This window comes from Nesoenas mayeri (assembly GCF_963082525.1).
Source record: "Nesoenas mayeri genome assembly, chromosome: 1".
Classification (NCBI taxonomy): domain Eukaryota; kingdom Metazoa; phylum Chordata; class Aves; order Columbiformes; family Columbidae; genus Nesoenas; species Nesoenas mayeri.
In genome coordinates this window covers 61,446,684-61,733,109 of record NC_137541.1, presented here as the reverse complement: position 1 = coordinate 61,733,109, position 286,426 = coordinate 61,446,684, and the positions used below count along the sequence as shown (strand labels likewise).

General features: G+C 43.0%; 6 protein-coding genes and 1 long non-coding RNA gene across 9 annotated transcripts; 2 read left to right on the top strand and 5 right to left on the bottom strand.

The window, feature by feature from the left end:
• Window positions 1-62,682: 62,682 nt before the first annotated feature.
• On the bottom strand, window positions 62,683-77,604 carry LOC308052732 (cystine/glutamate transporter-like; the record flags this gene model as incomplete). Its single annotated transcript, XM_080363328.1, has 12 exons — window positions 62,683-62,747; window positions 63,660-63,834; window positions 66,878-67,027; window positions 67,584-67,680; window positions 69,487-69,590; window positions 69,905-70,028; window positions 70,216-70,260; window positions 70,346-70,445; window positions 72,857-72,982; window positions 73,615-73,730; window positions 74,462-74,588; window positions 77,409-77,604. The coding sequence occupies 12 exons, from the start codon at window positions 77,602-77,604 to the stop codon at window positions 62,683-62,685; spliced, it is 1,425 nt and encodes a 474-aa protein (XP_080219454.1).
• Window positions 77,605-102,908: 25,304 nt separating this feature from the next.
• Window positions 102,909-170,925, bottom strand: KDM7A (lysine demethylase 7A). 2 transcript variants are annotated; one of them, XM_080346348.1, is made up of 20 exons: window positions 170,498-170,925; window positions 143,907-143,992; window positions 139,018-139,135; window positions 137,987-138,147; window positions 136,190-136,331; window positions 135,767-135,953; window positions 134,913-135,075; window positions 131,505-131,592; window positions 130,671-130,777; window positions 127,463-127,554; window positions 123,169-123,258; window positions 122,069-122,278; window positions 120,487-120,611; window positions 119,808-119,965; window positions 115,082-115,179; window positions 112,905-113,053; window positions 112,549-112,757; window positions 110,284-110,369; window positions 108,884-109,160; window positions 102,909-107,987 (listed from the first exon to the last, which is right to left on the bottom strand). In XM_080346348.1, the coding sequence occupies exons 1-20, from the start codon at window positions 170,611-170,613 to the stop codon at window positions 107,893-107,895; spliced, it is 2,757 nt and encodes a 918-aa protein (XP_080202474.1). In that variant the 5' UTR covers window positions 170,614-170,925; the 3' UTR covers window positions 102,909-107,892. The 2 variants fall into 2 exon arrangements, with proteins under 2 accessions (XP_080202474.1, XP_080202475.1); XM_080346349.1 differs by having other exon boundaries at window positions 112,905-113,050.
• A 2,194-nt stretch (window positions 170,926-173,119) lies between these two features.
• Window positions 173,120-177,017, bottom strand: LOC308052953. Of its 2 annotated transcripts, none has more exons than XR_013923603.1 (4): window positions 176,723-177,017; window positions 176,487-176,584; window positions 176,187-176,290; window positions 173,120-173,561 (listed from the first exon to the last, which is right to left on the bottom strand). It is a non-coding gene; the product is annotated as an uncharacterized lncRNA (long non-coding RNA). The 2 variants fall into 2 exon arrangements; XR_013923604.1 differs by having other exon boundaries at window positions 176,670-176,739.
• A 26,341-nt stretch (window positions 177,018-203,358) lies between these two features.
• SLC37A3 (solute carrier family 37 member 3) lies at window positions 203,359-222,204 on the bottom strand. The gene is made up of 14 exons (XM_080359110.1): window positions 222,090-222,204; window positions 221,006-221,120; window positions 218,497-218,589; window positions 217,914-217,997; window positions 216,615-216,760; window positions 215,897-215,993; window positions 214,703-214,787; window positions 213,475-213,656; window positions 210,795-210,936; window positions 209,421-209,522; window positions 207,452-207,499; window positions 206,328-206,479; window positions 204,566-204,631; window positions 203,359-203,714 (listed from the first exon to the last, which is right to left on the bottom strand). Exons 1-14 carry the CDS (start codon window positions 222,188-222,190, stop codon window positions 203,622-203,624), a joined length of 1,506 nt encoding a protein of 501 aa, XP_080215236.1. The 5' UTR covers window positions 222,191-222,204; the 3' UTR covers window positions 203,359-203,621.
• A 3,671-nt stretch (window positions 222,205-225,875) lies between these two features.
• RAB19 (RAB19, member RAS oncogene family) lies at window positions 225,876-231,564 on the top strand. The gene is made up of 4 exons (XM_080363452.1): window positions 225,876-226,095; window positions 226,196-226,408; window positions 227,242-227,425; window positions 229,831-231,564. The coding sequence occupies exons 2-4, from the start codon at window positions 226,214-226,216 to the stop codon at window positions 230,094-230,096; spliced, it is 645 nt and encodes a 214-aa protein (XP_080219578.1). The 5' UTR covers window positions 225,876-226,095; window positions 226,196-226,213; the 3' UTR covers window positions 230,097-231,564.
• A 4,500-nt stretch (window positions 231,565-236,064) lies between these two features.
• MKRN1 (makorin ring finger protein 1) lies at window positions 236,065-256,136 on the bottom strand. Its single transcript, XM_080359036.1, has 8 exons — window positions 255,831-256,136; window positions 248,134-248,262; window positions 245,731-245,957; window positions 240,184-240,410; window positions 239,484-239,698; window positions 238,676-238,786; window positions 238,083-238,221; window positions 236,065-237,664 (listed from the first exon to the last, which is right to left on the bottom strand). Exons 1-8 carry the CDS (start codon window positions 256,001-256,003, stop codon window positions 237,452-237,454), a joined length of 1,434 nt encoding a protein of 477 aa, XP_080215162.1. The 5' UTR covers window positions 256,004-256,136; the 3' UTR covers window positions 236,065-237,451.
• A 6,576-nt stretch (window positions 256,137-262,712) lies between these two features.
• Window positions 262,713-286,223, top strand: LOC308044182 (uncharacterized protein; the record flags this gene model as incomplete). The annotated part of the gene is made up of 18 exons (XM_080350703.1): window positions 262,713-262,797; window positions 263,673-263,787; window positions 265,108-265,282; window positions 265,897-266,008; window positions 266,971-267,077; window positions 267,885-268,011; window positions 268,572-268,692; window positions 268,973-269,058; window positions 270,107-270,231; window positions 271,494-271,553; window positions 275,604-275,670; window positions 276,831-276,925; window positions 278,535-278,663; window positions 280,478-280,592; window positions 281,565-281,702; window positions 282,398-282,564; window positions 283,020-283,108; window positions 286,028-286,223. 18 exons carry the CDS (start codon window positions 262,713-262,715, stop codon window positions 286,221-286,223), a joined length of 2,109 nt encoding a protein of 702 aa, XP_080206829.1.
• Window positions 286,224-286,426: the final 203 nt, after the last annotated feature.

Here is a 286,426-nt window from a genome sequence, read left to right as displayed (position 1 = left end):
CTCAGTGAAACACAGGAGAGTCTAAGACTATTGCGTCTCTACTTGAGCTGCTCTATGAGGATGATAACGCATAATGTTGCATGTGTGACCTGGAGCTTGCGCTAGTGAGTGCCACATCTTGTGAGATGAAAAATCCCTTAACCTTCTTTGCTGCTCTGCAAACTAGTTCACCCAGGAAAATATCTGTTTACTTCAATACTTACAGTTTTTTGTATAAAGTTCTAACGAAGACAATACTGAATTAGGAAACTGAGTTTTAAAGAAAGAGAAAGTTGTAGTTTGTTAAATACCACTTTCTACTATGCTTTGAGACTGAAGAATACTGGCAGGTCCAAGAAGGGGATAGGAATTAGGCAGAAAGAACAGGGCTGAAACCTGGACATTTCTTTCAATCTGTCCTCAGTTCCCTGAAAAATGGGGACAGAAGCACAGACACCAGAGTCAGGAAGACTAAATCCTTCACCATGAAGTTGTTTTTCAGAGGACTTGTTTGCTCAACAAGCTTTGCAGCCTATAGGTGCATCAGACTAAACCCACACCGACAGAAGGCTCCTTTCCCTCCCTGTGTTGCCCAGACACCCCAGTTCCCTGCCACAGAGAGGCTACACTAGAGAGCTGTAGGAGAAGCAACTGAACCATACACAGAGAGAGTACTTCATGTACTAAAACATGCATACTGCAGTTGTAAAAATGGGTCATACATAATCTTCAGTCTATAGCATCTGCTTTTATTTATTACCATTGATATTTATTGTCCCCAAAGTGACTGAAACAGGAAAACACCAGAGTGTGTGGTTCATGGAGACACTTCTGTTGGATCAGTGTGTGCTCCTCAGGGCTGAGGCGGAGGCACACAGGGGTGATCATTTCACAGGAGGAGCAGGCAAGTCTCCCGAGTGGGTCTAGTGCCAAAGCAGCCCTGGATGAGCTCAGTAGGCACCACTAAAGAAGCTCCTCCACGGAGACACGATGGTGGCCTTCACATAGCACTTATAAATCCATTTATAAAGCTGTGTCAGCAAAGAAACATTCTGCTCACCAGAGGTTATCCAAGGACAGTTCCCATTTTATTCTATTACCCACTTAGACTAGAGTGGGGTAGGAAAGAAAAAAAAGGCAGAGGAGGTATCACTGAGGAGGAAGATACCACACTAGAAGTCTACTGGTATAGGTCTATGAACAATCCCAAGGTGGGGTGGAGCTCTGTGCCTAGGGATAGTCAGAACCATTATCATAGTCCTGCTTTACCACTTTGCAAGCAGCTGAGGGTCTGGCCAAAAACCTGAACAAAATCCAAGTCTAAATAAAAGTGCCAGAGAGGAGAACAGTTACCAGCATACCAACTGTATTATTCCAGTTGCTTTGTAAGTACAAGCCTTAAATAGGGCTATCAGGGACTCAACAGCTTAACAATAGCACTGTACACATTTTTGCACTGGTCTCCAGCCACAGCCAACATTCAGGTCGGGTTTGACAAAGGTCTTGTATTCTACACTGCAAATGTCAGCTAATGTTCTTCTTAAATGCTCACACCAGCCTCCTCACAGCTATCAGCTTCTTCCAGACAACCACCCCAGAGGTTAGGCAGCACCTGAGGTTCTAATAAATCAGAGTCCCTTTGTTTGACCTTGTAAGAAAGGCGACATGCTGAAGTGTCTCTAACAGGAAATACCTTATAACCAAGTCTTCAATCCGTACCGAGTTAACGGATTGCAAGAGTTCCTCCAGCCCAAGTCATGCCAGCAAACCCTTTTTATTTTTTCCTCTCCTCTAATTTTAATAGAATCCTCCTTCTTCTTTGCATTGCCTGATTTTAATCTGATAAAAAAGATTCAGCCTCTTCCCAGAGGCAAATGCTCCCATACTCATTTCCATCAGTTATGAAACTGCTACTGACGGTTAGCCTAGTTTTTCCCTCGCTTTTCTCAGTTTCAGACCATTGCTCCCCGTTGTTCTCCATTTTGCCCTACAAAGAAAAGGTTTAGAGGAGGGAAAATAAACAGGGCTGCAGATGGGAGCTTGGGAAACGCATTCCACTGGCAGCTGCACAAAGAGACTGAGAGAACCCAAACCCTGGCTCCATGCTCATCTGCGCACATCTAGTGAATTTCTGAGACTTATTGAACTCTCTGCCCAGTGCGAAACACATCGCTTAGGAGAGCCACGTACAGCCCTGCTCCAATGGGAAGGATCAGCGTGGACAGAGAGGGCTCCAGCACCTCCTGCTCTGATAGCAATCGTGCATGACAAGAACAAACCCAAATGTATACCAGGAAAATTTACTCACTTTTACTGTAAGTAACTTGAGTAGTTTGTGACTTCCTGTAGCTGCAAAGTGAAATGAAACCCAGACCAAATAAGTTTGCTTTGACTATGCACAAGTGACTTTATGGCAGAGAGAAGAATAAGTGATGTGGCATTTTAGACTCTTTCTTTGCAGCCCAAGAGCTGCTCTGGCCAGCAGAAAACCAGGTGATATGCTCATATCCACAGCAGCAAAGCAGTTACCACAGCTGTACATTAGGACATGGGTTTACCTGACTGTCAGAGGAACAGGTATTGCCTTTCCTTGAGCACATGCTCAATAGTGCTCATGTTCAATAAGTGAAGCAACAAGGAAGCACTGTCCAGCAGTTATCGTGTGACATGCCAACACCAGCCCCACCCTACTTGGTTAGCCGAATTTGTTCCCCCACAGGGAGGCAGAACTTCATCTTCCCCAAGACTAATTATCTGGAGTAGGACTCTGTTTCAGAAGGAACATGCATCTGATTTTACCCAATGCTGTGCAGGTGTCTACAAGAGGAACAGGGAAAATAATAAGAGGCAAAGTGGGATGGGCCCTGTATACATTTTACAACCTTACTTTAAAGAGTGCCCTTTGGATTTATGTTGCACATTTTTGTACCACAAAGATATCGAGAGGTTTTATAGAGGCATATGATGTGTCCTGTGGAAGAAAGGGCAAGTGACCACACCAAGCCATCAGCCAGAATTAGGACACAGTTGTGGTTAAGCAGAACTTGACACAGGAGAAGAGAAGACAGACCCTCCCACAGTTTTCATCCCTTGTCTGCCATTAAAACACAGGTGCCACAAAGCTGGGTGGTCCGCAGTAAAAATGACATCTCTTCTCCTAGCCAATGCATAATGACAACTAGGACAAAAACTAAGTTTTGTGAACAGTAGGAGAGGATCAGAGGCCACGAAAGACAAAGCCTTTGGTTACATAGAGCAGGTCCTCACCTTACTTTGTTCCTTTCTTGAATTAAACAAACCCCAAAATCTGCTCACCTCCAGATTGGCAGGATATTGAACCATTACCATATCCTTGGGACTTGCAAAGGAATTCAACAGCAGAGAGGCCGCTATTTTCCTTAACTGATTAAGATCACCACATAACCGGAATCAGAGTTGATTCTTCAATTTAGTGTGTGGATTGTTTAACTCTGGAAGGAAAGCCAGTGTTGTACAGACTCTTAGAGGAAAAGAAATCACATGACTGGTTGTGCAAGATATGTCTTGGGACTCTACAGCAAGCAGAGATGACAAACTCAGATCTCTCATGTAAAATAAGTCAAACTTATAGATTTAAGATAAGTTACCACCTTCCTCATTCTGAATGGCACCAAAGTCCCTTCTTGCCATCTGCCAAATTGAAGCAAATCAGTTTGGTATTTGCAAGACAACTCCCTTATTTTCTGGGGGAGAAGAAGGGAGAGAGCTGCTATTTCCAGACATATTTTGCCTGGTTTTCAATAGGACACAATTTGCAGATCTAGAGAAAAGCACTGAGGTGGAAAAGAAAGTCCATAAGAGAACGACCTGATAGAATGAGATTCAACATGCTTATTTCACTTGTGACCTAAACCGCAAACACTGCCTTTGGGGTGGGGTAATCAGCATGCAGTTGGGTACTAATGCAGTTTTTATACTAATTGATTCTCATCAGTGCCATATTTCAGCTCTTCGCAACATCCTACTACCCTGGAGCAAAAACCCTAGCTTATAATAAAGGGCTTTGAGAGTGTGAAAAACAAAAAAGTTCATTTTAATTTTTCAGTGCCAGACAGACTCCTTAGGGAATCTTAACTCAACATGCATGAGCAATACTCACAACAGAACAACACATTATAAATAAAACACAAAGCAGAACCAAATGGAAAAATAGGAGGGAGAGAAGGAGCTGGAAAGAAAGACACGTGTGCATAAACACACACATGCACACAGAAGGGGCACCACTTGATGAAGCTGCTCAGTTTTGCTCTGTAGACTGCAAAGCTACCTGGATGGAGGCCTCAGATCAGTCCAAGGTGACCAAACATAACAAAGGCAAAATCTTGCACTGAGACAAATGTGTTGCTTGCAATTGAGGGCACGAGAGCTCATGGTGACCTAGAACATGTCCCAGAGCAGCCTCATGTATAACAAGAAAAAGGCCACTCAAGTGCAGTGAGCAGAGGACACCGGATAGGATCCTGCTAACATTTCAGCACATATAAATCAGGAGTGACTCTGCTGACTCCAGGCTCATGCCAGTATAGGCACACAAAACAGAAGCCCCATATGCCCTCAGTGCAAGGAAGCTCATCTTAAAGTTTCTGTTCCCACAATTAGCCTGACAAATGTTGTTCTCCCAGGTCAGCACAGACCCTGGGAAAACCTTGCAGAGTATTTTGTCTTCGTGATCTCCTGGCAAAAGAGATCCTACTTTGCTCCTCATGCCACCCTGCCTCAGCTTCCACCTACAGGGCAACACCCAGAGGTCCTCACATGTGAAATAGGGAGATTTCCCAGCAACACGTCCCCACCAGCCAACACTTTCACTGTTGATGTCCTGCACAGTCCAGGATATCCCAGGCAGCTCCTCCCTGCGTTTCCACAGTGGTAAACTGCAATTCTGCACTGCTTTTCTGCAGTAAGAGGAAGGGATTGCCTTTACCTTTCATTGACTACATTGATCTGTATTTGAGAAACTTTGAAGAGGAACCACCAACATTCTGAAAGCTTCTAAGGCACAGATCAGAAATGTCTACCCTTATTCAACAAGCCAGTGCTGCCTCCCTGGTTCTCTGTGAGGTATAGTCCTCGCAGTATGGAGTGGAAGTAACAAAATGTGAAAGTAAAATGTAACACATTAGAATTACCCACATGACTTAGATTTTCTACTCATTTTTTTTCCTAGGCATAGCATTTACAGCACATCAGCAGTCATGACTTCCCTTGACAATCTACACATCTCCAGGCCTGGATCCACCAAGCTATCTTGGTTCAACCTCAGAAAGCATGGTTGGAGGGACAGGGGCGTTATAGTTCCCTTCTCTCAGCAGTTAGAGCACCAAGAAGTGATGCAGATAGTCAGGTTCAAATTCTTATGGGGTTTTAAACCTACGTGTCTCACCTCATCCAGTCATCAAGCTATACAGCTGTCTGGACAGGATCTGGCTCCATCCATGTCACTGAACTTTTCAGCTTTGTATGATAAATTCCTAAGAGTGAAACAGGAAGGACTTGGTGGCTGGAAAACATAATGTACTTTCTTGGGAAGGATGGCACTTGAAGTCCAGCCCTCACTCAGGTCACTGCTGCCTGGAAAACACTCCTGCAGAATGAGAATTTGTACCTTTCCTTGACCCAATTTCTCCAGCACTCAACAGACATCAGTGATTGACCTTCTGTGATTATCTCTGCCTCCTCTAAACCTTATTCCTTTGACCCCCTTTGCAGCTAAACACATCCATCCGGGCTCTCTGTTCGCTCCCAAGTTCCGTTTTACCACATACCTGAACAACTAATTCAATCAAACCTGACTGCTGAGCAAGGGTGCCCCTCCTACACTGTCACTCCCTGCCAAGATTGCTTGGACACTTGTCCCCATTCTTCTTCTTTCCTCCCACTCACTGAAGAAAGAGGCCTTCATATAGACCACCTCCATGGAAAGGTCACTCACTGGAGCTATTTCCCAGCTCTGGTAAAACTCAACATTTAAAAAGAGTATTGGGTGTGAAGTATGTCTTACCCATGGCACTTATGATGGAAACATGGATATGCTGTGCTAGACCGTAAGAATTACAAACCACAACTATTTAGGAGAGAGAAAGTGTGAGGAAACAACACTGTACGCCTTTCAGTAATTTTGACTCTGTGAAGGATTATGAACTTCGTGTGAAATAAAAGCCTGTCGTGCCCTACAGAATACAGCCTCTGGCAGAGTCAAGACTGGAAAAGAGTAAAAACAGTGGTGGGGAAGCTGAGGAAGCCAGCTAACCAGTTATGAAGACTGGCCTTTTAGAGTGGTATAGAGAGAAGCAAGATTCTCCTATTGCAAAGCATATAATAAGGGAGAGGCACTAACCTCTACATTTACAGCTGTACCACAGTACAGGAACGAGGAAACACTCACAGCAATCTAAGAGCATAAGATAGGTCAAGATATGAGTTCTTAGCTACACAGGGCCATTCTGGAATTCATGGCTACAGCTGTTAAAGGGCCAAATAAGGGTGTTGGGGTTTGAACCTAATGGCTTGTATAACAGCCAGCGCATAGTGCCTCTGTATCAGATACTGTCTAGATAGCTGCAAGGGAAGGTGATGGGAAGAGGAGACCTTTCCTAGCTCAACCTGTATGATGCACACAGGGCTAGACGACCAAGTACTCAAAAGGGATTTGGCTGGTGCCAGGGTCACACATGGCTCAGGGCTCAAGTTGCATTCAATAAAAGCACTTTTTTTTAGAGAAATAACCCCAGTGCTCCAAGAGAAAGGCCAGAAAAACATAGATATTTGGACCTTTTCAGCCAAGAGGCTGAGTGTATTTATGATTGCAGGCTCGCACAGGCGTGTATGCACACCAGCTGAGAATCTTGCCCTCTGCAGAGTACTGCCACACATTTCCAGGTGAAGGTGCTGGAATGAGACAAATCAGCTTCTACAGGCACCCAGAACATCTCATCTGCTACAGCTGTACGTACAGCACTTCACTGACACTAAGGAATCACAGGCTGAGAGCAACACAACAGCCTAAACCCAATGTTTGCACCACAGATACAGCCTCCCAGGGAATATCTCTGAGGTCTAACAAATAAAACAAAATATTTGCATTAGTTTCGCACCACCTTGATATTAGCCACAGTTTAACTGGTTAGCCTGCTACAGATTACTTCACACCCACTTTGTTTTGCAGCTTGACACTTTCACAGTAAAGGTTTCTCATAAACAGGCTTGAAGCAAAAACAAGAAGCATTTTCCCACCCTACACTCACCTAGTCTTTTCAATTCCTCAGAGATCATTGCAGCATCCCACCTTCCAGATTTATCCTCTGATCAGGGAGGAGGCAAGTTCCTACCTCCACAGAGGGAGCTTAGCAGCCCAAGCTACCAGATCCGACTTGTTCACCTAATACTTTCTTCCTTTTTCTTTCTACCCCCCAGCAAGTGCAAACATCTTACCCGAGGGAAGACAAAGGTGCAGTAAAACCAGCAGCTCCCACCTCAACAGCTTGAACAAGAACTATAAAAAGAAGCAGGCTACTCTGATATCTGAGAATCCTAGATGCTATAATGAATTTATGTGCTGCTAAGTTAAGAAGTCACAGGTGCAGCAAATCTCAGTTACCCCACCCTGAGAGGGGGAAGTACCTGTGCTATATTCTTAGTTTTGGCTAGGACTCAGCCTGTGAGGTAAACCACTGAATTTGGGAAAATAACAATCTATGTATGGCTTTTAACTTATTTTTTCTTTCCCCTACATATGAAACTTATCTCTACTGTTTCTGGGTCATCAGTCTGCGGATCTAACTTAGTCATCCAGCTAGGGTGTTCACAGAAGAACAAATAAATGAATCACGTTCTTTGCAGGCATTGCTGTGAAATAGCTCCCTCCCCCTCGACTTTCCTGTATTTCCCAAGTTGAGGAAACCAAAGCCTATAGCAGTTACAGAGAGCATGCTTTGGTCACCAACAGTCTCACTAGGCAGCTTTGCAGGAAAGCCACCTGTGCCCAGCTCTGCTGCTGCCTACATGTGGGTGCAGCTTGTGCTCATGGGGTCCATCAGCCCCCCTGCCTGTTGAGAGAGGTGATTCTGCCCCTCTGCTCCACTCTGGTGAGACCCCACCTGGAGTCCTGTGTCCAGCTCTGGAGGCCTCAGCACAGGAAAGACATGGACCTGTTGGAGAGGGGCCAGAGGAACCACAGAAATGATCAGAGGCTGGAACAGCTCTGCTGTGAGGACAGGCTGAGAGAGTTGGGGGTTGTTCAGCCTGGAGAAGGCTCCAGGGAGACCTTATTGCCGCCTTTCAGAGCTTATAAGGGGCCTATAAGAAAGAAGGGAACAGACTTTTTAGCAGGGCCTGTTGCAACAGGATAAGGTATAATGGTTTTAAACTAAAGGAGGGTAGACATGAAGAGGAAACCTTTTACAATGAAGGTAGTGAAACACTGGCTCAGGTTACCCAGAGAGGTGGTAGATGTCCCATTCCTGGAGACATTCAAGGCCAGTCTGGATGGGGCTCTGAGCAACCTGATCTAGTTGAAGATGTCCCTGCTCATGGCAGGGGGTTGGACTAGATGATCTTTGAACATCCCTTCCAACCCAAATTACTCTATGATTCTAAGTGAAAGGAGATGTGTTACAATCTACCTTGATTTGGGTGCGAGAGGTGCCTTGGACAGTGCAGTGCCGACCACTGCAGTGCTGACTTTTGGTCCCACACTGTTTGTGACTTTGAGGTTGCATGTCAGGCTCTGGTGGGCAATAAGACCTCCAAGGGCCTTCAGGAGTCATGGATGTTAGGGGAATGTTCAGAGAGGAGATATAAGCCTCAATCTGCTTTTCATATTTTACATTTTATATTTTGTCATAGAGTGAATTGAAAACTAAGTTTTGGTTGCGGGAAGTTTCCCATTTCCAATTTACCTCTGCTAGAGAAAAACATGTAAGTTTTCCTTCTGAAAATCCAGAAGAGAAGTATTTGGTCTTTCAGAATCTAAGCATTAAGCAAAGCCATAGTAGACCTTGGTTTTCATCCTTTTTTGACCCTAAAAGATTTGCCCCCTTTGGCATTTTTTGAGGTAAGTGTCCTAGCGCAAAGTTTCAGATTTCTTGAACCTGTGTTTCCACAGCTCCTCCAGGTTATGCAATCAGTTTAGACACCTCACAACAATCTCTGCTGGAAAGGTCTTATAGCCTTCTGAGCAACTGAGTTCAGTTCATCAGGAGGGTTAAAGTTCACTTGTCTTTAATTGCTACTGTTTATAGCAGGAAACCCAAAGAGCACTCCTAGGATCCTACAAGTAATCACTCTTGACTATTTGTAACTACTAAGATGCATTAAGATGGGACTTTCCACCCATCTGGGGAACAGTATACTTTGGTCTAATTTCTCAAAGAGTGGGTTGCTGGTGAGATCAGTTCCACCCACACACACTCCCCCTTGTTGAAAGCTCTTGTTAAAGAGCTGTGCAGAAGAGATTTGTCTGCAAAGTTACATAATTTTTTTCCTTTCCTTTCGCTGATTTTTTTAAATTTTATTTTCCTATACCTCTGGTGATCATCATTAAAAATTGTATTTTGCTAGTTACTGAGTGTGATGTTCAGTATGAATCTTCTGCAAATAAATTATTTCAGATCATGTCTCTGAACAAGCTCTGAGACAAATCAGTTCTCAGGACTTGCCCACAATTAGTTGTTTTCTGCATTTCTAGTAATTCATGGAATAAAATTACTTGACCGTCAGCATTTTAATAAAACTTCCCTCTTCCAAACAGGTGTAGAGGTTGTTGATATAGCACCACAGAATAAACTTTTTGTCCAATGGAAAACTGGTCCTCTGGAAATATTTCAGTTTTGGAAATACATCTATAATAAAGTTATAAAATTTTATTTCTTTATGTGTGTTTTTTGTACTTGGATTTACCACTCTTTTTATCACTTTATTTATCCACATTTCTCTTCTGTGAGTTTGTATTATCTTCTAACGTAAGGAAGCATATTAGCACAGCATAGAGAGCAGTGCATTTACCCTTCACCTTGATACTTAGTACTGTCTTCATTCCCCACCAAGCGGAGTCCCAGAATTTTAATGAACACTCAGTATAATTCCAGCAAGTTTAGAAAAAAAGCATAACCGAAACTCCATAGATCCTTTTGTACAACAAACATGCCTGATAGCCTAAAGTAAGCAGTCATCTGTCTGTTCAAGTGATCAAATGGAACAGAAGACAGCTAGCCATAACACATCCAGTCTCACTTACTGGCTCACCCTCCTGTTCTCAGCTATGCACACAGATGTCTAACTTCACTGGAGTGATTCATTTTACCAGTGACAGAAGAGCAAAACACCATAATGTTCCTGCAAGGCTCCCAGGGCTGCAGCCGATGTCAATACCCTGCCCACACTGACCTCCACCACTGCGTGGATGTCTACATTCTGAGTCATTGGCACTCGTGAGTCCCTGTGCGTTGACCTTATGCATGTTAGCAAGCGGGGACTCCTGGATCACACATCACAGAGAGTTTCCACCTTCGTGAGAACTGCTAATCAATGCAAGCCTTTGGAGAATCTGTGTGTGGACAGTAGGATTGGTTTGAGCATGAGTGAGACAGCTGTGCTCCCAGAAATGGGTAAGGTGGACCCCAGACTAGTCTTGGGGTGGTTAGAAAGATGGGGTGTAAAGTCATGGTCCAGCTAAACTCTTTGAAAGCCATAGTTTCAGGAGATTCCCAATGTGCCTGTAATTTCTGAGAGTTTCCTGTGCCTGTGGATGTGATCTTAGATAAGTGATGTTCTAGCCAATAACTTTTTCTTCTAGTTGGAGGCTGGGAGTACTTCATACAACAGTCAGAGGAAATTTTTCAGAGGAAATGGTTGTTTCAGAGGAAAGGGTTGAAAATTGTTTCAGAAGTGATTTCTGTAGATAAATCATGGAGAGGAATAATAGGAGAGGAAGAAATAGCTTACAAATGTTTTGTGATCTATAGAAAAATATAGGGAAAATAATCTGGAGAGGACCACAGAAGGCCATCCAACCCCAGGATGAAGCAACCATACCATTTTGACATACTCTTAAAGACCTTCCTGAATGAGATCCTCACTTTCCCCAGCAGCCTGCAGAAGGGCTGAATTGCCCTTATTGGTACAAAAAATTTTAGTTAAGTCCGAATCAAATTTTCCTTTGCTGCCTTTCACAGTCTATGTCTCTTCCTCTGCCCAACCGGGGCTCAACCTTCTTGGTGGGGCTGGCCTCACCCTCTCCTGTTCCCGCCAAATAACACACAACTGTTGCACAGCTGCGTCTTGAGGGCCTTGGGAAGCTTTTTGAGCTGGTTGGAGTACATGTTCTACCAAGAGTTTTGAACTAAACATCTACAGCTTGCTAGCAAAGGAGGATGGGTCTCAATGACTTGCCCATCTCCTTCCAGCACTATGTTTTGGTACTGTGCAGCTCAAGTTAGACACTGTTTTCATCTCATGTTGTCTGAGCACTTAAGAAGGCTATGTTCCCAAAGCACACAAAATGTCACGTCAGATCAGATGAGTTCATCTAGGAAAAATTATAAGAGAACAACTATGAGAAAATCTGTCAATTGGAGAAACTTTATTCTAAACACCAATCAGATACTGGGCTCGGTCATGCCTTGAAATTGTGAGGGAGTTATACTGAAAGGTAGTTAATGTAAATTAGAGGGGGAAATATTGCTTTGGGGATCAGCCAAAAAAAAAAAGAAATCTTTCCAGCAAAATTTTAAGAAAATGTAACATGATGAGTTGTCAGCCTTCTGCAAATTAAAATGAATGGACATTCCTTAAGGGCAAATTGTTTCAAAATAAAACAGAAAAAGTAGAATTTAGAAAATCGAAACCATTGCAATTTTCCCAGCTTGCTTTGTTTGCTTTAGCTTAAGGCAGTCTGGATTTGTAGAGCACATGCTCTATCACCTGCCTAGGCTGTCCATGCTTTCTCTCCTCTTTTTCCTCATTGATTCATCATCTGCATATGGTTTCCAAGAATCCTGCTTCTTCTTGTGGCTGGCACTCTGGACATGGTTTGTGAAGGATGTTCTAGAGAGAAAGATTCCAAAGACATCAGACAAAACATAGACCCTGTTCCCCAGCTCAGGATCTTTACCAATGTATCCTACATTTGCTGCCAGCAGCAAAGTAAACCTCATACAGAGAAAAGGTTAGAAGTTGTATTAGATCATTTAACTTGTTCTTCACTAACTGACCATCATGTTATTTAAATTCAATGGGGGGCGTCAGTGGGGAAGTGTTGGGAGATGGTGTCCCTCTTTTCTGATCAAGTCCTTTAGTCCTGTAACAAGGTCAGCATTCATTTACATGCCACAATCACTTGTACAGAGGCCAGGAGGCTTTGACAATCCAGGAGACTCTCAGTGGTTTTGGTGGCTCGTCATTACTGCAAGATGGATATATCTTCCAGTCTTGAAGGCATTTACCCCTACAGCATTCATCTGGGTCAAAGAAATGACATAACTTTATGGACTGGGAACTGAACCTCAGAGAGAATAAAGACTCAGGCAGCTTGGGCAAACACATAAGCTCCTATGTTTCTGCCAGGCCTCCTAGGCTCCCACTGTCATGACCACAGCTAAACATTCACATGAGTTCCATATCACACAGTTCAGCACCCCGATACTGGCATGGGACCAGAGCAGCAATGCTCATTGTTTGTCAGGAAGGAAGAGATGATGGAGAGGGTAAGAAAAAAGAAATACTTTTTATTTTCCTGTGTCTATCCCTGACTGCTTTTTCAGTGAAGTATTAACCAAGAAACTGCTTGGATACACCTTTCCATTTGTTTTTTTAATTGCTATTATTTACTTGAAGCACATTGTTGTAGATGGGCAGTGAGTTTCCAGTGCTGACTCGTAGCTGGCATAGCAACAAAACATACACACGTGTACGACCATGCAGTGGGTGGAGGACGTGACCCTGATTACTGCTCAGTTGCCTCACCCCTCCTACTCTAACACCTTGATTTTCACCACAGCTAGATTTGCACTGTGTAAATATTGAAATTTTCCATGTTAGAGAGCTGCTTCTGTGTGGTTATTATTGTTATTTAACAACATTAATGTCCAAGAAACATTGTAACGTTTATTCCATGAGGAAAACTACTCTTTGTAGCAGAACATCAAGTCTGGCAGAGCAGCAGTTTTCATGGCAAGGCCATGTCTTTTTCTAATCCCAGGAAAACCTTCCCAATTTGGTCAGTTTATAAGTCTTTGCAAAATTACACTTCACAAATGTGCTGTTGAAATGCCTTTAGACTTCTTGGCACTGAGTTCCCCTATGGTTTCTTTGTGTTGCTCACGCATTTGAACAGCCAGTTCTTGGGACTGCAGAAGGCTGTCGTCTTCTCTACCTTCACTTCTGGCCTTATCTTGCTAACATTTTCAAGAAATCACTTTTGTACTCTTGACAATTTCTTTAATTTCCTGATTTTTGTGCATATGTAATCAAGTACAGGCAGGCTATCTCACAGCAACAGCCTGAACTAATTTTGAAAGATTAGACAGTCTTGGCAGTAGATTCTAGGAGTATGAAGTGTTTTCTGCTGCATCTATTTGCTTGTAATGCACCTTTACCAAAGCCATAATTCGATTTATGCATACGGATAAACTTTTTAATACCTTCCAGGAATAATTACTATCATAATTTCATGTTTTGGTCTATGTATTCAAATAAAGCATGTTGCAATTGGATTGAGAAGGTTGAATCCTGTTTTGAAAAGTCTTATTTAATGTTAATGGGTTTACACACTTTCAGAATAAAAGTGATTTTTAAAGTTTTGAGGTAGCAGTCTCAGAAATACATTTTTGCAAAGTATGAAGACATATATTCCTCAATGTTCTTACAGAATTTAGCCTAATGAAATATTATTTCATTTAGTATCTTTCAATGATACATACATATATATATATATGTAAGAAAACATAATTTGTAATTATTACTTCTTGACTTCATTTAGAAGCACATTCTGGTGCAGTTGCAAGAAACTGTCAGAGCTGTATTCTAAGATGCATGCATTATTAACCATGTGTGCAGGTATGAGCAATACACTGCAATCCCATATTGATCTTCCAGTTGCAAGAAGTGCAGTTCCATGCTTTTCTCAATATTTTAACTACTGAATGTCAAAATATTAAACAACGACCCCCTAAGAAATTGACACCAAAAATATATGGTCAAGACGCATTGCCAAAATCAATAAACTCATTGTCTGTGGTAAAATTTGTCAGCACTGTTATGAACCATAGAAACATATTATCAGTTGTTTTCTATAGATATATTTGCTTTTTCATATTTAATTGTTGGCTGAAAATTGACCTTCAAGTTGGCCATGAAATTAATGTTCATTTTCATGGACAGCCACCTGTCTGAGATGGCAGACAACTCCCAAACCCCGCAAGCCTAAATATGTTGACAACAAGGTGTTCCCATTGCACAGGACTCATCCACTACGCCAGTGTATCTCTTGTAGCTTCTGGTTTTGTCCATGTACCCAACTTCTCCAAGGTGAGCACACACCTGGAGTGAGCATTAGTGCAAACAAGTCTTGACCGTGTCTGCTGTCAGGTTTACAGAAGATACTGCTGGAGAACACTGTGGCTGCCGTGTTACACCTTTTGTCTCATTCACCTGCCATCTTTGCAGCCTGTGGAGACTCACCTCCCTAGACTTTGAGACGTGAGGTTCTTCTGCAGTGTCCAAACCCCACTGAGCGCTGACATCTGGCCAGTGCTCCACATCCTTCCCGCCCTCCAGTGTGGTCTCCGGTGCCTGGGCTCATGCAGGGCCTGTTGCAACTGGACAAGGGGTAATGGTTTTAAACTAAAAGAGGGGAGGTTCAGGCTAGATATGAGGAAGAAGAAATTTTTTACAATGAGGGTGATGAAACAGGTTGCCCAGAAAGATGGTAGATGCCCCATTCCTGGAGACATTCAAGGCCGGGCTGGACGGGGCTCTGAGCAACCTGATCTAGTTGAAGATGTCCCTGCTCATGTCAGGGGGTTGGACTAGATGACCTTTGAAAGCCCCTTCCAATCCAAACTATTCTATGATTCTCATTGGCAAAGGAAGAGCCAATGCCCAACTTCACATTCATACTACGCACAAAAGCAGGACTGCAGAGAGACTGGACAATTTGAACAAATACCATCCAACATGCTGCACTTCAGCAGTGACATGATTCTGCTGTAGATTTGTCGGGGGATGTTCCTGCACGTCTTTTGGCCCTTGTGCAGCAGAGATCTCACCTTCCCAGGGCATTGTGGATGTGTTACCACAGCTTACTGAAAATGCTGATAATTTGTCAGAGCTATATAATAGATACACCTATTTTTTCCACCCAGACGACAGCGGATCTACTGCTGCATGTAGGCAAAGCCTTCTAAGAGTTAGCAATAGTTTATTTCTCACAGTGACTACAGTTATAATATCTCACTGCGTTTCTTGTCTAGTCACAACCATTTATGTTCCTCCTGTCAACCTTAACGTCAACTGAGTGTTTCACTTGGTTTCATTGGTGAGGGAGAGACCTTTTCAGTAGAAGTCATCAGTAATATCTCTGAGTGCAATAAATGAGAACAAATGAATTAATTTAATTTTTCACTGATCAGCACTCAGTAATATACCGTGTTATTCTGACCCCAGCTGAGCAGTCAATGAAGAAGTTTTATTCTAATGGATTGTGAGTTTTTCTAGATCAGCTGGACTGATTTTCAAACTGCTCTTCAAAAGCATAAGCTGCAACCGGAGATATTTTTTCCAGAAAAAAAAAAAGGGGGGGGCGGGAGGGAATCAGAATAACTTTTCCAATTACTTGAAGAACAGCTACTATTAAAGATTATGCTTTGGAGTGGGAAATAGCTTGTGGTTTTTTGTACAGCAGACATTTTTTGTGGCACATGGTCAGCACCACGTCCTCTTCTAAGAAGCTGGCCGATTTTAGTCCTTGGCACTGGCAGGGCAATGACAGCCCCCGGAGGGAGAGCGGCTGCAGTCGCCCTCCCATTCCCCTGCTGCTTCAGCACGCCTCTAAAATGAGTCCTCACATCCTTGTTTTTCAGAAAACAGCAACAGGCTTGTTTCACAACAACATTTGATATATTTTACTTATGTTTCTTTCTCCTGCTCCCTTCAAGGAAGAAAACACATGAATCCAGCCTTTGTTCAGAGTGGCATTTACACGGCTTAACCCTCGCTGCCCCAGAGACACACAACGTTGCAGCCTTCCTGACACGGCACCCATCAGGGACAGGGCACACTTTGTCACCCGCACAGTCGTGACAAACATGGAATCCCACCTCTATAGAACAACATATGCCTTTGTTGTTTTCCAGTCTCAAAATCATACTTCACCAAATCCAACTCTTAAAATTGAGGTGCCTGTGTCCTGCTTGGGACTGAAAATTATTAAATACAGTATATGTTACTGGTGGTTTGCTTATGCCTTACTGCTCAGAGTGTTGTAACTCTGCTGGCAGCTGATGAACAACTGCTGTTATTGTCAGCAGTAACACTGTCACACACATCAACATGAGAGAACTTCAGCATTTCAGGCATGCAAACTTCAACTTTTCCACCTCAGATAATTAGATCTCTGAGTTTTTTCCCAAACCAATACTGCTCATGTATTTTTTCAGGAAGACTGAACCAAACAAATATCAATATATATCTAATTACTTAATTACTGTCTTGAGTGTTTTTAAACGCTACACTAGCAGAAGAAAGACAGAGCATACAAACATCCTCATACATTTAATACCTGAGTCACTGCACATTGCTGTTAATAGATGCCAGCCAGAACAGGTTTGTGGCAATATACAACACAAGTTGCAAGTCATTATTTGTACAACTTAGAGAGAAAAACAAACAAACAAATTGCTAGAAATAACAAATTCATGCATAAGAAAATGAGTTGATGAACCACAGAAAGAAAGAAATCAGGAAACTATCTCTGAACATTAACATCAGGAAATCTGCAGTAGACTTGTTTCAATAGATCTTGCCACAGGGGTATATTAGGCAATGGTTTGTTCATTGGACACTGACACTGTTATTTTTTAAAAATATTGAAACATTTCATAGAAAATGCTTCTAATTTGGAATTATAAAAATAAACATACAAGAATGCCTTTTTTAAAAGTTCCATACTTTTGTTCTGTATTTTCTTTGGTCTTTCATTATTTTACTCCAAAGGGGATGGAATCCACGATAAACTTGTTGTTCAGGGTTTCACGCTCTGTCAAGAGCCGAAGTGATCCAATACTGAACCCTGCATTTCAGTCATTGTCTGGTGATTTTTAACCCAGATCCACCTCATTGTTTATGTTCCTTACTTTGAGCTACTGATAATACCGAGCCTGACACTGACTGAGGTTAGATGTTAACAAGGTTATCTGGAGCACCACCCGGAGCTGGCAGGCTCTGCTGCTGCCAGAGTGAGCGATGGAGTGGGTGATACCAGCTATATTCAAAGAGTCAAACATGTCACTCAAGGGTACCAGCCCACCTCTGGCTGAGGCTGGAGAGCTCTTGCTCACACTGAGAAAACCCTATCAAAAATCCTCTGATATTTGCCACACTTTTGTGAGTGCTTAAGTTGTATTATTTGTTGTTCAAGAAAGAATTCCATGAGTCTGGGGAAAAATCCTGAAATTGCGGGTGAACTGCAAGCCTAATTGACAGCCTGTCGAAGGATTTCTGTGGGTCCAAGTTTGAAGCTGAGCTGCAGTTATCAGAACACGCTGCACAAAGGAGTGGATATAAAATGCACAAAAGGAAGAGTGCAGTTGTTGACAGCCAGACACCGAAACAATTTGTTTAAAAATAAAACAAGTCAAGAAAACATACTAGCAACTCCAGTGCCTTAACAGAAGCAGATGCAAAATCTTATAAAGTGATAACTAGAGTGAACTGCCTGAATGCATAGCTATGTTGCGCAAGACAGATCAGTTTAGAAACGTACAGCTTGTGATGAAATATTTGCTTGTTCCAAGCCATAAGAATAGAGAACATTGAGTTTCTGTTCTGAGGAAGTGGGGATGTTTGGTGGAGCTGAGGTCCTGCTGGCCAGAGGGCACCCTGTGCTCCAGCAGGCACCAGCTTCTGATAACATTCCCTTCCCTCCTGCGTGGGAAGACAGAACCTGGAAAGATGGATTAATAACCCAAACCAAACAGATCTCCCACAGTGACAAATTCCAAACTTGCCCTGTTTGGTGGTGCTGCCAGAGACCGTGGCAAAGATGATGCCAATACCACATGAGTGGCATGCATTTGATTTCTAAAGGCTGCTGCAGAAGAACAGTATGTGTATGCATGTGTGCCTGTCTGCACTGGGCTCTGACTTTGAAATGAAGCTCTTTATGTAGGAGAGCTAAATCTCCAGCTATTTTTTTTTTTTCTTTGCATAAGAGCTGTCTGGCAGTGTGCCTGATTTCAGATCAGGGCTATTTTGCAATTACTGCTGTCTGGTTTGTCTTATTCTTCTTTTTCTGTGAGAGACACAGCAGCAGAACAACCCCTTGGTGTACTCTCTTCTCCTGCTTCTAGGATGCAAACCCATGGTTGAACAGAGGCTGGGGACGCAGTGGGGCACTTGCACTGAAGGAGGACCAGAGAGGTGATCTCTGTTTGCGTATATGCATACCAGGGGTACAGACCATACGACAATGTATGGGAACAGCCAGCCTTCCTCACCTAGTTCATTGAAATAGAACCCAACCCAAGGGATTGCTTCCCTGCTGTGAGTGTGAACAGCACTGTGGTCCAGCAGAAAGCACCTGGGGCACGTTTCCTAGGAGGGGGATCTGGATAAGGGCTCAGGTACCACTGACCCTTGTAGCTAGGGGGTTTCCTTTTAGATGTGCTTAAAGCTCCTGCTTTGCTGTAAAAGAGAGCAAGGGATGGGGCTCAGCCTCTGACCAAGGAAATCAGCTGGAGTGATTGTGGATGCACTGTGAGAACTGCTCCACATTTACAAATGCAAATTTCTTCTCGAACCATTCTCTGGGAAAGATGAAGGAGCACAAAGGGAGGACCTTGGGTGGAAAATAAGCCTCTGACAATCCCAAGCTGTAAGCAGACATCATTTCTAAAAGCAGGCTAAGTAGATGTCACAATCCTCATAATCATGTTAGGATATTCATTCATCCCTTCTAGGTTTTAAAGGAAATAAGTTACTCTCTTGAGTTTTGTCTTATCCCTTTATCTGAAGATCCATGCCAGGTTTTCCTGTACTCTCAGGTTCATTCACCCAGAAATGTAAAATCCTAACACTATCTTAGTAAATGCATTTTTAACTAATGAAACTGCAAATCGAAAATGCTCAAGTTTCATTTGGATAAAACAAAGGTTTATGTTAATATGCACTCACGTTCACACCATGTGTGTGCATATCTATATATCCTTGTTTTAAGCTGTTCAGGAAAAAGAGTGCCTACTATTGGACACACAATTTTAGAAGCAGTCTAGTAAAATTAATATTTTTAAATGGAAATAGAGAAATTAAAACCATGTGAGCAGGAGGGAGACAGGTAAGAAAGTGTCTGATTTTAGAGACTAAAAAAAAAAGAACAGCACTGTGCTGAGATGCTAAAGTCAAAAACACATTGCTGGAAGTTACACAAGGTGCGCTACAGGTTCAACTTTTTGAAACACAAAGATCACCTCTTATTTATTTTTGAAGGGCAATGTGACTGGAAACACCAGCAGGTACTAAAGTGTGTCTGATATGGCCATCAAGCATGAACTTCGGAGTTTTCAATACCCTTTGGAGGCATCTGCTGTCTGATGGATTATTGTCACTGTTGCTAAGCAGATGAAACAAATGGCATGTGAGGTGGACAAAGCATCATTTCAATAGCACACAGAAGAATTCAGATCAGTAGTATCGCTTTTGGGAGCCTTGCTCACATGAAGAAAACCAAAGAAAACGTGGCCATTAGCTCAATAAATGTATAGTGAACTGGGAATCCTCATTAATTCATTCAGTAAGGGGGCACTCTCTAATTTGTTTGCCAGGAGCATTAGTAAATAAGATCCAGCTGAGTGTGACCTAAGCCACAGGACTTGTTCTCACCCAATTTTGCAAAATATGAGCAATTAAAAAGGCAAAGAACATCTCCTCCTAAAAGAAACTGAACGTCTGAAAACATTATTTTTACAAAAAAAAAAAAAAAAAGAAGTTAAATACCTGCTCAGCTGCAGAAAGGCCATTGTGTTGTTTCTGCATTTTTAGCACACACACCTCCTTTGCTATTAGTAGGACTCAGCCTGAAACAGGAGCAGAAAACCAGAGGGTAATCCCCAGTCTCAATAAATGGGAGTCTTTCTGTGTGCTGTCTTCTGCTCACCCAGCATGTGCATTGTAAACTCGAGGCCCAATATGGGGGCAATAGAAACAATTTTATTGACAGATGGAATTGTTGCTGTTTAAGGGCACGTATTTGTGTATGTCATTTGTTAAGATCTGCATGTTGTCAAATTCTTAGTTACAGGAAGAAGGAAAAAAAAACCCCAATGATCGATTTCTTCAGATAAAAGGCCTTTTGTTCTGTCAGGGTTAAAGAACTTCACATGCTTACGTATGCTACTATGAAACTAAAGTAATTTCAGAATTTATTCCAATAAAATTTGTTTAGAATTAATTAATAACTAATTTAAAAAATTGTAGTATTTTTGCAATATGTTCAAATGCTGGTTAAAAAACAAACAAACAGTTGGGTTTTTTATTTTATGTTTAAATATCCTTCTCTTTCCGTCTGATAACAACCACAATGTAGTAAATTAACGTAAAGGTGCCACATTTGTAACCTATACAAGAAAGAAACAAGGTACAGAAGAAATTCACACTAAAGATACTTTGCAGAACCAATGGGAGAAGAAAGAAAATTAAACATACATACTGAAGAAAATTAAGCATGATTAGAACCCAGATGCATTAGGTGTGCAATGGTCAGTTGAATTCCAGCTTCTGCTCCAGGGAATATTCAGGGATTTCTGTACAATGAAATGATCTGAATAACAGTACAGACTAAGGGGTGCACTTCAGAGAACTACATTGCTTTGGTGTATTTGATGTTTCGAAGGAGCATTTGTCACAGTTGAGCATATTTGAAGGAGTTTCATTTTCCAGAGTCTAAATATTGACATTTAGATTATCTTGCTTAACTTAGATGCTTGTCTTTATAGTCCCTGCACCTCCTGAAAAAGAGGTAATGTTTTTTCTTCATATTTCAATTTGTCCATTTGAGAAGCAGTCATTTGATGGCAAAGCAAATTTGTATGAAACAGCCACAATGACATTTTAATGAATGTGCATGTTAATGAATGTTAATGTGCATCTTAATGAATGTGAATGTCCTCAGAGTCCAGCTCACATTCAGGTAGCTGCTGTCTCTAAAAACATTTGAAGGGAAGCAGATGTAAATACTAAGTGTGAGGCACAATAGAAATTATTGTTTCTGCTGATTCAATAAAACTTCTATTCAATTTAGGCTTAAAAAAACTCAATTTCTCATTTCCTGAAAAGTAGGGAGGGTTGTGAAAAATCTAAAATTTGCTACTGTAAATTTCAGTTTTGCAGATCCAGCTTTTATCTGCAAAGAACCCTCCATGCGAGTGATGGCCATCTCAACACCTACATTTTAATACTGGCAAATGAAAAGTCGAGTAGCACACACAAGATGGCACATCTAATTGGTACTGCTCAGGTAGACAGTGTCCTCACACAGGCTTTGACCTTTAGCAGTTTCACCTGAGACAGCTTTCTGTGACAAACCCAGCATTTGAGTCAGCTTTTTAACCTGCTGGCAATTTTGAGAAGGCAGAAGGTTGAGGGGCTTTTCTGTTGCCCCTTCCTATATAATGTTCATGGATTTGAATTGTGTTTTAATGTAAAGTACAAAACTCAGTCCATGGAGCTTGACTTCACCCTGAATAGTTAACTCTCTCTAAAAGGAAAAAGATGGACTGGAGGTGTAATTCTGTTTTAAGCAACAGGGTATTTGATAATGCATCGTAATGAAATTAGAAAACAATAATATTAATGTTAAATTACCTTAACCTTGCTCTGGATGCCACCTGACTATAGCAGTTGACTGGAGAATTGCTGATTGTGTGGCTTTGCTGTTGTGGTGCGTTATACAAGAAGAAATTAAGACAATTTGAAGCATGAAAAAGAATTCTGAAATCCGCGGGAAGACCACTGGTTTTCTTCCTCTTTCTGCATTGCTTTCTCGCTCTAGTACCCTTTTTTTTTTTTTTCCAGGTGGATCTTGAAGGGAATTCTAATTGTTTTAAGGTATATTTTGAACTTCCAAGCTACACTTGGTGCCAGAGTAGTGACAGTACAGTATGAGACCTATGGTACAAACCCAGCCCTGGCTCTGCAGGTGGCCTGTGGTCAGGACATAGAATCATTTTGGTTGGAAAAGACCCTCAAGGTCATTAAGTCCAACATCAATCTAAACCAGGCACTAAACCGTGTCCCCCGTGCTAGCAACTGCTCTCCCAGGGGTTTTTCCCTAAAAGAAACATTTGTTTAATGCTCAAAATCAGACCTTCTGTCATTTTATGCCTAATTAATAAGACTGTGAGCCAGTTTTGATTGGGTTGTCTGTACATTTCACGACATTCTCTATTTACCCAGCTGGCAGCCAGAGTGCCACAGGACATCTGCCATGCTAGTGCACCAGCCTCTGCTCCTGAGGCCAGCATCTGCATTCTTCTTGGACATTTTAGCAACCACAAATTTACCTCTCACCCCAGAAGGAGCGTGCAGCCAGCTCCGAGCACTATTTCTTTCCTCAGAAAGAGCAGCAGTCAAGGATATTATTAATGCCTCTTCCTACATGTGTGCCCAGCTCGGGCCTTGCAGTCACTCAGCCCCTTCTTGTGGTGCCACAGCACCAGAGCCAACAGCAGAAACATCATGGATGAACAGCCAGCTGTCCACAGAGTCCTCCCTTCCTGGGTCACTTTTAGCTCCTGCTTTCTTGTTCTCTGGCACCCTGGCCCAAGCCCTGCTGCCACCAGCCAGAGGAAGGTTGGTGACATTTACTGCTGCCTTTCTGACTGAGAAGGTCCACAGCTTGGGGATCCAGCCTGACTCTCCCACAAAGAGCTTCCTCTTCACTGGGGTTTGGCCATGGTCTGCAAGCAGCCTTTACTTTTGGCTGCCAACAGATTGTGCCCAAGTTTCTCTCATCTGGTGATTTGAATGTGCCACATTTCTGTCACTGGGGCTGAGTAGACTTGGGAGCTGGTGTTTAGGTATTGACAGAGGTCTTTCCTGGTCTTCATATCAACAGATTTTCTATCTGTGATGTTGTGAGTGGGCGCTAGCTTTCAAAGCCCTAAATGATCTGATAGTTGTCTATTTTAGAGGTGTTTGTTTACTAGCTTTCAAAAGTCACTTAGAACTCTTTTGATTTACAGGGGCTTGTGAGGATCTGTGGATCTAGGAAGATTCTTCCCATGGCCAGAAGTGGACTGAAAGCATCGGGTTTTGCAGCTTAAGCCATCACCAGCAGTATTTGAGGGGACAGTGGTAATGTGAGCTGCTGGGTGTGTGACCTGACTGGAAGGCAGCGGGTGCCCACAGCCCTGCTGGGGCACTGAACTCTGCTTTTTTGAGGCCAAAGACAGGAAACAAAGATGAATGAATGGAGGGATGCAACTGTAATCAAGTTTTCAACTGTCCCAGAAATAGTTTTAAAACCAGAACCAGTGCTTGATATGCAGCTGTGAAGCAATCTGTCCTTAGTTTTCAAGACACCAAATGCCTGCAGGGGGGCAGACTGACATTTCATCTGCAGGAGCTGCATCGCTCTGCAGAAAGTAACACAGCCCTGTAAGGCTGAGGAAAGAGCACGGTCCAGAAGTCCATTCTGTGAGTTGCTGATAAGGGGAAAAATATGGGCTGTATTTCCTGATGTGTGCACTCTGCCCAAGGGATATTGTCTGCATTACTATGGTTGGGTTTTCTAGAGGAGTACCTGACCAGAGCCTTAGCCTTGCCCTCGAGCTCAGATCCTCCCGGAGTTTCTAACTCTTTGTTTCATCTTTCCTTAAATACTGATGTCCCTCCTTCCCATATGACGTCCATGAATTACCCCCACAGAGATCTGATCCTTTTCCAGGGAAAAAGCCATCATTCTGCCCTCCACATTGATGCAGCTCTTAACATGCCTCTCAACAGCATTTCCTTCTAACACTTTTTACTTACAGAGAAAATCCTCCTATTTCACTGGAATAAGCTCATTTCTAAGGAAAAATATATTGCAGATACTATTTGCTATGTGATTGTGTTAGGAGCCTCACCAGGCAAAATTTCGTGCAAGAAAGAAAGTCCATGGGCAGCCTCATCCCAAGAGTTAATAAAGAAAAGAGAAAGCTTGGTCCAAGAAGAGAGAGCAGACACTGACGTACAAGAAAACAGCATGACTGCCAGCCGCCCTTCTGCAACCATCTTCTGATTCAGTACTAATTAGCCATTGCTTCCTACTGCCAGAACACCCTACCATTACCTATACTAAACTGGAGCATTTTCTATGAACATTATTTAGACCTGCAAAAGCCATGATTTCCCATTAGAGTTATAAATCCCATGCAGTGAAAACAGCTACATTTATCACACTCATCTTCCTAAGTGTAGGGACACAGAGAGCTTATTTGTGGAGTGGGTAAATAAGCAATCAGTTTAAGCCACATGAGGCTTTCCGGGTGGCTAGAAAATAGCTTATCTACTTGGCAGGCACCAAATCCTTTTCCAGTAAATACACTACAACCAGCTGTACTATCTATGGCCAGTAGATATTCCCCTGTACTGGTCAAAGTCCTCCTTCAATTCTTCCTGCACCTCAATGGATGGAAGTTACAGTTTCCCTTTATCATGCAATAATTGAATCAAAATACAATAGTAAATTTATAGAAGTGATCTGGGGTGTTTTACCTTTGGGACTTGACCACGCTGAAGGAACAGTACACTGTAACGGTGTAGCACGCCTCATGGGAAAGCTTGCCAAACTGCTGAGGAAGATGCCCAGCAAACAGCAAGATATTACATTCAGTTCTCCAGCATTTTGTTAGCAAAGAAGTCTTTGAGCATTAAAAAATACAAACTGTTCTAAGCAATAGCATTTTGTGAAATCAAAATATAGTCATCTCCCCATGTCACCTTCAAAAATACATGAACTGAGATTGCTGGATTTAGCAACAGAGCAGGAAGTGAGCTGTTTGCCTGTGTGTGATTTAACAAACAGTGTTTATTCTGTTACAAGCCTGTTGCTGCAGAGTGTTTTTGTTAAACTGGGAATCTGAAATGTGGCTTCCATAAAAAGCACAGTGACAGACTCCCGTGTATGTGTGCGGTCAGTCACAGGAAGTAGTTCATTTGAAACCCTTAGGGGTATTCTGCATTGTGGAGGAAACATTTGTACCCAGTAATAGCAAGAGTTCATCTCAGACACCCACATACATGCATCTCCAACCCTGAATCGGAAATTAGCGGTTCAGTAAAATGGGGTCCTCAGATTGTGATGCAGAGGTGAAATGTGCACTATCCAAACTAACAGAAACACTTCAGTAGTAGGAATATGAGATTTGATAAACCTGCAATGAAAAGCATCTACATCCCAGCAAAGCCCAACAACAGCTAACAGGACTGGGAGCAAGAACAGACTTGGATTTGGTATGCTGGTTATTGGAGAGATAGAGGAACAGCCTTATCACCAAGTGGAATTGTTGTCTAGCAAATATCACCCCTTCCAATGGATCCTTGACCTCCTGCTTTCATTGAAAGCCCCATGCTTAGCCATGGTTAATGAGATCCACATCCACCAGATTCACAAAGCTCCTGATGAGCTCACTAGTTTGCTTAAGAAAAACCTTCAGTTTCTGGTCAAATCCCCCTTTTCCCCACAGAAGGGTAAGAAGGTGGAAATTAACCAAATGTAACCATTCATTCAGGTAGCTAATTTACTTCTGGGATTTCCTACAGACAGGAGCTAAAAGTTGAGATGGCAGAACAATCCCCTGTCCACCCCACTCAGAGCACACACCACCGAGGTGCTTCTCAATTGCCTGGGGAAGCACCAGGCAGCAGCAGGACAACTCAAAAGAGCCACCACCAACTCCAGTCTGCAGGGTGGGAAGGGGGGTGCCTGTGCCATCATCTGCCTCCCACAAAGCCCCTTTTCCTCACCGCCCACTGCTGCAAGCACTGGCTCTGCAGCCCTGGTGGGACACTGCTGTGTGCTATTATTCAACTTCAGCATAGACCTCCTCACTCCTAATGTTGTGATGTGGTAGGGATCTGACTTCAGCAGCTGCAATATCCCCAGTTCTCTTGACCTAAATCCAGGGAAGCTCTGCTCTAGGGTAGGGAGTCATCCAGTTGGGACAGGGCGAGGACAGGGTGTCACCAGTGGGATGGGCAGATTTGACATAGAAGAATAGTGTGAGAAGTGCTGACAGTAATTCAACTAGGGAACAAAGCAAACCACATCTCCAGTGTTACTTGTGGGACTCCCAGGATGTTTTATAGCATCAGTTTTCTACATCCGCAGCGTTTCCCACTGGCAGGCGCTGCAGGACTCCTCCTCATGATGTTTCTGGTGGCCATTTGGGATGGGACCACCAACACTCAGGTGTTTCCAACACTATGACCCCAAATTCAGCTCAGGGCAAGGGTAGAAGATGACATTCTTGGTGAAGAGGAGGTGACTCAAAACAACCATGGTGCCCTGCACCCTCAGCCCCTGTGTGGGCCTGTTGAAGCACTCTTAGACCTGCAAGGGCCAGAGCTGCTCATGTTGGGTGGCTGTGTTGTTAAGGGCTGGCACCAGAGCAGAGCTCAAGGGAGCTGCTTCCATCTGGTCCACAGACAAAACCAAACCTTAGGCAAGCACAGGAGAGATTGCTTTTCCCTCACCAAAAGCAAAAACTGAACAACAGCTGCCTGCAGTGGCACCATCACTTCGTTCCCCCACCAGCTCCAGTTAAACATCCAAATGTGTGGGAGCTGGTCTGAGGACAGGAGGGTCAGGCTCACTGCAGGCTGCTGCACACCTAACGTGGCAACACTCAGCTGAAATCCACTGCAATATCCTGATGTGAATCCAAGGAACGTTTCACACTCCTTCAAGTTTTGAGAGGGAGGTTGTGTAATACCCTTAAAACAAGATCTCAGCCCAGCCTGCAGTCCGGGAGGGCACAGACAGCTCAAAATAACAAGTTAGCTCTTTCTAGAGGAGCAGGAAATTACTGTTGTTTTGATTTGTGGTATGACTGGACTGCAGTATAGCCTGTGGCATCTACCCATTCTCTCAGAGGGGTTATGTGAAGACAGGCCCCTTCACTAGACATTCACTGTATTGTCTATTCTGGCTTCAGCACACGATCAATGGTCAAGGCAGACTGAGGAAGACCAATGAGTCATTTGCTTCTTCGTTATCCAGGAATATATTTTTTTTTCCATCTGAGTTGGAGCCCTTCTGACTCTTATTGCAAGATAACCAAATGGGACCAGCAGAGAAATTAGGGAACATGATGTAACAGTCCTTTAGGATATGATCTAAAAGCCTTTTCTTGCCACAGAACTCAAAGCAGCCAAACCACAGGACAAAAACAGCTCAGAGCCCATTGTCTGCTTTTCTTACACTGACAAGATGCTGATGATCTTCACTCCATGGAAAAACAACTCCAAAGAGTCACCCCTCAAACATGCTTTTTATACTCCATTTTCCCCATTTTCTGTATTCATTTCCCCAAGTATGTCCTAAACAACATCTACTTATGTACCCTATTTTACATGGAAGCAATTAGTTTTATAAATTAATCATAATGCACATTTAAAACTACATTGCATTTGCATCCAAATCATTATCACATTGTCATGGTTGTATTATTTATTGCGATTTAACTGCCACCAGTCTGTTTAGGAAGAAAACAACACTCAGAGGACCCAGCCATTCCATAAGTTACTATACTTGTAGTTTCACTCCTGTAACTGAAACAGAGCTACAGAATAGCTGAACATCAGACATGAGGTCCTTACATGCAACATAGAGTTCAAAGAAGTTGAACCTTAACATGTTATTTTCAGACAAGATATTGTTACCTCTGACATCATCTTTATCAGAGTGAATGAGTATACTCCAGGATACAGGCCAGGTAAATCTGTTGCTTCTCAAAGACGACAAAGATGGAAAGGTTTTTTTTATGATCTACATGGCTGTCCAAAAGTCTGCTTGAAATCCCAGGTCTGGTTGGAGGGTGAAGGTGGACTTGATTTCCCTGAACAAAGTCTCCAACAAGAGTTTGAGCTACAAACATGTTGTGATGTTCTGTGCTGGGCAGACATTATTGATGAGAATACTGGCTTCTCTGGCAAAGAACAAACATCTGCTATTGGCACTTTGGCAGACAACTCCTCAAAGAGCAATTTCTTCTCTTTTGTGCCCTGGGTAGCTGCAAACACATCCTTGCCAGGTGCTTCCACGTGAGTTTATTTAAAGGCATCAACAGACTCAGCTGCTGCTTTTTGTTGCTTTACGAGTTACAAAAGGTCTAAGGAGGGAGAATCAGGCCCACGCTATAGGAAGCACAGCTTGTGCTGTGCTCTTACCTGCTCTTTCAAAATAGCCCAAGCATTTTGATGTACGTCCAGCTCATGCACTTGTACCTTTTCCATACATTGTCTCACAAGTCCCATAGATCCTCCAGTCGAAATTTGGCTCACAGACTCATCCCGTGGAATAGGAGCCACTCACCCACATTCTGCCCTGGGCTTTTCTTTTCCACATGCTCTTTCTGCCTACAGGAAAACATATCAAAGGTTTAGCATATGCATATATACCCATGCACAAGCACTTCTTATCTTATGGATCGTCTGCCTTGTCCACTCGCTCCCAGCCAGATGCAAAACAATATGGAAGATGGAACAAAAAAAAGTCGTGTAGCCATACAACCTATATCCCAGTGCATGACAAAACACACATACACTGCACACATTGGAGCATCGCCTTGGTCTCCACAGTAAATCTGTTCACCTGAGCGAACCGGAGGCAGAGGTATTTGAAATCAGAAGAGGCAAAGGAGCTGAATGAAGACTCTTTTTCCTTGATGCAAGCCTCCCCTTCTCTCACTTGTCAGGACAACAACTTCCACTTGAAACCAAGCTGGCTGGTGGTGGTGTCCTGCATGCCATGAAAAGGCAGGTATGCCAGTGCCCACAGCTACTCTGCTCAGCATTGCTTTTGCAAACATCTCTTAATGGAGAAAGAGGGTATATGGCTGGGGGAAAACAGCCACTTCCTTTTGTGGTGTTAGGTCTGACCTCAGCAGACTGTGGCCTGACACTGAAACACTGAGCCAGATGGCTGGAATTGATGGCGTGGCTGAAGGGATGGCTTGATCCTTGGCTGGCCTCGAAAAACAGTTTTCTTCTTTTCTGTTTGAATGAGTACCAGGAAGGCCAAGATAACTAATATGTGTCAGGTGGTCTTTCCCAGTCATGGCTTTTCCTTCCTTGATCTCCATCCTAAGGAAAGTATCTTGGATCTTCCTCTCTGCAAAACCAGCAGAAAAAACAAGGGAACTTTGAGATAGAGCTCAGAGGAAACCCCGTGTCATCACAAGTGGAAAAAACAAAAACAAACAAAAAAGAAACCTGTGCATCAGATATTTTAAAAAGAAACTTTGCTAGTATAACAGGAACTATTTCAGATATACAAGATTGCCTTGATGAGAGAGAAGAGAACCAAAACAAGAAAACTGAATTTCTGTTGTATAGCAAATAGCTGCTACTCATATCTCATCCAGCAATAAAGACAATAGATCACAGGCCAGAGTTCTCTTGCTCGCTCTCTCTGCAGCCCTGAATTCTAATTCTCCATAGAAATAACATTTTAAGTTTTGGTCTCAGACCTTATTTTTTCTGATAACACACTGGCCAGCAAGTAAACCATATTTTCTACAAATTCAGTATATCTGTTCCCAGAGAAGAACTGAAGTAGTCATTTGTTTAAATGTATTCAAAAAATGTCAATTCTTCTATCAGTGGTGCAAAGTACATTTAACAAGTTATTTTCATTTCCTTGCTAGCCTGTCTACTAATTTATGATGTTCTGTTCAGTCATGGCCAAGTTTGACATAAGGAAATGTCTAAAAGTACACATTACACCTAGAAAACAGAGAGCCTACTCCACTAGAATTTTGACTAAATTGTTTTGCTGAATTTGTGGAAACTGCTCATGCCAACTGGAACCTTTTATTTTTTTTTTTTAATTTTTTTTTTTCAGGAACATTCAGTTTTGGTGCTGTTTTTTCCTTGGAAAACTTCAGATCCAGACTGGCATTTCTGGTTACTACCCAAGCCCAAGTGACCCTATCCTGTGCTCCACTTCTGAAATGCTAGGGATAAGCACCCAAAACAGGGAGCCGTAGGTTCAGTTCAAGTTTAAGATTAAATGTAGGTCTCCCATATCCTGGGGAAACAGTCCACCCACTCCTCTGGCTGTGGTTAATCAAACTCTCAGATTTCATGAAAAAATAAAACTCTGGCCTTCTCCATTTTGAATGAGAACATTGCAGTTGTAAGAAGCCAAACAGTAAAGAAAATATTTCCCCATATCATGTTGTTTGACCAAGAGGGAGGTTATGTACAACTTGAATTTATAATGCCTGGTTCCTTGTTTTTTCCCTAAAAAAGGTCATAGAATCTGATAGTTTTAAAAATGGCTTATGTAAGGCCAGGATTATAAAACAAGATTTGTATGCACCCCAAACCTAAATCCCAGGTTTACAAAAGCCATCTTTAAAACAAAAACTTTTAAAGTTGCTGGGTTTTCCTAATCAAAACAGAATTTCCTATAAACCTCAGGTCTAATTCCACAGGGCCCCAACCTTTTGGTCATGCCCCTTCCCATTTTTTGAATTTGGTTATTTTTCCACTATAAATCAGATCACCGGAGTGGTCCACTCCTGAGGAATGTGCCTGAGCCCACGAGGGCTGGGACAGAGGGCTACACGGGGAGGGAAGCAGTTTGCCTTTTGCCAAGGAGGAACCACCCACACATTGGGAGGATGGGGTGGGGGCCCAGCCACTATCTGAACAGCTCCACTGCCACTGGGGGAATGAAGTAAAGCAGATACAAACAACTGGAAATGCTGCCAAAGTGTCAGGCTCTGAGTCCTCCAGAGCCGGCGGATGCTGTAATCATTCATTGTCTGCTGAAATAGGTTCTTGATTTCCCTGTATTTGCTGTCACCGCTGCTGACTTATACTAGCTAGGAAAAAAAAAAATAATAAAGTTAAAACGCAACACAGACCAAGGCGTTACAGTGCTTTGGGTTACACCTCACTGGTCCCTCCCAAAGGACCTAGGGACCAGTCACTGCAGGTGCCATTGTGGCCTGGGATTTTTCAGAGCCCCCTCTCACTTTTTCATGGTCCTTTCCTTACCCTCAGTTCTGTCCCATTGTGCTCTAAACTCCTACTCTGGGAGCCTGTCCTTAATACAAAGAAGCTATTGCTCTCTATGGAACACATTTCTCCTGCTCAAAGAGCATCTGTGATGCTAAGCAAGGTAAAACAAAGCTGTGCAAAGGCATTGAGGGTCAGGATTGGTGTCCAGCTGGAAAAGAGAAGGTGAAATCATTGTTCTATGTCAAGTGCACACATCTTGTGCACGCACTTGTCTTTACAGACAAGCCCCGACGTTACTGTAGTGAGCCATCAAAGCAGCTTTATTTATAAACACACTGCCTGATGTTTCATAAACACACAAGACCTAAATCTCATTATTACAATACTAAATGAGCTGATGGTCCCCTTAACACACATGCTTTTATTTGAAATTCTAGAGCGTGACTGAGTTTTAAAGGAGAAACAGTCCTGTGAATAGGGAGCACTGATGCTCAACCTCCAAATCATCAACTGTCATCTAGGTCAAAGAAAAAGCACAATGGTTAAACTATCATTTCTGTACATCGGCCATTTAGATGTGCAATTCTGTGGAGTGACAGGACAGTCTTGTGTCCCCTGCAAAGTTCTTCTGCAAAGCCATCCGTGTCCCCCTTGTAGCTGTACATTTTGAAGTGACAGGCTTGCAAGCTAAAAACTAACAAAACCACTCCCCAGGACTCAGGCATGTATTTTAGATAGGCTTGTCACAAGCCATTACAAACTATAACTTTTCCCAAAGTAGTGAGTAGGTGTGAACAGATATATACCTCATATCCTATGTCAGGCAGGGCTGAATGGTCCCAGTCTTAAGGAAACATGACGTATGTGAACAGCATCTGATTGACTGTTTAAAACAAGTTTGACCAAGATTAACAAACTCAAGGGATTTCCATTAGACAGTGTCCTGGTCATGTTTCAGGCTTTTCCTCAGAAAGCTTTCCCTCTTTATATTCTATATAAGCTCTTCTCCCTTACTGACACACATAGAGAATGTCCATGTATGTTATACTGACACTCTGCAGCAAGATGCATCACATGCTTTCAGCAAAGTGTTACCTTTTCCTTCATTGCCTGGCTACATGCTTATAAATGTTTAAAGTCTAATAATATCCCAACCTAGTCCTGTCTGAAGAAAGTACTTTTCAAGCATGATCCCTGCATCACCTCTCCTTATCACCACCAGGCCATATTGGCCTGTTCTGGCAGTAAACTACAAAAAAAAAAATCAGTAGTGGCACAAACAGTTCACTCAATACCTGTGGAGAGCCTAAGAAATCATTAAAACTATTCTTTTGCTGAATTGCATGGCAGGACTATGCAATTTAACCCATTGGGAGAGGTGTCATAGAAGGAAAAGCCCACCAAAAACATGTCAGATTATCAACTTCTGCCCCTTGTTCCAACAAGAACACTCTCTTTCCATTTCTCTTATTTCCTCTCACTGCTACAAGACTCTACCCATGCCTGTTCCAACAACACTGCACAAATATCCCTTAATTCATGTCTCCACTCTTCCAGTCCCACTCTTCCTCCTTCTCCAGATGACAGCATCCACAACTCAGGATGTCAGTCTTATTCCCTGAGCTTCCCAGCTCACTAGCAGGCTGCAGGGCAAATCACAAATATGTTTTCCCCAGGCTATATGGCAATGCATGCCTGAGTTGGACCTGAGTTGTTCCACGTTGTCACCAGTATCAGCATCAATAGAATAATACAGAACACCACTCTAGAGACAGTAGTATGGTAGAGTTCTTCTGTCTCCATCAGATTTATTTGAACACCCCCAGCCATATAACTTCTCATGAGCAGCAAGTGGGAAACTGCCCTGGCAGCCTCCAGGCTGCTGGGATTTCTCCTGGGTGCTCCCCTTGCAGCGTGCCTGCCACAGTGACAGCCTGTCAAACCCACCGCCCAGCCTACCTGCATGAAGCCTGCATCAGCAGATCAGTGAGTCATCCTAAAGCAGGAGAGAATTCAATAAACGGGAAAATAACAAGCATAACGTCCCATACCTGTTCTTGTCCTGTTGCCTACTGCCACTCGCTGCAGTGCTAGGACTTCTGCAGGATTTTTATCACAATCTGAGGATTCATATTTCTCTGGACTGTTTCTTGAAAGAGAAAACAAATGCACCACGAATGAGAAAGGAGGTTTTTTACCATCTGGGAATGCTGCCCAGGAGAGCAGATGTCATTGTGCAACACAGTGGGATTAGCCTCTCTCGTGCTGCTCCTGCACCCAGTCCCTCCTCTGCTCCCTGCTATTTCTGCTTCAGGCATTTCACTGTCAGGAAGAGGGGATCCATGCAGACATTTTGTGCTGTAGTGGCTGACTGAGGAGCTGTTTATCCCCATCACCCAATTTCACATTTCCTTCCCTTCACATGGATTCTGTTTCCAAAGCCACAGAGACTCAGGGGGTTGCTGACTTGGTTTGCAGCCAGCACCAGCTCGTTTTGTGTTGTCAAAAGAAGAGACCCTCTCCTCTCTGACCTCGTGTTGATAGCACAGGGTGAACACCCACAGGCATTTGAAGTGCTGCCTGTGAAAGTTTTGGGCAAGTTCATGGACATTTTTTCAACTGTGCCTCACTCCAAGTGGTCAAAGCATGTGGATACTCAGAGAACCTTTTGTTCCATTCATAGTAGTATGATCTCTATCACAAAAACAGGCTTCTTTGAACTATGTGGTCCTTCTCTGGGGATCCAGAGCCTGCTTTGCTCATGTTACATCATCTCTGTTTTCCAACAGTGCAACATAAAGCCTCACACTGAGCTCCCCATCTCAGGCACTCTCACTGCTCTGCTGTTTGCTGCAGTTGCTCAGGGTAATTCCTGCAGCTACCCACAACCTGGCAGCTGGCACTGCCCGTACCAGACAAGGCCCTGGTGAAAGATGATGCCTCAGAGGTTGGGGAAGCCCAGAACCTGTTGCTTGCAGCCACCCTGAGCGTCTGGCAGCCTCTCCGACGAATGCCAGATTCACCAGCCCCCACACAGTTGACGTGCCTGGATTCTGTTGGATGACTCAGGCTCAGTTTTATCACTAGGGAAGATGTAAGAATGAAAACTCCACACAGTCACTTGCAAGAGCACAATAATGAAACAGAGGTATGAGAAGATCAAACCCAGAAGGAGCTACTGAGGTGCTAATTCACTGGCCTGCTTACAGCTCACTCACCCTGCAAGAATCTTGGACAAACTTCTCTCTTTTTCCAGCTGTTGAAGAAGGCCACCAGAGAAGCCGTGCTCTTTTTCCATTCCATGACTGGAGAAGGGGACACCCAACCTACCTCTTGCTCCCTCAGGCTGGTTTGGAAAATACTATATGGTGACGCACACCGCCTCCTTTAGGTATAAGACACACTTCTAAACATTTTAACCAAGGCTGCCTTCCACAGCTTACAGCCTCCTTCAAATATGATATATCATGAGCAACTGTCACTGCACACAATCTCATTTTAAGCTCTGCACAGAATGTATATATACCATAGACATCAAAGACAGTTCACAATTAGCAGCCAGGTCAATGGAGGAGTTTGCTTTAGTTGATGAGGACTGGGTTAGGGAGCAATTAAGCAATCTGGACTCCATAAATCCATGGGTCCAGATGGGATGCATCCACGGGTGCTGAGGGAGCTGGCTGAGGTCATTGCTGGACCGCTCTCCATCATCTTTGCCAAGTCTTGGGAAACGGGAGAGATGCCCGAGGATTGGAGGAAAGCAAATGTCACTCCAGTCTTCAAAAAGGGCAGGAGGGACGACCTGAGTAATTATAGACCGGTCAGCCTCACCTCTGTCCCTGGGAAAGTAACGGAACAACTTATCCTTGGTGCCACCTCAAGGCATATCAAGGATAAGAGGGTTATTAGGGGCAGTCAGCATGGCTTTACCAAGGGTAAGTCATGCTTGACCAACCTCATAGCCTTTTATGAGAATATAACAAGGTGGATGGATGATGGCAGAGCAGTGGATGTGGTCTACCTTGGCTTCAATAAAGCCTTTGACACAGTCTCCTACAGCATCCTCAAAGCTAAGTTGAGGAGGTGTGGTCTAGACAATAGAGTAGTGAGGTGGGTTGCAAACTGGCTTAAGGAGAGAAGCCAGAGAGTGGTAGTCAATGGTGAGGAGTCTAGTTGGAGGCCAGCATCTAGTGGAGTGCCTCAGGGATCAGTACTGGGGCCAATATTATTCAATATGTTAATTAACGACTTGGACGAGGGAATTGAGTGTACTATCAGCAAGTTTGCTGATGACACCAAGCTGGGAGGAGTGGTTGACACGCCAGAAGGCTGTGCTGCCATCCAGTGAGACCTGGACAGGCTGGAAAGTTGGGCAGGGAATAACCTGATGAAATTTAACAAGGGAAAGTGTAGAGTCCTGCATCTGGGCAGGAACAAATTCAGGTTCCAGTATCGGTTGGGAAATTACATATTAGAGAGCAGTGTAGGGGAAAGGGACCTGGGGGTCCTGGTGGACAGCAGGATGACCATGAGCCAGCACTGTGCCCTTGTGGCCAGGAAGGCCAATGGCATCCTGGGGTGTATTACAAGGGGGGTGGTTAGTAGATCGAGAGAGGTTCTCCTTCCCCTCTACTCCGCCCTGGTGAGACCCCATCTAGAATATTGTACAGTTCTGGGCCCCTCAGTTCAAGAAGGACAAGGAACTGCTGGAGAGGGTCCAGCGTAGGGCAACCAAGATGATTAAGGGAGTGGAGCATCTCCCTTATGAGGAAAGGCTGAGGGAGCTGGGTCTCTTTAGCTTGGAGGAGACTGAGGGGTGACCTTCCCCTGAACATGCTTATTTCAGTCCTTGATTTCCCAATCGTAAAAACAAAAGAAAGGTTCCCGTATTTACAACCTTACCTCAGCATGGTGTAACATCATGGAGACAGAGACACTACTCTAAAATGTCTCTCTGTTCAGACCAGAGCCAGGCCCAGTTTGGATTAGTCTGCAAAACCTGTTTCTATTTTCTCTGTTTTATAATTCACTTCCTTCCCTTTCCCCTTCTTACTATGCTAACAGAGGCTGCTTGTGCTCCATGAAATGTTCCCTCATTGCTCTCACATCCAAGCAGAAAAGGATTTTCAATGAAATTTTTGAAAGGCAGCTATATGACAGTTAGTTTCCCTGAAAGTGTGTGTCAAGAGGTAAGCACACAAACTTTTTGCCTTTGAAATCTGTCTCATACTTCTGTGAACTAACTTGAAATTCAAAAGGGCACTGATGAGTTTGAAAGCACAGCTCCACATCTGCAGAAGTTGTAGGGGAAGCTCCTTGTTCTGAATGGTACAAAGGAAAAGGATATTCGTTAACAATGGGCTTTGGGGCAGAGGGTGTTGCACACTTCACAGAGTCGGATTTAGTACCCGTACAAGCCATGAGGAAAAGCTGGTGATTGAAACCAATCAGATCACACACTCATCTCTGAGCTGTGGCAGGTTTTCTCTGCTGCCTTTGCCACCACAAATCAGAGGGGCTCTCTCCTGTCCACCTCCTCTCTCTGCATCACCCTTGGACTAGTGGTGCCTGCAGCACAGCCTATGCATGTAACATCCCTTCACTGCCCTTGCGCAGTGCCAATCCACTTCAATCCCTGCAGCCCTTCACCCTCCTTTGACTGCCCTGGGAGGAAGCCTCCTTCCAGCAGCATTCAGTTCAGCTGTGGGAATACTTGCCATGAGATGTTCTGGATGCTAAAATTTTATGCAGATTAAAAAAATAAAAAGTGATAGAATAATTACTGAACAATATTCATCCAGGCTTATTACATATATAGGTACCGACTCTGGAGCAGACTTCCAGGCCAAAAATTGCTGGAGGCAGGGAGTGCATTTGGGGAAAATATCACCACATGACTGCCTTGAGCTTAGAATTTTTTTGGGGCACATCTGTCAATCGGCAATGGGTTAGATATACCTCTTGTCCTGCCATGCTACAGCCTTTCCTGCACTTTGTGGGAAGGACACAGCAGGGAGTGACTGACATAGGGTGCTGGGCACCTGCTTCCCATATTCAGCCTAATGGTTATGCCCATCTAACCAATACCATCAGCATTCTGTGCTGCCCATGAAGCGGGCATCAGGGATGTACAGATAGTGCAGAAAGATGACCAGGGGCCATAAAAAAGGCAGATCAGTCTCTGCTGGTCCCAAGAGCACTTGTAATAAGCATGCAGCCCTTCAGTGTGCTCTGCGGCACCTCCACCTATAATCATGGAATCACAGAATCGTTTTTGTTGAAAGAGATCATTAGGACTATCAAGTCCAACTATAACTTAACCTAACTTTGGCACTAAACCATGTCCCTAAGAACCTCATCTAAATGCCATTTAAACACCTCTAGGAATCGTGACTCCACCACATTCCTGGGCAGCCTGTTCCAGTGCTTCATAACGTTTTCCATGAACAAATTTTTCCTAATATCCAATCTAAACCTCCCTTCGTGAAACTTGAGGCCATTTCCTGTTGTTCTATCTCTTGTTATGTGGGACAAGAGACCAACACCCTCCATGCTACGACCTCCTTTCAGGTAGTTGTAGACAGTGATGTCTCCCCTCTTCCTGCTGTGGGTCAAAATCTGTTCTACTCTGCACTTAGTGCTCAGCAGCTACAACTAAATGGTGACGTTTTGGGAGAGGAGAATTGACCCATTGGTGGTGCGAATGCTTGTGAAGAACAGGACCCAGCATATCCTACGAGCTGCTGACGGTTACAGCTGGACTTAAGTGATACCTCCTCACAATCTCCCTCTCACCATACCCCGAATCCTGCACCCTCCTACACCGTCCTCCTACACCGTCCTCCCGTACAGCAGCTCCACGCACCCGGGCAGCCCTCCCCGCAGCGGGGCTCCGGAGCAACGCTGGTCTGCCCGGCTGCCTGGGCAGCGGGAGGGGTGGCCCCGGCAGGTCCCCACGGCCGGGCGGGCACCGCCACCTAGGGACCCAGCAGCAGAAGGCGACGGCATCCCGGCGCACCCCGCAGCCCTCCTGCCGCCGGACACCGGCGGCTCTGCCTCTCCTCCTACCTGCGCAGGCTCCTCCGGAGCACGGCTGGGAAGTCAACGTGAAAGCAGACAAAATGAGGAGCACTGATCTTGATGTCGGGTCTTACAGCGTGCTTTGAACATCTCCTCTGCCAGGCACAGGCAGCAAGGCATGAAAATTTGGGTAACCACCTTTTTGGGGTACTCCTAATTCCCTCCTCCCTCTTCCCCTTTGTTAAGTGCCATTTCCAGTGTCACTTGCAATCACAATGACTCTGCACACATATCTGAAGATCTCTATCTAACAGCTGAAAAACAGATTGTCACCTGCTTTTGCACTTTTTTTTTTTTTTTTTTAAATTCTTATTATCCTGAGTAAAAGATCAAGTTATCCTGACTAAAAGATCAAGAGGCCTGGCATAGCATGGGTCCTGAGCTCTGTCACTCAGCAGCGTCATGTACAGGGGCTCCCATCACCTTCCTCTCCCACCCCTTCCCACTCCCTCCGCTAAGGCTCGGACTGTATCCCTCCTTGCACCAACATCTGCACATATTCTTGAGCCTGCTCAGTGGAGGATCCCCTTCCCGTCCTCGATCCCCTTCTTCCTACCCCCTTCTTCCATCCTGCCCTTCATGCTGCTGTAGCATTTACTGCTTACAATCCATTAAATGTTTCTTGTCCCTCTTGTGCCTCTGCCTTCAAGCCTTCTCCCAGAACACGTTGCATTGCAGCAACTGTCACAACCCACCCACATTAGACATCAAGCAAAAACATATTTCACCATTGAATCTGATTTCATACTGCCAAGAACCTGTTTGAAACTGGAGAATGTCTTTCTGGTCAGCCTGAAATGACTTCTTTGCCTGTGTAGAGGTTACAGTGGCAACAGAGTGGTTGGGAGAGTAGCAAAAGGAGGGGAAACACCCATCAGAAGAAAGTTCTGCATTTTATTTGCTAAGCAGGGGTAATTGCCTATGACTTGGAGTTTCCTAGCGCAGAGGCCCACCCCTGCCCTACTTCACCTCCCACCAGAAGCTGTTGGCTGGACTCTGCCCTTGCTTACTCCTAGCCACTGCTCCCTCCTCATCACAGCATGCATGGACAAGTTCTTGTTGGGGTGGCACAATCGCAGAGCCCCATCCATCTTTGCAGGCTGTGGTGCTCACCATCTTCTCAGCCCTTTCATGAAGGATTGGAGAACATTACCACGGTTCTCAAAATGGTCATGTTTTCCTGTTGTTCTTTGTCAGCACGTGGGACAACTTTCTGGCACTCTCTTCTGCAATGAGTTATCAGAATTTCCAAAAGAAAAGAGCGCTCTCCTCACAGATGCACACACAGCATAAAAATTTTTTAAGTTAAAGCAATTTTTAAAGGCTCTAGTTTGGCCAAGAAAATAAACAGCATTCAGACCTTGACCTCACAGGATCCTGAGTGACACAAGTAAGATTCTGAGAGGCTGCTGTATACATCAAAATGCACATGTGCCATGGGGAGGCATTGAAGTAAGACCCGGGAGATGTGTGAAAGGCACTGCCTGTGAGGGGCAAAAGAAAGAGCAGCCCCTGAAGGGTGGCCAACACATGAGCAGGGAGAGGATAGGTGCTTACTGCCTCCCTGTATCCCTGCTCTAACCAAGCCATCCAGCCAGCACTAGCGGTTTTCCATACTGACCATGGGTGAGAACCAGCATGTGACAAACTGAGAGGAAAGATACGGAGGTGGAAGAAAAAAGAAAAAAAAAATCAGTGCCTGGTAGCTACAGAAATCCCTATCCTCCATTTCCACCTCTTCCATCCACTGGGTCCACCTCCTCCTCCCAGTGCTGCTATTGCAGCTGGATGGGTACTGCCAGCTAGGGATATGCCACCTCAAACTGAGCACCCCACAACTCTCCTCCAGCTGGCTCTTGTCTCCAAAAGACTCATCGTTAGGCCACCAGCAGGCTTTTCTTGTCATCTGTGTATTCAGATTTCTCTGGACTCTGCCTTGAAAGAAAACACAAAGGCATGCAGAAGTAGAGCAGCTATTCAAGAAATGGGTAGTTCTACCACAGATCACAGTGCCGCAATATGATGCACGCACCACAAGTCTGCAGCAGTGCAAGAAATTCTGAACAAATCCACAGGGGAAGATAAATCCTTTGAGATCCATTAGCTACAAGGACATTATCTCAGATATAGGAGTGCCCAAGCTGCATGTCACTGGTAGTGAGGGAGCTATCACTACTTGATGCTACTCCTCCTCTTTTCCAGAGATCCAGGGCCTGGCACTGTTGGAGACAGGAGCCAGGCTAGCATGCTGTGGCATGTCCCTGTTCAGCCACTCTTATACAGAGAGGGGGATACCAAAAATTGCTATCACAGACATGCAATGCCTGGCTTTCTTCTCTGCGTTATTCCTGGAGCGTGGAGTAATTTTGTCTAGTGCTGCTCCTGCTTGAACTGTCAGCATGAGCAGTGCAGAGGCATGTCCTCTTGGCCATCTGTGAAGGCTCCTCTTTTGATCTCATCACGCAGACAGTTTTGAGCTATTGCAATCCCACTCCTCAAAAACTGATTTAGACCCTTAAAATGGTACCTATACATGTTTTAGGTCTTCTCTTGCTCTGCTTTGAACATCACCCCATCCTTTTTGCTCACGAACATCAGTTGCCCAAACAATGTCCATCACACCAAATAGCTCCACAGTCCAGCAGCCACCCTAGGGCAATGGAGAACTACAGGTTGTTTCTTGTGCAGCTCTCCTCCTACATGGCCCCAGCAAATCCTGGTCTTCTTAGCACTTCATCCTTCACAACACCTTCCTTCCTTGTTCATGGTGCCACATGCACCAAGATCTATGTGTTAGTCTCTCGTGTGTGTGTGTGCGTGTGTGTTAAATACCATGACTTCCCTTTTCTATTGTTTTAACTGTACAGGTCTCCAGTATCTCCAGCAATTAAATAATATTTCATGCTCTGTCAGACACAAATAGCATCTCCTCTACTTCCCCAATTTACACTTTTTTTTTCTTTCCTGGTGAGTGTTTTTAAAGTTTTGCTTTCCCTCTGGTGTAGACAGACACTTCTGCTGGTCATTGGGCTACATGAGGCATATTCAGGAGAGAAGCTGAACTACAGAGTCAGCAGCATATCACATGTATTAAATTACAAAAAAGTAAGTATTTCACCTTTAAAGTTTATCTCGTATTTCTGTGAATGAAGTTGAAATTTCAGAGTGCCTTCCTGATCTGCCTGAAATACCTTCTCCACCTGTGAGATGTCACCAAGCCTGCAGACTAGGTTGAAGGCTACAGAAATGAAGGTACTGATGGTGTCTGTTATAGGCAATTGGTTTTTAATGTTCTTTACAAAGTGTGTGTAAAGGTTTAGCATAACATCAAAACCAAAATAGTTAACAGTCAAAGTAGTGCTGCACTGTACTTTAGAGAAGCAGCTTTTTGCATACAACTTTTTCAGCTTTCCAGGGAGATGCAGAATCATAGAATACAACTGTAGAATCATTTTGGCTGGAAAAGACCCTCAAGATCATGAAGTCCAACTGTTAACCTACTCTGGCACTAAACGATGTCCCTAAGAACCTCATCTATGCATCTTTATACACCTCTAGGGATGGTGACTCAACTACTTCCCTGGGCAGCCTGTTCCAGTGCTTCACAACCCTTTCTGTGAAGAATTTTTTCCTAATATCCAATCTGAACCTTCCCGGGCACAATTTGAGGCCATCTCCCCTTGTTACTTGGGAGAAGAGGCCAACACCCTCCATGCTACAACCTCCCTCCCCACCAAATTTATATAACGTATGTGTAATATATGTGAGTGCATGTGTACAGGTGAAAAAAAAAAAAACAAACCTTGACAAAGATTTTAGCTACTCCTAGGACAGACATCTGTGCTTAAAGGTGGCACTCAGAAGCTCCCGTGAGAGTATCAAAGAGACTATCCAACCCAGTACTATGGGACTATGGAGAAGGCCGGTGTGCCACCTGACAGGCAGTCCTCACAAAACAAACAAACAAACAAACATTCAAAGCAGGACTTCTCCACTAATGGCTGGGACTTGGAGCTGGGTTTTTCAGGGTTGCAGTGGAGTTTACCTGCTTCCTGTACTTGATCCACCACAGGGAATCATCCAGCCAGTACCAGTGGGTTTCTGTGCCATCAAGTGAATGAGTATCAGGAGTGATCAAAAGTGCAGAACTGTCTCAGAAAAGATGAAAGAAGAAAAAAAGGAAAAAGAAAAAAAAATATTATCAGCTTGTGGCAGGCTGCTTAACAGTAATCTTGAGAGGGAAACCCAAACACAGCAGTAATTGCTGGACTGTTATCTATTTCACAGCCCAGAAAATTTTCTGGTTACCAAATCCTCAGGAAAGAGAACAAGTCCTATAAGGTTTTTGGTTTTCTGTGCTAGAGCCCATTTTGTGCCCTCTGAGTGTGGTATATACACTGAGCAGATGCCTGACCCCAGTTACGTAGCAATAGTATTATTTGGTTGTTATTGATGTTTCACCTGTAGGAAGTCAATATTTCTGAATTCCCTGGGTTGCCCAACAAAGCCTCAGCAGATGTGGGAACAGGTCACCTGGCTACCAAGTCCATTTCCCTTATGCTGCCCACTGCAATGAGCTGATTCCAGTGGTGAGCAACAGCTTTCACAATCTTCATGAACTCACAGAACAGTTTCTGTTCATTTCTGTCTCCATTGATAACATTTAGATGGAGAGGAGTCCTGAAAATGGCCTTCCCAACTGCTACCTAATGAAGATTTTGCTTTACTTATGCGTCCTATTAATTATGTTTCAGATTTAGGGAGCTGTCTAGATAACACAGTTTAACAGGAGTAAGCAGAACTAGAAATTGAGGGGAAAAAAAGAAAAATCCAAAGCTTGATCTGGGAAGGGAAAGAAAAGCTGGTGAGCAAGATGCATCATGGAGTTACTCAGACTATACGAAAATAGCAGCAGCTGGAGGAGGTCCTGATGCAAAAAAATGTGGGTTTTATAGTGCTGTCACAAAGTTTAGGTTTGTTAGTAGCCTACAATTTCATGCAGCAAAACTAATCACATCTCAGACTATAATAAATGTAGAGAAGGCTTTCTGTTAATAAGGAATCTGAGTTGCTCAGTGAGGGAAAAAAAGGCGCTTTTTTAAGACGTTATAATAGATGTGAAGAATTTCAGTCAAATAAGTTATGTGAAGGGAGAGGTTGCTAATACAAGGTCAGATTTTATGAGGATCAGAGAGGAAAAAGGATGTGGAAGAGAGTCTTAAAAGAACCTCCTTGAGCTGAGAGCAAAAATGAAGGTCAGTGGACCTTCAGGACAGAAGAACGGACCACAACTTGAGGTGAATGCCACAGAGTATAGGTAAAAAATCACAAACCTACAGGAACTTTCAAAAGGAAAACAAACTGGAAGATGCTAGGGGCTATCTGCAGAATACAATCAGAAAGTCTGCAAGAAACAAAGGCAAAAGCGTGCACAAAGTGTTGAGGAAAGCAGAGATCAATTGACTTCTAACATCTCCTTGGGACTTAGTAAAGGGAAAAATATTAAAAATGAATAAATAAAATAAAGAGACCGAAACTTAATATATAGCCCAAGAAAAATTATTCAGAGAACACACAATGAAATAAAGCTTCTCTTTGGGGATGGGTAAAGACATAGTTTCCTCCAGTGGTGGGGATATCATATGTAGACACTTCCCAAGTATTTATAGGTTGAGCACTTGTGCACCGAGTAATGGGTCCTCTGACATTGCAGTAAAGCATCTGGAAGGAAAATTCAAGCTTATTAAGAACAGATGGATAAGAGCCAGGTCAGCCTTTTCTATTGCTTCTATTTGTAAGCTAAATGTAAAAGTAATTTTGGAAAGACAGTTTGAGTTGTTTTGGGAAATGGTGTCTAGGACTCAACGTGCCAGACAATAGGCTTCATCAAAAGAAACAGGACTGCAAAAGAGCAAGAACAATTTGAAAAAGCTGTTCGCTGAGCAGTGGAAGTCTGATTGCTACAGATGTCTCCTGCAGCCCCTAGCTGAAGACCCTCACCCTCCCCCAAACCCTCAACCCCCCACCACTACCACAGCTACACATTGATTCAGGGTAGTTATTCCCTCGATTCAGAAACAGTCTTGTTAAATAATGCAATTGTTGAGCATGTCATGCCAAGAACAATATCTGCATTTTCTTCACCTGGCACACATACAGTGGTAGTACCAGGTTATAGGGCTCACATTGAGTTTTAGGAGTTTAAATGTTTTGGGAAATAACATGCCATTCAGCCTGTTCAATCAAGCATTAGGTTTCTACAGTTTAATCATTCTGTAATAAATTCTGTCAAAACGGTTAAAAAGGATTCTAAAAAATGCTGAAAAGTCAAATTTGGCACCAGTAAATTAGAAGAAAGCCTGAAAACTTGCTGAGGTGTTATTTGATAGAAAGCCTAGAATGGGTGCATGAATACATAACCAACAGTGTTAAAACCAGGGAAATTGTGAAGTCCTAAGAACACCACAAGAAAAACAATTAGAAATGCATTACATTGAAAAGATCATTTGAGCATTTGATCATCTTTGCATTTGAGGATTCCTGTGGAGGCAGCTGGCCTCTCAGTAGAGTCCTTTCCCCTCTGGCCTCCTGCAGCAACCACACTCCCAAAAAACCTCCCATGGTGGCACAGATGAAGTACTCCACAGCACTCTCCTAATGGGAACCTATTTGAAAGGTAGAGAAGTAATTAACCAAGTAATTAGTAATTAGCCAAGATACCAACTGGTCATTTCGTCTCATGTTGAGGGCAGCTTTACTCCCTGTCCTTGGGCAGAAAGAGCTTCATTAACAGGTCCTGCACCTGGGTTGGGCCAACCCCCAATATCAATACAGGCTGGGGGATGAAGGGATTGAGAGCAGCCCTGGCAAGAAGGACTTAGGGGTACTGGTGGCTGAAAGACTGGACATGAGCCAGCAATGTGTGCTTGCAGCTCAGAAGGCCAATGCTATCTTGGGCTGCATCAAAAGCAGTGTGGCCAGCAGGTCAAGGGAGGTGATTCTGCCCCTCTGCTCCACTCTGGTGAGACCCCACCTGTAGTCCTCTGTCCAGCTCTGGAGCCCTCAGCACAGGAAAGACATGGACCTGTTGGAGAGGGGCCAGAGGAGCCACAGAAATGATCAGAGGCTGGAACAGCTCTGCTGTGAGGACAGCCTGGGAGAGTTGTGTTTGTTCAGCCTGGAGAAGAGAAGGCTCCAGGGAGACCTTATTGCCACCTTTCAGAGCTTAAGAGGGGCCTATAAGAAAGATGGGGACAGACATTTTAGCAGGGCCTGTTACAACAGGACAAGGGGTAATGGCTTTAAACTGAATGAGGGGAGATTAAGACTACTCATGAAGAAGAAATTTTTTACAATGAGGGTAGTAAAACACTGGAACGGTGTTGAAGTTGGAAGGGACCTTCAAAGGTCATCTAGTTCAACTCCTCTGCCATAAGCAGGGACATCTTCAACTAGATCACGTTACCAAGAGCCCTGTCCAGCCCAGCCTTGAATGTCCCCAGGGATGGGGCATCTACCACCTCTCTGGGTAACCTGGGCCCGTGTTTCACCACCCTCATTGCAAAAAATTTCTTCCCCACATCTAGCCCAAATCTCCTCTCCTTTATCTTACAACCATTACTCCTTGTTCTATGAGGGACACTGCTTTTGGCAGTGACACAAACCGAGTAGCAGAGTGACCTCGATACAGTGTGGGTTCGTCAAGGAGTGCTTTTGCTTCAGAGATGGTACTCAGATGCCTACAAAGCCAACAATAGCTACACCTCAGCCGTCCCACACCACAGCACGCCATTACAGCTGTGCACACCAGCCCCATGACTGATCTTCTCAGTATAATACCTGGCCCCTAATTACTGAGCGTTATGTGAACTCTCCCTGCAGCCAGAAATATTTTTTACTTCTTGGAAAATCTCCTTTTCTTCCAAACTCTGCATGTTTACACCTGTCCTCTCCTGTCTGGCTGGCTTTCTCTTTTGCAGACCAACAAAAACCCCTTTTTCAGTGACTGGCCTACCCCTCAGCAGGGTCTCACTTTCTCCTGCCTCTAAGGAGGCTGGAAACAGATTTCTCCTATCTGATGGATAGTTTGTGCCATCCTAGTGGAGAAAAACAGAGAAAGATGGTTTGTACAAGGGCATCGTTCCACACAGCATTTTCTCTAACAGCAAAGCTATTATCAACTCCTCCATCTCCCAGCCCTGGTCCTGCCCAAAGGCTGCACACACAATCCTGCCCCTCTCCCCCCCGCACCCCGACCTCATAACCTGATGAAGCCAGGGAGCAAATTTACACAATGTTGCAAGGACCAAGGTAGGATGATGGCTGGAAATGGCCTTTGTTCATTCTTTTCCCATCCTCATGAGTCCACAGCTTGGAGACAGCAAGGGGAGGGTGATTGCAAGGTGAAGGCTGCCCATGCACAGCACCCACTGGGTGCCACGGCTAGGCTATAAGTCTGTAAATTGAAAAATATTTCTATATAAACCCATCTATTTCTAAAATTAACTGCTCAAAACAGACTTTTTGTTATTATTAGTACAAAAAATGCCCAGGTTCACATTTATGCAAAGCACGGGATGCAGATCTGTGACAAATGACAAAAACTAAGCAAAGAGGTCACCAAAATGCAGTTTTCCAATGCAACAGTATTGATAGTAGAGGACAGCAATTAACTCTTGTACACCACTTATTGAGAAAGCTGTGAGCCAGACAACTTGGTGCCGTTTTCTTTCTCTTTCCTTCTTCTCCTCTTTTCATTAAAAATATTATATATTCAGAGAAAAGTCCATATCAGTGACTTTCGCTGCTACTTTCCAAGTGCACAGAAAGTTCTCTACTGTGGCTGGCAGGATTATAGCACTAATTTGCAAATGAACAACCTTTAAGCTCCCACTTCCTGCAAGAAGAGATGGGACATGGAAGTTCACCACATACAGCAGCTCAGGGACTCATTGCAGTCAGCTGCATTTCTGACATTTTCTAAGGACAATGATTGTGCCTGAAAATAGCAGGCCTTAGGAAAGCTGATGAGATCCCTCACACATCTATACTCTTGCTTCTTCCCACTCATGGCATGGACAACTGAGCCACTTGTGACTCCTCCGCTGAATTAAAACAGCTTATGCAGAAAGTCTCTTTTAAAATAAACCATTAAGTTTTGTTTCATCCTAAATATTTTCCCATCCTCCACCACGTTTCAACTACTGTGTTCATCATCCACGCTTTCCCCTGTCCACCCCACTCAGAGCACACACCACCAAGGTGCTTCTCAATCGCCTGGAGAAGCGCCAGGCAGCAGCAGGACAACTCAAAAGAGTCACCACCAACTCCGGTTTGCAAGGTGGGAAGGGGGGGTGGCTGTGCCATCGGCTGCCCCCCACAAAGCCCCTTTTCTTCACCGCCCACTGCTGCAAGCACTGGCTCTGCAGCCCTGGTGGACACTGCTGTGTGCTGCTGTTCAGCTTCACCATAGACCCCCCTCACTCTTAATGTCATGTTGCAGTGAGGATTTAATTTCAGCAGCTGCAATATCCCCGATTCTCTTGACATAAAGTCAGTGGGGACAGAGGCAGGCAGAGTTGATACAGAAGAACAAGGTGAGAAGAGCTGTCAGTAATGTGACCAGGAAACAAAGCAAAGTTCCTTGCCAGCATTAGTTACAAAACCTCTGGGATGCAGGAGATTCCTGCCATTTACTGGAAGGACAGGCCACAGTTCCTGTCTTGTGCACCATGATGTAGCTATTTTCACTTTCCCTCCTGCATTCTCCACCCAGTCTCCCTTTGGCACATCAGCACCATCACAGGCAGGAATCATCCCCAAGTGACTATATCAGTGGATCAAGTTGATCATATACTCAGCAGTGCTGCTTCCAGCAGCAGAAGGTGTCACTGCATCAGGGTACACAAGGCAGGTACATCCCCACTCAGGTTAGAGATAAAGTGGAGATTAAAGTTGAGCACTTTCTGCTTGCAAAAGAATAACCCTACCAAAAAACTATGCTCTGAAATCCTTCAGGGAACTGATATTGTTTCACTGCATTACAAAATGGTCTGAAGCTACTACTAAAATTCTACAAACATTAAAATGAAAAAGATGTAAGAAAGTGTAATTTATTCAGTGTAAATTTAAAGGAGATTTCATGATTTATTACAGGATCACGCACTGGGTGTCAATGCTGTACTCCAAGATGTAGGCAGGGTAAATCTGGTGCTTCTCAAAGACAACAAAAATGGAAGGGTCTGTTGGGTCATCCACACAGCTGTCATAAAGTCGGTTTTTATTGCCGGGTCTGGGTGGAGGGCGAAGGTATTTTTTGTTTCCCTGAACAAAGTCTCCAACGAGAACCTGAGCTACAAACATTCTGTAGCGACCATACTGAGAGGAACAGTACTGGTGAGAATAGCTGGCATCTCTGGCAAAGTAGCTTCCTGGGAACCAGAAAAAGCCACAGGTAAAACAATAAATCAACCAAGGAACAAACATTTGCTATCAGCACCTTGGCAAGCCAGCGACTCAACAACCCCATGTTGCTCCACATGTAACCTCAGCATGTGTTTCCACATCAGCTTATTTTAAAGCATTGACAGACTCTAGTCACATTTTGCCATCAGCCTCCCAGTCCCACCTGTCCAAAAGCTTTGCTGAACAGCAAACAGTGGAGGGGTTTAGCCCCCCTTGAAAGAGGATTGCTGCTGATGCTGCCTGCAGCAATACAAAGGCACACAGATGACGGTGCCCTGCTGGCAGGAGTGCTGGGGTCAGGGACAGTCAAATGCCTTGCACCCACCCTCCAGCCTGGCCAGGGTCTGCAGCCCACACTGATGCAGCCCCTAAACTCACACTTAATCACAGAATCATAGAATGTCCTGAGTTGGAAGGGACCCGCAAGATCATTGAGTCCAACTCCTATCCATGCATATGATAACCCCACAGTTCACACCATGTGTCTGAGGGCTTGTCCAGTCTCTTCTTGAACACTGTCAGGCTTGGGGCCGTGACACCTCCCTGGGGAGCCTGTTCCAGTGCTCCACCACCCTCTGGGGGAAGAACCTTTTCCTAATGTCCAGCCTAAACCTCCCCGGCACATCTTCCTGACATTCCCTCGGGTTCTGTCATTGGTCGTCAAAGAGAAGAGATCAGCACCTGCCCCTCCTCCTCCCCTTGTGAGGAAGCTGTAGATCATTATGAGGTCTCCCCTCAGTCTCCTCCAAGCTGAACAAACACAGTGGCTTTAGCTGCTCCTCATAAGACTTCCCCTCCAAACCCTTCACCAACTTTGTGACCCTCCTATGGACACCCTCTACTAGGAGCTTGATATCCTTTGTACCTTTCCCATACATTGTGCCATGAGTCCCACAGATCCTCCAGTCAAAGTTCTGCTCACAGATGGCAGACACATGGGATGGATTTGTCCCATGGAACAGGAGCCGCTCATCCACTGATTTCGATTTATTGAGCTTCTCCATTTGCTCCTTTTGCCTAGGAACCAAAAAAAAAAAAAAAAGAAAAAAAGACACGTTACTCTGGTTCAAATGAGGACAATTTCCCAACTCAACTCCTCCTGCTTTTGGGTCATAAAGGAACAGTGATACAAACCACTCTCAGTGGGGTTACTGCCTGCTTCGCACTTCTGTTGGTACCCTGCTGCACAGCTGGCCCCTTCCAGTAAAACAAAAAGTTCTCATCATGACTCTGGACTGTGTCACCCACAACTTCATACCACATGAGAGAGTAAAGAGAAAAACATCTCTTGACTGGGAATTGGTCAGTTCCCAGGTTATATAAATCCAGAATGCATAAATATGGTTATAAAACTGAGCTGTATGAAGCTACAGTGAAGATTTAATAATCTCTATCCCTATCTTTACCACATAAAATTTCCTGTTTTTTAAAAAATCCCATGTGGAAGAGACTAAGAAACAAAAGGAATAAAAGTGAGATACCACAGGTCAAGTCATGGTGAAGGCAAATAACTTTCTTTTTGAATAACACTACCAAGAACCTCGCATGCAACCTCTTAGGTTCTGTCGTAAAGAAAATATAGAGACAACCCCCTCTCCCAGGGCTGCCTCAGGGGACCCTCAGCCCCAGGAACCAGGGAACACCCAACACCATGAGCAATGTCAAGGCTCTGGACAAGCTTGTGGACAGAAGCAAGGCACCACCTACGAGAGTATGGGACTGACTATGGAACAGTGGGGAATAGCATCTGGGGATTGCACAGGACTTAAAATGCAATGTTTAACAGTAGAAGTGTCAGTAGGAGAAGGGAGGGAACAGGATGGACTGAGGACAAGCAAACATGGGAAAATAGATCGATAAGGGTGTAAAAAGAGGGCTGGTTGTGTATAAACAGGCAACTGGCTGCTCAGTAGGCTTGTCTGGCCATGCCCTGTGCCTGATCTGTATTGGCTGCCTATCTTCTCATTAAATTCCATTTCTACCTCCTACCTGGGTGATAGACTCTCCAAGTCTGTGTGCATGCACGTGTATGGGCGTCTGGGTGCAGCAACTGAAGGTGGGACTGTGGGTCACAGGAGGGAGCTGCAAGGGAGCTGCATGTCCACAGCACCAGCAACTGCAGCAAGCAAGTTTCTGATCACTAGCCAATATAAGGCTGAACAGCTAGTAAGGAGGGTAGCTGGCCTGGGTGGCAGGTGTTGGGGCAGTCATAAGTCTGAGCCAGGTGCTGGAGAGACCAGAATGTCTGAGCTTGCTCAGCAGAGGGACCAGGAGGTCTGGGCCAACCACTGGCACCATGAAGCCTACAGAGACCCATTTGCACACATGTGTCTATGCAGAACATAACTGGAGATGAGAGGACCCAGGAACCACCACACGGGTAGACTGAGTGTCTAAGTTCAACTCCTGCAGGGACCCATACCTGTGCATACATTCCAGTCAGAGGCTTCCATCCCAAACAGCCAGAGGAAGACAACAGGATGAGGCCTTTGGTGCTGTTCATGGTTGCACAAGTGCTGTGCTGTCTGTGTTGGGTTTTATGGCCAGCTGTGTGCATGTTCATACACTTTGCATGTAGGTGTGTGTTTGTGCCTGTGTGTACACGAGGAAGATGTGCTGAACCTGGTTACCAGCCGAACCCAGGCACACAGACACATGGCAGTCACACCTCTGCTAAGCTGCTGGATCCAGCAACTACTAGTGTAGACTGTGGAGGACAGTAGATCAGGAAATACCAGCCCTCTGCTAGCATCAGGATAATGAAATAAACCAGATACAAACCACTGAAAAACTTGCCAAAGCGTTGGGTTCTGGATCCTCTGCAGCTGGTCGATGCAGTAACCTTCCATCGTCTTCTCAAATAGCCTCTTAATTTTTCCATATTCACAGGAAGTGTTGCTGAGCTTTACCAACTGAAAATTTTAAAAACATCAAAAAAAAGATATTACTGATACTAACAACTCCCAGTCTTTCCAAAGGGCTCACCAACCTCCTCACATAAGAGGAAAAGCCCTGCCATTAAAATCACAATCCTCTCCTGTCTTTCCAGCTAACCATACTTTCCCACCTTCATTCCCACTCTCCATGCTGGAAGTGCAGGCACTGACTGAGGGAATTAATGCAGTCCCATGTGAACTTCCTTTGGTGGACACACTTCTGCATCTAGATTGTTTTTACTTCAGAGTAACCTAAACATGAAGTGCACAGCAGTACTGAGGCTGGAAAAAAGTCACAATCAGTTGCACCTTAATTTGACACCTTAGCTCCCTCCCTAGAGGACTAAGCCTTAGTTTTACTGTGGCAAATAACATTTTGCCTCAAATTCACAGAGGAAATACTGCAGCACCCCCTTAAGATGTAAGTCATCCAGTTTATCAGAGGATTAGGTGCCTTGGGAGAGCACAAAGGACAGGTCAGACTAGTAATGGCCAAAAGGGCATTTTTTTATCCTTCATGATGTACGTAGGGGATCTCAGAGACCCTTCCAGGAAACACAGATCTATACTGAAATGTGAAACTGTCAGTCTTGTTTCATCTCATAGTTGTTTATCTTATAAAACACGTTTAAAAGCTGAAAACATCTCAAGTGCCTTGGGTCATGTTCTCAGAAAAATCAGTATAGGACGCAGTTTATCCTGCCCATTTGGAGAGCTGGAAAGACCTACCTCAAACCCAATATCAGGCAGTGCAGATTTGTCCCATTCTGGAGGACAGACAAAATGGGATAGAGTAATATTATGTCTGAAGAAAAGAAAAGGAAAGAAAATAAGTCAGTTCATGATATTCCCAACTGAATCCTCCTTACAAAAGATCCAGCTGCTGGCTCTATGGGAGCCTTCAAGTATCCCTGGATGATTACTTTTATTTTACATTCCACATAACCATTATCCCTTTCTCCAGTTTAGATTGCCACACAAATCCTTAAGACAGTAATGACCCTGTTGGCAGGTTAAGACACTGGTAGGAGAGCCTCAAATGAGAAGCAACCTGCTCCTAGCTGAGTGGTTTATACAACTGCTCCAGCTAACCCACCACACATACTGCTTGAACCTCTAGGAAACTGAAGCATGAGTCCTCTCCCTCCATGTGGCTACTCATCTCTAAATTGCAGGGGAGACAATGGGTGACCTGTCCCTAGGACCAGGCCTCTCAGGAGGCTGCAGGGGAGCAGTTGTGCCTTGCGGGAGCTACGGCACCAGTCAGCGCTCAACAGCTTCCAGGACTAAGGCCCTCCTGGCCTGTGTGTTTTAACCCAGGCAACAGGAGCATTAGCACCCATTCAGGAGCTGAGGACTGTTTTCTTTTTGAATCAACCCACATTTGGTTTAACCAACCCTTACAAATGGAGCCCTTGGCTTCAAATGCACTGTCTGCTGGTGAGTTTCTGAAGGAAACAAGGCTCTTTTTAAAATAAAGCAGTAGCACAACTGCCTTTTATAGCAGACACACTCAAATTCTGTCAGGCTGAACTTCCTTTTAAAAAAATAAAAGGTATCCTAAATCAGTGCATCCAGGTCTCTTCATTTACAGAGATGTGCTTATGTGTTTTATTTTATCCTCAGCTTTCCAGGGGATGGCAGCTATCTGCTCCACTGTCCTTGGGACTGGCAGTCCCTTGCTCCTACTCTGCACACAGCTTAGTGCATTGTTAATTTATGAATCAAGAATAAGAATTCCTGGCACAGTTGTGTCAGCCCTGTGTGGCCTTTCTCTTGCAGAGAGAACAAATCTAGTCTAGGGGTAGAGCCAGAGACTGACACCAAAACTCCCTCCTCTCCAGCACACTTCACAGAACTGTTGCACAATTTACAAATACCGTCACTGCAAAATTTGCCATTAAACCAGTCAGCAAAAGGTGTCTAGAAATGAACTGAAGACATCTAAAATCGAATTCTAGACAGGTAGGAGGAACTTCTTAGCAGAAATCTAGAGAGATTATTAAGTAATGAATGTATATTACCTTCTATCTTTTTCACATTCAGAGTGCAGAAATTTTGGCCGTCGGGCAACTACTCTTTGAGTTCCATAGCTCAAATTTATCTGGACCATATCTTGAAAGAAAAACACAAAGACTCAATAATTAGATAATTTATTGTTCAGAGGCACAATCTTATGTGTTTAGGGGAAAAAAAAAAAAAAAAAAAAAAAGATAGCCCTGAGTATTGGATGGTGGTATTTTGGTATTTTCTCTACCCTTACGCCGTAACACATCCCCACCTCAGTTCATAGTTTGAAACCATTCCCACTTGTGCTACTTCTGCTTGGAGACCAACAAGGTCAACCACCTGCTAACACAGGTAACAAAGGAAGCTCAAAGACAACTAATCACCGACATCACCTGTACATACATTCACATCAAGGCTCTTAGCCAGAGGAAAACACAGCTGATGTCAGGCCTACAGCAGGGAGGAGTTTTCAGTCCAACAGAGGCCGTAAATCTAGCTTTCCCAGCAGGGTGGGATTGCTACGTGTTACTAAGAGGAAAGTCTGTACTCTCTTTTTGGTCCTGTAACAATATCACAGAGCACACGCTGTGTAACATGGCTAATTATCCATTGTTTCCTCCTTCAAATGCCACTGTCTTTATTCATGCCAGGAAACAGATTTAAAATTTGGAAAGCTAGCAGGAATTTTAAGATGGGTAAATAAATCAGAAACAGAAAAGCATTTCCCATTCTCTCTCTAAATTTTCCTCTGCTGCACTTCGTGCTTTCTCTTCCCATAAGTGGCTTGCAAGATGCCTACCACGGGTTCACTTCTTCAGTACTTGACTTTTCAGTGGGGTTGTCGTGTTTTTTTTTTCCTTTCTCATCTGTCCTCTTTAGTTGCCTAAATCCAAATGCCAAAACCAGGTGCCATGAAGTGTTTACTCTCAGCTCTTCTTCAGAATATACAATATTATCGGAAATGCTTTTTTGACTATAAATGTCCAAGTCTAAAAGCTCAGTCAGGCCATCTCAAAACTGCAGAGAAATGGGCAAACTGCTCAAGTTCTGCTTGGAGAAAACTCAGCGGAGGAAAAAGACTTGCTCAAAGAAGCCCAGACACAAGGTGACAACTCTCCACGAAGGAGGCTACCTTAAAGCCAGCTACACTGTATAATGAACTTAAAACAAGGAGATACTTCACCTTCAAAGCTTAAAGCATACTTCTGAGAGCCAGCCCTGAATACCACGCTGCCTTTATGGTCAGCTAGAAATTCCTTCTCCAGAAGCGCAGATGTCACTGTGGCAGAGCAGTGATCCGGATGCTATAGAAAGAACAAGGGAATTTTACCTGTTGCAAAGCAGACTTTGGTTTAGGTGACACTGTGGAGAAACACCAGTGTTTCCCCAGGCCTCTATCCTGAGATGCCATTTTGAACTAAGACTCTAAGACTTCAAGCTTTTTGTTCTTCAGTGGTGGAGGGGTACCCCACAAAGAACAGCTGTTTGTAGCAACAGCAACAAAGCAGCTTTCAGCCTGTGTGGTCAGCTTCAGCCAAAAGACTTCTGCCATCTCTGGAAAACACACTTACTTTCAAAGCCAGTCCTTTAAAAGTTTCCATAGAGTAGCGGTACTGCTTTGAGGGACAATTAATACAACAAACCCACCAGTGCATCAGAGCAGCGCTGCAAGGTCACCAGCAGCATGTGTGAAATGCACCAGCTGCAGAACAACGTGCCCTAAATAACTCTCCAAAGATCACTTAACAAGAGCTTTTGGCATCAAAAGCAGAGGGATCTCACCTGTTTCCCGTACTCAATCCACTGCCCAGAATCATCCAGCCAATACCAGGTGTACTCCATTTTGGGAGCTGATGGATGAGTCAGAAGACACCAGAGGCACAGAAGAGCTGACCAAAGCCTGGCTGCTTCCTTGGCCCTAACATCAGAAGAAAAATCCAGTTAAAGTAGGGATCTTTTTCCAAAGCTGTCAAACTACGTGATATTCCTGGGCTGGTCAGAAGTCTAATGACTTCTCTAGAAAAGGAAAACCCTCCAGCTGGGAAGTGCAGGTTGGTCCAAAACTGAGGAACTGATTTATGGGCCATAGTAAGCATCACAGAAGTGATTCTGACCTCTGTGACTTGGACCCAGATCACTGTTTTTCTCCAAAATGTATCTTTCTAAAATAATACCTTGTAAGAAAATACAACTTGACACAAGAAACTCAGCTCGTTACATGAAGGCCAGTGGTGCCATCTGGCTAACAGGAGTAATATTTGCCTTCTAAGCAGGCAGTGAGTGATCAGCGGCAGAAGTCAGAGTGCCTTCAGGAGGCACTGACGGAATCATCCTTCCTTGCATGCTCAGGAAACCAAAGCTGCCACTCACAGGTACTGTACCAGGTGCAGGTGCCCAGGTGCTGGCAGCAGGGACTTCTGTGTGAGAAGAAACCAGGGAGTGCCCCATGCCCAACACAGCTGGCTCAACAGACCCACTGCAGGACACAATTGAGCCCATCTGTCAAGCTCATGGTGCCTCTGAGAAAGCTGTCCAGCAGTGAGAAGTGAAAAAACACGTGAGAGAAAAGTCCTAGATGAGTGAAGGAGGAGCGGGAGAAGGTGCTCCAGGTTCCAGAGCAGAGACTCCCCGGCAGATGGTGAAACAAATTGTCCCCCTGCAACCTGTGGGAGCCATGGTGGAGCAGATACCCACACTGCAGCCTGTGGAGGACCCCATACTGCAGCATGTGGACATGCCCTGAAGGAATGTCCATGGAGAGAAGTCCATGCCAAAGCAGGCTTATCCTGAATGACTGCTGCCCATGGGAAGGGAGCCATGCTGGAGCACAGGAAATTTTTGAGAATGATGGTAGAAGGCAATTCTTATGGACTGAGGTCAATGCCCGTTCAACAGCCCCCGGCACCACTCTGGGGAGGAGGGGCCAAAGGGGAGGTTAAAAAGTCAGGAATGATGGAGTGAAGTTGAGTCTGGAAAGAAAGGGGTTGTGGAAAAGGTGTTGTTCTAATTTTTGTTTTTGTTCCTCACCATACAAATCTATTTAATTGCCAATCAATTAACTTTCCCCAAGTCAAGTCTGTTTTGTCCAGTGATTTTGTCCTGTCTTTATGACAGCTCATGAACTTTTCCATCTTATTTTGTCCCTCTATCCTGTTGAGGTAGGGGAGTGAGAGAGTAGCTGGGTGGGCATCTGGCAGCCCAGATTCTTTGGAGAGAAAAATTTTAAAAAAATCACTTACCAGCAAAGTCTCTGCTCTGCGCTCTACCCCAGAGACACAGCACCTACAAAAAGAAGAAGCTGAAACAGTAAGCCACCAATAATTCAAATTCAGAGGTTTTTATTTTTCTTGCTGCTGTGCTTCAGCCTCCTTTGAATGTCCCAGTTTTGGACCCAAACAACATTTTTCTATGCATGTCATCACTTGGCTGCTCCCACAACACAACCCTGTTGTGGAGCACATACATGCAGCTGAGACCTGCCCACTTGCCTGCTGTGGAGTTAGTAAGGGTCTGTGGCTGAGCTACTCAGCGCTGCCGAGAGAATCTGAACGTGGCATTCAAACAGAAACTAGAAATGATCATTTATTCTGCTTTGATGCCCTTCACGCATTGGCAGGGATCATGGGTATTCAGAGGAGGCTAATGAGAGGAGAACATTACGGAAGGAGCTCCCCCATAGAGTTGGTTACAGTGCAAAAGTCCACGAACAAAGGCTTGGCAGCCCCTGGCCTGCCAGAACAAGGAGCGAGGAAGGTCTCGTCTTCTTCGCAGCCTTGGCTTGTTGCACTGCTGTCTACAGACCACAATTCCTCTTTGTACACAGTAACACCAGCCAGGCCTATTCCTAGAAAAATTGCTCCCAGATCATTTTCTCTGAAATCCCGTTGCAGGAGACTCATGAGATCCAGCACTCCTGGGAGCTCTGGATGCAGCTGCCCCTTCTCTCCCCTCTGTGCAGCAGTTTGTTGCTGCTGCTGCTGCCGCTGCAGCCACTGGAGAATTTGATGTTTGTACATACAGAGTGTGGGGTTTGAAAAGGGAGGAGGGGAAATGGGAGAGAAAGCAAGGGAGTGGGGTGGGATGATGTTTCCAGGCAGCTTTTCTCCATTGCTCCCCCACCCCTGTTCCCTCTCTCCCCAGTTTGTAGATGGATGCCAACCCCTGCCGGCACCCCTGCCAAGATCCAGGGCTCCGGTTCCCACCCCATCAGCTTTCCAAGATGTCCAGTTATGTCTTACTTTCAGTTTCACTTCCCAGCGTTTCTGCCCTTTGCAGGGATTTTCCACTCACCAGCTAACCCCAAATAGAAAGAAAGGGAAGTGAAACACTTTAAAAAGCAGACAGAAATATTTGCCTGGCAAGACAGGTAGTGTCCTCCAGCTTTTGTGGAAGATTTCACTATCTGGTCTTGTACAACTGAAAGGTAGCCTGTAAATTTGTTTTTTTATATCCCTGAAAGAACAGTTTTATGCAGAGAAAACTTTATACAACTTCATGCCACTTTTTCTCTTACACACTTCTCCCTCACATGGAAGAAAGAATGAATTAATGAAGACACAAACACAGCTTACAGTATGGCTAACTGCAAGTAAGGTATCCTTCTAGCAGACCCTAAAGCCAAGCCCACAAACTGTAAAATCCCCGCTTCCTCTGTTTTCCCCGCTCCAGCACCTGGAGAAATCTGTTAGACCCCAGCACATGCCAGCTGTTCATGTTCCCTACTCACAGTCCTGCCATCAGGCTGCCCAGCCACCATGCCCAGGAGCTGAGGGCATCAGCCATGTCCCCACCAGTTGGACGAGCCCTCTGCACTCTCCCTCCACATGGGAAAGGTCCCGCGGCTGTGATGGGACCTTGAGAAATAAAATACAACTGGCCTGTGAGAGCTCCTCTTGAACTCCCAACCGCACGTCTGTACCTTGCCGTCTCCCCCGCAGCCTCTCTCGGCAGGACGTCACGGGTGCCTTTGCACTGCTGCTGACCTTTGGAAGCGGAGCCTGCGTAACTTTCCGTCCGGCTCTTGCCCCACGTGCGCAGGCGCATCTGCCAGCCAAGAGCAGAGCAGCCAGGCACAGCTGATGTTTTTGGCAGATGCATCGGTAAAATCTACGACCCTACAAACTGGTATCGTTTATCTCCACTGCTTGGTTCCTCTCATTGCACACCAGCTCTTACCTTTCCTAGATTCCTCCCATCCTTCCAGCAGCCAGGGATATTCAGGACCTTCTCCTTTCAAGATTCTTGCCAGGAGCAGCTTCTGAACATCACTCTATGAAAGCCAAAAGCCAGTGTTGCCTTGCAAAGCAAACCGTGAATCTCAATGCAGAAAGTGGGAGCATCTCCCAACACACCCTCCGTGTTGGTTATCGCAGTGTTCAGGGGGGCTGCAGCATCCAGCGCCACACACAGCCACCCAAAACAGCACAAACCAAGGGGCAGGCTCAGTCAGCCCACGCAGAGCTCTGTGCTGTCCCAACTACTCCTATTCCTTTACCTTGAAGTCTGAGTCTTCACTCTGTTTTTTCCTGTGGAAATCCGAGAAGGGTCAGGAGGTTTTCAGTCTGGCCTTTCAGTCTAAAAGACTGACAGCATTTCCCTGCAGAGCTTTGAAGCACAAAGCTTAATCACAAGTCAAGTAGTACTAACTACATAAACTTGTTTAGATGCAAACATTTTTTTCATGATTTTTTTTTTTTGTTACACAAATTATGTTTCATTGAATTGCCCAGAGTATTTTTTTTTTCCTTATGATCTAGTCAGATCAGACCAGTAGTGGCCAGAACACATAAATCTCTGTTTCAGTTTCTGGAAAGGGTGCACTCTGAGTGCATTTTATAGACACAGTATTAACAAAGAAAAAAAAAAAAAAGGATTATGAAGTTGAACTTCATTTCTTCCCCATCTGGCCTCTTTAGACTGGCTTTTGACCTCTCACATAGTATCTGGCTCTCAGCTTCACATTTGTGAAACTTTTATGCTTCCCTTTGACTGATGAGATTTATAGGATCAGGTCCTGCAGGTTCCCTTCTGCATATGTGAGTTCTCTAGTAAAATACCCTTCTGAATCAAAGCCAAGAGCTTCAGCAGGCGTGAAATATCAGCTCTAGGAAAACATATTCTGGTTTGGTAGAAAATGTGTGCATGGCTTTGCTGGGAGCAGCATAACATCCTCTCTGAAAACAAACAACTGGCTGCAAACTACAAACTTGCACTCACTGTAAACTGATACCTTCTGAACATCATATTTTTTTATTTTTATCAATTTTAATTGCAATGTCATTTTTGGAGCTGTTGAACCTCTGTTTTTTATTGTCAGCGTAACCGCAGTGCTGTATCTGTCTGTATTTCTAGTATCTGACAGGTGTTTGAGCAGACAACCTATATATAGCCCCACAAGATCATTTTCCTGCACAGTCAGCAAAGGCATCGAAATGTTGTTTCCCTGAATGTGTCAAATGATTTATCATGTATGAAGAAACCGTGGTCCAGCAAGTAGAATTACTTCCTTCCTTGCCCCGGGTCCAGGAATGTAAATTCTTGTTCCCCTTTTCTCTTTGGAGGAAACACACACACACACATTAAAAAAAAAAAAAAGGTGACATTTCATTCTTTCTTTGTGTCTATCTGCAGACACACAGTAGCTCTCTTGCCATGCCAGACCACTTCAAGGTTCGATGTGTGAGTGCTGATGCTGCGGCATGGGCGCGCTGTGTTCACAGAGGTCCTGCAGCACGGCAACTCCTTCAAAATGTGCAAAAAATCCCCCAAATCAGCACCTGAGGGAGTGGACTCAGGCTAGATTGGGGTGATGGGGCTCACCTGGTTCTGCAAGGTCTTCCACATGTTGGTTCCCACATCAGGGCCCAGCCGCAGGAAGATGTGCCGAGGGGTTCAGCTTCAGCAAAGCCCAGCGCGAGGGGTGACCAAGCCCTGCCTGGGAGCCTGGAAACATTGCCCAGAGAGGTGGTAGATGCCCCATCCCTGGAGACATCCAAGGCCAGGCTGGACAGGGCTCTGAGCAACCTGATCTAGTTGAAGATGTCCCTGCTCATGGCAGGGGGTTGGACTAGATGACCTTTGAAGGTCCCTTTCAACCCAAACTATTCTATGATTCTGTCATTTCCAGACCTCACTTCAAACCACACTATGACCTAAAGCCAGTATCTTCTCTGGTAGTTTGTGATGGTTTTCGCAGTAAGACCGGATTTCCTGTTGAACAATATCCAGCACCTTATAAATTAAACCGTGAGAGAGGAGCAGGGAAAGGAGCCCTGCAACCATGCTGCTGCTCTCCTAGCATAATTTAGCACAGGAAAGGGAAGCAGACACAACAAGAAAAATAATTCTCAATTGTTTTGGAAAAAAACCAAAACTCAACAACTTATTTATTTCTAAGTCTCGATGGTGAATTTTACAAGTTTTGGTAGATTACATTTGGCTTGTAAATGGTACTTTGGCTTTACTCTAAGTACATAAATGCTTGATACAAAAGATTAAAAGTGCTCTACATCCTGCTCTTCCTCTCTCCAGCGGTCCTTAGAGGAGTCTCAGCATATTACTTCCCATCTTTTAGGAAAACATTAACAATTAAGTGACCGGAAATAGCTAACTGCAGTTTAATCTGGACATAACATTGCCACATTAATAATGTAAACCAAAGTAATTCAATAACGGAAACATTTCTTACGTCAATAGTTCAAATTAGCATTTATGTCTTGATTCAGCAAGTCATTTGACCATGGATTTAAAGCTTTGACATGAAATCTTTCATGTCTTTTTACAGCACCAAAAGATGCACTTGTTCAGGAATCTGCCCAAGTCTCATCAATGGTCTTGTCTAACTAAAGGAGAAATTGTATTTCACTGGAGTTGGGCCAAAATCTGAGTTTTCAGCTTCCCTGGTAGTACTGTGTAAGGAGTGGGGCTGGGCAGTTGGTGGATGGACCAGGATCCATTTTGTCACTTCTTATTGATATTTAGCTGATTTTTTAAATGTGTTTTTGTATTTTGTAATATCATTTCAGAAAAATAAAATGCAAAATTGAAACATTATTTCAAAGCAAAATAAACTTATTCTGCTTATGCAACAATCAAAGCAAAACATTCTGACTTTGATGATATTTGAATTTCAAAGGGTTTTCAAATATCTTCACATTAACCTGAATCTGCACTTTCTGATAAATGAAGTTTTATCCCCCTGCCTCCTCCTTTCCAATTCATCTACCTTATTTCTAATTTGCTCTCCCAAACCATTTCACTTCATAATGATTGTCCACAGCTTGGCTACTACAGTGTTTCAGTTTAAAACCTGCATTTGGCTTCCACGTACTGGACTCTAAGTCGTGCAACATGCTCCCTTACTCTATTTGCCAAGTTAGGAAATTAAAAAATTGTGTGCATGTGCCTATATATACACACACACACACTATTGTACTGAGAACTGGACTAGGCTGCAAAATCAGGATTTCGGTTTTGAACGCACTCTGCAGGCAAAGCAAGTTCATTTCAGAAAACTAGGTTGTTCTGCTAAAAAAGAAGTGGTCAGAAACAGATGTGACATGCTCATCCCGACCAGAAAGCTTAGGAACACTTGCAGCAAAGTTTTGGCTCAGGCTCATCCTCATTTGCAGTGATTAAAAGAATAAGATCATGTCCTGCTTTTGGTAGGATCAAAGGTATCAGAAACAGAGTAAGTAGATTTTATCTTCTCCTGTGAGTTCTAATGTTTTTCTCAGTAAGTCTTGATTTCTTGTTGGACTACTTCCAGCAGTAACTGTAGTTTGTGTGTAATATAATCTGAAAGGGTGGAAAAAAAGGAAAGTTCAGTCTGGATGAAATCTTGAGATATGGCTGAAAATCAAAGCATTGGCACTGATGGCTGGAGCACTTTACGTTAGCAAATCACTGTATCTGTTTCCTTTCTTGCTATATGTTTCCTTCTGTTCACTGGTTACTGATACACCTCAGTCCAACATCAAATCAAAAGAAAACAAGACTCATAACTACAACCATAAATCAAACTCAAAACAGCGCTCTTGTTTCTGAGTATATCATTGTACCGCCAGGGCTACACCCAAAGGAAATCTTTGCTAGACATTGCATGGAGTAGAGATTTATTTCACCTACAGACCCACATCTGCACCCAAAACCATCCTGGCCTCTTCACCAAAGAGAGAACCCTCAGGCTCTCCTACCAGTCCCCTTCCCAGCCTCTCAGCAAGTACATTTGTGCACAGGGTTACTGTGACTGCTTGCCAGTCCCTCTTCATCCTAACTCTTGATCTTGTTGCTCAGCGTTAGCCAAATTTGGCTGAGAGGTGGTGATCCCATGAATACGATAAAAGTTTAGTAGAAACCAGGGCTGGGGTGTGAAAACAGATCTCTCTGTCCCCCACACTAGTAGGCCTCAGCCCTGTCTTCTTCAAAACAGAGCATCAGGCTGGTTTATCAGGACATTCACAAGCCAGGCAGAGACAACCCGTGCATGGCTGCCAGTCATTGGCACCACAGCCTGCCCCGCGTCTCTCCAGCTACGGAGGCTGTGTCTTTGGAAAGCCACTGAAGGAGTGGTGGGGTCGTGATTTAGGTTTCATGAGGTCTGTTGCTCATGGAGCAAACTGCATTAGAGATGAACCCTGGCAACAAACCAACATCCCCATCCCTGAGCGTGTTCAGGTCCAGAAGACTGAAACCCAAATGCATACTTACAAAATGGGCTCTGGCAACGATTTGACATTTGCCTACGGATTATGAGGTAGTAGACTGGAAAACCACTTAAAACCACGGCACATCCAATGCTAATGTTCACTGGGTCTGAGTAGAAAGACATTGCCACCGTGAAGAGGCAGATGATGGTAAAAGAGACAGGAACAAACAGTGGAACCTGGAGGAAAGAACACAGACAGGACTGATGAGTGTCACAAATCAGCCTCCATACACACCAGCACACACCATATTCACTTCTCCATCTTAAAGAAGATGAGAAAAATCATAGAGATGTCCTGCACACTAGTTCTGTATAGTCAGTTGTGAACAAGAAAGATGCACAGAACAAAAACTGACTCGTACCACCCTCAGACCCCAGTGTGCCCTGTGAGGTGCGCACCTCACTCCTAATACAAGCATCACCTCATAAATGGAAACCAAGCAGGGGGACAAGTCACCTATACCTCACTGCTCCCTTAAGGTACTGCTCCTGTGCATGCACATGCACACATTTCTACTTGCCCCCTGTGGCAACTACTGGTGGAAAACCTGAAGCCAAGAGTAGAAGCAGAATTTTGAATAAAACCCGTTCTTTGGTTATAACACCTGTGACTCATTTTGACCTGCCTCCAGCTCGCCTGAGACTCATAGTGGCCAAATAGGATAAAACAGACTCCGTATCTCCATAGCACCTCCATCACGTCCATGAGTTTCAACGACACCCTGATGCAAGATCAAAGAGGTAGTCAGCTGTTCAGCCTTACCCTGTTGTGTCAGCCAATTCATCTGGGTTATTTGGAAACTACATTTGAAGACTACAATAGAAAACAAAACTGTGAAACATTCCCTCAAGTCTTCAGATCCAACCTCAGCCAAGTTTCTCTTCACCACAGCTGATAGAATGAAGGAGCTGCTGGTATCACCAAGAGTGATGATCTCTTTTCTGGTAACAGAGACCACCTTTTAGATGCTGACCGTGCAAGGTGAAAAAGATCAGTTGCTCCAGCGACAGCAGCCATCCAGCCACCAAACTTATGTGGTCTGCTGTCCTTCCAGCCAGAGCATCCCCTGCCAGCCCCTCCTATATGCAGATTCACGTGTGTGAGAGGCCTGCTTCCTCCTCTTACCAGTAGGGTTTTGTGGTTTTTTTACTATTTTTAACTCAAAATGCTGCAGGGTAGAAGAAGTACCAGCACAATCATGTCTGGTTTTTGAGCTGTTCTCCATAAGCTGGTGGCAGAAGACCACCTCTCTCTGACCACTAGAGCGCAGCACATGCCCACACCACCTGCGCGCAGCTCTTTCCTCTTGCAGATAACTGGGCTTTGGCTTTGAACTGGCTATAAAACTAGGAAGAGAAGAGAAAAATATCAGCCAAGCTGAATGAAAGCCCAGCATCTCCCTCCGTCACTTAATCTGCCTTTAGGAACCTAAATGCCTAAATCTAAACCAAAATTAGGCAAAAATCTCAACAGCCGAAAACGTCACCAGTGCTATCCGCAATAAACTTTCCTCCCAAGAAGCTTGGTTTAAAAGCAAAAGGCAAAACTTATTTAAAATATTGTTCTGGGTGAGTACACGAGTGCAGCCAGCCGACAAACTGGGAAGCTTCAAGGTCTCTACTAAACATGCTGTCTCCAGCAAAGACCAAGAAGAACTACCCCAAGCTACACGTCGGATCTCACACGGCTCAGGGAGGAGCACTGGAAGCCCCAGCAAGGGATTCTGTACCCTGAGCTTCTCCCCAGTCAGCTTCCTGGTGCCTGTGGCCTCAGAGGTCTCCTGTCCTCCCCAGGAGCTACCTGGAGGCACCGTGCAGGTGGGACCAGATACAAGAACAAAATATGTATGCCTCAAGCATGGCCCCAAACAAACACCTTCTGCACATTATCTAGGAGTGGGAAAGGTGCCTTGAGTGCAGGAAAGCTGCTCCAGCACCAACTCCAGCTTTCCCCCATCAGCACAAGGGGACCAGCTGAGCCCCAGCACCCAGCAGCAAGAGAAGGGCCACCAGAGGAGCCCAGCTGGAGGCAAGGGAAAGGCATTCTCCAACTTCCCTTTGAGGAGGAGGAATTGAATCCCCTTGCTTCTGTCCTTCCTTTTGCCCCCTTTTAATGCCTCTCACTGCTTGCAGCCACTGGTTTGAATGAGGTGGAGCTTAGCAGGTGCATACACAGGGCAGTGCCTGCACAGTAAATCCTGCACTCTCCTCCAAACTCAGCACATCAGCAACCAGCAAAACAATAGATGCACCAGCAGCACTGGTTGGAAATCACCATGGGACAAGTCTGGACCTTCTTCACAGGAAGGGTTGTCAGGCATTGGAACAGGCTGCCCAGAAAGTGGTGGAGTCACCATCCTTGGAGGTATTTCAAAGACATGTAGATGAGGTTCTTAGGGACACGGTTTGGAAGTGGACTTGGCAGTGCTAGGTTAACAGTTGGATGTGATGATCTTAAATGTGTTTTCCAACCAAACGATGTGTCAGGCAGCTCCTCAAACCCCACCAGATACCTCGGCCTTTGGTACAAGAGGCAGCACACAGAGGTCTTGCACGCCTGGACGCTCACAAAGCCGCTCTTTTCTCTCTCCCTGGAGCAAGAAGGAAGGTTCTTCTCTACAGGGCCACACACTGCTCTGGCCATTCACTGTTAGCTGACTGCTGAACAAAACACTTTGTGGTACATGTGCACACACTGTGCACATCCTCAGGGCCTGCAGCAGCAATAGTTGCACACAAGCTGCTTCACATTATACAATATTTTTGTGCCAGCAGATGATTCCCCTTAAGTCAGATTTGCTCCCAGGATCCCTCCAGCCATACTCTTTCCTCCCAAGCCTGTTGCCCTTCTGCTTCTCAGTGAGAGCTGAGACCCACTATTGAAATAACATCCAGGCAAGAGTCCCTCCTTGCAGCCCAAAGGAAATGGTGTGAGAACTGCCTTCTGCACATGTCACTGTTCCCAGCCTGAAACTTGTCCCCTGGAGCAGGGTGCCATCTTACAGATGCAACTGGTGACACCAGGTAGAACTGGTTTTATGGGATTTGACATATCAACCAACCTCAAGAGCTACCTACATGCCTTTCCGAGCAATAAGGATGGAGACCCCCTTAGAGCCTAGAAGCAAACCATGGCCATGAAATGCTCTAATTTCACGAATAAGAGAGAGAAATGACAAACCCGCGCACTCCTGGCTGTTAGATACAGGCCATGCATTACCTTGAATGGGCTGTGCAGCTCTGGGTGGCGGTGACGGTGGACAATGAGCCCAAGGGTGGCTAATCCTATGAAGAGCCATCGGGAAAAGCTGAAGAAGTTCATTAGATGGTAGATATCTCCGATACACACCATGGCAGTAACCAAAGGGAACTGAGCATTGTGAAGATGAAATACAATCGTTAAAGCCTTACTATGGTCCTCAGACTAGAAAGGGTAATACGGGTCACCTCCTCCAGCCCCCCTGCAATCACAAATGGCTACTTCACAGCCCCAGAATTTCAGAGGTCACCTGGTACTTTACAAAACTTTACACCCCCCTCCAAAAAAAAAAAAATGCACTTCCACAAATACTTGTTCCCTGTGTTTCCACCACACCTTGGAATTTTGGTTTTCCAAATAGCCAAAGCCTGGCAAAAATGTTTTCACAGAACTATACCAAGCAGCAACTGTGGCAGATGGTAGGAACAGTACTTTTTAAAAGGTGTCCAAGGTTATAGGGCAGAGACTTGGAGGCACTAGGTTTGGATACCACTGCTGGCCCAAGTGGACTTAATGCTTTGCAGCCATTTCCAACATTGCACCTTCTTTATTTTTCAGAGGCTGGCTTAGTGTCCAAATACCCTTTAAAACACCTCAGCTTCTCCAAGTCCTGCAAAAAAGGCAAGACTGCAAGAATGGGGCATGTCACACAGTCAGATCTTCTTACCATTAACATGACAGCGGGAAGCGGTGTGTGCCTTCGAATGTGGATCATGGAGAAGAGCGGAGGCCACTGTCCTTCCCTGGAAGCCACGAACAGAGTCCTAGGAAAAGACAGGGAGCCCTATGTGTTAGCATTCCACATCCACATTAGAAATGAGATGATGAGTCACTGGGCTGACCTGAGGCCACAAGGCTCTCCACCCCTGGGCTCAGGTCTGCCGTTCAAGGCCATAGTTCTGCCTTTAGCCACACTTTTTTGGGCATTCGGAAGAAAAACCCAATGTTGTATTCCCATCACTCTCCCAGGACCAGTGAGCTCAATGCAGCACAGAGCCCACCAACAGGACCACCAGCAGCATCCTCTTGGGTGGCCCATTAGCAGAGACCTTTGCGCAAGTCCAAAGTGAGCACGAATGAGATCAGGCTGGAGACAGAAGCAAGAAAGTTTCTTGCCATCAGAGAAGGAATTAATCTTTCTAGTAGGAAGTGGAGAGGGGTCACAAACTTCAGTTCTTTACAAGAGAGGCTGGTGAGTTTATGAAAGGGGATTGTCAGTCTTGATGTCTATATTTTTATATATATATATATATATAAATATATATATGAATATCTACTAAAAATAAAGTGCAATTTCCTCAAATAATAGAGGATTTTCAATCCTCTGGCCAGCTGTAGGAAAATGTAGGTTGGCATACTGCCAAGAGGCCAGCAACACAGAAGACCAGCTACAAAATGACAGCAGAGAGCTCCTTGCCTCCATCCATCCTTGGACTCACAAAAGGGCAATTAGGGAGAAGTCATTGCATCCAATTTTATAAATGTAATATCCACAAACAAACCATGCCAGAGCATCAGCTGGGCTGGAGCAGGGCCCAAAGCAGCTGGGGCATGAGTGTAAAACTGGTTTTATTGCTGTCTCTGTGGTTTTGCAGGGGTGTGGCTGGCCAGCAGCCAGGGAGGCCCCGTGGCTGTTTATATGGCCTTACTGCAGTGATTATGTTAATGGTGCCAGGATGGGGGAGAGAAGAGAGACAGGGACGTGTAGAACATTTGTGCTGTCGAGGGACTTCTTATCCTTAAAGAAGACCACTATCTAGAGGCGCTAACGGGGAGGATTCTCCACACATTGTTTAATACAGGACTTCAGGGTATTAACTCAAATAATTCATTAGCTTTTGAGCTATGAAACATCCCTTTCATATCAACTGATTTTTCCTTTCACAATCAAAGCTGTGAAACAGAATCAGCTTCAGAGAGCTCACTCATCTCCTTGGGACCAGCAGAACGTGCTTCTCCGTGAGCTCTGCCCTCCTCTCCAATTTCAGGGGTCCCAGAAGGACGTGCCGCTTAGAGGCAGTAAAGCTCGCAAGATAATATTTCCAGAAAACAAAGCTTTTCTTATTGCTACAGCCAGACTTGCTGAACCTCGCCTATTGCTTGAGGAATAGCTTGTCCCAAATAACATTTCACTGACCCCAAAGCAAAGACCTTGAGGGAGAGTTCACCTTTGGCCAGAGATCCTCATAACAGTGGGACCCTGTGCCCTGCAGCAGAGCAGCTGGGTGAAGCCCACAAAAGAAGACTCTGTCTCACTGAGCAGCTGCCAATGTCAACAAAGCCTCTAGTTCACCAGAAACATTGACATTTTACTTTAAACTGAAGGCGGGCGCGGGGAGGAAGATAAAAATCTTTGTTTGTGACCAGCCCAAGATACCAAAATCTGGACCTGGCCAGAAATAGTAAGGGTAGACTCAGCCAGCAGGAATGGTCCTGTAGCTGATATCCTGGGAGTCAAAGGCCTTATTTTTCCCACAAGTGTGGCTAAAATGCCATCATGTGGATGGGCAGTTGCACACTTCTCTCTGACTCAATCAGCCAAAAGAGTAATAAATTCTTAACGACGTGACCTTGAAAATGTGAAGATTCCTCCATTCATGGTTCCAAAGCAGGACAGTGCAACAAGGACAGGGACCACTGAGATCAGGCTTTTGAAGGCTCGTTGCACAAAGCTCTGGAGGAAAAGCAAGTGTGATTTTAGGAACATGTGGTGATCTCTAGATGACATCAGACTCAAAAGAAAATTTCCTCCTATGAGGGAGTAAAATATAACTCATAAATCTTGCGTTTTCTACTGTCATCTGCAGGTTCTTTTTCATTATCTTTTAGGCAAGAATACAAGAAATTACTGTTGCCCAATAATCCAGAGAAATGACAAAGCAATAAAGCATTTATTAGGAAATCTGTCTCTTAAATATGTGCCATGACCACCCCTTCAGTATGAGCCGATCACGCTAAAGAAAGATAACAGTAGGGGTGACGACTCACCACAGCCACAGCAGGAGAAGCCAGAACATCTTGCATTCCCAGGACGGTGTAATAGGAGACGTTGGTGAGCATGTACCCCACAATTACAGTGACCACAGACACGATGACAGCCAGGGGGATATTTCTACAAGAGCGGAGAAGAGAGGCACAGAAAGAACAATATGCTACCCCTTGTTAAGCACAGTATTACTGTAGGTTGCAGCTGGCATTGGTTAGGTGAACCCACAAACTTATTCCCTCCCATCCTGTGTTTGGGAAAGCCATGGTACCCCAGAGGCTGGCAACCCAAGACAACTTCTTCCCCGACTTACCGTTCAGGTCTCACCAACTCTTCACGTACAAAGCTGGCCTGAAACCTGCATGGTGGGAAGAGATAGAAAGTTTGAGACTGGTCTTCAACACCATTCTCCTGCCCATGAAGTGCTTTCCCGTCACACCTACCAGCCTGAATATGCGAACATGCCTGCATAAAAAGCCAGGGGTAGCTTATCCAAAACCAGTGACTGTTTGTTGAAAGCATCCTGGAAGTTTTCAGTGTGGCCTGAAGAAGAGAGAAACAAGGGACACAGAGCAGGGAAAAGTCAGGGACAAGGTTCCTTCCCGCAGGATAATGCCCCTTGTACCTCTTGCCCAGACCTGGGAAGAGCGTTTGTGATTTCCTGGGAGCCAGGTAGGTGGATTTGTTTCGTTGCTTTAATTTGCAGTGCTGTGCTGATGTGTTTGCTTCATGAACAGTGACAGAACAAATCTGTCCCCCGTGCAGACACAGGAGATATTTCAGGAAGAGCAACATCAGTGACTGGTTCTGTTTCAGACAGAGCCCACTGTGGGAACAGGAGATCACAGAGACGAGAGGACTCAAATTGTCCCATCCTTTCTTTAGGACCAAAATTAATTCTCCAAGTTGACCTCCCTCTTCTCCTCACCAGCCCCCATAAGCAGCTGGATGCCTGCTCCCCTTTGATGTGGTGCAGCCAGCGAGGCGGCTAATTCGACTCCCACTGCGCTCCCTCCTGATCCCGCTGCTGGAGCACTGACCCCAGCCCCATGCTGGCCGGAGCATGGGAACCGAGGCAGAGGAAGGAGAGGGGACCGACAGCCTGGTCCTTGCCCGGGGAGCGCTCCCCACCCATCAGCCCTGCCCCAGGACACAGAGGGCAAAGCATGCAAAATGTCAAAAAAAGTAGAGATGACTCGTATAAAAATCTCATTTTACCAGCTCTCCCAATTTTTCTAAAACTTTTCTGCTTGAAATACCACAAAAGAAAAAAAAAAAAAAAGAGAGACATTTTTGGATACAAACCATATTATATCAAACTCCAAAAAGATATAGGGAAGGGAAGGAGAAACACCTAAAGGCCTCTTATTCAAAGGAAGAATAATAAAGGAACACAGTCAAAGGGAGCTGTATTTCCAACATTTTCAAATGCAGGTGGCCCAAAGTTTGGGTTTCTATGTCTATATTCACTTCTCCACACCAAAGTCTCTTTAAAAGGTGCAGAGCTCACTTAGTTGGGCTTCACCAGGAAAGGGGTGAAATGGCACAAAGCACATGGAGAAAGCCAGGCCACGTCTATAGAGGTGCCTCTGCAAGGAGCTCTGTGACAAGATTTGGGTATTTGGGTTTGAAAACCTGGCTCAGCAAGCCTCTAAAACAAACCTATGCCAAAGGCAAGAAAATGGCAGAGGAAAGGACAAGAGTGCAACCAAAAATAGTAGAACAAGGCAGGGGAATCAGGCACACTGGTTTTAAAGCATAAGCATAAAAAACCACCCCAACCCAAGTAAAAAATAAAATAGATTTGAAGAAAACCAAACCAAAATACAGGAGTGGGCCTCTCAGGGTAGTCTTTTTATATTCTAAAATGATTGCTGATAAGTGATCGTGCATAAAAAGGATTTATTGTCTGCAATACACTAATGAATGATTTACAGTCCCCTGTGAGTCACATTAAATACAACCTGTCATATGGGTGTCTCCTGGTGAATTCTCCCTCCAGATGTCACGAGCACTTACCCTCCTCACTGGAGGATGGGTGCCAGGGCTCCAGATTGTCATTTTAAGGCATTTCTAACAATAATGGCTTGGGATTTCTAGCTGCAGGGCAGACCTTCAGCTCAGAAGTGCTGCCAGCCTGAGGGGATCTTCGCATGTTCAAAGGAGCCAGCTCCAGACTATCAGAAAGAAACCAGATCGTGAAGCCTACCACCTGTGTTGTTTTCTCCACAGAGAAAGGCATTAGCATCAAGAGGGAGCAGGCTTCGTCCCTCGAGTGGGAATGCCTTGTGCTTTTCTATAAACTGAGCCCTGGATTAAAGCCAGCACTCATGTATCATTCCCAGAAGATACTACTGGTAGGGTTTTTGTCCCCCCACTCTGGATGTGAGTATGCAATCCTGTGCGAGTCCATTGTAAGTTTATTAATTTAATGCCTGTCTCAATTAGGAGGTAAAAAACCCTCACATTAGCCACAGAAAGGTTAGAGATACAGTTACCAGGGCTCAGCTGAGGGCTCGTAACTCATTACACAGCTGTGACTGGCTCTGATCACCACTGAATGCTGCCACACATCCCTGATGTCTATCAAATTAGTGGTGCTTTGGGAGGATTTTGAGCCACGCTGAAAACAGGCAGGTCTGACACCAAAGAAAGACTGTCTGCAGAGGAAAGTGCCTGCATGACCCTGGACAGGCTCGCACAGCCTCAGCTGCTGAGAGGTGACTCAGATTTGGAGAAAGTACAGCTGAACCAGGTTCATCAGCTCCGGTGCAATGACACATCTTTAATGCCAGTTACCCCAGTCTTGGCTCCCAGCTAGTTCACATCCAGCACACAGGCAGAGAAAGCTCCTGCCAGATAAAGAGAGCCACACTTGTCACTAGGGACTGATAAATATCATGACAGGCAGGCATGTCGAGCACCCTCCCTCAGCCGTGCAGCAGCACACCTACCCTGGGCCAGCAGCATCATCCCTGGCACGATGATGAGTGCAAGTGCCAGCAGTTTGACAATGGAGAGAGCTGTCTGCAGCCGGGCACTCCAGGTGACGCTCCACGAATTGAGGGTGAGCACCATGTCTGGAGAGGAGACCACACTGTTACAGCTCTAGTCCATTCTCGACACATGCAGGAAAAATTAGAGCAGTGCTCCCTGCTCTAAGGACTTTGGGGAGAAGGCTGCATGTTTACAGAGGGCGTGAGAGATGTCAGAAAACATCACAGGTGTGGTCCAGCATATAATGTTTGAAGAGGGAGCTGAATTATGCTCCTAAGAGCAACCAGGACCATGGGTCCTGTAAGGTGATTCCCCTGTCTGGAAGGAAGATTCGAGTTTGCAGGGACATCTCAGCAGCCACCTTCACAGTGGTCCCTATGCCAGTACACACTGGTCTGGAGCAGGCAGGACAGCTTCATGGGCTGGGGGTACCAGGTGAGGAGTTCAAAATCTTGACCCTTACACCCTCAAACCAGGTGGCATTTGCACAATTGTACATGAAGAAATTCTACCCTGATACTTGGCACAACCCCCCCAACATAGGGTTCCAGCTGATCCCCAAACCAAAACCTTGTATTAGGAAGTTTTGGGTGGCCAAGGAGGTAGGCTGGGGCCCCTATCCCACAGTTATTCCAGAAGATAACACCTCATAGGTGTCCCTGGTCCAGGGCAGAGAGGCTTGGAGATCAGCAGTCCCACAAAAGTCAGTACTTACAGTACCCCAGGAGGGACACGAGCTTCACAGCAGGGACAGGGACTGCACAGGGGGCAAAAAATGGCTCCAGCATGTACCGTCCAAATGCCAAAGAAACCACAGCGCTGTTGGCAGGTCTAGGGGGAAAACCAAGCACAAACTGTAGTCTGTGGACAGCCAAAAAATGTCATGATGTAAAACTGCACAAAACTCAGGAGGGGGGGGAAATTTCCCCATCCAGCATAATCCTTCTCTCCTGTGCAGGTGGTGACTTCCCACAGAGTCTTTTTCAGAGGTTTTTCTCAGTAAACAGGTTAAAAAACACATCATGTAAAAAGATTACTTCCCAACTCAAAAGCTAAAGTTGAGATTAATCATACTGAGCAATGCAGTGTGGTTTGTACGTCCTGCTTCATCTCAGTTTACATGAAGGACACAGGTTATTGATAGGGAAGGACTTTAAAGTTGAAAAATAAGTCATTTATGATTTTCTAAAATATTATTTATCTCGTGGCTGAGCCAGAAAGTTGTCTCCACAAGAGAATCTGAAAAAGTTTCACAATGAAAAGAAAAGATCTGAAATAAATCTGGCATTTATTGTCAGTCTATGAAAAACACCGTGGCTCTTGGAGGACACAAGCTGCCAGGGGAGAAGATAGATATTCCTCAGGCACAAACCACATTGAACATGTGTAACTATTTAATCATTATGCCTTCTTCCTTTTATCACCAAAAATCTTCAAAAGTTGTTCAGATTGTTTCTATGCTTTACTTTACTAACTGCCTGGACTGTTACCTGGCACCGTAACTTTTGGGTTTTTAAATTGTTACAGTATCCAGCAAAAGGCACACAAACAAAATCTCTTACCTGATAGCAAAAAACTCTGCCCACAGGAATAAGAAACTTGGCAGAGGCCCTAGTGTCTCCAAAATGTAGATATAGTGTCCTCCAGACTTGGTGATTCTTGTTCCAAGCTCCGCGTAACTCAAGGCACCTGGAAAAGTTCAGGTAGAAACACATTGAGTAAATAATCCCATGGATTTTCTCTTTTCTGTCTGACTATTAAAGGATTGAATTAATCTGTTTAAAATAAGTCGTGAATTGAAGGAAGAAAAGGGGGTTTAGCAGACCCGCTCTTCCCAATTTTTGCGTGCTACCATGTTCTGAAGTAAGTTTTCAAGTAATTGACTTTTCTGTCAGAAGGAAAGGAATTCTCCATTTTCTGGTTAATGATACAACTTCTCCAGGGAAGTTATGTTGAAAGGCATATGATAGAAAAGTCACACTAAGCTATAAGAGGTTTCCTTTGAAAAGCATCCTGGAGGTTCAGGTTCTTGCCTCTCACAGTAAGTGAGAAGTGAAGTGGCATCAGTGAAATGGCGCTTATGGGGCGGTTACAGCAGCTCAGCCAACAAGTCGAGGCTGAACCAGTCATTTCAATCACATTTTTGGTCAGAGACCATATTCCGGTGACCTTGTCTTGTGTCTTCACATAAATCTCTTCCTTCATTCAAAGACACCGGACAGCAGACTTGGAAGAGCATCTCCTCTGAGAGGGAAGACCTGCCACCAGAGGAAAACACAACCCTGATGGTGCAGAGCAAGGGAATTGTCCACGTGAGAGGCTCAGACGGTCTCTTCTCATGTGTTAATGTACCAACAGAAGCAGGGGCTGCCTGTTCCTGTTTCCACAGGCAGCTCTGCACCTCCCTACCCCTGCGCTGGGGCACAGCGAGAAGCCTTGGGAGAGATGTGCTGGAGAAGACAGCCTAAAACTTTCAGGCAAATGGATAGAAACCTTTGTGCCTCTGCTAAAAAAAACACCCATCTGTGTTTTCTCTATAGAGCAATTCATCATGACACGTGAATGTGTATGAGTACGCACCTTAAGCCCTGCCTACGCTGGATCCACTTGCTAGGTTAAGCATCCTTTGTTCACCAAAAGAGATCATAAAATGCTCTGTTGTGCCCAACGCTTCCTGAAACAGGGCTGGGCGCTGTTTGGGATGCAGCCCTGTGGGGTGACACCATCTCTAGCTGTGCCATTTACTTCTTCACCCAGCTCAGGTGGTTGCAGAGGGACAGCACGGAGGAGCCCAGCCATAGGTACAGCCCTGCCTCCAAGTCCTGGGGTGATTGTGCCATATTCGAGTCATGCTGGTGGTGAGGACCCAAATTTTCCCCCTTCTCTGTTGGCAGATTTGTGCAGAATCCCTGTTCTAACTCTTGCACATAGGCAGATATGTCCTCTCGTTTATCCCAGTAGGTCTGTTGACATGCTTCAAGTGTGCATTTAGGTGCTCTGTTGAACTCATACCATGGGACTCATATAAATGCCATATGGGGGGGAAAAATAAAAAAGCACAGAAGAAAGCAGGTCTTTTTCATGTACTGCAAAAAAAGTTTCAGGGAAATGATCAAGGGAGGTCATCAGGCTGAAAAAAGGGAAGAACAAACTGACAAATCCAGCTACAAAACACAGTAACTTGATAAAGAGGCTCCCAAAGCCCTTCCAGAACAGTCTGTCAAAGGATGTAACAGAGAGAGAAATGTTTCCAAGTGCAGAACTTTGTCTACGTGACCAGCACACACGTTATCATTTATTGCTCTGCTCAGTTAAAAGCAACACTATGCTCACATTATATTTTGAGGTTTTCCTTAAGCAAAAGTATATCGTTCACCAAACAACCACACACAGGCTGCATCCCACATGTATGGCAAAGGAGACCTGCACTTAACAGCATATGCAAAAACGTGAAATATTGGTACACGTATGCTAAGTGCAAGAACCAAAATTGTAGCCATACTAACAACTGAATTTTCTGATTTCTAAATTTGCATGTGTGTGTCACAGTGCCAAGGTGTTTTATTCCCACATGGAGTATTTCTCCTTTCTTGCCTTTTTTGCTTTTTTCCTAAGTTATGATAGAAGAAGAATTTTAAAGTCACCCACTGAAATAAACACCAGATTTCTCCCCAGAGCTGAGAGATCTTCCAGTTCTCCTGACAGCACCTCCAGAGCATTTCTGAGATGGTGCTTTTATATGGTTTATGAAGGAAACTAAAAGCCACACATCTCATCCACGGTAACTTTAAGAGCTGCATTATTTCAGAAGGAAACTGTCATCAGAAAGCCAACCCTTTGTGAGAAAAGACTGGTATTAAATTCCAGAAACTGAGCCAAGGGTAATGCACAGAACACAGGGCTGAACTGATCTGCTCCATCTCCTTGCTCCAAGGCAGCATCAGACATATCCAAAGTATTCCTGGCAGACACCCACCCTCCCACCCCTGCCTGGGGGGCACCCTGCAGCTCCCCAGGCAATCTGCTCTGGAGCTTCTCTGTCCTCACCAATGGAAATGGGATCCCTTAGGGCACGTTATGACTGTCGCTTCTTGCTCTTTTCACCATGTCTATGAAAAGCATCGCGTAGCCCTCGTACTCACAAGTGCCTTTTAGATGCCTACATCTCTTTTCCACCATTTAGAATGAATCCTCCTACTTTCTCCCAGCTTTCCCAGCAGAAACTGTGCTGTCTCCATTCACAGTCATTGTCACTCCTCTGCCCCAGACTCACACACGATTTCATATTCACAGATCATAAATGCTGGGATTTTCTCAGTCAACACGGAGGGATAATTTGAACTAAAGACCCCTAGTGATCTTCCCAGGCTTGTTAAACCTTTGTTTCTGTTGCAGTAGGAATGGAGAAATTTTGGTCTATTCCGCTCCTGACTATTTATATATAAAGATGTGCAGGTTCCCCTCACCTCCTGGGTGCTTGAGCAAAGGCTGACAAAGCTCGCCACTCACCAAACATTGAGAGGAGTCCGCAGGCAAACCAGACAACCAGGGAGAAACCCACGCTGCCGGAGTTTTTCAGTACTCCTTTTGGGGAGATAAAGATGCCGCTGCCCACCATGCTGCCAATGAGGAGTGAGAAAGCCCTCAGCAACGTTATCTTTTTCCTCAGAAAGACGGCCTCCTCTTTTTTCTTGTCTTTTCCCATGTTTTTCTTTTAATCCCAAAGGAAACTCTTGCATTCAGGAGCTGTGGTCTCCTAAGTGTCCTCAAGGGCTCACCTGTAAGACGAGGAAAGAGTTAGAGATTCGGAGGTCTTCTTTTTAGGGTAAGACTATTCGCAATAACCTGTCCAGATCTGTTGAGTCTGTTCTCCTCAAGCTGCTGGACGCACCAACCAAACCACAGGTGCCTGCAACACGCTCAGCATCATCATCTCACATCCGTACAGCTCCAGAGATGGACTGCTCAGTGTGTTCTACCTCTTCTGCCAGGGACCACAGGCTGTTGCAAGTTGTGCGCCACAATTCAGGATATGATTTCCAAATTCAACCTAGATGCCCAGACTGGAACTGGCCAGATTAAGGTAATTTAATGGGACTTAATTTGTGGGAACATTGGTATCAGCATGCTGGCAGAAAGCAGATTTCAAGTTGAAAAGCTAATGATCAACAACTTCAGGATCTCTGAGGTGTTTTTTGTTGTTTTTGTTTGGTTGGTTTTTTTGAGAAGCAAAGAGCTGTGTTAGCTGGGGTACAGATTTAAGCATTTTTAACTTCCCATCCATCCTTGCAGAACAAACAAACTCTGATTTTCTCACTAGGGCTTCATTTTATCAGTGTTTTTTTTTAATACAGTGTCAAGCGTTTTTTCTATCAGAGTACTGAAGAGTCTGGAATAAGTGCTGCTTACAGTTGCAAGACAGAGAATAGTCATTAATATCAGACATATTGTTTCTTCTATTAATATAAAAACTTTCTCAATAACAACAGCAGGAGTGGAGAGTTTTTCTTTAAAAAGAGGGAACTTCAGACACTCCAGGGGTCACAGGAGTTGATCTGGATCCTGTTCTCTCACACCACGGTAACCTCCTACTTCACCGTTTTGTCTCCCCAGTCTCTCAGTCCCAGGCTGGCAACTTCACCAAGAAACTCACCTTCTGCCTAGGCAGGTAAGACAAATTCACATCAGCTATTACTGTTTAATTTGCTGTAGCAAACCTGCTTGTAGTTTTTCTAACAGCAAGGTAGACACTTTACAATTAACTCTAGTAGAGCAGACTAGACAGGTCTGGAGTAAGTGATTTGTCTCCTGTCAAATTGCAGTAAAATCGCAGGTAGAATGAGTATTCGCCCCAGCCCCATCGGTCTATACTACTGCAAAGTTATGCTGTGCATCGGATCATATTTTATGGATTTCTTAAACTATTTAATAATGGCAGTGGTGTGTCTGGGAGCAGGCAGCAGTCACCTATAGAAGCAGATCTAAGCAGCCAGAAATAAAGTTCTTGGAAGTCTGTATTTTTCACGCATAGACATAAATGTCCCCATAACTTCGAGGGGACAATTCTTGTTACTGCTCACCCACAATACCTCTTTGTATGCCCTGTATAAACTCAGTATAACTAAGGGCTTCTCTCCCCTATCCCCAGCTATTTTCCCACCTGGAAACCAGCAGGAAGAAGTGGGGGTTCTCACTTTCTCCGCAGACATATGAATAGCACATGCAGAAAGCCCTCGCTCCTGCCAGCAGCATTTGCTGGTTTCTCTGAGATCGCACCAAGCCTGCACAAGCATCTTCTCAATCAAACCAGCCAAGTTTAGTTATTAAAGCTCTAATGAGTCCCGGAGGACTCCTGGAGGCTCAGATGGGTCACACCAGCTTCTTCTGGTCCCGCAGAGCCGCTTCTTGGAGTCCCAGAACCTCGCAGGGCTGCTGGAGATGGAGGCTCTGGAGGAGCAGGGAAAGATCCCAGGAGCTTCCCGAGCCAGCAGCTGCAGCTCCCTCAGACGCTAATTAATTAGCTCATGTGAATTACAGATATCATCTGGGATTCCTCAGCTGAAAGGGGAACCACAGAGCGTTCATTTGCAATGGTGAAACACAGAGGGCTCACCACATTGAAACCGAACTGGAGAGAGATGTTTTGTGCACAGATATGTCTAAAATGCTATTGCAAGATAATTAAAATGGCACTTATCTGTTTGGCTGGGTTTTGAACAAAGCACGTGCATTTATAATCCATCAGACTTCCATTTCTTGCTGAGATCCCGAAGCAGCAAACGACGGTGTCTCTTCGCAGCCTCTGAAATTACACAAACGTTGGGGGAGGAACAAAAAAAAAGGAGATATCAAATCAAATTTACAGACAAGGTTAATGGTCCAAAGTAAATACCAAACTCCACATGTACTTTTTTTTTTTTTTTAATACTACTGCCATGCAAAAGCATTTTGAGATAAAACAGTCCAGTCCAGCAAATTTCAGAAACATGAAATCTATCAGGATTTGTTCCAGAAGCTGTTGAAGGGGGAGGGAAAAAAAAGAAAGAGTAACAGAAAGCTATTGAATAGCACTTCAAAGAGACACCTAGCAGAGCCCACCGCCTGGAGAGAACATTCCTGCCTGCTCCACTTTCCAGCTACATTCCAGCACCAGGCACATTAAAATGCAGAGATGTTAATCCTTGTGGCAATGCTTAAGAATATTCACAATGTGCTTAGCACAAAGGAAACACACAAAGCTGCTCTTTGTTCACCCTTTTGACTTAAAGGACAGGCTCAAATCCTTCTCTATTCCAAAACGTGGTACCTTTGCTCAAGATCATCAGCTAGCAGGACTGGAGAAAAACAAACCCATTTCACAACTTTTCACACCTGCTGTGTCTTTACTCCCTTGTTCTGCACCTTTACTGTTCTATTTTGATTTATATTTTTAGCTGTAAATCTTACCTCACAGGCACTGGAGGATGGAGATGGAGATGAAGGAGTCAAGCGTAAAAAGAAAACTCGTGTTTGTTATTCACAGTGGCGTTTTAGAGGCCCCAGCTGAGAGCAGGACCCATTGCGATCGGCACACAGGCAGAGTAGCTGTCACCCTGCTGCAAAGCCAGAGATATGAACAAGCAAGTTGGAGAAAGCAGAGAAGGGAGAGAGAATCATTCTCAGCTGGGGAGTCGAGACCTCAAGCGGCCAGTGACCTTCCTCCTGCTGTCACACAGGACACAGGTGGCATCCCTGAGAAACAGATCGTACCTCCTGAGTCCTGGTTCAATTATTTACCACCCACTCACCCCCAAATAAAAAAGAGCTACTAGGAGTACTCCTAACTATTTACAGATGTATTTTCTCTTTTCCTGGGCTTCAATCAACACAATACAGCCAAGAACAGGTTAACCCCTCCCTTTTCATACTGCAAAAGATGCAGGCATCAAACTGTTCTCTGAAGTCCCACTATTATTTTGGGGTTTTTGATGCCAAAAAATGTCACTCCGCTTCAGTGTCCACCACAAGGCACAGGATCTCACTAAATAAAATCAGCAGTGAATGGGAGCTTTTTTATTCATGCATGAAAGTAGCACAAATAAGCTTTAATGAGACCAGTGGTGGTCTGTTCTGGGAACTTGATCAGAAAATCTATTTAGGAGACCTGAGAGATGTTTGTTTATAGACCAAAATGAACACAAGAGACAGGCTGAAAAGACAAGACATGCAGCTCAACTTGTTTTCAGTTTTCTACAGCTGGTTTCCCACCCTGGATAAGAAACTGAAAGGGACAGTAGTTAATAAATCAGACTCAGGCTTGTAGCCTGAGATGTAGTAGATAAATCTAGGGTGATTGCCTTAGGTGTAAATGTAAGAACAATTTCCATCAAGTCTTCTTTCTACAGGTTTTACAAATTCAGTCTCATGAGTTATCTGTCAAAAGACTGCCATTTTCCAACATTCCTTTCTTAATCAAGATCTATTTTTTAAGCCTTGACAGCAAAATGGGTTTTGGCTCATGTCACACCACTTTTATAATCTCATTTAGGCATTTCCAGTTGCCCTTCGGAAAAGAGTGACTTTCTCTGGAAAATAGACTAATGATGTGGTAAGTTTGGACCTCTTGGGTATATGATGATAACCTTTTAATTGAGAACTAAAAAGTGTTGAATCCACACTTCGGTTTGAGATGGGACTAAACTGAATCTGATTTTCAAGCAGCAAAATGCCAGTTGCTTTTTAGAGTTCCTGCCTACCAGGATTTACATCCTACACCAAGCCTGAAATGCTTTATTACGACCAGTCTGCCAAAGCAGTCATTACAAGTGGAGATGTTTTCATAATAGTAGCGTTGATTCATTTTCACAAGATGTACAGATCAGATGATGTCATCTCACTTTTCTAAGCATCTGAATGTAACTCTCCATCCAACTGCCACAAGAAACTCACACTTCTGTGCATTCAGAACAGATTTTGCATGAATATTGTGCATGAACATTGGCTATTTCATGAGTATTTCTTCCTTTCATGTTCCACGCAAAACACAAATATGGGAGACATGCACACCTGATTAAAGTAGACTCAACTCTTCTTCTGCAGCACCAGTTATTACAGACTATCAGAAAGGTGCACCAGCATCCCTGTGAAATAATCTGATATGATTCCTGTTTCTTACAAGCAGGAGAAGGGAATACCCCAGGCACTTGCCTCCCTGCCCATCGAACCCCAAGGAGCAGCACCCAGAAGATCAGGCACCTGGGCACATTAATTCAGGAAAAAAAGCCATTTAACAAGGAGACTGTCTCACACAGCAGTGCTTCCCAAGGCCAGCCTCTTGGCTCTATAATATCTCTCGTGGGGCACAGTGTAGGGAACCATCCTCAGAGCTTTGTTCTTTTGTGGACAGTTCTCCAAGTAGAAAGCTGTTTTCACTCTCCAGATCAGACCTCCTCCCTGGAACAAGACAATTTGTCCTATTTGAAACTGTTTTCTTAGCTGCGTAAGATGGAAAACAAACAAAAATAAATCTAAACATTTCTAGCAGAAGAGACCCAACAGAGAAGTCTAATGCTGCAGGCAAAGTACAGCCAAAATTTCCCCAAATAAGAATTCATCTTAACCATTTCCAATTTAAAACAACAACAACAAAAAAGTTATAATAATCCTGTAATAGAGCAACATCTTCCCTACTCCCAGTTATTTGCCACGCTGCCTCGGTGCTGCCAAAATGGGTATGGCTATCACCAGCTCTCCTCACAAAGAAGAAATTCCCCACAAATGCAAGCTATTTTATCCTGCTATGAAGACAAGTTCCTCCAGGTGAAACCCTTTCTCAGCCCAGAGGAAACCCCCTTCTGCTTCTGCTATTGTCAGATGGTGGGCACCATCTGATGGGGGTTCCCAATCTGCTCCCACTTTAACCATCTGGAACTGAACCCTTTCAGAGCTGACTATAGTCATAAAACTCTTCTTTCTATGTTACCTCATATATTATACTACTTTTCCCATTAATCTCACTGCAATGCTGCTAATTTATCACTCCAGGCCTCCAGCTCAAACACAGTGCCTGGCTTTGTTCCATCCCTTCCTGTCCTCAGGGAATTCAAAGAAAATTTCAACATTAAAAAACAAAAAACCAAACCCAAACCTATTCACACCTGCATTAGCCACTCACTCAGATGCCTGCTCACCATCTACATAGCTGTATAATTCTTAATCCTCAGTGTTCGAGGCTAAATACCCACACCAGTACCTGACTCACACACAGCTCAAACTCTGCCTTGAATGTACCTCAGGGTGGGGGGACTCTACTTTTGGCCTCTCTGCTCAGCTGTTACTCATTTATCAAAATATAAGCCAAATATACAATTATTCTGGAGGGAACATGTTTCCTGGTTAACCCTTTCTGGCTCTTTTCCAGAACTTCTTAGGCTCTAGGGATTTATGTTTTACCACGCAGACTTTCAGATTAATTGCTCACTATTCCCGGCGCCTCTGATGGAGGGAAAGGACACAAGGAGAGCTTTCTCCGATCAGAACCGCTACCTCATCCCCTGTGAGACAATACAGGAACGCATGCCCAGAATTTCTGATGGGCCGTCCCAGGCAGTGGGGAACAGTGCCTTGTCAAAAGACAGCAAACCCTCTGTCCAGAAGGAAAACGGGACTTATGCTCACCCCTGCCAGCACTTACAGGGTCAGTCCAGCCCAGCTGTAGGTATGGGGTGTGCTGCCAGCACTTGGTGTGGCACAGGAATGGGAGAAGATTTGGTTAAGGGTGACATTTATCAAAGGGAGTGGAGCATGCTCCATGCTGGGAGCAGCTTGGGCAGAGCTTTAACCCCTGGTCTGCAAGGAGTATCTCCAGTCATGCACACAGATCCCTCAAAGGTCCTGTTTTGTGCCTGCAGTGAAGCAGAAACACATTATTACCTCTCATGGTTTAGAAGAGGTGAGGGAATGAACATATAGCAGTGGACTCCCCAAGCCCTCATGAGCTGCAGCCCATTTTACCTGCAGCAGAAGCTGAAGTCCAAAGACATAGCAGAAATATGCCCTGAAGGGCCATTAGGCTCCTGGATCACAAAGAAGAGTTTTATCCCAGGAATTGCATCTGCAGAGCTTGCTATGGGGTGACTTTTGACACCACGTCATCACAGGGATGAGTGTACAGCCACTGCCAGCTTTCCCAGAGCCTGACGGATGGCATTAGAAACTCACCGAAACCACAACTTGCATGTGTTTTCAGGCAACATACAGGTCACCCCCCACTTTCACTTGTATTTAGTGAGAATCCAATTCCAGGAACGAGCATGTCAACAAAACCAGATCAACACTCTCACTGGGAAGGTTAAGTCAACACAAGCACATGTTTATTCAGTTTTAATGCAAGTACAGTCATAGAAGTATCTGCTGGGCAGGACTTCTGAGTGCCTCTGGTCCCACCTCCCATAACAAGCAGGACTGTTGCCAACACCAGCTCAGACCAGCCATGGCTTTGTCTCGCTGAGTCTCAAAACCCCTCTAGGTCAGAGAGTCCCTGACCTGTCTGGGCAAACCTGTTCCAGAACTGCACCATCCTCCTGGGGAGAAGCTTCTCCCAATGTCAACCTTGAATGTCCCAAGCCACTGCTTATGGCTGCCATCCACAGCCATATCATCTAACACTCCTGAGACCTGCAGGAGCTCAGTCTCATGTCTTCATGCACTGACAAGCTTGTATGTGCCTTTGGTGATGGTCCTTGCCACCTCCCCCTCTCCTGAAACTAGTGCTCCACCAGCGCCTGGAGACTCACTTCAGGTTTTCCTGAAGTCAGTGGACTCAATAGAGCTGCAGGCTGTGATGGCTTGAACACAGATAGCTACAGGCAAGTGAAAAGCAACGCAGATATTCTCCTCCAACCTGGAGTCTCCAGCATGTCTCTGATGTCCCTTGAGCCCCACAACCAAATGACCTCCAGCCTTGGAAAGTCTAGTTTGGGCTTTCTCCCCCCTGCCTTTTTTTTCCTCTCTCTCCTTTTTCCATCCTGGACTTTGAAGTGCCCTATGATCTCATTTGTCCGCATGATTGCATCATTCATGGCAGGTAAGGTTAGCATGAATAGAAGGAAATACAAGCAGCTCTTCACACAGCATGCCAGCAGCTGGGAGAACCTGCAGCCAGCAGAGGTTACAGACCCCAGTCAGGTCTAATAAAGACCTGCATCACTGGAGGGGCAGGAACTACGATTGCGATTACTCACGTTGAAATAAAGGTCACTGCGTCTTCTGCTTCAGAGGCAAATCAGAGCGCTGCAGGGTGTCTCAGAAGGAGGTTTCCTTTGTGCACAGCACTGAGCACCGGGCCAGGGCAGCTCAGCAAGGCTCTGCTGCCGGCTCCTCAAAGGGAGGAACACCACGTGGTTTTTTTCCTTCTTGTTGTGGCTCAGCAGTGACCCAGCATGCGTGCGGAGAGAGGAAGGGAGGACCTTCTGTTGCAGAATGAGGCCATAGCCACGTGAGACACTGGGTTTTAGGGCTGCTATGGCCAACACCCAGGAGCTGCCATCCTGGACATGGAAGTCCTGAATTCAGCTCCTCTACTGGGTGCCTTAAAACAACACTGGCCACAATATCCCTGGCCCCATCCTCTCCACACAGCTCCACCTTGGGGGTACTTGCTGTGCAGGCGCTGACAATTCAAACCTCCACTTGTTTCTGTCCCCAGCAGACTTGCCACGTAAGACAAGGTGAACACGAGGACTGCGCAGGGCAGCAGCTGCTCCCCTGGCAGAAGTGGGATGAGGAGGCTGCTTACCTGAGGACGCTTGCTGCCCTGGCAGGTGCTGCAGTGCTGTCAGCAGCGCTGGCTGGCTTGCAGGACCCTCTCTGTAGAGCGAGTGGTTTGTGAGATGTGCCCCGTGCGAGTGAGAACAACGCAGAATTCAGGACATCTGTACAAATTCCAAACCGATGCAGCTGCTCAAATGTAATTATGAAAAAAATATTAGCAATTGAATTGGGAAGGAATTGCAAAACAGCTAAGTAGAAAGAAAATAAAGTGGCATGCTGTGATTGATGTAAGCATGTAACAGCCTCCACATGTCAGCAGGACCAGCATGATCTGCATCAGCTGAGGCGCTGCTTCCAGAGACAGAAAAACACTTCCAAGGGAAGGGACTGAGCAGCCAGGGCCAAGCCCTTGTTCCCTGTCACAGTGCTGGTGAACCCCGTGGGCCTCTCCTGCCATGTAGAGATGGGTTTTCAGGGACACAAGGCTTCCAGCCACGATTTGGGCCTCTGCGCTTGTCAAAGCTTGGGACTGAAGCACGGTTGGCTGGGATGAGTTAACTAAGTGTCAGGAATACTCCTCAGCCCTGTTCAGAATGGGACCTCTCGGCCACCAAGAGTGCTCGCTTCCAACCAGCTGTGATGCTGAGCATCCCTGGACCTCACCACACCCAGTACGAGCTGCGGGTCCCCGCCAGCCGCTCTCCACCCAGACACGGCCCCTGCTTACAACTGACCTGGGCCATCGGTGCTGAGCCCTGGAGAGGCACAGGGACAAAGGACGAGGGAGGTGACAGTCAGTGGTATTTGCCAGACTCACCTGCCACAGGCCAAGGTTGTCAGTCACCCTGTCCTTTCCTGGTATTGCTTTGCTCACCACCTGTCAGACAACCTAACGCAGGTTGGTGCAAAAAGCTGGGAAAAAGTTTCCATTCCGGGCCAAACGGTGTGTTTCATTCAGCCCCAGACCAATGTCCCATATACTGTGTGAGCACACGGACATGAAAAACACACCTAGCCTCTTGTTGAGCTTCCATAAAGCACTTCCAGAAAGAAGACGCAACATATCCTGCATATCAAAAGAGAAGACAGTAGGAACAGTATTAAGAGATATGCCAGAGGTCCTACTTAAGATGCTTTTGTGGCTACTCAGTGCAGGTACAGAGGATACCAAGCCACTATGTTCAGACAATCCCTCTAACTATCTCATCCCCCCCAGCCAACTACTGCTGTTTTAAGGGAAGGAAAAGGTTTATTGTGTTCTTTTTCCACTCCTCCTCCATATGATTTTTGTTTTATCCTAGGAAATCTAATTTTAAAAGGCACTAGCAGAAGGCTACAGATGTGTGGCTGACAGAGAAGCAAGCACCAATTTCAGTCCTAAGAGGAAAGATAACACGAGTCTTTCCACCGGTTTCAGCGGGTTTTCGATTACACCTTCAGGACAAAGAGAGGAAGGATAGAGCAATACAAATCCCTGCGCTTTGTTCATGCCTTCAAGGAGCCCAGGATGCTTCAAGGTGAAGCCTTTGGAGTCTACCTCGTCCCCAGGGAGCCGCACACCGCATGGCAGACAGGGCGCGCTGGCAGGCACGTCCAGCACTGCATGTTTCCACCCAAGCAGGATGCCTGCAGATGGTTTTTCCAGGAGGGCTTGGAGGGATTTTGCTGCTGAATCAGGCATTCTGTGGCGCAGGCAGAGACCTCGCCGCTGGAGCCGAGCCCGGCAGCTGCACAACGCCTGGCACACGCCACCGGGGCCGCCGAGCCAACGCGGACAAGCTTGGGGCGACACAGGCTCACCGCGGCCGCTCGCTCGCTTCCAGCTGATGGCATCACTGAAGGCTTGTGTCCCCTCGGCAGGAAAAGCTGAAAAATAGGCACTGGAGGACAAACCACAGGAAATACGTCCCTATCTAGGAGAGAAAGGACTTGTTGTACAGCACACGCCAAAGGCATTGGAGCACAGAGGAGGAGTGTAGGTTTGGCACTCGAGTGCAAACAGCGTGTCCCCGCTTCACCACATCGCTGGCCTTCTCAGGCGTAGCTAGTTAGGTTATTGGTATAAGGGTATATGTCCCAAAATATGTAATTGTCAGGCTTTCCTGGGAGTTTTTTAAATGCGGTATGTCTCAGTTATTTCCCAGGCTGCTTCTATCTGCAGGGAAAGATGGCCTTGTCACTAAAGGCTTCGTTTTCAGTTGTCGCCAACTATTTATCCCTGCAAAGCAAGCACCCAGGGCCATTTTTCTTCCTACTTTGCTGCAGGTTCTTCAGAGCAAGAACTTTTTGAGCACCAAGACAGCACAGACCTCGGCCCAGCTCTGTCCGCACCACAGCAATGCAAATATGTACATTCTCTTTCCTTGTTTTACTTTAGTGCGAGTTGTCTTACACAGACCTCGGGGCAAGCACAGATATAACAGTCCCCAGGTGGTTTATGATGTCTCCTGAAAACCCCAGAGCCTGTGCCTGGCAGCTTGTTTTTTTTAACGCCTGGACACAGGAGCACTGTGGAAAGGGCAGGACCTGTGCAGCCTTGTGGCAATATTTTTGTTTTTACAGGGCATCTCCTCTCTTTTGGCAGCCGGCAGTGGTGGGCAGATCAAGGCACTTCTGAGTGCATCACTGTGCACGTGTCTCACTCCAGCTGGCAAAGGCAGGAGAAACATAAGTAAGAGCAGCAGCTCTGGAAAGGGAAATGAGAGGGGCAACGACGGGGGAATGGGAGATTAAAACATCAGATTGAAAAGGAACAATAAATCCCTGGTGAGGAACGTAACTGCCCGGGCAGAGAAGGAACAGATTGCAGCTCACTAATCAGGCAGACGGCATTTTCCTTGTGATCTGCAAATTTGGTTAGCTTTTCTGACAGAAAAAATACCATGTACTACCCAGAAACCTGCTTGACACATGACCTGCCTCCCTCTGCCTCCAGTGGCAAGAGCTGCTGGAGCAGGCAGGTCTGGCAGAGCCCACCTGGCCCGGCAGCACAGGCTGGGGTCAGCGCGCTGCCCCAGCCGAGGCGGGAGACACAGGCAGGGCCATTCCTGCCCTGACTGCTGCTAAAGTGCTGTGCTCTGAGCTCCACAGGCCTGTCGAAACGGGCAGGGTGCTTTGCTAGGGCCACAAAGCCGAGGTGACGGCCAGGCTCAGTGTCACAGGCAGTGCCTCAGATGCAAGATGCTGCTCAGGACCATTAGTGAACGGCTGAGGGCATCTGGCAAAAACTTGCTGGAAATGTCCTTGGATCATTAAGAACATACCTCCTCTGTGTAGGCAGGAAGGCTCCAGCTGTGTGGTTTCAATCTGTAGGGGCTGTGGAGAGCAACGCGGAGCATTTCAGGATATGACACCATTGGAGCAGGGACATTGCTACCAACCATCGGCACGAGTGTTCTGGCAGTGCCGAGGCATTCTTGCAAAACTCATGCAGGGAAGGAGAGGGAGGAAAGACAGCAAGCTGCAGGTTCTCACATGTAGCTCCCAGCCCTCCGTTCACTGTATTTCATTAGGCAAATAAATATCTCAGGGTCAATAGCATCAGCCTGTTTCCCAGAAATGAAATAACCACAAACAACGACCAGGTTGCCAAGCTGGGGACCCAGGGATGCAGGCAGAGGTCCCTGCTTTGCAGTCAGCTGCTTTTGGTGTCTTTAGCATAGCATTACTTCGCTGACACTAGGCAATAGCATGTCTCTCCGTTGTTGTGGTTTGGGGAATATAAGTGTATGAAAGATGGGGCAAGAGCTCCCACCCACATGACTGGTTTCCTCATTGAAGCTTTGGCAGAAGTACTCATGAATAAACAGGCAGAAGAGGCCTGTTTGTTTTCTTTCCTATGGGATAAAGACATTACTGTCATCAGAGTTATCAGACTGATACTTGCCTTTAGTATTAAAGTGTCCAAAACAAAACAACAAAGAAATTCAGCATAATCAATAGTTAGCTCTGTGGGCACAGTGCACCTGGTGGCTCACAGAGTTCAGCTTTTGAAGATGCAAATCATCGCTCACATTCACTGGGAGAGGGGAGGAAGAGCACAGAGATGCAAAGTGCCCCTCACAATTTTGCTTACAACAAGGTACAGAGGCTTGGTTTGCTTGGACCAAGTAACATACTCACGTGCACCCCAGAAGCTGAGGATGCCGGGCCCCTGAGCTGTCTCTGCTTCATGCTAACGCATGCAATACCACCCCTCGTGCAGTCAGCAGCAATCCCAGAACCGGGACCTCCACGAAGAAGACGAGCTGATGAGAGGACTCTGGCTAAGAAGGAATTAATCAGCCTTTCAAGACCCACCCTTCCCATCAGCTGACATGGGCTCTCCTCTACCTGTCCACAACTTAGCTCACCAGCAGAAACATCACCAGAGCTTACTTTTGCTCTGGAAACACAGAAAACAGCACAGTGCCAGCACACAGACCAGATCACCACGGGCAGAGCAGCAGCCACCTGCAGGCAGATATCTAAAGGTACTCCAGCTCCTGTTTTATAAAATATACATTCTCTGATGTGGCACTACTATACACTGCTTTTTATTTGCACATCTGTTCCTTGAAATGTTCTCCTGCTATTGGAAGGACAAAGTTTCTGTAAAGAAGTTAACTAAGAAATATCCCTATTTTTGCCTCTTTTACTGTCTAATTACTCCAACGTGTCAAAATTGTCGCTGCATCTTTTCCTACTTTACATAGAAAACCTCTGTAACCAGCTTCAGTTGCCCTTCCCTGTCTTAAGGATCTGCACCGGTAAGCACCTGTGCTTAGTCACAGCTACACAGACCCAGGCCTGTAGATCAAAACCCAACTCTTCACACCAGTGCCAAATCAGCATGAGCAGCGAGCTGCCAGAAAGACGACCAACTGATATGGGATATCCTTGGCAGTAAATGACTTTGAATTAAGATGCCTCCTCAGGAGATGTGCTCTAGGCTCACATGATACGTAGGAGGAGGGTAATGGGGCCTATTTAATAGCATTTTACAGTGTGTTACTCAAAACACCAGGCTAGGCAGTTTTCCTTCTGACAAAAAAAGGTCAAGCTTTTGCCACATGGAACCATTGCAGACTGGTTTTGTGTTACCACCATGCTTGCAAAAGGCAATAATACGCTTACATCCTTCTTGCTTGCATATCCATTTAGGTATTATCACCAGTTTTTCAGGGACCATCATACTTAGTTCTTGTATTTTCCTCTGCTATGAAAGTTTTCATCGTGCTTTGGACTGAAGCGCACTGACTCTTCACAAGCCACCTCTGACCTTTTATTTCAGGACATCTGCTTATAGAGAGCAATATGTTCCTGGCTGGTGCTGGCATTGCACATATTGTTAAGAAAAGCCTGTCTGTAAGTCTGCAAGGTCAGGATATTTCTGAAGAGTAACAACAAAAAGGAAGACACTGTTCAAAAATTAATCTCAGATCATCAGTCACTAACGTACTCTGCTTTATCAGTCTTGCATACAAAGGACCAAATGTCAGCACTCATGATTTGTTGAAGCAATGTTCCTGTCTTGTATGAAGAGACACTTCAAAAGGCATTTCTGTCCCAATTTACTTTTAAAAACAAACAAACACACCAAAAAACCAACTAAAAAGTGAAACCAAACCAAGCAACCAACCAACCAAAGTTATCTGCCTGTAGAAATGCTACGCAAATCCCCATAAGCTGATTTCCTCTGCCACTGCTGACAGAAAGTCAATATTTAACAGAATAGATGCCACAGAGATACGCTTCTGTGTCTGAAAATAAACACGAAGGCCATACTGAACATTCCCACACATTCCTAACGTGATGCAAACTTATTGCACAGCGCTGAGGGCAACCGTGAGCTGGATCTCAGAAAGATGGCTGGATTTATCTGCAGACCGCTGAGGAGAGATGGGAAAGAATAACGCAATTAGCTGCAGTCCTGAAAAGCTGTATTCATTTCAGGTTCTACGCAAACATTCTTCCAAAAAGACACTGCAAACTCCCAAGGACAAGTGCATCATCAGCTTCCTCTAATTAATTCCTGCTAGGAAAAGTTAGTTGTAGAGCAGAGGTTTTTCCTAATTTAAAGTAGGCAATAAGGTGCCTTCAATGGTAACAATTCCTCAGCCCAGCTGAACAACTCATGGCTTTCTAGAGCAGTCGAGGCATGATCTATGTGGATTTCATTGGGATACATCTTTCTTCTTCTTTTCACTTTCCTCCAATCTCTTCATTCTAGTGGCAGACAGCTCACAAGATAGATCCCAATAAAGAGACATTTGAAGCTTTTATTTGCTGTGACACTGGAGTAAAGCCTTTAACCAACAAGCACAGGCTCACGCAAGATCACATTGGATTCTCACCTGTCGTTCCTGAACGAGTGAGTGCCCAAAAACTGATGAACTCGCTAAAACCCTTCTGAATGTTTTATTGCATGCACAAACACTTACGGAGACAAGCTCACTCTTAGCAGTTCAGTAACTTATGTGAAAGCAGAGAAAATCGAAGCAACAAGAAATAATAAAAAGGTTACAAGATATTACACAAGGAAACCCAGCAGCAAGGTGCATTTGCTACAATTTCATCCCCATGATTCCTCAAGAGGATCTTCAACCACTGGCACGAGCCAGGACTACAATGTTGTGCTTCTGATGGACAGGACTACTAAACATTTCCATGCCTACCATTGTGGCACAAAACCCCCACAAACCCAAACCATGAAAACTCACAAGTTGGTATTTCCACTTCCCTCCTCTCTCCTCCAACCTTCTCCCAAAAAAAGTTATTGAGTCAGTCAAAAACCCTTTTAGTTTTTTTTTTTAAGGCATTGGCTGTTTTGCTATTTAAGTCCGAGATACTTTGAAATAACAACAGTATTGTTTGCATTTTTTCCCCTGAAGAAAATCAGTGCTCAAGCCTAATCTCCTTTCACACAGAAGGTAGGTGCAACAAATGTGCATTTTCCCTGCAGAACAGCACTGTGTGAAAGACATCCCATACACATCTCCTGGATTCATGGCAACTGGAGGTAAACTCGAGGAACAGCTGAGAGATGCAATAAAAAGATTGGCTTTATTCTATTGTAGGAATATCCCTTTGACTGTGACCCTGTCATTTTAGTCGTGGTTTGCTGGGGTACATCATGACTAACATCTCCCACTGTACATCCCTGACAGCAGAGGAAGTGCTGGCCTCCAAAGCGGTAACTGTGGTGAGTGCAGCCTTTTGTTTTTTACCGGATATTTTCAGGGTAGCACAGAAAAAGCAATCGCATCTGGGACCCTCTCAAGGGGCCCTTGGCAAAAATCCAGAGGCTCCATAGAAGAAGCAGCAGATTGCGGATTTTGGTGCCTTGGGCAGGATGTCTGTTTCCACAATGGCTGGGGAAGGAAGCAATATAAAGGGAGATGGTCTGATAAGAACATGGCAGTGATAAAAAGACTCTGTTCAGTATTAATTTATTTTAGGAAGAAGAAAGGTGCCCACAGTCACTGGGTTACAGACGTTAGTCTCTTGCATCAGTGAAATGTGCACTGGTTAGTTTTTAGGCAGTGTTAAACACTGGGTTTTAAAACAAGTACAAAAATAGAGCACAGAACAGATGTCACAGACAGTGGGTTCTCATTCATCCTGGAATTTTGCAGAAAGTTGTTCAAATAATTTCCTCAGCAATTTCAATGCTGGTGGCTCTGTCCTGCTTTGTCCTGGACAGAGGAAACTTAGCAGCTGCAGGGTGAAGATCTGTGCTTTCTGAAATCAAGCATCTCTCCCACAGTAAAAACTACCAGCTTTTTACTTACAAATTTGTTCTGCTGCCCTTGGATAGATGGGAACACGCACATTAGCAAAGTTACTGACCCACCTACAAAGAGGTTTACTGAAACTTTAAAAAGCACAGTATCATGTGAACGCCCCCCGCTTCTGATTGTCAGCTGGTCCTTATGTCACCTCTTTTTTTTTTAACAATGGAAAAAACAAGAGATTTCAGAAGCAAAAGGCTGAGGCTGGAATTCACTGCATGAATGAGGCTGTTTGCAGCAGATCATCATGTTCTCTGACCTCCCAGCATCTGACCATGGCAAGTTACCTCACCTGCCCTCTGGTTTGGGTCACTTTTCCAGATGTAGTTCTATTTCATTCATTCCCATGTCAAATGCCAGCACTGACAGCTTGAAGGGGATGGCTGCTTGCACTGTGCTTCGAGTTAAATATCCTTCTTCGCTGAAATTCTGGTAAGTTTAGGGGCAGGGAGCTAACGCTGCAGGCTGTACCGTGAGCTCCTCCTTGTGGTCATCAGGATTGTATTAACGTCCCCTATGCTGGAGCTCAAAAATAAAAACACAGCTTTTCGACATTTTTCTCCTGTAGTCAAGAAACACATTTTTTAAATGGAAACAGGGAAAAAAAATATTCTGAGAGTAATCTAAAGGCTTTCATTCCTCACTGTTTGCAGATGTGGCTAAAGGGAATGAACACAACCTTACCCCTCGCATTGATGTTTTTTTCAATAAAAATCAAGAGCTTCCCATTTTCTTCCTAGCAGAAGAAATAATTTTGCTGCAGATTCCACTCTTTTATACGAGAAATACATCCTTCCTAACTATTTACGTCTGTTCAAGGCAGCCTTCTCCATGCTGAGTCTGCAGGGCAGGAAGAGGGAACAAGGAAGGAGAGTTATCCATATCATTTTCTGAGATTGAGACGGAATGGATACAATGGGAAATTCTATTCTACTTAAATAGCATGGTTAAATATATTACAGAAAATTAAATTATAAATAACCCTGGCTCAAGGCATTAACCAAATTGGTTTTTAGGCACTGCACAAGCATCTAGTATCTGACAGCTTCAGTCCCAGAAAGGTTACATTACAAAGAACAAGCCATAACACCCAAGTGAAACAAAAGGTGGAAAACAATGCAGCACTTTTTGCAAACATTGTCACTAGCAATGGTCTGCACTCCCCTTTTATCTGGCTGATAGTATATGACACCATGGCATCCAGAGTATCTTCTGATCTCTTTATAACTTAAAGTTATATAAATATATGAATAGGAAAATCAATTAATAAATGAATTTATATGAATCTTTTATACACAGTCTGCTAACCAGGTAGCAGAAACAAAATCTTGGTACCAGATCTGCCTCTGCTCAGAGCCTTGTGTTAAAAAAATTGACTGACTTTGAAATTTTCAGAACAAGGCATCAGACACTTGCTTCAGGGTGGTCTAGAAGCCTTTGTTAATGCTGCCTGTTTTCAGCACATCGCGAAAATGCCTCGTCAGAACTACCAGACCCAGCATCTTGCATTAGGAAGGCTCATTTTAGAAATGTTTTGTGCACGATATCCTCCTGATGACTTGGGTGGAATTGTGCAATTGCCGGTCTATGTAACGTCAGAGGATCCATCTTTCTCAGTATCTTCAGCATCCCTTTCTTTTATTCCTTTGCTGCTTCTAGACAATCACTGTTTCTTATTACAGAATCACAGAATGGTTGGGGTTGGAAGGGACCTCTGGAGATCATCCAGTCCAACCCACCTGCTAAAGCAGGTTCACCCAGAGCAGATCACACAGGAATGTGTCCAGGCGGGTTTTGAATGTCTCCAGAGAAGGAGACTCCACAACCTCTCTGGGCAGCCTGTTCTAGTGCTCTGGCACCCTCAAAGAAGTTTCTCCTCATGTTTAGCTGGAACCTCCTATGCTTCAAGTCTGTGCCTGTTGCCCCTCATACTATCATTGGGCACCACTGAAAGGAGTCTGGTCCCATCCTCTTGACACACACTCTTGAGATATTTATAAACATTGATAAGATCCTTGCTCAAACTTCTGTTCTCCAGGCTGAACAGACTCAGTTCTCTCAATCTCTCTTCATAAAAAAGGTGCTCTAGTCCCCTAATCATCTTTGTAGCCCTTTGTTGGACTCCCACCAGAAATTCCTTGTTCTTCTTAAAGTGGGGAGCCCAGAACTGGACACAGTTCTCCAGATGCGGCCTCACCATGGCAGAGTAGAGGAGGAGAACCTCCCTCCACCTGCTGGTCACACTCTTCTTAATTCAGTGTAAAAAGTGCAGACCGTGGGCTTCCAATATGTTGTTTGTCCAGGTACTGTCACAGAGAGAGAAGGGGATTACGCCAGAGGTCAGAGGCACAGACTGGCCCTGTGTCAGGCTGCCTTCTTGTGTAGATGGGATTTGCCTCAGCAAGCCATCCTCAATCCTCATTTCTGGGAAAAGTATAGATGCAAAGAGCTGCACAGACATACACACAAACATGTGTCTTTTCTTCTGCATGCCTCTAAGAAACCTTACAAACTAATGGTGATGCAGGTCCTATGTTCAAAAGTGATCTGCAAGCCCTTTGCCAAGAGAAAAAAGCTTAGTTTTCTAAATTTTACTGTTACACTTTTCAAATTTCCCAGCTATTGATGTTATTAATGATGATTTTGATGGCATTGATTTGAAAGCCCTTTGTGGGCATGGCAACCTTTGGGTCTGCGCTGCATTGTTAATTAGCACCTTAAGATATCAACACCATTTGAGGAGATAAGAAAATCAGCTAGCAACAGTTGCACACAGAAATACTCTCAAAGATTCGGAGAATTTGAAAAACGTAGAACTGAAAGGCCAGAGATGTCTTAGCTTACGTATGAGAATTACATCACTGAAAAGGACTAAACACTTCAATGCAGAAATGCTGTAAAGCAGAGCCAAAAAATTAAGTGGATTAAAAAAAAAATCATCAAAATCAATACAGCTCCCTAAAATGCCCAATAAGATATTGTCGCCTTCAACTATAAAAAAAAAAAATCCACTTAAAATTTTTCAGACTTGTGATTTTTAACTTGCATCAAACTTGATCGCAATAGATTATAAGCCTAAACATAAGATAGCAGTGAAAGGTACAAGACGAACAAATAAAAAAATTAAAAAGTCACTAAATATCCTCCAGTTCAGGTCCTTTGCAAAACCACCCAGAACCTGGATCCATTGTAGTCAAATCTTCCTGGCAGCTGATAAAGAAATTCAAGCAGAGAAATCTAGACACCTTAAGTAATTCTCAAAGAGGTCACACTGTTTAGAGGTTCCGTTTAGATATTTTTATAGAAAAGGAAATGTGTCTGTTCAGCCTCCTTCCATCCTGCTGCTACAGTGACAAACTCAAGCTGAACTCAGGGGTTGTATTGATAAGAAGGTTCACACCATACCAGGTATCAGCTTTGATACCTCCATATTATTTTCAGTCCTGTTTACCACAGAAGCAAGCTTAACCTCTCCAAATCTGACATCCATGCAAAGGACAAGGGGGCCACCAATCCAGGGAAGCACAGAAGAGCCCTTCCCTATGAGGAATCAGTCCCCAGTAGGCAGTGGCTGGGGATGGGAGCCTTCCCCTAAGAAGACCGCGGTGAGACTGGTCAGATCTTAGCCAGGCTACAGGGGAAAGTAATGATGTCCACCTTCTGGGGTCCCACCATTTCCACACTTTTCACCACACAGGCTGGCAGGGTTTGAATACATGAGGAAAGAGGTGAAAAGAACAGGCCCACAGGAGCTGGCATGTTGACCAGTCGAAATGGGAGAGATCCCTCTTGCCTTCTGCAGGTGCCCTGGTCATTGTCTGCAGACAGCTGCTCCAGTCTCCAAAAGGGCACACGTTCCACTGCTGACTGGCCAATTACTCTGATCCTTTCCGCTCCCTTCCCTCATCAGTGCACCCCAAAGACTCTCACCACATTAGCAGAACAAAGATTAAGATACAGTAGCACAATAATCAAAGCCTTCCTCTTAAATGAAATCCTAAATGGAAGAAAGCAACTCCCAGACAAGACAGCATCGCCTCCTTCCCATAGTAGGCTGGACTGGGAAGTACACCAGACAACTGGTTTTTTGGTTTTTTTTTCCTAAGAGAGCACTGAATCACCAGAAATCTTGATCAGGGATATAAAAAGAGTGAATGGCAGGACCACCCAAAAACCCTTAGCACAGGTTGCCCAGAGAGGTGGTAGATGTCCCATCCCTGGAGACATTCAAGGCTGGGCTGGACAGGGCTCTGAGCAACCTGACTAGATGACCTTGAAGGTCCCTTGCAACCCAAACTGTTATATGATTCTATGACAAAAAGATACGTCACTTTGTCAGCTGAGGCATTTAGACCTCATTAAATCAGCATATGCAGGGTCAATAGCTGAACTCGTTAGAAATTAAGGATAGGATTGTAGCCAAAGAGTGGAAAGAAAACCTTGGTGCTTCTAGCCATCAATCAATCCTATTTTGGCACTATTTCTTGCAGCTATTTCTATCACCTGACAGTCAAAGTATTTCAGGTATTAAGCCTATGCAGTGTAATTCCTCCATGCAAGTGCAAACAGCTATTGCAAGAGCATTGTCTGCTTCATGTATACCATGATAAAACTCTAGCATTCCTGCAGCTAATTAAGAAAAAATTACCTCATTTTATACATATGGTTTCCCTTGTATTTTCTACCACTAAGTATGTTTTGATCTCATTAGTCAACACAGTATCTTCAAGACCTCAGGTTTTACTATAACCTGTGTTTTAGTGCTTCAGATAATGACTGGAGGTACAAAGCTCCGCAGAACATACAACAGATCAAAGATTTTTTTTTTGCTGTTTCAAGTATTTTTGGCGTCTTTTTCAGTGAACCACAGTAGTCTGGCACAGAACGCTATTCAGTATTTTCTTCAAGTTATCAACTGTAAAATACAGTGAGAGTTAGCATCAGTGCAGAAAACAATTTAGAAATCTCTGAATGTCCCAACCAAGTGGAAAAGAACTTGAATGTAGTATTTGAAGGGTATTGACAGCACTATTGTGTTGTCCATTAAAACATGTAATCAAAGAATTAGCAAAGACATTATTTTCTTCACAGTTATGGCAAAAATGCTATTTTGGAGTTTGGTAGCTGACATTCTCTATTGTTTAAAATCCCCTGAAATAGGAGGCAACAGAAAACATGGGATAGAAGAAATAGAGATACATATATATTTTTGTATATGTATGTCTCTATATGTACACACACAATATCGCAGCTGTCATGGCTGAAGACAGTTAAGAGTACAGTAAAAAAATACATATATATCCTGTGGCTTGCTAAAGCATTTCCAGCTCCTTCAGTTCTGTAATCTTGTGAACGGTCCTCTTCTTGAAGTCATTGGGGTTTTTTAGTTTACTGAAAACATTAACCTCGGGAAATTCTGCCTTATACCTCCACCACCTCCTAGACTGTACATATATTATGCATTCAACCCATCCAAATGACATAATTTTTCTCCTGAATTACTATAGTAAGTGGTATTTAAAATGTGCTTCAAAATAAGAAAGCTACTAATGGCAACATGACTGAAAACAGTCTATAAGCTACCAGTTCACGGCAGTGCCCCCATATTGAGAGTACATAAGCAAGGCAAGGTTTGTGTGGAGAGAAAATGTCTTACATCTGAACTATGAGCGCTAAACATTACATTTATTTCCCACCCTCCAAATATGTCAGTTGGTCTAATACATTTCACTTCCTCTTACAAACCTCACTCACAGGATAACTGTGGGATGCATAACATGAAATATCTTTGCTTTCTGTACAAACTTCACTTCTCTAGTGAATTTCTCTTAATACTGAAAAAAATAAATCTCATGTAGCCACAGAAGAGGTATGTTATACAATGTTTTGCATGTACCCAAAGCATCTCACACTAATACCTCTAAGCTGCTGGAAAAACCTGAGGAACAAAAGAAATCACTCAGATGCCATGTCCCATTTAATGCTTGGTCTCCCTCCCAAGACTACAGCAATTCAGCATTGCTTGTGGTGCTTAGCTTCATGAGAGGAACAGCTGTCCACCAGCCTTTGGAACATCATCAATTCATTTTGCAGTAACACATGGCACAGCTCACAGATTTTTTCTTCTCCCCGCTCCCAGTGGGCTTGAGCTGAATATACACAGAACCAAAAAGGGTTCCTCTCAATGCTGACCTCATCTCAGCCACCCACTTCCGACATCACTTTTAGGACAGCTGGCATGGGAAACACCCTCTCTGATTGCTCTCCTTCCTCAATAGGTCTATAACTCAGTGGGAACACTGAGGTAGCTGCCTCTTGAGGAGAAGCACATCAACCACATGGGAAGAGCTCTGTTCAGGACCTGTCACATGATGGAGTCCAAAACAATCTCTACAAGTGCTGGCTGAGCACAGGAAAATCCTCACTGGGCCAGACCTGTAATGGATCTATGCAAAGAGCTTTTGTAAAAAAGCAAAACCTCTGTGATTAGAAACCAACCACTGAAGAATTAAGCGCATGATTTAGTACGTTTTTCAAATTAATACTAGCCTGAAGAAGGTGCCAAGTTAAACCACATTTCCACAGTCCAGATCCTGTTTTAGGAGACCACAGTAGCAGCTTCTAGAGTTTTGCTGGCTTTTAGTTTTACCACAACAAAAAGCAGACTTGAATTTTTATGACACACCACCAAGGTATATGATTCAAGGGCAAATGTTTCTTCCAGATAAATACCACCTTCTCCAAGTATGGGTAGAAACTTAGTACTCACACTCACTGCAGCAAATAAAACATTTCTTATGAGAAATAAACTTTGGGGCAAATCATCACAAACAAGAAGACACTTTGTATACTGTTCTTTTAGTTGACTTATATGTTCCAAAGCAGAGTACTTTTTTCAAGACCAAAGCAAATACAGCAGGAGCAGTACAGATAAATAGATCTATTAAGCCAAACACAATTCTTCAAAAATTTGCAGTACTTTTAATTCTAAAGACTGGATATAATTGGCTTCAGGGAAGTCAGACCTTAGTCTAGACAAAACAAACTGTCCAATTAGCCAGATGTTAGGTGGAATACTATGAGCTCTGGCAATGACAGGCTTTATTCACTGTCCTGATGACCAGCTATTTCTTCCGCAGGTAAAAACTTCAGTCATTGACCACTGTAAAAACAAAGGCATTTACAATTCCTGGTTGTATCAGAATGAGTAACAATAACATTCTGGTTTTACACTTTCAGTCCTCGTTAACTTTTGGCTTGAGGCAGTTGACAATACTTACCCGCAGTAAAAGCGTAATTTCAAAGGCTCCCAGGAGAAATACTTGTATACAAAGGAAAAAAAAAGTTTCTATCAAAAATAACACTCAGCATGATTGACTTCACTATATTGGTTCTACTACTTGGGTTTCCTTCATCAATCCAAAGTTATATCTAAACAAAACGAAGAAGAAAGGGTTTGGCTGAATGTGTTAACTAATGAGCCACCACCAAAGCAGCTTTACAACTTAAGCTGGTCATGACCAACCCTCTAGAGAAAGAGTTGAACTTCACTAAATGTACTCAAAACCAAGTTTGTAGGCACTTTACAAGGGGGTACTCTACCTCAAATACAGTAGAATACTGTTGATTAAAAAAAAAGAAATAAACAAGCATTTTAGTCTTCAGATACCAAGAACATAATCTTGACTATTCCCTGACTTCAGACATTCTTTTGACATATTGGGTAGACCTGAAATCTTTAAAATTCATCTGCTCATTAGGAAAGAACAACCCAGGTAAGGATTCACCCATCCTCCCCAAACCAGAAAAGCAGAAAACCAGAAGCTCTCACTTTTAATGCAACTATGGCTCCAGGTGCTGAAGGCTATCCAGCAGCATTTAAAGTAGCACTTTGAGATATTTCTCTTATTTTCCAGTGTATTATCCTACCTATTATCCACCAAACAGCAGTCACGGAGAAAAGCTCTAGAGTGTAGCTGGCAAAAACAAAGGACAAATAGTAAAGGTGCTTATAGGGTTTTTATATGGGTAAGAAACTTGTAATTTGGCCACTGAGGCTCTCTCTTAAGTTGGACCATTGTTCTTCAGCCACAGTGATCAAGACTTTTCTAAAATACATGGTTGCTCCGACAGACAAATGGCTCTTTCAGATCTTTGGCAAATCTTTGGCTAACCAAATTTAAAATCAGTTTTAACACATTAATTCAAAAGATGTAGAGGCATGTCAAAATACAGCAGGAACTGATTTCTGGACATATAAATATTTAACCTTCATCCCTTGTACTTAAATAATTATTTTTCCTTATTATTTCTTACTCCACTCAAATGAAATTTATTTTTGAAACAGCTCAGAAGTTTCTGCCTCCAAAATCTATACCACCACCAAATTTTAAACCTTAGGCCACAGAACTTAATAGTTTGGTGGGGGTTTTTTAACTATTTCAATCTTATACTTAAGGAGCACACGGTTTGATGAGGTCAGCATTCTTGTTCTTTGTAAAGCACCTGGCACAATGAAGTCCTTGTCCATGAACAGGTCTCCTAGTCATCACAGCCAGTCATAAATTCTCTATAAACAAAAAGCCAGGCTAAGAGGCAAACTTGAGCAGCTGCAGAGGATGCTCAAATCAAACACCTTTTGCCATCTGGTTCTTCCAGTGCCATTGCTGCATCATTTATCTAAGGCTCTCATAAAACGATCATCCTTGGAATCTGAGCATCTGCCCATCGCAGCACTGAAGCCATTGAGTAGGACGAAGCACTATTTGCAGAAGAAAACGCACTATGTGAGGTTGGAGTGCAAAACAGTAAGGCTTCCATTACCCCCAAGTAGAGTACCCACATGCAAACACTGTATCGCCATATGGAATCAAAATAGGGAGCGCTGACAACTGTAAAGCAGAAAACAACATGTGGGAGAAATCAGCTGAGAAATCATTTGGGATAAAAGCAAGTATGACAAAGGAAATGCAAGTGTGAAAGAGAGAGCTTTTCTTCCAGAAATTGCACACGCTTAAAGGAGGAGGGGGAAAAAAAAAAAAGAAATCAGGAGATGCATCAATCATCAGTAGCATGAGACAAACCTGAACACAAACCAAGAGCAAGAACATGAAAATACCATTTGACTCTCTTCTTTACAGCCCTAGATCTGCTAATGTGATGGATCACAAACACTTCCAGCTCCCTTTTATATTAGGTTTCAAAAAGAATATACATATCTTCAAAAAATGCATTTAGTTGCCATATAATATCCTTAGATTGAAATGAGATTTGCACTTTTAAAACTAATAATGAAAAAAAAGTATGAGAATACTCCCTCTCACATTTCTCCACAAAATTTCTTCTTAAAAATGCGACAAGTAAAGGGCACAGCGAGTGGACCTAGAAAAGTATTTTTCTCCTCATGAAATTCTGTACAGTTTTCCATATTTACACTGAAGCAAGTGAGCAGATGTCTGAAGAAATTAAACACTTTAGAGTGCTAAAATCAAAACATAAGCAATACAATTTTTTAATTTCAGTATTTTAAGGTACAGAAAGTGGAAACTATGAATATCAAATACAAATTTAAACAAAGCCACTTGTCCTCCCCTAGAATAATCAATGTGAACTACTTATAGAAACTTACAAATTTAAAGTAAAATTGAAACAAAATAAATACTGTACACACACTTTCCCTGCCTGCAGGCAAAAGAGGATGGGAAATACTGTTATGAATTGAAAAAAATGCTCTTAAAGCTGCAGCATCCCATTTCCCAGCCAAATACTTAACACAGTAGTGCGTTTCTGTAAAAAGGAAGACACACATACACCGACCTCTACTGAGCAGACAAGTTAATATTTTCAGAGATATAAGAAGGAAAGATAGAAATTAGACTATGAGAGTAGAAAAAGGAGAGGAAAAGACACATGGGCCAGCAAAACATTACTACAAAACTAGCAAATATAGCCAAGAACTAGCCCCCTCCCATTTTTTTTTTTTCAAATTCCATGTGTTTTTTTTTAAAAAAAAGAGTCACCAAAGCATTGGCAGCAATAGACATTTCCCAGCAGATGTGACAATACATATCAATATAATCTCTTAAAATGATCCCTTTCGTTCCCTTCCCACAGCATGAAACTCTTATGGCTTAATTTATATTAGAAGTAGAAAAAGGTTTCATTTTGTTTTCCAAACAGAAATGCAGCTTATGAAGAACGTGCATTTCCTTATCAGTGCTACTCATGTTTCCCATCCACTGCATGACTTATCACACATACAGTCCCACAAAGTGGGTAAACGAGGCTGTTTTATGTTGGTGGTTTGTTTTGTTGTTTTGTTTTGTTTTGGGAAAAAAATGGATGTTGCAGCTTTTAATCTTGTTTAATCACAAATAGTAAGGCCCTTGGTTCCATTTATATTTATTCTGTGAAAGAGTAGCTCTGGGCTCACTCAACCCCAGAGCTACAAACAGCTTTTAATGGTCTGGAAGTATTATGTGAATGAAACTCTGGAAAGACACTAGATTTGGGGGTCATAGTGGGAGTGTGAAGGGAAAGGTGGGAGTGTGGAGCCTAAACGGACCACTAGTAGTTTTAGGCTTGTAGTACCAGTCATTCTAGTTTTGGTTCTGCTTAGTCTCCACAATTATCAGAAAGGGGGTAGGCAAGATTCATATCAGCTCTGACTCGAAAATCCTGCAAAAATTTTCAACATTTACAACTTCATGGCATTGTGAACAAAGGTAGCTTATGCCATATATTATAGCAAAGCCTAGGGAAAGCTGAAGTTCCTAAAATGTGATAATGACACTGTGCTCTCTTACATCTCTACTAAAGGTAACACAAGCACTTCAACCACCAAAAAAACAAAAACCTCCCAAAATCCCCCATGTGATTAGAAAGCAACAATTTTAACTCTCAACATCTACCCCTTTCAAAATTGTCTTTAAGAATGGATTCATGTAGAGTATTATAGGTTGCATAGGTAATCTACCTTAGAGGTCAACAAAGGCTACCTTGTAGCCAGGGTTTATTAGCAAGTATAGTAGGAGAAGAAAAGGGAAAGTTGCTGGAAGAGTCTTTGATATGGTTTCTAGGTGGTCTTTCCATTTTCATGTTTGTTTCTTGTTGGTTTTTTTTTTCTTTTCAGTTGCAGGAATGTGAGAACTTAGAAAATGGGAAACCCCCTACAGTATTTCATTGCCTATTGTTCTGTCTACAATTAAAAAAAGTTTTATGCCAAATCCAACTTATCTGACTTTTCAAAAAAATCCTTGAAAACAAGTTACCATAGTAGGCTGAATTCTCTTTGCCGTCCAGTCAGTGTTCCCCACTCCCTCCCCTCTTCTACCCCAAGTGAGACAGTAAGGAAAAAAATAGGGCTTTTTCTCTCCACTACAACAACACGAGGTTCAGTCCATCTACTGAAAGATTGGTGCAATAGTGTTTTCATCTAGAACACAATAAAAATATCCCTACGTACAAGTACACAAAACAAGTGAGGTCACCACATCCTCTTCATGAGATACCAGAAGACTTTTTTCCCTTTTTTTCTTTTCTTTTTTTTTTTTGCTTTTGTTTTTAAAATATTGCTTATTATGGTAACTTCTTTCAAATTACTTTTTCTGAGGTGGAAATTCAGAATTAATTTCTGCTGGAAGCAATGATATCTGAAGAAAATGAGAATGAACCTCTGCCTGTAGACAGCCTATGAAGAGACTATTACATAAATTCATGACAGTGGAGAGCCACTTTGAAAATAAAGGTAGAAAGCAGAGTAGAGAAAGAATAAAACGAAGAAGAAATAATATATATATGGGTCCAGCCACATCTGTGTTCCAATAGTAAAATATGGATAAATAATACGGATGGTCAGAAAAAGAGACACTGTACAAGCCAGTCACATGTACAAGAAAGCATTCTCCATCTTTTAAAATTCCTTACTCCAGATTCTATTCTGGCATACTTCTATTTTGGATAAGTGTTCTCAAAAATCTGCCTTCAAGAAGAGAGAGCTCATTCTTCATTCTATTCTGAATCCAACTGCTGCCTTAAAACTGTAATTTTCTATTCTTAAAAATTATATAGCCAGCAAGAAGGAAAGAGTTTGGTTCAATATGCTAAAGCTAAAATAGTTTCTAAAGCCTGGCAGGCATTAATTCATTTGCTCAAGCTTAAGCACAGAGAATATTCAAATGGGTATATAATATTAACTAATATTGACAACATAGTTTATTTCTTTGACTTACTTTGGTGAGAATATATTAAAAGATAGTTAAAATATTCTCTTTTAACTATTTCCATCTGGAAAACATAACACCTGAGAACAGCAAGTACTTATAGTCCCTTTCAGCACCTGTAGAGTACCCTTTAGCTTATCTTCTGCTTTTTAGAAATCCTTTGTTACCTCGATTCCCGATAGTCTGAAGGAGGTTGATAGCTTACATTAAATAAAAAAAAAAATAAAATAAAATGACTGAAAAAATGCTTTTGTGAAACTGTAATAGCAAACAAGAAAAGGTTAAAAATATTCTCCCCTATGCACACAGAGAAAACAGTGAAGTCAATATAAAGTAAAAGTCGGGCTGCAAAAGCCACTCGTAAGTTATAATTTTCAAGCTTCAGAGGAAGCCATGAAAGCTACCTGACATCTGCAGTTGTATTATGTCCTGATGTTTCTCAATTTAGAAACAGGATAGCAGTGCTAAATAGTTTTGACCCTGCAGCAATCAAAGACACCTGACATCAGAACTATTTCCATAAATTTGTAAAGGCATAGATAACCCAGCCTAGATAAAAATAATTCTGCACAAATATTTTGGAAAGTCCAACTGAATTTGTTTTTAAACCACAAGAAGATAAAACTATTCCAGCATAGAACATGGAGGAAGGAAAAACTGGTATGGAAAGTTAAATCAATTCAATGATTTGGAGAGCTATGCCTGAGCATTTTTACTCTAAGCAACCAAAAAAAAAAAAAAAACCCACAACCCTAACAACCAACAATATTGTTGTCACTAGAATATTAATGTTTTCATTTTGGCTGGACCCTTCAAAATGCCCTTTTTCCAGAATCAAGTAAAAGTATTCCCCTTTTTGCCTTCAACCCCATCCCCTAAAAGTTAAATATTTAGTTTTATATTACAGAAAAATACAAATTTTAAATCAAAATTATTTACAATAATTCAGAATCGGCATTTGCTATCAGCTCTGTATGAAGCCTGACACAAATGATCATTCTGATACCAGTAAGCTACTTAATGCTTATATATGCACCAGTTAAGACTTTTAATTGGCTCTCTCCCAGATTTGAAAGCAACTCACATTCTCCTGCCTTCCTGACTCTTCAGTAAAATGTGTCTGAAGTACAATAATAATATTTTAATGCTTCTTCCATGCTACATTAAGTAATATGCCAAATCTTAACACGGCAATGTGTATCTTACGACTTATTTCAGAGTAATTGTTCTGAAGAAACATTTATCTTAACTGATGTCCCCATTCCTCCAAAAAGATATATTAGGTTTCCCTCCTTGGCACACCAACTTTTAAATAACCTGTACATAGACAACTTTCAGGAAGCCTTTTTACAGAACAAAATCATCACAGAAAGATCACCAGGAGGAAAAGTATGTACTCCAATTTAGAGGAAAGGGGTGCAGTTTATAACAAGTTAGCTACTGGACTGACATAAGACAACTCTTCTGTTTTTTGGAGTCTCTTCCAGTCCATCAAATAAATAAATCTGTATAAAAGAGGACAGATCGAAAAATAATCAAGCTGGCAGAGAATATGCAACTTGCAAGTCAACAGAAGCCCAGCCAATAGCTTACAAAAAGCAGGAAAAAAAAATAAGATTCCATATGCCTTAATTTAAAAAATAATTAATAATGCATCTCATCCCTATTTAAGACTATAACCTGAATATCAAATTTAGGAGTCCAGACTAATCACAATTAATGTGGCTCTCCACTGCACCAAACATACATTATCAAAACAATTAAAAACTTACACATTCTTAAATCTAAATTAATAACCCCCACAAAAAAAGTCTTCCAAATAAATAGTTTTTTTAAAATGAATTTAAAAGTTGTCAAAATCTATCAGAAATAAATTATTGATAAACCACCTTCATCATCTTCCCCTCATTAATTAGGTCAGAATCTACCAGCAACAAATGATATTCAAGCCCTGATGAGAGACTCTTTCTCACAGTCCATGTCTCTCTGAAGATTTCCCTATTCCCATATGGTTATTGCTGAGCAGGTGTGGCACAGTGAAAATGCAGCATTGGGTTGGGTTTTTTTTGTCATTTTTTTTCCTTTTTTTTCTTTTTTTTTTTTTTCTTTCTCGTTTTTGTTCATCAGGCAGTGTTTTATATGGTACATGCAAGTCTGCTTCAAGCAGAGGAACAACAGGAGCTCCAGGCTCTGCTGCCCTCAATACTGGTCTGTGTAGGAAAGACAGCAGTAGTAGAAGTAGCAGCTACATTAAACAAAGAAGCGCGCATGGCCATTCCGGTTCAGCTTCAAGATCTTCCCGAGGCGCTGTTTAGCTGTTGCCATTCCTTTCTTTGGACGTTTGCCTGAAAAATGAAATTAAGTACTTCAATCAGGAATTTCAGAATACACTTCTGTCATTGTAGAGCAAAGATAAAACCCAGCTTTCAAGCTGAAGCAGGCAAGGGACAAGGTTTAGAGCTAGAGTTAGGTTATGGTTGGACTTGATGATCCTGATCATCTCTTCCAACCAAAATGATTCTATGATTCTAAAATTTTCAACTGAATCTGTTTAAAAAAAAAAAAAAAACGAAAACAAAACAACCAAAACCAAAAACACACCAAACACTCCTCATTTTTCTGTTTGGGAGCCAACAAACAGGGAATCAGAATTGTAAAAAAATCCAGGAATTGTTTTCCCTGAACTCTTGTTAGTATTATAATAAATAAAGTGATTATATTATTTACAAACATTTCCAGTTCAGGAAAGACCAGTGGGTATGGTAGGAAAGAACCTAAACAGAGCTTCCTGAATTTTGCTTAAGTTATTCCAGTGAGTAAATTTTAGAAAATAAACTAGAAACTAAAAACTAAACAGTACAATCATCAGACTGTTTTTTGAAGTGTTGCAGCTTTTCAACGTTCACTTCAACAAACAAATTTGATTCATGCCAGTGTTTCAGAGTAGCACTGTGGTTCAGTTCCCTGTAATAAATACATAACAGATACATGCACAAAGGAGCAGTGTTAACTATGAAAGTTTAATCTGGCCATGGACCCAGCCAGATCTCTCTTAATTGTGACTCCACACATTCTGTGCCAAAATTGGAGTGCCCACGGGATGCCTATTTTGTATTTTTTCCTCAAGGTCTGTCCTTCTTTCAGTTTCTGCATCTGACAGTGCTTTTTGATGCTTACAAGCTCCTCTTTCTAGTCTTTTTTTCCCCCACCCTGGCAAGAGGACCACAGAGATAAACATTACCTTTTGTCGCCTGGTTGCTGATAGGAGGTGGATTTGATGCTGGCCTCTTTGTTGGATGAAGCGGTACAGACAAGGACGTTTCACCGTATGCCGTGTCAGGGCTAAGGCTGCCATCGCTCAGCCGACACTCTCCTTGAGTTAGACTGGAGTCCCGTGTATACTTGCTATGCTGAAAACTCAGGCCGTTGTTTTGGACTATACTTCTGTTTTCCTGAACCTTATGGTTGGATTCTGATGCAGCCTCTTTCTTGATATATTTTTGAGTTTTGCTTGTATCCTAGAATGGAAATAATAAGAAGAAAAACAGTAGAAGTTAACATCTTCTGGCCACGAGTTCACTCAATTTTTTTACATTATACTACTGGATCTTTGAAAAAGATATTTCAGTTCCACCAGTGTCTGACCACTTCATGACACCATCAATTCTTTTAGCATAGATACCTCTTAAAAATAAGATAAAATATAGTATCTTTGTGCAAGCTTTTCCATATGCACTTAAGGGCAGTGCTAAACACTACACATACCAGTGTACTTGAATTCTCTAGTTTTTGGTTTTAGTGTGCATTGATCAAAACAAATGCAATTGTTCTTGATTAAACTGGCCACTATAGCAAGCCATGCTACAACCACTGTCTACTTAAACAGGCAATTTGTTTTCAATATTCAGCTGATGAAAGAAGAAAAGCTAAAATGAGAATTACAAACTGTGAGATGTATCATGTAGTTAAGATGGTCTTACAAAAAATAAAAACACCTACAAAGCATGAAGTTAAACACCAGCTATTAAATCACACTGTTATTTTGTAACTTAATTTTTCAATTTCATTGTTTAATTGTTCTAATACTTCTAATAGAGACAAGTTTAGAAGGACCAAAAAAGTTCAGAGTGTAAGAGACACAACCTTTAATTTATATATCGCTTGCTGGATTCCACCTGGGCATCAGAAAACACAAATATTCCTACCTGCTGGCTTTTGAAAGACTGTATCAGTTTGGCAGTACCAATTTCTTAAGCAAGTATCTTTACTATAAGTTCTACCACCGGGTTCCACTTATTCTGATGGTCTGGTTGAAAATAACGATGACTAAACAATACAGTGCTCCCCCAGTTACACTGAATGTAAAATCACACTTTCTAATGAAGTAGTTTTTATTTTTAAAGATACTGCCCTGAGCATTTTAATACTAGCCACTGTGACAAAAGAGAGTTTGAAAGGAAAACAAACAAACAGTGCGGAAAAAATAATTGCAAAATATAATATTCAGTTACCAGCACCAGAAGTACGTATTATCAGATACACAGTATGGAAAGACCTGTCCACCATGCTTTTTGTATTTACAACTTCATTATCTCTTTTTTTCATAAAAATGTTCTCAAAATGTTTTAAGTTTTGCTTCACCTGAGGGGTAATCCTGGAAGCTTCATTCAGGTGTCTAGCCCATGCTGAAGTCCCCAAGTCTCTTTCCTCTTCCTTCACTGACCTACCTAAAGAGAAGTTCAATAAGCTTCAATTTTAAAATCAATAACTAGGAACACAAAGTTAATTTTACATTGTAATGACTTTAAAATTAAAACAACAAAAAAAGGAAAATACAATGGAAAATATTTCCTATGAACAAAATCAAAAGTTGTCAGAGCTGCTTGGTTCTACACTCTAAATTAGGAAAACTATCTCATAGTATAAATACACCTAATTAAAGATCCACATACCACAGTAATAAAGTCAGAAAAGTATTAATATAACCATTCAAATTTGAAGGTACTAATGTTGAAGACAGGTTACTTTGTTAGGCCACAGTTTTCTACCATGGCTTTGTATCATGAGGAGTTCATACAAAGATGGCCATTTAATTTTCAAGTATTACTAACTGTATTGTTTCCAAGAACTAATGCTCTATTCAGGTACAACATATGGAAGATCTATGCTGATAAGCCTACAGAAGAAGTGTTCTCACTGAAAACATACCTACAATACAGTTAACTTGTAAAATTAAGGGTATCCTAAGACACCAATTCAATTTGAATTTGGAGAGACTTTAAAATTTTGCAAAACCTGCTAGCTAAGAACAGTTTCATCTTCACCCATGGAGTCTGACATGTGTACTGGGTCTGCCCGGACCAGAATTTTTTCCTAACAGTCCATGTGGTGCTATACTTTAGATTTGTGGCTAAAACTGTTAGAACACACCAAAGTTCTAGCTGTTGCTGGGAAGTGCTTTCACAGTGTCACAGCCTTCTCTTTTCCCACTCTGCCCCCTGCAGTAAGTAGGCTAGGGGCAAGCAAGAGATTGCGAAGGGACACAACCAGGAAAGCTGACCTGCATTTGCCAAAGGGTATATTCCATGGCATATAACATCATGCTTGGCAATAAAAATTGGCATAGGGGAAGAGGCTGAGGGGAAAGGCAGTCTTCCAAGGCAGAGTCATTGCTCAGAGACTGGCTGAGGGTCAGTCTGTTTGCAGAAGGTGGTGATTGCCTTTGCACTACTTGTTTCTTTTCCTCTTTCCTTCACTTACTAAATCATCTTTATGTCACCCATGAATCTTCTCGCTTTTGCTCGTTCTATTCTCTCTCCCATCTTACAGAGCAAGGGCAGAGAGTAACTGCTAGTGGTGTAGGTGGTTATCTGTTGCCCTGAGTCAACCCACCACAATTTAGAAACTTGGATACTATATTTTTTATAAATTTACAAAGAGGAAAGGCACTCTATGTGCCTGTGTGGTTTGCTGCTTAGGGTTTTTTGGTGGTGATGGTGGTGTTATTTATTTATTTGGTTGGTTGTTGTGTTTAAAGGTCATAGAGCTTCAATTACCAGAACGCAGCCAATGACATATTAGGCTTTCCTGTTACCAATGTAAACAAAAATCGACATACTAGTAGTTCTTTGAATTAGCACCCTATTTGTTGGTGGGGTTCTATATGTTTCACATCAGCAAAGCTATAAGGCTATCCTCTTCCATTTCCATCTCAAGCAAAGAATTTTCAAACATAATGACTCTCTTTCTCTCTGTTCCAAGAAGCGATTTTGATTCCTTTGATGGGATTAGTGTTAATGTTCTGCTGTCTGTCATTCCCAAAATGCATTTAACTCCTCTGTTTTCCACACACGTCAAAATGCCACTGACAAAAAAATTACCTCTGAATTCTCCTCTTCAAGATTAGAATCTCCTTTAACACACTGCATTCACAGCAGAATTTCAGGAGTAAAGCCAAATATGCCTTCTAAAGACACATGAAAAATCACCAAGCAGATTCTATGGATATCTAAGTAACATACGTTCCGTGAATGCTGCAACCACAAAGCTTTGGTCGATCTTTTCTGGAGGAGGTTACACTTTCAATAAGGAGAATATACTTTCAATCTATCTATGACTTTGCCAGTCCTGGAAGGATGCCATGAAACTTTTAGATGGCAATATTTAGAAGATGCATTCTGATGACCTCTCAATCTGAGTTCATCCCAGTTTTCAGAAGTAACATTTACTTTTTTTAGGGGTGAGAAAAAATAAAATGAAAAAAAAAAACCCATACTTTTTTAAATGTCAGTCTGATTTACTTAAAAACTTGACTACCAATCTAAAAATGTAACTTATTCTGAGTGTTTATTCTGAGCAGTTTGTCCAGAAGCAGAGAGCAGCAGCATAATTAGTTCAGATACCTACCACATTCTATTGTTTTGTGGCTCTGAGATGGCTGTCTGTCTTTATGCCTACTCCTGGGGTAGCTTCTGTGTTCCTGAAGAGAGGTTCTTTTATCTGTGCAGTCTGTGCTTTGAGTATGACCTGGTAAACATGTAGTATAGTGCAATCCTGCCATAGAAAGCATGCCCTGAATAGCTTCTTCTTCTGTACTTGTCGAGGTAGGACATTCCCTAGAAAAATAAAAAGAGTATTAAGCAGTTCAAAACAGAACCCTAAATTTCTCCAAAGGAATGATTTTTACATTGGTATGAAGCAGAACCATAAATATGTGCATAAAGGTCTAACAAGTTATTAAAAAATGCCCTCAATATGCTTACTTTTTACTGGGAGTTTCATTTCTGGATGGCTTCTGAGTATTTTGACAAAGGCCTTTCCTGACCTTAGATTCCTCTTTGAAATTTGATGTTACTTCCTGCTTCTCTTCATCACCTGAGCTTTCTGACTCCTCTGTGGAGGAATCCTTCTGCTGAAACAAGAGAAAAACAGTACAGAGAAAGGTCACCTTGCCTCCTAAATAAGAGAGACTACCTTAATTTACTCTAAGCAAAAACATTCAAAAGCTTCCAGGTCCAACTTTTTTATATAAACCATGCACAAATCATTGCACTCTCTTTAAAGACAGCATTGATAATTCTTATCTTCAATACTCAAAGTAGAGGAAAAAATATGGAAGTATGGTTCCCAGCAGCAGCCAGAATTGATGCCTATTACCTATAACAGGACACATCCTGCCCAAAGTAATTGTTTATGGTTCCTGATCTCACAAAAGCTAACTTTCAGCAGCTGCATCTCTCTAATGAGTGACAGAAGTTTTCAGGTGGATCCAGAACACAGCAGGAACAGAAACACAGCAGTTGTTGCCTCTCTCACAGTGGCACAGCCTCATTTCTTGAATGAAAGGGTTTTTCAGCTCCTGCTGGGACTACAGCTTGTATGGGTAGGAGCTTCTCAAAGGTAAAGCAACCATATGTGACTCAAAATGCCTTTACATGAAGCAAGGGCTACAACAGGTATTTTCCATCTTGGTAATTCAGACTAATCTATTTTCAACAAGTACAGAGAACGCCACAATTTTTTTTTTCAAGCCAAGGAATATACATGACATTCAACAAAAGCATTGAAGTGGAAGATTAGAACATGGAGGAATCATAATATTTCAAGACTGACTTCACTATCCCTATAATAAAAAATGGAACTGGAGTGAACGCAGTGCATTGTATCACCAAGGGATGTTTTTATACACTGACTTAATTCACAAGAGCAGCTCATTAATCTTTGACACTTGTGACACAAATAGGCAGTTAAATTATAAATATGACTCCACATTAGTAATAAAGCTATTATCTTGTTTTGTTAACATCTTTGGTGCAATATAAAAACGATTTACAGGAGCTACTGAGATAGTTCATTTTGGATATATCAGTACAAAAGACAAATTTAAACAGGCAGAAAAATTATTCCATTAGACGCTATTAGAAATTAAGAAGCAGAAGAATACAGAAGGAACTAAGAGAGTAAATGGCAGCAATAGAAAACATTTCACTCAATGACAAAGTCATCCAAAACTGGCTACATTCTCCTGCAAAGAAGAAATATATCCCTTCTGAATAACTATTGATTCTATGTCTTAAAAAAGGAAAACTGCCAAGCCAAAGTTGTTTCAATGCAGTTCAGGAAACCAGAACAAGCCACATCATGAAGGTTCCTACCACTTATTCCAACATCTAGACCAAAACACTAGCTTTCCAGAAGCACAAAACAACAGTGTGAGGTAATTATTCCACCATTTTACTGCTCTCCAATTAAAACTGAAATTAGTCAGAACACAATTTTGCAAGGGCAAAAATATTTGTATATACCTATTTCTAAATACTAGAAGTTGTATTAAAATACATGTATGTAAATACACATATCTGTACATGTGTGTGCGTACATTTTGTTTATCTGTAAGGAGATCAATACAGTCTAGACCCTCAAATGGAGGACTCCCATTTATTTCAAATAGTCTATTTCCTCAACAGTCTATATCCTCAATAGTCTATATGCTCAATAGGATTTAGCCACTTCAGCATTTTTTAAAAACTTAAGGACTATAAGATTGTTTCCATTTAACCATGCTCTAAAATGAAACTCTGTGGTAGATATTCATCATTCTAATGATAAAATTTAGATTTATTATGGAAGAAATGAACAAAGCAACTACGACAGAACTTTTCTTAGACTTTGAATGTTCCAGAGCAGGGCTGCCAGCCCCACTTTAGTAACAAAGAAGATCATAAAATTTGGGTCAAGATAGCATATCTTGTCACTTTTCTCAGTGCTAGAATAAATGAAGAATGAGGCAGAACCATAACTTTGAGATACTAACTTGAACAAAAGTTAAATACTTTGTTCTTGTTCTCTTAACACAAACTTTGATCACATAAATTTGAAGTGAGTGAACAAAATTCTATTTAATTGCTTTGTTATCTTTTGTGATGTTTTCTAACTATACCTGTGTAGTGCAATCAGGCTCAGATTCTTCTGAATCAGAAATATCAGAGTACTCTGAGGATCCATTCCTGAGTTCTGCTTTCACACTTTCAAAGAACACTGAAGAGAGAAAAATTAAAATATAAGACCCAACATTTATTACATATAATATTTAACAATTATTTTGGAAGTAAAGATCAAGAAACACATATTTAGTTTTAAACAGTCTGTAAACAAAAGCACATCAACACATTGATCTGGTCTGCAAGTCAAGTTTGCCCAAAACTCTAGTGAGTTGCCCTACTGTTGACCAATAGACCCCTCAAGCAACTGACTGGATGAAGCCAGAGGAAGAGAATTCAGGTGCAGCAGAAGCAAATATGTTTTCTCTCCAATAGAGCACATACTCCGCAGATGGCACCTTGGGCAATTTCTGCTTTGTATAAAAGCTGGAGTCAGAGAAGTGGCTCTCAGAAAACATTAATTAGAAGTAATTTTCAATATTACTTTCTCTTAGACTCTTTGAACCTGGAATTTCCGTGTTTAAAAACAAAAGCAGTTATACAGAAACACTAAACATGGAAGACAGGATATTAAGCAATTTAAAGGTTAAAAAAAAAATCATTGTGTTACTTGGAATTCTATATTTACATCACAATCTACTGGCAAATTCTGCCTGGCTTGTGCTACTACTATCCCTGGCCAATCAGGGATAAAATGCACACACTAAAATATTACTGTAATGATATACAATACACTTGCATTGGTTTTCATCACAGAAAGACCTGAAAAAGAAGAGGAGGAGAGGAAATACCAACCAATACCATGCTTTTTCCTAGTAGTAACAAAGTACTAATCAGAAAATGAGGTGTCAAAATAGACATCAAAAACATTGGCATATGACAAAGCAATCAATCAAATCAGCCACTTAGTCCACATGGTTTACTTTTTGAAGTGCTGAAAGAACTCAAACATGAAGTAGCTAAGCAGCTCTCGGCAGCACATACTCCTAAAAGGCAGCCTATGTCCCAAACAGCTTTGAGTGGGAAACACATTTGTAAGCGTTTGGAATCGAAGGCTCAGGGTCAGTGGGCTGTATGTATACCTGTGTCAAGGCTGCTGGCAGAAATCTTGTCTAAGCACAAATTTGTGACAGGCTACAATATGCAGTTCAACTAGCAGAAGTTTTTTGGAGAAAAGCCAAATAGGATAAAAATCTATGAATGTGTGTCAAGAAGGCAGTGTGTAAACAAAGCAACGTAACATTTTCAAGTTTTCAAGCACTCACAACTTCATATAAAACTACGCTGAAAGCAAAACAACATTTTAATTTTGCTTGTCTTCATTCCAGACCTAATTTTGATCTGTGTTGGTTTGCTTTCAGCATAGTTTTATATGAAACTACATCAACAGAATATAATTCTTCATAACTCATAAATTACGCAAGCATAAAAGATGTAGTTGTAACCCTATATACACTGCAATTCTAGAAGGATTTTGTTCCTTTTATAGACTGTGGCAAAGCTCATAAATAGGTGTCAAGTATATTTCAAGGGATATCACTAATTTCTAAACACTGTATGAGAGGAATTTAGAGTCAGAGGAAAGCAAAGAATGAGACAAGTTATCAGAAGGTGAATATAAAGAACAGTTGGGACCAAAATCCAGAGAAGACTACTTAAACTTCAAATAGTAGAACTGTGAGGAATATCTAAACACACTAAACACTGTATATGAAGTTAAGCTAAATAAAGTAATGGTCAACATATGAAAATAAAATGCATATTCTGAATTACTTTAGCTCAAAAAAACCCAAGGGATTTCTGATGATAACTGAAGCCTTCAGCTCATTTCAAAAAGGGAAACAAGATTCTAGGATAAGCAACAGCATACATGATACAGAAAATAATACCATTATCTAGCTCAAATGAATTTTCATTTGTATTACTGCCTTTTTCAAAGAAAATATTGCTCCAGACTTAGAGACAATTTAAAGGAAGGAGCAAGAACAAATAAGGATATCTAAATATGCTCACTGCTTTTCCCACCACCCACTTTCTACATAGCCCTGCAAAAGACTACTGTAGTTTTCCCACCCTTCCCTTTCAAATAACAGGTTTCGGATATATTTACTGATCTTCACAACAACACATCACATGTTATTAGGACCCCTCATCTCTTCATCCATGAATGTGATGTATAACTAAGCTTAAAAAAAAATAAAAATCAGTCTAAATATACAAGTTGGGTCTTGCTTTTTGTTTGTTTGTTGTTTTTGTGTATTACCTTGCTAAATACTATTGTTACTTTAGAATGAAGCACTTTACCCCCAGATAAAGTTATGGCCCTGCGCCCTTCCAGATACTGGGTGGAACACTCCAGAAATCAGGTGAATGAAAGCAGTCATTATGTGCACGATCAGGCTAAGCTAATGTGAATTCAAAAAAAATCTCAAATCACCTTCCCTTTGTCCACACAAAGTGTCTTGCTCCACTAAGCACAGTACTTGATCGTTGTCTCTCTGATAACACTGGCTCACCATTTAGAACCAGAATCTTGGCATGAAACACAAAGCTATATAGAGCTTGATCCGTTTAAAGGCACCTCTCTATGGACATTGCCCCTTGGCCTAAATCCCAGTAAAAACAATAGAAGGTGGCAGCTGTTACAGAAACAGGTAGTTCCTTTTATGGAATTTTATGGAATTTTCCACTAAAAATAGCTTCTCTCTCTCTCTGTAGACCTTCAGTTAAGCCAAAGTAATCAAATGTAGGTGATTTCTAATTGGGAAATTTGAAGACTTTCACTAATCAATGAAAAATATTAGTGATAGTCCTGAGTACTCAAATTCTGGAAGAACAATCTCAGCATTCACTGATTGTTCCAAGTACCTTTCTTACAATTAGATATACACTGCCATATTTATTCTGTATCAAATAAGATTGAACATTTTGAAGTAAACCTGCCATTTCTATGTATGATTTAATCTTTGATTCAAGTGTAAAAATCGGTTTAATTTACTTAGTTTAATTTTTAAGTGGAAAACCACCACATACATCTAAGCCTTCGCTCAACAAGCTGTTTGCCTTGTTGGTTCAGGACTATCCAAGAGGGATCTTTTCCCTGGGCAAATTTTTTAGCACTGTTCACTGTGACCTTTGGAAGCACAGTCAACAGGGATTACAAACTGCCTTGTTAAAAAAAAAAATAAAAAATTATATCCAGGCTGACAATGGACTCAGATGTTGTTACAGATTGTTGTGCAGGAAATTAAGGGAACTGTAAGTCGCTAGAGAAGTCTTGTTATCTTTTAAGTGCTGACCTCAGTTTCCTAATACATACCCTCTACTGTGAAAGGATGTGACTTTTATAATTAAACAGAGCTGAACAGCTACATCAAGGATCAATTTGTTACTGCACATGGATAGTGCTATTAAAAACAGGCAGTGAAAACAGGCATTCAGTATTGATACTTTACTAATGCACTGCTGAACACTTGGCAGGAAGGCCTGAGGCTACAGAAAGACCAGAAGAGATTAACTCCTAGTAAAGGATGGTTTTAAGTATTGGAAAGTGGAATTGAAGTGCTTTACAGATAATCTAAATTCTTCCCCAGCCTTGTAGATTACCACAAAGGTTGAAAATATAAGATTTTATTAAAGCTAAATTATGTTTGACCACTTGTATGGAATAGATCTATTCATTAGCAAAACTGTCCTGGTTTTGGCTGAGACAGAGTTTTCTTCCTAGTAGCTGGTACAGTGCTGTGGTTTGGATTTAGAATAAGAATAATAATAGTTGATAACACACTGATGCTTTAGTTGTTGCTAAACAATGTGTAACACCAAGTCAAGGACTTTTCAGCTTCTCATACTGCCCTGCCAGCAAGGAGGTTGGGGGTGCCCAAGAAGCTGGGAAGGGGCATGGCCAGGACAGCTGACCCAAACTGGCCAAAGGGATATTCCATACCATATGACGTCATACTCAGTATAGAAAATTGGGGCAAGTTTGCCAAGGGGTGAACACTGCTCAGGACCTGTCTCAGTATTGGTTGACGGGCGGTGAGCACTTGCATTGTGCATCACTTGTTTTGTTTATTATTATTATGATTATCCATCTCTCTCCTGTTAAGACTGTCTTTATTGTAACCCATGAGGTTTACTGGTTTTTTTCTGATTCTCTCCCCCATCCCACAGGCAGGGGGGAAGCAAGCCAAAGCTGTCTGTAGTGTTTAGCTGCCTGCCAGGCTAAACCACAACAAAAATATACAAAATTGTATTATCAAGTATGTAATCACCCAGTGGAACAGAAAAGTGAAATATAAAATAGGTTTAAAATCAGCTACATGATATGACCTTTTATTCTCCACAGTGAATGATGTAATTAACTTTTCACACTGAAGAATATTTTGATCAAGAAAAATCAGCATTCTTGCAGTGTGAAACAGACCAAAAGGAACAAATAGTCATCTAGAACACCAATTAAACCTCCACTCTGAAAAATGCTGTACACAGCATCTCAGATGGCACTAACAAAAAAAAAGGTGAGTTTTACTTTTCAATTCCACCCTGTTAGCTTCTTCAATAGATGGACATTATTTGACACATTTTAACTTCTAATATTACTTCTCTGATTCATTAGCTCGTCTTCTTCATACTTTAGTAAAATTTCAGTCAGACTTCACAATAGTTAGACCCTCTTCAAGATCATCAAAATATTCAAATGACAAGACTTAGATACAAGCTTACTGTTCAGTGGTTTCTGGGCATCTGCGTTTTCTTCTCCTTCAAATCCTGAGGGCTGGTCTTCTACCTTAACAGTTGTCTTTTTCGACCTTGTCCTGTCATCTTCATCTTCACTGTCCGCTGTGTACAGACTTCGATCTGTAAATGGGCGTCTCTCATCTCTGTCTCACAAGAAAAAAAAAATCATGTTATTCTTAGAAAACCTGAAGCAATTGTTTTCCTTTCATTATTTACAATACACTCTCAAGATGCAACATTAACTTATGTTAATCTCTTCATTCCAGATTGTGTGTATTCGCATTTTACTGCCTGTACAGCTATCATTTTGATAAAGATGTGAAGTTTGACGCCAGAATCTTTTGAATGAGAATCACTCTAATAGGTGGATACAAAATAACCGTTTTTACTTCGAAGCATTCCCTTCAGTACAAACTCAACTGAGCAACTGATTGAAATCCCGTAACAAAGGAACATGCAAAGAATCTCCTCCTCTTCACTCCGTAACTGTGGCTCCACTAGGGGACAGCAGACACAGCAGACAACACACACCTTCCATATTCCTAGCACAAATCTTACTGGTAAAAGGGAACTTAGAGCTCCACAAACAGAAATATTATTAACAATTAGCATGCTCCAGACCATAATGACTAAGAAAAGGTGATCCACAATTAACCCTTTGTACCTAATTATTCTTCCATTTGACAGCAGAAGGCGAAGATCATTGTCTTTTGTTCGCCATTCAGGTACTGTAGAAGATGGCTGAAACGGCTTGTTAAATCTCCCATTCAGTTTAGAGCTTGTGGTATCCTAAAAAAGTAAAAACGATATTGCTTACTATTTATTTCTATAAATGCAATTTTTTTTTTTTTTCTGCACTAGATAAAGATTAAAATCAGCACCAGGATCATTGCCTTCATGATAACCAGCTGAAGAAAGCTCAGACAAAACCTGTTTGGATGTGAAAAAAAAAATACACTGCATCTTCTTCCTTGAATCATTTATACTTTCCTGAAGCATATGAAACAGCTACAACTTTACTATAATATTCCTTTTATGTTTCCTTTGGAGAATTATCACTGTATTCAAAACAAAGAAATCCAATAGAGACAGGTAAGCCAAAAGCTGAGCTTGGAACTGATAAGACAACTCCTGGACTGGGTATGTGGTCCCTGGAATTAGTATCCCAGAACTGATTTATAGGACAGTAAAACATCAATAGCGGAAAGTAACCTGCCAGAGGCAGCTCAAAGCAATTTACACTTAACGCAATCAGCAACACACGTTTGGGCCGACCCAGGAACACGTAAAATAATATATTTTTTTCTCGACAAGTCAATACTGATAGAGAATAATGTATTTCTACATTAAATGGTAACGACTAATACTCCTAAACATTTGTTTTGTAGCAATGAACTGCAAAGGGTTAATTATTTGTGGTAAATTTTAAGTTCAGCTTCCTGTCTTTGAGGGTTGAGTGTCTCTTGTTCATGCTTCATGAAGATAAAGACCCAAAACAGTATTTTTCCACTATGACAATCCATCCTGTCCCAACTAAATTTGTCAGCATTTCTTATTCTCAGAAAGCTACGTATTTCCTTCTATAAAGCTATTTATCTCCATTCTCTCATTCCTCCTCAAATATCTGTTGCTGGTTTTTGAAATAAGGTCATCAAACATGAAAAGATTTTTCAAGAGACAGCATTTCACTCATTCACTCCATGATAGTTTTGTAATATGACTACAAAGTCCACAGCTCCACAATGGAGACCAAAGACAGCCCAAGGTTTACTGGTAGGGAGGCACAGTCATATAGGAAATAGGAACATGATTGAAAAAAATGGCTAATCAAATTACAGTTACTGAACTATAAGAAACAGCTATCTAAAAAAGACATAGAGAAGCAGGCTGGCTCAAAGCCTCATCAAGTCAAGGCTTTGCAAATTCCCTTTTCTTCACAGAACTGATTCAAAGTAGTACTTGACAGCTACAGCAGTCTTAATTCAAAAACTATACTTGAAGAAGGTAGCGGCTTCAAAGCACTTTCCAAACCAAAAGGTTGAAAGAACCTCCACAAAAAAAAAAAATCAAGAAAGAGAGAAATTCCTATCAGGAAAACTCAAAGAAATGGAAACCAAATCTACCCATGTCTCACAAGACAAAGAGCAATAGCTTGTATTCTTATGCACGTTAAAAGTTTTTCCCTTTCAACAGAGATTAGAAATCTACTCTGGTTTTGTTTTTCTTGCACACAACTTGAAACTTGCCTCCTCCCACGGTGACATCTCCAGCCTTTTCAGTACTGCCCTGGTGTGGAGTTCCAGGATGTCCAGGTTAGAAGGAGTTTTGGTAGCATGGTCCCGCAGTTTCCTCACCCTTCTTCTGGAGTGGTGAGGGGAAGTTGTTTCATGCGAAGACCGTGAAGATGGACACACACCAAGAATTCCCTGAGTTTTAACTAGTTTGCTGTTTTCCTCCTTTAATTAAAAACACATATTTCAGAATAGTCTCAGAGGAATAAATCCACACATTTAAGTGCTGCTTCTTACTCATCTAATTAAATGTAAGTTACAAAAATAAAATTGTTAGACCTTTTAGAGAAGTACTACATATTTCCTAAGGATCTGATGTACAAAGTTTAGTTCTACTGCACCCCTTTCCCATTTGGGTCTTTCATAATCTCCTATCATAGTGGTGCTTAAGACCAAAAGTTAACACCAAAACATAAGACTTAATTCATGAAGGCAGCATACGACAGACATGTGTTGTATCCAACAGATCACATTTCTCTTCAGTTCTCAGAACTGTTCTCTCCACATGCAAATGTGAGAATTTTTCAATAATCAATATTTACTAAGGAATAAAGGAGCAAAACATTGGTAAAGGAGGGGGAAAAGAGGAAAACAAAACAGACTATATAACAAATAGCAACAAATCATAAGGAAAAGAGCAAAAGAGATGACAAGTGGACCAGAACTAACAAACAAGAGCATAGGAGAATGGAATAGGCACAGAAATTCAAATTAAACTCTTTAACAACATATTCATAGTAACTATTTTAAGTAGCAATAAATGTGAATATTTTAGAAATACTGACTGACAACTAATTTCACCATTAAAACTACATATTAAAAAAAAAGCAAAACCAACAAAAAACACCCTCACTATACATTTTCTTTATCTGAAATACCCATAGCTTCATAGCTTACTATTCCCAGCAGTTTTCCTCTTGATTTTCTATTATTAATGAATGTTAAATAAATTAAAAGGTGAATATAGTCAATCAGAAGCATAACTACTATGGAATTCTCTTGATTCAAAGATATTTTTTTTCTGCAGGCTTATGAAGGGTTGCCTCTGTTCTTACCTCCACAGAACGAATCACTTTTGAGAGCTCTTTTATGAGATTCCCAGGCCTAATATTGTCTGGAATTTCAAAGGCATGTTCTGTTACAAGCTGTATGCAAACAGGGAAGAAAAGATGCTTAATTAATTTTTTCACATAAAACCAGAATAAATAGGAAATAAAACTACATGGGAAAAAAAATTAAAAAGGAAAAAACAGATTAATTTATGCAATAATGACTGCAAACTGCCAGCACAGACACACATGCACACTGAAGCTTCCAGTCCAAACTTTAGAAGGCAGCAGATACACCTCGACATCTCTAAGAATCCAAAGAAAGGGCAATAGAAAGCCATACTCACAACCACTTAATTTTTTCCCCTCAGTACAGCAATCAGCTTATTTTTTTCCCTTTACCATGATCAGTATAGAGCCACACTTCAGAAACTTACTAGAGGCATGACCTTCAAAACAGCTAAATACTGCGGGAACTTCATTAAAGCAAAAATTTAATCTAAAGAGCAAATCAGGAATAATAATCAGTAACCAACATGCAGATTTTTAGACATCTGCCTCACATTTAGCTTGAAAAAATAACTTATTTAGAATCTCGTAGGTTGGAGAAAGCAATTTCAAAAAATCATTCCCTATAAAAAAATTCAGGAAACTGTTACCATTTATGTTCCCTTCAACCCTCTGAAATAGTACCCAAGATATATATTGCCAATCTAAGTAAGTCCAAACACTCTACAGTTAGATCTAGTAAAAAAATGTTTAATATTTTGTATGTACAATTTAAATATGCCTCAAAACATTTTTAGTTAGAATTAAACAGATGAAACAGCACTCACACATAGACCAGAATGACTAACATGAACTCTGATATCCCCTTGATTGACTGTTTAAGTGGAAAACTATCCCACACAAACACTTTCAGCTACCCACATTCAAAAATGAGATTCAGCAGCAAAATTATTGCTAGAAGCAATCTGCTATTTTATGTGCATTTCATTGAACCTGGCTTCCTCTCAGTCATTAAAACAAAACGCTCTCTCCCCCCACACAGAAAAAAAAAAAACCAAGATGGATGTATAACCATGGTATAATGATTCATTTCAGTGCCATAACTTCTACAGGAAAGATTAAATCAGCTGCTATTATTTACCATTGTTCATTATTTGCATGCATCACCTCTATACATTCACACTTGGGAACATGGCACCTTTGTCACTAAACTATGTAACTTTTCCAGCAACTTTACTTGTCATTTTAGACTATTCAATCCTTTCTACCTAAGGATTTGACTCTCCCAAAAGCCTTTCTGTCCATGAAGACTTCAAGAGGAAGGTGACTGATGTAATCCTCCAAAACACTGACTGACTTCAAAGTTCTTCTGGTTTAAAAACACCAAAAAGCCTTCCTAATGCAAACTTAGTTTATATCAGATATAAAATTATAGTTTATATCAGATATTTGTTTATACCAGATAAAAATTTAAAATATAATTTCATATTTCATTACTGTAATATTACGTAATTATTTTTTAAAGTGCATTCAAGGAACTTAAAATATGTGAATAAATTCAAATGGATATATAACCTAACAGTCTGACAGAAGGAAAGGATGGGCAGGAAATACGAATACCTACAGAAGCCATAACTGAAAAGTTGTTATCATTATTGAGTAACTTGTTTTTAAGTTGTCTCTGTATCCTGCCTCCTGGAAAAGGAACAAGCAGCCTTTGGGACTGAGGAATTCTACTGTACTAAGGAGAAAAGTACCAGCAGAATGGCCTAAGCATGTCAGATGTAAACTGCAGGTAAATAAAATAATGAAAAAAAAGCTATGATTCAAGAAAAGGGTTTGTAAATGTTTCATATATACAGAGGAAAAATAAACATTTAAATCAAGAGATATAGATTAAAAAAGAAGTCTTGGTAGGCAAATGAATCCACCCATCTTTGGAAACTAGCATCACAATGAAGTATATCAATACTTTAAAATGTACATGAAAAATAAAGATAAAATGAAAATAATAAACCCCACAACCCACGCTTACTGAAAAAATGCACACAAAAACAACCAACCAACCAACCAACCAACCAACCAACCAACCTGTTGTTGTTCTTTTTTTTTTTCTTTTTAAAACAGCTATTAATACTTTTTTTAAAAGCACGGAACAGTTGCCCAAAATAATTTTACTAGTACATGAATCAAACACCTGAAAAACTGAATCTGAGACCTGTTGCTTATGCAAGCTGGAAGGAAGCCAGAAATAAAAAAACTGGTGTTCAGGTAACATTGTTACTGTGTGTATCAACTAATCTGCAGACTGATGACCTGCACCAAAGTAATGAGAGCATACACACACTGATAAAAGCCTTGCAGAAACTGAACTCAAATCAAGACACAAAAGCTAAAATAATTTTACTAGCACTCAATCTCTAGCCTCAGCATATTGTAATTTTTGGCAGTTTTTAAGTATTGCAGAAATTAAGACAGTGCTGCCCTGCTGAAAATGAGTTTGAAATTCTCCAGCAAATGGTCTAAAGCAATTCTCTAAGATAATTCACGTCTTGAAAAGACGTATTCTGTGATACAAATGTGAAACTTCACGAGTAGGCTTCTCATTTGTGGAGTACTCAGTTGTCATTCTTTTTTTTTGGAATCTGTCTGAAATCCCCAGCATGAGCAGATCATACAGCAATGCACAAAGCTCCTCCTGTCTTTAGGTGCGTACAGCGACAACCCTATCACACACGTGGGCTGCTGCAAAGAAAATATCAGCTCATTTACGAAGCAGCAGCTAGAAAAGATGAACACAAGGTACAAAGTATGATAGCTGGAGGACAGCAGACAACATTGTGACTAGACCATCGATGCTGTGCAGTTTCCTCACAATCAAAGTGTCTGTTCAGCCAGTGGTTTGGGAATGCCCAGAGATCTCATTAATAAGCATTCAGAAGGCAGCATGTACAATTCCTTTTTTTTTCCACGGAAAAGTAGGAAACTTATCACATTCTAGATGAAGTATTAATCAAACTATTTAATGAGCTACTAGACAGTACACAAATGCTACAATACTACGCTACAGCAATCTAGAAAAGAGGAATCCAACACAATTTCAAATTAAAATAAGGATTCATACAAGCTATGTTTGATCTCAGCTATTGGCAGTCTGATTGCTGGCTTATTATCCATGCCACGGATGCAGAGACAGCTTGGATTCACACATGGCTTAGCAGCTTAGGCACAACATCCTGTAAATACTGCTACACTGCTTACTAGCTAGCTTTGATCCAGCATGGCATAGACAAGGAGACACTGGAGAACCAACTCAGAGAAGTTACAGAGGGCCAGCAAAGGTTCATCTTGAACCACTAATGCTACCCAGGCTGGACCCCAGATGATTCCACGCAGAGTAACCACTCTGCGTTCGCACCTCATGTTCAGTTCCATAAAGCTTATTACATTGGGTGCTGCATTGTGTAAATATCATGCCTGTTGTATAGTAAATTCTCTTACAAGGAGAATTTGTGGGCAGAAAGATCAAACAGATCTCCAAAAGCCAGTTCAAGTCAGCATGGTCAGCAACAAACTAGAATTAATAAGCTCAGTCAGAACCAAACTGCTTGTCAGTGAACAGCACTTCCCAGAAGCACAGATTTCAAGAGGGCTTATTAGCTCACGCACATGAAAAAACACGTGGAGTTAGGCCAGATCCAGTGCCGTGCCAAAACAAATAAGCTTTCCTGGAGAGCAGAGCACCAGCAAAGCCAGCACAGACAACACAATGATTTTACAAGAGTCAGCCAATGTTCAGCAGGGACAGTATTCAACTGAAGTTAATACCCTCATCTGAAGTTAAACCGACTCTTCAATAATACATGCATACCTGAAATGTGTTCTACAGAGCACTGACATTAATGAAAAATGCTAAATAGCAAGGCATTCCATCCCTCCATAACCTCAGACTAGGATGAATCAACTATATAAACAGATTTGTTAGAAAAAAGCCGCACCTTATCAGCTTATCCTCTAGAACTCTTATCCCATCCTGAGGAGAAACAAGATTCTACTTCGATCAGCTACAATACAAGAGCTTATTAATTGGTCTAAAAAGACTTTATTAGCATCACAGAATACAAAGTTGTCATGATGATTCTTTCACAGGTCAACAGTACATACTCTCCATAGAGTCTTTCAGTATTCGTTAACAGATAAAAGTAATCTTAAACTTTAAAAGGGCATAGACTTTCACTTCTATATCAAAGCAGAGCTCACCAAAATAGGAAAAAAAATCTCTTATACTTACTTCTTTTTTCATCCACAATTTTAAAGCAGAAAGTAAAGCCTTCACTCCTTGCACTAAGTAGCTTGGAGGCTGGAAACCGTCTTCCCTCAGTTCTAAAAAGGATACAGATACCAATTTAGAAACTCGCTAATAGTGAAAACAATAGAATGATACCTACCCTTCAGCCAATGAAGTTGTCATTGGTGCAACAGCACAAAAATGGAAAAAGCATGCAAGCAAATGAAACATGACACCCTGTATTTGTGTGTAAACTGCAACAAAACAAAACAAAACAAAAAGGCAGCCTAAAGTGATTCTACTACTTTTTTTTTTTTTTTACTAATTTCTGGGTGAAGTAGGGGTCTTTTACAACATACTAAAGTTCAATCAGAATAAAACAGACCTAAAATACAGAACAAGAGAAAACCTATTTTAAAAAAGAAATCACTTCTATTTCATTCAGAAATATTTTAGTCAAAGCAGACCAGAAGGATGTGGGATGTATCTCTAGATTAGAATTCTTATTGCTTATGTCCATACATACAGCAAATGGTTCATATTAGCACACTTCTACTTCCAAAACATTTTCCGTCACCCTTCCAAATATCACAATTCTTCCCCAGTTTACATCATTTTTCCCCCAAAAATCAAAGGGGACAGGGAGTGAAACCACTGCTACAGAAGCTGCTCTTCTTAAGAAAGCTAGTGCTCTCAAGTGATTGCAATTCCTTTTCTATTTTCTCTTTTCCTTCATGGGGGAAAAAAAGAAGGAAAAAGACAAACCCTCCATGAACAGTCAAAAGTCGATTGCAACTTCTCCCCATGTTCCTGACAAATACTTCCACTTATCAAGAGCAAATGGACCAACACTTGAACTATTTGGCTCATTTTATTTCCTTAAAAGAGTACAATAATAAACCTCTATTCTTATGGATAACGGATTAGTCTGCTAGCAGAAAAAGGAAAGTTCTGTTACTAAACAGCTATTCTTCCCTCCAAGATACCTCTTATTTGTTAAAAGGTACTAGCTGCCCACTAGCTGACTCAGTTGCTAAAATTTTGGCAATACAATGCAGCACCACAGGCTGGCTTTTTTTAGCTGCAATAGAAAAGACTGCATGAGTAATCAAATTTAATGAGTATCAGATAGATAAACAAGTTACCTATTCTGCAGCTCCAAGAAATATGAAGAAAAATAGTTTAGGTGAATGCCACAACACTTATATAATAAAACACTTCTTGCTAATGAAAAGACAAAATCAGAGTGTTTATGACCCTCTTATTATTTAAAAAAAACAACAACAAAACAAACAAACAACAAAAAACAAACCAAACAAGACGCACAGAAAGATACACTGTGCCAATTTTGCTTATTGACCTGAATGTCACATGAAGTGCTGCTAACAACCATGTACTCAACATTTTACAGATTGGTCATCGTGGTTATCTTTCACAACTGAACTGCTATCATCCCTTATTTGTAAAGCAAATTATTTTGATTGTTAAAAATCTAAGTTGCATGAGTCTTGATGCCAAAGCCCAACACGATCTTCACTCTAGCCACAGAAACCTCAATTTTTATTTTTTTGATGGATTTTAATGATCATAGCATTGTTCTGCAACAAAATATCTGCTAACCTATAGATTAAAAATAATATGAGAGTAAGGTTCATACCCCTGCTCTAATACACAAGAGGCTCCTAGTCTATGTACTCAAGGAGTCATGGGATAAAAAGAAGAGGAGGGGAATGGACACAGAACACAACTCACAGTTAGCTGGAGTATATAGAAACATACATCCCACTGCTTTTCCAGCAGGAATACAGCTCCTATATCTTCTGACAAGTTTGTAAAATTTAAATAAACAGGAGTGAGACCAATCAAGGCAAACTTTCAAGAAGAAAATACTCCTTTTTGGAAGGAAAAGCTTTCTGCAAGTATGTTCTATTTGATAAGATTTCTGAGTTGCTTTAGGTTCATTCAGAAAGTTTAAATGCTCATTTAAGAAACAAGGGTTGTTCAACACCTTCATTTGCTGAAAAAAAATAGAATAACTGTGATTATTTACGTATTAGAAAAATGGTTACGTGAGATTCTGATCTCTTCAAAAGCAGAATCTGAATTCAGCTTTGAAGGTTGATTTCTCTCCTTTGAAATACATCATTTGGAATATGACATTTACTATTAATAATAAGATTAAATAGAGCAGGCAGAGGGAAAGATATTTGAGAAGGCAAAGCCAGACAGGCACTCTCTCAAGCTCAATTATATGTGATCACAGATTTAGAAATTACAGGACTAGATGAGGAAGTTTGGAAAGGATTGGCACCTGTCATGAGCAGGAGCTTTTTGAGATGTCTATTGATAAGCACGGATATAAATGATTTGACACAGCTCATAAGAACTGATGCATCTTTCCCACAAAAGCCCTCACAGACACCTTCCCCTTCACAAAAAAGAGCAGAAGACAATAGGTAGTTTGATTGTCTGAAAAGGTCAAAGAAAATTGTCAAAGTGCAAAAAACGTCTTCTCTCAGCTGCAAAGGCACCAAGAAGAAACTCACAGACACAAATCAGTGGGATCGTTTAGAGTCATTTGCTGAAAGCAGAAGAGAAAGGCTATCGAAGGGTACCCATAGATATGGAAGAAGCCCAGATGAAAAACTGATGCCATTGAAATAAGTTTTCTATCTTCCTTAACAATGTCTTTTCAGATAATGGCAAATTAATCCTATTTGGCTGGTAGCATAACTGCACTGCGTCAGGATTTCAGATACTCTGTCTTGACAATCTAGAATATTTTCATTGATCACGTACATCATCAGCATTGGATGAAAACCACAAATAAAATAGTTCAAAGGTTGCAGCAGCATGCTACAAAGCGTTAGTTACATGCATCAGCAATTGCTCTAATCTTTCTGCACTGCGAAAGTTACCCTAAAAACCTTAAATCGTCAAAGTAATTTTCAGAAAGTTCATTTACTAAAACCAAGAACTGCTGGATCTAAAACTGTTGCAGTGCAACATTCACTAAAATCTGGTTAAAAAGTAGTATGACAAAAATAATATCAATAAAATAAAATAAAATTAAATTAAATTAAGTCTGGTTTCCCATCTTAAAAAGTTTCCTCAGTTCTCACAACAGCAGGATAATTTTCTTCACTATCAATGAAAAGAAAAAAAATAGAAGTGGATACAGGTATATCTCTTAAAACAAAACAAGGATTACCTTTCAATGTTTCCAGTAAGTTTTTGGCCACAAACCAACAGATGGCTTCAAAAAAAGGAAATTTAAAAAGATCTGGGGTTTTTAGCCTCTTCTCCATTTCGTAACACCTGAATAAATTGAAATATTACAAAAAATTAATGTTTTAATTATCAAATTAATTATTCAAATATGTAATCAAATAGACACAATGTCCAAAATAAAATAAAATAACCATAGCCATGATAAATAAAAGAAGTCAAGTATCACATAGTTAAATCCCAACAAGACCACAGACAAGATTGAACTCTGGTCTCATCCAGGCTCTGACCTTATCAAGTTTGACTGCGGCACTTCTAAGAATAAAGTTGGACTTCATAAAACTAGGATACAAACCCAATGTGTGATCTTTTAACAGATGGAATTTTATCAGGATTCCACTGTAATAAATAAAAACAATATGTTTAGAAGACAGCTTCACATCTTGGACAAAAACTAAATACAGCTGCCCTTAGAGCAATGCTGACTTGAGGACACTCATTTCAACTCAGTGTCACACACCTGGGCTTGCTCAGTTTTGTTTTACTTACTTAGACTAATCTCCAAAGTAGAGTTTTTCTTTTATTTTTTTTTTCTTCTATTCACTTAAATTTTTGCATAGTCTTCATTTTGCTTTTGAAACAAACTTCGAAGAAGTGAAATAAGAGTATGTACTTGATACAGTCTAACTGAAAATGCCACTATTGTCTGTTTGAGAGCCTGTACCTATTTGATTCTGGTTAAGAGCATGAAGAAAAGTATCTATTAAAAGAATATCCTACTCAACAAGGAAAAGGTACAGGAAGGGCTGGGACTAACCTGAGCTGCATGCCAATATTGAGGTTGTGCAAAAAGTTTCCTCCAAAAGCCATACAATCCTGAGATGTGAGCACAGCATGAATCCAGCCTGAAATGACAGATTCTGAAACTTAATATATACACATAAATGATTCTAAAACTGTTTTTAAATACATATAGAAGTAAAAACTCTGTACCTGGAGAGAGAAAATCAAATTTGTATTCTGTGCTGTGAAACAGTAATTTAAAGTTTAGCAACATGTAAATTACAGCGTTTCAGGTATCTAGTGGAACTATAGCTTTCTGAAGGATTTAGGATTAAAACATTTTTTACTAGAGGTGGAGGAAGGGGATGCAAGACCGTCAGTGATTTTTCATGTAAAAATTCCGAGAGGTTTTCCCTCCAGTCAACAAAAATAACCAAGTAAGGAGGGAAAAAAACATAACGAACAAAAGATAAAGTCATAAAAATAAAATAGAAATTATATTACTTTCAATATTTACATGTTGCTTAAAGTAACTGTGCTGTTTCCTCAACATAAAATGTCATTTAGCAATACTGAAGTTTCTCTAATAAGAATTCAGAAGTAGTTCCACTAATTAGAAACATAGTCATCGTAATCCCAGTGAAATTATGATCATTTTTAAAATCCAGTCTAGGCACTCTTACTGTATAAATTTGTCACATAATTGAAATATTGTCCTTGTGAATTCCACTATTCAACATGGCAAAGCATGGCCAGCATTATGCTATCAATCCAGCTGATTACTACTGGATAATTTCAAGTAAGTACACAAAAGAACACAATACATTAGCTTCCTGATTAAAAATAATTACCTTTAAAATTTATACAGTGCAGCCTTAGTGTTAATAAACTACAAATAGAGTTTCCTATTTCAAGATTTTTCTTCTGATTTTGCATGCATACACATAATCTTCTGAGAGAAGATGAGTTGGCCACACATTTACAGCTTACTTCATGGCTTCACTAAATGTAGGCAAGATGTACAATCACAGGAAACTCCTCAACTTGAGGCAAGATCAGACTAGATCACAAGGAACTATGTATTGCAAACTAGTATTAAATCTATGCCCTAATTCAGCTCAGAATAACTGGTTCTAGTTGTGGTAGCACACGTAAAAAGACTTGAAACCTAGCAACAACGCTAAGGAACACACCTGCTATGTAGTCTGGGAAGGAAGCAAGTTACAGAATGGTGTATGAGAGAACACAGAACACAGTGGCAGATGCAACTTATAGGGTTTTTTTCAATTAATATTAAACATTGATCAGTTTTACTTCTTTTCTTTGAGAAGTGCAGCGCAACAAAGGTTGCCTTGTATTACCAGCCGCATTTTATATTTGTTAATACGTTTGCACTTTTTCACTCTTATCATCACAGTAGATGAGTACCTCCAGCTCTCCAAGGAATAATTGTATTTCAGTCCTTTAAACACACATCTCCCCAGATGCTTACAAAACTAACAACAAAGTCTGCTCACTATTGCATCAGCACCAGGATTTTTATGGCACAGCTGTATCAATTAAAGGATTTCATTTTTTTATATTCCTACTTGCTATTTTTATGCTTTAGTTTTGATCAAGGTCTATGCAACAAGGCAAGAAAATCTGGTGTAGGCCACACAGAATATTTTTAATAATGTTTGAATAACTCTCAAGAGGCTCCCAGTAGGTGCTATTCATCTGCATGCAAGATTAATTTTAAATCAGAAGTCTACTCTGAACATATTTCAGAGATTATAAGATAATTATGGCATCCACTAGCACCAGCGCAAGCAGGATCAGAAGTGGTTTTCAGTAGAGATCAGGGGATTTTTAAACCCTTCAATCAGTCTAACAGAACTTCCCATTTTTTAAACACGTGTCTTGAAACCTGGTTTAATTTATTGGTTCTTACACTATACTTCATCATATGTATATGAATGCATACGTATATACACATATTAACATTAAAAAGTATCATTTTATGTGTATTTACACACAAATACATGTATACATTAGAAACTATCATTGTATGATACTTTTCTTTTTGGGCTGAGTATAGCAAGACCTCAGATTCAGCTGATTACTAGGAAAGCAATAACCCTTTTCAAAGATCTGTGGGTCGCAGTAAAGTTCTTCATTCTGTAATTCTGCATTCTTTGCTCATAGATGTATAACCTTTCACTTAGAAAAATGGAAAATTAATGTATTCTCTTGCCAAAAATATATGGATTTTAAAAGCTCTGGGTGTTCAGGAAAGTTAAATGCATATATAGCTCCTCACCATATAGTATTTATTCTGCACAATGAACTAGAACAGTAAATGCTAAACCTCACAGGTAGAGAACTGGGCTGTGAGAAAAATGTAGTTGTCTGTCTAGGAAGTCCATGCAAAATAAGGTACTGAATTCAGGGCTTATTCCAGAAGTAGACTTGCGCACTGTTTTCCTTCTCTGTGTATTTAAAGCTTCCTCCCCCCAAAAAGGGAAGATAGTACCCAGCATAGACTTTTCATAATAAAATACTAAAATATAAATATATATATATATATATATATATATGGATGGGCAGGATAAGTGAAAATACAAAAAGTAACTTGCGCTCAACTTTACTGGTAAAATATGGATTGATTTATTAAAGACTTCTAAGTTTGCAAAGTTTGATTGTCTTGGTGTTTCTCCTTTCTTAAAAATGTACTGTAATTTATCAGATGCTATTAGGTGACAGCTACATGAAATGTTGTTAAGGAAAACCAGAAAAGACTATGCCTTTGCATCATTCTTGAAATGAAGCTGTTGAAATAAATTTATGAACTCTACTGTTTTGTAAGCTGTATCTATAAACATCCTTTCACTTTTAGTGAAAGGAATTAACACATTAATTGAATTGTGTATTCTTCAATTTTATTTAGGGACACTTTTGTTTTGATTCAGAGAATCTCCACAAGCTCCACCACAGTTTAGATTTCCTGCTGACAAACATAAGCCCACCCACCCAACATTTATCTTCAATCCTCTAGCCTACAGCATAAGAATTTTATGCAAGGTTTTTGTAATAATTTTGTCTAGTAGGTCTTGAAATATTTAAAAGCTGCAAAAAAACCCCTGTATGATAAAATTAATAATTTGGTCTGGATATCTATCAAATGCTGAACAATGTGTCTTCTATGAATTTGAACTATTTTCTTGATACTCAAATCAGGCTTTAATTTGTTGACTTATTGTGTAATAAACACCCCTTCTTTCCCTGATAACTGTTACTACTATCAGGTAATCTAAAAAGCCAATAACTTCTTTTGAAAATTTAAATTTCTAGATTTTGTATTATTCTCTCTTGTCCAAAATGTTATGTGAAACCAAAAGTTGATAACACAATCTCAGGTGATCAAATATGCTAAGTCCTAGTAATTAGGGTAAAATCTTACCTGTTGGAACAAATAAAGTGTGTCCTTGCTTCACAACACACTTGTAACATTTGTCAACCTTGTCCCCAAAATATACTTCACTCTGGGTGACAGATGAACTCCAAGACTCATACAGAGCCAAATTTTCATCAGTAGGCTTGATCAAATAGAATATCTTCTCACCCTATTAAACAAAACAAAACAAACAAACATAATCAAATAAATAAATTAATGTCTCCTGAAGGCACACTACAACCTCAGGCTCATTCCTGAAAAAGTAACAGATTGATCCAAATTGTAAATATTCCATATTTCCACTGTGAAACACTGGGGCTTCCTAGACCCAGTGTTTCACAACTGTAAGCAAACAGAAGATCAGTCAATAGTACACTAACCAGTTGGTCTCTTGTGATGTAAAAGAAACAAACAAGTCAACCAAAACTTTTAATTGGAGTATAAAAAATTTCCAGCTTTTATTAGCTATTTATGGATATGCGCACACAAGCCAAATGAGAAAACACTTTGCCTTTTCCATTATGTATACAAGGTCAAAGTTTGCAAGAAGAATAAAAAGTTGAGTATGCCAATGACTTTCATTCAATTCATTTTTCATACTAAAACCTCACTACATCACCTACCAGTCTACTAAAATGATCAGTTATCCAATTACAGTCTGGAAGTCATCAACAGCAGGCTAAAATAAAAGCATATAAATGCAACACCAATAATCAGTAATTTACTTTCAAGGTGGCTTTCTAAGCACAAAATTCCATGTAGGTGATAATTCTAAAAAGGCGATACTGCCATAGAAGAAAGCTGCACACTGAATAAATTTTGTTTCACGTGAACTGTCATAAATCAAGGAGCCTTCATACCCAGAGGACGTGGTACCAAACTGATGTTCCTCCAAAATCAATATGAAAATCAGTATAGCTGTCCTGGACGCCCATCAAGCAATACTTCTGAACAAAAGGCTTAGGGAAGACAGAATCATCTGGCCAATAATTTTCCACCCATGAAAGCTTTCTGGCAATGTCTGGTACTTCCACTAATTCAGACATCCTTTTAAAACAAACAAACAAAAAAGAACCATAAATATAATCAATAGTAAGCATATATATTTTTAAGTGACAGCTTTAAATTTTTGTTTCCTACAAATTTATTACTGCATTACATCATTGTCTACAGAAAATACGCAGCTTCCTATCTTTCCCACTATGGACATTATACTCCTACACACACTGTTCAACTTAGTGAAAACCACTTCCTACATTCAAGGAACTGAAGTCAATACTCACTTTGTGTCCGAGAATTCCAGGCTGATGACATTCAATACTTTTGGTCGGTCAGGATTTGTGAAATATTTAATATAATTATGGAGCTTCATTTTACTGTCTGCTTGTCTTGCTACATCTATTACATCTATCACTTTGTCGCCACCTGTGAAACAAACAGCCAGTCAAGATGTTTAAGAGAAATTTAACCTTTTTCCAGCCTTTATCAAAACATTTCTGCACAAAAACTCCACTACTATCGGTATTCTTTCGCAACAGAGACAGATCAGTATAAACCTACTTTTTATTAGGTCTAACTTTAATTGCAACAATCAGCTAAAGACAGAACTGAAAACACTCTGAAAATAAATCCTCTTTCCTGTGGCTAACCAAAAAGAAAAAGAGCAGTATAGAATGACTGCAACTGGTTTTTGGTTTTGGTGGTTTTTTGGTTGTGTTTTTTGTTTTTTTTTAAAGGGTTTGGGGTTGCAATTGGAAAGACTAGCATAGAGAATGTTATCAAAGATCTATTCCTCACTTTTACTATTAATCATCACCACAGCACTTGAATATTTAACACAATGACCACTAAGAAGTCTTTACAAATAATAAACACTACTGCTTGCAGTTTGTATTTCCTAGCAAACTGCACTAAATTTATGCCATAACTGGTAAGTTTTAACTTTAAAAACTATGTAGGCACCGTTTCACAAATGTTCTACAAGCCTACCCTCACCTTCTTTATACACACGCATAACTTTTAAGCACACAGTAATTTCACTGAATAATTGTCACGAGGGTGCTTCAGTTATGAAGACAACAAGGAGTGGTTTACATACCACCTATTTTAAAGTGACACATCTGTATAACTAGACAAGCAAGAAGCAACCTTTAGCCAACATTGTAACAGTAATTGGTTTATGTCCATTTAGTTATACAAGCGTCAAATCTGCCAATTAATTTTGGAATTCTTGAATGTATTTAGATGTACATTATAACCATAATTACTTGTATCAAAATAATTACACTTTCAAGTAGAACACATTACTCTTTATAATCATAACAGTAACAACATTCCATATACTACATATTTCCTCTATTCTCGTGCCACTGTAAGATGCTGATAGGCAGAAAACCTACTTTCAGCAAAGATCGTTATATTAGGTCATCACAAGAACACAGACAAGGCCATATACAGACTTCTCAGCTGTACTATATGTTACAGGAAATGTCGCACTCTGATGGGCTGAGTCTCCATTTCTCTGTACTGATCACTTACATGAAGTTGAAACAATTACAGACTGCCAACAGACCTGATAAGAAATAAATAAATGGTCTTTGGGAAGCTCTAGTTCTCCTGCCAAAGGGAGCCAAGGTGGGAAAATTTCCAGGAAGAAACATTTAATTCAGGAATGGCAATTTACTGAGTCCAAAACAGTAAGTTTTGCAATATCCTAACCAATACTTAAACTTGATTGATCGTAAGAGTGATTCATTCAATTCTGAAAGAGAACAATCTTTGAAGTCTTTATTACTTTAAAACTCAGCATTCCATGTTTAGCTTGCACCAAAATTAACATGTTTAAAAGTCAAAAAGTAAGGCTGTACTCCTACCACATATCTAACCCACACTAAAAAAAATACCGAAACAACACAACCACACAAAATCATAGCTTTCATTTTACTATCTGCTAGTCTTCTGGATAGAAGTCACTTAATTTGGAATACATATTTAGCACCCTGGAAGCTCTTACAATCATGTAAATATTTGTTTTACTTTACAGACAGCATCCTTTGTAAGTACTTCAGAGCGACTCTTACCTACATAGCGTTCCACATCTAAAACGGAGAAGGTTGGTGGAGGAAGCCTGAGCCCCAGACCATCTAATTTAGGAACCATAATGGGAACATCAAACCCATGTTTCTCCAAGTATCTTTGTGTCAGTTGGCTTCCATGCATTTTCAAAATGACTTCATCAGCACTGGCAGAAAGCAATAAGAGAACATTATTAGAGAAGCATCCTTCAAGTACTACTGAAAAAAAGTATGTCACGGTTTGGGGGGGGAAAGATGGGAATAGCTACATTTGAATGCAAAAGAAGTGGACACAGTACTATTAAGCATTTAACTAAAAAATGAAAAATATTACCTAAACCAGCAAGGAAATGTTTACTGTCATGCATAATCTGGGAACTCATAGTCTTTCTGTAAGACTGAACACAGTAACTTAAGAGGATGGGGAAAAGGAATTCTCAGAGAAGGCATTGAAGCACATTTTGTTAACAAACTCCTTTAAAGAATTTTAAGTCATTATGTTTCAGTGAGATACCAAATCACAGACAGCTCAGGATGACAGTACACCATGTTTCTCCACTTTCCTCTAAAGCATGTGAGAATGGAAAGACTACCAGCTCATCTAAATGTTCTGTGTTATATGGAATTTAACTGAGGACTATACCTGGACTAGAGACATAGACAGATAATATTCTGAGAGTTCAGGCACAAAGAAGAAAAACAAAACCCAACCATTCATGCTATTGCCCCTACTCCCCCCCAAAAAAACAAACAAAGCCCCAAAGCCCCAAAAACTCAACCCCCCCCCCACCATCCTGTAGCAGTCTTGACAGACAACATATCCCAGTGCAAAACTGAGCAGGGGAAGTTACTGCATTAAAAGGCAAATGTATCCAACTGAAACAGGGATGGGATGAAGGGGGGACTCTAAAGGGGGAGGAAGTCATCGTTGAGCTTCATTTTCTGAAACAGAGAAATGTCAGTCGCTTCCTCTAAGACACTCAGCCAACAACATTTCTCCATTTTTTTCACTGAAATGTGTGAGTAAGCTTCTGTACCTTGGGAAAGAGCGAGCCCGCAGCTGTTTAACAAAGGTCCGTGTTCCAGCCTGCACCGGTTTGGAACCATCATCCAACTCCGTGTAATCATGTCTGTGCCAGTTCCTCCTCTTCTTCACTACAAGTTTCAGAAGGATTAAACTTTGAATTGGTTAAATCAGATGGCTCAGATTAACAGTCGCCCCATCAGTGAGCCAGACGTGCCTCAATTACATTACTATGATTTACGAACCTTACTGTTTATGCAGGTGACACTCTACCTATCTACAATGAACAAAATCTTCAGGACACCTGACAGTAATTCTGTATACTTCTATAGCTCCCTCTACGTGAGAATCTCAGTGCACGTTATACACAATGACTTAAGGCTCCATAACCAGTGCAGCACAAGTAAACTGCAACAGCCTGAAAGCTGTCCAAATTCTAAAAGTCAGCAACAAAACTAGAAATAGAACTTTAATTTCCTAAAGTTCAGACTATTTTTTTAATAAACAGAGAATCGCACCTCTTCAAGGTCCACAGACTTCATTTTATTTATTAACACAGAATTAAGATGATCTAATCTCATTGTGCTATCTCACCACACGAGCAGAACTCATATCCAGTCTGATAATACTACTACTATTCACTACCACATGCTGTCCAAAACCAAACGAACTTTATTTTATCTACTGCTTATGTGTCCGTAACAGTTTTGGGCACAAACCGTTTCGGGCAGGTGTGATCTTTACTATGCAAGCACAGTACATATGATAGAAGCATTGCAGACCAAAAAAATCAACTTCTGAATTGTCTGAAACTTTAATGCACTGTTACAATTTCTTAGTAAAGCACAAAGGACAAATTAATGTTCTAATGCAATTTGGGGAATGGGAAACTGATAGTTCAATGGCAACTAAACTGCAGTTTTAACCGTTTCCTATACTTTAAGGGGTGAGAAAAATTATAAACTTATAAACTAGACACTCAACACAAAACTATTATGTTGGTCTCCAGATGACAAATGACAGACTAATAAATGAGGAAAAAAAAATCATAGTATCATAGAATGGTTTGGATTGGAAGGAAACTTTAAAGATCACCTGGTTCAACTTCCCCTGCCACGGGCAGAGACACCTTTCACTAGACCAGGTTGCTCAAAGCTGCATCCAACCTGATCTGGGAATGCTTCCAGGGATGGGGCATTCCCAGCTACTCTGGGCAGCCTGTTCCAGTGCCTCAATACCCTCATAGTAGAGAATTTCTTCCTTATATCCAAGCTAAACCTATCCTCTTTCAATTTAAAACTGTTCTCTCTTCTTCTGTCACTACACGTCTTGGTAAAAAAGTTGTCTTGTTTCTTATTAGCACGCTTTATATATTGAAAGGCTGTATTTTAAAACATCTTAAACTATATGCAGCCTCCCTATTTGATTTTCTTTGCCTCAAGTGAAGCAGAGGCCAAGTTGACTTATAACATCATGGTGAACCTACTGCCTGCCTTCACATTTTCATTATTTCATTACATTATTTCATAATGGATATTCCATTAATTCATCTTAATCAACCACTTATTTTGTTTCTTCATTTATAAAGAAGACAAGCTTACTGCTTTGATATGAAGCCCTCGGTTGTATCATCTATCTTTTAGTAGAATGCATTTCGGAGCATTTTCTGTCTATACAAATAAACGCGCATCTCTTGCCCTCAAACATTTAATAGGCTGGGAAGCCCCATTAACTTCCCAAGAGGTGCCTGAGCAAGAAGGACAGCCATCTCAACATCTGGGAAAGAAAGTCCAACAGTGCTCAACTTGCTACCTTTGTATTGACTTACCAGCAGATCCTGTGCCACAATAAGAAACATACTGTGCTTACAGCACTTTTTAGGTTGCATTTCAGTTTTTCAAAAAAAAAGCCAGACTCTGCTTCCCAGCTTTAGATATTTGCTACCAGAAGGCTGCCTCAAGAAGGATTACTGAGACCAGATCTATAATTTAACAACTAATATTAAGCAGAAATTTATTTATATCTGCTGAGGAAACACAGAAGAGGGAATAAGCTAATGTCAACACAAGTGGTATTATACAGGTATATACAAAACAGCCTGCAATGCAAATATGATACCCAGCTAAACAACTGTCTCAATACAAATTTGAACTTTATGGAAGAGCTCATCAAGTCTACTAAAGTCATGATACACTCAAAATCTAAGAAAGAGTCCTTGCAATACAGAAAACACAGCTAACAGTAACAGGAAGATAAGGATTTAAGAGGGAAAACAAAGAAAAAAAAGAGTGGCTCCTAAAAACAAACAAACAAACAACAAACCACAAACCTGCTTCTCCAAGGGAAAAAAAAAAAAAAGTTACATATCTAGGAATAACTGAAATCTTCTAGTCATTACACATAAGAGGTAATTATTCCTATTGATGAGCTGCTTTCTACAGAAGTGACAAAATGTACCCTTCAGAAGACATTTAAGAGAAGACACTGGTATTTATAGCTCTTTGCTAACCTGAAAACCAGTGCTGAAGAGCTTGCTTAATGTGCCAACTATCCAAACACAGTAAAACTTCATAAATAATGAAGCCAGGTTTATTAGGTTTTCAAAGCTATTTTCTCAGTCATAAATAATAATACAAGAAATTAGTGGCTAATACTAATTTGCAAGAGTAGTTTCTCATAAATTCACTGCTGTTATAACAGCTCATTAAAACTGTAAGACGATACAGCTGCTTAAGAGATTTTATAGCACAACACCAACTTTAAAAAATCTGTCCTTCCAGCACTTAAAAACTAGAAATTGAAGTTCTTCTTTTGCTTTACTTAGTACTTGGCAACACACGTTAACACTCCATAAGTACAAGAACACTGAAGAACAGAGAAAAGGAGTGAAAACTTTTCTGCTTACATATCTCTTAATTCTAGAGCTTTTATAACCCCTTAGAACATCACAATAACAGTTGCATGAAAAATAATTTAACTGAATGGTCCTCATACTAAAATTCAAATAAAAAAAAAAACCCAAACAACTACATTAGTTGAAATGCGCATATAAAAACCTCCCTCTCCATCACCCCAAACTAGTGGAAGGATCTAGTGTTCACCCTTGCAGTTTCTGAAAACTGAGGCACAACCCACTGCGACAATACTAAAAATTTTGAGAAGTACACAGCAAATCACAGAATACCACTTCTAAGGTCTCATATTGTCAGCTCAGACCAAACATTGGCATTACTACAGTTAAAAAAAAACAAAACAAAACAAAAAAGCACACACAGATGGGAAGGTATTTACAGAATCTGAAAAGGTAAAACCAAGAAAGCAATGTCCTTACAACCACAGTCCTGTTAACACTTACTGTACCAGCTGCTCTCTTAAAACTCTGGATTCTAGAGTCTGGTGACAGACCTGACTCTCAGAATTCATGCAAATAAAGCACATTCAGACTCAAGGATCACTGAGAAAACTTTGACAATAACATAATATGAAGACTCTAACCCAAATAAGCTAAGAAAACTCCATAGTGTATTACTATTTGTTAAAACTGCTCTCTTTTTTTTAATTATTTAGGATTTTAGGATAAATTATTTAGCATTTTACACACATTGTTGCTTACTAAAGGTCTTTCTTTTTGTTTCAAATACAAGAAGAAATTGATTGGTTAATTTCATCTTTACATCCAAATATAAAGTAGCTTTCTTTTCATTATTGCAACTTTTACATAATTAATTGTGTAGGATACTGACAGTAACTATTTGGTAGTATGAAGTAGGTGTTTCTTGTATATTTTCAGTAAATGTTTTGCACTATTATTTGATTAGATAGGATTATATACACAACTGCCTGCTAAAATGACAGATATACTTGCCTTCTTAAATCAAATAGCTGATTTTTTGTCTCTTTCAAAACTCTCTTAGAAAAAGGGATTTTAGAATATGAAGCTGTAATTTTTTTTTATTTTTTTTTTTTTACTTAAACACATCATTTCTTATGATTGAAGCACTCTGGAGCATTGCTGCAACACCTGAAGCCACATGACATTATCAGTCTCTCTAAACACTAAAGCAAAAAGAGCCCAAACCACAAACTATCATAGATTGGATTCTGACAGCTTAGTGGAGAACAATTAATGAAATTCCATGTGAAGACATATTTCAACATATCACCTCTGCTTGGGTTGATATGTGGTGTGTCTGAAGCTTCTACTAAATCTAGATTATCTACTTACTTGAGGCAATCTGAATCAATAAGGATAATTTTTACCACGGACTGTCTTTTTGAAAAGACTTCCAACAAAAAAATCAGTCTTCTCTCACTCCCAAATTGCTTCAGGTGAGACAGAGCTCACACCAGTGCTAGGAGCCTCTGCTTTACAAGAAAGGCAGGCATCACAGTGAAGCATACTAGTTCTCCCAAATCAAGAAGAGAAAAGTTTCAAATTTACTAGTTTATTATTTTGAAAGTCTGATATGATACTCCTTCTACTCCTCCTCCTAGTCCCTCTATTCCACAGAAACAACAGGCAGAAAGGTTACTTTTTTGTTCATTTGGGGTTTGGGTTTGTTTGTTTGTTTTAAAACGATGATTCCCTAATTTTCATTTTCTCACTCTCTGTCAAGTCCAGATTGTTTTCTTCTAGTTCTAAGCACTCTGATTTATCTAATTTACCGTGGTGGTTTATATTTATCCTATCTGCATCTCCATATCAAGGAACCTTTCAGGATGGTTTGTTTTGTTTTGGGTTTGTTTGTTTGTTTGTATCAGATCAGAGTTAGTCATGTAGAACCAATATCTTCTAAATAATCAAGCTCATCTTCAATGGTCTTTTGAACAGTCTTTTTCAATTGTACATGGAAAGAAAGTATGCTGAAAGTGTAAAATAAAATCTGAACAACCTGTACTTACTTAGAGAAGGTCCATGGAGAATTGCACAGTTGGGACAATGGTATAGATCGATGTCAACAGCATGGTGCTCCTCTACCCCAACGCAGCTGGAATAATATTTTTAAAATGCTTGTGAGAAAACATGCAAGTTGTATTTTTCAAGATAAAAAAATAATTAAATTTTAACTTTTTACTAGAACATGCTTAGTCTACAAAATTGTAATGAGGTATCACATGATCTTAACTACCGGGTTGCCACATACATTTTAGAGTAGTAATTTATTACTTAACAGAGAATGCCATTAAAAAAAAAAATCATAAAAAAGGAAACAAGAATCAAATTTATTTAAAAATGACTCCACAATATATACCATTACCCCTCATTCCCCCAAAAAGCTTTGATCCTAATTATAGGAAACAGTTCATGCAAAATCATTCAAGCAATTTTCCTTATAAAAGTTGCTACTTCAAAAAAACAAAAACAAAACTGAAGTCCACTTGCAGCCAATTTACAGAAGATATCACAGCTTTTTTTCTTTCTCTTTTTTTTTCGGTCGTTGTTCTTGTTGTTGGTTGGTTGGTTCCCTCCCAGCCCTCTGCAAAAAGTACATAACTGACTCCTGCCCCCCAAAACAAACCAATGAAGGAAACTTCAATTTTCTTCCTGAAATCTTTACACTACAAGAGCTAGTTTTGCAAGTTACACAAGTGACCACACAAAAAATTTCATAGAAGTGTTTCTGTTTTAAAATAGCTAGAAGTATTTCAAAGAGCACTTGAGAGATGTGATGTTTTCCCAGTGCACATTTTTTGCCAGATATGTCAAAGTGGGATTAAAGTTGATCTTCGTAACAGTCATGACAAAGTATCTACGCTGCTGTATATCTAAAGAACACAATTTTAAAGTCAAAATGAAGTATATTTTCTTAGAAGTTGAAACACTAGTGGTTAACTGAAGAAGATGTGCTTTTGCACAAAGTTCTCAAAAAAAAAAAAAGTAACCCATATTTGCTGGTAGAATCTGAATCCTAGCAGAGTTCTTTCTCTCAGAACTTCATAGACATTTATAAAATTGCTGACTTTATAATACAGAACCGAGACTACAACACTGAACGTTTACACCAAAATTAGTTTTTTATATTCAATGCTTTCTAGTAACAAGAGAACTTGAACACTACTGCATTCAGATAACCCGTTTCATATCAAAAGTGTAATGACAGCTTAAACACTAACACTTTGAAATGACCCACCTACAAGAAGTCTTTTCCCTAGCAGCCTAGTGCCAAAGCTGCTGGCACGCTCCAGCGAGTGTCAGTACATGCTGCCAAAACAATATTCTAAATAGCCAAGCATTCAAAGCGCACCAATGAGCAAATCAAATCTGAAACTGAGGAGCACCTCCCATGTAACTATCACTGACAAGTACACCATTCTGAATCCTTTGTTAACAGATTCAGCTGGTTCTTCCACATCTCCATTCACTACACACCACATGAAATTTAAAGATTATAGAGCTTTTTATATACATACTATTTTAAAATCTAAATACAAAAACTCAGCTGCCACAGTTCATCCCAATTCTTGCAATATTTAGTATCTGCTTTAAGAACACAGCTCCATGAATTGTTATCACATGAAAATTCAGCTGACATATAAACAAAAAAGCAAGCAGAAGCAGTCTTTAAAAATGCATGTCCCATTTCCTTCTGCTTGTGCTCTCTCTCTTTTTATAGAATCAATGAGTGACTCATAATCCTATGTATTGTAAGAAAAATGTTTTAAAATGTACACTGTAAAAGCCCCAAATGAGCAGGCTGGTTTTATACATCCTTAGGAATCCCATTCTGATTTTTGAACAGCTAAAGATGTTCATTTTGGACTGTATCTTGATCAAGTTTGCACATTTATTCAATGAAATACAGTGCTCCATGGGAAAACTTCACTTAGTCCCTTTCCTTTTTCTTTGTATTTATTTGATAAATTCATCATCACCCCAATCAGATTACTTTGCTAACAGTAAGAACTTTGCATCAAAGTACAGTAAAAATACCTTCGACAACTGTTTGTCATATTCTGTTAAAGAATGTTGCTTTTATTGTCTCTTATAGAATGTACAAATAGCCTGATAATAAGGCAGAAATTCTGTCAAATACTGAACACTTTCTCAGATTTGATTAATTCCATAACCTTTCATGAAGGCACGTGGGGCTTTGTGTACAGAGAGAGCAGCCAACATAAAAATGGTATTAGAATCTCACAGCTGGAACAGCCATTCAACAAAGAAGGTAAGATTTTTGGGCTACTATTTATGCTCTAAACTCAGAACTAACTGGAAAGACAACACACTAACTGGGAGATACTGGAAGCGAATCTAGTAGCAGATACCTGACTGACACAAAGGGCAAACGAAGCATCAGCACCTGCAAGAACAAGCATTGCCAAGGATGCCACAGAGCATATCAATCACATCCAGCACCTTTACAAGTCACTTTCCTCAGTCCCTTTCTCCCAAGTACACAGACAAATCTGACATTAATCATCCTAGCTACCAGCAATCAATCAATTACTGTGTTAAGTGCAACTTCAGATCTCAAGCATCAAAGCAAGGTCACCAAGATGTTGCAGAGAGCCTGGAAAGCATTAACATACTCAAAAACAGTAACACTCTCAATCCACTGATTTTTTCCTGAATGAAATATCATTATTATCCTTCACCTTGCCACCCATTTGGGTTGAAATTTCTTTAGTATATATTACCTAGTTTCTGAATTGCTTATCTCCTGCAGGGAGGTTGTACATTAATCCTCAGGAATGGTTAAATGTTTACAGGATTACAAAATATAAAATATGACTAACAACAATCATCATCTCTAGGAGGCTATACTAAAGCACATCTCTAATTATCTTTATGAAGGTGAAAGGCCTCAACAGGCCCAATTTTACTTGAAATGGTTCTAGAAGCAGTAGCACAGTAGAAAACTTTAGCAAAAAATAGACTCCATTATATCAGTCTCTGAGTGGTGAGACTTTCATAACTTCCCCGAGGTGTCTAGTGTCAAGGCAAGGTCAGCAAGAGGTGGTAGAACTGGGCAGCACTAGGTTTTTTCACATACAAGAACATGCCCATCTCTGGCAACTGAAAAAATCCCTTGCTACTCAAAGCTCAAGGAACCAATTCTCCAGACTTAAGTCTAACCAGAAGGTGAATGTTTTTTTTATTTAATCTCAACTTTCCATTTGATTATTACATTTTTAACAATGTAAAAGGAGCAGGTATAAATCAAAAACTATCAGAAGAGGACTATCTAATAGCAATAGATAGCAATGGACCTCTGCTTTTCTGGAAATAAGGCTTCTTTCACAGGGAAAAAAAGAAATCCTCCAGAGGCTGTTCTCTACTGTAGTATTGCTATTAATTTCGAATTTAAGAGATGAATAGAGATCATTCAGCATGACAGATTCAAGAACTATTTCACAACTATGCTGGAATGCCTGATACAAGGAGTTTGCAAAAGTCAAAAACATTTAAAGGAGGCGTTATTCCTGAAGACTGCACGGCTGTACATCATAAGCCGCACAAGGCACCTGGCACCTCTTCTTCCCTACAGCAGCACAATGTTCTGAACAAGTATTGGATCCACGTCAGTCAGCACACAGGCTGCTGTACCTTCCACATCTAATACCTGCCTGTTCTCAATCCAGTCTGGCTTTTCCCTACTTCTAATGTATTCAAGCATGACCACAACGTTTAGAGATTGCTTAACTGCCTCTGTTGGTATGACTGAAAGAATGATGGTTTAAGAAAAAACCCAAAGCACTCTTGATTCAAGGCCTTATTTCCAGTGTACTCAAAGGGACATGGCTACTTGAAAAGCTATTTCATCTTATTAAAACAAGTAGTGCATATGCTCTACCATTAAATAACATTCCAAGTATAAAAGGAAATGATTACACACATAGCACTAGAAAAGTCAAGATATGAGTAAAGTTTGGATGCCCATTTTCCCAATTTAATTGTCACAGCTGAAAAGACTAACAGGCCAGATTATCAACTGTCAGAAAGATATTCCTAAATAGGAGATTTCTGAGCTTTTCAGCAGACAAGGCACACTGAAAATAAATTTTGAAAACTGAGAGATGTAAGCAATTATCAATGATCTAATAAAAGGTCTGCAGAAAACAGATGGAACATCCTCAACATGATAAACATGAGTAAAGCTGAAAAAATGAGAAGCTGGGTTGTACATCCTCTCAGATTCTGTATTCTGTTCCTTTCCCCTATCACCTCAATTCTATAAGCACCTTTTGCCCCCTCTTCCAGCAGGAAGTGGAAAACAACCTAACAGACTCTTCTTTCTAGATTGTAATTCACAACAAGTTTCCCACAGTAGCTTCCCTTTGACTCTCAATGCAAGCGTGACACTTTGTGCTTAAAAGCTTCACCTAGTAGATAAGGGAAGTGACACGTGAACATCTACTACTTGAACAGATATTGTCAGACAGATACTATTTTACAATTAGATATTGATTTATAGCTCAAAATTGAGTCAAAGAGTTTTTTTTTAAGTCTCCTACCTTCTTCTTGGGAGACACAAAGTTCAGGCCCAAAGACCTCTTGGTTTTCCAGTCTGACTTGAACAGCCTGACTTTTTTGCTGTCATTGTGCAGCAAAAATGCACGTTCAGCAGTCTTGCTAGCATGTTTAATTAGGCATCATTTCCAAGCTACATAATTACTGAAAATTACATTTTCTAAGATTCCCCTGTATTCTCCCTGAATAAACACTATGGCCAATGTTCTCTTTCATTCTCTGCTATCCTGTTTCTGAATAAGAACTCCACATATCCTCTTCTTCAGTTCACCCCTGCATCAGCACCCACAATCTTTCCCTGCTATGCCTCAAACAGCACTGCAGGTTGTATCCAGTAAAAGGAGGAAAAAAAAAAAAAAAATAGGCAGATGTATTGACATCCAGTAGGAAGAGGTTAACAAAAATCCTAGAATGGTGGAAAAATACAATAGATAGTAGAGCATGTTCCCTGTTATTAGGAATACAGGGCTACAGACAATTACTAGGGGAATAGGCAGGTTCCCTATTAACTCACACCCACTAGATGACAGAGTACATCCCCAAAAATACTTCTTCAATTTCCAGTTATCCACAGAACAGCTGAGAAGATACACAGACAGTGAGTCCCTACTGAATGAGGAAAGGAATAAGTACATTCTAGAGGCAGCAAAAATTCATTAGTAACAGGAGAGTCATAATTGTCCGAAAACAGAAGTCACTACTGCAGGGTACAGTTTCACATTATACTAAACCAAGTGTAGTTGTTGCTGATGAAAAAAAGGTCCAACCCTCCTTCCTCAGGCTGCCTGACCATGGATTTCCACTGGTCTCTCACCAGAACTAAACCATCAGGCAGCCACAGGACAAGTCAGTTCAACAAGCTGACCCAAAGGAAAAAAATTAATCACCACTCAGCTCACTTTTTTAGATATGCTTTAGAATAGATTCCTACACATAGAAAATAAATAACGTTACATGTTACAGTTCTATGCAGTAATTTACCCAATATATGTTATTTCCAAGACACGATAATTGAGAACATTGTTATTTCATCTCTACACTATTTTGTCTTTCTAAAAATGATTGCTGAACAATAGCAAAGAGATGTCTGTTTAGTAATCTTATGACAACAATATACACGTATATAGAAAAAGACTGATGCTTGCCTTTCTAGCATCAGGTCTTATTACTGAATGTCAAATCATCACAGATGAGAGATATTTCTATCAGTATACTGAACAAATAACTCTGTAAGGAGTAGGCAAGTATTAAACTTTTCCGTTTACCTGTAACAAGGTCTGCAGTTGCTACTTTCAGTCAATTCTCTTTGAGCGCAACAAACCCCAAAACACTAGTTATTGTCAAAATTAAATAGCAAGCTTGCAAGTTATGCAAAGGACAGCTTCTCCTACCCCATCCCAACAACGCAAAGAAAAGCATGGGGTAGGAAGTCAATCCGGCAAATTTTAAGGAACTCTGGTTAGTCATTTAATTCAAGCCTATTCTTTCCAAGTGCGAAGAGGATGCCAAGTAGGCAATATTTACAGGTTAAAACAATGGAAGTACTAAAGATGTCAGTGCCACAACCAAATAGCCACATCTGTCACTCATTCAGGGACAATATTAAGCTACTTAATTAGGAATAGAAAGACAAAGTCATAGTATGACAATACTGTTGACTGACCACATACCATCCCGTAGCATAAAAACAGCTAAAAAAAGTTTATTTGAGAGTCTAAAACTTATAATAAATGTAGTAAGATTTAAAAACCTGAGCCTCAAGTGGCAGTCAGATTTTTTTTTTTTACCCTCTGTTCAAAATGCATGGAGTTACACCAAAGTAATTAAATTGATCGAAAAACTGAAAGTGCAAGGAGTGACCAGTTATCTCTTAATCTTACCATGATAAGCCTGGTAACAATTCTGGAATCATATTGCTAGTACTTTTAGGCATACAATTATTTACTTTCTCAATTAAACTATTTTAAATTTACATATAAAGTTACAAACTTCTATGCACCAGATGTAGAACCACAGTGCCTTAAAACAAACAACAGAAGAAAAAAAAATACAAACTGAAGTCAAACAGCCTTTCACTCCAATATAAGACTGTCAGGAACCTGAGACACACAGTCCAGCTTAACTCATAATAGCATCGATCATCATAGATTACATGTAGCAGTTTTAAGAGAAGTACTTTTCCTAATGACGATTTCATCACTAGGCCAAGTTAATATGACCAAAGTACTTCTGACATATCCCTTCTGTTTAGTATTGTCTATTAAGCACATAGCAAATTTCTCTCTCCTTCTTATGCGATCCTGACCAGATTGATTGTATGAAGTTGCTTTAAATTAGTATTTACTATTAAATTTTGTGCCTGTCCTTTTAAAATCACTGTTTTACAGAAATTAAGATCTAAAGAAGCCTAGATCTTTTAGCATAGATTTTTGCACAATAAGCTGCATCAAGATCAGAAAAATAACATCTAAGAAAACTAGAGCAGACCTCAAAACTAAACAACATGCCAGTGAGAGCAAAGGCATTCTAAAATCAGCAGTGATACCTGAAGGCCTTATTTCAGTGTGAAACCAGTCAGACGCCATAAATCAGGATGACACCAGCAAGAGAATCAATACATAAGATGTACAGAAAAGAAAGAGAAAAGAGGGGAAGGAAAAAAAGGGAGAAAGGGAAAGTGAGAGAGGGAAAGGAAAAAAGGGGGAAAGGGGGGGAAAGGGGGGGGGGAAAGAAAAAAAAGAAAAAAATTAAAAAAAAAAAAAAAAAAGAAAGAAAAAAAAAGAGTACATCAATGTGACCTGAAGAACATTTTTTAGCAGTTTACAACCAGTAATCTTTGCAACCTTTCACATAGGAAGCAAAGCACTTGGCTGAGGAATTCAGAAAGATTCTCTGTAGCAGTTCAGACGCCCATCTTTCTCCATTCATTTTCCCAATCAGGCCAGACTGACGTACCAAGGAAAATGAGAAAAAATAGCCAAACCTTACTTCAGGCACTGTTTCTTGGAGAAGGTGCAACTGCACAATTGATGCAGGAAAAAGGATTAACACTGGGTTTTAAGTATTTCTAGGAATACTGGAGTCCAAATTTAACTGACCATAGCCAACATGAATTTTAGTTCTGGTTATAACACAAAGTCTATAACAGCTTTGTTTTCCTACTAGATAGCATGGGTCTTCCATACACAGAAGACACATTAATTATTTGGTTTAAAGAGAGAGGGCATTGGAAGGGGAAAAAAGAACACAAAAATTAACTGTCTCCCTATACACTAGTCACAAAGGTTTTCTAGGTCTTTAAGGAAATTTTTCCATTATGTATTTTTGTCTCCTCTTCAAAACTCCAGGCCAACATAAGTTTAATTCTTCATCCCTAAGATATTCCAGAAGCTAGGAAAAGTCCCTGACAGATAACTGCATCTTATTTACATTATTTGCCTTATTTCAGTTCCCAGGCAGGGTTATTCTGTTATAGCTGTGCTTGCAACTGGGTGGGGAGGAAGGGGGTGGGAAACATACACCACACCAACTTACAACCAAGCAAGAAACAAAGAAGTACTTAAAAATAATGGCTTCAAACCACAGAGGTTTTAGAAGCAGAACGAACATTATATCTCAATTCTGTTAAATGAAAAAAACAAAAAAAATACACACCAAACCACACAATCTTCAACCCATTTAAAACAGCTGCCATTGATCTCTTGAAAGAGACATCTTAACTGAATCCCTGTGTGTGGTTCTATTCTACTTGAGAATAGAACTGCTACCATTATTTCCCTAAAAGAAGAGGAAGAAATAGGCTAAGCTCTACTACTACAGAGCTGACAAGGGGGTTGAAAAAGGAAGCCAGTAGAAGAGTTCATCAAATCTTCACTCACTCAGGAATAAAGCAACTATGACAACTGTAATATAGCAAGTGAAGGCCACCTCTTTTCCTGAATGAAGATATAAAAATGAAATTTAAATAAACTTTTTGTTGTTGTTATATATTGCCTACACACATTTGCTTGCCTCAACTTTTAATTTCTTAGGTTTTTTTTTTAATCTTCCTCAGCGCCAATGTGCATGCAGACTCCTTTTAATTATCAGTATGTCTCTAGTTATCTTAATGAAAGATTGCATATGATGTGATTTTAAGAACTACTGGCATCCCAAGTCCTCTGACTACAATCACCACAAATTTAAGTTCCAGTTAAGAGTTTGTAACAGTTTTTAACTTTTTCCTCTTAGGTAGCAAGAGCCTTTTGTAAAAGAACAGACATACTAGTTTCTTGTGTCTAAGAGAGAGGGGACTAGAAGGGAAGAAGAGAGAAATTAACCGAACCACAAATAGCCTATGAAGAGAAATGGAGGTTCAACCCAACATGACAAACAAAACTTAGGAAACAACGGCATGATGTAGCTTGCAGCCACTGAAGAGGAAGGTTACTCATTCCTTTCCAAGCAAGCACTCCCATTCCCGTTCCCTGCAATGGCCCTGGTAGTTGCCTGGTTACACAGCAACCTGTTTTCGCTCGCTTATCTGACAGAAACTAACCTAGCCAGTTTTCTGCCTGTTTATCAGGTTAGCTTACAGCACAGCCAGACAACTGTCAGAGCCAATCCACGGTAGGGAGTAGGACTATGTAACCTGGAGAGAAGGGTATGAGAAGTAGGACTGTCCCTTTTGGCAATGCATGTCACTAGACCCAGTTCGGTCTACGGTGTTAACTCTGTCCTCATTATTCACTAATACTCAGAACTACTCAAATCTAATAGATAAGTTGCCAATAGCTTACCAATTTGATAGCAGGGAACATCCCTCCTTGCACCTGAAAAACTTCCTAGAACTTATTATAATTATATACCCTGCACATCAAAAACGACGTTACTAAGCCCAAGAGTTGCTACATTGGCACTAGATGCTGTAAGTGAATCAAGCTTTTTTAGACAGCACAGCATTTAAGACGGTCTTAGTCTGCCTGCCTTTAGGCATCCCAATTTTTCTTTGGTGAAGTGTTTAGTTTTACAGGTTTCTTGAGACCAGTTATCTTTAGCTCCAACAAGAGCAGCTGAGGCAAGTACCAGGGAGATGTATGACTTTATGCCACTACCAATGTTATCTGCCTACAAAACACACTTCCCAGTAATGCAATGAAGTATGACAGTAACTGTAACAGACCAGAAAAGCAAAAAAGCAACCCAAACAGTGCAGCCTCCTACAGAGAGTACTACCTGGTTACTACAGTTGCCTAATAAGTATTAGCCATTTAGAAAGAACTGGTTGCCTAATAAAGATGACGGGTTTGAAGAGATCATGAAGTGTGACAAGTACTATCAGTACTGTGTGATTTTATGCAATGGACAAAAAGCTTTCGACACCCTGAGTAATACTGCTAGGAGACACCGTCAGATCTGACTTGTTCTCAAGCACAGTGATAAAAAAAGATATGGAGGTGAGCAGCAACAAACCCACAATGGCTTCTTAGCCTGAGGGGATTGATTAGGAAGCTAATGATTGTTTTTGAACTGTGCCCCTTCACTGGAAAATTATGTCAGGCATGATTTGAATATATGACTTTCTGCTAACATTAGCCAATATCATTTTCTGTCTCCCGTGTTCTAGCACCAGTAAAACAGTGTTAGCGCAACTTTAAGACACCGTTTCTGCAAATGCCTTATTCCAGGGTTACCAGATGACTCTCTGGCTGCTTTTACAGACTGCAGCAACAGCAAATTTGACTTCAGCCTGCTTTATGCATCTTTAAACTGACTCCTTACACCAAAACACTGTATCACCTAACTGGTTTAAAAATTTGTGAACCGGATTGGTTTTAAAGACCTGCTGGAGCCTCCTGTTAAGTAACCTTAACACTCACAGTAGCATCCAGAACCTTTGCAGCTATACCTGAAAATAATCTTTTATTGCCTTCAAAATTCAACTCATTTAATAGTTCTCCTCCTTTAAGGAAAACAAAAAAACCCACACTCAAAATACTTTTTTAAACTCCTCTGCTTCTCGACTGTGTAATTCCCCCTTCAGTCCTTAATATTTTTCAGACATTGCTAAGAACTTTTTAGTAAGCTTTTTAGTGAGCAGAATAATTTCTGCATCTTCTAACCACAACATAAAATAATACATGATAGCTCCTATAGCTTTGAAATACCTTACTTTTATAAGGCAAATAGACTTGCAGTCAATAGCAAGTAGAGACAGATGCTTCATTTTTGTAGAAATCTGAAAGCATACTGGCTCATCATCTCTGGCTCACCTCATTTCAAATGCAGATGGAGTAGCTGATTACATTAACTTCTATTTAAGCTATGATACAAGCAAACTGTTTCACATACATAGATAATGAGTTTAAATAATGAGTTTAAATATTAGATGTTACACTGGCTGGCTGGCAGAGCAGTAAGTAGAATAAGCTCCTTCTATCAACTAGATAATGCCCATAACTTAGAGATTTTTATTGGATTCTCAGCTGCTTATAGATGTCCAGAAGAGCATACTGGCTACAACTGCATCCATGGAGTCCATAACGTATCAAGAAGTTACTTTTACACATTATTCCATCTACAGAAATCTAACTGTTCAATCCTCTTCAGATGGAATTAATGAAGCACAGTAATTTTCAGACCACGTGGAAACTTCAAATAGTGCAGAACAAAGCTAAATAGAGTTTGGGGGTTGAGTTACATCAGCACCAAGATTAAAATTAATCTGCATCAATTATTTTTATTATGGATATAACTTGACATACTGATTTTAATCTAAAACTCAGGTTGCTGAAAACAGTTTTGCTCTATCATAAGCTACACAGAGTGTCACCGAAACCATTTGCAAAAGCACAACTCTACTTTTTTTATTTCTAGATTTTACACACAAACACTTCAAGAGGTAATCCTTACTTCACAGTCTGTGCTACTCAGCTCCACAGTTCTTAGATGAGGAAAAAAAAAATTATCTATGTATCATGCTAGTGTATATAGATATAGCTCTTACAATGCCTTCTTGACAGCCAGTAAAACACCAATAACATTTGAAACAGAATGCTCAAGAAATGTATAAAGCAGAGGACCTACTGCAAAAAGTCCCCTGAAAACAAGTCCAGACATTTGCTATTCCTGTAAAAATTACAGGAGACATTATTGTTCATTTATTGTGAAAAACATAAAAGTAATTCTTCAGGAGAAAATTTCTGACTCAAATTTTGTTTAATTGTTTCTATGAGAGAAGACAGGAAGTTTGCCAAAGAGCAACACATGCAAGTGTTTTATTTTGGGTGTCAATACTGCAAGAAGTGTATATATGAAAATATTTTTATATAAACTAAGTAAATTATGTCTTTGCAATTCAAGAGTGAAAGCACACATTATTACAGGTCTTAGGCTTTGTCTGCAAGGGAGATCTGCACCATGACATGCGGCCAACCAGCTGGAATGCAGATCTGCAAGAAAAGGACCTTGTAGCTCCGATAGACAACAAGCTGATCACAACCCAGAATTGCAATCTTCTGGCAATGGTGGCCAACACCATCCTGGGAAGCATTAGGAGTTGCAAAAGGGTCAAGGCAGGTGATATTTCCCCTCTACTGAGCACTGGTGAGGCGACATCAGGAGTGCTGGGTCCAGTTCGGGGACACTCCATGGAAGAGACATGGACATACTGGAACAAGTCCAGCCAAGTGCCACTAAGATGATTAAGGGACTAAAGCATCCTTTAGATGAGGAAAGGCTGAGAGAGCTGCAACCCTTAAGCTTAGAGAAGAGAAAGCACAGGGGCATCTTATCAGTGTGTGTAAATAGTAATGTGTGTAAATTCCCCTGATGGGAGGGGAAGGGTGATAAGACTTTTCTCAGTAGTGGCCAATGACTGGACAAAAGGCAATAGTCACAGATTAAATCACATGAAATCCAGCTGAACACAAGGAAAAAAAAGATCTATTTATTTTTTAGCTGCTAGAGCAGCCAAACAGTGGAAGAGGTTGTGCAGAGAAGTTGCAGAGTCTTCATTAGTGAAGATACTCAGAACCCAACTGGACACATTTCTGAGCAGCCTGCTCCAGCTGACTCTGCTTGAGACTGGGGGGGTAGACTAGATGATCTTAAGAGATCCCTCCCAAACTCAGTAGTATTGTGAAAGTTACGTAATAAATAAAAATTTTCTATATTAATTTGGGTCTATCAATACACTGTTATTAATCTGGTTTAAGTCAAAAGTAAGACTACCAGAGGACTCCATTCCACACCAGTTGATACTAAGTTGATTAGTTAAAATAGCAAGTACAACAAGATGTAGCCTTGGAATTGAACAGCTGTGAAGAACAACTACTTTCAAATCCAGAGTAAAGAAGAATGCAGGGGAAATTGCAAGAACACAGAAAAAAATTAAGATAGATCTCTGTTAGGGCAAGATCCAAACAAGGAAGCTGGCCTCTAAAGCCTGTGTAAATTCAGGAGAGAGCACACAGATACCTACACTCAACACCTCACCACTTGACCTGAAAATTCCAAAAGCACCATCTATTCTGCTTGCCCTGTGCATCCAGCCAGCGTGTGCCACGTTCCCCTGCATCTAAGCCAGAAGACAAGCACAGCTGCCGTACTTTCAAAGTACCGGGCACTAAGTTAGGAGGGAGAAACTATTTTGATTTTCCAAGCGAGATGATAGCAGTGCTTATTCAGGTTGTGGGATTTCAAGCCCATACATCTCAAGCAAATTTTCACCTTCAAGTAACTTTTTATGTAAAGATACTCTTTATCTCCCCCACTTATGGCCTCTTATTCTGCAGAAAAGAATCCAAGAATTATGGGGCCAGAATAATGACCCAAACATAATCTTCTGGTTAGGGCACTCAGACACCGACAAGATTATCTGCAGTTCTGGTTCCTTCTCCTAACATTAGGGAATAAATACAGTGAGAATGCGTTATAGCACAACCGTTTGCAGGTCTTAAGACACACTAAAACTTTTTCTTAGTCGTCTGATTTAACAGTGCTTCCTAAAGGAATGTGGTCTATCCCGACTATGAACGCATCTGGTGTTTTTTGGTGTTTTTTGGTTTTTTGTTGTTGTTGTTGTTTTTGTTTGTTTGTTTGTTTTTAAATAAAAAAGTAGAACTGTCCACTTCTCTAAATATTTCAGAAACTGTTCAATATTTGCCTAAAACCGTAACACATAACAGCTGTTGCTTTTGTGTTTTGAAAGTGATAGTAATGTTTTGCTTTTGTTTACGACCTCTACTAAAATAATCTGAAAATGTCAAAAAGATTTTTCTTTAATAATTAGCAAAACGTAGTAAATACTTCACATGAGAACAATCCTTTACTACAAGTGTTTTCTAAGATTTAAAGGTCAATGATCTCTAAGGAGCCTTTAATGAGTTCAATAATTCACTGAAAGTAGGAAGCATTAAGTCATTTTTCTTACAATTCAATTACAGAAGAAGTTTATCAGTTTGTTTGTATTTCATGGTCCTGGCTATGAAATTAAGTAAAACTAAAAATACTAAGAAAAAAAAAAAAAAAAATCAAGCCACTTGAAGAGTGACAACTGTCTTTGTAGTACAATTAAAAAAAAAATTCCCAGATTCAGCTTTTTTAAAAAATTACAGTTTTTACTCTTAGTAATTCAAACCACAGAGTTACATAAGACAATCTCAAACTGTGTATTTATTCAGAGAAACTTACAGAAAGCTACAGCTTAAATTAATGCTGATCATCACTTCTTTTCCGCACACTATAAAGTAGTTTCCATCAAATCAAAAACTCAACCATGCATCTGTATCAGCATCAGCAAGCCAACTGGATGCATTAGAACATGGATCTTCTACACTTCAGAGTGGCCATTGCAGAGGATATTTTAGCACAGAGGTTTTTTCATTCACAAACTAATGTTCAAATTTAAAACTCCAGACTCTTGCAGTACAAGATAATATTCTCCAGGTATTCTCCGTTCTGTTATATGTTTCCTTCCGCATTGTCTTCACTTTCCTGTCTTCTCTCCATCCAGCTTTTCACCTAGAAGAATGTCTCTTCTTCACTATGCTGCTTACTCCCTTTGTACATACCCCATGAGAACAGAATAATCTCCTAATCTCAGTTCAGATTTTTCAGACACCTGAAAACCAGAAGTCCCATTCAGTTATGTGTTTCTTTGTGTAAGGAAATATCTACTTTAACTCCCAACCTCTTAGCACGTAGTCAGTAAGTTACCAATATAGTTAATAAGTTTCCAATAATGATCTGATTAGAGATTTGCAGCTTTTCTTCCAAACATGTATGAGGATATACATGATGCTGGCAAGCGTATTACAGGATAGAGACCATTTCCTAACCAAAACCTAGTTCCGAAGTACCATTGTGCACAAACTTCACAGAAAGCCGATGAACTTCTCAGATGCTCAAAGCAAGGCATACATTCACAATGGAAAGAGCCTTGCCCAGCTTCCCCAGGTTGGCATTATAAGAAACAGAATTTTACTATGCTGTGTTAACCAACAATCCAGTATATAAAACACATTTACCTGCTACTTCTGTCTCCAAATTCCCCATTAGCTGTACAAAAAAAATACAACAGAAAAAACAGACTATTCAAAACATTTACTAATGCGTTATAAAAAGCATATTATATTTTACTAGTGTTGCCCTGGGACAGCACAGAAAACTTCAGATAGAGACTTTACTGCCTCAAGCTGCTACATGGTCCAGAAGCAACTCCCTGGGAATTTTCTGTGCAGTTTTGCATTGGGAACTGACATCCCATACCATAGGGATACATTCACTTCCATTCTCAGCACACATGCACCAAAAGCAATAATGAGTGCATTGCAATTCACTCTTAATTACATGATGTAAATGTACCAAATGCCTGTTTGATGTAAGTTTAGTCCAGACAAACAAGATGTTTCCTCAAAATCATTTCACTGATCATCCAACCATACTTAAAGGCTAAAGCTTTATTCTCCCATGTTCTACTACTTTTTCCATGATTTTGCCTCATTTCCTTGTCACCCTCTTCATATAACATCACTGTTTACAACTGTGTAGCATCAAAGAAAGAAGAAAATGAAATGCAGTGCTACCCTATGAAAAACAAAGGCTCAGCCCATTAGGTTGGAGACATGCATTGACATTCACAAGCTGGGGGAAAAGAAAAAAGGCACAAGAGCACTAATGTGCAATAAACAGGATTGTAAAGATACCTTAGATCTATTCCTTAATGTAAGAAAAACACTTCTGGGAAGATCACTTATGTATCACATATCTTTGTAAGAGGTAGGTAAGGGCACCTCACATTAACAGGTCAAGCACTGGCATCAACAGCGATACCTTCCTTTCACAAATATCCAAGATTTTAATCTCTCTTACAGTAGTAAGTCTATTCAGTGTCTACTACCAGAACTAACTGAGAGGAAAAAGTTTTATTCTTCTGTAAAGTGGAGGGTTTGTGGTTTTTTCATTAGCCAATGAAGTTGTTTCCATACTCAAATAAGGACCAGGAAATAGAATACACAGTATGTTCTCATTTGGCAAAGCTGGCTGAGATATCAATTCTAAATAAATAAATAAATAAAATTAGACTTTTACCTTACTGGTAAAATATAAAAGCCAACAGTTCACATTTGCAGAAGCACTTAAGAGTTACATCTTTGCTTTAGAAAATTCTGATCTACTCAAATGATACTCCTAACTCTAGTTCATACCTAAATCCTTCTTACTGTAGTTTCATGATGAGTCAAGGATAAACCAGCTGACCATGCTGGAAGTATAAGCTACAGCCAAGGCATTTGCTTTCACTCAGGTTAAGACACTTTCCAGCAAGGATGCTCATCCAGTCACCCAGTACTACAGCTGCCCCATTTGTTCTCGGCAAGAAGAACAGCATTCTAAACTACTTCTCCCATATTCATTACACCAAAGCAGCACATTTTACTGCAGCATTAAGAGAAGCAAAATTATGTCCCCAGAGGTCCTAGCAATTCACACAGGAGGGCACAGCACCAGAAGCAGCAAGTTGCTGCTCACCTTTGCATCACATTGATGTATACTCCATGGAGACATACACTGTAGTCACAACTTAATGTGTGATTTAACAGACTACATGTGTACACCATTTTTGTTAATGTTGTTTTGGTCCTACCTTACATAAGCAATAGAGCACAGAGAAATGCCTAGGACAGAGTGTCTGGGCTTGAGGCTGTGGCATGTCAACACAGCACACCATCATGAAATAAAAAGGGAAAACACTACCCTGAGAGGTAGACTGGCAACATTTACCTGGGCACAATGTCACATTAGCATGGCTATCTCACTTTTGGTACTGTTCCTAGACCACTCTGTACTTCACTTTGCAGCTCACAGATCTGCCCATCAGTACCCCTGACAGACACATGTTAAGTTCTGCAGTGTCTCATTTCACTTCCTCTAGTTCTTGACGCTGAGTTTTGGAAGTCAAAGGCATCACTAATCCTTCAGTGAAAAGATACACATTTTTGTTATTGAAACAAAACTAAAAATTTGTACTTTGGGCAAGCCAACCTACAAGTACTATCAGGTAACAAGACACAGAAATTCCTTTGGTATTGCAATCCTAGAGCAATCCTAGGAAAAGGTATTCCTTTTCCTTCATTTACTCAATTTGGCCTTTGTTTATTGGCCCTCAAACATCAGTACCCCAAAAGGAAAACGTCAATCTGTTCAGACAATGCTGCCTGATAACTGGTAAGAATGACAGATCAGATCAATCCTATATCCTCGGTATCAAAGGCTTCATTTCTCAGAAACTCACCTTTCCTTGCACTTATTTTCATGAATAGTGCTTTAAGAGCCTTTAAGTGAATAAAGCATTAATGTAAATGGAACAAACACAATTAAATCTATGAAACGAATTCTCCAGGCTAGATGCAATGTCAGCTGACGGTTTCGAATGAAAATAAATAGACTTCATACCACAATATATTAAAAATTTAGAACAGTCATCCTCACTCTAGTTGGCTTTTAAGACACGATGATGTGAGACGTTTTTTTTAAAAGAAAGCCTTCTTGCTTTTGTGGCAAACATGAACATTTATGCCTGCCCGAGCAACAATGAACTCAATATTTTCAAAACGAAAGCCCAGTTTTAAAGTCTACTTTAGTTAATGTTGAAGTAATGGAGAAAACAGTATTAAATATTAATTCCATTCAAAAGCAGAATTGACCTGAGGAGATGTAACTAGCCACATAAATCCACATTACCACCATATAGCAGACATCTCAGGACTATTCATACTCCATAGATTCTTAGCTCTGTGTATTCATGAGCTAATGTTACAATACATTAGAAGGGACTGACAAATGAAAAATAGCTTAGCTATTTTAAAAGCTGTATATTTCACTAAAATCTCTCTCCTATGTTGCCAATAAAGCAATAGCAATGTTGTTAATTGAATTTTCATACTTCAGCAATGAGACAGATGTAAAACATGAGCATTTTTCTGTTTTTAAGGCATGTACACTATACTGAAATCTTTACTGATTACTCAGAGTTGTTTTGAGACAAAGGTATTTTATTTTAAAATTATGTAGGGAAAATATTCTTCATGTAAATATTTGTAGGAGTTCATCTTCAACTTGTATAAACAGTCATGTAAACCGAATGGAGACACTGTATCCCATGGTCTTTCAAAAGATTATATAGAAAGTGCACAGAAAACTGCACTTAGCATTAGAAATCTGCTAATGAATATGAAAACTGTCCACAAAAAGCTAAACCACAAATGAAGAATGAAAACAAAATTAATGTGATTTTTCCCACTGGCAGTTAACAGTGATACTCCACTGTAAGGCTTAATCAATTTTATTGCCATTGTGTTGCTCTAAGAAAACTTAGATAATCTTTTAAAAAAAATAATAAAAAGAAATATTCAAAATCAGCACCGTAGCACCTAGCATATACATACAGGAATTATGTGTACCAAGCAGCAGCCCCCTACCCAGACTTCTCTTAGCTCTGTTGTTTATAGATACAGAAGTCACAAATCAGAGCCTTTTGAAAATGTTGTAATTCTTCAGTCAAATAAAGCATGTATTAAATATAACAAAAGGAAAGGAAGACATTGAAGTGCTACATAAGCATCAACAAAAGACATTCTGAAATACAAAATCATCATAAATTAAATAGTTAATAAACAATGCACTATTAGCCAGTTAAATTACACGTGAAGATTTATAGTGCCTTCATTTGCATGGTCAAGAACGGCCAAAGAAAAAAACAATTATGCTAAAATTATTGATATGGATCAACTGTAACATTACAAAGAAATTAAAGGTAGTGTTTAAATCACTAATTCTGAACCTTTGTGTCTTTTAAGTAACACTGATTAGGCAATAAGTAATTTACACTTTAGAAATTAGAACTATTAGCATATAACAATTGTTTATAAACTCACTAGAATCTTGTTGCAATTCTAATTAAAAAACAAAACAAAACACAGAATTAGGTACATCTCAGTTCTCTTACAGATCTTTATTGGACTTTTTTTTTGTCGTAGATATTACGTCGGAATGCATATTCTAAAACATCTATTATGTTTTATTCCAGAACATCAAATTAAAAAATTTACTGAATTAGAGATCTAAAGGAAAGAAGTGTTAACTTTTAAAGTATACATACTTCAAATAAAGCCAGTTTTTCCACAAAACTGTAAAGAAAACTTGTATGTGTAATTCCACATGTTGTTATACAGTTTCAAAAATGGAAAAAATTTTAATACTTACTTCTCTACAGTGCTTATTATGTTAGAATACATCTACTTTAATATATATTAATAAGTCTTCCCACTTCACAGATGGGAACTGAGAGGAAAAAAAAATGGCTTGCTCAAATGAAGAACATAAAAGGATTGGAAACAGACATCCAATTACACAAGTGCTAGTCTGGCATCCTTATTATTATTAGTTTCTTTTCAGTTTAACCAAAATTGTTTCAGCTTTTGGGTTTAGTAGAGCCGAAGTCACTTGAAGTCACTTAATTGTTTGGCAGGACACGCAGCTCATTGGACTTGAGCTGAGGCTCCTCATCTTACCTCTGAGGAAACAAGGCTAAACCAGACAAAAGTAAGGTTAACAAACTCAGTAGCTTTCCCTTGAGTTCTAAAACATACACCCAGTTGCCATAGGAAGAATTTAAGGCATATACATTCTAAAAGCCCACAAGTCAGCTCAAGAGCCTCTGGTGCCAGAACAAAGCTCTATGGACAGAACAATGATTTGTTGATTCAGTTCAGGCCCCTGAAGGTTTATAATTATGAAGCCTTAATTTTCTGTAAACAGAAGGCCTGCACCAGAACACATTTGTAACAATTCCTCTTTGCAGTCTCCATGTTTCTTGACAGGAGCATCACCACACCTCATCCTTGAAGTTCCTTTAAGACAGATGCAGGAGCTTCATCTGTCTCTGCAAACAGAGGATGCTCTGGGATTGCAATACTGCAGCTGCACTGGGAATGCCTTGCTTGCTGCAGATCTCACTAGATGAGCAGATGGGTCTGGGCTGAGGCCATCGGATTCAAAGCAGAATCACATATGGAGACTGAGACACAAAAACAAGATTCCACAAATCTGGGTGAGCCACTGATCCCAAAGTGGGTAGTGAGGAAGAAAAATGGTCAACTCTCCTGTCTTTTCCCATCCACTATGATCTCTTCTAGCAACAGAGACCCCACCAGTGTTTTCCAACAGTCTGGGGCTTATCCTAACCTTTCATGAGCCTCACTCAGCTCAGTAACCCAACAAAAAGCCAACCCAGCAAAAGAATAGGCTTTGTCAGTTTTCTGAGTAGAGTTGACTTACCAAACAATCAGACAAGCACTGAACCAGCAAAAGAGAAGTTATAGTAGCACACAGCCAAGAGCGGGACAGCCCCTTTCAGCAGCAGAAGGTTGGTGAAGCCCATCATGCAGAACATCATGCATGAAGTTCCAAAACAAAGAACCAATTCAGGAAAAGTAGTCACTATAGCATGTACGTTTGTGTCTTTTCTTGCCTTCAGAGTACAGACCAGTGTGTTAACAGGGACCTGTACCATGTAACCAAACAGCTGCAAGAGGGAACCTTGATTTTGAAATTGAGACCAGACTAAGGAGTGGTTAAGCAATTTTCTATTTCTTCAAAGACCAAATGAAGACATGCTCACATCTATACAATATCAGAAAACCTAGGCTCTACATGAACCTAGCTCAGATGCTATTTTGGCATTTAAATTTTTTGAGAAAAAAGCCTCAAGGCATTTGCAATTCAAATAATCATCCTCAAAAGGTACATGAATCACCTTTCTTTTCAAATGATGCTATTAAACGTTTTTTGATAATGACAAAGCTGTAAAAAACATCAAACACTTAACAGCAAAGTTCTATATACCATCAATGAACTGTTCCAGGAAGGGGGAAAAAAAGTTAATTCTTTCAAAAAGGCTACAGAGAATACAGAATTAATCCTCAGAGCAAGAGCTATCGACTTAAAAACAATCCTATATAAATTAAATGAATTTGATTTTTCTTTGCAACAGAAATACATACACATGTACACTACATACAGATTAGTGCTGTATCTTCTTCATTGCCCTCTAACCTGCCTAAATGAAATGCTGGTTTCTGTAAACATAAAAAAAAAATAAGAAAGAAAAAGGATTTGGGGCTTGTAAATTTAAGTTTCATTTAAACAAAACATCAATGATGTGGGCTGAGCAAAGCTGGATGGATTGTTTCTTTCTTCTCCTTAAAAGGCAGACACCAAAGTTGACATTATCATCAAGTTTTAGGGAAAATTACTGATTTTGAGAACCAAAAAAAATGCTTTCTGTTCCTACTCCCCACTGCTCTGGTTTTGAAGAATTAAACATTTCCTTTGTTTCTAAAAAATTCTGGTTTAAACATTAAAAAAAAATACATTAAAAAGGTTACAGGCATTTCAAAAGACAGAGACCATTACTGCAACTGACATCCACACATCTGATAACTTCTTACCCTATTTGTCACTGAGAAGTTCACTGTATGGATGTTGACAAAACATCCCTTGGAAAAGGGCTACATAGAAAATGTTATGGGGACACCTGCATTTTCAGTTCTCAGTTTGACTGACCTTCCATGCTCCTTTACAAACAGTGCAGTATCAGTGCAGCTTTACAAAGCAACAAAGCAAGCAGGCTTAAAAAGCTAACTCTACAATCGTTTACTCCTGAAGTATTACAGACATTACATTCTGCAGACAAAAAGCAAATTATATACTTAAACTTCAGTTTGTTCCGACCTGTCTTATCCTCATAGACTAGATTTCAGTGACATCTATGCAATGTACATAAATCTAGCCAAGTACAGGTATTGCACCATGGACAGAAAAAAAAGACAAAAAATTGAAGGTGACAATAGGATTTCTGCAAACTCTACAAACATATTCCAAGAACGGAGCTGACTGTAAGATCGGTTAAAAAAAAAAAAAAAGAAAAATTCTGTGCATAAGGTTACATGTATCACAGTAAAAGAACACAAACAAGAGAAGAAGACAGTATGCAGTTAACCTAATAACCAAGGCAGAGCATCAAAAAATGAAGGCAGACAGAGACGGAATGAGAAGTACCATGCTACGATACATATAATTTGAAGATAAAGCCAAGAACTTAAACAGGTGTCAAGAGCTACTGAACAGATTCAAGAAAAAGTTGAACCCTTAAAGAAGCATAAAGGTTTTTTTCTGCTGCATTCTATCTGGAGTATATTCTAGACAAGCCAGAAAGGGGGGAGCAACTTACTGTGACGTTTTCATTTAAAGAAGATGGAAAGACTGGGAAAATACAGAAATTCTCTTAAATATAAATGGATTTGCCTATCTGAAAGATTTGACAGTTTGTCAGCATCTCAGTCTCAGTACTCTTCCCACTCTTGCAAGCCATTCAAGAAAGTGATGAAACCTAGAACATCACACAGACACACACACACATCATGCTCTTTTGTTCAGCAAGAGGTAATTACACAAGCTTGTGGCAGGATGTTAGGCCCACTTGTCGAGTAACTAAAACCCAGAACATAGGTTTGCAACCTTGTAAGGCATTACAAAATATTTGCTTTTACACAAATATTTGCCAGAAGCAATAAAACACATAGTTGACAATATCAATATATTGATGATATAGTGATAGTAAGCCAAAATACAGTCATTTGAAGATAGACAGTGCAAGAATACAAAAAAAAAAACCCACATAAAATTGTAAGGGACTAGTGCCAATCTGTCAGAACAGACTATTGCTAAGGCACCCTCTTGACTATACATAGGAAAGCAGCAAAGAACCCATAATCCAATAATATATGCTACATATTAGGTTGGTGCAAAAAGAATTGCAGTTTTTGCATTGCTGAAATTTGCCATTTGGTATTGGAATACATTCTTACATAAATGTGGTTATGTTATGCATCATTTTAATGGGCTTTTCTCCCTTTTTTTGCTACTGACTTACTACTTGCTGTTTATTTTATATTTATTTTAGCTTATGGCAATGATATTAGATAAAAACCAAATTCAAGTGATTTTCTTATTTGAGTTCAAAATGGGTCGTAAAGCAGCGGAGACAATTTGCAACATCAGCAACACATTTGGCCCAGGAACTGCTAACGAACATACAGTGCAGTGGTGGTTCAAGAAGTTTTGCAAAGGAGACAAGAGCCTTGAAGATAAGGAGCATAGCAGACGGCCATCCAAAGTTGATAACAACCAACTGAGAGCAATCATCAAAGTTGATCCTCTTACAACTACATGAAAGAACTCCATGTCAGCTGTTCTACAGTCATTCGGCATTGGAAGCAAATTGGAAAGGTGACAAAGCTCGATAAGTGAGTGCCTCATGAGCTGACTGAAAATAAAAAAAAAAAAAAAATCGCATTTTGAACTGTCATCTCCTCTTATTCTACACAACAATGACCCATTTCTTGGTTGGATTGTGACATGTGACAAAAAGTGGATTGTATATGACAACTGGCAATGACCAGCTCAGCAGCAGGACCAAGAAGAACCTCCAAAGCACTTCCCAAAGCCAAACTTGCACTAATAAAAGGTCATGGTCACTGTTTGGTGGTCTGCTGCTGGTGTGATCCACTGCAGCTTTCTGAATCCCAGGAAAACCATTACATCTGAGAAGACTGCTCAGCAAATCAATGGGATGCACCAAAAACTACAGTGCTTGCAGCCAGTATCAGTCAACAGAAAGGGCCCCATTCTCTTTCACAACACACGACCATACATCACACAACCAACACTTCAAAAGTTGAACGAATTGGGCTATCAGGTTTTAGCCTCATCTACCATATTCACTTGACCTCTCACCAACCGACTGCCACTTTCTGAAGCATCTCAATAACTTATTGCAGGGAAAACACTTCCACAACCAGCAGGATGCAGAAGATGCTTTCCAAGAGTTCATCGAATCCCAAAGCATGGATTTAAATGCTACAGGAATAAACAAACATTTCTCATTGGCAAAACTGTGTTGATTGTAATGGTTCCTATTTTGATTAATAAAGATGTGTTTGAGCCTAGTTAAAATGATTTAAACTTTTGCACCAAACTAATATGATAGTACACCAAGGCCTTAAATAATGGAGGTTTATATGTTTCTTAACGTGAATCACATCAATCTCATTATTCCACAGGCTGGAGAGGAAAAAAAAAATAAATAATAAAAAAAAAAAAGTCAAGAAAGCATGAAACCAAGAAGTTCCCAAAAACTTCCAAGATTTGAGAAAGTGTATTTTCTTTCACAAGCTATGCAACAGTCTTCAGATGCTCTTAGACCAATGAAAAAGGCACTCCCAGAGCAGACCACAGCTGGGAGAGGACAATGGTCTCACACGATCTTGTCTCTTAGTCAAGAGACAGGATGAGCATGCAACTAGATCCCAGAGCAACATGGCTTTTGCCAGCTCCTGCTGGTTTGCTCACTTTCCACACTTAGGGTTTCAGACTACCAAAGCAGTTCAGTGCTAGCACAGTTTTTCTACCAATTGCTTGACAGAGCTCAAGCACAAGAACCACTGTGAATCATCATGCAGATCAAGACTGGAGTAAGCTACAGAGTAGTCTGTCCCACCTTTGTATTGTACAGTCAATACTCCTCATAACAATTTCAGAAATTAGTTCACATGTAGCCTAGTAATATTAGTGCACAAGACTGGCATTAAATTAAGCCTGCATGTAAGCTGAGCAATTGCTGAAAGATCAGCTGAAAGAGCAACACACAAATGCAGAAAAATATTTGTGAGAGAGAACCTGTAACCATAAAAAGACCTTCAGATGATGCCTACAATTTTACTACAGGCAGCGACCAAGTTCTGACAAACTTTTATTAAGCTACTTTAATCCAAAAAAGCTGTTGTGTGTCTAGCTTCAAACAACAGTGCTCACAAGAGTAGTAGCAGTCTAGTTAAAAATATTAATGAGGGCTGTTTCTAAAGGTACAACAATTCTGTTTTGCCAGTTTTTTAGAGTTTACAAAGCCCTTTTCATAGTTTCTATTATACTGTGGTTTGAGTCGAGGGAAACCCATACACAAAGAACAAATCAACTCAACATACGTACAAGTCAACATCTGAAATACTGAAAGCCCTCCTTTCATCCTAAAACGTGGCAAGAAAACACCCGTGTGTAATAATTACTGTTAAGTAACACCTAGATATGCAACCTACTTTTGGCCAGCATTTTTCCTTTATGCCACTGAAGGAAAGAAAAAAATAAATTAAAAAAAAACACATAAAAAATAAACAAAACACAGACACACAATCATCGTTTATCTGCTGCAAGCGCCGAGGGCAAGAGATGAAAGGCGAGCGCGGCCGGACCGCCGGCGCGCTACCGCACGACACCTCTCCCCGCCGGGCAGCCCTGCCCGCCGCACTGCTTTGTTCCGGCGCCCGGCCGCGCCAGCAAGGTGCAAAGTCCCGGTGCCGTCACGGCTTTCCGGGCACCCCGGCGGGCCAGCAGCAGCCGGTGGCGGGGCCCTGGCGACGGCCGTCCCCGCTCCGCTCGGTTCGGCCCGGCCGGGCTCTGCCGCCCCACGCCAGCAGAGGGCGAGGTGCTGTCTCGCCGGCAACGCCGGGAGCCTGTTTTTGTTACACGGGGGGTATTTAAATGTCCTGCTGTCAATCACAACGCACTTCCTATACCGCCGCCAGCTCCCCGGCCCGCACGCCGGCGCCGGGGCTCCCCACATAATGGGGGCGGCAACTCGGAGCCCCCCGCAGCCCCAGCCCGGCCGAGCCACTTGAGCCGCGGGCCCCCAACTTGCTCCTTTGTTTAACTGCCCGTGAATCTCCACCGCCACCTCCGCCTCCCCCTGCTCGCAGCCGGGGCCTTTATTATTCGCACTCTCGGTTCACAAAAAAAAACATGCGAGTCGGCGGCTGCCGCACGGGACCGGGCTGGAAATGTCAAAGCGGCGAGAGGAGCGGGGCGACCCTCCTCCGTCCCCGCAGCCCCTCCGCCAGCCGCCCTCCCCAAACAAAACGCACGGCCAAGCCAGAAGCCCGAGCCCCGCCGGGGGAAGCCCCAGCACCCGGCGCGGTGCCTCCTCCGCGATGAGACCGCCCCGTCTCGAGAGAGACCCTCCGGGAGAGCGGGGCGAAGGGGGAACACGCCGCCTCCCCAAAGCCGGCTCAACTTTATGGTGGCGCCGCCCCGCCAGCGAAGCCGCCGGCCGGGGAGCCCCGCATCTGTTGCTCTTTCATAATCCGCCTCCCCCCTCCCGGCCGCCTTGCCCGGCCCGACCGCCCCCTCACAAGCAAAGCCCCATGTGCCCAAGGACGGCAGCCCCCGCCGGCACCGGACACTGCCACCGCCGCAGGGGGGAGCCGGAGCGGACAGGAGCCCGTTTCCCCCCCGTCCCGCCGCCGCGCAGCCATTGTCCCCCCGGCCGTTACCGGGGGGGGTGACTGCCACCGCCTGCGCCCGGTGGCCCTCTGACCCGGCGGCTCGTCCCCCTCGCACCGCCCGGCCCTGAGCGGCTCCCGGCGCCTACCTGCCGTGGAACCAGTCCTTGCAGATGTCGCACTCGATCATGAAGCGGCTCACATCGTAGGGCTCCCGGCACACGCAGTACACGGGGGTCGCGGCGGCCGCCGCCGCTCCGGCCATCTTTAAAGAACTCACTGACTGAGGCGCCCGCCCGCTCCTCCTCCCCCTTCCTCCCTCCGCCGCGGCCGGCGGCACCAATAACAACAGCGCGCGTGCCAGCCCCACACGCCGCGCGCGCCCCGCCGCCGGCAGGCAGGCAGGCACGGGCAGGCGGGCGCGGGAGCGAGCGAACAACAGCGCGCGGGGGCGCGCGCACGTGCGTCACCCGGCCCCCGCGGAGGCGGGAGAAGGAGGAGGAGGAGGAGGGGGGAACCGCCCCCCCCCTCCCCGCCCCTCCCCCCGCACGGCGCCCGTCCCGGCCGCGCCTGCGCCAGGCGGAACGCCCGCACCACACCCCTGCCCGGCCCGGCCGCCTCGCCCAGCGCCCGCGACTGCGCGTGCGCGGAGCGGAGAGGGCTCCCATTGGGCCCGGGGAGGGGAGCGCACGTGCCGCCGCCCGCCCCTCCCCGCGGAGGGCGGGGCGCGGGGAGGCACGCGCTGGCCCTGCCTTCCCTCCCTCCCTCCCCCGAGTGGTGTCACGCGGGGAGGGGGAGGGGCAAGGTGCCTCGAGGACACGGGCATGGGGGGGGCGGGCCGCGGCGCGCGCCGGCTAGCCTTATGTAACCGCGGCGGCGGCGGAAGAGGCCGAGCAGCGCCGAAACCTCCCGAAGGCTGCACTTTGTTGTCGGGCCGCGGACGCCCCGCGCAGGCGCAGAGGCGGCCCCCGCCTCCCCCGGCCCGGGTGCTGGGAGCGCGGCCGCCTGCGTGCGGGAGCGGCGGGGCGCCCGGCCCTCTTTCCTCCTGCCCGTGGGGCCGCGGTTGGTTCGCCCCGGTACCTGCAGAGCAGAGAGCTCCGCAGGCAGCGCCAGACTTGGCGAGGGGCTCGGCCAGCACTGGAGTCCCCTGTGCCGCTGTCAGCGCTGAGGAAGTGGCAGGGTTTGGCTAGAGCACGGAGCACCGGTGCTGCTGCCTCCTTCCCTGCCCGGGCTGCCCGACACACCGTGGGCTGGGCGGCCACGGGAACAGCCGCGTCCAGCTGCGGGCCTGCCCGAGGGGCTCGTCCTTGGTTTTAAGTTAGTTCTTCACATGCAGATTCAATGAAACTAGCTGAACGCCCAGCCGTGCGTCACAGAAAGCTGATGAAACTGGATTTGTTTACTGTGTGGTTTTTGAAGAACCTGCTACCCAGCTCATCATTTATAGGTACAGACTGGAACACAGAAGGTTCCATTTAAATTTGAGAAGAAACTTCTCTGCAGTGAGGGTGACAGACTCTGGAACAGGCTGCCCACGGGGTTGTGGAGTCTCCTTCTCTGGAGACATTCAAAACCTGCCTGGACACGTTCCTGTGTAACCTCATCTGGGTGTTCCTGCTCCAGCAGGGGGATTGGACTGGATGATCGTTTGAGGTCCCAATCCCTAACACTCTGTGATTCACCTGCACACAGTGCCGTACGTGACGCTTCTGCTCTTGGAGGGACCTCAGGACAGCGGCGCATCTGATGTTACGAAGGCTGAGCAGGCCACGGTTTCCACACTGTTGAGCTGGGGTTTGCAGTGGGTTCGTTTCCTGTCACGCTCTCTGCGTGTATTGGCATCACTCTTCTGCTCCATGCAGTCACCCCTTTCTCTCAGGACAAAAAAAGTAACACTGATGCATGCATTATATGCCATCAAGGACAAAAAAGTAGAGCTTTACATGGAGAAAAGGACCTCTCAAGGACCTATGTAGATTGTGTTGTATAAGGGAATAGGGAGTCACGTCCTCCACACTGAATGTACTAATTTTAAAGGGAAACAATTAAAAAGTGCATGTTCCGGTGATCATAACTGCAATAGACTTAACTGCGCATACAGCATTATAATTTTACATACCATTTTACATACCCTTAACCACCAGTAGCCACAAAAACCAACAACAACAACAAACCAAACCAAAACAACAACAAAAAAATACGTTGTACGTTTGTTTGGCAGGGAGAAGCTCAGAAGTAAATGTTTCCTTTACAGGCTGTTATTGTGAAGTTAGCTAATCTTAACATTTATATAAGACAGTAACACATGATGATGGTTTGGCAGCAAATTGGAGAGCAAAGAAATGTAAAACAAGTCCAACATGCAGACTCTATGACCGAATAGAGAATGAAACAGAGAAATATAGGAAATGTAAATGACAGCTTCAAGAAATGTCAGATTCTCAGACCCAACCCTGACCTATTTAGAAAGTGCACGCAGTTCTGGTCTGCAGGATGCTGTTAGCGAGTGTTTCAGCACTTTCTTGTTTTCCAATACATCCCAGTATTTCAGCAACTCAGGATGTGGCCACAGACACATCAGTCATCTAAAAAGTTAATGCTAAGCTTAAAAGAGATAAAAAACACCGGTAAAGTAACAAATGCTGATTTCAGGGTTTCTGGAAATAATACATACCAAGAGGCTTTTTCATGAAAAATATTGGTTTCCTTTATTACTCTAATTCAAAAGCACACCCAGGAAGATCCATATTAATGGTAGAGCCTGCAAGCTTTTGTGCAAACAATTACAAGTAATGTAACAACTGCAAAGAGGCAACTGTTGGAGTTAAAGTCATTATTCTGTTTATTGTAAAGAAGCGTTGGTATATGTAGCCACGCTGGAGTCTGAAAATTAACAATTCCGTGCTCCTTAGTTTGCTGTTTCTCAGGTTGTCACGTGGCGAGCTTTATCTTGAAGTTGCAGCTACCAGCTGCAGTGGTAACTTTATCCAAAGTGGCCATAAAAATACGCACATGTTGTATTTAAGGAGGTGTCTGCAAATGGCAAAACCCTGAATTGCTGCGGTAAAGCACACGGTTGGGTATTCCCATAAGAGATGGAGGTGAGGCCGCTTAACGTGCATTATGTGGAGAGGAGACTTTGTTCTCTTCAGGGCGAGACCAGGGTTACTGGAACGGATGAGGAAGTTTTCAGTTGACATAGAAGAAAGTTGCCTGACAATGAGAGTGCAAAGAATGAGGAAGCAGGTTGGTCTCAGCTCTCCTTGGGGACCTTCCCTTCACCACTCTTGATTAATACAACAAACTTAGGGTTTTTTTGGAAAATAAAGAAGTTGCAACCTTAAGCATGCAAAGCAAAGCTTGACATTTAACAAGCATTTTCTATACTGCCACAAACAACATCCCTTTGCTGTTGTGATTGATTTCAGAACAAGGTACGTTAGTGATTCAGGATGTTGTGGGCACTCTTTAAGCAGGTGGGCAATACCTGCTTCATTCATCTGTTGCAAAAATCAGAAGCATAAACCAGCTCCATCTCAGTCTGATCTGCTGTCAGCTTTTCTCTTTCCAAGCTTTCTTTCCAACTGCACTAAACTGTACTTGAATGTAACACAACGAAAGTTCAGAAAAGCCAAAGACCACACACTGTAAGAGAATTACAAAACCACTTTCAATAAGTATTCTTCCCAGAGACTTAGAGACCTTTATATGACAGTCTTACTACATGAAGTTTAGAAACAAAAATTGTAATGCCAACCTTGAATGTAAACAACTAAATGAAGCCAGCTTAGAGTGCAATCCCCAAAAAACTTCAGAAGCACATTTGTTATCCACAGCAACACAGTGACACCTGAAGAGACCAGGGCCCATAGCACTCTCTGCCCTCTGCTCCCAACCAGCAAGACATGTCCACATGCAATGTGGGGTGCAGAGCGCCTTGTAATAAAGAACAACAGGAGTCATATGCTGGGCCACTGAATGAGATCTGGCTGCCAAAAACAGGTGAGGCAGCAGTGCCACAGGGCTGGGGCAGGCTGAAGAACCAGCTCTAGAGCAGCAAGAAGCTCTAGAGATCCAGAGACAAGAGGGTAATGGGTGGGGATGGTGATGACAAGCCAGTGGAAGGGCAGTGAGAATTAAGCAGGCAGGAGCAATGCAACTTGTTTAAAGAAAGGAACAGGGTGACTGAAACACATCAGCCATTCTCAGGTTTTTCTAGTCATTCCTGACCCACTGCTTCTTCTCTGTGCAGCATGCCTCCCTGCTCTCTCACCGATGTACACACGCTGTCACATTCCCACTTGCCCCGTGTTCGAGGTTGCACTCAGCCCACTACCCCCTCAGTAGCTGGATGGAGCAAGCCAGCTGACCCTTCAAGCCATGCCCCTGAAAAATCTTCCCACCCTAAACTCCACCAAAACCTGCTCTGCCCCATCAAGCACAGCCCATGACAAACGCAACTTCCAGCAAACCCCACTGGCTGCCCCTGGCCCCGTGCCTGAACTCCACCAAATACTTAGAAACACAGTCACAAGGGCTGGGGCAGGCAGGGGTGACCAGCCCTGGCACTCTGAGGAACAGACCTGTGTGTAAAGAGCATCAGGTTTGTAAAAGGTAAAGTCAGGGTTATAGATCGGGACATCAAGGATGAGAGAGTGCTTCCTCTTTCTGGGTTCCTCAGGGCAAGCCCGAGGGCTGGTACACAGGGAGGCAGAAGCCTTCGGGTTGTGTTTGGGGGAGCGTTGTTTGAGACTTTATCATTAAGGCTGGAATCAGACTTTGGAATAAAAAGAGCTGAAAGTCTAGGATTATTCCTTAATAATGTGAGCACTGCAGAAATATGAATAAAGGTCTGGTACCCAGTTTCTGTCATGCTGGGACAGGGCTGCAAAGTCACTTGAGCTAATCAAGTCAAGTGGCTTCCCATGAGGTCTGGAGGGATGATAAATGCACTAAACCTTAAATTTAGGGTGAATTATTGCCATGGGTTCTCTAGCCTCTAAAGAAAATGTCAGAGATACGGGGTAGAGCCGAAGACTGAGGAACTAGAATGATAGGAAGATGAGAGAGTCCCCTAGCACTACAATACATGCTTGTGCGCAGCTTATAGTTAGCTATCAGTCAGGTATGGCTCACTGCTGTACAGGCCAGTATAGAGTCAGGATATAGTGGTGTTTGGGTTATGATGCTAAGTATAGGTTACATTAGCCAAGGCCATTGCTAGGGGTCGAGTGTGGGATTTTTCTGTGGTTAAAGTTACTGTTTGGGATCAAAAAGCAGGATCTATGGAATTCATTTCACCCTGCACATTCTGCAGAATGCACGTACAGGCACATCATCTTCTGATGTCTCGAAAGACAACCTTTGCCACATAACATCCTTGACCCACAAGTCTTTTATTGTCTAGCTATTCCTAGATCTTTAGTGAGGTTCATGGTGGGCTGAGGTCTGGTATCAGTTGAGAAAAATGGTTTCTAGGTGGTTCTAGGATGCTGGGCTATGATTACAGGTAAGGGTCTTATCAAGGAAGCTATTCTTATCAAGGACGTGACCACCAGTGGTCAGTTCAGCAGCAGAGGAGAGGGGATGGGAGAAGAGAGCACTTGTCATCACACAATAAGAGCATCCACAGCCCATGCCTGGCCTCAGGCATCTCCCAAAGCTTATGTCAAATGCATAGAGGGAGGATAAAGAAGAGGGGAGAGGGTCAGGGAGTTTTGCCAGAAGGGAGAAAGAGAAATATTCTGTGACTTTTTGTCACTTCTGGGTACTGGCTGAATTACATACATGTGCACACAAATACGCCTATTTTGTCTTAAGAGTAGGGGGAGAACTCACATCAGTCAGAGGATGGTGGCTCTCACCCAGCAGGACACGGCTGGTTAAACAAATACTGGAGGTGATACTCAGCAGACAAAGAGGCAGCCCAGGAGCAATGGAGACTAGGGAAAATCAGAGAAAATGGACATCAATGAACATTTCCAGACTAACATGCAAATAATCAGATAAACTGTTGAGAAAACATGGGGCTAGAGGTAGTTTCTGCATGTTCAGTCACGTCTTCATTGTATTTTTCTACATTTTGGAAAAGCACTGATTTTAAAAATTATTTATTTATTTTCACATCAAAAGACTTACGGCTGCCAAAAAGCAAAGCTCTGGACTAAAACAGTGTTCCAGTTCCCAGCATGAAACTGCCCGAAGTATACCCAGAATTGGCAACATGATCTTTGCATCTGCGGAGAAAATACTGAGTCATGTTGTCAGCCCACACACATCTAACAAAAATAAAAGCAGCCCAACAATTCAGGATTCACCCACTCGTCATTTCAAGAAAATACAAGTCATTCAGTCATGCCTCATGCTTCAGAGACCTTTAGAAAACACCCAGCTCAGGGAACATTCGCCCACGTTGTGCCCATGCGCTGTTTCGAACCAGTGATGTCATTTGCAGCTCGTTCCCCCGCGAGTCTGGATGGCGTTTGGTTCAGCGTCCTTGGAGGAAGTCGCTGAGACTTAGAGGTTTCTGCCAAAAACGTGACATGATAGCTGAAGCCTCAGCCCTTCTGCTAACGAATGCTGAAATGATGTAACACAGTGTACCCAGCATGAATCCCTGGAGGAGGCAGAAATGCGTCCTGTGCTTCATTGCCTAAAATATCTGGCAAACTTAAGCTGTAGTTTTTATAAGATGCTACCTTGCTCTTCCTTGAAGGGTTAATCCTGTCCTGAAGTGTTAGCTCTCCCTGTGTTAGGCTCCCCAGTCACTTGGCACACATTAGACTGGGAGATATTTGCACAAACATTGAAATTTGAGGAACTACCCAGGAAATCTTCCTCCTTTAACCCTGTCCCACATCATTGTCCCCTAGCAAGAAAAAGCCAGTTCCTGCGTTTCACCCAGCTGCTGGCAATCTCTCTCTTCGTACTTCGGTGCTAAAAGCTGCTTGAAGTATGAGCAGCTGAAGCCGGATGTGGGGCAGCCAGCCCAGCTCATGACGGAGGGGGAGACGTCACGGCACGGGGGACACGGAGTTACACAACCTCAGTGGTGCTGAAACCGGCGCTGGAAACTTGTCAGGAGCCCAAAGGCCAGAGCTAATTTGTATTTTCTTTTACACAGCGTAATTTTAATCAAAGCAAAAAGCGCCCAGTTGTATTTTATGTACAGAGTGTTGTAAGTAGAGACAAGTTAACAGAGCAGGATACAGTCCAAGGGCAGCGCAGGGAGGAACATTAGACAGGGCAAGGAAAGGCAGGCCAGTTTCCTACACTCAATTTATCAGCATTTCCTTGACCCTTCAGGAAGGCCAGGTGCTACGAAGCAAAAGGCTAAGAGTCAATGTCATAAAAAATGCTGTGATTGCACAATTCCCTTTGTAAGAAGGAAGAAGAAAAGAAAAAAAAAAAAACAGTGAAAAAAGAAACCTGCAAAAAGCTTGAGGACAAGCTTATTTCAAAAAGCTCTTTCCAAAGGTTCTGGATGTGTCACCAAGTAAAACATGGCATTCAGGAAACCCATCTCACAGCCAATATTTGACAACAGTTGAATCCGGGTGACCGCTAACATAAGCTCCTCCAGCTTCAGCTGCAAACAGGTCTGTGCGAGTTCCCTTTTACAACCAGTTTTCTGCCTCCCTGAGCAGACAACATGAAGGGCTGATATAGGCTCCCCTCCAGTACCCCTTTTCCGTGCTGCAATGGCCGAAGAGCAGGAGTTGGGAGCAGCTTCAGGGTGCACCCTTGCGTGCTGCCAGCGTGAGCCAGAGGGGGAGTAGGGCAGCAGGTTAACAGTAGAGTAAATATACCTTGACATTTCCTGATCTATTTGCTTTGTAGTCCTGGTAGGTTTACTGGAAACTCAGATGTGGAGTTTGCCACCTGGCGAGTGCTATTGCTGGAGAAAATCCATCATTTCAGCCTTCCTCTCTTTACCCACTGGGGATAAATATTCTGTTCCCCCTCAGTTCAGCTTCATTCCTTGAAAGTTGAGAAAAAGAAAAGGGAAAAAAAAATATCAAACCTCGTACCTTTACTTTGTTCCAGAGCACGATTTAGACGTGTTGTTCAATGTCTTCCTCATGACGGGATGAGCTGCATGTTAGGGATATAAAAGAAAAGCTGTCAGACAAGCTCAGCTGGAGCTTCCTACATTTAGTCTGATAAAGCCTACCCCTGGAGCTTTATCCCACCAACCAGTCCCTTTCCATTGTAGCCCCCAATAGCAGCACCCTCTCTGCTCTCATCCCTCCTCCACATGCTCCCTCACCCCCCTCCTCCATGCACATTTGTCCCCCTGACTCAAACAGCTCCCCAAGGAGCTCAGGCACCATCGATGCCCAGAGATGGGGAAAAGGGAAGACAGAGACGGGTGAATATGCAAACAATCCTGTATGCACCCCAGCATGTACAATCCAGGTCTTTGTCAGCATGATGGAGTATGCTCTGTCCTGTTTGTTTTCTTTCCCTAGTACCATACACACCCTTTCCATATGAGCATTATCAAATGCTGAACCTGAATCAGCCTTTTCAAGACAGAGGCTGATTTCTGCCTGGCTAATATCTGTCCACCAGCTGCTTATTTATTTGGTTCAAAAATTATAGTGACTCATAAAATCTAATGTAAAATCTACACCTGCCATTAAGAAAAGAAAAATTTTAAAAAAAGGCTTTTCCATGTGTGACTTCTGATGCCACTGAGGCAGCGGGTGGAAGCGTTTCCACTTGCACGAGCAGCGCTGCTTGGACGCAGCCCATCGCGACGGGAGCACGATTGCTTTTGCGCTTCGAGGCAGCACGTTTGGGATGCTGCCTGCCTGCCCGTTTTCCCCCCTGTGTGGCTTCACGCCTCAGCTGGTCCTCCCTCGCATCGCCCTGGACAGACAGACACCCCGTGCAGGAAGGATGTCGGGGCAAAGGTGCAAAGCGCTTTTGGGGCTGAGTGGCAGTCGCCTTAGCCGCACCGTCAGGGCCCCAGGCCTGGCAGACAATAGCTCTCTCCCCGCTCGCTCCCTCCCGGCCGCGTCCGTCGTCCCCAAGACTGAGGAGCCTCATGAATCAAGTCAAAACACCCAGCGACAGGCTGAAGAAATCTATTAATATGCACCCGCCACCGCAGCACGCCGGCAGCCCCCAGCCTCGCGCGCCGCTCACCTGCCTGTCTCACCCCTGGCAGGCAGTGCAGGGAACAAAGGAGCAGGGGGGGACGGCAGCGACTGCCCCCCAAACGAAACACAGGGAGGCAGTGGCTGGAGACAAAGCTCATTAGCCGGCCGCCATGGGTGTGAGGAATGCTCTTGCTCGCCCTATTGTCTGGGGTCCTTTGTGCTCCTCCAACCAACCCCCCCCACCTCGGTCCCCAGCCGCACAGGCAGAAATATTGGGAGCAAGACAGAAAAGGCTTTGTTGAAGGAAGCCCTCACGTGCAAAAAGCCTCCTGCCCTCGCCTGGCCGTACGTGCCCGTCTGGCACACGGGCCTGCACTCCTTCTGCCCCAGAGGGCAGGTAGGGAGCAGGGGGCTGCAGAGCAACATAGACAGACAGACAGACCCAGGGGTTTTGTTTATCCGTGCCCACAGGGCACTGGCAGCCCTTCTCTTGCTCCCTCCAGAGATTTGACCCTGCGATGCTTTTGGGAGGTGGGGAATGGTCACCTGGTCCTGCAGAGGGGAGCGGGAAGGCTGCCCTCACCCCACACTGCTGATACAGGGCCAGTAAGCCCTGCTAGGCTGCACTGGGGAGCAGATCTGGCAGCACGGACTTGGCATGTCCTGAGCACCCCCCGCATCCCTCCCCACCTCAGAAACGGCACAGATACCTTTGCCAAACCTCTGCTGCTTTGTCAAGCTGTGGCTGTGGCCTCCCTTGTGCGAGTCACATCTGCAGTATCACACCCCCCAAGTCCTGCAGGGCTGGTGGTGGACCCAGGTTTTTTTTCCCTGTTTTCTGACAGAGCCATAATTGCCAAGCCCTCCCAAGGGGTCAGTCCCCAGCTGCAGCGCACTGCTCGGCTCTCCTGCCACCACCACCCCACACTGGCATTGGAGGGACCAGGGTGGAGAAAAGAAGAGGGAAGCCAGGTCCCTCTGGTGCAGGGAGCAGGGTGACCCCACAGTGCCCCAAGGGACCACAGTGCTGCCCAGCCCCACGATGGCCACCGCACATGGGCCAGCTCCAGTGAGCGACCCATGGAGAGGCACCGTTCACCTGTACGTGGCACACTGGCTTGTGCAGTCCTTGTCCTGCCTGCCCTCAGCTACCTTGCACCTCCCCACCGGCACTGCTCGCCACACATGGAAACAGCCGCAAGGTGGGTCTTGCTCAGACAATGTGGCCAACACAACGTAAAGCAAAGAAATACAGGTAAGGTCACAAAAATCATGGAAATCACACAATGTGATGGATAGGAAGGGACCTCGAAAGATCATCTAGTCTAATCCCCCTGCCAGAGCAGGAACACCTAGATGAGGTTACACAGGAATGTGTCCAGGCGTGTTTTGAATGTCTCCAGAGAAGGAGACTCCACAACCCCCCTCGGCAGCCTGTTCCAGTGCTCTGTCACCCCCACTGAGAAGTTTCTTCTCAAATTTAAATGGAACCTCCTGTGTTCCAGTTTGAACCCATTACCTCTTGTCCTATCATTGGTTGTCACTGGGAAGAGCCTGGCTCCATCCTCATGACACTCACCCTTCACATATTTATAAACATTAATGAGGTCACCCCTCAGTCTCCTCCAAGCTAAAGAGCCCCAGCTCCCTCAGCCTTTCCTCACAAGGGAGATGCTCCACTCCCTTAATCATCTTTGTTGCCCTACGCTGGACCCTCTCCAGCAGTTCCCTGTCCTTCTTGAACTGAGGGGACCAGAACTGGACACAATACTCCAGATGCGGTCTCCCCAATCCGAGGGAAAAGATTAGTCCTGCGAGATGGCGCCAGGGTCTGTGAAGGAGCCCTGGCATACAGGTGCTCCACTGCCGAGATGGCAGCGCTGGGTGCCCTGGCCCAGAGAGCAATGGCCTGGGAATGAGCACCAGGAGATGTACTGTGAGGAGGCTGCTGAAGGGTGTCCATAAGGTACAGGGATGGTAAGGAGGCAGCTGTATGCTTACAGCTAAAGAGCCCACCATCAAGAAGCACATCTCCAAATAAGTTTTGTTCAGAAATAAGTTTTTGCTAAGGAAAAGTGCAAAATTCCTACTTTAAAAAACAAAACAAAACAAAACAAAAACCACCCACAAAAAACAAGGAGTAGAAACCATGATATCTGAACAGCATCACTTCTTTCTTTGAGTTTTGCACCTTACAGTGAAGCTTCAGCAGCTCTGGTAAAGTATGCTTGTGCTTTATAAGCAGGACTCACACTGAGCTCAGTGGACAGAAGATTCCCAGTAATGTCCAAGTTGCAGAAACAAAGCAGTTGCACCCAAAGCCACCAACTAAGAAGATACTTTGGGGCAGTAGTTAAAGCAAGAAACCAGATAAAGCAAAAGGCCTTTATCTTGGACTGTAAAGAATGCAGCAAAAGGGGAAAGAGTTCTTGGTGGGTTGGTGGCCAAGTTACTGACCTCTCTTCTCCGTGCCCCTCCCATGACACCTCCCTGCTTCCCCAGGAAAATGGGGACACAGCAGCTCTGCTCCCGCAGGCCCTGTGCCTGTACCAAGCTGGCGTTCCCGCACAGCGGCATTTCGGCAGCTGGAGGGCCGGTTGCATCAGACCAGAGCTGAACTAACGTGACTACAAGAGGTGTTTTGGCATCCAAGCTGGAGAGGCTGCCTGAGTTAATGAAGCTGATGAGAATGGGATGGGGTGTAATGAGGTGCCCCTTCCTGAGAAGCAAGGAAATTCCCCCAGGCTGCCTTCAGCTCCTGCAGAGCGCTCGGGTCAGCTTGTAACTTATTAAATATCAAAAATAGCGTGGTCAGCAGGACAAGGGAAGTGATCCTTCCCCTGTACTCTGCATCGGTGAGGCCACACCTGGAGTATTGTGTTCAGTTCTGGGCCCCTCAGTTCAGGAAAGACATTGAAGTGCTGGAGCGGGTCCAGAGAAGAGCAACAAGACTGGTGAAGGGACTGGAACATAAGACCTATGGGGAGAGGCTGAGGGAGCTGGAGTTGTTTAGTCTGGAGAAGAAGAGGCTTAGAGGTGACCTCATCACTCTCTATAACTACCTGAAGGGAAGTTATAGCCAGGTGGGGATTGGTCTCTTCTCCCAGGCAGTCAGCAATAGGACAAGGGGGCATGGGCTTAAACTCTGCCAGGGGAAATTCAGGCTGGATATTAGAAAGAAATTCTTTACAGAGAGAGTGATCAGGCATTGGAACGGCCTGCCCAGGGAGTTGGTGGGCTCGCCATCCCTGGAGGTTTTTAAACTGAGATTGGACATGGCACTTAGTGCCATGATCTAGTAAACTGACTAGAGTTGGACCAAGAGTTGGACTCGATGATCTCTGAGGTCTTTTTCAACCCAGTCGATTCTGTGATTCTGTGATTAATGCCAACACTCACACGACCAAAGTTCAGCACATGTTTAGTTGTACTTCTGGAACTGGGACTTGAAAAGCACATCGTGCAGGTTTCCTGGGAATAAAAGGGATGTCCAGAGAAAATGCCCCCTGCCCTGTCTGCCCAGAGATCTCCACTGCACCCCTGTGCATTTGGGTTGTGAGACCTTGTTCATTCACTACCCAATGCCCAAGGAATCAGCTCCCCTCAGCTACTGCGCCCATCGCCATCAGGCCACGGTTCCTTCCTCCTCTCACAACAGAAAAGCTGCGTGCCCCAGCAAAGCCTGGAACGGTCCCCAGGTTTAGGAGGAAATTCTCCACTGATAAGGCAGATTTACTCACTTTCTGGTGAGATGAGTGGGTTTGTTAGCACACGCGCTGCATGTTTTTAAGTGACTCCCCTACAGCTGGAACTTAACCCTAATCTAAATTACACCTCTGGTGCCCTTAATTTAAAGAAGTGTTCAATAGACTATGTCTCTTGCAAAATTAATTGCTTTGCCGCTGGATAAACAGGGATGGGTAAGAGTCAACATTGCACCTCAGCATCAGAGCATAGAATCATAGAATCATTTAGGCTGTAAGAGACCCTGAAGATTATCAAGTCCAACCATTAACCTACTCTGGCACTAAACTATGTCCCTAAGAACCATATCTATGCATCTTTAAACGCATTCAGGAATGGTGAACCAACCACCTCCCTGGCAATCTGTTCCACTGCTTCACAAGCATTTCCATGAAGAAGTTTTTCCTAATTTCGAATCTGAATCTTCCCTGGCACAACTTGAGGCCATTTCCTCTTGTCCTATCACTTTCTCCTGGGAGTGGGGGACAGTCACATCCACAGGGACTGCTGTGGTTCCTGCAGGTAGTGTCCTGTGAGGCCATTAAGCACCCACAAGCCAGGTCACCTCCAAAAGAAATGCCAAGACCCCAAGGATGATTTATCTATCCGTCACCTGCTGTGCTGACCATGGCTTTCAGGGCGCCGTTCCTTCGGAGGCAGAGGAAGGGAGAGTGGCCCTGGCAGACATGGAACGTGGTCACCCCACCAGTGTGCAGAAAGCCGACCTCACTGGAGGCAGTGATGTACACGCAGAGGAGCTGCATGAAAGGCACAAAGAAAAGGAGGTTCTTACAAACCAAAGCAGGGAGGAAGGTGAGAGCCCATCACTGAACAAACCTGGGAGAAAAGCGTTAATGGAGGGAGCTGTGAGTGTAGTCTTTGAAAGGTATCAACTACACCTGTTTCAGCGATCAAGTTACCCAGCGGAAGGGGTTACACTGCAATTGTAACTATCAACCCCCAGCAGAGCAGCCAAACATCTTCTGCTACCCATAGCTTCCCTGCAGGCTCACAAGCCAAAGAGCCAAACGGGTTTCATTCATTTTGCAGCTGCTGCCCAAACCAGCAGAGGTAACAGCATTGGACCTGATACTCAAGTGACAAGCCTACACCGACTTAAAGGACAAAGCACAAGTGTCCTTGCTTGCTTATCCAAACATGCAGATGTCCAGAGAGCATATAGTGTGTTGTTTAAAGTGGGTTTATTTACATGCTTATTATAATGAACAATGTCTGTGTATTATTCTTTGTAAGTATCTGCACTCCCCGAAGGTCAGACTTAGGAACATTCAAGTAAGGTTACTGGAAGTGTTCCTCCTTTTTGGGTGTTTTATTCGAGCGATAAGTGATTTATCAACCACTTCTGGCACCGGTTATGAACATGCAGGTATTGCTTACTCTGACCCACAAAGAACAGTATTTTAGCCCTTTACAAGCAAGATGTTTATTGGTATCCAGATGGTACCAGTGCCTATTGCCAGACCTGCAAGGACACATCACCTACAGCCTTTTAATCAAAGGCTGGGTCTGAGGGGAGTGAAGTTCAGAGCTGATTTCTTTCAGTGTGTTATTAAAAGGCATCACTAAAAATTCACCACACTGCCAAGTGTACTTTGTGTCTGATGGGACAAAGCATGCCTTCTCCCTCACGTTTGCAGAAGCAAATACAATTGGAGAAGGGAACAAAGTTCCACTTAGCAGAAGATATTCTGTGTTTTGGCCATCATGATCATTTGTGTTCCCTACAATGATGTACTAACAAGCCCCTTGCTTCTCAGTGGCTTGAGGAGGAGGGAAAGAGAAACCTTGACTGCAAAGAGGAACCCAGTCTCTGGGAAACAGGGAAAGAGGATGCTGTTCGACATTTCAGGAAACACTAAGGGAAAGATGGGGGCAGCCAGAAGCTTTGAAAGTTTTGATTTCTCTGAGATAATGAACTGCCTATTCTAACTAGAGGAGGAGTAGCTTGTGATGCCTCTCTCCTGGAGAGGTTTCTCCTATGATGTTCAATACTGTAAAGGGCTGGAGAGGAGGGAACACTTTTGGCTGGATTAATTTACAAGGTAAAAGTGATTTCTTTTCTACAGGGAGTTAAACTAGACTCATGGCCTTGTTTCTCTGGGGTTCATAAAGAGTGTTTGAAACTCTCCTGCTTGCACAAGGAGGGCAGGAGCGTCTCCTGCCCCAGGAGTACAGGCGCTGCTGAGCCCAGGACCACCCTGGCAACTGGGGAATTGCCCAAGCGTTGTCTTATTGGGAGAATTTAAATACTTCAGATTCCCTCTTGAACCAGGCTGCTGAAGCTTTGGATCTGTTTTTGTTAAAGCCTTCTTATTTGAATTGAGAAAGTCCTTGCTGAAATGCAGCACCCTGCCCCTCTAGTTATGGTTAACACGTCTGCTGAGATTGCCACAGCCAGGCTGAACTCAGTAGCTCTCAAGGAGTGACAAAAACCCTTTAAATGAAACTTGGGAAAAAGATCATACTCTCAGCAAGCTGAGGATCCAAAACAACCACAAGAAATTCAAGTTTTGGGCCAACAGGATCCTCATGAAGCACAGGAAGGGGAGTGCAAAGCTTTGTCCTGGGGAGGGACACCACCAGGCACCAGCACAGGAATAGTGAACTTCATGAATATTAGGAGTCCCAGAGCAGAATTAGGGCTTCCTGGAAAATCTGTTCATTTTGATTATTTGGGGGAGAGGGGAAAAAAAAAGGAAAGAAAAAAACAAACAAAACAACAACAAAACAACAACAACACACAAACGCGCACAAAACACCACCCAAAACCAGAAGTGATAATTTCCTCCCAGTCCCATGTCTCTATAAATGGCCCTGCATCACCCCATTTAGAATGTGTATCTGAGAAAGCAAGGTTCTCTTTTAAAAACAAGTGATTTGCAGGAAGAAGATTTGGAAAAAGAGAATCAAGCTCTGTCCTGTTCAGGACATCAGCAGCCTCCCTGCCCATGGGATGTAAGGAAAGGACAGAAGGGAAAAAACCAAACCAAAACAAATTGCTGACAGCCTTCCTGCCCTCCTGCAACCCTAGATTGTCATAGCAAGATTAATTTGAGATGGCAGTAGACTAATAGGTGGGTTTGACAGGGTAAAGTGGAGAAGATCAGATAGGAGGGAATATGGCTGCACTGAACTGGCTGTGAAATCATTCATCTCCTTTGGAGAAACGCATTGCTTTTAGCTGCCAGGTGCCAAGCACTGGTGCAAGCCCAGTAGGTAAATAGGCACAGGCAGTGTTTGCAGCAGGAAGCTTAACCAGAAAGGAATTTTATCCATCCAGAGCAGGCTCCTGCCCAGGACAGCCCAGAGACCTCTCCAGCAATGAAACACAGACACCTCTTGAGGCTAATGATCTGCTAATGGACCTGCTGCTTCTCTCCTCTTACAGGTGCTGTGCTGGCTGAGGGCTGGTTTTCTCTGGAAACAGAGAGACCCATCTGTACTGACCAAAAATCAGGGTTCAGCAACAATTATTATAGGCAACTGCTGCCCAAGCAGCACCAACAAGTGTTTGGCCTGGCCAGGCTGACAATATCACAATTAAGGCAGGCAGGACCCTGGGGAAAGGCAGCTTAGTCCTGGGGAAACAGCCCTCAGCTCAGCAATTTGGGCACTTCCACACAGCTTATACATCTCATTTGTCTGACTGCTGCTCATGCATTTTTATCCTCCCCTCTCTTCTCGCCTCCCAGCCCTCCGTGAGCCCGCTGTCCCTCCAGCAAAGGATAAGGTGGTGGTTTTATTTTTTTCTGGAGAAGATCAGCACTTCTCCACATGACCTCCCAGACACTGGTGGTGACAGACAGCAAGATAGCCAACCATAATCCCCACATGCTATGTGGTCTTTTTTTCACCCCTTTTATAGCCTAAGTGGGAGAGACTCAGGCCAGATCTCAGCCTCCATCTACAGCCCAGGATTATGATCTGAAGCATAATATTTCTTTATGAGCAAATTATCACCAAGACTTCAATGCGCTGTTGGCCTCTTAAAAAAATCTAAGTGTTTAGTATTTTTATTTCTTTCTACTTTGCAGTTTATGGCTCCCATAAATCAGGTGACAGGCTGTGGCACAGAGGGCTGATCCAATCTGCAAGAAGAAGGAGAGGAGCAGGAGAACGGAGCACAGGCTGAGTCCTTAACCAGGGGACCTCTGCTCCCTCCTGTGAGCATCCCCTTGGGGGAGGCAGGATGCTGCCCAACGGAGGCGATGCTAACACCATGCCAAGGCTTTCTTCGACACTGAGGAGAAAAAAACCTTATTTCTATTATGCCACACCATCTACTTGTAAAACATGAGAACAGCTTCTCTTTCTCACTGGAGTGAGAACAGTAATAAATCCATTAACATTCACAAAACATTCAATTGGTACAGAAATCAGAGCTGTAGGGGGAACGGACACAAGCAAAGCACTAACCCGCTGCACTGGCAAACCAGCCCATGCATTTGAAAAAAATCAAATCTGACCCAACGTATCGCTGATCTAGAAGTGTTATCTTGTAGCAAAAGAAGGATGCTGCCATGGCTATAAGACTACTTCAGAGTCAGTTTTTGTGCTGAGCTCCCAAGTCTTGCAAGTCAAAAACTAAATTTTCAAGGACATTTAATCACGTGGAGATGCATTGAAGGCTGTGCTATGAAGCACCCCAGCAAGCGACTCATCAGGGAAACCTCATCCCTACATCTCCATGCTTCCCAGTACTACTAAAAAAGTCTGTCCTGTAACGAGTCTACTCCATGTCAGGGAAACAGGACCCATAGCCTTTCCTTTCCCCTGCCCCTTGCCATCCATCTTGTGCACTTGGAGTCTAAATATTTCAGGCCAGTCACTTTCCGACGTGCACATGTTTAACACCTTGCCAAGCGGGCCACCGTCTTCACAAACACTTTAAGTGTCAAAAGACAAATAACATATAATATTCCAAGGACTTTAGGGATTTGGGTTTGCAGAGTTATTTGCTGATGGTGGTTTCATTGCTAGCTTTGTTCATTGATAAGAACTGGTCTTTCTCCCTAAACGTTCAATGCTGGTTTGCTTGGGGAGACATCGGTACAAGTACTTCATCTTCCATGGCTAGAAGGACAGCAGTGCAGGCAGCTTGCTGCTGTTTCAAGGGAAAGACTGTGCAGGACAGGGTAAGAGGACTTCTGCAAGGACAAGCCGTGACATTCCTGCCTCTGGTTCACAGAAACCCAAGAGGTGACATAACTTCGTGCAGCAACCTTCCCTTGAACACTCCCATATTCCCAATCCTTCCTTTGGCATTTCCAAAGCAGAGGAAACCACCACCAGGCATTTGAAGTCCCGCAGACATTTTGCATACCAAGGCAAAAGGTGATGCCAATTGTTGCCTTGCTTTTGAAAGGCTGCCTGCAGCCTGGCATCCACCACTGGTCCTCCACTCGGTGAGGAAGAATTTAGCTGCTACAAAAGACTGTATAAGAGGCAGGTGTTGCTGCCATTCTCAGCAGGCACCCACCTTCTTGGTGGGCACCAGCAGCTCTGGGCTGTGCACCCAGACTGCTGCAAAAGCTGCAAGAGCGCTACTGACTGGGTAGCTGAGTGCCACAAGGACAACGGCGTGGAGGCATTTCATTTTACATATCTTTTACTGACATCTAAAAGCACGTGAGAGTCTCAACCCATGCTGTAACCTGCACACAAGGTTGTGAGAAAGGTAAAGGGAGGAAGTTAATTGAGCATGGATAAATCCACCTAATAACAGAGGCAGAGCTGGTGAGAGTCTGCTGGTGGGCCTGGCCAGAGACTGTGGCACATGCCTCAGGCCCAGCCCCTCGTTGGGTACCTGGCCCTGCCATCTGGTTCAGCCCCTTGCCTACTGGGACCATTTGCCACTGCAAGCCGCTCTGCGATGGGGGAAACAGTCCAATTGCCACCCAACGCTGAGGAAAAAGAGGAGCACGTGGTCCAAAGCGCAGCCCTTGTGCATGGCCTCAGAAAGTGCTTGGGAACCTCTAATTCATGTGAAGAGCAGGCTGGATTTGGGGACAATGGGAACAATGGTGATTTTGGTCCCTTCCAAGAGTTCACAATGCAATCTACAAAAGGAAGGAGGGGAGGCAGGCTTGGAGGGATCCCAAATAGCACGACCCCTTCCTGGAGCTCTTGGCCAGTGCCCTTACGAAGGACATGGTCACTGTTTCTCCTGTTTGGCAATGCTTGAAAGAAGGACATGCAGGTATCCATGAGAATCCCAGTGCAGAGTTCCCCTCTGTAGGCAGCAGTGGGGCTCCCAGGACGGTGCCAAGAAGGATGCAGGAATCAGTCCCTGCCTCGAACCCCCACCAAGGTGACAGCCAGGGAGAAACCCCCTGACAAGCTGCCCCACATAAAACAATACAAACAGGCAGCTGGCCACACCAAGGTAACAGAGATCTGACCATTGACATCAAACCGTACAAGTTATTCCAATAAAACTGAGATTAGATGATAAGCAGCAAGCAGTAAGAGCAGGAGGACATCCATCCATCCATCCATCCGTCTGGGTGCTCGCAGTCATCAGTACAGGACTCAGCATGACAACTGGAGCTGTTCTGTAGCACTAAGGACTCTCAGTGGAGGAGCGCAGGTGAGGCAGAGCCCTGGCAAGAGGCTCAGCCCCACAGCTGGGGCTGTCACTGAAAGTAATGGGATTAGCAAAGAGAAGAGAAAGCTTCCAGGCTGGCAAGGAAAAGACAAAGCACATCAGACATTCAGGCCATGCTTTTAGCAAGTTTCGAGCATTAAAGAATCTCTTCAACAATAATGAGAATCTAGTATTTAAAAATATAAATTAAAAAAAAAAAACAAAAGACAGAAAAAAAGGCTAGGAAGAACCTGCCCTCTCCCCCAGGAAAATGTGCACAATACAGAGCAATTCCCAAACACAGACACCAGTCTCATCTTCTTGAAACACGGCTGTAAAGCTAACAACTGTTGCACTGTTAAAGTGTCAGATAAACCAGACGAAAGTGCCAGCGAGACTCCTTGAGCTTCAATATACTCTGGGATCACTTGGACACATTGGGTTTTAGTCTGGAGTTATCAAGATCTGGGAGTGCTAAGGTCAGAGGTAAACATCATCAGGGGTTGCTCTGCCCTCCTCCAGGAACTACAGCCGGTTTGTTTGGACAGCAGGACAGGCAGGAGGCAACAGCACCCGCTTCAGAAAGCCACCTGCTCTCCTACAAAAGACTCCAGGGAAATGCAAAATCCACTACATGGCTCCGAAAAAATCACACAACTGCTTTCAGTGCTGACAACGTGTGTCTTGTTTCCAGTCTCACGTTTTGCTCGTTTTTCCCTCCAGACAGCAAGTTGCCCCACAGCTTGTCCCCAGGTGGGTGCCAGTAGCCCGGAGCCCCTTTAAACAACCATGTCCACCTCTCCCCGCCACCCAGCAGAGGAGCACATTAAGACAAAAAGACAACAAAAAAAATGGTGAATTAAAGCTTAGGGAAAATGCAGGGAGGCAGGATGTCATTACCAGAGCTGGAATTTGGCCTGGGTGCCATGGAGATGAAACGCAGCAGATGGCTAAGGTGTACACGGGAAGCACACGTGCAGCACCTGACCATAGATTTAAGACCAATTAATACGACAAAAGAGGAAACTTGACAAGGAAGCCAGAGACCTACAAAATGAATAAGTGAACCATGAAAAGGGAAGGCTCTCCCACCCAGAGAAAAAAAAAGGAGCAAAAAAAAAAAGCCGCAGAGTGTACAATACCTACAGAGCTGTGAATAAACTGAAGCTGGAACAGATGGAGACAGAAACAAACCACCGTGTGTATTAGTTGGCTACCAAGTAAAAGAGCCACTGTGGGGAAAGGGCTTCCCTGCAATTCAAGGCGAGAACAATAGGCACCGGTTCTGCATCACCCCCTTCCCGAAGTGCTCAATGTCCTTCCTATGGCTTAATTTAAGGCTCACAAGCTGCAGCACTCTCAGATATAAGATCCTAACAAATGATCAGGAAAGCATATTCTTTTAAATAATAAACCACGTTGTTCTAATTAAAAGAACCCAGGCACTACATAGCAGAGACAGGAGCCTGCCCTGGCAGCCCATCACAGGGGAACCGACCCCGACTTTGTAGCCTTGCCTTGGACCTGATATGAAATGGGATTGGGAACAAGAAATGAGGGCTTTCCGATGGATGTCGACAGCCCTGAGGTAACCGTGGTCTCAGCGCACTGGTTAAACACAGGATAAACCCCAGTGCTACCTCGAAGGCACACAGGTGACCTTTATCTTTGCAGGCCAGGGCCCCAGAGCAGCTTTGCACACAAATGTTTCCATTGAATTTTATCTGATCTCCTGTGAACTGAAGCCCTGGCCAGGTCAGAGATGGGAAAACAAGGAAGGAGACAAGCCAACACACCATGGGAATGGGAGCAGGGAGGGGTGAGCATGGTGCAATTAAGCACAACATGAGCAACGGCTCACTTCAAGGACGTTTAAAATCCCCGCTGCAAAGAAGAGGAGGCAAGCGCCCCAAGGAGCACTGGGTGCTGGCTTCCCAAGAGCCACCCTAGTCCTGACCTGAGGGCAGCAGCAGCACCCCGACATCCACAGCAGCAGCACCCCATCACCCACGGCAGCAGCCCACTTCTCAGGTCAGGCCAGCAGGAGCAGGCACTCAGCTTTCCCTCCAGATCTGCAAACACAGGGCTGTCCCGCCACTGTATCTGTGCTGTAAATCCCAAAGATAAACAAGCCCAGCTCTGCAGACAACCTTTATCACCCACTTTAAAGACAGTCTGCTTGGGGCTAAGCCCCCTGAAAAGCACCCCCCATGGCAAGCTCAGCCTGGAAGCGACAAGTTTTTCACAGCTCTGAGTCCTGCCTTGAAGCCGGCTGGCCAGAACTTTGCTGACTTCAAAGCAAGAGGGTTTTTGTAGAGTCATGCAGCCCCTGAAAACTCTGTCCCCAAAAGCCCTTCCTTCTGTCCGTGGTCTGAGCAGACCCCAGACCATTGCTGGTTTGCATGGCAGCAGGCGTGCTCGTGCACCGGCTGCTCTGCTCCTTGCAGCTCTAAGGAGACACCAGCACATTTCCCCACCGCCACAATGACTTTATAAAACAATGCCAGCTGAGAGGCAGCACCTGCAATGAGCCCAAGTAGAGGCATAAGCTATAAAAAAACCTCCTTTCCCCACCTCCACCCCCACTTGATTCCCTTTGTGGCTTTAAGCAAATCACATAACTTTTCCTCTTTAGTTTCTGCACCTGGGAGAGTAATATTTACCTACCCCAGAAGAGTGTTGAGAGGATTAGTTAATGTTTGCCCAGCATTTTAAAGGAGAAAATATCCTGCATTAATTCCTAGCTGCTGAAAAGACTGATACGCACAACTTTCATTAGCCCCAACAGAAGACTTTTTGCTCAAGCTGGGCTTTACTGCTTCAGAAAAGTAGAAGCAAGATAATGTGTGATATTAACATTTCAAAAATACCTGCAGCACGTGCTGTAAAACCTCTTCTGCCTCCTTCCCAGCCTGTGCTGTGGAGGTGAACCTGCACCTGTTAAACATTACAGCAGCCCAAACGCAACATGGGGTTGGGTTGCAGGCCCCCACAGCAGAGAGCTGGCCTCACCTGTGAGATGTCCTCTCATGGATGAAAAGCAGCTGTTGCACCACCTTCTGTTCAGATTTATCAGCTCTTATTTGAAGATGGGAGCCAATGCAGGTGTTCAGCTGTCGGCTTTAGGTGGGATCTGTGCAGCGCCGCGTCTGTTGGCAGATGTGCGAAGGGGATGTGTCAGGCGAGTGGGCATCCCCTGTGCTCAGGTCATGTCCCCTACAACCAGGTACTGGGCAGAAAGAAAAAGTAAATAGATGAGAACTGGGCTCTGGCTGAGCACGCAGGAGTCTCAGCGTGCTTTACAACCCAGGACACCCACACCACTAGAGAAAATACATCATTGCTGCACATCTCACAAACCAATGCACCCTCTGCTCAGGCCCTCTGTATTCCTAGCGTGGCACCAGCACAGTGTCCTTGTTCCCTCCCCACACGCTGGGCATCTTTTTTTGGAGGGCAAGGACAGCAAGGTGCCACCTCTGTGTGGTGTTGCACCCCCAGGCTCATTTATCTCAGCTGTTTCCCACCACAGCTCACCCCAACACTGGTCTCCCACATGTGAGAGGTGCCCACGCCTCCACTCATGGGGGCTCCACTCTCATGAACAGCACATGGAAATGCCAGCAGCTCTTATAATAGAATGATAGAATAGTTTGGGTTGGAAGGGACCATCACAGGTCATCTAGTCCAACCCCCTGCCATGAACATCTTCAACTAGATAGGTTGCTGAGAGCCCCGTCCAGCCCAGCCTGGAATGTCTCCAGGGATGGGGCATCTACCACCTCTTTGGGCAAACTGTGCCAGTGTTTCACCACCCTCATTGTAAAGCATTTCTTCCTCGTGTCTAGCCTGAATCTTCCCTCTTTTAATTTAAAACCATTACCCCTTGTCCTATCACAACAGGCTCTGCTAAAAAATTTGTCCCCATCTTTCTCATAGGCCCCTTTTCAGTATTGAAAGGCCTCAATAAGGTCTCCCTGGAGCCTTCTCTCCTCCAGGCTGAACAACCCCAACTCTCCCAGCCTGTCCTCACAGCAGAGCTGTTCCAGCCCTCTGACCATTTCTGTGGCTCCTCTGGCCCCTCTCCAACAGGTCCATGTCTCTCCTGTGCTGAGGGCTCCAGAGCTGGACACAGGATTCCAGGGGGGTTCTTGCCAGAGCAGACCCTTGTGGGCTCCCAGGACAGAACAAGCAGAGGAAGGGGCCTGGCTTTGGACCATGGTGTCTGGGGCTTGCCGGGGTAAGCAAGCTGCAGGCACTGAGCTCTCACCTCCAGCGAACACCGTGGCTGTGGTGAATGCACCTCTGTATGCCTGTCATCAAAAGCAGCACATCAAGGCTGAGCCGCCCAGCAGTGAGAAGGGGAATGGGGGGCTCACAGAGCCAGCCAGAAAGGGATTTGGTTTTAACTGCTGTTTTACGGCCTGTCAGCAGAAGTCTATGGCTGTACAACAAAGGCAAGGCTGAAGGAAGGTGTTTGAAGATCAGGCCAACCCAGCCCCAGACCTATGAAGGCAAACCACCACCAAAGCAGTCCCCCATTAGCCCCACAGTTTCAAGGAGGGGAAGCATTTTTTGAAGCCCAAGAACAACAGGGTGATTTTTCCCTTTTTATGGTGAAGTGTGTCCATGCAGAGGTGTCCTCACCAGGGAAACTGCTGAACGAGAAGCCCTGGGCCAATAAAGCATCCCTTTGTGCCTTCCAACACCCTGTCGGATGGCACTTCCCAACCTTCATCGCTCTTGCCTGCCGGCAGCACCGGCAAATTTCAGCCCTCAGCAGCAGGTCACCCCGCAAACCCTGATGAGAGACAAGGGCACAGCCACACCAGCGCCAACTGGACCATCGCTCCCCAGGTGCCACAGGATGGCTCGGAGGGCTCAGTTTTTCCTTTCCTTGCTTCTCCCGTCTTGCCCAACTTCCAGGACGGCAGGCAGCAGCCAAGGCACCGCAGACATCTGCTGAGCAAAATCAGAAGCACAGACCGAAACATGACTAATTTCAAACACATCCCTGCCTACGAGTCACTTTGTTTGTGAGCCCAGATCGCTCTCCGCTGCTTTCATACCGGCTTGTTTCAAGGGTGAGTAAGCAGACAGTGGCAGACGTGACTTCTGTGATTCCCAGAGCTTTGAAGTTGCACCATTTCCCTGTGGTTAGCTGACTGCATCAGCCGCCTGTAGTGGCACATTTCGAAGAACTCAGCAGTGATGCCGAGTTGGAGCTCAGCATATTCCATTGACGGTATATCGTGGTGACTCATTAGCTGCCCACCCTCTATTACTCATTGGTTTTATCCCGTCATTTTATTTCAGTATTCTTGACAACTTCCAAGAAGGCCCTTTTGTAGACAGAGGTCAAGGGCAACAAAACCAGCTTCAAGCTGTAACTGAAGCAACTTTCTGTTAAATTTGCAGTGTATGAGTTAAAGTGGAGTTTGTGATGAATATATCCTTGAAGAGTAAACAACACCACTTGAAGAGGCAGAAATGTGGAAAAACTGTCTCAGCTACAATAGTATGAGCATTTCATGTATTTATGCATGTGGATATGATCATACATATGCAAAAGACTAAACATAGAATCATGCATCTATTAGATAAGAAAGTGAAACTTCCTGCGTTTTTGAATGACTCCTTTAAAACAGTTTATTAAATAGATTTTTTTTATATTTAAAAATACAGCTCTTGCACACATTTTGACAGAGAATTGTATGGCTTATTTCCACCCCAGGTTAAACTGCTATGGTATTTTTTTCCTGCTGCTCCAGAGTTCCATGTTTCTCACCTCTGTTTCTGCATTTAACCACTCCTAGTTTGAATGGCTGAATATCAAGAAGAGCCTTTGCATAGCGTGAGCAGCACAGTTTGAAAGCATGTCATATTTTTAGCTACGAAACTTAGGTCAGCATCAGTGCAAATATGAACCTTTTGTCAACTGGAGGCATCACAGCCACTTCCTCAGGAGAAAGTGGTACCACAAACACTGGAGTCTAAGCAAAAGCGCTCGATTGTGATTGTGGGGTTATTCACACAGACCAAGTCAAATTCTACTGTTAATTCCAGTGCCTAAAGTTTAGGGGCTGAGATAAATCGCTCTTTTCCCTTTGAAAGAGGCTGCTTGCATTTATGGCTTGTTTCAGAGTCCAAGGGCCCAGGCTGAGATGAAAGGTGGGGGGCAGAGCGGGGCGATGCCCCAGGTCCAGCACCACAGAGGGCTCGGGCTGAGGCAACCAGGAGAGGAACTGCCAGATTCGGTTCCCAGCAGCACTCAGCCCTCTTGGGTAACCTCAGATGTGTCATTTAGCTTCCCGCTGACTCAGTTCCTCATTCATGCCGTGGAAATAACACCACTTCTTTGTTTCGTAGGAGTTTTGGGCAGATAAATATCTTTTAGCTCACTATCGGAATCCACTCGAGAAGCAAAACTGAAATAGAGATCAGTTACGATCTGAAGAAATGACACAAACGAGGGCTGGGAGGAAGGAACAATACGTACGGTACCAACATGGGGAGCTCTCCAATCTGGGCTGATTTTTCCTATCACCTTAGGATACCTTCGGAGCAAGAGCCTTGGCTCCCCGTACAACGTGGAAAATTCCATGGACCAGACAGTTTCCCCCTAATAGCTGAGGCTCGCTTTGTCAGTGCGGTTTCCCTGCCACACTCGACAAGGCTTGGCATGAGCTGAGAGGCACAGGAGAGGTGCAGATCCCAGTTTATGACCCTGACAGTGCTCCCGCTCCCTGGGAACTCCTTGGGTCCCCTCGGAGGCTCCACGGTGCCTTTGCCTCCTGGTTATGAGGGACGGGCTGTTCCCTCACGGGGGGAGGGACATGAGACACAGCATCTCTCCGACGGGTCTGGTGCACCTCTGCAGCGCCCCCAAAGGCAGGGCACCCCACCTGAGTCCCTGCTGGACGGGCATTCAAACCCCTGGGCCATGCCAGACTTCTGAAACGACATCATGTTTTGCCATGTCAGACATTTGCATGACCCAGATTCTTCTGCCTCCCTGTGAAGCAGGTGCAAGGGCAGGTCCCAGCCCTGTTACTCCGGCAAGATCAGATATTTCTGTGTCTGACACCCAGGGCTGCCTGGGCCAGCGTGCCCCATCGCTCAGCGCTCTGCATCCCCACCCCGTAACACAGATGTGGTAACTACTGCAGAGGGATGTATGGCCGGATGAGATTTTAAGACGAGTGACCAGTGACCTCGCAGCTCCATCCCCATTTTGCTGGAGGTGTGATCTGGCTGATCACAACCCTGCTCCATCCTCAGCACATTTTGGTGGGTGAGCTGGGGAGGGAACAATACTCTTTTTTCACAGAAGACAAAGCTGCAGAAGACACTGATTCCCATGGCAACAAAGGCAGAGAAGAAGTGTCCCAAGATGTGATTTGCTGTCACCATACCCACCTCGTGGCAGATAAGGACAAGCAATAGCTGTGAAAGGAACTGTTTCCATGGGACCCTTCCCAGCGTGCACACGTGGTGACAACCCAACCGTCTGCCACAGCTTTCGGTGCCGAACAGGTCTGAGTGGCAGAGAGCAGCAAAGGCTGCCTGTCTCCATCTCATCCTCTTGTGAGGAACACTGCCCTCCTCGCTCCTCCCGTAGCCTCGCTAACCCCAAACAAGCCAGGCTGCTGCTTGCTAATCCACTTACCCAGGCAATTACACTGGGATAGCAGCTTGCAGACACCACGCTCAACTTCTCAGCTAGACATCATCCTAAGGGGTTTTTTTAATCCATGGAGTGCTACCTTAAGCTGTGTTGAAAGCTCCTCACAGAGCTCACATTTATGCTTTGGTAGCACGTGCTATGTAAGTGCGTTTCCTTCCGACACTTTCATTTATCATACTTCTCCCCTCCCAACCCTGCCCTTTCAGTTCCCTGGGGAAAGTTAGTGAATTTATGCAGGAACAAAGTCACCTTGAGCTTTAATCCACACCCTAGCAGAAGGAATACGTCTGTCGGCAATCACATCCACCCACTCTGCAACTGCATTACAATGCTCACTTTGTTAGCACAGAAAATACTGGCTCCTGTTCCAGTCCTGGAGACGAGCTACCACAAAAGCTAGAGCAAAGAAAACAGACTGGGGACAGAAGAGGGAGGGATCCGGCCCTGCAAATTTGAGAATGAATGGGTAACCTGAGGTGAAACGGTGGAAGCAGGAAGAAGCAAACAGGTCTGACAAACCAAGACCTTGACTTATGATAAACCCTCCAAAGCGACTCCCTTCTCGCTTCCTAAGAAAAGGCAGCTGAGAAACCTGCAGTCAGCGAGGTCACAGAAGACACGCAGAGATCCTTATCCAACTGATAGCAAAACAGCAGCCCAAGCAAGTGACAAAGTACAGCAAACCAGGCGCATAAAACAATCTGGATTTCACCATCTGGGAGCAAAGGTCAGAGTCCCTCTGAAGCAAGGTGGCCCTCAGCTGCTGGGGCCATAGAATCACAGAATAGTTTGGGTTGGAAGGCACCTTCAAAGTCCAAGCCCCCTGCCATGAGCAGGGATGTCTTCAACTCAATCAGGTTGCTCAGAGCCCTGTCCAGCCTGGTCTTGAATGTGGCTCCGTGTTCCCCCAACACTCTCCTCCTTCTCTCAGGGAAACCAGCCCTGACACTACCTGAGCACACAGGGCCAAGGTGGTGATTAAAAAGGGCCTGGGATCTCCAGTATCCCAGAAGAGCATCGCAGAAATGCACAGAGACAAAGCTAAGAAGCAAAAATGCCACCTCCAGCAGAGACCCTGCCAGCCTGCACACACACTCACCTGACATTCCGTAGGTGTGCATGGATTGTGAAATCCCATGTGCTGGCGCAATGCTGACCCACACCTGCTCCTGCGGGCAGGGCTCCCACCTTTGCATCTCTCCTGGCATAACAGCTCCTTTCCATCCACCAGCAGGAAGCATGGCCGCCTCTTGCCATCTGCCCTACATGTTGATGAGCAGTCCTGGGATGAACCTGCTTCTGACGGGAAGAAATGAAACATTAATATTCCCAGAAGGATGAAAGAGTTACAGCAGAGGGTGAGGAGGCTGAAGAAGAGGTGAAGGGACAGTGGAGCCAGTCCTGACGAAACTACCTCCTGGGTACTCCCATCCTTCCGGCGGAACAGCACAGTCAGCTGTTGCCCAACTGCTTTGTCACCCTTGGCACTCACTGCAGGCAAGCGTCAGCTTTTGTCAGCCCAACGTCACTTTTCTCTGCCATGCACCCCAGAGCAGATAAGGGAGTTTCTGGAAACTGGTGTCACCTGACAAACGGGAAAAAGAGTGAGGATGTAGGTAGGTTTCCAGGTGTAGGAGCTCTTGCAGCTAGTGCTGGAACCCAGAAGCCCAGAGAAATCAACCTACCCTGAATCCCCCATAGTTTGTTTACCACATTATAAGGAAAGAAGACTTAAATAGCACATCTGAGTAATCTTATCCTCATCTGCTGTCATTCCACTGGTACACTCCGGATTACGTTGCTTCCTATGCGGCCCACTAGGACATGAGGTGGTGGTGGTTGGATTTCCTATCCTTTGCAACTGGGCAAGAACACCAAAGGACACAGGTTTCACCAAATCACCTACAGGTCCATCAGCTGCCACCTGCTGCTTTAAAACTATGCCAAAACAAGATAAGTTGTCCCGAAAGAGTTTACCTGGGCTTCTGTGATCTCAGCAGAAATCTTCCTTCCCCTGGTAGTAATCTTAAACCTAACAAGAGAGCCACAAAGTCTGCTTTCTGCTCCTGTGCTCCAGGAGTATGTTTTGATTTGCCCATAGCATTTGTTTTCGTAGACGCCTGCACACTGTTGCAGAAGTGGTCAAAGGAGACATTCCAGGAGAACCTTCAGGGATCCAGACATACACGCAGACATAATCACCAGCGCAGCTGAACCAAAGGGTACATTCACAGCTATTGCCAAAATTATTCTTCTCTGCATTATTGCAAAGATTGAACTCTTATTTAGGAAAGGCTTCAGTAGAACCAAGATGCTTTCATGGGCCTGTACATAACACACACACCCCCGATCCAACGCCACAAAATGCTCTAAGAGCTTGTATTTATGGCCTTTAGAGAACGGCAGGCTGTTTACTGAAAGGATTAGATAAGGCTTGACAAAGATGTAGGAAGGTGGGCATGCTGTGCCTTAGAAAACTTTTGCAATACAGAACCCAAAACATCCCTGCAGGCACTTTCAGTTTGAAAACCTAGAAAAGAAGGGGGGAGAAATGGCAAATAGGTGTGACAGAGCACTCTGGCCACCACTGGATAGGGGATAAAATCACACAAGAGTAATCGAACAGCAGTGTGTCCGACACATCCCTGAAAGCTTGTGCTTCTACTGGTGAGATCTCTGTGACTCTCAAAATAGATACTTCTGCCTTTTATCTCAGGAAGAAAACAATAACCCTAAAAACATGCTACTCCTCCTCCCACTTTCCGGCAGAAGGGAAAGCTGCTCTTCTGGGTTTGGTGAGGACAAGAAGATCACATCCTCTCCAGGGCTGCCCAGCACTCAGAGCAAAAGCCCAATTCTTTCCCCTTTGGAGACCACTGTTACAACTGTGGCGGTAACTGTGATAACAGGTGGTGAAACCCTGGCACAGGTTCCCCAGCAAGGTGGTAGATGCCCCATCCCTGGAGACATTCAAGGCTGGGCTGGACAGGGCTCTGAGCAACCCGATCGAGTTGCAGGAGGGATTTGCTCATTGCAGGGGGGTTAGAGGAGCTCTGAAGGTCTCTTCCAACCCAAACTATTCCATGATTGGGTTCTGGAGATGGCAGCCACAGTAGCCGTGTTAGGACTGTTATCACCATTTTCAAATAGATACTCAAGCAAAGCTCTATGCCTTAGAGTACTTCTAGTGTAGGCTGGTAAGCTCTTCGTGAGTAGGAAAAGAAGACAGAAAAGGGTTAAAAAAAATGAACTGTTGCTCTTCTTGAGGAATAGCATCATGGCACCACTAAACTACTTGGAACTGAGGGAGCAGAACACGCAGGCATGGGGGCTTCCTCCAGCAATCGAGTATTGTGCTCAACTCTGAATTTATGGTAAACTATAAAACACAAACACAATTACAAAGTTCCCCACTGTGCCCATTTAAACACAGCTAAGCGTAGGTGTGGATTTGTGTTTAAAGAAACAAGCCACAGGAGAGAAGGCACAGCAGGGCCAGCAGCCACACAGCACATTTAATTTCAAGGGAAGAACACCTGACTTCTACATGCAGATCAACAAATAAATAAATAAAACCAAGTACATGTTCTGGCTTCTTTATTTAAAACCATTAATTACATCATTCTGGGCACCTCTGTTAGGAGACTCTCACAAAGCTTCTCGTGAGACATCAGGAAAGAGCGCCAAACCGCAGCGTGTGGGACACAGTCCCCTTTTGGGCTGGGGTGAGGGTTTGGTTTCAGGGTTAGTCAGAGCTCAAGTCTTCACAGCAGTTAAGAGAAATGCAGCTGTTAGAGCCAGGCCTACAATGAGGAAGAAATAAGCAGGCTTAGCAGAATCATGCTGAGAAGAGCAGAATAAAGCACATGGCAGAATTAGCCCAGATCAAGTCAAAAGAAGTTTATTCATGTGAGATCAGATTAAAACTTTTCTCCATCTGAGCACCTTGAGGAAATTCACAGAACCAAAAATCCAGGACAACGACAACAACAACAACAACCACCCCCTGAAGCCACAGGCACGCTGGGCTAATTGAGGGTGGCCTCACAGCACAGCCGAGCTGCAGGGCAGCTTGTACTTGCAGCACTCACACCACCTCTGACACTTCTCCAGAGGGGACAGAACTGTTTACAGGAAACCATTTGTTACAGGGGCCCTGCCTCTCCTCCCCGCCAAGCCCTGGCCATGTCCCTTTCCCACCCCACCTTTCATCAGAAGCTTATCTAGCACCCGGCCGGGCTGTCCAAAAAGCTCATCCAGGTTGGAATCTGAAACCACGAGATTCCCAGACGCCGTGGCTGGGGCAAACGGTGCCGCCACCAATTTTAGAACTAAATTTCAGGGAGTTTTGATTCTATTTGTACAGGGGCTAATGAGTAGCTTGGGAGGTGAACACTAACCCCAGGGCATAATTCTGAGAACAGGATGATAGATTCGCCGTCTCCTGCTCTAATTATACAGGCAAAAATTGGAATGGGAATGAGAAGAGACAAGAACAGGGTTCAGGTACCTCACCAGCTTAATGGCATCATTTTCCCAAGCACAGAAATTTTTCAGGGGTTAGCAAAAATGCAAGAATTCCTCCACCAAGAAAGAAAGAGACTCTCAAAAGTATAAAACGGAGCAACAGAGTTTCACAGTAAGCAAAACTGTGCACAGAGCTGTCACTGCAGAAGCAGCAATCACCAAGCAACTGTCCAATACAGTAAAACCATAAGGCACTAATAAGGTTCCACCCATTACAATCAACACGACTAAAAATTGACATTCATAATTAAAAAAAAAAAAAAATTAAAAAAATCATTGTGCATTTTAAAAAGGCAACTTTTCCCATTTAAAAGGTTTCAAATTTTCAGCTCCAAGAATTTTCCTGCCCCTCACCCTAGCCATCTAGGGTGACTGACTGACTAGTGACATCACTGACTAGTTAGATGGAGTGTTTGATCACAAGTTCTGCTGGTTGACACGCACCTATTACAATGAAACATCCCAAGGCATAAGCAGAAAACAATCTGTCGAGAAGTTACACGACGATCCCATTAACACCAAACATGAGAGGTGGAGGTGACAGGCAGAGGCGGAGGGGGATGCCATGAGCACCCTCCAGTCCCCACCTGGAAACCCACGGCTGAGAGCAGCCACGTCCCTTAAATTCCTTTAATTCCATTCTGGTTCTCCTTTGCTGGAGATGAGCAATTGCCCAATGAGTACGAAATCAGTGACACCCGTGTCCTTCAGAGGGTCACCTGACAGTCCCATTTTGGTCAGCATTGATCAGAGTTCCAATAACAAAGGAGTACTGAAAGGATTTGTGTCCCGTTACTGATCCCTAAAGCCATCTAAGGATCCTTTAAACACAAAGGATCTAGTAAGGCTTATTCTCAGAGATCACAGTAAAAGTATTGCACACTATTTTTCTGCTTAAATATTTAAAAACTGAAATCTCGTTTTCCAGAGATTTGTAATATTATAATTATTACTATTATTATTAAAAAATTCTAAAAACAAATATGGAAGTAACGCCCTCCATGCAAATCTACTGGAATATGTAACCGTTAATAGCTGGGGATAGCAGAGGTCCCTCTGTGCAGAAATTTAGCTACAGCATTTTTTAAACAACTGGACAGTGTAAATTCCAAATAATTACTTTTGCCCTTTCTAAAAGCTAAAGTGATCCTAAATTCAGACTACCCATGAAATGCACTGTATGATTTCACTGGCACAAGAGAGCACCGGAATTCATTACAACACTCCCTCTCCACCGTCAGTTTTAAAACACTCGACCTTCGGTCAGGACATCCAGAAATAAATAAGAAAGGGTATAGCAGAGAGACCACCCAACAGGAGACGCTGCTGTGACTGCTGACGTGGAAGAGTTTGGTAGGCTGGGAAAATCTGCCAGTCCCATGGATTGTCTAGCTTAGGTCAGCAGCTCCGTGATGCGGGTGGCCTCAGGACGGGTATTTGGTACTTCACTATTGAGCTTGCAAAGGCAGGTCAATCAAGTCTTGCAGAGTCATTTTGAATTAGTCCAAACCTGGAGGATGTAAGAAACAAGACTCTCAGAGTTCTGATTAGTGTTCCAGCTGTCAGGTCCATACAACGGTCCTTCCAGGGGCAGGCAGAAGTCACTCAGCCAGCATCCGCAGGCGCCGCTCGTGCAGAAGCAATCTGATCTCCCTCACTATTAATGGCGAAATGAACAGGATTGTTGAACTCGTCTGCAAAAAGAAGCATATCCGGGACAATTAGCACAGAGCAGCCGTAGTGGTAGCCATCCTGTCTCCAATGTGCATTTGAGGCCTCTCCAGAAAAACATAGGCTAAGAGAAGTGATGACTAAGTGGCACAGCAGATGGAGGAATTGAGCTTGCAGGGAAGCTCATGCTACTTCAGCCGTCATGATCTTCTTTAATAAAGAAGACAAGCTCTTCACCTCCTCAAGCCTTCCTCCCGACCACCTCTGCTGGTTAACCAAAGTGGCCTTTTCCCTTGTCAGCAGAGATGCAGAGACAATTCCTGGCACTTCCAGCAGGAAAGATCGGGTTAATTGTACAGCATTCACCACTGTGACAATGCTGAGGGCTTCTCCCCCCCGTGCTATACCAGGGCAAAGCATTTCCATTTTAATTTCAAGATCCTCATCACTCCTTCCACTAACCTTCAAGGGATAAGAAACAAGCAGCTTAACTTCAAGCCCCCTGAAAATATGAGAAACTATGTATCATGGAGATGAAGAAGGAAGAAGTCCTGCCTTGGAAGTTAGTCGAGTGGCATTAGCTTTAGGAAATGGACATGGGTGTTTTAACGCAGGTGTTTTTGTGCCTCTGACACAATCTCAGTTCCTAGTGGGCAATGTGACTTTAAAGGATCCAATTTAAAGAATCCAAAATGAACCCAGTTGATTTAGACACTCTAAGGTAACACCATAGACCACTTTGAGAATGGCATTAGAGTTCGCAGCTATTGCAGAAACAGATTGCACATCTACATCACAACTTTCAGGTTCTCACAAAAACTTTCTATTGCAAACTCAACTTAAACGAAGAATTTTTTAAAAGGTAATTTCTTACCATTAAAATAAAGAAATAGAAAACCCACATCCATCCCAGGTTCTCCTGGATCAAAGACACCAGATACTAAAAAGAAAAGGGGAAAAAATTATTCCAACTGGAAAGATAAGCATGACTCTTTCATTTTCTAGAATTTGTGGGCTGTTAACACTCCATACAGAGCTGATCACAAAACCTTCCAGCTGATCTTTTCCTGTCAGAAGAGATGACTCAGGACAGCAGCTTTTCTGTGTGAAACCCACAGTCTCAGCAAAGCAGAGATACCATCCTGAAGCTTTACAGTAACTCATGGCAGCATAAAGACAGAACTGAACTACCGTTTCAAAGGCTGACAAATTGACTCCACTGAATACGAGGTTTTTGCACAGAACACTGTGACATAAGTGGATCTAAGTACTCTCAGAAGAACTAAAAGCTCTAGAATGGCTTATAAATTACACAGGATGCATTTTCAAGAGCTGTGCAACCACTGACTACTTAACCCTTCATCGTAGGCAAGACACTTGAGACTACAGTCTGTTCTGGTTCAACAGGGCTACACAGGCTACAAAAGAAAATGTATTCTCTATTAGCAGATTTATATTCGGATGCTGTACAAGGGCCTTCCTTTTTCACCACTGGGTGTATTAGCACAAATCTGAATTTCTAACATGTTCATTGTGCACTTGCTGGTATTCACACACCCCCAGAATGACATCATGGTTGTCTCTGTTGAAATAAATGTAATGTTAGAATGAGAAGCAGGTGGAATTTTTCAGAACTAAAGACTCAATTTCTATGATGATGTAAGTTTGAATGGTATGTGTGTGGGAAGACAGAAACACTGTAGACAATGCAAGAAGAACACTGAGTGTAACAGTGCATTTTAAGATGTCCACAAAGCGCTTATAATTTTCCATTTTTATGGAGCTAAGCAGCGTCTTGCCTATGAAATAGAAACTCAATGATTGTATTTATCAGGCACTCAATGTCAAGTACAAGTGCAACTCTCTTTCCAGAAAAGAAACTTGTATTCCTTGCCTGCACCCTTGGTATTTTACCAGCACTATAGGATGCCTGGAATAGAACTGGCTCCAATCTTTCTACTAAATCCTCCCCTCCCCAAAGCACCACTGTGTTCTTCCACACAGTTAATGCTTGTATTTGAGAAGAAAGAATGTCCCCAGTGGGCACACTGTCAGCTTCCTTTTCTGCAACAGTCTAGTCTTCAGACCTCTGGCAACATACTGTAAGGGCTACCAAAGCAAGTGGGGATGGATTTACAAGGTGTAAAAGACATCCATAGATAAAAAGGGGGACCACAAATGAGAGCAAATTTTAAATTACTTCGTAAACACTGTAACATTTATAATAGGTATTCTAATTTCACTCAGTTATACAGGTAAACATTTCTGTAAGTAATGGTTTTGCTATTACCTTTGAACAAAAATCCCAAACAAATATCCAAAATACGTTATTTTCGCTCTTTGCGAAGCTGACCTTTGCTTACTTTTGGGAGTTCATGAAAGTCTTTACAATTCAACTGAATTACAAAAGTGCCATATTAGCACTATCAATATTTAGTTAGTTTTTTTTTTTAAATTTCTTCCACTAGAAGCCTAAAATACACATTCCTTTGGCTGTTTCATAAATAAATAATTTTTTTTAAAAAAACACCTCTTTCTCAATGCAACTTCAGATTAAGGAACTGAGCTAACATCTCTAACCACAACAGACTTTTTGCCTCCTTCCCCAGACCTCTGTTTTCCTTTGGCAGCCTCACCTGGCCCACTGCAGCACCAATACTGCCAGTTCCATCCACAATTCCCGTCACTGTTGCCAGAGCCTCGCTGCTGCCTTTCACCAGGTCCTGGCGCCCCAGGTCAGCAGATATTGCAGAACTGATCATGTTAGAAGGGCCTCCGATGAAAAACCCTGGAAGTGCCAAGAAAACAGGTGCAAAATAAGCATGAGGATAGATTCTCAACAGAACATCTTCAACAACATAGGTTTTTTACCAAGCAAAGCTCAGGGGGAGGATTAAGTCTAGGGGTAGTGATCACAGTCTAATCGTAGGTAGCAGTGTACCCTCACAGCTGAAGCACACAGCCATGGCATACATCGTGTACCTGGAGCACACGCACAGAAACTGTCAACAAGCACATCTTCATCCAACAGCAAAAATGAGGTAATTAATTAGCTATCACACACTCTGCAAGAAGAGTCAGGACACCCCAAACTGAATACAGAAAGTTACTTTTGAACAGCATGCATATACAAACCCTCAACAAGAAGCAGATTTAGATACATTTCTGCTTGAGAGTAGTATGTTCCCATGCTACCTCAGTCTCCAGGGACTGGGGAAGAAGATGGAAGGGGGAAAAAAATGCAACAGGACAGAGAGTTCTGAAGTAGGCATGTTTGAAAAGAAAGGCTCTATTCATGCAGGCTAATCTTAATTCCATAAGACAGCAGAGTATGTCTGGTAGCACACAAAGCTTGTGACCTTTCACAGTACCCAGTGCATATGGGGTTCTGACAGACAAACACCCTCAAATCTGAGCTGCAGCTCATGACTTTGCCATATATACGCCTCCCCAGATACCTGATCACTGTCAGGTATGTTGGCATAAATCCATCCTCATTATACTGAGCCCAGGCACACCCCTTTAGGTCCAAGTTATTATTCTATACAGTTTATGTTCTATACCTCCCCCCGTAAGGCAGTTTTCCTACAACTGTATTCCAAAAGTAACAGAAATTGAGCCCCAGCTTTTACTATTTCTGCAAAACCAGCAGAGATGGCAGCACACGCAAACACATTACCACCACCGAGGCTCGTGCTACTGATTTTTCTGCAATGTATATACATGTCTACTAGCATAACAGTGGCATTTGGTAAGATACCTGTAATTGCCATGATCACAGCATTGATAGGTTTGCTGTTTGGAGAACCTGCAAGAGAAAGACCAGATGAGTATACACCAAGCAAACGAACTTCAGAAAGCCACTTACTTAAATCAGAAACGAGCATGCAAACATCCAGGTTGAACTGCCTGTTCAATGAGCTACATAGTGACAACAAGTTCTATTTGACTAGAGACTTCCACAGTCTTACTGCAAAGGCATTTAGAGACTGTAGACACAGAAGTTTCCCCACAGCACTTTACAGAAAAGTCACCTTTGCCATTATAATATTGTCCCCTATTTTGATACCAGGTTTGCTGGCTCTGGGTTCCAGCCCTTGTTATGCTTCTTTCTGTGACCCAGAGCTTGCATTTACTCTCCTTTAAAGTCCATTTAAATAGTAAGAGAATCCTCCCTGTGTCTCTCTGGGAAACTTAGACTCAACTCAGTCTCTCCAACCATAAAGTATTCAGCACTTGGATCACCCTTCCACTCGTTTTGAATTTTCCAATTTTTAAAAATTTTTTTAAAATACAGAGATTAGATCTGGAGGTAGTAATTCAGCAACTGCCTAAACAATGCTGCACAACAAAATAAACCATGCAAAATCTCATATCCTCATTCCTCCTTACAAGGCCATGCTTGGTCATCTGTGGGTTCCGCTTGCCTTTCCAGAAAGAGCATAGTCCTGCGTGCATGCAGCTGGTTTTCCACTACAGTGTCTCCGTGCTTTTCAGTCACTGTTTTCCCCAATACCTCACTGCCCAGCATCACTTGAATTCTTCTTAATCGTTGCTTCAACTTAAGGCTCACACATGGTCAAGCTACCACACATAATGCAAGTTGCAGCCCTCTTCACATATTCTCAGGCCATTATTACTCTTACATAAAACTCACTATGAGCCAGACAAGGCTTCTTGGTTTGGCTGCTGGAATTATCACACTGCAGCAACTTTGTATCGCCTGCCTGAGCCTTCTGTATTTGGCTGGACAGAGTTAAGCACAAAACACTGGGACCTCTGGCTGTTCTGCTGTCTAGGACAAGCTTCAAACTTGGTCAGCAGTAATTTTATATTTGCTTCAAACTCACTTTTGAAAGTAATGAGTTAGCACAAGAGCCTACAAAACTCCATCAAATACAATCCTTGCTATTTAATGATTACACCTTCTTGACCTTACTTTGAGAGCGTCCGAGTAAGCCAGCACGCTTCTGAAAGGCGCACTTTACTGCCCATGTCCAGCTCTGGCAGCAATTTCTGCCCACAGATCTTTAAGTGCTCTATAAAAGCCAGTCTGTATCACCAACCCATCTGAGAGGAAGACACAGAGAAGTGGAATAACATCCCAGTGAGTTAAATCACTCTGGTACCACAGGGCACCATGTCTGAAGGCACAAAACTGTTACCCTTAGAAGAGCTTCATAGAAATGAGATCTGCCCGTTGTCTTCTACTCAGTTTTCCTGATAGACTCTTTTCAATAACCAATCACAGAGAACTACACCTATTATAAAAGAAGCAGAAACTCTTCAATTTCAACACTTACAGAAGCATAAATGGTGAAGTCTAAGAACTTCTGTCCCTTTGTGGTGTATATACATATTCCAGCACTGATTTGTCCCCAAATTCTCCTTTCTCTAACTATAGAGATACACCTGAGATTTCCTGCTCTGCCAGTTATGGTGTTGATCCGATGACAATACCAAAAATCCCACTGACATTGTAGAGGGATCAGTACCATAACTCACCAGTACAGGGAAACCAAATCACTCAGCAAATTATTTTGCAGCTCATCAACCAGAGAACAGATTTATTTCTGTGCAGTGCCACATTTCAGGCAAAAAAAGACCAAAAGGCACCATCCTGATCCAGAAGCAGTTTCAAGACCAGAAAACAGAACAGGCTGTGCTCTGGTTCTCTCTAAGAAACACTCAAAGAACCTCTTATCACAGCCCAGCAAAAGCATACTCACGGCTGTATCCAAAAAGAGAGCCTACAGCAAAGAGGAGGCTAACTGCTAGCACTGGGGCTCTCTTCTGTAGCACATCAGAAATCAAGCCCTGGATAGTCCCACCTGCAAAAAAATACATCATCATCAAGCTCAGGATATTAACAACTTGAACAAAGCTCATTTCAGGGAGTGCAGTGGCCTCTTGCCTTCTCATCAATACGCTTGCTCTATAAAATCCTGAAAACTAAGTCTCTTGTCCTTACTGCCCCAGACACAGAGACAACAGTAAACTTAAGTGGCTCAGACAGAGCAGGGAAAACTACCCATACTGCTTTCCCAGGAATTTATTACTTTTATTACTACCTTCTTTTTTTTTTTTTTTTAATTTCTGGCACACAACTAGCCCATGCTCCTGCTTTCATTTTCCTATAGGACCTATAGGACCATTACAGCTCTAAGATCAACACAACTCTGGATGTAGGCAAGCTTAATGTTGTGACTATTTTCTTGAACAGAAAGTGCAGGGAAAAAAAACAATTGTTTTTCACAGGGAAAGTATGAGCACACAGGGTCTCCCACTCCTTGCTGTCTCACCTACTTAGGGTAGGTGCAACTTACTGCAACAAATGCTGATAGCTGATAAAAATCACCGTATGTATCATTGCTGTGGAACTGCTCTGCTGGTAAAAACTAGAGCACTTCAGAAAGCCTAATATAGAAAAGTCCACAGAGGCAGAAAAACTGACCCTGAACAGACCAAAACAAGGATGTCTATTCTAGGAAAGCTAACTGGACAAGGTAATGAAGCAAGAAACTGAGCACAGGAGAGTGGAAGCCTAAACACATATACAATATGTTCTTTATTCTGGAGGGAACAGGGTCATATTTTGCAGCCAGCAGAAACAAGTGCAATTACATTTCATTTCTGAAAGTAACACAGTTGTGCCTGCTCTGCTGAGATCTGTGCTGAGCCTGTTCTTAAAAATACAGGACAGAGGGACAGCACAGGACCCAGTAAATCCAGACGCAAACTCTCCCTCAAGAGTACCCGTCAGAAAGGAAACAGCAAGCAGCAGGGTCACCATTTTGTACGTGCCACTTTTCAAGAAGTCCTAGTGAGTGAAGAAAAATACTTGCTGGTGGTAATGTCCAAGAATAAAATAGTGCCCTTTAAATGTTATGTAAGCTCTTCTGGTGGCTCCCATATTCTATGTGTTTTAGAAAAACAAAACAAAACAAACAGCCAAGCAGCTACATACATAACTTGCCTTTTCATTTATTCAGTAAACAGCAAGATCCCACTGAACACCACTCCTCCGAGTTGCATTCACTGCCTTTCATTTTTGAACGCCAGCAGGGCAACTGCAGGAAGATGTCATTCACTTGGTCACTCACCTATGATTCCTCCCACATCATACCAGATGGAGAGCTGGTCAGCTTCTGCTTCTTTCCACCCAAAGTTATTGCTGAGGTAGAAGGGCAGCCAGAAGAAGAATGAGTAATTCACCAGTTTCAAGCAGGCATAGGACAAAGAGTACTGGAACACAGAGAGGGCCAGCAAGCAGTTAGCACTTGAGAAATGCCAACAGCATTTTTGCTTTTTCCCATAAAGCTCTGTAACCTGCTAAAGCTTTCAGGGAGAAGTGTCTCTGCATTTCACATGAGAAGGCAGCACTATGAAAGCTTAATGCTGAACATCAAAGAGAAGCCAGGAATAAATATGTTAAAAAAAAAGTCACTGTCAAAGTTACTTTCACTGAACGCAATGGGTTAAAACACTTTCAGTGTAATTTTGAGAGGAAATAACACCATGCTTCAAAAAAAAAAAAAAAAAGAAGGAAATTTAATTCACTTTCTGAAGAGTAGAGCCAACCACATGACATGAAAAAAGCTTGAGATTTAGTCACTTGTGCATCACGCTGAGAAAAGTTATGTGAAGTAGCTCCTCTGTACTATCTTTTTTGCTGTTCAGATGGCTCATCTGCTTACTGCACCCGAAGAGAAAGCTTTGCTCATAACCTCCAGGACACAAGATGAAAGGTTTGGCCAAAGCTAAGCACGTGTCTCCAAACTCAACAGCTGAAACAACCTCCTGCTTTTGGCTGCTGGGCTCATGTTCTCCTTAGCTAACAGGAGGTCTCCTCCTTTAGAGCTTTCACGCGTGTGGTGAACGTTTGCTCTCTGGGATCACTGGCCCAGCATGCAGCAGGACAAGTCACACCATTTCAGTAAGGCCTCCTGATAACCACTGACACGGCAGTTTGAGGAACCCTTATTTGAAGAGGTAAACAAGGATGAAGGTCGGAAAAAAAACCTGTTAAAATCACAGCTTTTGAGACTATGTATTTGTGCATGCACACACTTGTCTTTAATATATGAAAAGATCTGCTTTTTGAAATTCAAACTCCACAAAATCACCTCTTCTGAATTCATATTACTTTAAGAGATACATCCTTTTTAGCTGTATTATTAATGCTTTTCCACTCTTAGAGGACACAAACTAATCTCCACCATACACATAAGACACAGGGATGTGCGGTAGAGTTCTCTTGCTCTGGGTGTCAAAAGTGCACTGCACGAAGCGATCTTTATTACAACAGGCTTAGAAACTGTCTACCATACTGTCTGACTGATTAAACACTGAATTTCTAGAGGCTCAGGGGAAAACTGTCTGTACTAAAACTCTTCCACTATACCACTCAGCAGGAGGAGAGAGGAACTACAGAAAAACAGTGTCAAATAGAAGTCTTTGTAGAATCTTGACAAGGCTTTGGAAGTTCTCTCGGTATTCAGTCTCACTAATCCGACATAGTGTCCTGGTTTTGCTGGGCACTGATCTGACATCAGATAAAACTCAGGTGTTCGCGTTGCTGGGTTAACGCACAGAACACGTCCTCAAAATCCCAAGTACAGAAACAGCAACATGATTCGCACAGGACTTGCGAATGTTCTGGCCAATAAAAAAGTCACACAACGAGGCAGCCGCCATCACTAACAAAATTTGCCTAAAAGTTCTTTGTACATCAACCCATTCTTAACACTACCAAAACTGCACCATACTTCCTGTGGCATTTAGCCATCCTGGAAAAGAACTCAAGATGGGTAAACTTTCTTTTATTAAGACCTTGGTTGAGGGACAGCAACAGAACTGAGGTTGTCCAGCACTCTAAACACTGACAATCCACCCATCCCCTTCTAGATTTTGTGTTGCTTTAATCACAACCAACTGCTTTGCCCATTAAGGGTATCTGACAACACCATCCATTCAGTAGTTCTGCTTCATGATCAAATCCAGACAGTTCACACTGTATTACTGAGTCACCCATCCTGCCCACCCACTGGTTCTAGTATCCAGGGAGCACACAGCCCACTGACACAGAACATTAACACTGGTTTTTAATGGCAGTAGTTTTAATTTTTCAGCTGAACCAAATCCATGAATTAAGCAATACTGCTGACACAGAAGTACAAGTTCTCACACAAGGGACAGGATGAGGATATGTGGAAACTGCATCACCAGGACTTGTTTCCAGTTGTTTATAAAAAAACCCAACATCTACTTTGCCACATTACATCATGCTGATTAAGGCTTTTCAGGCCAGCTTTCTGTTTTAAGGCAATTAAAGAAAACACCAACAAATATCAGTGCCACAGAGTTGTGTGATGCTCAGCTAGCAGTGAAAATCCCATTCCTCAGGGTAGTGCAGCTACCTTCCCAAGAAAGCATCCTACAGCCGCCTTTGCTCACAGCTTCCCTTCTAAATTCAGCAGCAAAAAGGGCAGAATCTCTGCTGCCTTTAGTTGGCTCATAACACGCACTAAATGAAGGAGGAGTCCAATGGGAAGAGCAACATGCAGCCACATACTCAGACTGTATTAAAATCCGTGCGCACAAGAATAACAGTCTCAACCCCAACATTTTAACAGCATAAGAAGTCAAATGTCGTTAACTACAACACAGGATCAACATATTAACAGTGATGTCAACAAATGCTAACAACATAAAAAGTCAGCTTTCTGTTTAACAACATAAGAAGTTGGGTCCCACTCAAGATCTGCATGTAGCAGTACTCACCAGCACCACACCTGGAAGGCAACACGCCTGGAAAAAGCCAATGGCCTTTGGCTGGTTGTCAGTGTCAGCTGCTTGAATAGAGTAATTCCGGTCGTCATCGTCTGCATCATCATCGCCCATTAAAGGTCTGTTGGCATCTTCCTCCACAACACCGTCTTCATCTGCTCCAAGCTCCGGGAGGCCTAAGTTATACAAGGGATATGCAACAGGAACAACAGACGGCAGCCTGTTCGCCCTCTCCCCACTCTAAAGCTATGCTCACTCCTTTTAAGCAATTCTCCCTTCTAGCAGTTCCCTTGCTCTCCCATACCTCCATCCTCCTTTGGCTTAGAAACTCTTCTAGATGGTGCTCTGCAGTGTCGCCAGTTTCTACCCTTTGTCTTCTAGCGCTCTTGAAAGTATTCTGTCTGATCCTGGCGTCCGCTTTCTCTGTTCTGAGTGTCTGGCCATTAGTTGGAAGACACAACAAATTAGTGCAATTTCCCTCCTCATCTAGTGCTTGGGATCCTGGGACCTGGCTCCTGGGTACCACCGCCCTTGAGTGCGGAGGCTGCGTGACAGCGGCCACCTGTCAATGCCCCCACTGGAACAGGAGGCGTAGGAACTGCACTGCGCTTTCTGGGCTGCCGTGTGCGCTTACGAGCACCCTTTATGGTATCTTTAGTGCTACCAACTTTATAGCCTTTGCAGGCACCTGGGAAACCTCCTCCATGGCCCTGTCAAAGCACCAGAGTTCTTTTGTTTTCCTGTTACACTTTGGTTTGCCCATCACCTTCTCAGAGAAGGACCATATCCAAGCTGAGAGCTATTTAACCAGCTGCTGGAGACCTGCAGATGAAAAGCACTTTCCTTTCCCACTGCACAGTTACAGTTTCCCATAGTCTTCTCCTACAATAGCTAGTTACCAGTTTCCCTACTGTTTCTTGAAAAAAAAAAAACAACAACCACCCTGATTTTTCCAGGTCAATGACTAAGGAAGACTGATAATTAGGCACATCCTAATGGAGATGTTAGAGCCAGGCTGGTTTATTTTGCTTTTAAAAATATCCAGATCCTATACACATGATGCATGACAGCATTTAGTCTGATCTTGGCAACAAAAGCATTTTCTCCACTAAATACAGTAAAGCACGACACCATTTCAGAGAGGCCCTGAGGCCTTTTAGTACAATGCTGCAGATCTGCTCTCCATGAAGGGACTGAAATGCTACAGCCCTCTTCTACTTACCCACTTCCTTTGGTGACGTCAGGAGACCAAAGAAGACAATGACTCCACCAGCAAACTGTACTGAAGCAGTCACCAAGAAAGCATACTGAAGATAAATAAAAGATTATTTTTTAAAACACTTTTGGTCACATAAGGTTCCCTGACTTACAAGGGTTTCTTTACATTCCAACCCTGTCAGAGAGTAAACATAGCCACAACAATCCAGACCAACATCCATAAAACTTGGAAACAAGTGGTCTCTGCATCTCCTGAACAGACTCTGTTCTATCTAGGCTGAAAGACCACATTGAAACAGCTGTTCTAGTGTACTGAAGCGACAGTGATGAGGAAGGAACTCACCCAACATGACCACAGACCCGGCTGTATTGGAAGGGACTGCTCAAAGAAGGCCCAAACACCAAATTCAGACCAGGTTGCTCAGGGATTTGTTCAATCAGGTCTTGAAACACTCCCAAGACAGATCCTCCAGGCTCTGGCCCCCCATTCCAATGCTTAACTAACTTCATAACGAAATAGTTTTCCAAACATCCAGTTGGAACTGTCCCTGCTTCACTTTATACCCACTGCTTTTTAGCTCTCTCATCGTGCAACCCAGGAAAGAGTCTGGCTCTGATTTGTCATCCTCTCACAGGTTTTGGAAGGCTGCTGTTTGGTACCCTAAGCCTTCTCATCTCCAGGGTGACAAGCTCAGCTCTGTTAGCCTGCCCTCACAGGTCACAAGTTGCAAGACATGCTGGTTCACTTAAATTCCCTCTATTCAATTGCATGGCTGCCACATTACAGCAACATAGCACATGCCTGGCCTCTTCCCTGTTAGAGAAGCTACACCTCCATGACTTTCAGAACCTCACAGCTGTTCAGCAGCAGCTACTTCAGTTAAGTGAGAACCTGTGATGGATGACTCTGAAGAGCACTTCAAAGCACCCAAATCAGAAGATTGTATATTATGACACTAGGGCTCTTTGATAACATCAGTCCCATTTACAGAGAAGTCTCAGGCTCATTTCTGCCAACTTGGAAGGGTCAGAAAAGCAACATCCTTTCTATTCTGCCTACTGCTTCTTACCACAGAATCCAGGACGATGAAACTGCGCACTGTGAGCCTGTTATCTCTCAGAGAGAGGATAAGAAGCTAGTCTCACATAACCTAATCAGACATGCAGTCCTAGCTAGAAGCCAGACAGCAATACCTACCTCATAGCCATATTTGAGAACACAGGAGGCAAGGAATGCCCCAAGGATATTTCCCACAGAAGCACAAGCACTCCAGAGTCCAAACACAAAACCTCTCCTGCAGAAGGGGAAGAAAATTTGAAGAAGCCAGTGGTGGTGAGGGGGAGAGATGACATTAGGAGCAAGACAAAGATATAACATTAGAGCAAACTTTAACTTATGAATAAAGCTACGGCATTCTCCCAGTCCACTTCAAAGAGACTCCAAGGTCGCTTAAAACAAAACATAGAATAACTTGGGGTACCAAATAGATAAGTGAGGGATGTTCTATCCTGAAACACCTGTGTTACAGCAGAGGTGAGCTAGCAACATCATGGTTACAAGCTATGGCTAGAGCACATCTGCAATACGCCCAAGAAATAAGAGTTAAACATGTGTCAGTTTGTATTCAGTCTCTTCAGTGATAAGTAGACAGAAAGAGCGGCACAAAAATTTGAAATCTGCTACTCTGCACTTTTAAAGTTTGAACCTGTGCTTTTAACACACACAACTGTGTTCACAACTGTTCAGTGACTCCAGAAAAAAAAAAATATATATATAATAGTAACAAGTAAGGTATTAATCATCCCATATAACTTCAATTCTGATCTAACAGTTGGCCTTTTTTGTTTGAGACTTTCAGCTCAATCTGCCACAGAGCAGGTCAGATATGCAAGTCATGGAAGAAAACTCAACTTACCCAGCTTTTCCAAACCAGTTGCCCATGACAGCGACCACACAGGGCCAGCCAGTTGATTGCAGCAAGCCGTTCACAACCCAGAGACAGCAATAGAACCACTTGTTGTAGAAATGCAACCATTCTGTAAGTGTGCCAAAGAAGAATACCTACACAGGAGGGAAAAAGAAAAAAATCAACACAGAGGAGAAACCATGAGGCTACTGCTGAAAGCCAGGCAGGAGTGGGGTGCTAAAAAAGAGCTAACAATTGAAAGGAAGGTCCCCCGCAGGGGCCAGGCGAGAGGTAGACCTGGCATTGTTTAAAAAACAGCTCAGAGCTAATAGCACCCTCTGCTGAGGCACCGCAGCACAACTTCAGAGCCCAAACAACAGGAAGGACAAACGTGCTGTAAAGGCACTTCCACTCCAAAATACTTTCAGCTTTGTAAACAGCACAGTTTTAACAGGAGAGGAGGAGACAAATACTTTCCATAACAATGCCAAGGATACAGTAGCCTCTTGATTTGCTATTGTACTGGCATCCAAATCCACAAGGCTCTATGCAAACACAAAACCCTCAGTAGTCATTTATCTTAGCAAAATTTAACATAAATACTAGAGCCAGGTTTCAAATTACTAAGAGCCTCAACCCAAACTAGCCAAAATAAACACATTTTGTGGTGCACTGTGCTTGATGCATGTTTGTGGTCATGTGTTTGCAGAACGCAATAGGCCATAGTGAGGTTTGTAGCCACGGGGTAAATCAAAAGCACTCCACACATTTTACCACTAGTTTAACAACCAGAAAACCACAACGAGATAAATCTCACTCATACTTATCTGCAGTGGCTTGAATATGAAGAAAGCTTTTGTTTTAAGTGAACACTCTTTTTTGATACATGCTTTTCCAGTAATTACAAAATAAGTAAATGAGTGCTTAGTATTGTTAGCATGTCCTTTAAGAAGCCTTGATGACAACATACGTGGGCTGAGAGAACAGTTATAATACAAAACAGTCTCAAAAAGTCCAAATACACCAATCTTGTACAAAGGCTTTTCATCAAGTCTCTAGACAGTACCTCAAACTTAGGAATTTCCTTCTGACACAGAATCCATAAATAGATATTTCAGGAAGAGGTGAGTCATCTAGCATAGCTCTGTGCTTGAGACAATGCGGTGAGTGCAACTAGGACAAAGTTTTACACACAGGCTTTGAGATCACTGAGGTACAGCTACAGAGCCTCCTCCCTCCTAAAGTAAACACCTATTCAGAAATCCTAAGAGAGATATTTCTAAAGCACACTAGTATGTTCTAACTTACCACTAGGGCAGAGGAACACATGCCAAAAGACAAAACCCAGCGTAAATTCAGGCGATCCCCAACTATGCCACTGACAAATAGACCCTAAAAACAAAACACAGCATTAAATAAAGCCACAAGATCTGCATCTGTTATTTGCAAGAATTAAAAATATGTAGAAGGGTCAAGCTGACCCAAATGTTGCTGTTATACAAATTTACAGTTTGATTCTAACCACTTCTGCCACCAAAGAAACCCTGCTCATTGAATTGAGTTGTTCATTAAATTCTTATTTTAAAAAATTTCAGTTTAGAACTCTTGGAGAGCTAGAACTAGTCCTCCCACCCACTGGTGATAGAGGCATAAAAATTCTGAACTGGTAGTATTTCTTTTGTATTTGTTAACAAGCATCTTTACATGGGGGACAGGCACGGGCAAAACTAACAGATATCAGAGGAAAAAAATCTGCTCCTGAACTAAGCTTTTGAATTGCATTTGTGCTAGGCAAGTCCAAGAAGATCCTGTTCGTTCTCTCTGAACGTGGGTGTGATTATGACAATAAGATTCAACTAAAGCTAAGTAGCTTAGGGTTAGTTTTACTTACCACAGCATAGGAAAACAAAAAGATAGTGTCCAATGTCCCCAGGAAGAGAGTTGCTTCTTCTGCATTTGGAAATAAATGGCTGCTGTTCCAGAGCTACAGAGAGGAAATTTTGACAGCTAAACAGGAAGAGGCACAACTTGTTCTACTATTTTTTTATAAAAACCCCAACTCCAAAGTAGAACAGCATCTGGCCCAGTAACCTCCCATTACTCTAGCACTTCAATTATTGAATGAAGAACAATTCTGGCATTATGTACTGCAGAAAAATGTCCACTGCCACTTTGTGTCACTTCTAAAGGGCAACCTAGCAAATCAGAAGTGAGAAATGCTCGTGCCACCTGGATCAAGACAAATGACTGGCAAAATAAACCCTACTTCTAACAAGTATGCAGCGGTTAGACAGCTTCTTACACAGAAACACTGATGAGCATCTTAATGAATAATACAATAAAGGCATATTCTGTTTTATGTGCAGTGTCTCTTCTGTACTTATCTTGCTGTCTTCACTAAATGAATAATTCCCTTAAAGTATTTGTGTCAGCGATCATAATAAGAAATGACAGACCACAAACAGAAAAGAAAGAACACAAAAGGAACAAGGGGAAGAAACAGTCTGGCTGGAAACTATTTACTATGAACTCCAGTCACTAATGTTGGGTTTTTTTGTGTTTACATTTCAATGAAATCAAAAAGGAGACAAAGTCTCAGTTGTTCCCTAAGATTAGTGACATTAGCTGAAAATAGCAAACTTTGAGGATGACTTAAAGACTAAATAAAGTTAATCAGGACAAAGTTTTCTTCGCTTTCCACTGTGCCCCCATTAGAAAACAAACAAATAAACCAAATCCAAACCTGACCTATGGATGTGCCTAACTCAAATATCATCAGTTTTAGCTTGACTCTGCCTCTACAATAGAACATGCTGTACAACACTAACTACACATTCATTTAGTTTAAAAGATGTTACATTGGTAAGGCCTACCAACTTCTACTACCAGCTTCTGCTTAAGTCTCACGTGTCCAAGAAAACTAATAAAGCCCTTGAAAAAGCATTTTTGCCACTTGAGGCCACCAATATCTACTTGCACCAATAGCTTTCAATTTTTAACCCAGAGGTCCACAAGCTATTAAGAGTCTTAGAAAGATAAGAGAATCAAATCTTTTGTTACTAGGCTTAAATCCATTAAACAACCTCCAGAGGACTCACAAATCTTTAAAGGCTGAACGGGATAGATCTAAGTTGTCCTTCTAATAAAATCATACGAGGGCCTACTCACAAACAACTGCAAAACAATTTGTTATACTTAAATAATTTTAAGTATAAAAATAAAGAACAACTGTAGTCAGAAGACACATCAAAGTTCAAAACTGATAGTACATGACTTCCCTGTTCATGTCCTTAATCTGTTCCAGTAATTACCCAAAACACACTTTACTGTTAACTGATGTAACCTAAACTGATATCAAAAGGCCCACTTTGACCATTTTTTAATCAGACACATGTACCTCAACATCCAGCAAACACTAGTTCTTTGAATGACAGTTAAGCAACTAAATATAAACACCTTGTAGTTCATTTCAACATCCTCAGATGCTCACTCCTTTTTGCCATACTATAAAACCCTGAACCCTTGCAGGTGCAATTCAGTGTTTTAACTTATCACAAAAAGTCAGCATTTATCATCCCTCAGTCAAACGTTCAAATAACCGATGATTTCTAATGCAGACCAACACCCAAGCAACTGACTTGGAACTCCCTGATCTAAGAGATCTTATGGTCTGTGACCAAGCTCTCAATGTAAGATTTCTTCCACTTTTCAAGAGTATTGGGGCAACCCACCGCTAAAAACAAGCACACCCCTAAAAGTACTACAGGTAGGAGCCAGAAGGTAGTTCTTGCATCCCTATTTGTGAGGTGCAAGCTGCATACAACTTTTTCTGCAAGCAAACACTGACAACTTCCACTGCTTTCACTGAAGTTAGGATTTTACAGACAAGGATGTTCAGCATTTTTGGAAATCAGAACCTTTAGATGCAATATAAAATGTCGTTCTTTGGTGTCTAAAATAAGCAGCTAGCACTTTCAGATAGCTTTCTTCTCTCCTACTTTGGCTACCTTTTTAACAGGGTGGCAGCAGCAGCAGAGAGAAAGCCACAGCCAGGGTTTTACAGAGATGTCTGGAAGCCCATTAATTACTTCCATTTATTGCTTGTGACACTTCAGTGCTAGGGTCCCTCTTTCCTCCCTCCTTCTCCACCTCCTTGCTGCTGGCTACTACAGAGATTCCTGGGGTCCCCATTTCCATTGGAACACTGTTATATCTTGAGAATTTTCTCTCTGAGGTCCACTAGGAAAGATTCCACCATTGCCTGATGATCCAGAAGTTTCCACTTGCATTCTGAAAAGTGTCCCTGATGGACACTTAAAGTGTCCTCTTCAGCACCACAAGCTCAGCATACTGGAAGTCACCAGTCTGTCTTCGCACTTGCCTGTCCCTTGTGTCCTTACCTCATACGGCCGGAGTTCAGGGGCCGTGCTGTTCAGGCAGGAGGGGGTCCACTGGTTGGAAATGCTGACTTTGACATTACTGAATGTCTTTCTGGAAGCATGGAGCAGGGAATAACTGCGAGAAAACACACAAGAACAGGTTGGCCAAATCTTCTCTAGAGGTCAAGCAGGAAAGGGTGGGACTCAAAATACATATACATGCTGTCTAAGTAGGCAATACAGCAGAGGACTGGTAGTTTTGGAGATAGCAGTCAAAATATCCCAAATAATGAGTAGACACACTGACTTCAGTGAGGAGTTGTGAAATTGGGTCTTGATTGGAAAGGACTTCCTCTTCTATTTTCAAAAGAGGAAGTGACTGTGCAAAAGCAATTAAGTACCTCAGGAAAAGAAAATAAAATCCAACCACAATAAAAAGAGAAGACACACTCATCTGGCTAACCACTGTTACAAGAGCTCTTCCAGAGACAGATTAGGTATCAGTGGCAGCATTGTTGTGAAGACCAAAGGATATCAGTGAGACAAAGTTTGTAAGTAGAGGCAGTATGGTATACCAGTTGTTGTCAGCTGTGTAACAGATAAGCTTTCAACAAACAAATCCATCAGACCTTCAGATCTGAAGCAGTGACCTCACTGTTCTAGAGGCCTGTCCACCCTCTGCAAATAGTACTTTCAGGAGTGAAGAGGACCCCAGAAGCACTGGCAGCATGTTCCATCAGTCAGAACAAGCATTAAATGAGTTCTGAGCATCAGGGTTTGCTTCCTTCCTTCTTTCAGCTAGTTCCTCCCCACACCCAACCACATTCATCCTTCTGCAACAGACCACTGCCAGCTTGGCACAGTCAGCTTCACCTGTGGCACAAGCCCTGTTTGTGGTTGGATCCCCCAGGGGCACAGCACACTTACCTCCGCCCCGAATGACTCTGAGATGGGCAAGTACTACTAGTTTTTAAGTTTGTTTTCAAGGCTCACAGCCAAAGGTTAAGACTGTTGCCCTACTTTCATTCTCCTTCTTTGGACATGCCCTCGCTCCCCAAACTCAGTGACATGAACACCTCTCTGTGCAGAAATATACTCAACCTACCTGAAGAAGGTCAGCAGGAACACAACAATATGATGGTGGGTGCAATGGGACACAAGGCCTCTGTTTGCAGGCTGCCTCCGTAAGCTTCCAGGCAAAGCCATCCTCCTGGCAGTCCTACCCCTGCTCCTGCCCTCAGCCCCAAAGGCTGGATTGTGCTTAGGTCATTTTTCTTCTCATTTAAACAGAAGGTGGGAGGGGAAGAAAGAAGAAAACATATTTAATTAAAACACAAGTATACAATAAGGTGTGTTCCCCAAACAGCTGGAATTCATCAGGAACAACTCTATGCCATTCCTTCCCAATTTGTTTCACATCTCTATCCATCTCATCACCTGTACACTTCTTGACACCTTCTATGCCCAATAGTGTCTTTTTACTTTCATTCTCCCAGTAGCCTGGTGGTTATCCTCCAATCCACCTTTTTTATTCCTGCCCCTCCCCCCCAGCAGATGCCACTTCAGTGCCCATCACTGAAGGATTTCCCCCAGGATCTACCAATTTCCAGTGTTCCCACATTAAAGACCATTCTGCACCTTTTACATACACAGTGCACTACAGAGTGGTCACAAATAAGCTAACTTGCCACTGCTACCTGCCTGGCTGTAGACTGTTAAATAAGTCAAGGGATCAGCATTTGTTTACTGGTGGGGAACGGTTTTGGATCTAACTGCCTCTAAGATGTTGTTAAAAAAATATTCCCAAGAGTGAACTTACACAGCTGGAAAAAGCAACTGTGCTGAAATCTAACAGCTGGACGACCTGCCTATTCATTCTCAAGCCCTACATCATAGCTCCATCTGCCACCAACGCACTAGTACGGCATGTGACAAGTCATACTCTCCTGTCCCCACCTGCAGGGCATGGGTGACATCCACCTAAACTTCTAGGTACCAGGTACTACCAGTACTGAGGAAACAACTCCACTCCCTCAGCTGTGCTGACATGGCCTAGGGGCCGTTTCTGCAAATAGAGTGAGGGAAAGGACCCTCTTGGGCAGTGAGGTGGTTGATCTTTCTCCACATTTCCTTTTTACTTTCCTTGGCAAAGATATCTTCAGCCAGATTTCCATGCCACAGCTCACAAAAGAGCTACACAAACACCTGTATCTATGCAACAGAGAGAGCAGTGTAGAGAAAGATCCTCTGTATAGTGATGCCTGCTGATTCTGTTCACGCTAGCTGGCTTAAGGTAGCCAGACAAATCAGCTGGTGGAAGCTGTGCCTTCAAGAGACATTCAAACATCACACACATTCTAAATGCTGAGGAGAGGTAAAATAACCCACCACCCCCGCTCTCCCAAAAAAATCAAAGCTTAAATGACAGAACATGACTTTGTGTTCTATTGTATCCACAGGTGGTTTAGTAATGATTTGTAAATCTGACCAAAGACTTTTCAGGTTCAGCTCCATAACCTCACTTGGAGAAATCAGAAGTTGCTGCCCAGATTCTCTTATCCGAATTTCTGCTGCTAAAAACCCTATATTTCTCAGAGACTTTCTGCTCCTTCTTGTAATAACTTCTAAAGGTTTCACCAAGACAGCTTTCACTGTAAGAAGCCTTGCTTTCCTGTGCTCTCAACAATGATGCATGCCTGACCTGCAAACAGATACCAGCTACTACTGGATGCATTAACCATCACAAAACCTGAGGTCACATCTGACCCCCAGTGTATGGCAGAGAGATCCTCCGACTAATACAGATCTAGCTATTACACCTTTGAGACACAGGAGTCACGTTTATCCCACACCGAACCTGAACGCCTCTGTTCTCATCCAGGACAAACATAGCAGGTCTATGCAAGATCTGATACCATCTGCATCTGCACAGCCCGGGTGCAGCTGAGACACCTTCCTGTTCCTCCAGCCAGCACAGACCACCTAGGTATGCCAGCACCTTCTCGTGAGGAAGCACTTCTAGACTGCTTGGCTTCACCTCCAGCTGGAGCTGTGGGAAGGCGAGGCTAGCCCTGGAAGGGGCAACTTCACAAGCAGTCTTGATATTACCACCACCTAAGGTCCCAGGACATTTCTCAGCATCAGTGAATGAAAACTCAGCATGCACACAAGTATCGCATGGTGCTACTCCCTTCCAGGCAGCAGAAAAACTGCTCAGGGCTGTCCCCCACAGAAAGTGCATGAAAAAGGAATCCAAGGCACTCCAGTTTCACAGCACCATTGTCCTTACAGGCCTGCGAACCATACAATATGTTAGTCAAACACAAGAGCTCGCTCTCCTTGCCTGCCCCTCCCTCCCCTCCCACCAGGCAAAAGCAGATAACAGAGCTCTCCCCAGGAAAGCAAAACACTGACTCTTGTGCAATGCTGTGGGAAAAGTTCCTTCCTTGGGTAATCAGTTCACAGCCTGAAGCACGAGATTTACTACTTGTTTCATGTCAACATATGCAAACACAGATCTTGTTTGCCCAAGATACCAAGTCTTTTTAAGGCTAATTCCTGGGTTTGACCTTAAAGTCACCTGTTTTTTCATGGCATTTACTGTTGAAGTTATCTATTCCTCAGAGCTTTTCAGTCTCAGCTAGCTTTCTAGAAGAAGACCTTCTGACCCAGGACAATACTTTTCACTTATTTACAGTGTAGAGATGAATACGAAAGATTTTGTTTTCCCTTTTTTTTTCCTTTCTTTATCCTGTCCTTTCTCCCTAGACTAGAAGAGGATATAACTAGGAGTTCACCCTTACAAATTAGTCTTCTAATTATTCTGACAATGCCACATAAAATTTGTAGTGGATCAAAAATTAGGAGGGAGGATAAACCACAGAACTCAAGGCTACGAAGCACGAGCCTTTAAGAAAGGAAGAGGACTGCTTTTTAGGGTATTAAGCTGCCTTGCCTGTTTGTTTAGCAATATTTACCTCCAGCTAACCGGTATTTTGAATAGGCTTTTGTTAAGTTTTCTGCATTCTCCCTTATCCCTTCACTTCAGGCCAAAATAAGACACCTTAAGTTCAAAACAAACCTCCTTCACACCACCCTGCCGCCTGCCAAAGCCGGGAGGAAAGACCAGAATTATCGTTCCTCGGCAAACAAACGAAAAAAAATATACAAAAAATTAAACCCACAGTTTTATGCCGTGCTCCCAAGCAGACACAGGAGGCACGAACCCACACAACGCCGTTCGCAGCCACCACCAGCGCACGGCCCGTCACCCGGGGACCCGGCTGGACGCCGGTCGGGAGGAAAAGGGACGCTCCGAGCCCCGCGTCCACCCCAGCACGGTCCCGCCCGCTGCGGAGGCGACAGCCGGACAGGCCGCCCCCCATCCCCCGCGGTAACCCCGCTCCAGCGGAAAGGGCCCGGCCTAGGCCCGCCGGGCACGGCTCACCTGAGGCGGCGGCGGCGCCGGCTCCGCACGCAGCCCCGCCCCGTCCTTTCCTTTCCCTTCCCGTCCCGTCCCGTCCCACCGGGCCGGTCGGGCCGGCTCCCCCGCCGAAGCGCCGAGGCAGACGATGAGGACGCGAACCTCAGTGAACCCCCGCCCGGGTCTCTGCGCAGGTGGCCCAGCGGCCACGTCCTCAGCAGGGCGGGGTGGGGAGAGGGGGAGAAGAGCCGGGACGGCAGCGGCGGGACCTGCACCGGCTCCGCCACAACCCCTAGCGCACCGCGGCCATTGAACCACCGCCCCGCGTTCCCCGCCCCAGGGGAAACCACCCGCCCCCGCGTACCGGGCCCGGCGGCCAGCACGGCCCTCAGGAAGTCCGAGGGAGGCGGCTCTTCCGGCGGGAGGGGCCGGCGGGAGCTGTAGTCCGCCCCCCGCCGCCGCCGGGGAGGGCCCGCCGGCTCTGCCCCCGGGCGCCACGGGGCCGCTTGCGCCCCTCGCCGCTCGCAGGGGGCGGAGAGCGATGGAGCGGCGCCGGCACCGCTCCCCCAGCTGAGGACGGGGAAAAGGAGGAGGAGAAGGACGAGGAACTACATTTCCCACCGGCCCCGAGCGGGCCGGGGCGGGTACAAAGTGGGCGCTACCTGTCCCGGCAGGTGAGCGCCAACAGGTGAGCGGGCGGCTGGCCGGGACAGGGGCTCCTTCCCCGGGCTCTCGGCTGCCAGGAGCTGGGCCGAGGCAGCTCCTCTTTCTCCTCCTCACCGCTGTAGGCCCGCCCGGGAGCCGCGATGCCTTTCGCCAGCTCCAGCACGGACGATGCCTTCGACTACCTCTTTAAAATCATCCTGATCGGGGACTCCAACGTGGGGAAGACCTGCGTGGTGCACCGCTTCAAGACGGGGCAGTACAACGAGAAGCAGCAGAACACCATCGGCGTCGACTTCACTGTGCGCTCCATGGACATCGACGGCAAGAAAGTGAAGGTCTGTGGCCGGAGCGAGCCCGGGCCGCGCAGGGGTGACACCTGCTCCCCGTGTCCCCGTCCTTGGGCAGGGACAGCGATGGGATGCGCAGTGGCTGCTGTTCGGTCCTGCTGGAGGCAAAGCTGGCCGCCCTTTTCTCAGGGGTGTTGTTGAGGGGAGCTTTCCCTCGGGAGGATGCCCTGGGGGATGCAGTCGCCCTAACTGGGCATATGGTTGCCCTCGTGGATTCTCTGGATCTACCTCTGAAGCCTCTCAGGCTTCACCTGCAGAGAATTCTTCGCAAGGTGGCTCTGGTTTGAAGAGGCGGTCTCTCCCCTCTTTTAGAAGAGGTTTGAGCTGGAGGCAAACCTCGTAGTTTGCAAAGGCGATGCAGGCTTGATCTGAGGGAAGATGAAGACTTGCAGGATGTACATAAGAGGAAATTGTTACCTAGAACTTCCCTCCATGTGCTAATGAAAGTTCAGATACCTGCCCTTTACATAGCTCTGCTTTGCCCAGCCCTGCCTCAGGGCTTCTTGGCTCTTTTTCCTTTCCTATTAAAAGGCTATAATGCCCTATATCTTTTAGTGCAGTTGTTGGAACTGGTTTCTTGGCTTGTTTGCAAAGCTAGGTTTAGCATTGCGGCTTTCTCTTTGGTCTGTTTATGTTGTCTTTACAGGCATGTAGATGTCTCTTCAGATGCAGAGAGGGCAAAGCCACGCTGCAGTGGAATGGAGTGAGCTGGGACAGGTCTAGCTGCCTTCTAGATATGGGGTTTCAAAAGTGTAGATGCTGATAGCAAACACCTAGAAAGCGGTATCTTCCAGTCTTAACTTCTATACTTTCTCTTGCAGATCCAAGTGTGGGACACAGCCGGCCAGGAACGCTTCCGGACAATAACCCAGTCTTATTATAGGAGTGCCCACGGGGCCATCCTTGCCTATGACCTTACTAGGAGGTCCACATTTGAATCCATTCCTCACTGGATTCATGAAATTGAAAAGTATGGTGCTGCAAACTTGGTCATTATGTTAATTGGTAGGAATCTGATTTTAAATATTATATTGCATAGCTTTTCTTAAAACATGTATCAACCCCTCCCCACTTCCCCCTCAGCGCTATTTAAAGCATCTATAAACTATGCATTTAAGAAGAATGCAGTTGCAAATAAAATAGATCAGAATTGTATCAATTTGACCTAAGCTTAAAACTCAGGGAATCGCAATCTTGTCCTCAAATGACCAAGCCTGTTGCAGTCAGTGAAACCTTTTCACTTCTTCCTTTCCTGCTGGAATGATGCAACAAACATGCTACTAGTCTAGTGAGCAGGGACAACCTTTTTGAGGTTAGAATTGCAGTAAGTCTGGCCCTATACTCCTGTTGTGCAGGAATTTAGCGGCTTAATAATTCAAGACGAAGGGGAATTCACAGAGCAACACAACTCCTTGTTCTCATCTTTCCTGTCTGTTCTTTTGATATGCGTGCGCCGTGCTCTGTAATGGGACTCCCATCAGGTAAGACAGTAGATGGGGACATGGCTTATGAGAGCATGAAGTAGTCTGCTTGCATTCCTCCTCCTTTATTCCATTAGTATTCAGGAAAAATTGTCTCTTGAGGAAAGGAATGGGTAGAAATTGCTGAAAATGGAGTTGATGGGAGTAGTGTGGTTCCTTCCCCTTGTGTTCCAGGTAGTTATTGCTCTTCCTTCCCCTGAGGAAGAAGCTGCAAATGAGAGAAGTGATGTAGTAAAATGACAGAGCCTTTTCTTTATTTACATTCCACTGCTTCTGCCTGTTCCCCTGTGGCACTGTGCTGAGAGCAACACATGCAGCTGCAGAAGCCCAAACTGGCTCTTGAGGAAAGGCAGCGTTGATCCCCACAGCACAGCAGACACAGCACTTACGCTTCTGCTTGCGCCCTTAGCAAATTACTTACTTCTACTGTGGTGGTTCTTCTTGTTCTTCCTCTGAAGAAACAAACAACAAATTGTGACCTGTATGTAACTGCAGTGCTTGGAATGAGTAAGGAGGGGAAAAAAAATTGCTTTGGTAGGGCTTTTTTTCATTTTTCTAATGAATCTAAAGAACAAGACCTACCTGTGTGTGTGGCGGGGGTTGGTTTGTTGTAGTTCCTTTGTTTTTCAAGAAATAGGTTCTGAAATTGGTAAAAATAAAGGTTTTTGTCAAGGATCCAGCTTGGTGCTTTCTTCCAAAGCTGGTGTTGGTTACTTTACTTACTTTGGCAGGAAATCTTTGTGCATTTAATTACATGTAATCATGTTATACACCTTTCCAGTATGAGGTTAAGTTTAGGAAGTCTAACTTGCCCATCTGGAACTGAAGAAGGGAACGGGGAGGGGGAGGCTCTTTTTAAGAAGCCAAATAACCCTCAAGAAGCTGTTGTTTGGGGGGGGGCTGTTCTTTTGTGAGGCTTGTTTCAGGGTGGGGTTTTTTTTGCTGTTGTTTGTGGTTTGGTTTTTTTGTTGTGGTTTGTTTTTCCTTTTAGAAAAATGGGAAGGCATTTAATGGGAGGGAAGTTGGCTTATATATGCTTCAAATTCAAGATCTGAATTTGACAAAAGGTTGTCTTAAATCTATGAATGTAGACTTCAGCCAGGTGCTGCATGTACCAGAACTAATGATAATTCCACATCTGTTGCAACTTGTTAAATATACAAAGGTATTTTATCTGAGACGTTTCATGATTTCTGGCAGATTTTGACTAAACTGCTTTGAGTAAAAGTTTATATGTGCAGAAACTTAAGTATACATTTTAAGCATTAAGGTAGCTGGTGTGAATGCTTGCCTTTGACACCATCTAAAAAGTACTAACTTGTATAAACAGGTTATTTTAAAATCTGATTAACAGTTGAATGGGTTCTTCCTGCATTTTGGTGGGGTTGTTTTTGAGGAGTTCTGCTTTAGACTAACAATGTTGTAGATCTTCAGAGCTGACCATCCACTTGGAGATGTGTCAAAGTAGCTTGACAATAGCATAACATATGTGGCTTCCACTGAAGGCAGAATAAACCCTTATGCAACATGGCTTTGGTTTAATGTGTTCAGCCACTATAGCTACAGGATTTCTAAGATTTTTTTTTTTTAATATTTAACTTAAATGCTACTTAATGGTTAAAACCACTAGTGAATAGGCACAAACAGTTGCTTCCAAGCAATTCTCTGGCACCACTACCTACAGCAAATAATTAGATGAACACAGGTCTTTGGTTTTTGTTTAAACTCATTTGATAGCATCATATGATTAGCTGCAGTTTTGATCCACGTCCTATGTTTGCGGCTCTGATGTGCTCACATCTTGTTTTTCTAGTAATTCTTATTCCCAACATAATCCTGTTATTTAACAGCATTGAATTAATGTATTGCATTTAAAGATGAATCTTTGAGAGATTAAATTACTGGATTATCTGTTTGACTTCTCTTAAGGGAACAAATCTGATTCACTGAACAAGCGCCAAGTCCTGTTTGAAGATGCCTGCACATTGGCAGAGAAGCACGGGCTCTTAGCTGTCCTGGAGACATCAGCAAAAGAAGCTCAAAACATAGAAGAAGTGTTCACGTTAATGGCTAAGGAGCTCATAGCCCGAAATACCTTACAGCTTCATGGAGACAGCCCTCCGAACAGCATCTATCTGGATTCCAGGCCAGTCGTTACCAGTCCAAGCGTGGAGAAGAACCAGTGCTTGTGTTGAAGACGGATTTCGGAAAGAACTTGGAAGTCATCGTTCTTCTGAGGCTGTTTGATTTCCTTTTGTTCAGTTGATGAAAGTGCGCTATGTGGCCTCAAGCCACCTCTCTGCTATCTCTACCTTGCAGTTTGGCTTGTAAGTATTTTCAGAGATTGATGTTGCTGTTGGTAGCACAGGTTCCTTTTGAACATGGCAGCTGATTCTTTAACATGAACTTCTGAACTGAGAGGACTTGAGAGGCTGCCAGCCCTTGCCTTAACCAAAGAGAACTGTAAAAATTAATGCCTTTGATTATATCCTTGAATGATTTTTCTGGCTGTGTCAGAAGATAAATTTGCACCAGAGCTCTGCATTGACTTGACCCTTCTAAGCTATGTTGTTTTTTCCAGTGCGAGCACTTTACTGTTTGCCAGCAGCCTTAAGAAGTCTGACACATGCTTGGGCAGCACTAACCCACTGCAGCTCCAGCTTCCAGTTAGGGGCAGTCCTGATGTCAGGTGTGTAGCCACCCATCCCAAGGAACTCAAGAGTACATGATTTCACATCTGTTCTAATTTCCTCACCAGACAAACCTGGGGTTTCACAGCGGGCAGAATATTATACACTGGAGTCCCAGCCTTCTGCCTGGGGTGAGAGAAGTTGTCTTTCACTTTGCTCTCTAATTACAAGAGTTGCTTCCACTAGTGATCTCTGTCTTGCTACATAGACTTGCTAGTAGTGAAACTTCCAAGGCACCAGTAATGGCTTAAATCAATGCTGGGGTGAAAGGACTTTTGTTTATCTCCTCTCCCTCACCTTACCTTGGTTTTGATATGCTGATTTCCATCAAAAGCCTTCTGTAGTTTGTGTGGTGGGCCAATTGCAGCTTGAGAACATGCCTGTAGATTTTTCAAGGGATTCAAGCTCCTGTAAAACTCAGCAAGGGGTTAAGAGTTTAATTATGTAACCTTGTCTTAGAGCAGAAAGGCAATACCAGAAAGCTACCCATAGGCAAGTATATATGCTACTGCTATGGAAGCTTCACACCCTGGCAGCAATAGGTGGTTTGGTATTGCTACGCCCAAATGCAAGCTCTGGTTTTGGGGGCTCACTACTTCCATATATTGGAACTGAATGAAGAGTTTGTTTTGTTGGGGGTTGGTTTGTTTTTCAGTAGATGGAACACGGAAGGAAAGGAAGGGAAGAAATATTATACTGAGGAAGGTTTTGACTGCAGCCCACATGTACCAAAGTGCATCACTTGGGTAGTTACTGTTAAGCTATGAACTGAAAATCACACTCTGTAACAATACAACACAGTCTGGGTTCCATGCACAGATGCCCTGGGAAGGCTGGTACGCTGCTAGCTTACCAGATGGCAGTCCACCCATGTTTCGCAGGTTCTTGGAAAACAGGGAAAAACATGTAGCAAATATTTCTGGAAAAATCTTGTTTGAGAAGCACAAAAAATAAAGTAAAATGAATCACTGATTTACAGTCTTGCAAATATTTCTAATATCATTAATGTTCCTTCTGGCCAAGTTCACATGCAAAGAGCAGGAGTTAATTCAGCTGTGTACAAACTGAGCAAGAAATCTGCAGTGCCAGCCTCTAAGCCTTTTGCTATAGCCTCCTATGGAGAAAGCTCCAAATTGTTCAGGCATCCTCTTTCTGATCCATTTACTTTTAAATCTTAATTTCATCTTCATTTGGTACTAGCCTAGTAGTGGTATTCCAGGTAGCAAATTTAAGCAACAGTAAACACTGTAACATTTCAAAGCAGCTGAGCAAGTAACAATCCAGCGTCCAACCAACCAGTTTCTAAACCTGTCGTTACTAGGAAAACAGTCAAATGGAAGTTTAATATTCTTGTATGCTTAAAATCCAAGCTACTCCCAGTAGTAGTTTGTAAGGTAGCAGTTTTTTGGGTTTTGTTTTTTGTTTGTTTGTTTTTTTACTATCCACAGTTAAACTGCTAGCAGACTTTGTTCTATTTCAGATACATCAGAGACAGTATTTGTAGCAAACACTAAAGTATTTGTGTTTACCTCCAGTTATACTCTTTCGGAGAAAAGATCTTACCAGAAGAGTATTAACCTTTGCATGGTTTATTCGATTTACTGCCTTTATTACAGATTAATTTGCTTACAGTCAGTATGAAGGCTTCTGCAGGCTGATGCTCCCCTAATTGCCAAGCACTACCAGATTACAGGGCTCTTGCCATTCTTCTCCTGCACACATAGTGCTACTTGCAAAGTAAGTCCTTCCTTGGCAATGTGGGATCACCTTTAACAGGTGCAACAGGCTCCTTACTGCTCCTTCAAGAAACTAGTCTTAAATACCTACCCATTGTGTGACTAAACTGGGAGCATGACCTGTCTTGGTTGCGTTCAGCATCTTGCACAAGCCCTTTGGACAGTTACACCATATGGCATTCATAGGCTCATTTTTTAAGCTGTCCTCACATGAATGAAGAGTGAGCTGCAGCAATTGCTAACAAGAATGTTCTTCAGAGTGTATGTTAGTAGACAGTATTATTCATGAGGTAGTATGCGAAGAAAGCTATGAACTTAAAACAAACCCTCTTCATTATTGTATGTTATTCTATACTTTAAGACAGCAACCAGTGGATTAAAAAAACAGCCACAGTGTGACTTGTGCAGTTGTGCCTTTCCCCATTGCAGAGAAGATGGAAGTATGCAGCCATGACAATGCAAGTTAACCAAAAAGCTATTTAACTGCTATGGAACCTTATATTAATGTGCTTGTTACCCCAGCATCATATGCAAATCCAGTGTGCTTCTTGACAGCATCACTTGGAGAAACTGTAGCTTATTGTAATGTTTACAATACTGTTCTTGAAAATACTACTGCCCCACAGTTTTAAGAGCTGTATTGCACATCCATCTTGATGGCAACCTTATTTGTTGAATTTTTATCTGCTATGGGGAAGTACTGGAATCTTAGCTGTTGCACATCACTTGCATTGATATCACACCCTTGGCACATGAGACTGAAGCAGCTACCTGTCTATGTAACAGCATAACAAAAAAAACCCCACAAGTATTTTAAAATGGAGCAAAATCTGGCACCTCCCAGAAACTGACTGGCTTAAAAGCCAACACAACTGCAACCTCGTGATGTGGAATGCACGTCGCACTACCCATGTAGTCAAGCTTTTCTTCATATATAGGGCACATGCACTAAATAACAAAAGCTGAGGTTCTTATCTAATCATTCCAGTTAATGTTTAACTGTAGCTGGAAAGTCAGAGAAAGCAATTTTCAAGCCCTGAACAGAGGGCTCTACCCTGGAGGCTTCGTTCAGGAAGGAGATGAATGCCTGTGCTTTTGGACAGGGAACTGATGCTTTTCCCAGCCAGGTGAGTGGTCCAACCAGCGCGCAGTTTAGAGGTGCCCTTTCCCAGCCGTGGGTTACCAACAGGCAGATTTTTTTTTAATATCTCTTAGTTCCCAGAACACCACATTCAGCTCCAGGCTGGGCGGCTTCAATACTCATTGCTCCGTATACTGACTCCTGAAGCCATTTTCAAGGACTGGAACTACACCAGGCAATGCTGGGATATCAGCATGCTTTGAGAGTAGTTTTAGACAGGCCAAGAGCTGTTCTACTTAAAGAGTACTTCAACTTTTAATAGGAACCTGCAGTTTGAGAGAGGTAGCACTTTTTAAAGTCTTTTAAAGCATTTTTTACTAGTGCTGTTGTTCTAAAATCAACCTTAATTCAGCTGCCTGCACAGGCTTTGTCTATGCAATCACATCAAGCTGTTGCCAAACAGGTGCTGACTCTGGCTTGGCTGCAAATGACAAACAGTATGCTCATAGGTAACAGCAGCAAGTAGGGGCAGAAATTTAGCATATTTGCAATCCTGCATTTCCTTGCTGCTGCTGCATCCATGAACATTTCCACTTATTACAGTTTTCACTGCCAAGTCTGTCTAGCTTTGTTTGCCTGAAGTGAGGCTCACCAAAAGTGGAGTTTAGTAATGCCTCTTTAGTAACGCTAGCATTAGATTAAAACTGACTTTGTAGCAACTTTATCTCTACAGCACAGTTTTGTATTATATCTCAATGCTGAGGGGCCACAGAGTCCCTTGTTTTAGGCTGCTGCAGCATTAGTAATTCCATCTGCACAGGTTTTGTTCCAAACATGAGATACCTCATGCTTCTCCATATCCTCCAAATGGAAAGCTATTTTGTATCTGTTCCAGTGGGAAAGAATTACTTTGTATTTCATTTAAATGAACCAGGCATCCCCTCAGCAATATTACAATACACCTTGGGCTACAATCATGCAAGAGCTGAGCTATCAATATTTCAACTAAAACAGCAGAGGTTGTAAGAAGTGCTCTTTGCTTGTATGATCACATTCCAACCAATTACAATGGGCAGCAGATGCTTATTTTGCACTTACAACAAGATGCACAATTTTATGTCAAACCATATGTATATATTCTTGCATAGGGAATAAAGCTAAGGCACTTCAAGTGAGAGCATGTATCTTTTCCTGAAGATTTTTGTTTTGCAATCAAGATTTTGCTTGTGGAAGTTTAGAGAGTCTTCATACCTTTTTCATCTTGACACTACTCTCATTGGTCTCTTCAGTTTCTGTACCTTAGGTATTTGCTCAAACGTAGCACAGCCCAAGTCATCTCCCTTTGGTTTTTTTTTGCATTAAAAAATTGCCTTAATTCTCCAGAATTTATTCCTTTTCTTTCAAAGGGAAAATATAGCAGCCTACTAACATATATTACTAATTTCCAAGGCCCTTTTCCTTTCAGTCATTCCAGTTTGGGAGGAGGAGGTAGAAATCAAAGTGCAACAGGAAGCTTAGAAACAGGCCTACCATGAGCAAGATTCACACTGGAAGTGACACACAGCAGTACTGCTTGATGACAAATACATGCAGTTTAACTCACAGAACAAGAGCTACAGCACGCTTCAAAGCATGAGATGAACAGAAACTATTTATCACTATTTGCTTGACTACATCAGTCACCTTGCAGCTGGACAGAACAGCCACCACCAAAGCAAATCATCCATGCATGTGTTTCTCAGCTTCCCCTGTAACTCATACAGAAGTCAGGTTTGGAAGCAGCAGCATCCGCCACTGTGCTACACGTGCACCCACACAAGTAAAGCAGGCCATGTGTGACCCCTTATGACGGAAAGCTGATCCGTGTGCTCTGGCTGGTAAGTTTATTATCTTTTTCCACCTTACCAGAACCAAGCTTTGTCAAACTTCAGTTTGAATGCAGCTTTCCAAGAGAGTGTTAACTTTGTTCACTGTGTAGGGGAGGATAGGCTAGTTCTACTTCAAAGCCTTCCTTTTTGTGTGTTTCTCCCCCTCTCAATTTTAAATGTCAATTGTGCAAATTATGTTCAAATCTTTTTCTCCCTCTGATACTTGCCTCGGGGAAAAAAAAAAAAACCAACACAAAAACCTAAAACAATCCACAAAGATGGGGTTAGACTGTTCAGTTAAATTTTTCTTAGTCATAGCCCTCAGCATCTGTATATGTTTCTAGTAGTTCACTTTCAACTTCATGTATTTCTGCAAAAGAATGTTTCTTTCTGAACACACATAGGCTTAAAGCAGCATGTGGATTCTCAGGAGGTAGTCTGCACTAATTCTTAGACTTGCTGTCTAAACAGCATTGCAACAGAACCTAACACTAGAATATGCACTGCAATTGACTTTGTTAAGGACAAATTTAATACCGTAGTGCAGAACTTACTTGTGAGAAATGAAGCCATGTCTGTTCCCACTAGTGGCCCCATATATTCTTTCAGCAGTTCAATCACCTCAGCTGTCTGTTCAGAATGCCTTCCTTCTGTTCCAGGTTCTTTGTTGGAAAGGTTATAAGCAAGGAAAAATTACATATTTACAGAAACACAAAAAATAACTGGTCAAGCTGAAACACAGAAGCTCCAAACTTCAAAGAACAGACAGACATCTTGTTTCACTTTTTTTGTTTTTTTTTATTTGGGAAAAGTGCTTCTTACAAAAGGCAGCTGCAAAACAATACGTTATAGACCTCAGAACAATTTCTCATTCCATTTAAAAGTGAAAGGAGAGGCAGTCTAGGGGACAAGAGCAGCAGGAGAACAGATCACGGGGCATCCACAAGTCAATAAAAAACAGCAATAATGTAATGCGAGGTTAAAATTCCTGTGCTGGGGCTTTGGTGGCAAAGTAATTTCTCAATGCAAATTACAGCCAGAAACTGCATGACTGCCTTTGTAAGCAGTAACTCACGTAAGCTGAACAGCTTCACCAGGCAACCTGCCCAACTCAGATGCTGAGAGGCACATGTACCTCAAAACAGCTGAGAGGCACAGCCATTTCCTAGCAAAGCTCACAGCTTATGTGGTTACACCAAGTTCTAAAACTTAGAGAGCAATAAAGCTAGAGGGGCCTGTCTGGTGTTACTCTGACCCCACCCTGGCTAACCAGATTTCTGCTCCTGGACAACCCTAATCATCCACACACAAGAGAGCTGGTGTTATCAGGGAGTGCCATCAATTGAGTTAAGCAACAGTTAAGATCACCGCGACAGGCTGGGCTGAGACCACTAAACCAGTTTCATGTCCAATTAGAGGCTAGATTTCATGCAGCAAGAGGGGATGAAAGATGGTTTTGTTATTTTTAAATTACACAGAGTCCCCTCATCCCTGAGGTCCAACTCTGCATTTATCTGTATATACACATAGAGAGTTCTCCTTTCACAACGACATTTTCCTTTCATGCTAAACACAGTAAAAACCCAGAACGTTCACACCTGGTTCTGGTTACACAGTAGTAATAGTAATGTGCAAGTAAACAAGAGACCAAAATCACAAATGAAGATGTGTACATGAGGGGGCTGGAACGGAGCTGATGCCAGAAAGAAAGTATTCGTATCTAGCCTGAAATCAGAAATATTGGTACAAAGACAGAAAAAAAGGCCATCAGCCAATTTACATCCCCACTGCATGGCCACTGCTCATTTTTGTATCTGGGCTCTTCAAAATGAGTGTGGAAGTCCTGTAAACACTTTAACCCTGGAATTGGGTGAACTCTGTTGGGTACACAGATGAAGCAACAAACCTAAGCTAACTGTTTGACAGTTAAATTCATTTTTACAAAAACTAACATTTTAAAGATTTATTTCTTGTTATTTGTTTAAACAGAGGAAAAACAACACTCCTGGGGTGGGAAGGGATGGGAGGGGAAGAGACAGACCCTGGGTAAAAGTTATTACAACAGCACCTGGAATTGATCGGCCTGCCTAGGAGAAACACAGGCACTGCCACAACACCACAGGTAATAGCTACTGCCGGAAGCCAAGACGACAGTCCACACTCCACTGACAGGTGCTATAGATCCAAATCATAATAATCTTCCAGCTCATCATGAAACAAGTCCCACTCATCCTCAGAATCCGTTAGCTCATCGTCACCTCCTGCTGCCAACAGCATAAGCAACATCTCACCAAGCTCAAAGGTCACCACCTCGTCTTCATCGGTCTCGAATGGATCACCGTTCTCTCGCTCCTCGATGAACTCCCAGAACCGATTCCTCCGCTGGGCCTGCAAGTGGAACACAAGTATTTCCCCAGGTGACCAAGCAGTACGAGGTAGGAGTCTTCCCAGAGGCTGACATGGTACAGACCCCAGTGCACTTTCTGACATGCAGGAAACCATGTTTTCTTGTTCAAGGAGATACCAACCTCTAGGAGCATTTACCCTTACACAGCCCTATGAATGCTGCCCAACATTTCTACTTCTGTATCTTGGTGTACTAGGAAAGTTTTTAAAATTGACTGTTTTCATCTTGGCCTTCAGCAATCATACACTTCAGACTACCACCTCCTTCAAATTCACCATTAAGAGTTCTATCAGAAGCAGAAAAAGAGGCAACATTTCCCTCTTCTCAGACCAACTGATTTAACGCATGCCCCTCTTACGCGCTCTTTGCATAGAACAGACAAAAAACAGCAGCACTGACCCGGTATCTACTTGATGTTCCCACTTTGGGTCTCTGTGGCTCCTCTCGGCGGCCATCAGGATACGCATGTTTGTAAAAACAATTCCCTCCAAACGGGCAGCTCCCACGGCCTTCGTCAAAATACCTGCATGGCTTGTTGCTGGAAAGGAAAATATCGCAACCCTTACTCACAGCAGACCCCAACCAGACTTCAGAATTGCTTTTACCTGTAGTCCAAAAGGGATCTCAGGTACCATTTGAAACTGACGGTGTTTTGTCAGTACAACACCTACACGCAGAAATCATGTAGTACACCATGTGTGCAGGGCGATGCATGCACAGAGACACTGATGGCTTGCAGTGCACAAGCTTGTACTAACTTATGGATACGTCACCAGTGTTTTGTGTACAGAAGGGAAAGACTGAGGCCAAAGAACATAGGAACAGCTGCGCAACTGTGTGGTTGCACGCATCTGTGAGCAGATAGGTAAGGACACACTACACATGTGGTGGTGGAAACGAGGTGTGACAGGGCTTTACATCAAGCCCTTTCTTCTCCAGATGTGTCTTTATCACTACTGTCTCAACTTGACAAAAGGCTGCAGTGTTCATACCTCATTGCCTCCTTGTATTTCTGAATGAGTTTCTGCTTCTCTTCCTTCTCCTCCACCCAGTACTCACTTGGAATGACAAAGTTAGATGTGATCCGACATTCTGGGCAGGACCTGGGGAACGAACAGACTGTGCTGCAAAATTCCACATTACAGGGCGCTCTCTCTCCTATATGACAACTCATGGCATATATCCATCTTAAAAGTTGCATTGTACCCACACGCTTGCTGTATGGGCTTTTCAATCTAGATTTTCTCTTACACATGTAGATAACCAAAACTCTCTTATTTAAGAACACAATGGCAGCTGGTCAGCTTGTCTCAGAAATGCTTGAAAACACACTTCACACAGACTCCTTTTTCTTTCGAATTAAATACATTTATTTTGGTTTGACTTCTATATTTATTTGATTTGAACTATTTTTAGAACAGCCTTTAAATGGAGAAATGTTTTGTCAACTGATTAATGAACTGGGACCGTAATGAATTAAGCAGCATACATTCTGAAGTGGTTAATTTGTTTTCAGACTCCTGGTTCAGTGTCCAAGACGTAAAACAGTAACCACTGGACAACATGCTACTAAATAAATCAAAGTTATTTTCCTACCATTAAGTGAGTTTTGAAAACTTAACCCGTATTAACCAAATCAGAGTGCAAATGTTATCCTTAATTATTTCACTTCCAAACTAAGGTTAGTACACATAAAATGCAGCCTCTGCAGTCTGCATCTGGAAGTCTGTTGCAAGTTGTCACGAGTTACTAAGTTCTTCCATAGTAACAAAGCACAATCGAAATGGGAAAGTGCCTCACTTTATAATCTTGCTCTCAAATTGTTTAGCACTCCTCCACTTGCGGATGCACTTGAGACAGTAAGTGTGGCTGCAGTTGGAGAGGATCCCAAAGCGGCGCTCACTAGGATTAGCTTTCTCATACACCACCTCCATGCATATCCCGCACACCATGTCTTTACTACGCTGGACGGCAAATGAAAGCTCCATGTCCTTCTCGTGAGCTTCAATGCAAGACTGAAAAGGAGAGACAAAGAAAACTACTACAGAGGCAACTGGTCACCTGGTGAAATCTAAGAAGTTTTTAAGCTCAGTTTTACTCTGCTGTTTTGCATGATGAATGGAGTACGACTAAGCTGAAAAATCTTTATCCTCAAAAGAAAAATTTGCTAAAATAGCAGGGAACAATTAGTTCAGGCTTGAAATTCCTTTCTTCAGACACTGCTTTTAAACATAAGGCAATCTAAAAGACCATCCAGTTTTAGTAGGCAAAGAACAAAGCTTTAGTATCTTTAGGAAGACTGCTCTCCAAGCACAGATAAGGAAACCCAGATGCTTTTGAATATGGCCCTGGCAGGAAACAGTCCAGTTTACAACAGGAATTTCATTCACTGCCTGACCTGCACGTACCTTCAAATGAAAGGAGATTAGTGACAAGTGATTGTGGGGAGCTAGAAAGCAATAACTTAAAGCTGTTTAACACCAGACAGTTGTTTGCTTACCTTTATGTGCTCGGATCTCTGTGCAGCATCAATCGGATGCAAGACCTGCAGTCCGCACATATCACACACATCCCCATGAATATACACGCAGTTTTCTCCGTAACGACATTCTCCTACTGCAGCGTAGGGGCACAGCTCCTTCTTTATCTCCACGTCTACCTCCTGCTTTTCATATTCTTCTTCAATCACCATTTCCTCCAAGGGTGCTTCAGCGCAGCAAGGAGCAGCTGGGAACAAAATTAAGCTCAGTAAGTAACACAGATTTAAAGCACTGGGAGTGAGAACACATTATTTTAATGTGAAGTAATCTTTGTATAGCCCTGGCTGAAGTTACCCAAAGAAAATAATAAAAACCAAGGGTCATTTCAGTCCAAGTTTCACATACCCTCAACCTGAACTAACAGTTATTTTCCCACTCAAGAAAGCATGACTAATGTCTTTATCCTTCAACACAGACAAGACCAAAGCAATCAAGATTTCAGTGGTCAGATTCAGATCCATTTAGAGGTTGAGACCGCACTAGAAAAAACCTCATGAGACCTCAGCAGTTTAAGTATACTTTTATACAAGCTCTTGTTCAACAACAACTAAGTAAGTTTACAAATCTCCCATTGTTTTGAGAATCAATTCCACACTGGCTGAAGTTAAGAGGCTTTTTCCCAAAAACTACACAACTGAAACAATAAAGGAGTATCCAGCATAATAAAATGAGAGTATGGAAACACCGCACTAGCAGTTCCTTCTGTGCAGGTTAACTAGTATGTTGTTATTCAGCCTGAACAGCAGACTTTCACTTCTAGACTCCCATACACCTATATGAATGACACAAAGGCTGTGTTCACACCTCTCATCAAACTAACTCTATTTCTAGATATTTGCCAAAAAACACTACCCTAAACAAACAGCCCATCTATTAGTCAGACACATAAACCTAACTTTAAGAAACTGAAATTCAGGGTGTTTTCACTGTATACTAAGCTAGCTATCAGTTTTTCAAAATCCCAACTAAGTAAATTCCCTTACCTTATTCTAAATTGAAGCAACATCCCTGTGTAGACAGCTTCTGCTTAACACTTCTCCCTGTACCTCTTGAACATATGCTTGTCTATGTCACCACAAGCAAAATAGCCTTTTGAGATCATAAGTAGGATCACAAAACAAAAGCAGTCAGTTTGAAACTGAAGATATAGTAAATACAGAAGAACAAAGAATTACTATATTCAGAATAAACACCAGGAAGAATCGGTGTTAACTGAATTTATATGACCAGCAGCTGTTATAACAGTAAAAAGTCATCTATGCTATCAGAAAATAACTTTAAGTCACCTGAGCACTAGATTTGGACAAGTACGCAAAAACTATCAAAGGTGTACTTAGATCAGTATAAAGGACAGACTTCTAAAAGAATCAGACTGCATGCTCACACTTCATTCCCATGGAGCAAAGAGATACAATAAGCATGTACTAGTCCGGTTGGTTTTGGACATACAGAGAAAAAGAAGAAGCAGGTCCTTGAGAGCTTACAGTTTTGGGGGATAAGCAAATATTGAGGATCAGTATAGGAAAATATTAGCAGCTTTCAAAATAAATTCAAGTCTGCTTCCTGAACCATCTCTGACTTAACAGGTTACTGACACTGAACTTGGGTCAGTCAGTTTGCTAGAAAGACATTTTTCAAAAGTTAGTGACAGAATAAAAAGTCAACTCTCAACCTGCTCATCTTCTAGTAAGAGATTCCCAACCAAAAAAAATTTAATTACATCTTCTTCCCCATGAGTCCTAGTGAACTGGCACCAAGAAAAGTAACACATAACCATATAATAGGCTCTACCTACTCTTTGAGTATTTGAATATACTATGAAAATTTGTATTTACTAATTAAAACTCCTCCTCCCCAGTCTGAAATCCATGTTCTCCACTTCCAAAATAAGTAACAAAAATCACAACTACCAGTCAGTTTCTATTCCCCCAACTGTCATTTCTGCCAGTGTTCTTTCAAGTTAATATTAGAATTTGTTTTACCTAAATGATTCACATGACTTCTGACATCTTGTTTGACACTTCCTGAGGAATGAGAGTTTAGTACATTGTAATACAGATGGGAAGAAGCCTACTAGACAGCTAAATACAGCTGAGTTTCAAAAGACTGAGTGATACACTACTACTTTTAATGGTGCTGGCAAGATGATCTTTGTTTAAGGCAATCCTATATCCCTGGAAAATGCAGACTTTGAAAGAAGAGCCACATTTGAACAGAAAAGTTGTCCAGAGTCACCTACACTCCTCTCAAGGATTTATTTTGTAAAACCTTTATTCAGCAAGGGTTTTATTCACAAAACCAAAAACAAAACCAAAAACAAAACACACCACAAACTTATTACTTGAGGTTCTTTCTACACTGACTTAGAAATCTATTTATTTACTACGCTGGTCCACATGAGAGAGCAGACCTTCACATCTAGGCACAACAAAAGTATAGATGTGTTACTTAAAAAAAACCAAACCACCATGAACAACAGCTACTTAAGTTAACAAGCACAATACACAGTATAGCTACTAAATTCCAGCCCAATCCACAATACCATCCTTGCACAAAAAAGTACAATCAATTCTTCATGACTAGATGTCTAGACAACAAGATATCTATGAATTGTCAGTCTTTAATAATGGCTCTGGGTACTTCTACAGTATGAGAAGGTGGGAGAGGAAAAAACATGCTAAAAGTGACATTAGTTTTCTAGTCCCAGCCTTCTGTGCTGTCCCAGCACTTCCCCAGCGAGAACTGTATTTCTATGAAACAAAAATTAAATTAGCATTTCCACTTCTGAATACCTCAGCTCCCATAACCTAAAGCCCTGCATGTATATCTCCTGTATCTACTGCACTGTTCCTGCTACAGTTTTGCCTCCTCTTTGAAAGCAACATTAAGGAAACTCACAAGACTCCATCACCTCAGTAGCTCTGAATCCATCATTCCTCAGAGTACCATTTACTTTGCCTTCTGTTCCGAAGACCACTAATCACCAGCAGGTGGACCCAATCTCTTTCTTCTCACGGCCCAGTTCACAGTCAACAGGATTATATTCACATGAGTGAAAAAACTGGTTCATTACCTTAAATTCACACACCACCTGCTTTCACTCTAGGACACTACTTCATAGCATCAAATATGTTCATCTTGCAGCAGCAGGAAACAGCTACCCAATTCAGAATGTTTCTTACATTTCTGCCTTTCTACTCTCAGTTATTCCAGAACATCTAGCAGTAGTAGCAGCAGAACAAATACAGAAGTGTGGTGCATCTGTATATCAAACAGGTGATACCTGAAGAATTGTCCCTATTTTCTTTGCTAGGCACTGAGGTCATCTTCAAGATATCAGGTTTAGTCCCAAATGAGAGAGTCATCTGCATTAGCAGAATGTCCTGTCTTACAGTAAAAGATGAGCATTATAGACCAAGTTATACGTGGGTAAACTGCCAACTCGAAATCTTCAGCATCTGTTAAGACAATTGGACACACAAAGGCTTCTAGCTAATCTTGAGAAATAGATTCCATTTTAAAGTTTCCAAGTACATGTATGTTTCTCCAGGCATTTGATAAGAATAATATATATATACTAATATATACTTTCAAGTATACACCGTGGTACATACTGCACACATCTTCCTGATGACTACAGCAAAATTCTTTATTTTTACAGCTTAAACAGTGGCTTCAGAAAAGTTTTTAAAAAGCAGCTTTTAAGAAGTCACCATGGGAATCAGCACCATGTAACACTGTTCAGAACAGAAACAGTTGAACATGTTTGTACATTAAAATACATTACATTTCAAAGGATACAAAACAGAATTTGGAACAAGATTCAGAGAAGGCACTGTTATTTAACTTAATATGTGGCAGCCACAAGTTTCCATGACAAATAAGCCTGACCCCCTAGAAAAAAGAATTGCTTCAGTAAAACTTAAGGTATAATGAAATGCTCTTATACTTCAGGAATTTCAGAGAAAGCACCAGCTCTCCTCTAAGGATTCAGGCATATTTAAAAGATCTCTGGCTGTTCAAACTAGCAATGAATTGATTCCCAGCCATTAAAGGGGCTGAAGCCCATGAAAAGAGATTAACAAAACAGGACTTGTTTGACTTAAAAAGTGATCTTTTTGTTATCTTCAACTACTTTATGGAAAAGTATAGAAAACAAAACCCAAACAACACAGAGCCAGGCTCTTCTCAGATGTGCACAGGGCAAGAGACAGAAGGCAAGCTGAGGCAGAGAAAAATCCAATGACATATGAGAACAGAGTTTTTCCTTGTGAAAGAAGTCACACACTACAAAGGTTGCCCAGATGTTTTGAACATCTCTGAGAATAGCAATTCAACTAAACAAAGCCCTTGGCAACCTGACATAGCTGACCTGGCTTTGAGCAGGAAATGAACTACTGGAGATCTAGAGGTCCTTCCCAATCTAAATGAGGGATCCTCTGTCTCAATGAACACAGAAGCCATATTTTTTATGACAGTAAGGTGACATAGTAACAGGTAGAAAACAAGTCTTCATTCCTTTGTACTACACCCATGTCACAGATACACCAAACAATTCCATAATCAAACTTCTCAACAACACTAGCAAAATGTTGCTCCCACTCGCCTCCTCAAATCAGATCAGAGCAGGCTCCAGTAGCACCCTGTAACATTGAGGAGGAGGATCCAAGAACCTGAGTAGTGCTGTAGAGACAAATAAGTGTAATCTGAGCACTGTATGACACCTTCAAACTCTTCTGGACACAAAGTGTCCATTTTAGATTCATAGCAGTAAGTCTTCAGTTTTAGAGAGACAAGTATTAAATTATGCTAAAGTAAACACATTCAGCCTGTGTTTCACCTAAATTTCAAGTCTTTGTGCTATCTTTCTGCAAGGAAAGCAGATGACAAGTATACTAATTAAACAGTCTGGTCCCATATGATTATCTTCTTCAATTTCATTCTCAATGAGCTGTCACCATATTAGAAAGTCAAGTCTCAGAATGGTAACTAGGATAAATCATTTTCAGCCTGTGGTCATGGGATTTATGAAAGCAAGCATTAGGTTTCAATTAATTCTTCAGGAATCTGTACCTCCACTAGAAAACCTTTAAAAGATTGGGAAAAAACAAACAAACACACACCACCCCAAAAAGCAGATTATCTTTTCAGAGTACTGACATTAATTGCACCACTACTATTTTCTTCTCCCATCACATATGCAAATTACACTTCAAAGACAGAGATTCACCAAGTCGTTCAGAGCCCTAACCGAAGGAAGCCAGTTATGGCAAGACTGTCTTTAAGTTTGCCTGGTTTCGAAACATTAGGACGCAGCAGCAACTGCTGTTGAACAGTCTCACTATTCAAGTTGGAAAATTCAAGCATAAGTTAAGGAAAGATCACATGAAGTGCTTAATAAATAAGAACAGCTATACTCAACAAAACAAAAAACACTAAAGTAAAAACACTATATATAAACTCTTGACCCATGACAGAAATCTACTGTCATGCCATGATCAGCTTACCACGTCCACAGTATGGCTGCCCAGGGACAAACTCTACAGCATTCACCCAATCTTCAGCACCTACTCCTGCAGCTGCCAGATCTATATTTTCATCTTCTATCTCAGCAATAAATTCTTCAACGGTTTCAGGGAGCGATGCGAAGTCCGAGGACACTGAGGCATAAATTTCTTCATCTGGATTCACATCAGTCATTTCTTCCTGTTTCAGTGGCTTGGTATGTTCATATCTAAAGAGTTAAAGCACATCATGTCAACTCTTCACCAAAAAATAACCCCACAAAGCAGCCCAAAGGATTGGAAATAAACTTATTAAGATGTAAACAAGCTATTCTGAAGAATGGCCTAGAAATGGCTTCAAGAGAAAGCCACTAATGACCCTTCAGAGAGAAGTGCTTCCACTTGAGTCATTTATAAGCACTGCTTAAAGAAACACAGGGTAGGTACCCCATGATTCTCAAGGAAATGGAGCAGCATTGGCAAGTGCAGCCAACACCACACTTCTTCCTTTTGGATCTGCGTAACTTTGTGAAAGATCTTTTTCAGCTATAGCAACTGTTAAAACTAAGCACTGGAATAAGCTAAATTTTGAACTAAACCTTCAGATCACTGTATTACAAAACATTAAACTAAGATTTTCCCTTTTATTTTTTTTTTTTAAATGAAGCATATTCAATCAAGATTACTACCAGTAAAAAATATTACTACTAAAAAGGCTTTTAGTGAGAGCAAAAATGGTTTTGGACCATTAAAATATTTATAAAATTTTGTTTATTTTGTCTTTATTACAGCCTTTTAAAAATGTGTATTTTTGTGTATGTTTTATTAGGTACATAATATATCAATACAGTAGCAGATATGTATAATCTATAAAGATATATGTATCGGGGGATGCTCAAAAGTTTTCTACTGATGGGGTGCATGATCAAAAGTTCAGAGACCATGTATCTACATGATCAAGAAAGCAACACTGGCAGAAGCCTACAGAGAAGCTTGCTTCTGTTACCTCTCATACACAGTAACTGCATAATAAACACAAAAGTAAAGCTAAGCATGAACTATCATATAAAGTCGTGATGCAAAAATTTAATCATACATTAGAGCTGCAACAAGACCATATTAAAACTCCTGATAAATTTTAATAAAGTAAACTTAAGATGATGCAAACATCCCTAAGCCTTTATAAAGCTTTGCTAAACTAGGAAGCACCTGTTTCCATTCTTCACACTTTTTTTTCTTTTTGACAATCACAGAACCATAGAATCATTTCAGTTGGAAGAGACCCTCAAGATCACAGAGTCCAACCATTAACTACTCTAGCACTAAACAATGTCCCTAAGAACCTCATCTATGCGTCTTTTAAACAACTGCAGGGATGGTGACTCAACCACTTCCCTGGGCAGCCTGCTCCAGTGCTTCACAATCCTTTCTGTGAAGAACTTTTTCCACATATCCAATCTAAACTTCCCCTGGTGCAACTTGAAGCCATTTCCTCTCATCCTATCACTTGCTACTTGGGAGAAGAGACCAACACTCTCCATGCTACAACCTTAATTTAGGCAGTTGCAGACAGCGATAAGGTCTCCTCTCAGCCTCCTTTTCTCCAGGCTAAACAGCCCCAGTTCCCTCAGCTGCTCCTCATCAAACTTGTGCTCCAGACCCCTCACCAGCTTCATCACCCTCCTATGCACTCTCTCCAGCACCTCAATGTCTTTCTTGTACTGAGGTGCCCAAAACTGAACACAGGATTCGAGGTGCAGCCTCACCAGCACAAGGGAAAAACTTCAAAGATACAAGCTAAGTCATACTGTGTTTTCTTAACGTAGGGCCATTTTGTACAGGCAACATTTTAGAACCTACATGACTATGCTCCCATTACTTTTCCAAAATGGCAGTTCATGTGTCAAAGTAGCAATTCCTGAAGAGACAGACACATTCAGACAAAAACCACACACACACATACCACCACCACCACCCACATAAAACAACAAAACCAAACAAATAAACCACAAAGCCAAAACCTTACCTGTTCAGGCTTTTACGATCACTTACCAAACGCATCTCGGTTCCACCAGTTCAGCTAGTTTGAATGTACCCTCAGATTTCAATTAATTCATGTACTCATGTTATTAATAAACAAATAAAAAACCCACACCTTGACAACCAGTATTTTTACAAAAAACAGTTCTCTTGCTCGCTTGCTTTCACTTATGTATTTCTATAGCAAAGAAATGCTATAGTGTTTACCAAGAGAAGACAGTTTGTGAAAATAAGCTATTTCTATAAATGTCTGAAGTTGCAATGATAGAGGAAAACGCTAAGATTTATTGCCTTTCTCTGAGCTCTCTACTCAGAGACTCAGTGTGAAATAACTCCCCTCCAGGTTGGTCAGTGGAATTACTTTACCTGCAACGATCTCCATAAGCACAGCATCCTCGCTGATAATACCTGCACACCATCGCAGACTGACTAGTGGAGAGATCATGGGAGTAGCGACAGTTGTCCCCTTCCTTGCAAACTCCATGCATGAAATATCTGTAGGACAGAAGATTACTGTGAATTAAGGAAAAGCACTGAAGCTGTAAAAAAAAACCCACTTGGATGACAAGTTACTTTATAAATCAAGGTATGCTGAATTAAGACCACCACTAATGACTCATGGGACCACATAGCAGTAAAAACATACAAATAAGAATGAGAAAAGATGAAGCCTTAGCTATTCCAGTGAACTGTGCTGCACATTTAGGGACTTCAGCTTACAAAAGCCTGAAAAAGACCTGCAAAACAAATGTTATCCTGGGCTACGACACAGAGAAGAAAGAGTCTTCGACAAAGCAGATGGGGACAAAGCTTTACTTACAGCTCATGTGTTCTGACACCAACAAAAAACTTAAAAAAGCCCACTACTGAATAAAAAAATCAGGGCTTAAATCTATTTGAAATTTGTAAATAATTCAATCAGAAGTAATTTCCTTTTCAAGAATGCAAAAAGTGTTTGTGATGGATAATTACATCTGACAAAACATACACATTCATTTTTGCCACAGGAGTCAGTAGATAATCACTAATAATCAGTAAAAGCACTTTGCTTCAATACTGTGCTGCCTGTCTTGAAAGAACTGTGTGGTTTCAAAGCTTTTGAGGACAGTTTACTAAATTTTAGCACGTTAAATAAAGCAAGTTTAACTGAGCATCCTCAAATTCAGCTACTCAAGAAAACTGTCATTTCCAATTTGTTCTAAATTTTAACCTAAAAGACACAAGCTTCTTTAAATTCAAGGCACTGCAAGTAAGACTCAGTATATCCAAATCCACACAAGTGAAAATACACATTGAAGTACATCTTTCCCAATCCACATGCAAGTATTAGCCAAAAAGGAAAAAAAAGCCACAACACAAAACCAAAACAAAAAAACAAACCCCCAAACCTATGTAAGAAATTAGTCTATCAGTATGTCTACCAACACTTCAGTTTAGATGAGAAGCAACGGCCCCCAGATACCGAGTAAGTTGCAAACTCGGAATTCATTGGAAATAACAAGACCTGGCAAACAAGGAAACTTGTTAGGTCTTAGGTCTCATGCAAAATACCACTTGAGGAAAGACTGAGAAACACATTCTACCTTTCTAAGCCAATCTTGCACACTTTCACCATTTACTGTTGGTATTACCACACCTACAAATGCAGCAGGATCATGTTCTCCAACCCAGCTGACTGTGCAGCCACACAGCACTACAGCCAGCACAGGAGACGTAAGGATCATTTTTCAGCAGCCCAAACTAAGATTAGGATAGCTCTTCACAACACAGCACATTCAAATAGACATTACTAAACTTAAAAGGTGTCAAGTTTTTGATATGCATGAACTTCTCCATAGGTACTTAGTCTGCTATATTTTTAAGAAGTGAGATAAATCAAAGTGAACAATTCACCAAAGCTACTTATGTAATCCAGTATTAGGGATATATTAAAACCTGAGGTGTATCTTAAGAGGGCTCATAACGCTCCATCCACAAAACCAGTCATGTATTCAAGGTACTAACAACAACAAAAAAAATCTAAAGTGGTTTTATAAACCATCAGGTGACACTTTCCATCAGGCTGCAATTCACACTCCAAACAATAACCTGTCTGTACACTGTAGCTGCATAGTAACCAGATGAAAAGTGTGGTCCTACATAAAAGGAAGTGGCAATAAGACCAAGATGAGGCTCTGCAGGATATTCACCCCACAGAGCAGAGTACCCTAGTCAGGTTTGCCAGCTGGCTGCACAAACAGCTATGCCAGCACACACCAGAACAGGGTGTTGCAAAAACAAAACAAAAAAACTGACACTCCACAACCAGCACTCTCCACTGTGAACAGAAAAGGAAAAAAAAACACAACAAACCTCCACCACCCTCACACCAACAGAACATCACCACCCACCCACAAACAAACCCACCTCAAAGCCAAAAAAACCACAATCATCTATGAACTCATGGAACCAGAACATAACTGGAATTTCTGGCTTGCTTTAAGAAATGGGAGTCACACCAACAGGGTGAAAAACAATTCAGGTTGTTAAATGTTTGTTCTTTAACAACTGTTATCTCCACCCTTTGCTTATTTCCACACAGCATTGCTTCCCCCGTGTGTTGAGACATGCAATTTCACAGCCACCTGCTGACTGAGATCAGAAAATGGCTTCAGATGTAACCTGACATTCCTTTTGCTGCCCCCGTGGCTATTTTTAATCTAGATCAGCCCCACTGCTACTCAAGCCAACGAAGTGCTGGGACACCACTACAGCTGAAATAAGTGACCGAGAGAAAGGCACCAGCCCCAAGTGAGGACCTCTGTTAGAAAGTACTTGGACAACATATCTTAAATACATAAGCCTCAAAAAATCAGGCTCTCCCACTGCTTGTTAGACAGAGGAAAGGGTGCCACAAGTCCTTTTCCTTCTTTCCTAGTTTATATTACAAAATCCTCTGCCAATACAGGTTCTGTATAATTCTGTTGTCACAATTAATTACACCAAGATGATACGCTATAAAGGGAAAAAAACCCCACAAACTTGAAACACTCACAAGCTCAATTTAATTCACACATCACTTTTAAAGGCCTGCAATCCTACGCAGCAAAGTCAGCATTATTTGAACAAGGCGGCTGGGGTGGGAGGAAAGAAAAATGTATTTCTCTATGGATTACACCAACTTTCACCCCCCACTCTGCTCTAATGTAAGATTTTTATTTTTTTTTTTTACTTTAAGGTCACAAAGAATTTAACATTTATGTATGAAATGGCTATGTTTGGCTAAAACATGCTTTGGTCATGTCAAAAAATAAACAGAATGCATTATTTTTGGTGAAAGGTAACAGAACTTCTGTTGAAGTGCGTTTTTACACACACAGAGTATTCAATTTAACTGTAACATTATGGAACAGCAATACCAGCCTCTTGTTTCTAGTTACAGGAAAAAAGGATCCTTAAAACCAAGAAACACATGAATCACCTGTCTCACTCAGTGGCATGCGGGATAGCTGAAATTTGCATTCTGTCCAAGCACACAGAGAACACATGTAATTTCATCTGAAAAAGTAAAACTGGTTCAAGACAAGTATATAACTGGATTTTGTCTGAGTGTCTATGATGCTGTCATCCAAGAAACACATATTCTGGCAACAGCCCTCTCTGTCTTTCCTATGCAGATATGCCAGCATCATTTGGTGAGGCTGCACAGGGAACTAGACCAGAAAACTCATCAGGGTCCAAACCCAGATCCCAGTTCAGCATGTATAGAACATGAGTGATACCAACACACAGAGGTAATAATTGCCTGCACTGGCATTCTATAACTAGACATGAGTTGAAATGTTTTTCAGTTATAGATGCCTTGATCAAAATAGCATAACCTGATTTTCATGGGGTACTTGAAAAAAAGAGCATACAAATCAGGCTTTGCATATCCAAAAGTCTCAAGCTGTAGACAAGGGGGGCATTTTTTGGAAACACAGAGAAAACATTTGCCAAAGGCAATGAAGCTAGTTGTGTCTCCAGCTGCCCGGAACTCCAACCACTGGTGAGAAATCAGATGTTACTAGTGCTGCAATTAATTTACCAGAACACTTAAAATGTTCAAGTTTATCTAGCTTTCAGCCACCTTGATTTCCACAATGCTTCAAAGTATAATAATCTACTGAAGATTTTGGTTTCCACTGCTAAAATAGCATTATTTCTACAACTTGCCATAAGCTAGAGAAATATAATTTGCAATGCCTTTATCAAAAGGACAATGCTGTGTTAAATACAAGTAACTGCAATATAAAATCCTGAACACACACTAGCTTCTTTCAGATGCTTTACCTCTGTAATCCTATTAGTGAAATCAATATGCAATGCTTCTTTCCATAGCTTTTGAAGCTTGCAATGCTCTCACTTATTCAGGTGTGGTTTGTTCTTTACTTCAGGTCCACTTAATTCTGCTTTCAGGTAACCCCATTTTGTTTATTAAACTACTGGTTTTGCTGAATTAGAATGTCACACCCAGCAACCTCCTTCAAATCTCCTTCAAAAACTGAGACTGCCATAACTGGCAATCGGGGAACCTCAGGATGACAGCCAACTGCATTCATTAGCTTCTTCAGGTGTCACACAGAGACTAAGAATTCTCAGGCAAAAGACAGAAGAGGCTAGGCATGCGCTGTTCTAGCACAGCATGTGGGCTTTCAGCCAAGTGAGTAGCTGACGGAATTCTATATGAGTTAGTAACCTTAAGAAAAAGGAGAAAAAAAGTAGGTCTTAATAGCATTTATCTCCTCATTCCTTCTTCTCCATAATCTCCTTCGGCAAGAACCAGCTGAGAAACAATACAAGCAGGCTGTTGAGAGGTTTGCACTCCACACCTCATCACTAGTGCTGCACTGAATTAAGGAGGCATACTTCACTGGTTCAGATTCTTCTCGTTAAAAGAAAAGATAAATACCTGATCTAGGTTTTCTGAAAGAACAGCAAAGATGCAAACAGACAGACACCTCTCAAAATACACCAAATAGTTGCTAGGGGTTTTATGTATGTTCAGTTGTTAAACAAGTGAAATGTAATCTATTTATGTCAGCTTGATGACCTTAACTATTATTGCCTGACATATGGAAAACACAAATATCTCGAGCTAACAGCGTCAAGTCTTTGGAAGAAAATGTTGGTTACATCACTGCTCACTAAAAGCACATATCCATCTGAAATTGGAAGCAAAGAGAAGCTTGGTAAGGACCACCATCCTTTTTCTTATTTCCAACATATCAATAACAAAAGGATCAGAATAGTAAATAAAGAGTAGCTATGAATTACAGTTTTACTCCCCTGCAATTCATTCCAGATTAAAATATTATAAATTATTACACACCATAAAAGTAAACTGCTAAACCATACACACAATATAAGAAAATTATTTCTCATAATCTCTTAAGAAATATGAATTCTTACATTTTACCCTGAGACTTCTAACCTTCAGCTGCAAGAAAAGCAAAGGTAACATCTGTAAAACTAGATGTCTAGGAGAAATCAGTCCTTAATTTTAGTCACTCTGTCGCTCAGAGATATCAATCATGCACCCCAAGGATATCACGCTGGCATAATAAAACTCATTAGTCAACCAGCTTATCAGATCAGGTATTCAAAGGAGCATTGAGAACTTATTCTACCAATTCTAAAACTTCCAGTTCTAATAAAGCAGTATTCCCCCCACCAGCCATGAGGCACTAAGTCCTTGTACTGAAGAGACTACGATTTCCCAGAAGTTTTCCAGGCGGCATTTACTGTCACCCGTATGAGTCAAGGTAAATAAAGCCTATAAACAAACAGAATTGTGCAGTGCTACTCCAAACAGAAACTGCTCTATCTACTATATTAAACACACACATTTTGAAATTCAATCCCTTTATCTCACAGTTAAATCCTCAAGCTCCCTTGCTAAGATAAAACAAATTTAATACGAAGAAATATATATTAATACATCCTACTGTAACCAAAATAGAAAAACAAAATTACTCCCAGAAGCTGAAGTCAAAATTGTTGATTTCACTTTAGAGTCTGAGGAAAGCTTGTCTGCCTACAACTTGAACGGCCCACTAAAAATAAACAAGTAAATAAGAAAGCAACGGGGTAACTGGGAGAGTGAAAAAGACCAATGAATGGGGAGGTTCATTAGGTCCAAAGCTGAAAACTCATTTTCATTTAAGCTCACATTAAAGCACATTAGCTATTAAAAAGAGTAGTTTTAACTTCCCACTAGTCCTGAGCGCTTGCAAATGAATATATTCCTTAGACAGACTCACTGCACGACACATTAAACACTCACTGCACTGCATGACACTGATGAACTTGACTGTTTCTGTACTACTGCACTCACTGTTTTCAATAAATTGATTGATTTTGTCTGTTGCCTGAGAAAATATATGTATATGTATCTCTCACCGATCCATCTAACCTAATTGAGCCTTTCGATCTTCGGAAATAATGAGGCAATCTATACAGAGGGAGCACTAACCTATACTCCTGCAGCTCACTTAAAAGCTGAGCTAAGCATAATTCCCGGGCATTTCCTCATCATCGGCCTACGTTTAAGTGCCATGCATCAAATATTAACCCGGTTATTCACAGACAAAACTCTCCGCATGCAGAAGCACCTGGAGAGAGCTGAGAAACAGTGCTGCTCAAATGGCCAAGTTAACAGTGCATTAACCAAAATAAACAGTGATCGTTAACAGGAATGGTCTACATACTGAAAGGCGTACTTAACAGCACAAAAGAAAGACACAGCAAGCAAGCGCCCTGTGAAAGCCAAGCAACGGTTCTTAATACTCCTATTTGAACCTGCAATTAGCACTAATGGAAAAATATGCAGAAAAGATCTAGATCTCGCATCAAGATCTGGAGCCTCTTCTGTTCTGCACAGGGGATGGTCCTTTTTGCTTCCAAGTGGTTTGGAGTGCATTTGCTCAAAAACATTCAGGTTGAACGTAATTTACAATTTTATTTTTAAAATAACTTAAAAAAAAAAAATCAGAAGATGCTCTCTGATACTAATCTTGGATTACCACTTGCTACCATATAAACTGACTAATATATTTCTATATTCACAAAAGCAGTTTCGTATTCCTTTCAGCTAGCAAATAGGTCAGCACTGTAAGTTTAAAAATAGTCCATCTGGCAAGCTTTACAACATGCAGGATGATTTCCATTACCACATATAAAATATTTATCAGAAATACAGTTTAAAGGAAAATACAAACAGAAAGCGACGCAGCATACAGAATCTTAACGTAACACAAGCAGCGGCACTCCTTACATTTTTCAATCTATCATGAGTTATTCCCGTTCTCTGATTTAATAAGTAATTCTTGCTATATCAGTCACGAAATTGTTTCCATTTAATATTTTTTATTCGAAACAACAAGCAGTTAAATAATTTTTTATTTCCTGCTGTATCGCGTTTTCTGGAAGGCGGTTACAGCACTTCCGCTCCACAGTCTCCTTCACACCGGCCACTGCGGGCATATTTTCACACAATGAGTAGTGGCCTACAGCATCTCACAAGGAGCCGGGAAGGCTTCCAGCCCCCCCGGCACGGCAAGGGGACAGTATCCCCACGCCATCTGCACAGCGGAGCCACAGGGAACACCCTCCCGTAAGGCAGAGGTTAAAGAAGAGCCATCACCCGTGTCGCCCCCGCCCGCGGCTTCGGCTCCGGGAGACCAGGCCCGCAGCGCGCTCGGCGCCAGCCGGTACTTCCGGCAACGGGCCGCCACCGCCTCCTCTGCACTACGGCCCCCGCCAACTCCGCAACACCGGCCGGTTCCGCCCAGAACGGCGGCAGGGCGCGGCCCGGCCCGCGGCGCAGTTTGCCGCAGGCCTCCCTCAGGGCGCCGGGCGGGGCGGGGCAGGGCTGGGGGGGGGGGGGGGAGGGGGCGTTGCGGCCGCGCGCTGCGCGAACGTGACCGTGGGGGGAGGGGAGCGGCGCTGAGGGAAACGGCCGCGGGGTTGGGGGGGTGGAATGGAAGGGCGACGGCGACCGCGGCCGCCCCCACCCGCACACAGCAGCTGCGGACAGCGCGTACCTGCAAGTGACCTGCTTGGTCCAGCCGCCTCCTCCCGGCCCCACGGCGTCTGGCGGCACGGCTGCGAAGTCGAAGGCCGCAGCCGTCGCTCCCGCGGCCGCTGCGGCGGATGCTTCAAAGGCCGCGGCCGCCGCGGCGCCGGCCGTTGTTCCCAGAGCCACCGCCTCCGCCATTACTGTTTATCCCACACAGCGGCAGCCCCGGAACTTCCGGGAGCACATCCTTCCGGCCGGGCGGACGGGGCGCAGCCGGGCGGCGGCGGGGCGGAGCGGAGCGGAGCGCAGGCCGGGCGGCGGTGGGGCAGTTGCGCTGCTCAGGCGCGCGCCGGCTCGGCTCCGCCCCCTCCCGTCCCTCGCGCGATGCGGGCGCCACCTGCGGCCGAACGGGCGGCTCCGATTGGTGGAGAGGAACGCCGGGCGACAGCGCGTGGGGGCGTGGCGTTCGCTGCGCGCGGCGCTGCCCTTGTCCCCGCGCGGCCCCGGCGGTTTAACGGCGCGGCTGGGACCCCGGCCTGCTGAAGGGCACCTTGACTGCGGCGCTGGGCCTCAGAGCCCGCCTGCCTCCAGTCAGCCCAGAGGAGTGGCAGCTCTCGCCTGACCGGGTGAGGCCTCTGGAATCGGCCTGCTCGGGCTGGTTCAGTCAGCGGTTGGAAACGGACCTTGCTTCGGAGACGAGAACGTACAAATGCAGTGTGGAGCTGGCTGCGGGCGGGGCGGGGACCGAAATGACCCAGTGGCGCCTCAAAAGCCCAGACTGAAAGGTGGCACTAGGCCAACCGCAGAGCTCAGAGCTGCTGCTTTGGGGTGAGGAGCATCACGTCTTTCTGCCATCATAAATCCTGGTTGTGAAACTCTCATTTGCATTGTGCCTTTGTCTTCCTACTGCCAAGAGTCCTAAGCCAAATACTAGGCACAGCCCCAAAAAGCAGAGTCAGAAGCAGGGATGCAGAGGCAAAGTGAAGACAGAACTCAGCCAGTGCAATGCTAGAGATTTTTCATATCTATTTGAAAGTAAAATCACACGTATCTAAGCTATCAGTCACTAGGGAAAAGTACTGAAATTAAGCTTTTGTTTTAAACATAGACAGTTGGAACGATAAAGGACTCAGCATTCCGATTCAATGTGAATCACGCAAAGCCATTTATTACAGAAACAAGCCTCCTTATATATGCAACTATATTCTAATCACGCGTCCACGCTCCAAGCATGGATTCGCTAAATGAGTATCGTGGGCTGTCCGTGCGCTGGAGTCTCACTGATGATACGTCCGATGATTCACGCCATGTTGGGGCCCTGTACGCCCCTCTTTCTCACAGCAGATTCTGTTCTCAGCTTCTTGAAGAGGCCTTGAGATTCCTTTGAGCCTGACTGATTCAGCCACAAATCTTTATCTATCAAAATCCCTCCACAGACAGTAGTACAGCATCCCAAGATGCCAGGAGTTTAGGAAGTGCACGAGGGGCTCAGAAGAAGTAAGTCTGTTTCCAGGTTGCCTTGAAACAATGACTTAAATGCCCTCAAGTAACCTGAGGAATCAGCTACTGCGAGTGCACTTGCTGGCGTGTTCTGGAGCATGCGGAGATGTGACCTGGGCAAAAAGAACTCTAAATAAAAGCAGTTGAAGCATATGTACAGATTATAACAGACTTCAAACCGAGGTAAAGGTATGCATCAGAAAAAAGGATTGCCAAAAGCTGAATTTCACAGGATTTGGGGGACAGAGGTTGGGACACAGAGATGCTTAGTTCTTAGGAATGAACGTGGTCGGTTGTATAAGACCAACCTTCACCCAAGATAAGGAGCTGGCGTCAGATAAAGATCCAGATCCATGTGCGCTATGTGGCATTGATAGTCACGCCAGCAGCACAGTGATCAATGCCAGAGTGCCTGTAAATTCAGTTCCACAAACCCCTGTTATGAAAAAAACCCCAGGATCTTCAATGCAAAACTGAGCTGCCAGAATCAGGAAAACCTTTTTTAAAAAGTTCATATTAATAAGAAGAAACTCATTTTCCATGCCTGATTCCATCACAGAGCATTTTTCATACTGTGTGGAACACAGAAATGTAAGTTCAGAAACCACACCAGGTTTGTGTTTTCAGTCTTGTTTTCTCTTAGAAACAGCTGGAGAAAAAAATACCTCACATTAGAAAAAAAAAAAAAATCAAATACTTTTTCATCAAGCCATTAAAATAATTTGGAAAGTTGTTTTGGAACCATTAGAACAACCATAGTAAAAGTGCAAGGATGTTAGCTTTTAAAGACAGGTTAAATCACTGAAGACTGAATTTGTCAGGTTTTTGTATTGGTTAGATTGCTGCCTTACATCAGAGGTGTCGAACTCATTTTCACTGGGGGCCATATCAGCCTTGCGGTTGCCTTCAAAGGGCCGAATGTAATTTTAGGACTGTATAAATGTAACAGTCCTAAAATTACAATTGGCCCGCGAGGCAACCGTGGGGCTGATGTGGCCCCTGGTGAAAACGAGTTTGGCACCCCTACCTTACATAGCAGCCCTGGCGAGACAGCTGTTTCCATGCACAACTGTTCACACAAAGGCAAAATAAATATATGGTTAAATGAGTGTGTTCTGTATGATTCTGTGAGTCCCTAGTATATCTCTGGGATGCTGGTACCCTCAAAGGCTCGCGGCCGAGACACACCAGTAAGGACATTCCAGCTCGCAGAGCTTCGGCAGGTTCATAGACTCTTAGAAATCAGGTACACAGCGAAAGGAAAATACTGTCCCAAGGCAGATGTGCCAGCCTGACAAAATTAATGGTAGCTTCTCGTTTCCCTAATGCCTTCGGTAATGACAGCCCTGAGAGAGAAAAGGTTTCAGAGGAGATAGTAACTCTGGTAGGAACCACTCATAGATAAAAATGCAGTGGTGGCCCCAGGGCCCAGCTCCCAGCAGGCAGCAGGAATTTGCTGTGGAGATTTCTTTGTTCCCAGCCTCTCCTGTTTTACCCAGCAACCTGTTTAATATTAACCTTTGCTGCTGAGGCCCGGAGGGGGAAGTTCCAGCAGAAAGCTCCCTTGGTCATAGCAGGCAGGCAGCACTGGAAAGTCAGATGCTGCAGCAAGCAGAGAGGTGATTTACACACAGCCCCTGCGTTTTCCAACGAAAACTATAATCTTCAGCAGTTCTCTGGGGCTTTCTCTTTTCCCAGTCACTGTGATCTTGTCACCCTAGCCTCTATACCATCATCAGCCATACATCCCATTTTGGAACCATGCCAGGAACAGCATGGTCAGCCTGCTTCTCAGGGACTAGCAGGGGTCAAACTGGCCCCTTCTCTCCCTGGTTTAGCAAGCCTCAGTGGCTTTTCTAGTAGAGCTAAAGATGAGGTTAGCCCTTGGAAATTGCTCAAAATAAAACTCTTGTTTCTTATTTCTCAAAATGAGCTTTTGTTTTCATTGTAAGCAACCCAGAAGACAAATCCAAAACCTGGGATGTGCAGAGGATGGGAGGCGTGCCATCAGAGAGGTGCTTGAGTGGCCCTGTTTCATCTCAAGAGGCCTACAGTTTCATATTGGAAAGCTGAGCTAGAAATCCAACAGGCAGGTTTTCCATTTCTTTTAAGGAGCAAAATGGCAAACAGGGCAACACACTCTAACCTCTGACTTCATCTGATACAGCAGACTGAACTGGGTGCCCACTGCACAGGATCACATTGAGATGATCTTGATCTTGAGAGCTGGAAACTGCGTGACTGACTGGCTTGATTACTAAATCATCATCTGGTAGCATGCCAAAAATGCGATAGCCCAGATAGGTCCCTACAGTATTGCAGTCTTTCCAAAGAGATCTCATTGAAATTAAAATGATGTAATTATATTTTTCAAAAATATAATTTTACCTACACATTTTCTTTTCACTACATCTGGCTACCCATCCCCCCAATAAAAAGATGCCATTCACAAAATCTTCAGCATCCATTTATGGTATCTGAGGATGCAATCTATCATTCCTGCAATTGAATTCCCTGCAGACTGCATAGCAGAAGTCAGAGGTGGATTGTCTTTGTAACTTACCAAACTTTGTTTGAAGGTTCCTTGAATGTGTTTACTTGAAAAGATTGGAAGGATGTAGAAAACAAGAGGACATCTGTGATTGCAGAGTTAAACAAAAGTTGCAGAAAACTTACTTTGAAAGGGACAAGTGTAAAGTGTGAATACTGCTTTAACAACCTATGTTTTACAATTTCCCGATGAATGGATTGCAGTAAAATCTGTTCCCTGATACTGATTACTTCAACAATACACTAGCAATTACTTTAGCTAGTTTTATGTTATGCATGGAAGTTTTATAGGATCATGTCTGGTCTTTTATTCTATAAAGCAATCCCTTCATAGTTAGCCATTTAACCCTGACCTCTCATATTTTCTGCAGAATATAAAATTGAAACATGCGTAATATCAGTGCATTAGATCTCAAAGTATCATGGCTTTCTTGTGAGGGGATTTATTAATTTCCAAGTCTTCATTCAAAGCCACTCTAAAGCTATTAGAATAGATTGTCTTTACAGTAGAATACTGGAATAGTTTTCCTCTGTGAATGCAGCTTGCGTTCTTGGTGTAACCAGGCGTCTGCGTCGTGCAGAGTATCGTCATGACTGGCCTCAGACCTGCAGAATTCTTCACTGGGGAGGCCAAGGGCTGGGTAGAGCTCTAACCTTGGGAAGAAAGAGCTCAGCAGCTGCATATGGCAAAGTTGTGGAGGCGGCATGAATGCAATTCCTCTGCTTTTTAGGAATAAGTACAAAGGGTCTCAGTCTGCGGAGGCATTGTTTTAGTGAGCAATGAATTCCCTGCCTACAAAAAAAAAAAAATATCTAGCAGCAAAGGAATCTGAAAAATGAGGAAAGTCTTTTTAAAGAGTGAGGGGGAAATCTGGCACCATGTGAACAAAAATAATCACGGCAGCTTCCCTCGCCCAGTGGTGAAATGGCCCCTTGCACCACGAGCAGGAAGGGGTTGCCGAGCTCAGCTGCGCCTGTGGTTAATAATAAACGGGCTCTCCCAGCCAGGAGCCGGCCCCTGTGCACCCCCTTGCTGCTGCCAGCCCCCCAGGCACCGCTCCAGCAGCCACCCAGCCTGCCTACAGGAGAACGACACCCGGAGGTAAGAGACACACCAGGCCATCGCTCCATGAGGTCAGATGCACTGATCGATCCAGAGGGGAGGCGAGCAGGGACATTTTTGAGGAGGGAGGAAAGCCAGTCTGTGCTAGGGGTGCCCGAAACTTGCACCGGGAATCTGCAAAGTTTCGGTACGAGGTGAAAGGTCAGATGGATCTTACTGCAAAACTTTCCAAGCTTCAAGAATCTTCCAGGCAGCTTCAGGCTGAGTGTTGGCTGAGTTTCCAATGAACATCAGCTAATTCGTATTAGGTTTCAGGTGGTGACCAGCTGGCTTTTATCCACAGCTTGGGCACTCCTGGCTGTTACACTTCAGAGTTTGGGGGTGGTTAAAATTCAAAGCACAGCTCGAGTAGCTCAACCGATCCTTGGCATAACCTTGTTGGCTTAATTAATTTATTCCAAAGCTGACTTTGCCCCAGAGAGCAAGGAGTGTATACACACACACACACACAGAGCAATGCCAGAATATTTGCATGAACTTCTCAGGCAGCTGAGCTTAGCACAGGCAGAGGTTTTAAGCATGGAACAAGAGCTCTTGCCACTTTCCTGTAATGATAGGATTTCATAAATTTAATTAAGATTTGTGTCTTTAAAAAGGATTTTGAAAGTGGAAAAAAAAACAGTTTTGGTCCAGTTTTAATGCTTTTTATGACAACATCTGTCTTAATGGCTTGAGAGATATCTAACTGAACTGGTCCTTCTTTTCCTATATTACACAGCCCAAGTTGTTGGGCAAAAATACCCTTCCTGGGTATGTTTCTGTATAGCTGTAGTGCCAAACACTGTACTGAGATCAGAGCTATGTTCTGCTAAGTGTATTGTGAACACAGGACTGTATTCTAATTAATTTGCTGTCTAAATTAACAATAGGTACAAAGGACTGAAGAAAGAAGTCCTTTCCTTCTGTTGAAGGGGCGAGGAATAGAAAGGCTTGAGGGATATGGCCAAGTTCTCAGGGAAAACGCGTGAAGCAGCCTGGCACTGAGTGAAACTGCCTCAAGGCCCAGACCAGTCTCCCAACATTCACAACTCTTTCCCCCCTCTTTCTCTGTTTGGAAATGAATTTAATTAAAGTGAATAGGAGTTGCTAAGAGACCAGAGGAGTTCTAGAGTTTGTTGCTGAGGCTGAATTGCCATTCTGCTTCCAAGGTTTTGCACTGAGAGGGATGAGCCTACATAAAGCACGCCCAGCTCTAGGGAAAGTTGCTATTTCCTCGTTGTAGCTACAGTCTGGTTACCAGTTCTCGGCACCTTTCTTTATTTTACTGAACTGCTTCTTTCTTCCCAGACACTGGCAAAAACTAAGTTCACCTCTTTATAGGGTCTCTCTGCCTGTGTCCGCCCTGTAGATTTCTCTGTGTGATCTTTCAGGTTGGAGATGGCAGTGGCTGAACCCGCGATTTGTCATGAACAAGTAGCTTTGGAAATTAAAAGGTTGTTACTGCTAAACTCTCTCTAGTTTGTTACTCCTCATCCTTTCCTTTGTTCCACCATGGTTTCAGCCCAGTGTTTACAATGGGCCAGGTGAACTCTTCCAACTCCATTTTTGCAGCTCAACATTTTGGTGTGACACTCTGGCTCATCTTGAAACACCAGGAATCTCCAGGCAACCTCCTGGGCAAGGGTTATTTACCTTCTGAGATGATATGTTTAGTTTCACATGGTCACATCATTGCTAAATTACTTTTCAGTTTTACCAGACCTTTGTTATCTCAGGACCAACCCTACGCATAAAATGATTAGGAAGATAATGTATAGCCTGGGAAGACATGTGTCTGCTGTGGTATGTGGGACCACCCAGGTGAGAAGATTTCTGCATGGTGAGTAGTGTCTTCTGAAACAGTTCCTGGGTGGAACACCTTTTCCTCATCTGAATGCAGCAGAGACCTTGCTGACAGTGTTCTGGGAGCAAAGCAAAGAGCAACAACAGTCTCGATGCACGATGGTCTTATAATATATGGAGCTACTATGGTATCCTTTGTGCTTCTGCTATTTTCAAACACATTATTTGGGCATGGTTGCAAGGCTCAGTTCATTCACAGTAATGTTAAAGTAATGTCACTGGAACAAATGACAAACCAGCAGCAAAAATGGTAGCAGAGAAGCACTCAGTGTTAATGAGGAGGATTATTACTCATAGACTGTGCCATAGTTATTTTCTCTGACCTAGAGTAGAATCATGGAATCATAGAATGTCCCGAGTTGGAAAGGACCCACAAGAATCATCGAGTCCAACTCCTGTCCCTGCATAGGACAACCCCACAGTTCACACCATGTGTCTGAGGGCTTGTCCAGTCTCTTCGTGAACACTGTCAGGCTTGGGGCTGTGACACCTCCCTGGGGACCCTCTTCCAGTGCTCCAGCACCCTCTGGGTGAAGAACCTTTTCCTAATGTCCAACCTAAACCCCCCTGGGACATCTTCCTGCCATTCCCTTGGGTTCTGTCATTGGTCACCAGAGAAAAGAGATTGGCACCTACCCTTACTCATTTTAACAGTAGAGACATTTTGCAAATATTTCATTCACATAAAACACAGCTTTAGTCTTATTGAAGTTATTTGTGAGGTCACCCAAAAGAATAGCTGAAGAGGGGGATAGATTTGTTATGATGATGACAATTTGACGTTTGTAAAACAGCTCAGTAGTTACTGCAAATACCCATGCAAATAGTTCACTTTTCTGTGTTTATCCCCAGGTGCTTATTTCAAGATTCAGCCTTCTGTACAGGAGGCCCTGATGGAGGGGAGAGCAGTCGTAGCCTTGGAAAGCACCATCATTACACATGGCATGGCCTACCCTCAGAATCTGAGGTGGTGGATTTTGATGTATCTCATTCAATGAAGTTGTAAGATTAAGGCACATAACTGGTGGATCAGTACTCAAAACCTTTGAAAGGGCAAATGGTAAAGTCAGGTTGCAAGGCATGCAGAATATGAGCTCCGGTGTAAAACAATTGTATTTGTTCTTCTGAGGACACATGTGGGGTACCTGTTTGTGTCCTTATCCAACACCTGAAGTTTCTGTCTTCCTTTAAACTGTGGCAGCAGGTAATGTCATCACTTGCTCCAAGATAAAGCTACCAGCCTTTTCAGCTACATAGTTTGTGCAGATATTGAAAACACTCTGCAGGTTTTTTTTGGTATATCTTTTGTAATGCAAAAAGGTCTGGAACACAATAGTGAAATCTGTTCCTTAGTACCACTTCGAGCAGCTACTGTGAGAACTGCTGGCTGCTCTGTGCCCTTCTGCTGACTTCTGTGCCCTGCACAGACACCCCCGCACCTCCCCCTCTTCCTCCCCCATGCCCCTACCCTTTATTTATTGATGTTCAGTAGACTTGTGTTTCATTGAGTTACAGTGCCAGAAATCACTGCACTCTCCCCTCCATCCTTGTGTCCAGAAAGTGCAGGAAGGTTTCAGTATTGACTTTCCATGTTGCTTTTTACCTGGTCATTATTTTGCCTGATATTCTACCTTAGATTGAAGGTCTAAAAATTGCAGTTTGGGGTAAAAGGTAGTTTCAGTAGTTGAAGATTGCCTAGCAAGTGTACAAATAGCTCAGAAAGGGAAAAGAAGCTGCTCTTAAAAAGGATAGTGTACAAATGACCAAGTATAAAACCTGCAAAGCTTAGAAAGACCTAGTCTGCAGTGCTAGAGTATCCTCAGGCTACAGCTTTTTGGCACTGTTGTTACTCTATATCTAACTGCCTGTACTATGAAAAATGTATTCCAGTCATTTGAGTAGAGCGTGAATTACTTGGGGTTTCTGTGAAGGTCTATGATCTCAGGGAAGTAACTGGTAACAGATATAGAAAGGTCCTATTCTGAGAAGATCCCTACTTGCGGTAGTCTATTGTACAACCAGATTTGCCTGTAAACCAAGTGATTTTTTCTCAAAAGTGAAGCTTGGGCATGGCTGTCCTGAAAACGGGAGCTCTGCACTTCTGCAAAGTCAAGTGCAAAGACTTCTGCCACTAGGGAGATACAGAAGAGGAATTGGACTTAGCTGAAATCACAAGAACTGTATAAAAGTGGAAACAGTGAATGATGGCCCTCAAACATGGCAATTTTCTTGTCTGATTGTTTGCCTCGCTAATTTTGTGATTGCTGTCTTATTTATCTTATTCTAGCATGGCCAGAGAGGTGGAAGAAATTGTAACAGCAAATGGAGCAGTGCCAGCCACTGTAGGTATTTTAACGGGTCGAATCCACGTGGGACTCACAGACGAGGAACTTGAGTTCTTGGCAAGCAGTAAAAATGTTGTTAAAGTATCTCGGAGAGATCTTCCTTTCATCCTCAGCCAGGTGTGGTATGCAGACTTTCTATTGTGCTGTTTTCTGTGCAGTAATAGTATAATGCTTTCCAGCTTCAAGCCAAGGTGGCTTTTAAAGCTCCTGAAAATATCTCGTAAAGTGGTATCTATCTTGTTGGTAATCTCAAACGTGGTCCTGTCTAGCTAGAGTCAAAATACAACAGAGTAAGGGAATAGCAGTTGTGAAATAGGGCGCCTGAAAAGTCATTCTGGATTGGCTGGCAAGCCATGAGCACTTGGCTAAGAATATTCTTCTTGGCATGATAACTCATCATCATGTTACATGTAAACTATGTGACATGCAGGCCATCCTGAGTACTGCACACAGCGCTTAAGGTGACACTAGCTGCCTGTGAAGCCTTCTGATCGGAAAGCCCTGGAGAATAAAGGCCTTTGTTATCACCAGGGCATGAACGTTTTACATAGTGGAGACAGTGATTCCTCTGCAGTTTTGCCTAACAATATCTCTATCAGAATTTCACGTGTCAACTGGTGACAGCAGGCTGCTGTGACATTGCTGTGTGGTAGACCACTGCTATAGCTGCCTCCATGTGCTGTTCTCTGGGCCACCCCGGGTGCTGACTTTGACTGGTTGTCCCCTGACAGGGCTTGTCCGGTGGCACTACTGTGTCTGGAACCATGATTGCTGCACACAAAGCAGGAATCCCCGTATTTGTGACGGGTGGCATAGGAGGCGTCCATCGGGGAGGAGAGAACAGTAAGAAAAATCAATATATTCTGCTTTTTTCTATGTCGCTACTGTTTTGTTTAATTTCGTCTTTTTCCCTTTTCCCAGTCTGTCCTGCAGTAACTGTCTGCTCAGAACAGTAATCATTCTTCTTGACAATACTGTGGTTGTTTTCTCTCCAGTATCTCATTTTCAGAAGCTTCAGAATACTCCTCTTGAGCACTGGCCAGTTGTTAAAAGGGTGGGAGTTTCTCTTTATCCTTTGCTTACACGGGTTATATAGATATTGTTTGCTGGTGCAATGGGAGCTGACTGTACCTCTCCCACACTGCAATGGCTGGATAACCTGATACTGGCTACTGAGCACAGTGTTATCAACTCTCTCTCAGCTCATGAGGAGGGGAGTATCACCACAAAAAAGCTTTAGGCCCTGGTCCATGCTCCTCTCTGGAAAACAGCCCAGCCTTGGCAGTGTAGTTTGTGACCTTTAAGTACATTCTTCTTAGCCATATATATTCCTATTATAGCTTAAGTGCACTGCTGTGCTGGATACCATCCCTTTCAGATGTGATGTAAATTCCAGACCAGAAAGTTTCCTGAGGTCAGCAAAGCTCCTGTGGTGCCTTTTTTTTTTTTTTTTTGCCAGTGATGTCAATACCAAAAATCAATATCTACTTAAATTATATTGTATCTCTTTGAACTTTGTCCTTGCTTTATATTACCTTCTTTCTTTTCTACCAAATTTTTGCATGCTGTTTATCAATGTGATCAAAGAGATGAGAGATCCAGTGCAAGGCCACATCTCTGCCCTAAGGCATACAGCCTCTTTTTTGTCACTATCTGATGATCTAAATATGTAATATTTGTGGATTTAAATGGTTACAAAAGCAGACAGTGGCATCCCAGGCAGATATGGTGTTTTAAGAGGGCAGATCACGTCAGCTTGGAGTACACCACAACCACCCACACAACAGCTGCTTGTCCCTTGACAGCTCTGGATGTGAGTGCCGATTTGACAGAGCTGGGACGAACTCCGGTTGCTGTTGTATCTGCAGGAGTCAAGTCTATCCTTGATATTGGCAGGACACTGGAATATCTGGTAGGTATCTTGGGCTGCTTGGCCTCAAAGTGGGTAATGTTGCACTTTGGGTACACACAGTGATGTTGGGACAAGTATTAAGGCTGAGATTTTTAGAAATGACTGTTGAGAGGACGAGAAGCCATATTTACAGTTCTTCAGCCCTGGGGGTGTACAAGGACTGAGCTGCTCCCTAACATCAATCTAGCCATGCCCAAGGGGCTATTCCAGCAGCTGTTCCAACTGAGGCCAAAGGCAGTGCTAGCCATGCCCTGTTTCTCTGGCCTTATGCTTGGGAGAATGCTCCAGAACTGATGGATCATGCAAGGTAGATCAGTCAAATACTAAAATAAAATCAGAGTTAGAAAGGGAATTGATGATTTTCAGTAGAGTCACTTTTTGAGGTTTAGTATGTTAGAAAACATCAGGGCCAGCCCCTCAGGTGACAGCCAATGTCAATATTTCTCAATCACAAACAGAACTCATTTATATTCCTGTCTGCTCATGACATATCTTCAGATCACGGGTTGTTTCCATGGGCTCAGTATTGCACTAATGACAGCTGCATGCCTTTTGATCAGTTCCAAGCATGAGCAAAGGACGTGCAAGTCTCCTGGGTCTCAATAAGCCAGATTCTGTCTAACCAGTTGCCATATTTGTCTCTTGCTTTGAAAAATGTTGATGATAGAATGGAATTAATAAAAATAACGAACTCTGTGCTGAAGAAAGGTGGTTTCTAGCTGGGTAGAAGGAAAAAAATCACATTCTTTTGGTGTGTCCCCCTTTCCTCCACTGATTTACCTGCTTGTATCGCCTCTGCTGCTGCAGGAGACCCAGGGAGTCTGCGTGGCTGCCTTTGGAGAGTCAAGGGAGTTCCCAGCCTTCTTCTCACGCCACAGTGGCTTCCAGGCACCATATCACGTCCGGAACGAAGAGGAGGCAGCTGAACTCATTGGTGTGTTTCAGAAGGGAAAGGCCCAGGGAGGGCCCTGGAGAAGAGGGACATAAAAGTCACCTTGGATGCAGTGCTTTCTTTTTTAACTTTGGAGAAGAGTTTGTCCCAAAAAACAAGCCATCCCACCTCCGCCATTCCTGCTTCAGTGCTTTGAAAATAAAGGAGCAGGGAAGTTCAGTCTTTACAGCAAGTTTTTTAGCTAGCTGCAGCCACCTTGGCATGCTCATACACATTTTGTTCACGCTAGTGAAATGGAGGGAACATGTATGTTAATGTGCTTACAAAAACAGCTTCTGGACCTTCATAAGTGAAATCAGTTTCTTAAAAATATATATAAAAATATATATATTGGCCCCTTTTATTGTACAGACAAACTCAAAATAAATAGGCAGATGTAAATTGATTAGTAGCTGGAAAAGACCCTGTCTTTGGGTCAGGTAAGAACAGGAGCTCCAGCTCTGTGGGTTCCTTCACCCTATGCCCTCTCTCCTCTATCCTTTTCCTTCAGTATTCGATTTATTCCAGGAGAACCACTAACAATTTGCCCTGTCCTCTCCCAGCCAGCGCTCAGGGGCTGGGCCTAAGCAGTGGGGTGCTGATAGCGGTGCCCTGTCCCCAAGAGCGAGCTGCCTCGGGCCAGGTCATTGAAGAGGCCACCCAGCAAGCTCTCAGTGAAGCCAGGTGAGAAGCAACCTCAGCCCTGTCCTTTCCTTACTTGGTGGTCTCGGGGAAATAAATGACTTCAGGGACTCAGCTGCAGGGGCCGTAGCACAGCTTAACCTTGGGGATGGGTGGGCCCACAACATGCTTTCAACCTTGGTTTTATCTAACCTGAAGCTTCTTTGCAAGGCTGTTAATGGTATGTGGTTATGGAGATAAATTATCTGCTAGCAGCAGTTCTTCTCCTCTGATACTGTTTCAACTCAGTCCTCATCTGCAGGTATTTTCTTTACATTTGCAGGTCCAAAGGCATCACCGGCAAAGAACTGACCCCTTTTCTGTTACAGAAGATCAATGAATTAACCAATGGGAAATCGCTGGACTCCAGTATCCTTTTACTGAATAAGGGAAATGAAGTACTCCAGTCTACTTCAAATCTGTTCTGATAGTGCTTGGTGGAAAAAGCTGTCACCTTATTGACAGTGTACCAAGGAACAAACACTTCAGTATCTGCAAACAGAGAAGCTTAGCGACTGCATCCTGCTTTTTGAGGAGCACTCTTGCTGTCCTCATCCAGTTGTGCACAAAAAATTGGAGGCCAGCACAGATAGCAGGTGGTCCAGAGCCCACAGAGATCCCCCACATCTGATCCTTAACCTTGCCTGCTCCACAACAGAGACTCAGGACACTGTAGTGGAGTTGCTCGCTGGGAGGTAGCTGGGCTTCCCAGGGCTGTACATCATGCCACCTTCTCCAGCTCTTCACATGGGGGTGGAGTAAGAGAAATCTGGAAGGTAAAGCACCCTGGGTGAGCAGGAATTCTCTTGCACAGGCAGCAGAAAAGCAGATCTACTGGCTCGGATGCCAGTGCAGGATCTGGAAGAGCTGGGTTCACATCCAGGCTCTGCTGCTAATCCTCAAGAGACCTGATCAGTCAGGACAGGTTGGTAGAGGTGTTTTTGGATATTAGAGGTGTGTGCAGTCACAAAGTGGTACTGACACTGCTTCCAATGAAATTGCTAAAAAAAAATGCTTATAGAGACTTGGCAAAAAATCTCAGTAGGCCTCTGTTTCTGGAAAAACTGGTCAAGATCCTCTGAAGATTTTTAGACTCTCAGCTCTAGTTTAAGCACTTTACCTTATCTTTTCTCTATGAAGCCTTTGCTTCTGTTCCCTGTCTGTCAAATGGAGATGACAGGCTTCTTCTCTGTGGACACAGGGAAAGGAAGGTGAAAAAATTTTAAAATTCAGGGTGTTCATGCAGTAGTGTAACCCAGTATATATGACTCCAAAGGATTATACTATAGGGGGATCAAATCTATCAAGTCTTAGAGCATGGGCAGTCTGCTTTCTTCCTCTAGGCAGTTCATACATAGGCTTCTGACAAGTCAATCTTGCTGGTATTTTTTATTTTCCTGAAAGAAATGCTGAACAGACCTTGCTCTGATCCAGAACAATGCCAGAGTGGGCAGCTGCATTGCAGTGGCCCTGAGCAGACTACAGAAAGCCAGAAGGAAGGGGAACCTGCCTCGGTGTGGGAACACAATCACACCTCAGCCAGTGAGTCCCCTGCTACCCTCCGTATAATGCCTCTCTGCTGACAGCACAGGATAAATTTGTATCTGTTCCCAAAAGCAAAACGTGACTCAGACAGAGACCAATCTATCTGCTTCACATTGGCAGACATTCTCTCTTTAGTGCTTTTTATTCTTCTCAGATAAGTATCCTTTCCTCCTCCCCCCATCCACATTTACAGGGAATAAACACTGACAGTGGCCTAATCCCATTAAGTCTTAGACCATCAAATCCATTAAAACTTTAATCACCTTTTCACCTTTTCCTGTGCCCTCCTATACAACTTCAACTGTATTGCTCTCAATGCCAGGGCCCTTGTGACTTCAGGAGTAGACCTGGAAGAAGGTGAAGGGAGCTATTTTGAGCTGCTGAGCCATATACATTTTATAAATATCTCTTTTTGTTGGCCTCCTGGTAGTGATTGCCAAAATTACAAGAGGTACAGCATATCCCAAACAAGATCCATTATAACACAAGTATTCACTGTCTTGGACTTTGTGTGTGCCTCCTAACTTACAGGAAATCTATTTTAGGTAGTCTTTAGAGAGCTGAAAAAAATTTCTAAAAGCCATTTGCAATAGGATTTGTCAACATAAAAGAGGGCAGTGACTCCAGAGGCAATAACCCAGCATTTGATGGAATGAGAAAAAAGAGCTGTATGATGTCCCCAAAGAATCTGGAAACTTCCTGTTTGTGGAACTGTACTACATTTTCTGGCTTTGTGAGACAATAAGACAGTGATCCATAAAATGTCACTGGGTACAGCAGTTTCTCCTGGGAGCCTGCAAGAAACTATTGCATTTTTCTGCCCACTTTTCCCCCATTTTTTTTTTTACACAACAGTGGCTGAATGTTTTTGAGGTTCGGTATGTCAAAAATTGTCCTAAGAGGGGTGGCTTCAAGGGCACTGACCTGACCAGAACCCTGCAACTTCTTTTATTACTCTGTCACCATACAGAGAAACTGCCAGCACCCACGTGCATGTGCAGTAACATCCCACCTGCCACGCTGGGGCTGGCTGTGAGCCGGCATAATTCAGAAAGCAACATATAGAAGATATTTCCATTCTTTCTTATCAGGATTGTACAGATCTGTGTATAGCCATCCAAAATAAGCACAGGCCTTCAAATTGTAAATTAGATAGCTTCCAAGAATATGGGAAAAGTGATTAGGAAAAGCAAAGAAGACTTGGAAAATGTCTCCTCAGGTCTTCCAACCACTTTTTACCATTTTCTTCCCTCTTAAAGGTGGTGATCGGAGGTATCAACGTTGACTTCATAGCCAAGGCGCTGAACCCTGTCATCCTGGTACTGTATCTATAGTAGCTTTCTTGGCACCACTGCCATTTCCAGCTGCCTTTACAGGGGTGCCAAGCTGAAGTGGGATGGGGGGGAAGGTGGTATCCATGCATAATATCCACCTGCCCATATGTGCACACATACACAAACCTGGGAGGTGTAGTGCTGCATATTTGGTGGTTTTATCTAGATGGGCAATGAGGTGATACACACTGACCTACTCTGTTCCTGTGCTGAAAGTCACTAACCCTTCCACTCAGGACTGAGACAGAGCAATGCATCATCCTTACAATTTCCACGTCTGACTCTGCCTTCTACAGTGTATGTTAAGGTGCCTTGGGGCTGTTCTCTGATGCCATAAGCCTGTAAGAGCTCTTTTAGTAGAAGGGCTGCACAGGGCACTCTAAAGCACATATGCAAAGAGCTAGAAGCAATGGGTAAAGACCCTCACTGTGCTATGACAGCTTCTAATTCAAGGAAAGACCCTATAGGGAGGAAATCCCCAGGTAAGAGCCAGTTCTGGCTGCCTGGGACTGTCTTAGCTATGGAAAGCAGCATGAACAGGAGGAAGAGTCTCCATGCAGAGCACCCACAGTGGTAAGAAACCTTTGAAAAAAGTAGCACTTACTCAGTTGCAGGTAAACCAGAGACCAAACTTCCCCAGTCGTAAAGGATTTGAGTGGCAAAAAAGAAAAAGAAAAAAGATTGCTTTAAAAACCAGAACATTTTAAACATCACCAGACCCTCTCAATTTGTTTGACTAAGAAACAACCAAGAAGCTGAAGTGGAACAGACCTGGGACTTCCCCATGCATATGACAGCCATTTGCATGGCCTATACAATTTTTGTTGAGCTATAGGAAATGCTACAGATGGAGGTGGTGAAGCTTGTTCAAATGTCGTTCAGTGACTCAAATTACCCTGTGCTGACTGCCGAGGCAGGTAACTCCTGCTGTCAGATTGGGCAGCCTGTGAAGACCTCTCAGTCAGATAGGGAAAGACATGCTGGGGAAGCTGTCCTGAAGGAAGCTGGCTATTCAATGATACAGAGGCCAAACAGTATGACAATGGTCAAGAGTGACACATGCTGTGGCTTCAGCTATGAAGGCTTGCAAAAACAAAAGTTCAAGTGCTTCAGCTATGATCTAACTGATAACAGATATACGCTACACTGAGCTGTCAGGACAAGGAGCTGTGTCCAAAAGTGGGCAGCTACCCTTTGGCATGTCAGATGTGAGTGCAGATCCCTGGACAGCCTATGACATGGTGAGATGCCGAGGACAGCTGTAGAACCCGCTGGGAAGAGCTGCTGGGGAAAAAGGAAAATGGAGATTTTAACATTGCATGAAAAGGCATTAGCTGCCCTTCTGCACAGCAGCAAGCCCTAGAGCTGATGGTCCATTGTGGCAGCCACCCAAATGCCAAGCTGCAGGAGGATTCAGTAACTGACAGCCAAAACACTTCTGCTGACAGCTGCTGCGGTTGGGCACAGAGGAAAAGGCACCCCCAACAGCGTTGCTTTGTTTTGGCTTTTAAGGACAGATTTTTTCAAATGCCTCAGCACCCAGAGAGTCCCACCCTTGCACATGTTGGACATGGTGTCCCAGTTAGCAAGAAAGCAGCTGTATTCTGTCCTGATTGTAATTCCACATGGCTTTCAAGGCTACCCAGAAGGAAAGTGCTTTATAAGTAACTATCTGACCTGCAGGGGACGACACATGGTCTTGCTCAGAGAAAGGTGCTGGAAGAAGTGTTATGGTTATAACTCTCTCAGGATACCCAGAAGCTGAGCAGAATCTCATTTTTACATTAGGAATTCAAACCTCTTAGGACATGGAAGAAGGTCCCAGAGACTCTCTCAGTTCTCTGATATGTGGCCAGGAAGCATCAGCCCAGTCTTATTTTGAATCACCTTAGCAATGCCATTTTCATTTAAGTTCTTTCACCTCAGGCAGACCCACCTCAACACAATGTAGAAGAGATGCCCAAGTACCACTCAGACTTGGAGTTACTGGCTGAGCTGGAAAGGTGCCATGAGAGCCAGTCATTTTTCTTCAAAAAACAGGCTGCTAGGTTCTCTCTCACTGCACCCACCTGCTACTTTAAAGAGAGATTTAGCATCTTCACTTCTTTTGGGCCCTGTGTGGTTGTACAATAGCAGAGGGCACCTACAGCTAGGTCCCTATGTGGGAGGCTGGTAGTCTGCTGTTAGGGCTTGGTGTAAAAAACGTGAAACTCTGCCTTTGGGGTGTGGGGGGGACTAAAAGAGAAGATCAACATGCCAGAAAACAAGAGGGGCTCCTGAGTATTTTCAACATTCCTGCAGGCATCAGTTTTGAAAAACAGATATTGAAACTGCTTAAAATAGAGTTTGTGCTCATTACTGACAGCAGTTAGTACCCTCTTTTAATATTGAAATAGTGGCCTGTCAAAGCCACATTGTTTGACTTGCCTAAACAAGCATCCTTGCTTTTGACTTTGGAGTATGGGTTTTTTTCCCCCCCTCGGCTGCCTCTATTATGGACAGTGAGATTTAGAGTTAAAATAGCCAAGCTCAATGCTTTTGAAATCTGCTACACTCAGCAGGAGACAGTTGCAGATGGAAATGTCCTCATTCCTGGCAGTACCAGTGGCAATTCCCATGGAACATGAGCAAATGCAACAGCGGGGCATTTGGATTAACAAGGAGTGACAAGTAGTGGAAAGATGGACAGAGGCCATAGGTTGCTTCTATGCAGGCAGTTCTGCTCAGGTGGTCTGAGCACTTCACGGCTTGGAGAACTGCCAGACAGAAAAGCAAAAGTGTGAAGAATTAGCACCAAGTCTTACAGACTACAGAGCCAGGAAGAGCCAGGGCAAACAAAACCGTCCCGGAGGTCAGAAAAGAGTAATAATATTTAGATGGGAGAGCAGCCTCTTACGGTGGCAGGGCTGGAGGCAGAAGAAAGCATTGTGTGCAAAGGACAGAGGTACTGCTTCACATGGGGGAAGAAGTGTCCTCAGGTACCTCCGGTACAAATTTTGCAAACACCCAAGAACAGTGGTGGGTTGAAGGCAGAATATTTCATACTGTGAGATGGCAATACATTTACTTGTTTAGGATGGATAATGGTGTTTACAAGCAAGAAAAATGTGTATGTGCAGGGAGCTGCTGTGTACAGACATGCACACACTTCAGTGGTTGCCACCCAAATGCTCCAAATTATACAGAACTGTGAAGATCACTATGACTGCCTGTGGCAAGTTGTCTTTAGAAATGGAAATTATGTTTCAGGATTTTATGAAACAAGAGCTTTAAAACCATTTGATAGCCAGATGAAGCCCAAAGAAATCTGAGCATTTACTAGTGTAACTCTTCTGGTATGAGAATTAGAAGGGGGAGATGGGTGAGGGACTACCCTTGTTCTGACAGCTTGTCTGTTTGTGACAGACAGATAGAGGAATGAAAGGCAGATGCAATAGAAAAGAGAAGCTGATAACCACACAGGTGGAAAAGAAGGGTATTTTTGATGGGGGAGATGTTTGGGAAGAGAAGGGTGAGTGAAAAAGTATTCAGACACTGAAACAGATCCTTCCATGAGTAAAGTACAGATGCAGTACAGGCAAAGGTAACCAATCTCATTTTACCTTCAAACAAACCAACCAGAAACAACAACAAACAAACTGCTTAAAGGGGGAACTAAGTGGTCCAGAAGGCAGCTGCAGAGCCCATCGGGGCTGGGTCAGCAGCTCTGGCATCCTGGTGCTGTTGTGAGCAGGTAAATTCAGAAAGGCTGCTTGTATCAACTGAAACACTTGTTAGCATTTTTCTAAGAGGTCTTCGCAAATAAGACCAAAATAACAATGCATGGGGAGATCAAGCAGATCTTCCCTCCCAGGAAGCAGGCCTTTGTCATCAAGGCTGAAGTCTGTAGGTAGCTGCAGAAGTTTGTATTGCCCTCAGTCTGATAGCTAGATGCCTTCTGCTCCAACATCAACTTCACTTCACTTGCTAATGGAGACACAGCATCTATGCCAAGCAGCCCTCCCAGTTTTACCAATTAACAACTTATTCTTCTAGGGTGGTGGGCAGACAAATGCTGGAAGAGTGAGACGAACCTTTGGCGGCGTTGGAAGAAACTTGGCAGGTGCCTAGTGCTTGGGTTTGCCTGTGGGTATGTGCCAGCTGTGGTTTGTCCTTTGATGTTCCTTCAACAGCAGGAGCTCTTGAGCTCTGTTCAGATCTGGGACACATTAGGCAATATACCAGTGGGCAGGCTGCCTGGAGAAAGCAGGGGCCATTCTAAGAAAGAAGAGGGGAGGGAACTGTGATCAGGAAAAGAAAGGTCCACAAAGATGAAGTTAACTAGTATGTGATCCCAAATCAAAGTTAAATAATCATCAGTGATCTCCAATGACTAGTGAACAGCCTGGCCTCAGTGTTGACTTTAGTGACGGGTTATAGTCACAATAGGAGGATATCTTGAGCAAGAATTTGAAAGGAATAAGCTTATTCAGAGATCATCATCCATTCACCATAGACAAGAGGAACTGTGGCAGAGGAATCATGGTAGAAGAGGAAGGGCTACAGTCCTTGGCAACAGGAAAGGGTCACGCTGTGCCTGGTACTCCACCACAGGCAGCAGCAGACCAGCCTTTGGGTACTGGAATTAGCAGGAGCAGATTACAAAATGATTTTACGATTACTCTGTCTTTTTGACCTTTCCCAAATCTTTCTAACACAAGTCTGCTATTGCTTCAGATCACAAATGGAGAAGCTTGAGGGAAAATAAAAAATGCTACCCATTCCAGACATTGAGGTATAACTTGTGGTAACTTGAAGGGAGTAGAAGAAGGGTTTCCTGTGAATTCATGCAGATTCAGTGGTTCTAGTGAGACAGCATGGTGGGAACAGCAGTGTGGGAAGGCCAGCAGCAGGTAAGGTTGCACACAGAAGCAGTGTGGGAAAGCCCACATGCCTGCGATGGTAAGAGAGATTATGCCAGTGAAGTGCAGAAGTTTCTTCCCGCTTCTTCTCTCTTCCTCCACTCCCAGATGTTCCAAAAAATCCAGAGAATTCAGAGTGTCAGTGCAGCGGGCAGACACAGATCATCCCACCCAACCTCAGCCAGTCATTTGCAGCAGCTGTGGCTGAGTTCATCCTGAATGTCCTTCTAGGTGTGGATTGATGAGCATTAAGCTTTCCAGGAGAGGGCTTTCCAACAGACACTCATCCTGTACAGGCTGTCACTGTGCTCACAGTACTCCAGTGGATTTATTAACATCTTATGTTTCCATTTGCTTTTAGACTGCTTAAGTCGTCTTGGGCTGACACCGCTCTTTTTATCAGCCATAGGGAAGGATGAACATTCAGAGTCTCTCCTGAACTACTGTCACCACATGGTACGTTGCACAGTAATGGCACCTCAGAAGCATGGAAGTTATGACATTACATAGTGGGAGAGTCTTCTCAACCCTGGCAGACATAAGAGCCACCTTCCATCAGGCTAAGACTAGGAAAAATTCAATGTTCCTTTGGTTACAGACAATTATAAAACAAGGAGCCACCCGCCAAAACACAGGCTAGGTGTATGTACTGCTTGGAGTCCGAACCACAGGGTCTGAATTCAAATTCAGGGAGTGGTTCCTGAAGGAGAAAGAGAAGTAAATCAGGAGAATCCATGAATGCTTCTAGGAAGGACTAAGCACAGCCAGAAATACACAAAGCCTGACCCTAAGGACAGGCAAAGCAATACCAAAATCAGCCTGGCTTGGGTAAAGCATAAGACACAGAAAACCTGGAACTGGGATCCTAGACTGGACACCTCCCAGATTCAGAGAATTAGGGTTCTCCACATACCTCCACACACTCCTCCCTAACTGTGCACCAAAGGAATACCTGACTTCAGCAGCAGCTTGTCCACTGAGACCAGGGGGCCAGGAGCTCACATCAAAGCAAAACATCACCACCCAAAGCCAGGAGCAGAAAAAAAACAGGAGAACAATCTCACCTAGGACATCAGGCACCTCCATGGCACAGAGGCAGGGCTGAAGACGAGCCAAGGGTGTGGGTGGAGATCTCAGGTGAGGCTGATCAGGACCATTAAGGCCAATTAGTGCCCTCAGGACCCTGATATCCAAATAGTGCACATGAGACCTTAGTTCTGGCTACCTGAGCAGCTCAGTAATGAAGCAATAAGAGCAAGAACTCTTTTGGTTTATAAAGGCTTCATAGTGGCAGGTGTATAATCCCTTCTCTACCCAGTACAGTTCATGCCATCAAAGTGAGCAGTCTCCCAAAGGAAGACAGACTAGCTGGCCAGCCACCAAGAAATGCTTGCTTGTAACAAAACACATTACCAGCAGTGTTGGAAAGGACCCTTTCCTTAAAGCCTCCAACTTTCCTGTGAACTACTGAAGGGGATGCATTTCTCCATCCACATGTATATTCCAAGAAGTGCCCTGAGTTCTCTCAGCAGATCATTCACAAGACCCATGGAGGAAGAACACCTCGTACCTATGCCTGCAACACTTCTTACTGTAAAAATGGCCCAGGGCTACCCTCAGAATCAGGCTGTGCTGTCAGCGAAGTGACTAACAAACCCAGTAGCTGAGGCAGGCCACCAGGACTCGCCCAGTGTCTTGGCAGGCCATCGAAGTGTCACATGAGCCATGGGAATGGATGGCTGGAGCAGGAAGGGCTGCAGACCACTCTTCCATTACCACAGAGACACAACCAATGGAACTGCGTAGCAGAGACCTGTCACTCTCATTTACTAAATGATTTCTTTAACCTGTGGCATTTGTTGCATTGCAAATGTTAAAAAGATAGCCATCTGCCAGCACTGTCTAGACCGAGATACCTCTGAAATGTTGCTCATCTCAAGGGAGAAGGGAGGCTGGAGGGAGAACAGCAAGCTGGGCTACCATTCAGGTGAGCATAGTGAAGGAATGAGCCGAGTGTGGCGGAGAGAGAAACGTGGTCCATGTGTCACTCTCCTCCCTGTTGTAGGACATGAGCACCATCCTGCAGCTGGAGGGTAAGAGCACAGCCACGTACTGTGCTGTGGTCACCAGTTCTGGGGAGCTCAGCGTCGGCTTGGGAGATATGGACATCCACCAGCAGATAACAGAGCAATACGTAAGCACACCATCTGGTCTGTAAGCTTTTCCTTGTGAGAAGGAGCTTGGATTTGTGACGAAAGGCAACTGGTAAAGCTGTACATGGAGGGAGCGGTTGTGCAGAGGCAAATCCTAAAGTTAACCCCAGGCTTTGGCCACTGAGATTGCAGAACGGCAAGCTACCAGAGCCCTCTATTGCTTCTGACCCAGGTGGATCTTCTATTGGTTTCTCCTCCATACCGTATCACCACTGCTATCATCCCATGACATGTAGGCCAGAATCCTCTTCATTAACCGTTCCAAACTAACCTATCATTTTTGGCATCTTAAAGCCAGCAATAAGTCCAGTCCACCTGCAGAAATGGTATTTCTCCCTTTAGGGACAAAACAACAACAAAAAGTGGACAAAACAGCAGTTAAAGCAAGTTTTCCAGTTCCACCCCCTCCCCACCATCCCCATTGTTTCTACATGCTGAGCTGTATGAACAAGCACTGCTGCTCTGCACATCCAAACTTTCAAAACATCAGGGCTAATGGAAGCTGTGAGTAAAGACTGATTTAGTGAAAGCCTCATCACTATACACTCCTTCCCTACTCATTCTTTTGTTGACAGAACAAAAGCCTGTGCTTCATGACTGACAGCAACATGGATGTTAAGTGCAATTTACTTACTAGTGGGATCCCCACAGGGTGGAGACTTCCTAGGGAAAAATATGGTCATTGCCCCCACTTACATCCCCACCCTGCCTCTCCCAGGCTTTAGCACAGAAAACCATTGCATGACAGACTGATTCTGCTGAGCTTTATGAAACAGTTGTGGCCAGTGGAAACTCTGAACCAATCTTCTGCTGTGAAGTGTGTTCTGGCAGCCCTTCTTTCCACCAGGATTAGCAGAGACATGGGTGGGATGCTGCATGGGTGCCTATGGTACTGGCCTGACCTTCAGACAGTGGTTGTGCAGCCTCAGGGAGCCTAACAAGGGAATGGCAGGTCCACTGTGCCCCATCTCTACGTGGTTCAGTGGGACCCAGGAGTAAAACATTAGTGGACAACCTGTCTCAGGAGGCATAATGCACAGAGGATGTTAAATGACATGGGCAGCAAGCAAAGGTGTAGTCAAGCCAGGCATAGCATAGGGAATCCTACAGTGACACTAAAAAGCAGCATCCTTTTCCCTGTAGGTCTCTGACCGACTCATGGGTACCACAGCAGTCCAGTGAGGACCAGTAACTACCTTTCTGTGCTGGAGGGGCCCTCTTGGTTGAGTCCAGCTCTTGGTGGCAGGGAGCGAGGGAAGGAGGAGGGAAAGAGACAAGACAAATGGAAAAATCAATTTTGCTTAAGGAATCACCCTTTTAGGTTTGTGCCTGCATCTAAGGGGCTGCAATATGAGTGAAAATCGTACATCCCAAGCCTGAATCAGGCTCTGGAAAGACCCTGTTGTGGCCTTTCAGTACTTAAAAGGGGCCTATAAGAAAGATGGGGACAGACTTTTTAGCAGGGCCTGTTGGGATAGGACAAGGGGTAATGGTTTTAAACTAAAAGAGAGAAAATTCAGGCTGTACATGAGGTATAATCTTTTTACAATAGACGTGATTAAACACTTGCTCAGGTTACCCAGAGAGATGGTAGATGCCCCATCCCTGGAGACATTCAAGGCTGGGCTGGATGGGGCTCTGAGCAACCTGATCTAGTTGAAGATGTCCCTGCTCATGGCAGGGGGTTGGACTAAATGACCTTTGAAGGTCCCTTCCAACCCAAACTATTCTATGATTTTTTTTCACCCTGCAATGACTCGAGGTGTTTCTGCTCTGTGTCCTGAATTTTCTCTAGGTGTCCCAATTCAAGGAGAACCTGTGCCAGGCCCCTCTAGTTTGCATTGATGGAAATGTGCCTCTTTCCACTATTCAGTATGTCTGCCAACTAGCTAGGGAGCATCAGCTGGCAGGTAAGGAGAACTCACCCAGCCCTGGCCCCATAGCTTCTAACAACCTGTGTGCCAAGATGCTCCACACACCCTGAGCGCTCACCACTGCTGCTTTCTGGAGATAGATAACCAGTTGTTGTCTGACTTGCTGTGTTATTCAGTGCTCCTTTCTGTATGCTGCTGCTTTACTTCAAACGGATGAAACAGTTCTGCTTTCTCTGAGTTTTTCTCATTCTGCAGCTAAATCCCGTTTCCCACAGGGTAGGAGCTGTAGTCCTTGGGCACTGCCAGAAAGCCAGGGAAAGCTGCTCTCTTTGCCTTTAATCTCAAGGCAAATTTATGTGCTTCTGCCAGTTTGAGCAGCAATATAGTTTGTTTTTAGCATATTTTGAGAGGATTTCTCTCTCATTTCCCATAAAATATATACTCCAGTCCCCTGGAGACCTGTCACAAGGGTTTCTAAACCTTTGGAGTTATGCCTTCATTTTTAAAAGCAAATTCTGAAGAAGGAGACAATGTTCTTAAAACCCGGCAGAGGCTCCAAAACCAGCTAAGGGGAGTAACAAACCTGAAGTCTGATTATACCTCTGCAGAGCCAGAAGCAACTGTGTCATTGCTGAGCACCGGAAAGGAAACCTTGGGAGACCTTGTACCCTGCACAGGGGAAATATGGAACAGGCTGCCCAGAGCGGTTGTGGAGTCTCCTACTCTGGAGACATTCAAAACCCGCCTGGACTCCTTCCTGTGTAACCTCATCTAGGTGTTCCTGTTCCAGCAGGGGGGATTGGACTAGATGACCTTTGAGGTCCTTACCAAACCCTAACATTCTGTGATTCTGTGAAATATAATAGCGTTTGTTTCTACAATAATAAATTACACCCATAACCCCAGTGATGCAGATCATGCTAAGCCTTCTACACTGCATCCTGTTCTGATGTAGAGATGAACCACTAACTGATAAATTAACTAACCAGTTGCAATGTTGTTTTGAAGTGTGCTATGAGCCAACAGATGAGAACAAGGCCTCTAAGCCATTCCTCTCAGACAGCTGGAAAGCACTCACATACATTTCCCCCAACCTGCAAGAACTAAGAGCAATAAATCGGACCCTCGGGAACCCTCTGCCAGCAGGTATTGAATACTCAGAAAGGTCAGTCACAATTTTAGGCAACTTAGATCCTGGAGAAGAGCATTTTCCTTTCAAACCCCCATTTCAAGCAAATTGGGTTATAACACAGTGGAGATTCACAAGCATTCTGGTGTCTTCTACCTTACAGCCATCTCTGTGTGGGTTGTATGGCCCTGGCCAGACTGATGATCTGTCAAAGAGCACAGTAGGCCTGGGATAGCTCCTTAACCAAAACCGGAGATCCCGTTTTCCTTACTTCATCAGCTAAAGAGGAACAATCTCTGGTTTGTAAACATCTCTAGAGCATGATGCTCTGAGCCCATCTGTCCCAATTGGTACTGCCCTTTGCAGAAATGAAATACCCCACCATATGCAGGTGGGAATCCAACAGCATTGAGACAAGGAGGTCATGTTTCATGAGAGTTTTTTGATCTCTGCAGACACATGTTTTGTCCCATGAGGGGTGATTTCCTCAGCATAGGATAGAGGTACGGTATGGAAGACTAACATTGGAGAATTCCATGTTTCCCATGATTAAAAGAAAAAAAATCATATCAATCACATTTCAGAAGAGCTCATAAATAGTAGCACTCCTAAACAGTAGTAGTGATGCTCATAAATAGTCTGGTAGACCATAAAAAGGCCAGTTGAGGACCTTAAAACTTATAACACAGTGTTTCCTCTCCACTGTCTGAAGAGCTGCCATCCAGGTTAGAGGATGTTCTCCAGACTGCAATGGCCCTGGCTCGCCCTTTGCTGGCCCACTTGCACTGTGTGGTGGTGACCCTCGGCGCTCATGGTGTCCTCCTGTGTGGAAAGAGCCTGGGTGGGAGCATCTCGCTTTGTCCAGGAGCTCACAAGAAGGTAAGGTCATGCAAGACAACCTTTGAGCTCTCTCTTGCTTCTTTCTGGGACCATACAGCGCCGTTGCTATTTCTGGTGGCATGGCAGCAATCCTGGGAAACCTGGCGTCACTGCTGGCAAATGTTCACGTTTAGGGGAGTGGAATACATAGATCTGAAAGAAAATCAAGTCTGTCCATGTACTGCTGGCTTCCTAGCAGCAGTGTTTATAGTCAGTGAGTTTTAAATGTGCTTAACTATGAATATTCATGAGTTCAAGCTTCATTTTCAGGAAGCTTCATTTAAATTGCTGATCTCTTTCAAAATGTGAAAAAATATTATTGCTGCCTTTTCTTTTATTTCCCCCCCCGCCTTTTCTTTTTCTTTTGGCATCCTTGCAGGTCTGGATGGCATCAGCCACATCAGGCCTTTTCAGCTTGAGTAATTCCCACCAGCTTCCCTTCTCTCCTTTTACAGACTGCTGCCACCAGCCTCTGTGCCACCCACTACCCCGCCATCCACATCGGCAGGGAGGAGATAGTCAATGTCTCAGGAGCCGGTGACAGGTATATTGCTCACTACTTTTGTCTTCTACAGCTGAATGTGAAAGTTCCATAATCAGATTTCTTTGAAATTTTATGGCAAAGGCAAATGACATTCTGCTGCTTGAGGAACAGACACTAAGGACACAAGAGGACTGGTTACTGTGATTCTTTGCAAACCTTCCTAAAAATGTTCCCCTAAGCATCCTGGAAGCCAGTCTTACCATTATTAGTTTTGCTTTTCTTTAAGATCCAAGCCTTTCATGGCAATCTAGTCATTCTGGACTAGCCCAGGCTGAGCTGCCAAAAGCAAAGTAAACCACCTTACGTGAAAGCTGTCTTACTAACGACTTACTTTACTTCCACACTTCTCCAATGGAAGTGGGACTGCCACTCAGCAGCTAAAAGTGCCCTATAAAAGCATTTCATCAGGTTCTGCCTCTGGCAATAGCTCATGCTTCAGAAGAGTCTGCTGTATAATTCGCCTAGCTGTTCACACAACGCTGTACATAGGAGTAGGAAATGACAGGTATTATTCCAAGTCCCACTGATCAATTCTCAGTCTGTCAGAGTAACACTTTAGTATGCTCCTTGTTAACTTGTCAAACTATATGTCATAGTCAGGTTCTTTTCTTTCTGGCTTTGTATAGAACAATAATGGATTCTACCCTTTCATTGCCTCGGGCTGTATGTGACAGATATTTCCTTTTATTTTTCTACTCTTACCTACCAAGAACTCAACATAGCAACACTTCTTCTTTCTTTTATGAGTGGGTAGAATGAAAAGTATTTTTTGAAACCTGAAGCATTCTCAGTATTTGAGTTAGGATCAATCAATAACTTCTTGCCAAGCTAGTTAACACCAGGACACACTCCTTGTGTCCCAGATCATGTCTGAGATGAGTCGGCTACAACTGCAAGCTGGTCTTCTCCAAATAAGACCAGAATGTGGTTCGGAGCAGTAAGTGTAACCGTAGAGGAATGGGGGTTGGCAGGAACCTCGAAGGGTCAGCCTGTCCTAAGGAAAGCTCAGCTTTGCTCACTAATTCTAGCATATGTAGACAGCCTCTGCCAGCCCCTCCAGGGACACAGCCTCCTCTCTGCACCATCTGCTCTGTACATAACTCCCCATTACCACAGGACAACTTTTTCTAGAGACTAATGTGAACTAAACATTGTCTTTAGGGGTTCCTTTCCCTTTTCAAAAGCTTAATTTAAGGGAAGACCAAAGGTGAGATAAAGTGCGGCACTGCCAAACACATTCACTGAGTTACACAGGAGTACCTGAAGTTTCTTTTTCCTTCTAAAGCTATCTGAAATCTAGGGACCCAATTACTGCTCCTGTTCCTGAAGTAATATTGGTCTGGAAATCCCATTTACCACAGTCCCCAGTTCCATGTGGGAATTTTCACAGTCCCCTTGTCCACACAAGGGATGTCCTTCCTGGTGACCGTGGCTGCTCCACTGAGCTGCAGAAATCCCTGTTCTGTAGAAGAGTGTCAAACCAGGCTGGAAATGCTGGGACACGACATCTATGCACATGCCATCACTGCAGCATATGAACTGGTAAAGTCACCTAAACCCAGCCTGGTGGCACTTTCAAGGGACTGTGCAGCAGGGTATAACCCGAGGCTGTAATACATTCATGGCTCAGCCCCTGTGAACCCCCAGACTTTTGAAGCACTGATCAGGGGATGCTGCGCACCCAGAAATACCGATCAGGGCATCTCACGCCTCACTTCGCCCATGCAGCTCTGCTGCATCTCCAGAGATGCTGCTCCAGTAGCCGTGCGTGTGTGCAGGGAGCAGCGGCTCTTTGCTCCGGGCACCCGGCTGCCGTGGCAACACAACACCACACGCCCTCACACAGCATCGCTAAGGGATGCTGCCCCAAATATTTACTCTGAGCTTCTGGAGCTGGTGAGTGATTGAATGGTTTATGGAAACCATAATCTTGTATGCCTTTGTTATGGATAAAAATATGTTGAGGTAATTAGTCAGAGTGCAAAAAAAAAAAAAAAAGCAGTCTTTTTCCCTTCCTCATAGATTTACTCATTAATCCTCCCTCCCTGCCATTACATTTTCTTGTCTTTGCTTCCTTCTCTCAAATGTCATTATCTTCTCCCTCCCCTTTCACTTCTCCTTTGTCTTTCCTAGCATCGCTACTGTATGTAGCTACAAATAAACGCTAATCGCTCCCCATCAGTCACAAACACCACCCTGCACTTATCCATGCCTCAACAGAGCCTTCTCTCTCAAGCCAGGCAGATGGCAAAATCATCCCTTTCTCTTGGTGGCCTTCTCGGTGCCCCGTGAGGACCTGTGGGTGACTGCTGTCATTCCAGGCACACAACACAATTTTTACTGAGGAATCTCAGAGTGGAAAAGCATAGCTAAAGCTTACAAAAATCTGCCTCAAAAATCTCATTTCAGCTTTGCATTTCTTCTTCCAACTGTGTCTGTTGCCCCCCTCACATACGTGTGGAAGCTTTACTTCTCGTCCCATCCACCCCTTCCCAATGGGGGAAAGTAGGGAATGTAATGAAGCGCCAACAAGGAGCAGAGAAGTGACAAAATAATTAGAGAGCAAGGGAAAAAATAGATTCTTTTCATTTTAGACTCCTTTCTTTTCTCCTGCCTCACCTGGAAAACTGAGGAAAAAAGAAAATGTGGTGGATTGGGAAACTATGTCAGCTTCTCAGAAGACAAGCAAGTAAAATGCAAATAAATAGCACTATTTGTTCCTCCAAGGTTAAAAATACATAAAACAAGCAAAAAAAAGAAAAGCGAAACTTCTTGTTAGAACCTCATTCATCCTGTGTGACATATTCTTCTGTAAGTGTTGGTTTGGATTCAAATGAATTCTCTCACAAATGAATGGCCATGTTCTTGATGTCAAAGCTGTTCCCCAGTGTTCAAAGCTGCCCTTCTTTCTCTCCACAGCTTAATGGCAGGAATTCTCGCAGGAATGCTTGCTCAACATGACACAGATACCTGTGTCCGGATGGGTCTGCTTGCTGCAAGCTTGTCTCTCCGTTCCTATGAGCCCATTTCCCCAAACATCAGCACCTCCAGTGTCAACCAGGAACAAGTCAAGAGCAGGAGCTGGCCAGAGGTGCAGGTATGGAAGATGGACTAGGGCACTGTGGCTTTCTCATCCATCACATCCTCATACTTCCAGTATTGCTATTTCTGGGAACTGGGCTGAATTTTGAGCTTCGACCTCAAAAGCTGGATGCTCAACAGAGGACTTAGACTTTTGGTGTACACTGCCTTTTGGGAGGCGAAGTATCAATGGAGTGCATTTGGTGACAACTTGTATTGCACTATTCACCCTTATGT

Coding starts and splice junctions, on each gene's coding strand:
- MKRN1 (XM_080359036.1), bottom strand. CDS start 256,003: ATGGCGGAGGCGGTGGCTCTGGGAACAACGGCCGGCGCCGCGGCGGCC. Junction 248,263..255,830: donor ACCAAGCAGGTCACTTGCAG/GTACGCGCTGTC, acceptor TCTGTCCTACAG/ATATTTCATGCATGGAGTTT. Junction 238,787..239,483: donor TTTGAGAGCAAGATTATAAA/GTGAGGCACTTT, acceptor TTCGTTCCCCAG/GTCCTGCCCAGAATGTCGGA.
- RAB19 (XM_080363452.1), top strand. CDS start 226,214: ATGCCTTTCGCCAGCTCCAGCACGGACGATGCCTTCGACTACCTCTTT. Junction 226,409..227,241: donor TCGACGGCAAGAAAGTGAAG/GTCTGTGGCCGG, acceptor TTTCTCTTGCAG/ATCCAAGTGTGGGACACAGC. Junction 227,426..229,830: donor CTTGGTCATTATGTTAATTG/GTAGGAATCTGA, acceptor ACTTCTCTTAAG/GGAACAAATCTGATTCACTG.
- KDM7A (XM_080346348.1), bottom strand. CDS start 170,613: ATGGCCGGAGCGGCGGCGGCCGCCGCGACCCCCGTGTACTGCGTGTGC. Junction 136,332..137,986: donor AGATGTGGAACGCTATGTAG/GTAAGAGTCGCT, acceptor TTTGTTTCACAG/GTGGCGACAAAGTGATAGAT. Junction 135,076..135,766: donor TTTGGTACCACGTCCTCTGG/GTATGAAGGCTC, acceptor TTTGTTTAATAG/GGTGAGAAGATATTCTATTT.
- SLC37A3 (XM_080359110.1), bottom strand. CDS start 222,190: ATGGCTTTGCCTGGAAGCTTACGGAGGCAGCCTGCAAACAGAGGCCTT. Junction 207,500..209,420: donor CTCTCTTTTTGGATACAGCC/GTGAGTATGCTT, acceptor TTTCTCTTGCAG/GTTCTCCAAACAGCAAACCT. Junction 206,480..207,451: donor TGTGATCATGGCAATTACAG/GTATCTTACCAA, acceptor TGGCACTTCCAG/GGTTTTTCATCGGAGGCCCT.